Here is a 227,417-nt window from a genome sequence, read left to right as displayed (position 1 = left end):
AGAAACTGCTTCAAACTGTTCATATTAACTGAGCAGCATGGAAATTTGTGGCTTTTAATTCTCAAATAGAGAACGTGGAAATTATTGTCATCAAAAGTGGGTGCCCACTTACTTTCCATGCTTCCAATTGGGAAACTTTGCTCAGCTCGATTTCTTTTCATGCTGAACTGTAACAAAGTGCACTGAACAGAACAAACCTGTTTCCTCAGATCTGTGCCTTGCAATGATCCTGTCTCTGAGCTCTGCAGGCAGTTCCTTTGCCCTCGTGGTTTTTGGTTTCTGATACAGAGATACAGAGGTTTCTGCTATAGAGAAGTCCGGTCAACTCAGGTTACTGCAGGTGGACTCCAATCAAGGTGTACGAACATCTCAGCAACTATCAGGAGAAATTGGAGGCACGTGAGCTCAAGTGTTTTTGCAAGGGATCTAAATATTGTGTAATGTTTCAGTTTGTCCTTTTTCATAACATTAAACATTAAAAAAACCTATGTTCATATGTTCACTGTGTCATTATGGGATATTGAGTGTGCTGGGTTGGGTCCTGGTCCTAGACTTTTTATTCCAAGCAGCACCTTCTGTCTTCCAGGATGGTTGGTCATAACGAACATCAGGAGCAGTATCCTCCATGGAGAAGAAGGTTGGAGGCCAAGATCAGGGCAGCATGGAGAGAAGTTAGTCAGCTATTGAATCTACAGAGAGGAGTGATAAAGAAAGAGTTACTTAAGAAGTACACCAACCCATACCTGAGGTATTAAATACTTAAAAAACAAAAGCTTTCAAAACCATTATTTTATGTATCAATCTTCATGGAAAGGTCAGTGAACAGAACAAACCTAAATCAGTCAGTATTTCACCACCCTGGAGATCAGGGACCTGTGGTCTGTTGCAGGACTTACTGACTCTGGCTCTATGGGTGGACCAGATGCATTCATATTCCTATTCCATCCTACTGCTACTCCACATAGTGTGTCTGTTTAGATGGTTCATTTCTGTCCAAGCTACACTCTACGTTTGCCGTAGACGATAACAGTCAAGGTACAGGTGTCAAAGTATAACTGGTTTGTGTGACACGTCGCCTGAACAAATACAAGGTGAAAGTATGTATAGTTGTTCCAAAGTGATGTGCAAGACCAGCCATCACAGAGAGGGGAGGGGTGCAAGAACTATTCCAGTATGGGCATAATGGTGCACACAAAGCAGCGCACTACGTTTCATATGTGAGCATTTATGCATAGTGAGGTGTTTGTGTGACGAATGAGAACGGAGAATATTCAACTAACCTAAACAGCGTGTCAGTTTAGGAAAGTCACAGAAATATTTGAATACAGATCCACAAATCCACTGATATTCAAACATTTGATGACAATTTGTAATGGGGTACAGTGCCATCTTAATAAAACTCCTACTAAATGTTAAATGTACTCACAGTGGAGCTAGAGATGATCCGTGCATGGATAAAATAGTAATAATCATCTTCACTGGTCTAAATACTACATTTGGATGTGGACGGCATATTTTACCCATGCTGCATTTGTCTTCATTGCATATTTTCATGTGAGAGTCTCTCATACTGGCTGCCAACAGGCACTGTTTAAAGGCTCCTCAACTCTTCAATATCTGACTAAGGAGGTGAGGAAAGTTTGGGTTGAATCACCGGTCGCACTGCAACAAAGTGTTTTGTCATCGCAGCATACCTGCAATGTCACTTACAGTGTGTCACAAACTCGTGACAAAAAGGTGTCTGAAACTCATAATACACATTTGTCATCCTGGATGCTTCTATTTCAAGATCTGTCACAGCTAGATGTGACAAGAGCTTCTCCCACCGAGCGCTGAAGACACCTGATCAGAACAACACCACCCCACTACCGTAAATATTGCAACCACCACATTGTAAGATGGCTCTTCTGTTTGTTTTATACATTTTACTGTGGTGAGCTGAGCGTGGGGGCTCTCCACAGCAGTAGAGGGAACGTCCTCTGTGTTCTCGACTCTGTGTTTGTAGAAAACTCCAGCAGATTTTTTCTTTCTGACTCACTGTAACCACAGAGGCCACAGACGGCCTTGTTCCAGCTAGATCGTTCATTTAGCAAGAAGATAGTCTCCAGATTTTTAAAGAGGCAGTGGCGGCAGATTGCATTGATTCCTGGTGGTTAGTCTGACTTTTCAGATAAAAAGTTAATATTTAAACATTGGCACATTCACAGGAAGCCCATAGACTTAACACCTCATTGTAGCGGCAACAGGAACTAGTATACTGTCAAATGATACATAATACAGCTGAGGGTAACTTAATAAATGCACGACTGATATGTTTTTAGATTAAAGTTCTTCTGCTACTATCAACTGTATTGCATGGTACTGAATGAACATGCGCCTTCTGCGGATGACTCATTGTCACTGTACAAATGAACATGTACTGAAAGTATCTAATGGTGGGCCTGCGTAATTTTTTTACCACTGCCACCTTTGCCATTGTGTAGCAACACCCACATCCTGAATGCATGTTGCAGACAATGTCTCTGCATGTGGATTATTTATCTTGAGCACTATATGTCCTGTTGGTTTTATAGTGGAAAAGTGTCCAATTGAGTAAAACCGTTTCTCTTATTGGAGAATAATAATAACAACTGACCAGTGCTGTTTATAATTGTGTCATATTGATTATTGTCTGACAATAGATTTGATAGTTACCCATGATGTGGTCAGTCCAGCCTTTCATAAGATGCTTTTTGGAAAAGATAAGGCTGACGTTACTCTTTATATTTCTAATTATTACACGTGCACAGCTGTTTAGTGTCTAAATCTATAAAAACATTACTAATTTGAGTTTTCTATTTTTAATGGCTACATACAGTAAGCTCTTTAAATAGCTACACATTGTAGTTTGTGTCGTAGTACCTGCAGAAGGCTTGTGTGGGTTTGCGAGCTGTGTTGCTCTTGATCGCGTGAATGAGACCGCATCAACAGCTCTATTTGTTTTTTCATGTACTGTATTGCAATGATACATCACACAATCACACGTTTGTTGATGTTTAGCAGTAGTTTTTTTTTAACCATTTCTAACCATTGTCTGTTTTTTTTTTCTTTCTTTCAAAAAACAACCTGATTCCTTAAGTTTAGTTTTTAGTTTCTGATTTAGTCTTGAGTTTTTTGAGTCAGTTTTGGTTTTGTCTTTCTCTTTCACCTACATGTGTCATGCTCTGCTTTGATGTCACATGTTGCACCAAGTATTAGAGGACTGTGTTGGATTGAATATGTTACAGTATGATGATTAGTATTTGTATTTTCCTTAAAAAATGGTACAACATATCTAAGTCTAGTGTGCACTAAGGAGGTGCACTGATACAAGTCAAAGGTCTTTTTGGTTGCGACTCTGGGAGACATCTGGGAGAAATATGGTTTTGTCCAGGAGGACTCTTCCGTAGTTCAAAGAGACTTTTACAGGGCAACACTGTGTAATGTCATGTACAATATGTTACCTCAAGCTGATGCATTTTTCTCAGTTATTTTTTGTTATTCTTCTGATTTCTGTCACATGATCGAGATTGTGGTGAGTAAAAAAAAAAAAACCAAAAAAACAATTGACACATTGACAATGTGACAACGAATCTGCCTCTTATTGTCACTCTGGCCGGGCTTGCTCACAGTGCTGTAGTGACTATTTGTGGCAGAGGAAGGATGTACGTAGAGTCTGCTCAATAAATATACTCATCTTTATAAAGTGCTTGACTAGCAAGCAAGGATACAGCCACCAATAGATCATACAGTATATGAACATTTTGAAAGTAGTTTGCTGGGAAGCTGTAAAATTACTCTTTGGCATCTTTGTATTGTATATACTCTAACTTTTGTCGACCACTTGGCACCTTTAATAGTTAATAGTTTAATAATCACTGACAGTAACTCTAGTAAGACGACAGCTAGTAGCAGCAGACAATGCTTAACAATGCAATACAAAAGTTAACTCCGACAGTAGAGAGAAGCGACCTGTGTGCTTGTGTGTCTAGAGACATAGACTGCAAAAACAATTAATGTTAAGAAAAAAACCCTTTCTGTTTACCTGCTGCAGTAAGGGCACCGGTTCACTCTGTATGTTTTATGTTTGTCTGTATGAAGACCCTGCTCTTTCTTACAAAACATATGCCTAATTTGCAACGTGAGTGCACATACTCATATTAGAGATGACTACAGTGCAATCAGCCAGAGCTTCACTGACAATCTATGTTGATATACACAGGATTTTAGTATAAAAACAAAAAATTAATAACTCTTTGGATTTTCCAATAAGTGCAAGAAGTCTGCTCCTCAGCTGTCACCTATTCCCAAAATCAAGTCTTAGCAGTAATTACTGAACCCAATAACAGTGTAAGCTGTCTAAAATCATCCACAGCCTTCTCTGACTAGGTCGCTGCTGCTAACAGCACTCACACAGGTTGGCTTCTTAATTGGCAGCGTGAACTTACAGTTCATTTTCCAGTCATTGCGATTGTTGTTTGTGCAGTTTAGCCACAAAAACAACTTTTCATGATGAGCTCTTACTCATTTTGTATCATTTTGTACTCATTTTGTGTGACTTTCATCTCGGAAAGTCTTCATCTATATCTGTCAAATCACCTATAGGAACATGTGAGCCAGTGTGACTCACTGATTTGTTGTTTTGGACGACAGAGAAATTATATTTGGTTTTCTTTGGATTTGCTAAAATAAAAAGCAGACTAATAGAAGTCAGCCCAGCCTTTCATTCAGGTATCGGCTTTTGCTATAATACAAACTGGGTGAAACATTGTGTGAGGAATCAATAATGATGTAAAAGTTGTTATACAGATGTTGTTACATGCAGTGACGCAAGGAAAGTAAACGTTATTCCCCTGCATACATCATATTCTTCCGGTTTATCACGATCCAGACTTATTAACATGCATTTGAGGTCAATCTATCGACAGGCTTTGCTGCCAACGGTACGAGATATGTTGCAGATATGTTCTCTGCAGGACCACACCTTGCCTCTAAAGCGCAGTCTTATCATTATCATTACTGACAGGTTTGAGTGCACCCACATTTTTCACTGAAGAGAATAATACCACCAGGTGACTCATCGTTGGGGGTTAGCCTAATCAGTTTGTTCCTGTAAACTTTGATGCTGTTATGTCACTACCCCCCCCCAAACCCCCTACTCCTTACACCAAACCTCACTGCATGCTCCACTTTCAACATGCTGCTGTCCTCTGTCTAATTGAAGTCCACTTCATACTGGAAATACAGCTGCTTTGCTTTGCCTTCATCTTAACCTATTTAACTGGTTTTGAGTCATGTGAAACCTTATTTATTTTACAGCCCTTTTAAAGAGGCCTGTTGTGTGAATGCTGGAGCCCTGTGTGATCGCTGGGCCTGTCATCTGCTGGCCTGATTCCTGCTCCTGAACTCACGGCTTAGCTGCTAACCACTTTACAGGAAGTTGAGCCTCAGCAAGCACGGAGAGTATCGCCTCCTCATTGTCAGCTACAGTGTGACTTTTGTACTGTCTCACACGAAAGGCTTACAGTAGTAGTAACACAGGCCCCTGAGAAATATAAGCATTTCCCACAACCCAGCACCTTGTCACACTCAGTATGTTGATGGCAGGAGTGGTCTGAGGGTCATATACTGTTGAGATCCTGCAAGATACGAAATAAGATGCGAACAAACATGCTGACATCAAATGTGTAGTGGAAACTTGGCCTGTATTTTTGGCAATGTGTTAATGAGTGCATCTGTTTTGGGGGTGGTTCTCGTGTTATTGTAGCTGTAATGGTAAGCGTACAGTGTGTATGAAGTCAGATACAGTGTAGGCATTAATAAAAAGTGATTTACTTAAATGACTTAATTTATCAAAGTTACTTCCCTAACATGACAACCAAGATTCATACAAATTACAGTTTTTTTTTTGTTTCGTTTTTGTTTTTTTTTTAAAAGATGCTGCAGGTTTGACAGTTTCCATTTTGTATTGAACAAATTATGGGGAAGTTAAACTTGTCATCTTCACCTCTTGTGTTTTTTTTCTCTCACTGGCTTCTAACTCTGTGGTAAGAATGTGAGTTTTAGCAAGATGTGACCAGGAGATGTCTTTTTATATATATATAATAAATGACATCTTTGTCTGTTGGTCAGTTCCAATTTAAAAGGTATAGAAATAAATAAGATGTGTGAGAATGCTTGGTTTCTTTTGGCAGCTGGACCAAAAACCTGCGTGAGTAATGTTAGATTGCGTGAGACGAGGCACTATTTTAATTTGTCCTTTTCTTATTTTACATTCTCTAGCAAGGACACGTAAGTAGCATCATTGCATAGTTCCTCTTGGATGGTGACTAAGACCTAATCTATATATAATTGATTTCATTTTTAATTACGAGAATGTCAGTTATGATTACACACATGATCAATTGATTTACATGTTGCATCTCACTATTACCTCCAGAATTAATTAAGATTTTTGGTTGTTAATTTGGGTTGACTGTAGTATCAGTTGAATCTACATTTTTCCTATTTAGAATATATGTATATATCTAAATATATATATGTATGTAAATGCCTAATTGTAATACTCGTAAACATTTTTAGAGGATTTAAAAAAAAAAAAAAAAAAGAATCCACTGGTTTGGAGAGACGGCTCCCCTGTGTGTTTATGGTTGTGGGGTTTGGCAGCCGTGATGGGCAACGGTTAAACTGTAGTGGAAAAGCCAGGCCTCGTTTTTTTGTGGAGGCCTGAGAGCGCCCATGCCACACCACTGGCGCATCACCCTAACCACTCTGCTACACAGCCCAGCTGTAAAAATAGATAGGAAAGATTGCCCTAGAAAGTCACACACGCTCACATAAACACCCATATAAGACGTAAGATGCACACATCTTCAGGTGTAGATGTGTGGCCTTTGTGGGGACAACCTCACTTACATGGGGAAGAGAAATGAGACAAAGAGATATGAAACCACAAGCAGTACATGTAACTGACATTGAGCATATATTGAATACATAAATTCAGTGAACTGTCTTTTGTTCAAAGGTGTCATTGTTTGCAATTCAACCTTCTTGACCTTTAGCTGGTGGTTAAACTGTAGTAGGTGCCTGTCTCCACCAGGTGGCATTAGATTCATAAAAGATGAATGGTTATAAGTTAATATATGTTGCCCTAAAATTGAGGACTTATTCAAATGAAATAAAATGATATCAGGCATGTGAATAAAACTTAAAACAACAGCAGTGTTTTATAAACCTGAAATGTTGTAGGTTCCTTCCAACTTAAAACTTGAACTGATAATCATAAGAATATTGTAGGTTACTTTTCCCAATACTTTCTGTGCAGAGAGCAGCTCTAACAGGCAGAGCAGTTCTCCTTTGGCATTAAAAAAGGTTATTTCAATCTCGAAACCTGAATACTGTGCACTACAGAAACCAAAAGAAACAATAAATGTCAACTGGGGTTTAGTGTTGACCATGCATTCATCAGTCTGAATGAAAGTTGTTTTTTGTTTCCTGTTAAACCAATACTCCCTCTGCTGCTGGCGGAATAAAAGCATCATTACCATACTGTCACAAAGCCTTTTAGGAATACTGAAGTTATTTAGCTAAGTTAAATAATCACACAGTGATGTATGTTCGGACTCTTCGTGGGTCTGGATAGGTGTTCAGTCCAAAAGACAAAGATTTTTCAACAGTTTAAAACCTGCATAAAATAACAGAAAGAAAACAGTAACTCGATATGCTGATACTGTACTAGCCTCGGCGCCCCTCCTCCATTCCTCCTTCTCTCTTCCGGTTGGTTGCATGGGGAATACATTTTGTGCTTTCACCTGGGAGAAAGAGAAAGGCGAGGCCAGGAAGAGAGGGGGATGGATGGCACAGGTGCGTTCAATGCAAAGCAGCTGAAGACTGGTTATGAAAACAATCACAGTGAAACTCTAGATGTTGTCAGCAGCGCGTTCTCATTGATGGCTCAGCTACCTCACCTGACTGCAAGTGCAATACACTGCTCAAAGACAGCGCTGGCAAACAATGCAGGTAAATGTATGACTCTTTAATTTCAATAAGTTACTGTTCATTTGAAACAGAGTAGTTTGACGTCCTCCGCAGCTTCACTGTGCCCAGACTAATTTGCTGATAAGTGTGCTCCAACTTCTAATTGCTCAGTAGTCTCTAATGCCAGTTCTTGTGCTGATTAATGTGACTTTTTGTCCCACACAGGTGTGATGCAGATGTTTGAGCAGTCTCAGTCCTCGCTCACCAGGATTTCTCATGCAGCTTCCAGCGGACATTCAGCCAGAAGAGGTGGTACATTTCTCAGTGTTTCACCATAAGTAAAGCAATCACAGCGCGTTCTTTAATTCATCTTGGTAACATTTTGTTTTTTTGTGGAAAAGGATGAAGATGGGTAAGGTCTGTGCAGCAGTCACTTAGATTAGTCAGAGTTAAGCATGGCAGTGTAATGAGTTACAGGACTGATTAATGTCTCCTATAACGGTACAAAAGCCATTTGACCCTGTTGTCTCATTCTTATAGGATAACAGCCGTCTGCAAACATTTGAGTCAACAAAGTCATAGTCATGGCCAAGGAGAGCGCTGAATCTGGTATGTTTTATGTGATCTTTCCTTTTCATTCACCTGCTGCATCTTCATGTTGCAGTACTTACTGATGCTGTACTGTACATTCAGAGGGGAATGAGTATTTGATGTGTCATATCTAGCATATCTAGTGTTTCTCCTAATGCACATCATGTTTCTACAATCAGTTCTAGCTTCTCATGACTCTGACCCCCTTTGAGATATGATTAACAGCAGTACATTACATACACTTACACTTACATTACATACACTCATCTGTTGTCTGCCGACAAAAATCATACGTTAAATCTCTTTGTCCAAATGCAAAGCTGGACAGTGAGTGTGACTAATGTGTTTCTGACAGGCCTCACATGGGAGGTGAGGGCAAACAGTCGCCACTACCACAAACATAAACAGAAGAAATCCTTCCTGTGCTTCCACTGGGGGCGATATGCGGTGAGTCAGTCGCCATGCGTGCTTCCCACCACATGGGACCCCAACGCCTGTTGGCACACTGATGCATTGAGACACATGTTAATGTGTTGGTATATACGTTTCCCCTGTGCTTCTCTCTCACTCCCTGTTGCTCTTCTCGCCGGTTGTCAGGATAATGTGGTGCGCAGCTACAAGTACTCTCCCCTGACTTTTCTGCCTCTGACGCTGTTTGAACAGTTCCAGCGAGCGGCCAATCTCTACTTCCTTCTCATAATGGTGTTGCAGGTCAGATAAAAGCTCTGTTGTTCTATCTACTCAACATCTGGATATTTAAACTAGACTTATAATAAAGAAATTGGCACATTTCTTACAGGGAAATCTACATGTCCTGTTTTATTATATCTTGTATCATATTGCATTACAAGCTATGATAATAATTCATATTTGTATGACATTTTTCAAGCAACAAACTAACCCGTAATGATAACATCAAAACAGAATTTTAGAATTATTACATTGGCATACCTAATCAGCATTGGAACATTGCAACAACACTTGAAATTTAGTTTGGGTGGCTCCCATTTCTCCTGATAGCTGTTGAGGTGTTTCTACACTTTGATTAGAGTCCAACTGTGGTAAATTAAATTGACTGGACTTGATTTGGCCTGCTCGTCTCCATACCAGGCCTCACAGCTGCAGTATTAGAAGCCAAAAACTGTGCCTATAGAGCTCAGAGACAGGATTGCTGCAAGGCACAGATCTGGGGAAGGCTATAAAAAACATTCAGCTGCACTGAAGGATCCCAAGAGCATAGTAGCCTCCATAATTATCATAATTATTAAATGGAGGAGGTTTGGCACAACTAGAACTGGGGACTTAGTAAGACTAAGAACCCAGTGTCCCCTTTACCTGAGCCCCAGAGGTCCTGTATTGAGATCGAACAAAGGAACAAAACTGGCCATGGTTGAGGGAAAGCTGAAGTACAGAGATTCCTCTGTGTAAACCTGTTCCACTGTGCTCAGGACCTCAGATTGGGCCGAAGGTTCACCTTCCAACATGCTAACGATCCTAAGGATACAGATAAAACAACACAGGAGTACCTCAGACACAACTCTGTGAATGTCTTTGAGTGGCCCAGCCAGGGACCTGACTTGAACCCTGTCAAACATCTCTGGAGAGACCTGACATGAGCTGTCCATCCAAAATGAAGTAAAAAAAAACAGGAGTCTGAATGTTTTCTAGATGCACTGTGGTTTGTATAAATAGTACTGTGAGCGTCTGTGTTTATACCATGTGTGGCCTTCTGTGTAGAGACATACTTACATGTACATGTGGTTACCAGTGTGTCCCTATCATCTCGTCCGTTCCCTGGTACGTCACCATCATCCCACTGCTCACTGTACTCTCCGTGAGGGGGCTGAAAGACCTCTCCAATGACATGGTGAGACCACCGCACACTTCCTCATCCACCTACTCTCAGCTTGGGGGAGCTAGCAGGGGGAAAAGTCCCTCAGGCAATTAATGCACATGCTCACACACAAATGCACGATCTTAAGCACAAATATACGACCGGCATGCATTTATGCACCTGGCACTTAAGCATGTTCACATTCTTTTCTCTCCTTCATTGTCCTCATTGACTCCTTGTCCTCTCCTCATTGACAAAACCAGTCATCCCAGTAGCATTAATTTTCTCTCCTATCATTAAAGCTTTTCCTTTTAAATGCAGGCGTGATGTTTTGCATGGAGAATTCTCTGGTTAAGTGCATCACTGAGTTACAGTCGTTAACAGCTCTGGGTGAAACGCTTGCTTGACCCCTCTCTATTGACTAATCATTTAGTGGAGGATGTAAATCTCCCAGCTGGTGTCACTGTAGAGCCTCGTAATGGCGTTTCTCCTTTCTCCTCTTCAACCTTTCATGGCCACCCTCATTCCCTCTTGCATGCTCCATGTCCATCACTCTTTTCTTCCATCCTTGTCACCCTTTTCAATCTCTTTCTCTCCCTTCTCTCTTTTTTTTTGGTCTGTCTATGCTGTCTCCACCTCTTGTCCAGGCAAGACGACGCAGCGACTCTAAGATTAATTCCCGACCCTGTGACATTCTGATCTCCCAGAGGTGAGGACAAAGGCAGTGGGTTATCCTCTCAGGAATCAGCGCTGTTCTAGTATGAAACAGCTCTCTAATGAAGCTCTAATGAAGTGTGAACAAGTGAATCCCTAGATGGCCCCTTTGTGCATTGGAACAGGGCAAAAACACAGTGTGTTCCAAACCTTTCAAAAGGACTATAACCATTTTCTTGATTACACCTTCTCCTGTTTCTAGAGACAGTTGGGCTTCAGCAGTCCAAACAAATGAGAAATGCAATCAAGAAAATGAATAGTACATTATTATCATTAATTGATATAATTGTTGTTAAATATTCTAACAGAGATGTTTTCTCTGTTTAAAAATGTTTTTGTTTTCCTCTCAAATTACTGATAATGTGTATAATGCAGCATTATCTTTTAAAGGTTAGTAAATTGTTACCTTCTATTAGTTACAAATCATATATTGTAGTAATACAAACTGTGTTTGCAACAAGTAACTTAAAGCACATTTTAATATGTGAAAGCATTTTTTTTACCTGCTCGCTCAACTGTCTTCTGTTTCAGTTTCAATACAGTACAATGGAAGGACTTATGTGTGGGAGATGTACTGCGGATCCACAAAGACCAAGTGATCCCTGTGAGATGTTCAATATACAAAAAAATCTAAAAGTGTCTGATTTATCATTTGTAAAGTAGAATAAACTTGCATTAGTGATGCAACTAGGGTGTTAAGCTTCACTATATACAGCTGTTTTAGCATATGCATGTGAAGTATTTTCATAAAATACAACATTTCAGCAATGAGTTCTGCAGATGCTGAATTTAGAAGTATTAAATAAATAAACGATTATTACATTAATTAAGAAATGTTTAAACTTTCCACCACATTTTTTTTCTTTCCTCCCAGGCAGACCTTCTTCTCCTTTGTAGTTCAGAGCCTCACAGTCTGTGCTATGTGGAAACAGCGGACATCGATGGGTAAAGACCATCATCTTCACTCATTCTGATACCTTGTTCAGTTAAAAATGTCTGAAATAGAAATTTAATTGATTATTTGATTCAATTCACATCACAAACTTTGCAAGTAATTGTACAAGTTATCTCGAACATAACTCTGAGTAATATTAGTGACAGTGTTTTTTATATAATTTAACATTAATAATAATAATATTACTAGCAGAAAAAATTAAGTCCTGCAACATTATTTTAAAAAATAAATATAGTGTAAAAATAAAGATAGTGACACATATAGAGGGGTTATACAGAAATTTATGAGGTGACTTTAAAGCTTTTAGTGGCCCAAGTTCTCCGGTTTTGTAGCCTTAGGGCCTGGACAGCAAAAAGTTGGTGATGTTTTAAAATCTAAAAAAATGTTAGAGACACTGAAACAGCCAGAGGGCTCCTTCTGGCACAACCGAGGCTCAATAGTGTCACCGAGGGCAGAAAGGCTAAATGACACATTTTGTGTCACTCTGTATACCTGTCATCAGTATAATCTCAAAATCATCTAATGGACAGAATGTCAATTTGTGCAATTGCAATATCAATTTTGTTCTTCATCATTTCACCTAATGTTGCTTCTTACACAGGAAATTAAGAAGCCTTGTATATGATTATTTACATCCCAGGTCATCTTAACCTCTGCATTTTCATTGTGGATGACTTGTAAATGCTATTTTTGTGCATGCAGAGAGACCAACCTTAAGTACCGTCAGGCCCTCGCTGCTACACACACTGAGTTGACCTCTTTCCCATCAGACGATGATCTTGCTGCATTTGATGGTGAATAAATGTTTTCTATTAACTATGTAGATGTGCAGAGTAAACTTTTTTAAGAAATGGCAGTTCTTTAAAGGTAACCTCTCACTATGTAGGTGTTGTACTCTGTGAGGAGCCCAACAATCGGCTGTACATCTTCAGAGGCCAGCTGCTCTGGCGAGGAGAGTGTCATCCGCTGGACAGTGAGCACATCCTCCTGAGGGGAACAGTCCTACGCAACACAGAGTTTGCTTACGGCTTGGTCGTATACACTGGTAAATGTGAAAAAATGTTTTCACTTCAATTCAGTTTGTTCAAGAGAATATTTATATGGATCTCTCTATGAAACTTTCTATGCCTGAGAGAAGTTGGAGAGGCCCACAGAGACGCACTGTGTGATAGCAGAGATATGGCTGTGGCAGAGTGTTTTGTTTCCAGGGCACCTATCCTGATTTCACCTTCTACTGTGGCCTCCACTAGCTTCAATGACAAATTTTATTATGCAGAATGCCCTATTCGGCTAATTATGGACAGTACTTAACACTTGCAGGAGTGGGTCTGTTAACGTCTGGCAGATTACAGGTTCCTCCTGTCTTTTAAGTGATCATTGATCGGATATTATTGGACCAGGCAAAGGTGTCATGGATCTCACAGCTATGACCCTGGTAAAGCAGATCAATAGATCAAAACCTTCCAGAGATGGGTTTTATACCATTCATCAGACGTTAGCTATTGGTATGACCCCAATTCATCCTGTCTATAACTCTTACCTCTCCTCACAGACACACTTTACATAGCCTACTTTAAATTAAGCACGATCAGGGTTGATACAGTTTTGCAGGACTAAGTTCATACCCATTCTCTGTCCTTGAACAATCTGACGATACAGTATGGCACACATGCTCAGTTTTGTCATTTTTACACATGCAGCTCTGTGTCCTTCAGCAGTCTGTGTGAGATTGAGGCAACATCACTGGAAAACATAATGTGATATTTTATTGATCCCTGCGAGGGAAATTCTCTCTTCCCCCTGACATCTCTGCACAGGGGTCAGATCCCCCCTGGAGCTGCTAGTGATTCAGCAACCTGCTCAAGGGCACGTCAGTAGAGGCCTGCTGACACGAGGGCTTGAACTCTCACCCTCTGGCTGCAGGATGGTCTTCCAACTACTTCGGCCAAGCCGTTGCAGCGATAGCGGCTAATAGTTGTCTGTTCTGTGCCAGGCGCAGACACTAAGATCCTGAGGAACTCTGGGAAACTGAAACTGAAGAGGACTCGGACAGAACAAGTTTTCAACAGAGTGGTGATTGGGGTGAGTGGGTAAAGGGCAGGTGGTGATGAACATGAGGCATTTTGTAGAACTCTTGTTGTTAACTGTGTGTGTTTATATTGTGCATCTCCAGATAATCGTGTCCGTGCTGCTGGCAGTGCTGCTTCTTGCCATTGGCAATGGAGTGTTTTCAAGTAAGGTCATGAGCCAGACGTGGGCTCTCTCTGCCCTGATGGTTAACAGCAACCCAGTCTACAATGCGTTCCTGGTCTTTTGGAGCTACATCATCCTGCTCAGCCCGGCCATGCCTATAGCCCTCTACATCTCGTTAGTCCCATCCACAGCACTGCATACTACCGCTTTTACATGCACTTGTGTTTATCGTGTATATGTCTTTAATGCCTTTTTATCCACAGGTTTGAGGTGATCCATACCATCCACAGCCTGTTTATTGGCTGGGATATAGAGATGTATTGGCAACAGACAGACAAACCAGCCCAGGCCAGGAACACCTCACTGAGTGAGGAGCTCGGCCAAGTGGGATACCTGCTAAGTGACAAAACTGGGACACTAACACAGAACCGCCTGCTCTTCAGACAGTGCTGTATAGCTGGGGAGGTGTATGGTAACAACAAAGTTATTATATGACAGATCATTTTCATTATTTTCTTACAGAGTTCTTCTGTTTAGCAAAAAATGAAATGTCTCAGGACCTCATGGTGTGCCACATAAAATCACCAGTGTCTCCTGATTTTTCACAAATTATTGATGTAACTTTCACTCAAAATTCCTTAGTAGCAACTTATGTAGACATCTAGTCAAAAGTTAAGTAAAACTAAACTGCTGTAGAGATTGGTATAGCGAGTTGAAATTTAATCTGTGTACACAATAGAGGCCGTCCACTGTTGTTATAACAAAAGATTTAAAGCACACAAGAAAGCTCTTTTGTCTTGTTTTAGGTCCAGGAATATGTGAAGTTACACATATAGACTGTCCCGTCTACGCGACACAGTAATTTGCTTCGTTATATATTAATTTATGAAACACAAGTTGTTAATGACTAGAGAGCAAAGTGTTCTCAGTGGCTTACAGTGGAACAAATATCCGTCTGGAGAGTCATTCCTCGAGAGAGAGTGTTCACAACAGGAGACACTTTAACATGCTCGTATCCAACAGCAACAAACCCATCCACTGAACACTGAACTGCTTTTTTTATATCATTTAATATAATAATTTCTCTGCCTTCTTAGGTGATGCCTCAGTCAGGGCAGAGGACGTTGAGGTATCATTCAAGTACACCCAAATCAGTATCATTGAACAACTGTGTTCTTTGTTTTTGTTGCCATTAGCTCCAGTCATACTTTATTTATTTTAACTACAACTATGGCACTGTGTAATGTCAGTGCCCTGTGTCATGATTTTTCTTCTGCGCGTGCAGCCCATGGACTTAAGTTGGAATCCGTACTCCTGTGGTGGTTTGTTCATGTCAGCTCCCAGCCTGGTGCAGAAGCTCAGACAACAGCAGTGTCCACTCAGCAGACAGTTTCTCACAGCACTGTCTTTGTGTCACACCGTCATGGCAGAGTGGAAAAATGGTGAGCCTGAGCGTGTGCCTAGGGGCACCTCAGAAATTTAAATGGAGGATTCAGTCTTGCCAAATATTTTAATGGCTGGCACATTCCTTCAGAGGCTCCGGTTTACCAGGCTGCGTCCCCAGATGAGATGGCTCTCGTTAGCGCAGCCAGGGAACTGGGCTGGGCCTTCCTTTCTAGGACAAGAGACTTCATTGTTGTCTCTGAGCTGGGTGTTACTCTGCAATATCAGCTGCTGGCACTGCTGGATTTTACCAGCAAGAGGAGACGTATGTCTGTACTCGGTGAGAGTAGCCCTCGACACAACTAAAATGTCTGACAATGTCCTGTAATTGTTTGTAATTACTCTTTCGCTCCCATCTTTTTTTGTCTGAATATTGGTTTTATGTTGTTTCCCAGTTCGGGAGCCTGATGGTGGAATAAAACTGTACTGTAAAGGAGCAGATATAGTGATCCTGGATAGACTGCAGAGGGACACTCCATATCTGGAAAAGACTGAAAGAGCCCTTGAGGTGAACTAGAATTTTTACTGAACCAGTAGCATGTGCTCTATAGCAGTTTGTAGTTTGCATATTAACTATTTTTTCAGCAGCAGTATAACCAAATGGTGTGTAAAGACCCATTATGTCAGAGAAGTTATGTGATAAATACTGCAAGATAAATTACATTGTTTATAATTGCTCGTGAGTCAAAATCGATCTTCCACTGTCTTTCAACTGTCTGATCACTTTGTTGAAAGTTGTTAAATGTCCATTGATAGTTCTTGAACAATAATCTGTATGGTTTTCAAGAAAATTGCGTTAGTGGTCTTCTGTTTAGTCCTCCTGAGACAGTTGAGCAATGCATGCCTGTCTGAAATGTTTATCTAGTGTTCTCTGTGTCGATCCTTCAGTCCTGACAGAAACATCAGTGTGCAATGTGCAGCCTATCAAGTAACACGGTAACTTATCTTCTGTCAGCTGTTTGCACAGGCCAGTCTGAGGACTTTGTGCATTGCAGTTCGATCTGTTCCTGAGGCATCATGGGAGCAATGGAGTAAAACTCTGGCACCGTCTGTTGCCATGGTGACCTGTGACCGTGAGGCGCTGCTGGAAAAGCTATATGATGAGATGGAGACAGAGCTACAGGTGGGCTCCTCCTTGTGATTTTATGTTTATCGTCAATCCTCCTTGAAAGTGGTACAGCTAATCATTGACACAGCATGAGCTGTACAGAAAACTCTTAAAATCAAACTTGTCCCTAGTGGTTCCTGCCCTTTATATTTTCTTTTAATGAAAAGCTACTCATATCTTTGTCTTCTTGTTACTTTTACACGACTTTGCAATGAAGCCAATATCCTGTAAGAAGCGCTAACTGTTTTTGTAGCTTGTGGGAGTGACAGCAATAGAGGACCGACTTCAGGAGGGCGTCCCTGAGACTATTTCTCTGCTTCAACAGGCTGAAATTAAAGTATGGGTCCTGACTGGGGACAAAAAAGGTATTATGACATATAACACTGAGGGGGCCACCATCATTTCGAATGATTCAAATCTCATTGTGATATCTGTCTATTTCTCTCTCTTTGCAGAGACTGCAGTGAATGTTGGATATTCTTGTAAGCTACTGGATACGGATACCAGATTACTAGAATGGCAGGAGCTGAGGTTAGCACTGATAACAATACACAAACACACACACGCACGCACACACCAGCACCATCTCATTGATCTTTGTGTGTTTGCCTGTGCAGACAGATACTCCAGTCCCCAGACCCAGGGGTCAGTTTCTTCAAGGCCAGACAGACAGAGCTGTGGGCTGTAGACAACAAGACGGCTAGAGCAAAGACTGCTGTGGTCCTCACCGGACCTGAGCTGGTAAACATTAAATGTACAGGAAATTGGTTTGTCCTGTAGTTTTCAAGTGGGCGAGTAGCTGTCATCAAATAGTTTCTAAATGACTCTGTATGATGCAAAACTGTAGTGTTTTAGTCTGAGGGTGAGAGAAAATAATGCAAACAAAATGCCAGCCTTTAATGATTTTGTACCCCAGGCAGAGTTTAACCAGAGGCCAGAATGGGGCGCTACGTTCATGAGTGTAGCAGAACAGTGTCAGTCGGTGCTATGCTGCCGTGTAACGCCTGGCCAGAAGGCTGACATCGTGACACTGGTCAAAAAACACACCAGCTCAATCACCATGTCCATTGGGGATGGTGCCAATGATGTGAACATGATCAAGAGTAAGTGTGGTGCCAAAAAAAAAAAAAAAAGCTAACAGAGAAAATGTGCTTTTGTGGCTAAACTGTAGATAGAACAGGTTGCTCAGTGGATTCTGTGTTCATATTTACATGTGTCTTTTTTTATTTCTATCCATTTCTATGTACCATTGTTATCCAAAAGCGGCTCATGTTGGTGTCGGGATAGCAGGAATAGAAGGAGGTCAGTCAGTGCAGAACGCAGACTTTGCATTGTCCCAGTTCAGATTTCTGCAAAGGCTGCTACTGGTCCATGGACGCTGGTCATACCTTCGCATTTCCATCTTCCTGCGCTACTTCCTCTTTAAGACCTGTGGTTTTGCTCTTGTGCACATATGGTTTGGTTTCTTTAATGGCTTCAGTTCTCAGGTTAGACACATATGTATTAAATTCAATGACTTTAAACCTTAAAGTTAAAAATGGATAAAATGTACATTGATTCAATTTTTTCTCTGTTGCAGCCTCTGTATGAGACATGGTTCATTGCTCTCTACACTGTCTGTTACACAGCAGCCCCAGTGATGTGTGTAGCCTGCTTTGAACAGGTGTAATGGTGTTTTTTTTCTATATGCTATTTAGCCAAATGAACATTTCTGTAGTAATACTCACAGCCTCCCTCTTTGTGTCACAGGATGTGAGTTCAGAAATCAGCCTGAAACAGCCGGAGCTGTACAAGCATGGGCAGAGACAGGAGCTCTCCAGCTCCCTGACGCTGTGCTTGGCTCTTCTGTATGCGGTCTACTCATCACTTGTTCTGTTCTTCTTTCCTGTTGGAGTTTTCTACGATACAGCCTATGACTACCAGACCATGGCGATCACTGTTGCCATGGCAGCCACGTTTACCGCCACAGTTGAGGTCAGGGTCATAATTTACACCGGTGCAAGTAAACTAGAGAAACTTCAAGTAAAATTATGATAAAGTGTTTTACTAAAGTAGGTGAGAAGTAACAGGTGATACAATATTTAAACACGTGTCTGAGTGTAACATTCTTAAAGGATAATACAGTATAACAATAGTTCTGCTTTGAAACATCATAGGTGATGGACACATCTGTACATTTTCATCTGTACTATATAAAACTTATTTTGTACACTGCACAATAACATCTGTTTAAGTTCAGTAAAAAATGCAATTAATAAAATGAGTAAATTGTTATCATTGATTGATTGTTTAGTTACATGCAAGAGGTTTAACTGTGTAGCCAGCAAATAAATCAGAAGGATTTACAATGTTACAATGATAATTTTACTTGAAGGAGAAAATCCAGCTTCATTTAATCAGAAAAATGTATTACAGTTTCCATCCTCACATTTGGAACAAAGCACTGTTCTGTATATCCAGGTTCCCCATCCTCCCCCTCTTCTAATTCCAGTGTTTCTTTTTGTCTTTCAGATTATTATGGTGACCAAATACTGGACAAAGCACAATATTGCAGCTGTGTGTATCTCTGTGGTGTTGATGTTCATCTGTATGAGGATCACTCACAATGCCCGTCTGTTTGAGAGGTCACCCGCTGACTATATCTTTATCGGTACGCTCAGATATGCTCATCTCAGTGCAGGCCTTCTCTTTATTTATTTCTGTCTCTCGAATGATGTTGCTCCTCACTCTGTTATCATCCCATTACTGCAGGAACTACAGATACAAATATATGTAGCTTAGATCAGCACAGCATAAAATGGCCCTTTCAACACTTCAGGGTGAAGTGATGAATGGATCAGATTGTTTGTGAGCAAGTCTGATTGTTCTGTTTGCTTTTCATCAGGTGTGTCTGATCAGGCCTTCGTCGATCCAGTTGTGTGGCTCACAGCTCTGCTCACTGCCTGGATGGCTGTGTTGCCCTCAGTTGCTGCCTACGCCCTCACTGTGATCATCTCTGTCCACAACAAACACAAGGTGAGGTGTTAAAAGTAGAAGGAACAGAACAGGAAAAAATAAACATACTTGCTGCTGTAGGAGGTTCCAAAACATAATGAATTGACTTTTGATTAAACATTTGTAAGGGCAAAAACATTTACTGATCATTTTCACCTGGCTCGACTTAGATTCACAGTGTGTCCCAGCAACCAGTGGAGCTGAGGTCAAGGTTCACAAGGGGGACATCTCTCCGCCGTTCCTCTTACGCTGTCTCTCAGGGGGCCGGACCTGGACGCCTCATTACGTCGGGAACCTGCATCCGCAGCACGGTGCCAGCAGCGGACGAGAAGGTGACTGCAAGTAATAACCTCACAGAGCCGCAAGACCAAAGACACACGAAGGACAATAATAATGCACCACATGGCAGATGAATAAGAATCAGCAAATGTCAGATCATATACTGTTTTCTGCAGCATAGGATTCAGCCTCATTTGTATGTACAGTATGTTTTGTATGTGGTTTTTCAGCAGAGCAGAAACTCTCTTGTATGGCTACTATTTTCCAATAAAGTAAATGAGATAATATAAAAAAATATATGATCCACTATAAATATAGTTTATTACCTTTACATAGACATTTTACCAATAAATGCTGTATGCTGAGGACACTGGGGATTTCCTTTGAACATCAAACACAACACAATAAATCGACAGCTGCGCTTTGTTTTACAATTGTTTTATTTGTTAATTTATTTCAAAACACGCAATTTTACCCATATTTTCCTTTTAAGTTTTTATTTTTCTGTAACAGTTATTACTCAGATTTTTTTCCTTCTCAAAAGTCTCAGCTAGAGTGAAACTAAAAGTCCTCCACAGGCTCTCCGGCTTCTGCAGTGGGAGGAGGGAAAAGAGGCTTTCTGACCAGACGTGTGTGAGTGGCTTTATCCCTCGAGTGTGGGAGTTTACACCAGTGTTTGTGTATATGTATATATGTGTGTGTATGTGTGTGTTTAAGTGCAATCGGTGGAACGTCCACATGGCCGATAAAGCATGGGACCCGTAGAACAGCCCAGAGAGCCGAACATTGTCTTCTAGGTTTGGTAGCCAGATTGTCATCCCACTGATTTCATCTTTGGTTTCAGCAAACACTCTCAAAAGGCAGACTCACTCTCTCCAGCATGTGCCTGTGTCTGTTTGTGTGTCTGTCTGTCTGTACGAGTGCAATATAAGCCACCATCTCCAGACGACTTTGTAAACTTAAGTAAGTACAATGTAAGTGTCTTTGCATTGATTGTGGCCCTTCCTTGGCGCTGGAGACAAAGACAGTCAAACATTGTAGATCAATGGAGCCATGATCGGGGAGGATCAGCAAACATCAACATGGACTCCATTTTGATGTCAATGGCAGTTTGGGGCATTCGTGTAAAGCAGTACGACATCAGTGTTGTGGAACGTGGGGTGCTGTAGTGCTCTCCTCTCCCCAGCCACTCTCTACTAAATCCTGGGCTGGGGTCGCTCCGCACTCTCTGAGCTCACGGAAAGGATGGGTGGGGCATGGGAAGGAGTCACGGGGGTCAACATGTGTGTGTAAATGTCTGGGAAAGGGGGGGGTTACACTCTGACCCAGCAGCAACGATTAAAATTGGGGGGGTCAGGTGTTTGCATAGTTCTCTGTGCAAAAGCCACCAACCGGAGCCATTTTTTATTCCTCGCGGCTGGTTACATCATCATTAGAGTAGCAGGAAATCGTGGTGGGTGATGGGAAATATGATCTTAGTACCACAGCTCTATTTATTTTATTTTTTTTTTTTTTAACTCCTGCAGTGTCAGTAGAGTGAAAGGTGACATGGGATGAAGAGGAAATGAATTTCAAATGAGTTGAATGAGTTTCGTTTTGGAGTGTGTGTGTGTGTGTGTGTGTGTGTCGTGTCGAGCATTGGGATGGAAGATGGATCTATGAGGGGAGTGGTGGTGGGGCAGTCATTTGGCAGTCGGGCACTACAGCTTGTCACAGTACAGAGAGCTTCTTTTCCCTTGATTTTATTCTTTCGTCCTCCCCTTCCTCCTCCCCACTGGCCTGCCCTCTCTCTACCTTTTTTCTTGTTTTGAAACTGATTGTCTTCTACCATCACAAAGACACTTGGTTCTGATTGATTAACAGGTAACAGAAGAGGGAGAGCACAGTGTGACTGGGGGTGTCTACATCAGTTTCACTGGCAACCTATTCGTCCCTACAACGAAATGACACGCATATGCTGTTTGACAGTACATGCCGACAACATTTCCGGGTTGGACGATCAGTTGCCAAATGATACTGTGGTTAGTTGGTTGGTCAGTCAGTAAGAAATGGTTTCAAATTTTTGCATGACAAATATTGCAACCCATAGTAAAGGAGCATAAAAAAAGAAAACACTTTGTCTTTCACATAGGTACAAATGAACACACACATACACAGATTGAAGAAAAGCATGTAGACAGACATTCAGGGATACTGAGGGCCCCTCAGGCCTGTGTGTGTCCCTCTGATTAACTCCAAGTAAACAGCCCGTCTTTGGAAAAGCAAGACACACATTTCAGGACCCGAGTGAGGACCACAAGCTGAGGAATGGAGATTGAACTCTATTGATTAGTAGGAGAGGAATTTGACCTCCCCCAGCACACACTGCCCCCTACTGTCTGGATTTATATACATCAAAGAAACATGGGGAAAGAGGGAAGGGTTGCAACAGCACATGCACACAACCAGTGACTCCAACAGTGACGGAAATTCTAAAAACAAGGACCCCTCCAATGCCTAAAACCCAAATCCTCCCGCCCATTTTTTTGTTTCAATAACCAAAAATATCCCCCACCCTATCTCCACCCGCTCCCAAGTCTTTCCTTTCTCCTCCTCTCCCCACAAAATCACAGGTCATTCCTGTTGGTTTCTATACAGTTATACAATATCCATGCACAAAAGAAAAAAAAAAAAGTGCACCTTCTTTTCAATGAGAGGTGCTGGTCTTTAATATTCTAAGAACATCAGGAGCACTTGAACACACCCAGGAACTTTTCAAAGTAACTGATTTTTTTTTCAGAGAAAAGACAACTTAAAGGCAGAAGAAAGCTAATAATGAGTAAAATGTTATTCCTCCTTTGGTTTAACATCAGATTTTTGGTTTAGAATTCAGCCCAAATCATGTTTTTGTCATTTCTTTCTTTCTTTTTTTTGTTTTTTTCCGCCCTACACATGTACCCGCCTGTGAGAGAGCTCTACACTCGTCAGTGAGTAGATCTGGCCCCTCACCCTATTTTCTAGCCTTCTCTTCTGTGTCTTCTTTTCCCCTAGTTAACCCTCCACAGAAACATTCACAATGTCTTTTCCTTTATGAAAACAGTAAGTACATGCCGTAGCAAAAACAAACAAGAGAACGTACGAGAAAAATGAGCAAACAAATAAAAGGAATTTAACAGTATAAAGCTTCAAGTCACAAGTTCCAAAACTAACTATCATAGTATCATAGTTTCATAATCATTGTTATCATTAGCAGTATTATTTTCAGTTTTAAATTACATAAAGTTTACATGAAAGGTTTTTGAGGTATTTCAGAATTAATTGTCAACACACGCCTACCGAGTCTTAGCACTAGCCAGGGGGAGAGGTCGACTGGACAGACAAGATGGAGGGAGGAGAGAATTGGTGTCTATAAACTGTCAGTGAGTCTTCCACACTTTGCCAGTGCAGCCTCTGTGCTTGCACGCAGTGGAAAGAGAGAGACATTACGTGGTGACCGTAGCCCTCTGTGTGCTTAGAGCCTCTGCCTTTTTACCCCCCTCTTTCTCTGTTACACAAAAATATCTCTGATGCGAGAGAGGTAATGTGGCTGAGAGTAAAAGCACACCGAGCAGAAAAAAGAAAATCCGAACACAAAGGCCGTGAGCTACTAGAAGATCAACGATACAGCAACAAAGACTCTGACAGATTAAGGAGTAACATATAATTTTGTTTCAAATAAATAGTGTATAGAAAATGTTTTATAGACTTTCTACATGATAAAGTGCTTGTATTCTAGTGTATCAAGATGGAAAGTCAATATGGGAGAAAATGCTGACACAGCCCCCACTCTGTGTCCCTCTCTTCAGCCCCCATTTCTGTCCATCCAATTATGGGTGCATTGTCTGTGTGTGAGCGCATGTTTGTAAATTGGTCTGCAGCTATATGCATGCACCCGCCTGGCTGTGTGTGTGTGTGTGTGTTTGTGTGTGTGTCCAGTGCAGTCCCACCCGTGGTTGAAGGGAAAAGGCACTCAACTCTGTCTGCAAGGCAGCCACCTCCTCCTTTGTGGCACGATGCAGTCTGACTGCACTGTTGGTATGAGTGTGTGTGTGTTTAATATCCTCAACGTGTCTGTCTGTAATAGCTTTGGACAAAGAGGGGGGGCTCTCTCTTATTTTTTGTTAGTTTTTTTGTTGTTTTTTTGTTTTGTTTTTTGGTTTGCGTCCCCCTAGGCAGTTTGGGACTGGTAGGCTGCAGTATCTTTGGTATCAGTGGCGGTTTCACAAACCACTCAGCTTAGTGAGGTAGCCACATTGGTTCTCACTACAAACAAATGTCATTTTGTCAGCCTAATACCTAGAGCTGAATCTAGCGATTTACCTTTGCTCACTGAACTGTATACCACAAATCGATTTTAGTTCATCATCCCTTGGCGACGTTAACTCACTGCTCATAGCGTCGTGAAGTTAGTCAGTGCCTCCCAATCAGCTCCTCTTCAATGACCATCTCTTATCTAATCTGCACCACTAATCTGACTACATTGTTGGAAATGCTACAGTTGCATCTTAAGACCATACAGATGACTACTGAGTCCCAAGCTTTAACCCCACCACCACCACCCTCCAATCAAACACACTGAAACAGCCAGGACATTTGGAGGTCATTGTTTCGTCCCCCTACGTCTACCCCGTTCCTGGGGCTCAGTTTAAAGGGGCTGAGAGTACCGTAGTTCTGACATGAAATGCCAAAAGAGAGAAAGCGTCCGTCCTTTATCCTTCTCTTCAGCAGCTCCCTGTTTTTCGTCTTCTCCTCCTTGCTTGTGGTAAATGTTTCCTCCGAGTCTATATTCACATAGAATGCGCAAAAAAAATATGTCCAACATCGGCCTCGTTCCTTGCATCCCTCTTTTTTTTTTTGTCAACTTTTAAAAAGTCCTTCCTTTTTGTTTTTGATTTATCAACAAGGTGCCTTACGTATGCACAACAGAGCACAATAGTAACAAGAAATAGAAACTTTGTATCTATGGTACTAATTAAATACCCGCATCAATATAGAGAGCAAGAGAGAAAGAGAGAAGGACCATGGGGTTAGAGGGACAGAGGAGGTAGAGAACCAAAGATAGAATGAGAGATTTTTCTTCTGCTTCAAAATATGTCCAGTAATGTGTTGGAGACATTTTCTTTTAGTTTTGAACACAAACTGTATGTGTGGTATCTTTGTCATTTGAGGTTTAGTTATTGTATGCCTTAAAATCAGATTCTTTTTTCTTCATTTTACTAAAAAAGTATATTTTAATTCAGTTAAAAGCTGATTGTTGGTTGCTATGGCACACGTTGCCCGTCATCAGCGGGGCGCTCTGTAGCCGTGTGTGAACCCTAGTACCATATTCTGTGATTCGCATTAAGGCAGTAAGCATTGGCACTAATTATTGTAGCATTTTGACAGCTGAGTGTGGTGGTTAGCTTTGGGGTTGGCTACTGGCAACCGTTGTGTGGGAGTAACCAGGAGATTGGGTTTGAATCACAGTCGTTGAGAGCTTTTTTTTTTTTTGCAAACAAATGGGGTGGAAAATGGACGAATGATTTGATCAAATATATGTAAGTTACACAAACCTCCACTGCACCTAAGAAGTATCCGTCTCGGCAAACCTTTTCTATTACATTTTACTTCTTTGTTCCTTTTTATCTCCTCATTGTGTGTTTTCAGTGTTTTGTATTTAGTAGTTTTGTAAGATTTGGATTGGTTAAATAAATCCCTGCCTTTGCTAAATCCCTGTTTTCAGCGTTCAGTTTAACCATCCCCCCTCCTCCAGCTTCACCGGTGCTGGTTGGATGAGGAACAACAATAGGATAATGGTTAGCTATTGATCTGCCTTCAAAGAGCTGTGAGGGCCTGAATGTGTTGTGCCATGACTTCTCCTCAGCATCTAGTGGCTCTTCCCTCCCTCTCCTCCACTCTGAACCCCCTTGCTCTGCTGGATACAGGTCTCTGCTATCGACAGCAGGGGGCACTGTTGCTCTGTCAGCACAAGCCGGCCCAGGGAGGGAGAGGTGTGCTGCTGCTGTAGTAGTGAGGCCTTTGTGTCCCCATCTCCACTGAGTTCCATGTGCTCCTCTTACATTCTGCTTTTCGTATGCAGCTGCAATGTAGTTGGCTGGATGCCCGAGTGTGTTGTTGTCGCTTGGTTCTCGGTTATTGATCAGAGGAAAAGCTCCCAGCAGAACAAGGAGCTTGTCCAGATATCTTACCCGCCTCTCCTGTTGGTCAGAGAAACACAGACTCTAGGCTCAGACTGAGAGTAACAATGACATGTCTCCCTACAGGCCTCCAACATCTGTGCAAAAAATATAGACCTGGGCCTGGAAGACCTGAGTATCTGCTGCCAAGGGTCTTGAGTTTCACCTTCAGGAGGGGTCAAGGCACCGCGCTCTCTGTCTGCATCGATTCATTTTTCAATTCATTAGTTTGCTGTATGATCAGGCTGAGCTGCACTCTGAAATGGCTGGCCATCAGGGAATACCTTTGGCTGAGGAATGAAGGAGACTACAGGAGGAGGGGGAGGTAGAGACAGAGAATTGGGAAGCCTTGTTGTTTTTTTCATAGGCTCCGTTGTTTTCTTTATGACAGCCTCGCGTGTGCAGAATGGGGGCTTGGACAATAAGGCTATGTGCTGTTCTCTCGTCAGATTTATTGCCGTTTTTTGTTTTTTTTTTCGCCCTTGTTGCTTCCATGTGCCGGCAAAGAGGGGATGTGAGAGGGAGTAAAGAGGCAGACACAAAGGAGGTGAGTGGGGAGAAAGAGCAGAATCAGTGGCTACTTGGTTGGTGAAGGAGGAGGCCGGCATAATTCAGATACCGTCCAACAAAAACATCTAATCTTTGGTGTCTCTTTACTTTGTCAGATGCCATAGAAATGATTTTCTTTCAAAAAAGACAGAATCAATGATTGTCCTTGTGTGAGTAATGCAAAGTGGACCTGACTTCACAATTCACCTTTAGATTATGCTTGTTTCAGGTGAGAGCTTGAAATTCTGACTGACAAAAAAGATGATTGCATGGCACAAAGGATTCGGGGGCAGAGGACACATTCAGATGGTCCAGGCCAGGTGTGGTTGTTATAGACAGGCTTCACAGCCAATTTCCCGTGTCACCTGTTGTTCCACCCTGGATCCCCAGCCTTCTGAAGGCCCTCTCCTCCCTCAGGCCTTAGAGAAGGTGGTGGCAGAAGTGCCAGGCTGCCCAGGGCTGGTACCATGGTCATCGTGCCAGCGGTCCACACAGCGGCGGCGTGCGTTCATGAAGAAGTTGCTGACGGTGCTGAGTTCCAGGCCAAGCTGCTGGGAGATGGTGATCTGCATTTCCTTTGATGGACGCTTGTTCTCCTTGAAGATGGCGATTAGTGTGCGCCGCTGCAGGTCAGTGAAGACCAGGCGCTGTTTCTTGGGCGCCGTGTTGCGGTCCTTGTGTTGCTCCTGTTCTTTGCGCTTGCAGGCTTGGTGCGGATGGCAGCGGTGGGAGGGATAGGAATGAAAGTGGGAGGCAGAGAGGGGAAAGAAAACACAAGCAAGGTAAATATGCAAAAGTGATGTTGTTGATATTTTTGCAACTAAATAACAAAGACAATTGGTGGAGAGAAGTAAGGTTAAGATAAGTAAATACATCATTAGCCAATACTTAAACACATAAAACTAGTTTATACACCAGCAGAGATTCTACAGCTCCATCTCTATTGCCATATTAAAGTTGATTTAAAGCTAATCCATGCCTCCTGCCCAGTGGGAATATTCCTTCCATCCTGCAGAGTGCAGACAGGGAGTCAGCCTGCGGTGAGAGAAAGATGGGGTGAGGAGGGAGGAGGGGGGTGTGGGACTGGCTGTTGCCTGCTAGCTGGAGACACTGCTGTTTGATTCAATATTAATGCAGTTTGAGTCGCAATGGGGGACTGAGTGACTGTTGCACAAAAGTAAGCATTTTGTGTGTGTGTATGTGTGTGTGTGTGTGTGTGTGTGTGTGTGTGTTGAAATGAGAGATAGAGGGAGGGGCCGATGCAAGGAAAGAAAAGATTGGAGCGAAAAGAAAAAAGGTGGAGGAGTAAGACAAAGTGTGTGCATCTGTGAGTGCATGAGTTTGTGTGTGTGTGCGTGTGTGTGTGTGTGCGTGTGTGTGTGTGTGCGTGTGTGTGTGTGTGCGTGTGTGTGTGTGTGTGTACAAGAACCAAAGAGAGGAGCCGAGAAGAGGAGGGTGGGGCAGCGAGTGAAGGAGAAAGAGCGATATTGACCGACTTTGCTGTAGGAATTGGGGGGTTCTCTGTAGGGACTGAGGTCAGAATCCCCCCCCCAGCAGGTCTACAGTCTGCTACTTCAAACAGAGCCCACTAGAGCCCACTCTATTGAGCTCTGAGAGGGTATTTATAACCCACTAGCCCCCTCCCCAAACGCAAACACTTGAGAGGTGCATGCACTGGCTGCTATAAGCCCCTTCCCATACACAGAGCAATTTTCAAAAGAAAACACACCAAGTGTAGTCTTGTGCTTTTGGGAGGGGGTGGTGGGGGGGGGCTGTAGGCAGCGAACACAGAAATTAATAGTTAATAGAATGTTGTATTGTGGGTAAGTGTGCTGTAACTCAAGGTATTTGTAGGAGACGGGTAGAAAGCAGCAGACCAGCGCAACATAAAAGACTGAAACAGCACCCAGAGATGGTGTAGGAGGAGTTGTGTGTGTGTGTGTGTGTGTGTGTACATATGTGTGTGTATGTGTGGAAGGTTAAGGCACCACCTCTGCAGCCACATGTTCCCCTGCTGACTGACGATCGAATCCTGCCAGAACGAACTGTGTGTCCCTCTAAGCTTCCCTACTGTCTCAATAAAACGAGAGCAAATTGGAGAAAGAAAGAGAGAGAAAGATGCCATCCCTGTGGGGTCTCCACCTGCTGCCGTTGGGATTGTCTGATACTTTCATACTCTGCTTCAATAATGTCTGACTCCCACACAGTGTGTACGCGCGCGCGTGTGTGTGTGTGTCTCGATGCATTTAGGGACAGATTTTTCTTCCTCTCACATTCTGTGTGTTTGGGGTGGGGGGGAGGTTGTGATTATGCTGAAGAGGCTGGGGCCAAGCAGTGGCGCTGTGTGTCTAATTACAGTGGAACAGAGCCCATTGATCAGCTATTGCAGTCCAATCTGTTTACTACAGATGTCTAACCTGCACATAGGCCCATCCATCATATTCACATCAACACTGCAGTTATACAAACACATATATATATATAAATATAAATATATCGCACAAACACGCACAGTAACTGCATGTTTGTACGTTCAGTGGATGGATGAACACATATGCTTTGATTTATTATAAGATTAAAGGCGGTCATAATGTTGAGCAGGATGAGGAGGAGGACAATGATGATGTCATTTTATGGTTTGGACTTGGAGCTGAAATTATTCACAGTGTCTGTGAGTTAAGCCTCAGCAGGTCAGATGCTACAGGACAAGAAGGACGGACCATTAAAGCTGTAAGAAATCACATCAGGCTTTTGTCACACTGGTGAGACCTGTGTTCACTGGAAGTAAAGCATCCTCCATCTGTCGCCGTCTTTTAAATGTTATAAAGTTGTTCTAAATATAATGACACAAGCGACACTTGTAAACCCTCAACATTTATGTGTTCTCGTGAACCTGTAAGACCAAACCAAGCTAAATACCAGCCGTTAATTCCAGGGACAGATACTGACCGACTCATACCATGGATTTATCAGTAAATTGATTTGTTTGTCATTCATCAATATGACAACAACCTCTTTGAAAACACATTCTGGAGTCCACTACTGAGAAATCTTTATAATATTTTTTTTGTTTTTTTGTTTGGTTTTATTTGTATTTAGATGTTTTGTTCATGCAAACATCATTTGTGACTGACACACATCCATCGTTTGACAAAAGCTCCTGTGAAAATAAACATTTTATCGCACAATTTCACCAAACATTAAACTGTGTGTGATATTTAAATATAAAGTTATTTTTAACATAAAACCAGACCGATATAATGAAATTGTTAAATTGTTATGGTATTTTATCATTGATTATAGTTTAATCATGTTTTCCAGTTGCCATAAAAAAATGTAATGTAATAAACTTATATCAGTCATTTGGTGATAAAAAAACAATCCTACTACTAAACTAGTTAGATTTTCTAATTTTCCAGAGGAAAACTGACACTCTAGTTATTTTAACACACACAGTCACCTAAAGTAACCACAGTAAGCCAGTCTAGTCGGTCTTTAAGAAAACAAAACGTCTGTATTCAAATCCAGCTGAGCTGACAATTTACTACTGGGTTAGAAAAAAATATGGTTGAGGACGAGGCTGTAGCAAACTGTTCTTTTGTAACATTTATCAATTCAATTTCACACCGGAGAAATCTCTTTTACACAGTTTGTTGAAGTCAGAAACTCTAAATTATCAGACATCATTTTAGAAATATCCAGCTGTAAGGGTGAGCTACTCTTTCAAGGTTTGAAGACACACACTGGATCAGCTCCACAATGACCACCGAGAAATGACTACCCTAGTCAGCAAAGACATGCCATCCCCTCTGGGTTTAACTTGTGAGGAAGAGGATTCATTTCCCAGCAGGACGGTGAGCCTAAACATGTGTCAGAGCTCTACCAGGTCCGTTTGAAGTTCAAGGAGAAGCATCAAAGTGATGCTGACATGCATTACATGTATTTCCCTTCACAGTCACCAGACCTCGACATTGCCGAACATTGAAAAAGTAAAATCCAAAACGAAACCAATGGAATAATGTAAATTCAAATCCACAAAAACGTGAGGCATCAGTGTTAAAGTGTGTTGTATTCAAATGGCAGAAATACAAAATATTTATCACAGTTTGTTCACCTACTAACCTTTAAATGTGCTGACTCAGTGTTTTGACTAAAATACCTGATATTTAATGTGTATTAGTTTATGATAGGCTGTTTTTCCTTTTACAAAAAATATGTATGTTAGAGTAATAAAGTTATTATATACTCTACATATATATATAATCAGTTTCATGAGTTGAATTCTCAGAAAGCTTCCAGTCGGCCTGATTACCTTGACTTCCACTGAGTGACCTTTTCCTCTTGTTCTTTGTCCAGATGTGCGACCTTGCACACAAATGAATAAAATTACACTCGTGCACATTTAATGTCCTGTACCTTAAAATGTAATTTTATAATTTTGCACAAATACATATTATTTTTTTTCTATTGTGATGAAAATGTATCAAATGAGCCTTAAAAGTACAGCACATCATTTTTTATGAAACCTCACTTTTTATATCTTCACAGTCTTGAGGTGTATTCAAAGTCAGTAAAATCCACATGGATCTGTCTAGTTACAGAGAGAGGAATCCTCCAGGATTTGTTTTTGAGTCACTCACAAATCTTTGGTGGTGACTGTCGGTCAGTTTCTTCACTTTACACTTTATTCTCTAAACGCTCGTGATTAAAAACCCTGAATGTAAATCAGTGAGTGCTCTTTTTGGTCTTATCAGCCCATAAGATCTGAGGGAAAGAGAGTCTCTTTCTTGATGTCCCAGCTTCTCTCTCTCTCCACCTCTTGCCACCGGACAGTCACGTCCTGCCACCTCATCGACCGCCTGCTTTGCGCCGTTTCGGTCGGCAGGTGTCGCTCTCGCTGTGGCCCCGGCTGCACGGGGCGCCACAGTGCGCTGCCTTTGCTACAGGCGCTGGATTTAGTAATCAATATCGATCGATCGGTGAGGAAGGGGGCCCTGATTACTGAACCAAGCTCGGCGTAGAAAAGGAAAAAAAAAAATCGATCATTGCAGCTTTTAGAGCTACAGTAGGCACCGAGCAGAGAGACGGACATAAACTCATGCACAAAGAGCAACCGGACAAGAGCAGGAATCCTGGTGTGGTGCTGAGTGTTTTGTGAGGTGCACACACCCCGCTGTACACGGCCAGAGAGAAATGTGATTTATAGGGCTCTCTGTACCGAGCTGTGAACAGGAGCTGACCTACTTTGAATAGATCCCTCCGGCTCCTCGTACATATATAAAGAGTGATTAACTAGCGGGTGTCATTGTTTCAGGGAACATCAGTAGACTATACATTTGAATGCACAATATTCCCCGTCTGATATTACTGTGATCTTATTTCCCATGAATGCAAAGTGCAAGTCCCGTTAATCCTCATGAATGTCAATTCAAGGACCTCCCGGACTGGACTTTTACGGTCACGCATCTTTTCTTTGAATCTATCAAAAACACTTAATGAGTGAATTTGCGCTTTGTGCTCGGCTGGAAACGGCACAACTTCGGCCTATTTCTTTTTCCCACTGATGACATTAATATTCTTTGCTTCACGACAAACCATGCGAGGTTAAGAGAAAGGCCCTGGGTGTTCAATACCGATCGATAGATTCGTGAATAATTCGTGTGTGAAATTCAGTTCGTCCAATTAATTATGCCTCTGAGGGGTGGTGGGGGTGGTGGTGGGTGGGTGGTGGTGGGGGCTGGGCATTCATGAGGGGGTGGAAACACGGAAATACACCAGGAAAGGTACAAGGAAGGAATGTGGCGATCCGAGCTTTCTTTGCGGATTAATATCGGTGAGCCGGGGAGAGGAGCATAAGTAAATTATCATCACCCGCTTTATACCTGCGTTTCCTCCTACGACCCAGCTGTCTTAGGCCTCCTCTGCCCCTGCGTTTGTGAGTCCATCTTGAGCATTAATCATTTATTGATCATCGCTGCCCTTCCTGCTCATAATGAGAAAGTCAAACCGCCTAATATTGCGCCTATGGAGCCATGATTACACATCTGCATTTAAATGTTTGCCTGCTATTCGTTTTTTTTTTTTTTTTCAGAGGCTCCCCGGTTTGAAATTCAATCACGAAGCCCGGTTTGTGATCCCTGTAAAGGAGACGAGGTCAAAGTCTGGTGATTTAATTAATTTACCAATAAACATGTTTACCAGTTACGGTTCGGCGCTTTTATACACACACACACAAACACACACACACTGGGACTATTTGTTGTTGGCATCCTCCTCGTATCCTCACCACCAGCCTGTGCACTGTGCTTGTATTTGCGGTCTCCTCTGTAATGTAAGAGCAATTTGAAGTTTAGGCTTTAGTCTGTTCATGAAGTAACGTTTCTGCTGTTGCTCTAAAGATTGATAATGCGTCTTTACGCACGGACCGACCCCCCCCCTCTCTCTCTCTAGACTGTGGCATTTACTCCATTCAGGCTGCAGGGCAGTGCCAAGCTCTCCCGCTCTCTCGCCAGGCCCAAACACTTCCAGCTCAATACTCCTTAAGGTAATGAGTGAGAATTGGTGTTAATATACTGATAAAGCGACACAATTTGTTTGTTTACCTTCTCGCGCGACTCAGCTGCGAGCCATTTCTTCTCCGGCACTTGAATAACCTGAACTCTGTTCCACCTTCGCCCACCTCAGTCCTCTAACAAGACTGCGCCTGCAACATTTTACCTTCACATTTGCTGGATCAAATCATTAATTTGAATTTCTATGGTGCATGTTAATGCATACACATATAAAAACATCAAAGGTTCATCGCTGTTTGTCGGGTTGAGATGAGACACAGAGCCTCATGTTATTCAGCTGTTTTCTAAACCCCCATGTGTTATTAGCAGGCCGGTGGTAAACCTAAGAAATTGCACAGTGCTAACAAAAAAAATTCAATAATCAGTAAAGGCTGCTGCCTGTGATGATCACACTTCTTATAAGGTTTAAGATCATTAAATGCACTCAGCCATTTAAGCGCATGATTGAGAGAACCACATGACTGAATTTTAAGTTGCATTATTATTATTATTATTTTTTTTTACCAGTGTAATAGCAGCCTTGGTCTGCATGTGCCTCCTATTTGTGTGAGTGCGTCCATTGTTAGAGTGATAGTCTTATCTGCTATTATCATTGATTCTATTCATAATTGCTTTGACCAGTTATGCGTGATAGCGGTAATGATGCTGGTGCTTTATTTTGTAGAGACAGACAGGAAGGCCCAGGCTTTCCCTTCCCACAGCAGGTGAGGGTCCGCCGTGTGCGTATTAGTGAAATAAGAACTTTAACTTTACTTTACTTTAGAGCTGCATGTGTTGGGTTCCTTCATTTGCTGAATATAATTTACCCACATTGTAAATCTGTGTAAAACTGTCGGAGGCTCATTTACACCGAAACACAAAACATTAAGCAGATGTGAGGGACAAAATCCTAAAAGTGAAAGAAAGCGTTATTTATTTATTTATCTTATTTATTTGTTTTGAGGATGCCAGAGGTCAATAATTCCTCTTTTTTAAATTTATTTTATTAATTTTGAGTTGTTTTTTTTTTACATTAGGCTACACTAGTGGATTAATCAACTCCTTATATTTCGCTAAATATCAGCTGTCACTATTTCACTAATTTCTTATTTGTCGCAGGAGAATCAGCAAACTGATCTGCAGTCAGATTGCACCGTTTACTCCCCACGGACAGACCGACAGGTTTTCAATATGCAGGAATTTCCGAGATTCAGTTCAATACAGTTCTCACTCAATCAGGAGAGAAATATTTCTAATACTGCGCTTATTGCACTGATCTAATTTCATTCATATGGTTATTTTCTCCAGTGCAAAACAAAGCATATTAAATTGAAATAAATAAAGTGGGTAAATGTCTTTATTGTTGTGTAGCAAATTGCGTCTTTGATTAAAAAAAAATATATATTATTATTTTATATTTTAGAAGCAAATGTTTACTGTAGCTTGTGCGAAACAGATAAAATCAGGTCAAACACTTCATATTTAATTGATCTATTTATTTATTTATGCATTTTATTATAATTTATTTTTCAGGACAGTGTTAAATTTACTAAATTATTAAGAGACAATGTAAAAATAATTCCTCTAATACTAGTACTAATAGGGCTAATAATAATAATAATTTAGTAATAATAATTATTTAGTTTGTAATATAATTTTAAAACTCTCTTAATCTGAAAAGAAAAACACAAACGCTCTATTACACACACACACACACACACACACACACACACACACAAACCTGATTAAAACACTGCATAAATCAGTGTTTTCGTAGCAACTCGCAAAAACAACAAATTAAACAACTAATCATTTTCGAAAACCCCGCAGTTAATAACATATAATATAAAGGCTATATGGGTTGACATCGATTCATTCATCAATTGATTTCACAGTCGTTTTGTTCCTTTGTTGATCTGTGTGGGGTTGCCCAACCGGAGTTTCAGGTTGCATCTGTGGGTACGATAAGCTGAGTGTGTGTCTCTCTGTGTGTGTTTGCGGTTTTGTTGGGATCGACCCTGTGGAAAGGCTCACCGAGGCTCCATGCAGACCGACTGTATGCTCTCATTTCAAAAAGCCACGGTGAGGCTGAGAAACGATTTGTCAAGCGGGGAATTTGAACATTTCTGCCTTTATCAAGCGGGGATTGATCATTGGATTCAAAAAGAAACTGCACGACTGTGTACTTCACAAACTACACCGCCACATTTAAAGAGAGGAGTTTATTTCATATATGTTACATGTTTTTCTACCTTCTACATGCGGCCACTTCCTTTTTCAATATGTAAACGTGGGAAATAGCTTGAAGGCGTCATTTAGGATTTCTTAACAGCTATTAAGAGGTTACATGTCTTATATATACTTATATTCCATAGGAACTTTACAGTCTCTTCCCTTTAACTGGTGGACATTGTCCGTGCCTTGTATTCTGTGCATTAAACAAACCATTATCGGGCCTTTAGGAAGCGATGGCCTGTCAGGACGTCGGATAAGCAGCCAGTGTGCGTTTGTGCCGCTGGACTCAGGTTTATGAGTGAAACAGGAACCTGTTACTTGTTGCAGACTCCACCGTGCGCACAGCTTGTGTGCAGGCGCGCAGGACGCACAGAGCAGACCCGGTTTTTGGGGCGTTACATAACATTGCTCCATTGACACAATGCTGATGTGCTCTAGTCAACATTTTAATTGCACAACAGTCTGCTCTTTGGAGCAGTCCCTTGCTTTAGCTCTTATGTAAACTACCACAGATTATGCCGGGTCAAAAGCCACAGTATGACTTGTTTGGTCATCACAGTCGTCTCCAGCAGACAGACCCACACAGCGATCAGCCCACGTCTTAAAATCCTGCCTGTGCAGCCATTTGACTCCAGTGCACAAGGACGAATGATCAGATGTAATTATGATTATCTGAGATTTAGGTGCTTTGTGTTTTTGTCTAGAAAGAGAAGCTCACGCGGTGCCATTAACCCTTTGGTGCTAGCCGCGTGCTGTAGTCGACTCTGCCAGCAATTTGATTTAAAGGTCATTCTCTCCTATTGATCGGGTTTGGCGAGGGGGCGACGGAGTAGCGTAGGAATTGATCATCTAAAATAGAAGAGACGGTTTTCGAGACTGTACAGAGTCCAGACCTCTACTGCATTTATAATTGCTAAGCACGCCCCCCGTGTGAATGCTGTGTGTGTGTGTGTGTGTGTGTGTGTGTGTGTGTGTGTGTGTGTGTGTGTGTGTGTGTGTGTGTGTGTGAGAGAGAGAGAGAGAGAGAGAGAGAGCAGACCTCTGCTTGAGTCGGTCTAATCTGATTTTTATTAAAATTACAGGCTTTAGAATAAGCAATAGGAAGGTCGACATGGTCAGAGCAGTGTGCGCAGGACGGAAGAGTGTGGGTGGGGTGTATAATGAGCAAAAAGAGGTTAAATCACTGTGAACCTTAAGTCGTCTCACGCTGCTAATCCTGCTATCACAGAAATGGGGTGGGGTGGGGGTGCGGGGTATCTCTCTGACTTTAAACTCAGCATTTGACTGTTCTGACCAGGGCACGCGGGGAGGTGAGCAACAAGCCCGAGTCAGAGCGCTGGTTTATTAGTCATTCTGTGGTGTGTTATGAAGGGCGAGCTGTTAATGGGAGAAATGGTGTTGCATGGTGGAGATGGAGGGGGTTGCATGGCTGCATGGCGCAGCTCCAGAGATGGAAAGGAGAGGCCGGGGAATGGAAATCGATACAGATTCAGGGCTCGCCAGATCGGCCTTAACAATATGGCGCAGACGCACTCTACATCCCGATCACATACACAGGAGGAATGAAACGGGAAGGCGACACATACGCAGACTGTAGCTGCTGCTGTAATGTAGTGCCGTGTTTAGCAGTCATGCAGGATGGGAGGTCATGGCCTCTAGTTTTTTCGGTAGGTGCTTCTGTTAAACCTTCCATCCCAGGATACTTTCCATTGTGCATCCCATTATGAATTAAAATAATGTAAAGTAGCGTTAATTGACATCAGCGTCCACTTCCAGTCTGCCTCTTCATGCCGGTGTACAGATAATGATGCAAGGCGGGAGATGTCATTCCATCTGGTTTGAGCTACACTGAACCGGGGGTTTAAACAAAATAGCCTCGAGGTATAACCTCAAGAAAATGGCTGTTGCTCTCCCACCAGAGGATTTCAAAGGCGATGCTTGTACATGCATGTCTCAGTACTTACAGCACACGTTGCTGTGCTTAACGAACAACGAGGCTCTGAAACCGCAGCTGCACTGTTTACTCCCCTATCTTCCCCTCACACATCAATTATTAAAGTACCAATCGATCATTTCGCAGGCTAACATCAAGCCATCTCTTCATGAGAAAAAAAAAAAATCCTGTTTTAGGTTATCCCGCATCAATCACATCTTAATGACCCATCCAATTAAACGCATTATCCCGGTTCAAATGACCAAAAAGAGCCACCTTCCTAGACTATTTTAGTTATTTATTTATTTTTCGCTTCAGGAAGGATCAACCCAGATCTCCAGTTTGCATTCTGCGGCTCTCAAAAAAAGCTGGAGACATGATTTAAATGGAAAAACCCCGGTTTGCTTAGCGCTGGACAGAAAAGCAGGATGCACGATGGTGTGATTGACGCGATTGTGCATTGTAATATTGATCGATGGGTGGAAGCTGTTGGATGAAAAATGGTGTTTAGGGCCTACAAGAATGCTATTAACTATGTATTGGTAGAACTCCGGTTCACCACCTTGAACTGTCCTCAAAAAAAGAGGCAAGATCCTGCAGTTCAGGGTGGATGGATGGACGCATGTTTCAGCACCATGGACAGCGCCTGAGATGTTAAACCATCAAACTGACCTGCTGCTCGGAGTCTGCTCTACCTCATAATACTTTCTTTATGAAAATACAGTCATAGCTATGGACTATTCTGTGCAACATGAACACCAAGGGTGCACACACGCAGTGGTTATTTTGTAGAAAGGATTGGTCAGTTTGATATAATCAAACAAGGTAAAATTCTCAATTCATGCGGAAATGATTAACCTCTGCCTAAAATTAAAGTCGCACACTGGGAGGCAAGTAGCTGGTCAAGTCAATAAAAATATATTAACCAAGGTAAATTGAGGCGTTACGCTTTGCAGGAGGGAAAAGTGCGCAGTGTGGCGGGGTTTGTTGGGGGTGGAGGTTGGTGGGGATAGGATGAGTATCGCTCCAGGATTAGGCCTGTGTAAACTGCGTGTAGTCCATTGAAACATGAATAAAGGCCTCCCACCCTCATTCTCAACAATGTTTTTCCTCCGTGTCCTGTGGGTCTTGACCTGCACACCCTGGCACGTGCTCTGGCCATTCAAATGATAATGAAGCAACTGCGCTTTTTTTTTTGTTGTTGTTGTTGTTGTTGTCTTTTTTCCTTTTTGTAAGGGGAAAGGGACCTGGCCATGCCATGGCGCCCCATCACTGTCAAGAGACGAATGAAGGCGTAGGCAGGAATATCAGGCAGTATATGCAAACTATCAGCTATTTCTTTTTTAATTAATGTTATTTGGTGATCTGCTATATTTTCTGGCTGGAAAGACTTCAAGCACAAACATGAGTGTATAACTCAGACCACAAAGGGCAGAAGAGTGACAGTGAGTGGTTCAACATGATTTCAGAAAGGCAAATGATGTGCAGTGGCAGTTTTTCCTTCCACCCTTTCTTTCTTTCTTTTTATCACAGCTGTTCTCTTTCCCCTCTTTTCTGGCTTCCGCCTCCCACTCTCTGCTCCAGGGGAGAGACCAATGGGAGAGAGTGCTGAGGCGGGATAATTGATAGATGCACTGGCTATCCTTATCGATCAGGTCTGTATTGACCCGACCAAATACATTGAGATGGAGTGTGGAATTCAACACAGATGCAAAGACGAATTGTTTTCATCGTTAATGCGATCTTTAAATGCCTTCCAAACCTCCCTTCACCGGTGTCTTTCTTACTTGTGCAGCTTTACAGCGAAGCTGCCTATTTATTTATACAGTAGTCGATTAATTCATGTGCTTAAAATGCTCAGTGTCTGTATCAAAGCTTCCCCGTTCACTTGGCCTTGGTGTTGTAGGTCTGCATAGGAAAAAACACAATAGGTGGGAAAACATGGGTGTTTGCCCTCGTTGCATTAGGAGTTGTTAAGCGTGAAGGACACACATTCCCCCCCAAACAGGACTATCTCTGCTCTGTTTTTCCTTTCAGGAGTGGATTGTCATGTGTGTGTGCAGACACTGGCATTTTCACATTAGCTAAGCAGGGCAGCTGCATTGATTTGTGTGCCTGTGATGAATTTGGAATAGTAATTTGAATTTATTGATTGATGTGGCCGAGCGAATATGGCCCAGCCTCACTTTCAACATCACAACCCCCCACCCCCACCCCAACTCCCACTTCCAACCCACATGCGCACCGAGGATAATGGTGATTTTAAATGCAATAAGTAAAATGTTGCTCCGTGCATTTACATACACGTCATTTGTCATTTGGCTCAGCTGGATTTCCCCCTCAGACCTATGACAACAGGTCAATGCACAGCAGACAATGAAAGGCTCGAAATCTGCTGATTTCGAAGGAAATGTGTTGCAGAAATGTTCAGTGAAATGTATTTTAAAACAGGATAATTCACGATCATGCTCTGTCGCAATTAAGATAAGAGCCGTAATATTATTTTACAACAGTATAGAGATGTGTACGCACGCACGTACGCGCACACCTAACTTCTATAGGCTGTCCTGACCCTGGCCACATTAATATATGCGGTAGGTGTGCAGTGAACAGGACTGTGCCACTCCGTGTCAATTGAATTGGGGGTTTTTATCCTGATGCCGGGTGTAGAAGATATAAAACCCCACAGCCCAATTAGGTTTAACAGCAGTGGCACTTAAAGAGACAATTGTGGAGTGTTTAAATCTTTATTTACCAGAACCCCACTAAATGCGCAAAGGAACAATTTACATGTCATTAAGTGCTTTTCAATAGGGCATTGACTGGAACTAAAATATGCCACTATATCTGCTTAATTGAACTGTTCGCTGAAATACGACACAGAAGAGCTGATTGACGTTTGGAAGCGCTGCACATCTAAACAGGGCCTTTACACAAACATCGATGAGAGGGGACCTCTCGCTCGCATCTCAGTTTTAACCCCAGTGTGACTCTCGTTTTCATTTACGCCCTGATAATCTGATTGTAATTGTTAAAGGATTTAAATGGGGGCGGGGGCGTGGCTTGAAATCCCAGTGATTACTTCAGTTCACAGTCCTCTCTGCGTCCGTTTGAGTCAACACACACAAGGCACCACAAATCACAATAAACACTGTCTCTCAGCTGCAGATTGTCTAAACAGGCCTTCAGATCATTTCTGGTGGACTGGACATCCCAAAGTGCAGAGGAGACAACAGAAGCCAGAGAAAGACGCATCTGTTTGTGTCTCTGTCTTTCAGATCCAAATCGATCATTTATCAGTGCGCTACTCTGAAAGGGGACACCTGGACCTGAAATATTGACCCATAGGAGACCTCCTATGGGTCAATATGCCCCCCCCCCCCCTCTCTCTTTGACCAGGCCTAAGACAGTTCTTGTTTGCAGCGACGCGCTTATTTGACAGGAGGAATATTATTACATCTGGGTTTGTGTGTCCTAAAGTAAACTGCGAGCACACTTCAGCTGCAGTGATCGGAACACGTAGATTTCTTTTACATTTAAAGTAATGGCTGCAAGATTTAATCAATTTGGGTCACATCCTGCTTTGATTTCCTTTGTTTGGTTTGTTTCTGTGTGTGTTTGTTTGTCTGTGAGTGCGTGAGCGAGTGTGTGACTGTAGAGACTGAGGGTGAGACCGAGGATCAAAGTGTATGTATCCATGCTGTAGGTGTGCGTAAAAATAAACGTGGCTGTGCAGAGTGCTTGTGCACTAGTTCTGCTGCTGAGAAATGCCTCCTCTCTTTTGTTTATATCACCCGCAGTGTTGCACAGCGTCTGTTTATACTATCATGGATTGTAGCATCAATCAAAATATAGATTTACCCCAACATTTAACACCCCAACTGTCATGATGAAGTTTTACTCGATACAATCGACTAATAACTTCTAGTAATGTCTGTTTGAGCAGCTATTGACAGTCTCGCCACATTGACTTCTAATTGATCCCTCCACATCACTCAGGTTGGGAGCTGTCTCCTCACTCACCTGCAAGCCTCAGCGCTGACATCCGCTGGAACTCGGGCTCCTGGAGCCACTTCCACATCCTCCTGAAGGTCTCCCGGCCAGACTTGAGTTTACTCCACGGTTTAGGATTCCTCAGCAGGTCGGACAGGGTTCCTTGGGACCGGCACAAGATCCTCTGAGCAAAGATGGCCTGGGGGATGCTGTAACGCTTGAGCTCTGCTGTTATTCGTTGTGCCACCTCCTTGGTGTTTATCTCCTCCACCTGCCCTGACCCAGCTCCCTGCCCGCCTCCCACCACCGTTTGCCTATCCCGGTCTGACAACATGGACCCGTTTGCCTGAGAGTGCGGATGGCTGTGATGGTGTATGCCGTTCAAGGATGTCATGAGCCCGGCTCCGTGGCCCCCGAGACCCCGAGCTAGGTGCTCCTCGCCCCGGGACAGCATAGCTGCGTGAGGCTCGAAGCCCCCCGAAGACAGCATCTTGTCATTGGAGAGGTGAGCTCCGGGACCGTAGGCGCTGAGAGTCTGCTGGGAGCTGTGCAAAGACCCGAGACCGTTAGAGAGAGGGGAGAGAGGCTGCCCCATGCCGGACATGTCTTTGGGGTAGTGGCCATAGAGGTTGCTCATGGAGGCGAGGCTCCGGTCGTCCCTCATCAAGGTGAAGCTGCCGCTGACGTTCCCGGCCGCGAGTCGCTGGTGCGCCGGATGATGGTGAGCATGTGGGTGTGGATGGTGAAATTTCTCCGAGACAGTGGATATGGGGGGCAGGTGCTGCAGCGGCGTCAGCGTGGTGTACGTGCTGCTCAGGCTCATCCCGGAGTCGCACGACATGGTCATTGCCGGATGCAGGGGGCCAGACAAAGCGTGGTCTGTGCGGTAGTCCCCGGCTCCCTCCAGTATCGAGGCCATGCTGGACACCATGGCCGACCGTCCGTGCGACACCAAGTTCCGATGCGACGCCGACGACTGGCGCGCGTGTGGGGAGTTCATTAAGTCGCTCGTTTGATGGGAGTGAGATACACCGTGCAGATTTCCGATGTTTTCCATTGTAAGCTCCATCGTTGAAAAAGATCTTTATTTCCACCCCTCTCGCCACTCACTCGCTTCTCTCCCCCTCTCTCTCTCTCTCTCCCTCTCTCACTGTCTCTCTGTCTCACACTCCTCTCCAATAAATTTTGAACGATTTCAAACCCAAGCCATTGATTGTAGTTGCCTCTCTGCAGTCAATCCAGCATGGTTTTAAAAGATCGGATCCTGGCCCGCCAAACAAACTGCGCCGCAAACCTCTGCTCGGTGCGTGAAGGTGTCTGCGCCTGAACTGGGTTTCTTTCGCTGTGGAGCACCTTCTACTATGCCCAAAGCGCTGCTCGGCTCTCTGTGTGTACATTGACGCGCCCGCGCTCCTGTTAAGATGAGACCGAGTCTGTGCGCATGTGCGCGCCCCCGTGGTGTATCCTCGCACTCGCGTACTCTGTCTGGGGCCAATCTGACGTCACTGCCCCCGTGTCATGGGTTGTACATGTCGCAAACTGAGCCTGAAAATTCCTGAAAAAGAAGAAGATTGCATTAGACTCATGTTGAGATAAAACACAGAACTCCTTTGCAGCGTGTGCAACATTTACACTCAGGCGGATAAGACGGACTCGCTCTCTGTTTTCTCTGATAAAAACAGTTTGACACGGCGCCAGCAGCATGTGATGCCTCTTTTGAAGGTTAAATAATAATTGACATGTGTCACATCGGGCCACGAGTATAATAAGAAAACCACAGCTTGTCTTTACGGGGGCGCACAGCCTCCAACCTCTTATCGTTTTCAGCCTGTATTCATAAATTCAGCTTCTGATGCCCACAGAAAGAACAAGTGGATTTCTACACGGAAATCACAAATTCTTTAAGAGTTGAAAACATGATCATCACGGCTTCTAACTGCATTGGTGGCCTTTGACACGTTTTCATTTGAACCATTTTCCCAAAGAAGCTCTTTTCTTTCCAAAAATCTGAAAAGTAAAAGGTCAGATGCTTCCATTCAATGTCTTACCGTCAGGCTTTTGCTCATAACTTTTTCTCACATTTTCTTTTTTCTCCTTAAGCAAATATTGCTGAATAAATATGTCTAGTTTCATTTCATCATAGCCTCTAGGCTTTGACCCCTTTTGCATCTTTGCTCCTCGGATTCGGGCCACGAAAATCAAACTCTCGAGCACATCAGCTCTCAAGTAATTTGAAACGCCTTGCAAACTTCTGCATAAAACTTGCTGCTGCCTGACGTCAATCCAGGTCACCAATCCATCAATGTCAAAGTATGTATGGATCAGGAGATGCATCGATAGCTTGGTGTCTATTGCAGGAACCCGCAACATGGATACGATCGAGGGATTGGACTCTGTGAAAAGCGCTAAAGAATAACTCTCGCATATCTGGTGGAAACTGAGCATCGTCTAAAGCTTCACTAAAGTTGTCAAAATAGTTTTCAGCCTGTCACAAACACCGACTATAGAGGGGTTTTTTTTATGTCTCGTATGGTTTTCTATATGGTGTGGACACAGTATCGTTAGCACCAGCAGGCTACAGTGTAGTGCACCCACTGTTCCAATATTCACCGCACGACAAATGGTTTAACAGTGGATTGTGATGCATTTAGTTTAAATTGCATTATAAGGTGTTCATGCTTTTTTTATCTCTTCATCACCTACCATAAATTTTAATTAATACCTGTCTGGAACACAATCAAATTAAATTCAACTGTACGTTTTACAGACGTGTGTGCGCCACAGTGCTTTCTTGCTGTGTTGTTGCCTGGTTTGGTGCAGTACTGGTGTATGTGAAGCTGGGTGGGATGTGCTGAGACAAGTGACACATGAGAAAACGGCCAGGATCACAACTTCAGCACCTCTGTGACCCGAGTGCGTGTGTGTGTGTGTGTTTGTTTGTGTGTTTGTGCACCACCGCAGTCCTCTGCAGGCCCCTTAGTGAGAAGCCGTGGCATTTACACCCATGTTATGTAAAATGAGGCCATTAGGATTTCGACTCGATGTTTGGAAAAAAAAAATAAAAAAAAAAGGTCTAACAGTCCAGGAAGTGGCATCACTAATCATTTGCAAATTGCATAAAATAATTTCCCTGATCAGTGTTTACCAACAGTTAGGTCACCGCCATCCATTACTTCACTGATGAATTGTGATATCAGTGGCCTTGGCACACACAGCTCCTCTCCCCCAAATAATGACCCTAAAAACGGTGGTTTGTGCCATCAGGAGAACAGCAGTGTCCGCTTGGGTTAATGTCCCCGTATTGATTCCAGCAACCACTGCTATCGAAAATGAATTACCGAAGCCCGCACAGCAGCGAATCCGTCATCTGTGTTCAGCCAGCCGGCCACAGCAACTTATTGGTCGCGGTGGTGATGGATGTTAACTTTCATTGCCGGCTCCTTGCTCCTAATTCACCAGGGTTTACAACCCAAAACAACGGGCTTTAAACTTTTATACTCTCACCACGAACTTGTAAACTTCACACCAGAAGCCCTCCTTGTCTTTCTTTTGAAATATATTTTTTCTTTTTCTATTGAGCTCCTCTAGACTCTGCGAGGTCATTCAAACTCCACACAGATAAAAACAGCTCAAACAGCAGGAGGGGGGGGGGGGACTGATCAGTGGACTTCAGCCGTGCGCGCAATCATTGTTGTTTTCTTCTGTTGTTTATGCTGCTTGTTGGTCAAGTTGTTCACAAACAAACCCAAAACAACATTTGAATGAAACGTAAAACAGCTTTTCTTTTTCTTTCTCCTTAAAAAAAAAATCTATGCATGCGCCTAGAGCTCAGTTTTAATTTGTATTTTAATGTACTGTTTTCGAATATTTTTATAAGCATGTCCTATGGCAAATACAATATGAAATATTAACTGTGTCGATATCGGCGGTGCGACTGGGGCGATGCCGCAGAGACCTGGTGATTTATTTCATATTAATAACAGCGGGCGAGGCGGTGGCCTCAGCTCCACGTTGGCATCGACTTTACACACACACACACACACACACACACACACACACACACACACACACGCTGCTGTAATTGTGCAGCGTCATTTTGTGTTTTCTAATTTATCTCTTAATAAAATAAAAGCACTTCTTTTTTTTTTTTCTCTCTCTAAGACTTATTATATTTTGCCACACTTTGTTTTTTACAGCTCTTCGTCCCAGTGTTTCGCAGCGTTTTGTTTTTTATCTTTAAGCACTGCTGTCATCTGCTGATCAACTAATCAATGCTGAACTCGGAGCTTCGCTCGATGCATTTCTGAAGGATCAATAGGACCAACAAAAAAAAAAAAAAAAAAAAAAAATGCATTCTGCTAAAATGGTTTAAGTTATGTCTATCCTGTTATGTGTTTGCCCTGTGTCAACAGGCAGCTTCATTACAGGAAATGAGCACTCAGCTGAAAAGTTTAAGCTGAGCTTTTCATTTGGCTGAGTGCTGTTGACCGCACACTCTCATTATTTCTATTCATTATTTTATTATTTTACTTATATTATTTTACTTTTATTTTTTTTTTATTGGACAATTAGACTTTAAACTGCCACAATTAAAAAACAATTCATCATCATTTCTAATTCCACACAGCACACTCTCTCCATGCAGCAGGAGCTCCAACATCCACATTTGACCTCCCTGTGAAACGTCTTTTTTTTAATTTCACCTCATTTCTAATAAACGCGGTGTGTTCAGAGATGTTTCTACTGGGCCAACTCTCCCGCAAGGTTGTCTGTTTTCCCAGGAATCACTCGATAGAGACAGACCAATCTTTTCATGGCTTCTTGAATGACTCCGTGGCTGATGCATCACACTTAATGTATTCTAAAGTATATTTACTTGAATCTGGCTATTGGCAAAAGTTAAGTAGCAGTGTTTAGTAATGTCGCATTGATCAGGCCTCTGAGCAAGTCAGCGGGACGGGGCAGTGCTGCTCTCATGTTAACACCCCACACACACACACACACACACACACACACACACACACACACACCGATGTGGCCTTGTTGGGAGAGAAAACCCCACAACATCTGCCTTGTTTGCCAATGGCTCTACTTTAAGTAACTGTGAGTGTGAGGGCGAGAGATATGTACTGTCCTCAGGATCTTAGATTTCCAATAAAACGTGCAAATCATTTTCATAATTCTCACATAAATTGCAAGTTGGCTGCACTAACGAGTGAAGCCTCACAGGTTCTTGCTGATAATTATTGTTGTGCTTTTCGGCAGCTTCATATTATCAAAGCAATTCTTCTGCTTCTGTCACTGGACCTTTAACTTCTGCGGTTCGCCTTCAAACATTTTCCATAAAGTTTCAATAGGCTACAGGCCAAATCGATGGCAGCTTGCATTTTGAATGTTAGGTGTTTGTCCTGTTAAATCTTTAAACAGCAGCCTACTGTTAAACATTTTGTTTCAGAGAGCCAGAGCTGTGCAGCCCAAATTAAAAGGCATGCAAAAAAAAAAAAAAAAAAAAAAAAGCACAGTGAATTGCTGTTTGTAAAGCGTTTGCATGCAGTTTGTTAAGGAATTAGTGTGTTGCCATAGATTATTATTTAGGTACATTTGCATTTGAAAGCGCCCAGCAATAGAGGACCCCCAGTGATCAATATCCCTGGTGCCATATCGATCTATCCGCAGTCTGATCGATCGGCAGAACGAATTGGGCGCACATCTCTCCTGTGCTCTTGGTTTCACTCAAAATGAAATTCAACTTACTTAGAAATAGAGGCTTTAATGCAGCAGGCCTGTGCGTGTATTAGCTCTAAAAAATAGTTAGAACAACAGGTGCTAAAGCAGGCCTGACATGCCCTGCAGCAGGCCAATGGATTGTCAATACCATCAAATACAGGCTGATTGGTGTATTTGTTAGGCGATAATAAACAAAATGGAGTTATATATAATAATAAAATAATGAAGGGAATGAAAGGAAGGGATCAAAAAGAGAATATGGATGTTTTTGAAAGGAATTTACATTTTAAATCAGGCATTTATAGCCAACAAGTGAGTCTCCCGTTTCGTCTGTCTGTGTTATGTATCGAGAAAAAAACGATTTGAAATGTGGCCTATTTTTGCCATAAAGGTCATTGCAGCTACGCAGATTTATTTGGATTCTGCCAATCTCGTGGTGAAATAACCATCACTCAGATGTGTTCACATGATGTCACTGCAATCAATAGAGCTACTAATCACAAACACAGCCAATAGACGATCGATCTGATTGGGTTGGATTACTAAATGTTATACGGATTAACTTTGCTTTTTTCGGTTTCTCTCGGACACTTTCAGCTTCAGCTGCAAAGGCCCAGGTGCTAATGACACGGCTGGATGTGTGTTGGGTTGTCAGCACAGCAAAAATATAAACAGGACAAATAACAGTAGAGAATTAGGTCTGTAAATCTGTTGTTTTGTAATATTTAGTATTTTAGTCTTTGCACCTGGCAGAATAAGAATAAAAATATCACTGTTAAAATAAAAGAATATTATTGAGTTTATGTCATTTTGTGAACATTTTACTGTAAAACTTAAAACTGAAATATACAAAATACACACAATTTAAGTGTCTTTGTCCACATTCAACTGCCATAAACAAATATTTGGGAGGCTTTTAATTATATTACTGTGTGTGTGTGTGTGTGTGTGTGTGTGTGTAAATTTCTGTCTGCTATTTTCATTTAATTGATATATTGCAGGCAGACATAGCAGAAATACAACATAGACGACATATAATGTAGGGAGGTGGATATAGGTATAGATGACAGACACATTTGGCTTTTTTAATTTAAGTGAATAGACTCAAGATATAAACAGATGTAAGTGAATCATAACTGCGTTGGATTGATTCACTCATTAATGTTTTAACTTCTGTTGACAATCTGCTGTTTCGGGGTTTGACTGACAACATGGGTTAAGTAGAACAGCTGAGAGCAATGGGCATTATAGGGTAACTAAAAAAGGGTAACTGTTACTGTGTGTGTGTGTGTGTGTGTGTGTGTGTGTGTGTGTGTGTGTGTGTGTGTGTGTGTGTGTGTGAGGGTTAGTGAGAGTTAGAGAGAGTGCGTGTCGGCGTGTATGAATTAATGAATTAATGATTTCACATAGCAGAGTTACTATCATGAGTTACTCCAGATTACATGCTACAAATCAACACATCTAGTTTTGTATTGCAGTCAGTGTGAGGACACTCACTGACATATTACATTCACTAGCCCCCTACTATCGTATAGGCCATGCTAATCTACTCCGTTTCAATTTTTAATTTATCACATCACAGCTAACTGCCTCACACTAAATTTTACCCTAACCCTAACCCTAAAACCTAAGTCTAACCCTATCCCTAAAACCTAATCTTAACCTCATTGACCAGTGTAAATGTCCTCACTTTGTAAGAATGTCCTCACTTAAAAATTCATGCTGGCCCTCACAATGATAGCCATACAAACACACACACACTTTTAACTCATATGCCTTGGATTGGATTAAACAAGATCCTAGATTGTAAAAAGAGTGCATACATTGTATGACTGTACAGCCTAACATGGTATCTATACATTCATTCTGTTTTATGGATTGCAGATTAGAATGATTATAGATTGTAATGTGTATGTATTATCTCACAAGCTAGTTAAGAGCATTATTCATTGTTCTTCTCCCCCTGCCCTCCTGGTTTTAAACCACAGAGCTTTTTCCCCTCTTAAGCACTGCTAGCGCTGGATTTATTAGGCTTAAAGAATAGCCAACACATCTTCCTCAAAGGGGATCAGACATTAAGTGTAGATCAAAAGGATAAGTTCTTAAAAACAGAACAATGCTTCTTGCACAACACTCATTCCCTTATGTATGTTAATTCAGGGATCATTCACAGACCACTTTAAATAGATTTTTGCTTCAAATTGTATTCACGCGTTCGTTCACAACAATGAATCTCATGGCCAGAGAGGCTTATATACCCCCATGTTCTATTGCATTATTTTTATACCAAAATAAAAGTTTTGATTTAGAATAACTGAAAAAAGTTGTCCTCATATCGCTGCTCCTTCTGCGTGTAGCAGCGTAATAATCAGCAGATGTGGGGAGTTTAAAAAAGCAGGACCATGTCTGTGTTTATGAGCCAAAATACTCTTCACTCAAAATACTCCAAAAACCTTTTTTGTCTTTTCTCAGTTTTCTTTTTTCGACCCTGTTGTGGAGACAGAAAAAAGGAGGTGTGGATGCATTTAAAGTGCAGGCTCACACGGCGATGCTTTTTTATTTTCACAGAGACGGCTCACTCTGTGAAACAGTGACACAGCTTCAGGGAAAGTGATGTACTGCCCAAAACAGACCAGCTGACCTACTGCTAGTCATCTTGGCTCTGATATCAAACATTTTTTTAGTGTGATAGAACTGCAGCAGATTTGTTTTGTTTTGTTTTTTCATTGGAATAAATGCTAAAAAAAAATGTCTTTACCAGTATAGTTTTGTCTTGTAAATCTTTTTTTTTTTTTTTGTTCTCATCGGACAAGTAGTAAAACCTCACAAGTACTGTATGAAAGGGAAACATGTGAAAGTCAGAATAAATGTGAAATCAAGTACAATTGGCTTTTGCTTAACCCCCTCCACCACCCATACAAGCCCCCCAACACTACCCCTCTTCCACCCACCCACCTCACCCCTCCCCTAGAAACTCCCACCCTCCACACCCGATGGAGCACCCGTTGCTAGGCGACAGAGGGAGAGATGGATTGAAGAGACATAGTCGATCAATTCTTCAGAGAGAGAGGAAGGGAGGCAGTGGAGAGAGAGAGAGAGAGAGAGAGAGAGAGAGAGAGAGAGGGCAGGGAGGGAGAAAGTAAAAGAGGGAGAAAAGAAGAGAGGAGAGGAGGGGAGGACAGAATGCAGAGTGATTGCAGTCGTAGAGAGGCTGCAGTTCGGGCTGAAGACGCTCTTTTGAAACATCTATCTTTGTTAACTGTATCGTGCCTCTGGAAATAAATCCATCTCTGCAGCTGTCCACCCTTCCGTCTTTGTCCAAGTGCTTTACTTTAATGCTGTTATCACTACAAATTACAGTCCGCACAAGCAGCTTGTGTTTAATATTCCCTCACTCAAAAGAGAGTTAATTGTATATTGTATGCACTCTTTCTCTCTGGCTCTCTCTCTCTTTCTCCATTAGTCACTGCTGCACACACACACACACACACACACACACAAACATGCATATGCCCAGCAATACAACATGCCCCTCTGTGTGTGTGTGTGTGTGTGTGTGTGTGTGTGTGTGTGTGTGTGTGCAGAGCTGGGTGTTGAGCGCATCGACTGAGTATCGATCCCACCACTCACCTCCCTGCAGTCAGCTCTTGTCCTACATAGCATGCCCTGTCTGATTTCTCCCTTAATGGCTTTTATCCAGCTCCAATCTTTATTTAAACTGAAAAGTAGGAATTAGCACCCACTCCTATCCTAGTCTCTCTTACCTTTTCTTTTCACTGTCATCTCAGAGTGAGTATCGGCAAGTATCGGTCCATTGGCCCCTCTCTGTTCTGCTCCTGGCTATGATTTCTTTCCCACTCAGAAATGTGCAGTACAAACTGTTACGTGCATTCTTCCCGGTTTCTTGCTGGATGGTGCTACTTATATGCATACAGGTAAAATAACACAACTATCAAATTAGCATGACAAATACATTAACTGATTAATCCGACAGCTTGATTGTCCACTCACTGATTAATAGTTTGTTCTCCGCTATTCAGTGATTATTTTTCTGTAGATCAACAGACTGATTAAAGGACATGTTCACATGTTTTGAAGCATATATTAAAGCATTATATTATTGGATGTGAAGAAAGCTCTTCCTAACAAGATTTCAGTGTAAGTCATGGTGGAAATCCACAGAAGTTGTTCAGAGCAACATGCATCCTAAAGTTTAGCCAGAGATAATATGAGGCTTCAGCTATCTGAGTTGTTTTAGTATTATTATTAATTTATCAATGCACATATGAATGTGGGAGGAAAAGCCATCCTTCAAACTCCAGCTGCATTCACACTATACTTCTGTTATTTGAGTTAAAAGTGAGTCATAGATGGGGTCACGAGACAGCTCGAGTTGTTGAGGATGTTTATATCCTCATCTTGTATTGTCATGGCAACAGGGCAGACATCTCAGCCCTTAAATGAGTGGCATTTATTCTGCACAGGCTACTTTTCATATTGATGGCCTTTCCTTATTGTGATCAGCCAGCCACAGCCTGGGGAGGAACCCTCGGAGTGCCGTCATCCCTTTCGATTTGATTTGATTTGCTGCTCATAGAGGGAAGTGATGGGAGAGACTCTTATCTTGGCTGAGCAGAAACAAGCCATACCAAATAAGACACATTGGACTATCTGTGCTGGCACACACAATGGGGATTAATTGATCTCCTAATACCACAGATAAATCAATTCCTTCCTTCCCCCTGAGCTCTCGGGCCAACTGGAAGGCTCCGCCATTTGATCAACAGAGCATCTCTGGCCAATAGGAGCAGGACTGCAGGTTGACTGACAGTGGAACAGAGGTGTTGCTGAAAAGAGGTTAGGGATAGGGAGTCCATCAGAAAACCATTGGCAGCAGGAGTGAAAGTGAGGGCTGTGGTGTAGTCAGAGTACACAGAAATCCACAGAGGTGAAGCAAAGCTGCGTGAGGACGTATTAGTAATATCACTGTGGGGCTGTGCAGTAAGTGTGATTTAGATTTTATTTCTACAGGCACGGAGAGAAGACACGCTCGCTTTCAGGTGTGACATACCAACTATGACCTTTAAACACCCGCATAACTGAAATGTGAGACAGTAAAATATTAAAGTGAGCCTTTAGATAACAAATATTGTCTCTTGATTTGACTAAACATCCTCAAAAACCACATCAACACATCTCAGTGCAGCCGATCTCACAGAGCTATATCTCCGGCCGAGGCATCAGCCATTTTCTCACAGTTACCCCATCTTATCTCCACCTTCGTTTGATCCATCTCCATTAGACTCTCCCTTTATACGGCCCACCATCATTCTCACTCTTTCACTTCTTTTGTATCTCTCCCACCCAATCTTTTTCTTATCAGCACCTTGGCATTTCTGTCTTTCCCACAAACACTGTTTTCCTCATACAGCTCATATAATAATAGACTAAAAATATGCCTTCTTTTTTCTTTCCAGTATTGATTTTGCCCGTAGCATTGTCTATTGAGAGAGAGAGAGAGAGAGAGAGAGAGAGAGAGAGAGAGAGAGAGAGAGGGAGAAAGAAAGAAGGCGGGGGAGAGAAACGAAGTAGAAAAAAATGGAAAAAGAATGACTTTCTACATATGTGGTAATGCTCTCACCTTTCCTATTTTACTTAAGTGAAGAACCGTTCTCTGCTTTACCTCAGTGCAATACATTTCAATTAAAAGGCAATTGCATCTACTGTGGTTTCAGCTGTTCTCACCACTCAACATCACAGAGCACTAAAAAACACTCACACTGTACACATTTAATAACAACCTGCTGAAATTAGAGAAACCTTACCATTGCAAATATGCTCCAGATCAGCTTTTCGGGGAAAATGGTTGGCTCTTTTGGCACTGGTGTGTAATGGGAATGGAGAGAGCTGATCAATGGGCTATTGATCGTAGCTGGCCAGAGTCTGGGGAATTGAGAGTGAGAATAGAGGGGAGTTAGGGTGGGGGTTGGCTCCAGGTTGAATTTTTAAAATGCTCAATTTCAGAGATGACAAATAGTCTATTTGAAAAGAGAAAAAAAAAAAAAAAAACAGAGGGAGAGAGAGCATCATAAAGAGATGGAGAAAGAGACTCTGCTTGTTGTGCTCGCTGAGCAGAGAACTGAGACCTCGCTGTTTCCCAGAAGTTACAGTATTTTGGACGGGAGCTGCTGAACTACAAAGACAAAGGGAGCAGGGACTTCTCAGGCTACAGCAGTGGGTGCGTATTCTGACTGGAAGAGGAGGAGGGGAGCTTATTATAAAAGAATCCTTCAAATCTAAAAGACACAGTGCACAGAAATAATTCACACTAGTATGCTGCATCAGACATTACATTTAATCTCAACAAATCTAAGCTCAACCTACATTTATATCACATATTTTGAATTCTGCAGTTCCGAATTGTTGCCAATATCTGACTTGGTTGTGTTTTTAATACCATTTTCTTTTTTTAAAGTGAGTCATATCCCAAGTTTTACACTTCGAGTCACCCACATAAGCCTGAGATGTAAACTTAACGTACAACACGGCTGTGCAGTCAACACGAATGAGAAATAATAAACCTGAAACATGGATAAACGCTCAAGCTGGAGGGTGAGGTGCATAGTGACACAGTTCTGCAACCCACTGCAAGGCACTATTAACAATATATTCTCCCCTCTAGACACTAAATATGGTTATAAAGAGTTTGCAGACTTCAGTATAGGTAAATCTTAACGCTAAAAATTCATTTTTGTACAGGCAGAGGCACACGTGTTCATCATATCTGGTTTATGCTACATGTGAGTGAAAACTCAAGGAGTGTACATGCATTCATCTTTTCAATTTAGTTTAGCAACAGCCTGAATTTGCACATTTACCTTTGTTGGGGTGACACAAGACTCAGTCCTTTGTTGCTGTTAGTGTGAATGTTTTGAAAGCACAAATTCTGTTTAAAATATAATAGCAGCTTTTTTTTGATCATCCGTAAGAAAATAGAGCAGAAAAGAAAAACTAGAAATAATAAATGTTTTTGTCTTTTCCAAATTGTTTCTGCACTGCTTCTCTTACTTTTCTGAAGTAAACTCCAGAGTTGCCTTTCACTGCTGTGAACAAAATGCGATCATATCATAATCATAGTTATGTTTGTGTCACTTTTAGACGTGATGAGAGCGTTAAACCATTGCTAATATATCTGGCAAGCAAATAAAAAAAATGCACATCATGTTTGTGTCTTCCAAATGTTCTTCACTCACGAGAATGTCCAACAGCACTGTTTATGCATGTTACACACACACGTACACAGGCTGATAAACAGAAAACAACCTGGAAGCATTACTTTTGTAGGTTGCTCAACTCAACTGTAGGCAATGGAAAACAGTTAGAGCACTAGTCTGTAAACACCCCTGAGAGGAACCTATATCTCAGTAAAAAAACCAGCTGTAAATAATGTATTGAATGCAAACTTAAGGTCCACAGGGAGATATGGATAGGCTCATTACTCTTTTAGTTTGCTGGCCTTTTACGTAGTCCACATGGCTCTCACCAATCGACTCCAGATGCTCCCTCTCTCTGTTTTGATTTAAAGACGCTTTTACCTGCGGATATTGTTATGGATATAGGTATTGTTTTTTATTTTCTGCACATCGCCGTGAGGTCTGAAGGCCCCTTAACTCATGCACCCACCCACATGCTCTGTGCCCTGTTAAGGTTAGTATGTGCAGATGTGTTTGTGTGTTATCTGTGCCGGTAGTTGAGGTGAATATGTGGCCTGGGCCCTGTCCGGGATGCATTGATCGAAGCAGGATGTCAAACATTTTAACGCCGATGTTGCCCTTGTTATTGCCTCGTGCAGCTGGGTTGTTAATGCATTAAAAATCGTTTGCCCCTATCTTTCCAAACTTATCTCACCCTACTGCCCTGAGCAACACAAGAATACCCCTCTATTGTAACATACACACCACTCCTGCCCCCCTTCCTCCACTCTCTGTTTCTAACCATGTCCTTCCATCCTCTGTCTCAATCAATCTTTACGACACCCGGTTGCATCTCTCTAATGTTTCCGGACTTGACCATATCCCCGTTCAAAAATTCTTAATTAAGCCTGTTCTGTATGTTTACCGTTGGGCAAATTACAATCTGACAGGGCTAATAAAATAACATTGGCTAGAGGAGGCCAAGAGGAGCATGTGCTATGACCCTTACCTCTTTCACCTGTTCCACCTCAGCTTATCTCCCTCCATCCCCACCTCTTCGTATCTCCCTATTTTCTACCTCATATGTTCTGAGGATGAAAGGGAGGGGATGGGAGAGAGAAGCGGTGGTTTGGCACCAGTTGGTCGGGGTCTTATATCCATCGCTGTCAACGTAACTATTTGTTTTAAATACTCGCATGTCATTATGCTGACATATCTTGGTAATATCATTCAACCTACTTCTTGCTTCTCACCTCTGATTATTAAGATTCATGAACCTTCCTGCCTGCATGTCAACTCTTACAGATATGAGTCATATATCTATGTTCACATCAGCATCTTTCTTCATTTAGGTATTGACTTAGGCAGTGTTCTCACATTCTGCAATCTATTGCCCACACACCGTGTGCATTATATCTCTATTTCTGTACAGTTTTGTATGGTCCCTTGAGAACTGCCATTTGCATTGTGCTAAAGCATGATGGAGAGGGAGGCCGTGTCATCAGAATCTCTCCAGCTGCTTGTCTTAATGTTGAACAATAAGTAGCAACTGAACCAAGCAGTGCCAAATAAAACGACCTTAGCCTTTGTAACATGCACTGATACAGTACATAGAACTACGAGTGATGCAAGACATTCAAAAACCTGCCTCTGTACCACACTAGATTATATGCACCTTTTTAGTTTTAGTGAGGCATGTAAATACTGCAAAAGAAACAAAATTAAGAAAAATTAATAAGCAAGGCACAAAGTTCGTTTGATAGACATGTTATCATATATTATTCATGTATTGCATAATTTCTTGTTTACATAAAATGGCTAAAGCTACAGAAGAATATTCATTAGTACGTTTTTAGAATTTGTATTCATATTAATATCATAATGACAACTATTTCAAGTGCTTGGCAGAGCATTGCAGATTGTAAAGAGCGAAGCAAGAGCTGCAGCAGAGCAGGGACTAATTCCAAGTCTTGGAAGACTTACCCACACGGTTCAATTTTAAAATTGTCACTTTTGATCTGCCAAAATAATGAAACAAAAATACAGATATTTTCATACAAATTGTTATTGTGGGTGATCCTTATAAAGCCAACGGCACTGAAAGGTAAACAGTAAATTAAAGTCACCTAACTTTAAAAAAAAAAAAACTGTAGCAGCAACCCAAACTTGAACAGAAAGAGCTTTTCTGATCCAACTCTGCACCAGTCTGCACATTGATCTTATGTCATTACTTAAATGAAGAAACTGTTTCACGAGATATTAACTATGAACTTGTGAAATGACAAAGAATTACTGTTGTGCACACATTTGACAAAATGAGGATTGCAGACTGTGTGCTCACTGTCACACACATCATACCCGGAGTCAGGAAGTGCAGCTCCATTTGGAACAGCTAAATTGTTCACAGTAGACACATGAGCGCTGTGTTCATGTTGACGGTCACACAGATAGAAAGCCTGACTGAAGCACTATTGTAGTGTGTGTGGGTGACAATGTATGTCAGTGTGTGTTCTGCCGTATGTATGTTACACTGCACCACCTGACAGGCGCAAAGCCCTGTGGGATGGCACTGTTGTATCTTACACTTGGCTGAACATATACAGCACATCAGAGGTGTAACAAATCCATTCCTGACTGCCAGAACCTTTCAGAGAGTTTCTGTGCCTGTGAACAACACATCTTCAGGTTTCGACACCTCCGAGCTGATGTGTGTCTGACACACAGACACGCACAGATTAAATGCAGCCTCACACAGAAGTGTGTGATTAGGACAAAGAATCAGCGTGGCGTACCTGTGCCTGCTAACGCGTGTGTGTTTCTGTGTGAAGCATCTGTGTCTCAATGGCGTCTTTAGAGTGGTTAATGAGAGGAGAGGTTGAGGAGAGTGTCAGAGTGTAAGGCTGGCTTCGGTGAAGAGTCCTTGAGCCCTCTCTGTTTCTGTGTTGACACCTCTTAACCTCAGTCTATCATCTCTCACACTCACACACTCCACTTCTATTGACACTTGCTACCCGCAGCTCGCCAAACACCCGAGGAGAATCCACTACAGTGATTGTCCATGTGAGGGGAACCTTAGAGCCTGCAGGGGAAAAAAAAAAAAAAGATTATATAATGCAGTGACATACGCAACAAGAAGTGATTGGATTTAGTGATTGTTTGGTTTTCTGTTCTTGACATTTCTGGATGGATAAAAGGGAAGAATTACAGAGAGAGAATGATAGATCGACAAATTGAACCAGTCTGTCAGGCTTTGTCAGAAAATGCTGAATCCTCACATGCATCACATTGTAAATGAATCTCTATCTCTTTGTCTCCTCACACCACAAAAGTTTACAGGATCTCTGTCCACCACTGTCACTGGCTGGCGTAAGTGGGGTCAGGAGCTCAGGGTCAACTGTGAAGAGGTCAAAGGCCATAGCGCAGGAGGTCTTGTTAAAATACCTTTTAGCCTCCTTCAGGGATATTATGTAATGGCTCTGGGAATAGGTTAGGCTGCAGGTTGACTGTTTTGTGGTGGAGAATGGATGATATATGTGTTTTATACCAGATGTATATTCATTACCCTTTTTAAAAAAATCAGGATTCAAAGGAAGTTCTGAGAGGTCAAGAGGGGTCACACAAGAGGTCTCTTTTATGTGTTTTTCTGATGTATCATTGTTGTGGAGGATGCATCTTTCAGGAAACAATCATCTTATATAACACCTCAGAGGGCTCTCAGGTTTTATGCCAACGCAAAAGGCTTTTCTTTGAGTTTACTAATTAAAATCTTCAAAAGCAAAGCATGTTCTCTCCTCTTGGTTTGTAGCGCAGGCTAACTCTGAGTGGTTAGGGGAAAACTAGGTTGTGCTGATCAATATATTGGAACCATTTGAGTATCAATACAATGAGGGCGCAGTCTTCAATCTTAATTTTTAATATGGTGATAATAAGTATATTAATTTTCATAACTTAATTCAATAACCTTGGAATATGAGCGATGGTGGCCCATTTTTTGCACAGTGAATATGCATCTCTCTCCCCTGCGTTGCCATTGATCACTCCTGAGCCATTTCTTTACTTCTCGCTTTGTCTCTCCCTCTTTCCTTCCCCTCACAATATTTTACTGTAAATTTCGTCCCTATTCCTTGCTTCAGCAACCTAACAGTGCGCTCTACCTTTTATCAGTCCAGAACTGTTAAATTAATAAATTGATATTGACGAGCTATCAGCCGGGGGGATAAATTATTTGGGAGCAGAAGGCTAGGGTCACATGACTTTTAGTACCCACGATTCGGTAATTATTCCCAACAAGAAGAACTGTGGTGTGGTGCATGGCCCTCCCCCTCTAAACATGAGCAAACATGCACAGACATGAAGAACTATAAATATCCTCACATACAGTGGTTTGCTGAGGCCATGGGAATAGTGATGATTACTGCTGATATCATAATCATAACTATCATAAGCATCATGATACAGGATGTTAGTCTGTTGCAAGTTATCACAATTTACACAAAACTAAAGAGGAAAAATCTAGAACGTGCAGCAGTGTTGAATGCAAATTCTACAGTATTGAGTCTGGCATTGCCGTGAGCGCAGAATAGGCAACCTGCAAAAGTTCAATGTAAAACAGCACGATTAACCTCCTGCAGCTGATGTTCTTCCCTCTGTAGCAAATGCTAATGAGAGGTGCAAACCGGGAGGGAGGTGAGCGCTGCAGATGAAGGGGGCAGCAGGCATATCAGAGTGCCAATCGTAGAAGTGCTCTTGTTGCCCTCCGGCCATCACTGACCTTTTGACCCTGGCCATGGCCTAAATGTCAGAGGTCACCAACCAGGGTCAGTGGGGATCACTGCAAGATCGTGGCCAGGGATGCATCACCATGGCAACCCTGTGGACTATAGGAGGAGAGAGGGGGGTGTTTTGCATTCTGTATGCACGCAGAAACACACACACGCACACACACACTATCCTGAGCATCACATCTGTGCATTTCTTCAAGCTGCCCCCAGCCCGTTTACAGTCAAGGAAAACACAGCTGGTAAAAATCCACGGAGGCCTGGCGTGAACAGTGGGCCCTCACACTCTGCATCCACATTATTATTTGTCCTGCTACAGAGGAGACCATATTGTTTCTAGTAGGTGCTTTCATAACTGCCATTTCACTCAATTACAAAGGTCAAAATGTCAATGTGGACTTCAAGGTAAGATTCTCTATGATCATGAATAACAGCAGAATAAAAAGAGCTTGATGCTTCAAACTCACAATGTGGAGCACATTTTAGTTTTTACAACACTAGCTGAAAAGATAGATGGGTTAAAGAAAAGAAGACTTAAAAATGAACATCAACTTACACTGAAATGGTCGAAACAGCGCAGGAAATATTTGTTTGCACCTTGCGTCATCTAGTGGTCGGATTAGACCTCTTCCTGGGCGCTCGGCTCCTCGGCGGGGAAAGAGGGGAAAAAACCCCACTAGTCTGCTTTTGTCTCCGGGGAGCTCGGGTCGATGCCTCGTCCCACCATATGTCTGATCGCAGCTGCCAATCAACAGGTCAACGCGACCCCGGGGATGCAGACATTGGTGGGGAGAGATCAAACCGTGGACCTCGGGGATGACAGATGCAGATGAAAAAAAAAAAAAAAAAAAAAGGCAATAAAACATTGCTTCAAAGATGGCAACGGTGCACTGGGAGGCAAATTATTGTTAACAGTAATCTGCAGGATAGCGCCTCGTATTCTGATCGATTGACTATTATGGAGCCTTTGAAGCCGAGGTAACGCCAGGCTATTGTTCATAGTGGGACACAACCAGAAAATAGCAGCTGGTTTTGGTTCAACTATAGCGCTTCCTAAGCCTTAAATACTACTTACTTCTATGCAATCATGCTTTCTAATAGACTTGCAATTTGAACTCCTCCAGGCTTGGAGGCTTACTGAGAGTTATTTAAACATTCTGCTGCAGTCGCACCAAGATGAAATGGACATTTCTAAGAAAAAGAATAGTACTACTACTAATAAATAGGTGAATAAAGTCAAATAAAAGCCAATATGTAGTTTTCTCAAAGTCTTCTGTTAATTGCTTTCAACTGTTTATTTCACATATTTGAATCATTATTCAAAACCTCTGGATTGTAGTAAAATGATTTTACATAGTCTGTAGTTTGTCCTGATCTTTTGGTAACTTGTGCTACATAAAAACTACATTTTGAAACTGAATAGAAAAATACACTGAAAACAGTTTATGTACAGTGGCACCATAACCCACAAATGAGAAATAAAGCAACTTAAAGAATTATAACTCCCAGAGATGATTTATTATAAGATACAATTCAGCAGCGTCAAATGTCAGTCCCATACAGCTCAGGTAGATCAGCTAAATGCACATCAGCTAATTGGAAAGATGTTGGAGGCATGAAAACAAATGATTTAAGTATTTTTATATCAAAAATCTCCATTTGTTAAATTATTTGGTTATTATTATTGTTAAAACATTCACCTCAGCTGTTTCTATTGGGTACATTTTTTAAATATAATCCATATTATAATAATTTAAAGTGTGACTGTTGCTGATCCGCAGCAACAGGTGGGAGTTGCTTGATAATGGTACATTAAATCTATAATATTATGCTCTGATTGCAGTTTAGATGGAATATAATTTTTAGGCGAATGGGCTGAATTAGTTAACCTTATGAAAAGTAAGTATACAAGCAGGACACAATATAAATATGATCTAATGCTGTTCCATTTGTGTTCACAGTCTATATATGTGTCCCACAGTCTCACAGCCACTGCAATTTTGACTGTGACAGGCTAAAACATAGTTTAACAATAGCACAAGTAGAAAATAATCTTACTAAAGGGAAACAATCAATCTGTTTTTTATTAAGTTATTGCTGTACTTTGTGGTGTGAGGTGTACTCAGTGAATGTTTTAATGTAAGGTTCATGAAGACGAAAACAGATTTAGATACTTTAGATTATTACAGTAAGTTATTCACTTCGTAAACATTGTGTTCATTTCGAACACCTCCACAGTGCCGCTGGTGATGTACACACGCAAGCTACAAGATGAAAAACACAGACAACCTGTGCTGAATGAATGATAAAAGCTCCCTTTCTGTTTGATCTGTTTGCACATACATGTTCGGGCTTCATCTAATGTTGTGTGGACAGTTGTATGTTGAGTCTGTTGTCAAATCAATGAGATACATGTAAGCTAAAGGGAATCAGCTTTGGAATGCTGCTGTAAATGTACTGTATTAAAACACGGCCATAATGTTTCATCGCCATCTCAGCAGGACTGATCTTCTTACCTCACTCTCTGCTAATCAGGAGCAAATCTTTTTGCCTTAATCTACGGCCCCCCGTACCCCCCTGTACTCATTAGAGCCATCTCATTAGATTAACAAAATGACAGGCACAAATGAACACACACACACACACACACACAGAGAGAGAGAGAGAGCTCATGACCTCAATCTCATTCTCCCCGAAAGATAGTTAATTAAAAACATCAAAATATGGTTATTATCTCAACTTAATAGAAAATAGCACAAATGCTTTTTTTTAAAAAAAAAGCTTCACACCTTTTTTTAGGTTAATGTGCACTGTCTGTGCACAATGCGAGTGTGTTTCTACAAGTGTTTTAGGAGTTTCACAGAGTTTCACATGGTTGTATTTGTATGCCCGTGTGTACAGCAAACATATGCAACCAAATTAAAGCCTTAAAGCTGGTGAATTGAAGAGGATTTGATACAAGAGCTATTCATGGGAATTAAGCAAATTAGGCCTCCAATTAGCTGCTGACACCGTATAGGAAGATTTGGCGAACAAAAAATTAATTAGATGGATTTGTGATTGTTCTAATGAGCATTGCCTGAAAAACTCAGTTGTTCTCTCTCTCTTTCTTTCTTTTTGAAGCTTTATCCCTCTGACATATTGTTTGTCCATTCAGAATCTAATTTCTCGTCAAATATTGCCTTATTCAAATATTCAATTATTTGCAAATAAGAAGCCGACAAGACCTGAGACAAAACAAACTTTAGAAAAGTCAATGTATGACCTAATCCTCTTAGGCTGGAGCACTGGGAATGTAAATGCCAACCTTTGCAAGTCAGAGAGGAATTTCACTATTGATGTGAGAGTCGGACAGGCAAAAATTGACTTGATTCTTATTCGGGCGATATTTTGGCGTCCTCTTATAGCTGACTGTTTTAGTAACAGGTTCACTCACCATTTTTAGGCAGTCCCTTTAGAATATTTCCTGTGTGAATTATGCTTAGGGAACATAATAATGTTAGTTAATCTATATTGTATTCATTTATACTTTAACTTTGTATTGGATGTGAACTTAAGTCTGTCATTATTTCGGCTGCCCTGGATTTCTACTCTAACTGGTTTATTGATACAAACTGGAGAATATGCAGCCCCTAGAAAGCCCCTTCAGCACCCCCACCCACCCACCTCTCGCCAATAAATCTGCATCCCCCTCCCCTCCCTCTCTCCGTGCTTCCTTCCCTTTCCTCTGCTTCATCCCTGACCTCCTATGGTCCCCATCTTTTTGCAGCAGTGGTTACGGATTACAGTGTGTGATAAGCTTCCTATTTCTTGAAACTATTTGGGATTGCACAGATTATCTGGCCTCACATCCTTGGGAGTCGGCTTTGGAAAGCCCAATTTTAGTCTCTTAAGGCAGAAGATTTTGCATCCCGACAGCTTTGACTAATTAGCATCTAACACCAGGTGGTATTTTAGCATTGGGCTCACTTTTAGCTAAATCTGCACACACAGACAAGTCCACGCACAACACACACACACACATGCACACACAGAAGTGAAGCTGATAGAAACATCACAATTTAATATGATTTAATGAGATTGTAACAAAACACTGTTTTTGTCATTCTAAAAACAGTCAGAATACAAATAAAAGGAGAGCAGTCATTTTGAATGCCCTACTTTGACTTCACAGAGTAGCCGAGTATAATGTAACATTGTCATTATACATTATCACCTAATGACATTATAAAATAAGGCTCTAAAATGTCTCTTTTACCCAATTTTAATTCAGGGCCAAACTGTAAGTACAGGATATCTCAAAAATACAAACTATTCACTCTCAGGGTACAGAGGCATGAAGGCCCGGGTGGAACGCGACTTGTGGGTGCACACTGGACCATGGCCAGTAGAGTCTCGGTGTCAGACAGGACAGAGGAAATGCTGGGGGCTGTGGACAGCACCAACAGGTCGTTCTGTGGGGGGCAGCGAGAGGAGGGTGGTAGGGGGAGCTCAAAGAGGAAAGAGGGGGTTGCACCGCCACCCTGCGTATCCTCCGCCGTGCCCTTCTACAGTGGTAGTCTCCATTAGAAAAGTCCTGATAGTTTGATGGGTGAATTGCCCAGAAGTGGCCTTTACCGTTGTCACTGCGGCCTGCTTTGATGAAACAATCATTAAGGGACAAGTTGTGGCGCACGCTGTTCCTCCAGTTTTTATCCTGTTGGAGCAAGAAAACAAAAGACATATGGTTACGCCCGAAGCAAAACCAGGAATCAAACAAGACTTTAAACAATGGGTGTCCCTAATCGTAAATTAACATAGGTCGGCGGTAAGTATCACTGATCCTCCTCAGGATGTCACCTTGTTCTGCTGGCAGGGTGTGAGATAGCGTGTCAAGACTGTATATGATCGCAGTAAGACACAACACCCCGAGTTACCTTTTTAGCACATCAAACCAGTGATCAACTTTAATCCACTAGGCTTCGTCCAATCTGTTGTTGCACCTGGTAAAGGCAGAGGCAGTTTGCAACCTAGCAACAGGATTACTTTATTTGCGAATTCGCCAACAAGAAGATCATCTAATGTCCTCTTTGAGCACCTAATTGCCTAACGACTCAGACAGATTACCTGTGCCAAGTAGGTCGCCTCACTTGTGAAAATGGCTGCCACGCTATTTGTCACCAGCTAAATGAAACACGGCGAGAACATTGAGCGAACGCGCTTTCTCGTTGTGTGTCTCATCACGGTTTTACCAGCTGGCGTGACGAGTTAACAAAGTAATGCTGTTGTTATATGTCGTGCCATCTGAAAATTCTCCCACAGACAACAATCACCTGTACACATGATCACCCATTTTCTAAGTTCCAGTATTACTACAACAGTTGATCTCTGAAACACAGACATGAACATACCTGACTCTTGAAGTAAGGGTAGTTATCCATGATCCACTGGTAGATGTCACATAACAGCAGCTTCTTCTGCTCGGACGCCAGAATAGCCTTAGATATGAGTGCGATGTACGACTGGTTGGGTTTGTCCGGAGACTTCTCTGGACTACTGCTGGTGGACATGGTGGTGGTCACGTCCCCCTCCCCCTCGTCTTGTTGCTCTTCATCCCCCTCCTCTTCTTTGACTTTCTTTTCTTCTGTATCTACCTCTGACCTCTGTCGCTGCTTCCCTTGTATCTCAGAGCGAATCCTCACCTCTTCGGGTTTAGGTTTCTGATGATTTGGCATGTTGTTCGCTGTCTGCTCTGCTGTTCGACTTCCTGTTTTTTCTTCTTTAGAACCTCTGTCGCCTTTATTGAACAGCAGGTAGTCAATAGTAAAGCTTAGTCCCAGTCTTTCTCTGCTGCCGATGCGGCTGCTTCTATCCTCCATTGTCATCTCTGAATTAAGATTTCTCAGACTCATTACAGAGTTTTGAATCATCTGACTTATTGAAAAAGCGCTTCTCCCAAAAGTCTTCTCAGGTTGTTTTACAGCTTGTCTATTTTCTCGCAAAGTTAGGACCTTCATAACACACTCATAAACACGAACGCGTCAGTGATCCCCATGTCTATCAGCAAAGTCCTACTGTTGACAAGCTTGCAGATAAAGATGAGCCTCTCAACTGTTGTTAACCTTGGTGTGCTCACGAGTGACACGATCTCAACCTGTGGAAATGACGTCAGTCTATAAGACTAAATACGGACACTTTGTTTGGCAACAAAGTTTAATTGAGCAGTTTTGCCTGTCTAATAAAGCTGACAATCAAAACCTCCCTCTCAATATCCAACACCCTATTGCTCCTCCATCAAAGAGCTGTACTCCACAGTTGCGAAGGTGACTCTATTTATACGACTCTGAATTTATCCCGCACAGAAAGGGGCAAGAAGGCACAGGGGAGGTCCAAGTAGGGGGTCTCAATTCAGGCGGATTATTTTTATTAACCTAAGCAAATCTTTGTAATTATGGGAGATTAAACACTCAAGATTTAGTAAGACATGGTGTGCAGGGGATGGATGCTGAAGAATCAAAGGCCCTTTTAGATGCCAGTGTTATCCTGTTAAAGTTGTTTTGTCCATGGGGATGCTGTCCAAAGAATTACTTTAGTTGCCATAAAGGAGTAATTAATGGGTCACATTCAGTGTTTTGGAGCAACTAGATTCAGTCGTCTCTCCTTGTTTGGAGAGCACGTCAATTTCTTGGTTATTCATTGTCACAAGGCAACAGGACTGTACAGCCTATGAGTGAAATATGCAATATATTAATTTAGTGCTATTGATAACATTTTTACAGTTGTGTCTAATTTGTTTTCTTGTTTATGCAAAAACAGCAAAAATGAGTTATGTTTTTTATGTTTTTGAGTGAGCAAGTTCAACAAATAAAATCGTATTTATGTTTTAAGATCTCTCCCAGAAATAAGTTTGAAATGCCTCTGTATTCCTGCATAATACATAACGTATTTGTAGTCATGTATGAACATTGCCAGACTCATTGCATTTACATACATGCTCTCTAATTTGTTTGCACTATTAGAATTTTTTTGTGCTTTGATTGTTGCAATGTTTTAATATCCTTAATAAATTAACATTTATTTCTATGATTAATACAGCATTGTTGTTTATTACATTTATTATTATGTATTATGTACATGTACACATTAAACTATTGTCAACTTTTGACATAGTAAGTGTAGATTTTATTTTTTACATTTGGGTGAAATAATTTGCATTTTAATATTGTAAATTTATACTGAACTTATTTGTGACAGGCTATGAGGGTGTATAATGGTAATGTATAATGAGGGTCTTTTATTTCCCCAAAAGTAAGATCAAAGTCACATAAAACAATTTAAAATACTTAAATACTTAAAATACTTAAAATACTGCATCACATTTACAGTGTATGAAATATTTTAATCCAATATGGCATTATTGGGGCTGTAGTGCCATATCAGACAGAAAATTGCGAACATCCATTTTAATGTTTTATATCCTTAGTCACTGCACTGTGAAATTAATAAAAGTCCATTTTAGCAGTATATATGTGCGTGTGATTTCTAATTGAATGTTTTAACTGTGGAATTATAGAAATTGAATAATCTGTGAAACGTAGCCTATAATTATTTGCCCACATCATTTTCACAGCAGTAATTACATTATTCCACATAAGAGTTATAATACACTATTTAGATAGCTCTGTCAGTTTTCCAGAAGGCATGAATTTGAAGAGATTCAGGTCAAATCATGGACGATATTGCCCTCTTCTGTTAAAATAGTGAAATATGAATGTATGCACAGCAAGGATCACTTTGCTGCCCTATTTACATAAAAAGGTTTTTGTATTAAAACTAGCTGTATTAGTTTATGTGGAGCTTTGTATTATGTGAATTACAAATATGAACCAATATCAGAATAGTGAAAAATATCATCCTGTATTGTTGTATTGTTTTTACAAACCAATCTGTAATGTGATTTTGAACTAAATTGAATTGTATTAAGATACCTATTCTCATAAAGTAAATATATATGTTCTTTGTATTTTATTTGTAAATTATAATAACACATGATCTAGTCCATCTGGTTGCTTGGTTGGGAAAGCCAGTTGTCCTTTTGAAGACATATTAATATATAATATCGGACGTAAAGCCAAAACAAAATACTCTACGTGATTTCACGGAGCTGTAATTCTTTCCACTGACTTTTGTTTCTTTTGGTTTATACTTTTCCACACATGAAGAGCTTTGGAAAAACAGGGGTGGATCATCAAATGGAGGGGGATTCTCCTTAACATGCCTATTTCCATATTTCTGAAAGGGTGACACAGCATGGTGTTGGTGTTTAAAATCTGGATTAGGATGCTCTATAGTTTGATGTGTGCGTGTATATGGTTAATTAATAACTTAATATTCAGTTAGGAGCTTACCTTAGACAAAGCATTGACCCTCAATCTCACGGCTGGGCGCAGAACCAGGAACGGAATTATTTGCTCGGACGGGACTTGAAGTGACCATGCGACCGGATCCATTTGACACCCAGTGTTTTTCCTTCACGTTGAATTTAAACAGTTTTAAAGACACGCTTTCACAAGACCACAATACTATAAAAATGAAACATCATGTAGAGCACTCTACTTCCACATGTCCTATAATTAGTGGACACTGAGGCCTATTTTGGAAATGAGACCTGTCTCTTAGTGTTTTTAAAAAGTTGTACTGTAACTTTAAAACACTCTGCTCCCGCCCATTTGTATGTAGCGTCTTGGCCGTTGTTTATACCTGCGCTATGATTGGCTGATGGCAGCTGTCAATCAAAGCAGGCTCTGTGTTTCATTGGTGGAAGACTAGCCGTCGTCTCCCACTCTCGCGGTACTGCTGCACGAAGATGGCGGCCGAACTGGTGGAAGCGATGGTAAGTAGAGCTCGGCTAGTTTTGGTTTGATGGGAGTCGGGCATGGGAGTGTGGGTTTAAACTGAACCAGGTCGTGGGGAAGCTGGGGGCTTTGTATGAATATGGTTATGAATGTGTACTCTGAGGAATGTGGCGTGTTCGATTAATCACAAAACGAACTAGCCTGTGCTGCTAACATAGCTAGCCTGCTAGATAGTGTTAACAAGGCAAATGCGTTGGTTTGGCTAGCATCACGCTGGTTCTAAGAGAACACACCGAAAATGAATGATAAGACCATAACGTTATAAACGTTTGGGGTATGTTGCTATCGTGCTTTCCTGGTGTGTTATTAGTTCATGTTGTTTGACTTGCAACAATGACTGTCTGTAGTAAGCCGGTTAGTTTATAAAACTGTGCACCTGTCAAAATGTCCATTTGCTATGATTGAATACCGAGAGCTCAGTGTGTGGAGAAGCTAACATTAGCTTGACGATAGCGCAGGTTATACCGGTAATGTCCAAGACATCGTGAATAAACTGCGACGTTACTGACTTGATGGCTCCATTTCGTACCAAACACCACCGGGTAGGCACCTTATTGTGCAGGTTTAATGTAGACCACAAAGCAGTCGTGCTACTGATGTCCAGCACAACAACGTCAGACAAAGCTAAAGCATGTGCACTGCTAGGGCTTTTTCAAGTAACAACAACAACATTATCCTCCAGTCCAGCTGCGTATCCTCTACGTTCCTGCTAATATAATATCATCCTCGTTGTCCTGATTTTATGTTTCGTCTTATAACTAAATAGTTGGTTTACATTATCTGTAGCACTAAATTACGCAGACTACACGTTACCCTGACGTTACTAATTTAAAGAGTAACGTTAAGCGTGTGCTTCATTTCACTGCATCTTGTCAGATGAATAATAAAACTAGAGGTTTATCCACATAATGCTCTAAAGCTCCATTCAAACTTATATTGTAATATCAGGCCTAATTGTGGGATTGTTGTTTTACTCTGTGCCAAATCTGTGTAGTGTGTAAGTAGTTCAGAGTAAGTAATAAGTTCAGAGGTGCTGCAATAGACAATTTACTGCACAAATTTGTTGAGTTGTACCACAGTTTATTTAGGAATAGGATGCTAAAATGCATTGGCCAAAATGTCTGCAGCTCTTCAGAGTGAAGAGCAGCGTCACTCACTACATCCACCTAATTACAAGGCAGGTTCAAGCCTCTGGAGGATTACAGTGACCAACGACAGAAGCTAATTTTAGCTGGTATCAATCAGTTTGAGGCACTGTAGCTGTTGTTGTAATTTCTTGCACAGATCCTGTCACAGGCAAATTTCAGTCATTTAATTTTCTTTTTTTTTACCCAGTTTCTCTTTTAGTCAGGCCATATTTGGGGGCCTGATACATTACCTATAGAAACTTGCAACATTTCAAGGATATAATCAAAATGTAATAAAATTTGTTTTCCAGCTTGAGTCACACAGGGAGGCAGTTCCCCCTCACAACATGTAATGTTAATACTTTTCCAAAGCATAGATTTGTTTTGGCTTGGGTTATGGCTCTCAAAATAAAAAATCCCTGCTTATAAAATAGAGTTTCCCTGTATTTTACATAACATCTTTCTCTCAACTTCTCTTTTTCTCCATCTAGAACATGGTCAAAAGTTTCCGGGTCTCAGACCTACAGACGCTGCTGGCCTCAATGGGTCGCAGCAAAAGTGGGCTGAAGCAGGACCTAGTTGGGCGTGCGCTGAGGCTGGTGCAGACCGAATACAGCCCTGAACTTCTGAAGAACGTCAGGCAGTTGTACGAGTCACGCTTTCCCAAAACATCTGGCTGGCTTGCAGCACGGCGTCCAGAGGGCATCCCAGTTGCCTACTCACCCCTCAGCTCTTCCCCCAGCGCCACCTCTCAGGGCACCGACTACCTCAATGGCATGTCCAAACCGATCCCCACCCCTGCAGCAGAGGTCAAGCTGGTGCCACTACCCTTCTACCAAACTCTGGAAACACTGTTGCCACCAACAGAGCTAAGTGAGTGATAACTATTTGATATTTATTTATCCTTGCGATTAATAGATCAACCTTTAAGAAACATTATGTTTATGTTTGTACTAAATTATTCAGCTACATGCTATTCTGCTTTTGTGATGGAATTTTTAAAACTCATTTACAGTTGCTCAGAACAATGAGAAACTGCAGGACAGTCAATGCATATTTGAGTTAACACCAAACCAGGCAGATCAGGTCAGAAATGCAAGGTAAGAAAATCTAAAATTCCCTCATGGAGCTATATGGTTTAGTTAATTCTAGCTTTGTTTACAAACATGTAAGTGGTGATTATTTGTAATTCAAGTATTTATAATTGTACTTTTTTTAGTGAGCTTCGTCCAGGAATCAGATCAATTCAAGTGGTTCTAAGGTAAGTTATTTGCAATTATGTTTGAAACTTAATAGATGTTTCATAATCCTGTTGTCTGGATTTTGCTGGTTCAACCAGTCACTCTGCTGTAAATCCGAATTTGTCTGAAATATGCTGAATGAAGAAAGGAAAATAGTTTAGTTTCGTTTCCATGCATGGAAGAAGAGCGATAAAACCAAATTTTTTTCAAAATGCAAGATTTCAATTTCAAATGTTAGTTTCAGATGTACTCAAAGATATACAGATTCAGTCATGCTAATGAGCTGTCAGGCACTCCTGTGACGCTAACCTTTCTCTCTTCTGTTGCAGAATCTGTTACACAGACTCCATTGGTGTCCAGGAGGACCAGTATCCTCCCAACATTGCTGTCAAAGTTAACCAGTCCTACTGTCATGTGCCGGTGAGTTGTTTTACTTCTCTTAGATAAAGCACAGCTTCAGACCACAAACATGACTACAGCTAAGCTGTTCTTCTGTTCCTGTCAAATAATTTTCCAAGTGATTACTGTAAGCCTTGTGCTTATAAATACAGTTAATGAGTCACTGGTTAGGGTGTCACTGTCAGACCAAGAAAGTACCACATAGCAGACAGAAATCAAATATAGCAATAGCAGACGTCAGAACAGAAGTAATTGGCTGAACTTTTTAAATGTTTTGAAAAGTTCAGCAGTTCAATCGTATGCTTGTAGCAGCTACAGAGGTGTCAAAATAAATTTTAGAGAAGTTGATTTTGGTTCTATAGCTGTATTTATGTAATATACCGTGTATATTTTTATGATGTGTAGATAGAAAAATAATGACATGGCACAAATAGATAAGTCAAGTATATCAAAACCTTTTTTTGTTGTTGTTGTTTGAATTAAAAATGAGGAGGACAACATGGTATGTTGTGATCTATTAATCATTTATGCACATACATAATAAACCAAAGCACATAAAAAGCAGAATACACCAAAACTGTATGTGTAACTGTACTCTAGCATTCTTGGTGAAACCAGGGGAATGACTGTACCAATTATACAGGTTTTACACTGTGTCTAAGACCCTCAGAGAAATGTCAATGAGATAAATTATGGATTATTTAAACAATGCATTGCATTTGTGTGCCTGTGTGTTTACAGGGCTACTACCCCTCTAATAAGCCTGGTGTGGAACCCCGTCGCCCTTGTCGTCCCGTGAACATCACTCCCTGGTTGCACCTCTCCAATGTCACTAACAGAGTCACCATCACTTGGGGAAACTTTGGCAAGGTTAGAGTCAGATGATTATTCACTATTCTGGTATAGCCCGGGGACAGGGCAAGCAGAAAAACCTCGCTGTTTGTTGGTTGTTATTTCCTTGTTTTTCTTCAGCAGATATCTTTTCCTTATGGGCAGATTATGAGGAGCCCCACAGCAATTTGGGACATGTAGTTTAAGTATTTCATGGGTCCCACTCAGCTTTGCATGGTCTATCTCCTAAAGAAGGCTCCCAGATTGAGTTCTGAATTTTTTAGCTAGCTTCTTTACTGTTCTGCTGCTTCCACAATCCTGAGCTTGTTAAGCAGCTGGAACACTGATGAATACACTCTTAATCCTGCACCTTCTTGTTTAGAGCTCTCTGTGTAAACCAATTAGAGAAGAGCAGCGTGTAAACTGAACCAAGAAGAAACAGGTTTTTGTGTCAGTTGTTATGTGAATACATATAACCTGACATTTTTTCCTATTTTTATTTTAATTCTCTTGACAAACCAATTAATCAATGGAAAAAGTGCTTATCAGATTAATTAAATAAATTATTGTGTTGAGTTCAAACGTCTCACATGTAAAAAAAATAAATAAATAAAAATAAATACATTTAGTAAAAAATCAGGTTTGGGTTCAAGATTATTAATTTTTCCTTACTTGTAAGTAGTAAAGCACCGATTGATTGGGGTTTAGCCGATTTTAAGCTCGATGGGCCCTAACCGGTTAAATGCTCGTCAGTCTCAGATATCCAATTCTGTGGTGATCGTTTTTATAAGCATGGTGGTTCACTTTGCACAATTGCCCCTTTCTCATTCATGAAGCTGAGCTCACTACTCAAAACCATCATCCCAATTTCATGGCATCAGCTTCACTGATGGTGTTTTGCACGCATCTGTCATCTTTTCTCGATCTGCTATATTCACAAATGCTCTCCGGACAATGTCTAGGGAAACAGGTCTGGACATTTTACAGTGTTGTGTCTTCATATGTGCAGCACACAGCAGGAAAGTCACATGCAAAGTGACATGTATTTTCACTTGGGGAAATAGTCTTTTTGGTTTCAGCGTGGTGTGGTCGCTGTGCAGACTGTGCAGGAGGAACGTGACCCAAACTGTATACCGTGGAAATCAGTGTTTTGTTTACAGCACAGCAAAGTAGAGCTTGTTACATGATTAGAAACATGTTATGCATATAACTCTAGTTTCCTGTAGAAGAGAAGCGCAACCATAAGCATGTTAAATATCTCATCTACCTCCTGGAAAACGCTCTTGTGGTGAATTCATTGCCTGCTTTGTTCACACATGGGCTCACACAGAGATTACATAACTTTGTACTAGGGAACTTTCTTAAGACAGGTATAGACTGATTAATTTGTAAGGAAAGCTGTTTTTGTTTGGCCATTTTTTAGTTTTAATTTACACGGAGAATGAGGAAGAGACAATTATAAGCACATGATTGGTTTACTGGACATGAACTTGTTTTAAGATGTTAACACCTTGATTTTTTTGGGTGTTTTTAAACTTTTTCTTGACAGTGTATGTTTTGTTTTATATTGTTTGTCTGTTGAAATAAGTGCTCACAACCCCTGAATCTGTCTTTTCAGAGGTACTCAGTGGCAGTGTATTTAGTGAGGGTCTTCACTGCAGCAGACCTCTTCAGCCAACTCAAACTCTGCTCTGTTGAGAGTGCAGAACGCTGTCGTGAACGCAGTAAGTCTTACTTTTATGATCTGCCTGAATTCTTTAAAATAGAGAGTAAAAGTAAAATGCCCAAAAAACAGTCATTTGTGTAGAAGTCATAATAGATAATTTACCATTTATCTTCAGTCCAAGACAAACTACGTTTTGACCCAGAAAGTGAAATTGCGACCACAGGCCTCCGGGTTTCGCTCATCTGTCCAGTAAGTATTTCTTTATGACAGCACTTGCCATGTTTAGCTGTCAAAAGTCTCCTAAGTGTCTGTTCTACTATTAAGTTTGGTATCCTTGACATGCTTTGTCCTCTTCTATTTCCCAGTTGGTGAAGATGCGTCTCGGTGTGCCATGTCGAGTTTTAACTTGTGCCCATCTTCAGTGTTTCGACGCCGTCTTCTTCCTGCAGATGAATGAGAAGAAGCCCACATGGACATGCCCAGTCTGTGACAAGCCAGCTCCCTTTGAGCTGCTCACTATTGATGGGTAAGAAGTCAGAAACTTGTTCTGACGTGTCTCAGAAAATTCACAGTATGATGAAGGCCAGCATGCTCCCCAGGTTATATTTTAAAGATTTGTACTGTTAGTAAAATGGAAAGTTGAACCTTTATTCTCTTTGTTCTTTGGAGAACTTAAATAATCTTTTAGAGTTAAATACATTTTAAATAAACGGTCTGACTCAAATAAGGTCCAGAAATGCTCCTAGACTGTAAATCAGCTGTAAAATCAGCATAAAAACTCTCTCTTAAAACAGATCACCTATTTTGAGCAGTATTTTGAAATCTTTGCAGTTTTTGTCGGAGTCATAAACATCCCTGCGTCCAGTTACTTCTTTCCAGCGCCTCCATGTCCTGTCATATGGAGAGCCTTTCTCAAAAGCCATAGCTAGAGCTGTTTGCTTTGGTCTTGTGGTCGCTGGCTTTGTAGTTGTGAGTGACGCACTCACGTGGGGTCCTCTCACTGTTAGTAAGTGGGTGTTGTTTGTGGTGGTTAAAAGGTTAATGTTACCATCCGACATGCAAACCATGTCTTTGCAACAGTTGTAAATAACTGTTTTTGCACCATGTTGAGTTTTTGGAAAGTGCAAATCAGTTCCACATTACCAATGCTGAATTCTTTTTGGAGACCAACACCTCTGTATGGTCATCCATCATGCTGCCTGCTACATGGCTGAATAGTGAATGTAAGATAAGCCATGCAGCCACAGAACTGCAACTGATATACCATGCACTTTAGCATGATGCTAACAGTCTCTCTGTAAAGGCAGATTGTGGAAACATTTTAATCCTTCAGTCTAGTATCATATTGCACAACTCTAAATTCAACCCTTGCTGACCTCTGATGGCATTGCTCCTGCAGTAAACCATTCTTTCCATTTTCTGGTGTGTAATCTGTTGTGTTAGGCAACTCTAACCAGGAGCATGTATTTCAGGCTGCTGTCTGAGATTCTGAAAGAGACAAGTGAGGACATTGAAGAGATTGAATACTTGACTGACGGTTCCTGGCGACCCATCAGAGATGAAAAGGACAGGGACAGGGAAAGAGAACGCAGCAACACACCAGAATACCCTGTTGTTGATATATGTAAGTGCCACACGAACAATTGCCGATCTTTGCTTCTGAATGTGTGCATTTATTTCTTTTCTTTAGTTTTCCTGAGTAAATTGTTATGTGTTTTTAAAAATGAAATGCTTCTGCCTGCAGGCATTCCTGAGGCAAACGGTCATTCACCAGCCCACAGCAGCACCAGTCTGACAGGCAAATCTGGAAGCAGTTCTGTGGGGATGTCAGGAGTCACAGGAGGATCTGCTGTGGCACCGGGAGGAGGGGCAGTGGTAGATCTGACTCTTGACTCTTCTTCTGAGGAGGAAGGTGGCGGGGCAGGAGGAGACAGTGAGGACACTGAGGACAGCGCTGACAGTCCTGCCCCAAAGAGGGGCCGATACAACTATGACAAGGACCTGGTCACTGCCTACTGACCCCACAGCTCTGTCCCCTCATAGACTGACACACACAAACAGAGAGGCAGGGGGCTAAAACTTGAGGACAGGAACACAGTAATCCACTAGATGCAACAACCCTCCCTTCTACCCAGAAATCAGAGCCTTTTAGCAGCTCTGGTTTGTATCCAGACAAAACCAACACACACTCAAATATGCACTGTTAATGAATCTTCGATCTAGAGTGATTAGGATTCCTCTTTGTACTGTACACCACTGGAAGCAACTCTTGAATCTTTTTGGCCACTCTTAACCTTGCAGTGAATATCTCTACCGTCCTGCCTCAACTAAAGAAAATGAATGGATCAAGCACCCCCCCACCACACCCCTTGCTCCTATCTCTCCAGACAATTCCCCCTCTACCACCCCATCTCTGTTTGTATTTGACTTGGAATTACAGGCTCCTTTAGCCATGGGCGTTCAATGTTTGCATCTCTGATTTTTGTCACATTTGTGATGAACAGGCAAGTTAAAATTGGAGGATCCTCAGTAGTTTTTGGTAAAAGGGCATGAGTAACTTGGGGGAGGACATTGCAGAGGTATCTGGAGTGTGATGCAAATCCATTTGTGTCATTTCTTTTTTCAGAAAATGAATTCAAAGCTTGAAAGGGTTTTTTTCAGGAATTTATCCATTTTAATTCTGAACAGGCAGAACACAATACAGGCCTCAGTGTGTGATGCTTTCCATTTTTATTTAGTCCTTTAGATAAGAGAACCTACCTCAGTCATAAAAACTTAGCAGACTGACCAGAAAGTAGCTTAAGAAGAAGCAAAGAACAGAAGAATTGATGAGTCTTTCTGAAGCCAATTTTACACTGGAGATTTTGTTTTCCTGGATTTTTTTGTGTTTCATTTTTTTAGTCCATCGTTCAATGCAGCTCTGTTCCCTCTGCAGCAACATCTTTGTCGAGGACATGTTAGTTTGTGGATAACCAGGCTGACTGCACATTGTCATTGATGGGGGGGGGGATTCTGCCATTCTGTAAAATTACTGCATTTATCTTGCTGTAACAGGATTGATTAGGGTTGATGGATCAGCATTGCAAATTGACATAACTCCTCAATATTACTGTACGGCAGCTGTGCCAAAGCAGAGGTGTTTGAAGGATTCACTGACAGGAAGTGGTTATGAGATTTTGGTGCCTTTTATGTTAAGTGGTAAAGGTCGGAGATTCTTGCTCTAAGTGTAGCTGAACTGGCTAGCAGATCAGACCCCAGTCAAAGTGGTGTTTTATTTAATTTCCTTATTTTTACATTTTCTTTCCAATTGGAGAACTGGACAGAAACTGCGGTAAAGGACAGTTACACAACTTTCACAAATGCTCTGTCTCGTTTTTCCCTTATTTTGGTAGCCTTCTCTGAAATTAACATACATATGCTTCACATTCTCTTAGTACAGTAGTACAGTTATTTGCAATACATCTACATAATATTTGGCTGCAGTTCTGTACAGACAAGAGCTGTTTCATTTTCACTTTGGATGTTGGGATATCAATGATCCAGACCCTTGGCTGGGCTGTTGATGAACGCTCCTTTTCTTTTTCCTCTGAATCTGACCGGGGTTAAATCAGCATTCACAGGTTTTTTTCTATGGTGGCTTCGAGGTGTCTGACACAACAAAACTTAATGAAGTGTCAATAGATGCAACCCCACCGAGCTTAAAGTCATTGATTGAGTTACAGATTGTGCTGTCTGGAACAAGTGGAGCTGCTTCAACCAACAATCCCCCTCAGCCTTTTTTTAGTGTAGATAAGGTCATATCTATTTGCTGGAATAGAATTGGACTTTAATTGCTACATGTTGTAGGCTTACAGCTAATGTTCCTCTGCGCCTACACTAGTATTTTCATTATGTGATGGCTGCTCCTCAAACAGGGATGCTCAGGCTGCATGTGAACACATTAGGTTTGTCTGCAGCAAGGTCATCAGTTTGCTAGAGAATAAGAAAAGGTGTTGCTGTGTTGCTAGAGCTGTTTGCACTTTCATCTGACACTTCATCCCAATTTCAAGGCTTATTTATTTTAAGGCCATCATGTAGTGAGTACTAATCAATGATCCCTGGCCATTGTGACCAGTTCTTCAGAACCATCTCATGCATGAGAATCATAAAATGTGAAACTAGAGAAGCGGCGACCCTACGCCACTGTGAGACATTGGGAAGGAAACATGGCAACATGGCGTTATGCATGGTATGGTTTCCTCTGTCATCATCCCTTTGTTGTTTGTTTTTTTTTTTTGTTGTTGCTCGAAAGTAGAGACATGACATTTACTCATTGATCCAGAGCCCTCACTGTTGCGAGTGCATCCTCTGAAAGGGTGGATGATTAAAAATGTAGGCAGAGTTTGATCTGGTCTTGCTGGGTTTTTGTTTTTGTTTTTTTTTCCCCCCCTTTCGCCTTTTGACACTTTGACATAGCTTACAAAATCAGCGTAGTGATGACAAATGTTTGGTAATCCACATGATTGATGGCACTTTGCCTGTAATGCATCAGAGTCTGTCCTGAAAAGGAAATTCTGTGTAAGGCGTTTTTGAAGCAAAAACAATGTAAAGAACTCTAATACGCATCTTTAACTAGGCAATTTGTATTTGTAAGTAACTGCTATACATATTAAAAAATCACATTGTTCATTTGTTGCTAGGTATAGACGGTCATTATTTGAACAGATCTCCTGAACATCTCTCTGCCTTATGGTTAAAGAGATGAGAGGTGGTGCAGGTTGCTTCTGTGGGTCTGAGCCAGACACGTTCGGCGCTGGAGAGAGCTGAGAGTCCTGTCTTTTTTTTTTTTTTTTTTTTTTTTTGTGGCATCTCTTCTTATAACAACGCATATGGTAGCATGGGCAGAGGCTTACAATCCATGATGTAAATGTTTTGTTTGTTGTTTTTTTTATATGTTCATATTAAAATACAATAAAATTTAAATAATATTTTATTAAGCCTTGAATCGCCTCCAGTTGTTCCTAAAGGCAAACAGACAATAAGAAGCTGCTGAGGGCAGCAGCACTTGAAGCTGATGCCACTGAGGACTGGGAGGGCTTGTTAAGGTGTTGGATTGTTATGTCCTGTACCAAATGCTGAGATCTGGGGACACATTTGATGCCTGTTGAGGATAAAACTGTAAAATTTAAAATGATCGTATTCTAACAGCTGTTATTGACGTGTGGAATTAATTAAAATCTGTTCTTAAAAATCTGTCTAACCTGTTTTATTTTGAAAATAGATCATTCAGCCAGACAGCCTGTACTAATGAGAGGATCCGCAGATACAAATGCATTTAGGTTAGTGCAGCTAATATGTCTGCACCTTGAACTGGTTGAACACCAAGATGCTCCATAATTATTTATTTATTTATTACGTGAAAAGGAAGAAAATGAAAACCATGTGTAGCTGTTATCTTTTTGTTTTGTATTTTTTCCAAGTGAATACTCAATCCACAGATAGTTTTGTTTTGGTCCAGTCAGTTTGGATGAATTTATCGACGTCATGATGCAAAATGGAAAGACTGATCTACTGTATTCATTAAATATCCTGTGAAATATATCAACCATTTCCTAAGTTGCAATACTGAAATGTTAGTCATTTAGTTTTGAATTAAATCAGTAGACCTCAAGTGGGTATAAAGTAAAGCAGACCACCAACCAGGAATTCTATGGTGACATGTTGCAAACGAAAATGTCATGTTTGTGCTTTAGTAAGAAAATGTGCTTTTACGTTGTAACATATCTGCAATAAGTTTAATAAAGTAAAGCTAGAGTAAATACATGTAACTCATCAAATGTATTGAACTATGAATAATACCATAATCAACACTATTTTTAATTAAATTAATTTTCTCTTAATAACAAAACTATAACAAATGTGGGGATAATTAGTTATGCTCTGTATTATATTGGTCTATGAGGGTTTTTATTAGTTTTTCTAACACAGAGAGAGCTGAAACAGAAAATTGTGACTTGTGAAAGGTCAGAGGCAACAAGAGGATGATTAACTTAAGCTGCAGATCGCTTTTGGAAATTCTGTGAAGGAGTGTTAAGTATGTAACACGTGTAGGTTTGTAACCATGACCAGATTTGTACAAATGTTAAAGGTTACGTGCATTATTTGCCAGCGATCGAGGTGCATTAGTGAGGTGATGAACGTATAGGTGGGATGTTTGTACTGTGGGGGAAATATGACATGGTTTCAGTGGCTAGGTTTCTGTCTCTCTCATCACCTTTCTTACAGATGCATGAAAATGAAGAGGGGGTGTAGTGAATAAAGATGGGGACACCTGTTAAAGTGGAGGCTAAAATAGCTACAGCCTGGTTAATTACAACAGCAGGGGGACAAAGTTCTGTCTGATGATACAACATCAGATGTTTAATTTCTTCATCACCTATTTAACCTGGTAAATCTCACAGATGCCAGAAACACTGTTTCTGTTATGTTGTCTAGATGACAACATAAAAAATATTCATTATAAAAAAAATATAATATAGATAGTCATTCATATGACTGAGTGAGTGATAAGTAAAGTATCTGCTGTAAATTGGTTTAAAGGTTTTACATAAATGATTGTACTTCATCTAACACTGCACTTAGTCTGTTAAAGAGAAGATATGATCCTCTACCACCACTAGATGGCAGTAATGTACTTCCCAGCTCGTTTACTAACTTCCATTAAACACATAAGAAAGCCGCAGAGTCCAACTGGTCTTTTTCCTCATTAAAAACAACAAACCGGAGATGTTATTAAAAAATTGATCGTGTCGCCCATCACTCATGAGACACATGCACCTCTCCTATCGACTTGTCAGAGGTCTGAGTCTCGCGTTATTTATGCAGAGCTGTCTCTCCCTGTGGGTGTCACACAGCTCTGATGTTGCTGCAGCTGCTGCTTCCTGATTTTGAAGCACCACCACCGGCCACAGCCAAAGCCCTGCTCGCTTCAGAGCCCCACACCCTGAACTGAATCACGGAAGGATTTGCGCCTGGGGAGTTGCCGTCCGTGGTCGGCTTCCCGGTGTAGCTGCCGGTAAAACCTTGGTGGCCTCTTGTGCTGTGACCGCTGAGCAGCGAGGGGCTGCAGGTTTTGGACGGAGACACGCACTGCACGGTTTTTCCAGGAGCTGGTGCTAGCTAGTAGCTGCTAGGTGGCTAATGGCTAGTAGCAGCAGGTAGACGACCTAGAAGGAGCAGAAACATAAAAATGCGTTTACTCCAGATGCTATAGGTGCACCGGAAAACGACTTGGCTTTTAAGGAGCACCTGGGCATGTACGTTTTTACCTAATTAGCTAACTGACATGCTACCGAAAGTATTGTAACTTTGCTAACGTTAGCTAGCTAAGTTACTAGCCACCTAGAGCTGATCCTGTTGCTTTTTCAGACTGAGTTTCGAACAAGGAAAGTGTAGATTTGCAGCTGTCCAGCTCACTGCAGGTTAGTGTATTTGTTGAGAAAGTCGTTTGGGATAACTTATTTATTGAAATGGCTCCTAAAAGAAGACCCGTTCCACTCAATATAACACCCATTGGGGAGGGACAGGCCACCTCTAACACCATTGATGCTGCATCTGAGTGAGTAGCTGTACAATGAGTTCAAATGAATTGTACACGTGTCTATGAATGAATATTTATAATATAATTTATAAATAGTAGAGGTAATTTATCACCAATCATTAGAACTGCACCATTAATCTAGTCGATCATTTGGATACAGCTGTCAAATGTGCTGAACCACCTGTCTCCTCACAGAGCCAACCTTGAGGCCTTACAAAAGAAACTGGGTGAGTTGGACTTGGATGAACAACAGAGGAAACGACTGGAAGCTTTTCTCACCCAGAAAGCTCAGGTTGGAGAACTGAAGGATGAGGATTTTGACCCCATATGCGAGTTGGGTGCAGGAAATGGAGGAGTGGTCAACAAGGTCCGCCACAAGCCCTCCGGCTTGGTCATGGCACGGAAGGTGAAAATCAAATTATTATTATTATTTTTTTAACGTTTTGTTACAGGTGAAGTGTGACAGGTGGACGCAGCTGGATCATGACACATCCTAGAGATGTGTTTGGGAATTCGGATTACATTTTTAATATTTCACTGGAATAGTTATAGTTTGATTTGTTTGCTGCACCAAAGTCTGCGCGGGGCACCACTGACTTACTGTCCATAGAAAACCACAGTCTGCATCATTATTTGAATGCATTATTAATAACATATCAGGGTATGTCTAAATTAAAAAAGTTATTGTTAACATAAGAATTTGGAAAGGCTGTAAGCTTTGATATTTGTTATCAGTTATACTTTGATAAGGCCAAGACATGAATATGCTCAGTATGGTGGTGACATTGTACATTTTAGAGAGGCAGTATAAATGGGAGCAGCATGTGAGTCCACAGAGAAGGATAATATAATCATTAGATCATCATCTGGGTCAGTTTAGCAGCCAATATTAGGCAACAAAAATGCAGCGAATAAATTCCAAAGTGATACTTGATGGAATTTACAAGCAGTGAGTCAGACACATAGTTCATCTTACTGGAGAGAATTAATTTGTTTTTTCAACTGTAAAATGATCAGCCCTACGACAGTTTTTAACAAAACCTAAAAAGACACACATGTAATTTCCTGTTTAATGTTTATATTAAAATAGACCTTTTCTTTGAGCAGAGTCTCCCTCATGTGTGTCATCAATTGAAACGTTTTTACAAGTGAAATCCCAAATACGGTATATTATTTCAAAAGCAACATACATACATCTGGAAAGTGTTACACTACTCAGTTTTCAGTGCAGTCAATGAATGATGTCACTGCAGCTGCTGTATGTGTCTTGGGCAAAACAACAGTTAATGGTTTTATCCTTTCCTTCCTTAGCTGATCCACCTTGAAATCAAGCCTGCCATCAGGAACCAGATTATCAGAGAGCTGCAGGTGCTGCATGAATGCAACTCTCCCTACATTGTGGGTTTCTATGGGGCCTTTTACAGCGACGGGGAAATCAGCATCTGTATGGAGCACATGGTGAGAGACAAAGCCCTTTACTTGTACCTTATACCAATGGACCGTGAATTAATGTGGTTGGATACCATTATTTTCCCTAAATGACAATAGAGAGTCTGAACATGTGCAAAACATTTGTTACCAACAACCAGTAATTATAGAACAACATGACAGTTTTTAATCATACACTTTGTCTCTACAGGATGGTGGATCCCTGGACCAGGTTCTAAAGGAAGCCAGAAGAATCCCAGAAGAAATCCTGGGAAAAGTTAGCATAGCTGTATGTAATTTATTAAGTCTGTTTTCATTTTAAATATATAGTCTATCTCTACATTTTTGTCAGATTTTTATTTGCATGATCTGACCACTAGGACATTTTTGACCTGGTAGCAGTTTTGCTTTTTTTGATGTCAAGATTTGTAGCTTCTTGTGATACACATTTTTGTATATGTGCTGTTTGTGTCTCTTGTGTTGTTGCCTAACTAGATTGTGTTGTCAGGTCATGCATGACTCACAAACAGTACATGTCTGCTTTACCTAAATTTTACTCCTGCATCAAGGCCAGATAACCCAGTGTTTATTAAATTAATATCTACACAGGTAGAAAACCTTTTTTTGCATAAGTGTATATGAACTATTTCTGAGGTTTGCCCCAGTAATAATATTTTTCTTGTCTTGTTTGAAGGTATTGAGGGGATTAGCCTACCTGCGGGAGAAGCACCAGATCATGCACAGAGGTACGTGTGCTGTCCAGCTCACTATGAGAACCAAGATTACAGGAAAGTTTACTTAATTTACCAATACAATTATTGACTGTTGTTGAGTAATATTGATTTTTATTTTTAAGTATTACAAATAAATATAAACACTTCTCCTTGTGATACATTTCCCTCTGCTTTTGAGGCAGCCAGCAACTAGATCCAAACCATACTCAATTACAGTCTTAACTTTAGATTTTTAATGCCACAATATTCTTAAATTTTCCATTCTAATTATCCTTAGTACTCTGAAACAGGCTCAATTACACCTAACGGCATTTAGGTATCATTGCTATTCTAAACCTTTAAACTTTTTTGTTAGTGAAACCACTTTAATTGTGCCATATTAACTAGATCAGTTTCAGTTTTCTCTGTGTTTTCCCAGTTAAATTCTTTTTAATTGTGATGATGATTTTGCCCTCCATGTCTACTGCATCAACATCAGAGAGTTGGCACTCTCAAGGCAGGCTCCTATTTGCGACTATTGTGAGTTTCTGATCATAGAAGTTACCATTGTGAAAGAAAAATGGCTTCGTAAAAACATTATCTTTGGATTTAAACAAAATGAAAAGCCAGGACATATCAAAGTCTAAGGCACAAAAGTTTCCCATAACGCACTAGTGAGGAATCATGGTCGTGTTGTTATGAAAAGTTTTGGTGAAAGGAGCCAACCTGAATAGCAACACAGTAAACGCAGTGCTCAAGGGTTGGTGGTACTCTAGGACAGTTGTCTGAGTTCAAGCGGTAATTATAGCCTCTCAGATGTGATTATACAGCAGCCGCACCCAGTTGACCCCTCCCTCCTTGTCTCCCTCTATCGTTCTCCCGCTCATGCCACCTCTTTCTAAGTCACTCCTCACATGTCCTTGGTCCATTGGAGGGGGGTCATACACCACAGAGAAAAGATTACAGTGCAAGATCTTACCCCATTATTTAGCAGGTTGTTTTTCAGTGATGAGTGGGAAATGTGGAGCACCACGTTTGTTTAAAAGCCTTAGCAACACATAAAGTTACATTTTCTCCCTTATACGATGACACAGCACTGGTGACAAAGAAAGCTGCACATCACTTGTGCCTCTTATAGTAAATGGTAGTCCTGATCTTTTTGTTTTTATATATATATCTATCTATCTATCTATATCTATATATATATCTATATCTATCTATATATATATATATCTTCAAAACGAGCGTGCCATTTATCTGCAATCTCCTGATAGGTTAACAGACATTTAGTCAAAAGTAGAATCCTCATTTAATTCAGTGGGCAAGTGTGTCTATACTTTTGACTGGTTTGAATACACTAGTACACCCATGGCTACATTCAATATTAAAAACCAGTTTGGCTGTATGTTATTTGCTGTAGAGTAATGATTTATTGTTGCATGATCACTACAAAAAGGTTGAGTCATGTCACTGATATCTTAATGTACACTTGTTTATTTGTTGACCTTCTCTGTCACATAGATGTCAAGCCCTCCAACATCCTGGTCAACTCTCGTGGGGAGATCAAGCTGTGCGATTTTGGAGTGAGCGGCCAGCTCATAGATTCCATGGCCAACTCCTTTGTTGGAACGCGCTCCTACATGTCGGTGAGTCAGCTCTGCACGCCTGCGCCCCCACCCCTTTTTCCTCTGGCCATAACCCCACTTTCCTTCTCCTCTTTTCTCACATTGCTCTTGTTCACTGGCCCCGCCCTCTGCCTTCTCTTCGTCTGGCCCTCCCTCACTCCCCTGCCAAGAACTGAGGGCTGTGCCCAGGAAAGGGCTTTTTGGCAAAGAGCTAGGCAACAGTGCTTGCTCTTTCTCGTCCTCCTTTCTCCTCATTCTTAGACACCTGGTGGGTGTAGTGCCAAAAACAGCTTTTCTGTCCCAACCCATTTCCATCCTACCCACAAAACCATTGGTGTTGAGACACTTGCCCTGAAATCATTATACCTATACCCTACCCCACACACGCACCTGTCTTTGCTCAACTCTAATAAAACTGTCCAAAACAGGTCTTTACTTCCTGTCAAACCCTCCCATCCTCTGGCCTCTTCCCCGAACCACACCCTGCTACTTCTTGCCATGTATCACCCTCCTCCTTCCTTTCCCCTCCCATTATCCTCCCTTTCGCTCCTGTGCCTTCCTCTTCTAGCCCTCTACCCAACCCTCTCTCCTGCCTGGCTTCTTGGCTGTACCTGCTCCCTTTGACGTAGTTTGTGTGTTTCTCAACAGCCGGAGAGACTGCAGGGCACTCACTACTCTGTTCAGTCTGATGTGTGGAGCATGGGTCTGTCCCTGGTGGAGCTGGCGATTGGCCGCTACCCCATCCCCCCACCCGACGCAAAAGAACTGGAGGCGATCTTTGGACGGGCTGTTATGGATGGGGCTGAGGGAGAACCACACATCAACATGCAGAGACCTAGACCACCAGGCAGGCCCATGAGTGGTATGAAACACAAAACAAACAGAAGATTATATAAAACATTAATTAACGCATGCATGTGGACTTTGCTTTGACAGCATATTTAATCAAATTAATGTTTGCACAAGCTTTAAAATCAAATTTGATAATAATAAAGATTGCTTACTGTGTGATGTAAATTAGTTTGCTTAGGAAAAAAATCTTTAAATCTATCATGATGTGCAACTTGTTTTCAGGACACGGGATGGACAGTAGACCTGCCATGGCCATCTTTGAACTGTTGGACTACATTGTGAATGAGGTGTGAAAATTGCTTACTGCATATATTCTGTTAAACACACAGTCTATTAAACATATATACTCTATGCACATAGTTTTCTCATCTGCGTTAACCTTTATTTCCTCCTTCCTCCTCAGCCACCTCCTAAACTGCCACATGGTGTCTTCACCAATGATTTCCAGGACTTTGTGACAAAATGGTGAGCATAGATAATTCCATGTTTGGACTAAGGTACCAAATAAAAGTGCTCTGCTCTTATATGCCTTTGTTAATTTATCATCTAGAACATTTTATAACTTTTTATGTGATAAATTCATGAATGCCACATTTGTAGTTAGATGTAAATTCAAAAGTTTTTGTTTTGCCTTTTGTGGTTGTTGAAACTTATGTAGTTTACAAATATGTTTTTTTTTTCTTTCAAGTTTTACTACTAATGTAACCTGTTTCACTGAAATGTCAAGTATGCCATCAGCTTTTTGTAAGTTGGATATTGAACCACAGTGGCTTGCAGACTAGTGGTGCTATCACAAAATTATCTTGTAGCTAACCACAGAGAAACCTTTCTCTGGAACAGATGAATCAGGCTACAGTAATCTCCCTTCACATACATTATTATACACATGCATTTTTGAGTGCATTTTTGACATTAATGGCAAAATCAGCAATGTTTCTCATGTCAATAAATTTCTTGGTGTCCTTTGCATCTGCAGTTTGATCAAAAACCCAGCTGAGAGGGCAGATCTCAAGATGCTGATGGTAGGTTACTAAACTTCATTTAATCTGATTACAGGGTTATTTTTCCCCCCTGTTAATGACGCTAGCAGCACAAATAACTATTTGTTTCCTTTCTGGTTTTCTTTTTAGAGTCACACATTCATCAAACGATCTGAAGTGGAGGAAGTAGATTTTGCTGGCTGGTTGTGCAAAACCATGGGGCTAAACCAGCCCAGTACTCCCACACGCAGCACTGAGTGAACAGGCCCTAATCTCCCTGACACATTTTTGGGTCTTGCTTGCATACACATAAACATACACATACATACATGTACATAAACAAGCAATCACACATATTGGCACTTTTGTCATCTTGCTCGTGGGTAAAATGGTTTTGGCTTCCCCTCATTTATTTCTTTGCCATCAGCAGGGCCCGTTGAGTCTTTGTACTGTAAAACTACAGCTTCACCATGCCAGTGTCACGAGCCACATTTCACTTTTTCACACTGCTGCAGAAGATGTAAAGCACTGAAAGGCTGCAAGTGTCAGCTGAATTTGCATTGATTGACAAACTTCTTTTGTATTGTTGAATATTCTGTATTAATATTTTCTATGGCAACAGTTGATGGCTCGTGGAGCTGTATTTTAATAAATTACCTGCTATAAATATTTGTTGGACTGAAAATGAGAAATCCAAACCAATTATCTACTTGCAAATTTGAAATTTCTTTTATTGAAGGTTAATGCAATTATTTACATTAAAATCCCTTTTGTCAAACATATTCATGGTGTTCTCTGCAAAAAACCTTGCAGTTACCTCCGATATGATGATGAAATTTGTGAGTAGAGCGTGCAGGACAAATGGACATATGAGAAGTCATTATCACTTTTTGGTAAATGAGCGATCACAATAAAGATCACTATGTGAGCGATGTCACAAACCAAAGAGGGTGCTCATGACTGGTAACATTTTTCAATGCCTGATCAGGTTTTTGTGTGCACATTCATAAACAGTATATCAGTGTAGTTTGAATGTTTTGTTTAATTTTTCTCCCCCATTCAGTGATCTACACTTTTGTTTTGACATTGTTTCAGTTCACATCCCACACTGTGTCTCACAAGGGAGGAGGCATATGCTGTGGAGGCCTGATATATGCCAGAATGTCTTTATTTGACATTGAGAAAACGGTGATCAAAATGTATTCATGGGATAATATAGCATGGTTTATTATATTTCTTATACTGTATGTGAGTTTTATTTCCCACAATCATGATGGGGATGATTATCTGGTGTTTTTATCAAAAGCCTGAATTTTTGCAATGTCAATATGTAATTTCAATCATGTTGACTGTATTCCCTCTTCGTTTTTTTGGTCTGTACTTTCCCCTCAAGTGTATTTGATTGTTTTCACTTTACTGCTACATGTGGCAATCCAAGCTTCTTGGGACACAGCCAGCCTAGAGGTGTGCTTTTGGAAAAGACTTGGGTTGAAATACAGTTGAAAACCTTTACTTTTCCATTTGACCTAATTAATTGGGAAACTACTTCAGGTGGCACAGATATTTCAAGTAGTACAAAAAGGTTGAACTGCAAAAAGTTAACCCAGGCCACTGTTGGTCACATGGTGGTGGTGTTGGTGGTGTTACTTGCTAGCCTGCTGTCTTGCTAGAGTGCTAGTATTCTCTTTGCTTATGGCTGCCCTTTCTTATTACAGCCCCCCCCTCCCACAAATTGCATTTGTTCAGAGGAAAAATGGGTGTGTCATCACTTTTATGTGTACAAAGCTATATACAAAAATTACAGGAGTACTATTTTGCAGTCTTAATATACAAAATTTTGATTTATGTAAATGACAAGGGAGAAGAGTCATTTTATTATAATATAAAAATGTGTTGGATATGGTTATAATGTATAAAAAGATTAAAATAAAACTTATTTGTGAATGTATTCTCAGATGCTATTCATTTGACAGCTGCTCATATACGTGTAAATACTGTTTATCAGTAATAGCTCAGTGCATATCCATTTCAAACTGTTTTAGTTTTATTTGATTATGATGCATTAATATGACTGATTAATTATATCACATTTTACGCATATTTGACAGGATTCTTCCAGTGTTTAAACTTTAATTTAGAAGCTGGACTATTTTGGGGTCAATACTTGGAGTCCGGTGAAGGCGTTTTTTGGGGTGAGCATTGGATGCCAGAGGGGCCTGAATGCTTGACCTCAGTGTGTGTTAAATCCTATTTAAAGTGTGTATTGATTGTATATTGATTGTATATTGTTGATTTTAACGTGCAGACTCACTTTTCCTGGGATGATGTTTCTCCATTACCATGTTAGATACTCGTTTCTGATTGGCTGGCCAGTGTCCAGGCTTCAGCGCACGTAACCCTAGCAACCTGTTAGCGCCTAGCGGTTACTTAGCTAACAGTGAACTGGCTACAGGTTTTTAAGAGATTAACAAAGAGTTTAACACAGAGTATGTATAACTTTAAAATGGTAAGTTAATACCTATTTTAATAACTAATATAAATAAACATTATGTTTCTCTGTAGTATCCAACTTTGATGGCATTTTTATGAGTCTTAAGATAACTAACCTAGTTAGCTAAGCAACTTTAGCTTCTGCAGTATTTTTTCTCATTTGAAGGTAAAAGTCAGGATTGTACTTTATTGTTGTAAAACAGTGATGCCTTGTTATTTTTTTTTTTAGCTGTTTTTATATTTTCTTATGAAAACAAAAAAATAAAAACATCTACCGTACTCCCATCTAGACAACATTTAACAACAGAGGTCGACATGGTTAACAAACCTATTTCAGTAGTGGTTTATAACATAGTACGTAGTGTGTTTATAACACACTATAACATAGCTTCTATTTTATGAAACCTAAGCCTAAATAAAAGCATCTTTCCATCCATACCATGCTGGATGTGCCTTTAGATCTAAGACCTAACTATAGCTTACCTAGACATGTCCCAGAGATCCTAAAGACTAGGTCTTTAGGATCCTAGACGAGGTCCAGATTAAACAAAGCAGTCTGTTGCTTCTTTGGCCTGTAGTTTTTGGGCTTTAAAGGAATCCATGTATCCCTGTTTAGTTTTTAACCTCATGAAGATCTCCTTTTACTTCAAATAAAAGGACACAATTTTACCTTTTGAAATCCAGTCACAAAGTTTAACATGGTTAATTTGCTCTTCAAATTCTCCTTTAGGTAAAGTGATAGTTACCCTTCTTCCAAATGAACACGCATGAAGCTCTCTCTCTTCAAAGGGGGATTTTCCTAGTGCTAGCTGTTTGTTGTAACCTATTTGTTGTTCACAAATAACTTTAGTTTTTCTGGGATAAAGTACTCCAGATGTAATGTCTAGTTTTTATTTTATCTTGACTTCATTTGACATTGTACCTTTTTAGGTTTTTCACAAATGGAATTCAGGTTTCACAAATCTAAAACTTAATCTCTTACTGACAACTACTTGTTAATCATGTCTAGGTTTGATGAAAATAAATGTAACCATAGAGGGAACAACAGGAAATGCTATTCGTACTTTCATAAATAAAAAGGTTTTAAATAATAAAAGAGTTCTCATTTCTGAAAGAGGGTTTACGAACAGCATTAAGGCTTTAAATAGTGCATCTCACACTGTTTCTCAACAATATGTGGGGCAATAAATGGGGAATAGGTCGCTCTGTATTGCAACTTAACTTTCCCCCTCACCTTCACGTTAACTGCTCAGTCTGCAACTATGAGTAATAACGTACCAATATGGATTCTTAGCTCGCTTTTGAAGAAACGGTCCTAAATGCACAACTATATTTAGAGCAGAAGGTAACAAGTGTGTGCCTTACTAATAAAGTAAGCACCATTTCAATTTGACTATGCTAAGCTATTTTTAAAGTGGGCAAACTGTTTATTTAGGCCTCAATTAAGACACAAGTATAAGCCTAGAGCTGAAGACACACTTAGTTGTACTAACTGCTTCATACTTTGTTAGTGGGTCAGGTGGTGATCTGTATCCGGGGACTCCTTTTTAATTAAAACCACTATTCACACAGTAAAAACAAACACAGATTGGATGTGGGGTGTCTGGAGTTTGACAGGGCCAGTTTTTTTTTATTTGACTGAAAGGCGACATTGCCATAAAAATGTGTGACATCATCTCAGGCTGCCGTGGGTGAGAATAACAAATTTTGACTGTGGGTAATTAGGGCAAAACTGAAAAGAAGGAAACTTAAATGTTATGTATTTATTTTAAAGTCTATGCCCTGCTGTTTTGATTTCTCTTAGGCTACAACTTATCCATCTGCATCCTCTTCACTTAGCATTGCAAATTATAGCAAGTGCTGACACCAAATGTCCAAATGCTGCAATTCATGTGTACTTTTAAAGTATAAGAGCTTTAACCCTATATACTAATCAGAGAGAGAGCTAAACAGTGCCCTCTAGGCAGAGGGTGTGTCACTGCCTCCCCCTGCCAAATAGCCCGTTGATCCCCTGCATGGTTATCTACTGTATACAGAGCCCATCAAAAGCCTGCAGCACCGTAAAACTGTAACTCAAAAAGCAGCAACAGGATGAATATTTTATTCCTTTTTTTCTCCTTTCGGAAAATGCTATATTCTAATGTCCAAATGCTTTTTCCATTTGTAAAATGCATTTTTAATTTTTCAAAATACTATTTTCCATTAGGCAAATACAATTTTTATTTTTATTGTACATTGTATGTGAGTAAGGAGACTTGACCTGAACCAGGGCAGTGTGTTGACTGGTCTGTGGAGAAGCCAGATCACAGCAGACAGTTAGCGGTCTATCCACTTGTTAAATATTATGTAACATGCAATGTTCGGGTTCAGCTTCCTCAGACGTATAACCCTTTAACATGGATCTATAGAAGAGCACTCTCTTTAATGCATCCATGTTCATGAAAATGTTCTTTTTCAGTGAAAAAGGCTGACTGACTCACTGAGTGGGAAAAGTACAAGTCTTTCAACTTGAATAGCTAGTGTAGCTGTTTAGCCTGGTAGTATTATTAAGGCCAGGTCTAGGATTTTCTAGCTTGATTTATTTAAGGTTGTTGGTTGGAAACTAGCTAGCAGCATCAGCGTCTGAAAATCTGCCCCTTTCATGATGAGCCCTTTCTTTCAAAACTGTGCAGGACTGCTCAAACTTCAAATTTAAATAAATAAAAAATATATATATATATATCTGTAGCATGCTAACATTTGTAGCAATAGGACAAAAGGCTTATGTTAGCTGACATCTTATGGTCTGATCAAAAGTTGGATGGTCCAGCGGTTTCATCATTGGGAAAATGGGAAATGTCAGTACAACCTGTGTGGAGACTCTGGGGTACATTTTCCTCAGCTGTAAAACATTGAGCTAGTTATTATAATACTTCTTGGATTAGAAAAAAATTCTATCTTATAGCTATTTTACGAAGATAATGTACTATATTATCTTATTCTTATCATTTTTAGTTACTAGTTGCATTGCAAAGTATAAATACTGGGGGATACTGCAGCTATTGAACTGATACACAGTACTTCACAAATGTGGTGAACGGCTACTCAAGCTGAGCTGTTAGTGTTACTTTCTTAATATGAATACTGTGCAGAAAGGCAAGGTAAGGGTCCACTTATAGCAAAAATAATAATAAATAGCAGCTGGATAGTGTAATGGTAACATTGCTGCCCTCCGTGTAGGAGACTGGGGTTCGAATCCCAGCTGCAGGCTACCTCCAGTAGGCAAGACATCCCTAAGCGTGCGTCGCCTTTGCTTGTAAGTTGCTTTGGATAAAAGCATCTGCCAAATGACTTTTACTACTTCTAATGTAAATATTTCATTACCGGAATATTGTACATGATTTCTGGACATAAAGGAACAAGGAATTACAACATTATATTAAGCTGGTGGGGTGATTTTATGCAGCAAAATAGTTTTTTTTTCCGGCTAGCTAGCAGGCTCAGCAGGTCCAGAGGCACCATAGCGTAATTCTCCTGCTGTGTGTTCTCACCAGACTTTTGCAGGACCAATAAACAGGCTGCTCTGGTTCAGTCACGCCTCAAAATTTACATATAGTGCAGAGTGGAAATGAAAATGGCATTTACCAAAAGGAAAATCTGGTTTCAAGGGAATTGAACATAGCATTTTGCAAATGGAATATGTTCATTTTTCCATGTCCATCCGACTGTCCATTATCCTAACCAATTTTTCTGCTAAGGTTCACGAGGCTGCTGGAGCCAATCCCAGCTGTCACTGGGCGAGATATTTCTCGTGTGTGCATGAAATGTACGACTTAAAAGTGCGTTGAGAAGTTTGTTGGGATGGTTTACGGTGCAACAGAATGATCAAATACATCTTGTGCTCCATCCCACTCCGTGGCACAATGGCTGGCTTGCGCTCACTGAGGGGGTGTGTGGTGGGTGGTTGGAAGTGACGCAACATCAAGTGCATGAGCTGTGAATTTACACATGGGATCTTGCCATTCCCAACCGTGGATAAGACACTTTAAAACCTCTTTCCTGATGCCTCACCTGGCAGGTATTATGTACAGAGATTGGGGCAAGCCAAAGAGTGTATCAAAGGGGTTGCTGGCAGCCCCTACTGTATGTGCTGGAATGTGCCAAGGCTTGCATTTGGGGTGGGACAGCATGACCTCAGGCAATAGGATGGGTGGGTGCGACTCGACTCACATAGAAAAGGAAAGGAGTACAGAGAGATGACGCGGGTAAGAAAAGACAAGAGTTATAACTTAGTTTAACCTTAGACCACAGATTTGAGTGCCCAGAGAGGAAAACATTGGAATTGACTCTATAACCATATAGCGGGGAGGCAGGGGTTAAAGATGATTAATGATTTGTGCAATTTCCGATTAAGTTTATCACACTGACAACTGCCCACTTTTCAGTGCAAAGAAATTTCCACTTTACTTTTGCTTTACAGAGGGAGGAGGGAAAAGAGACAGAAGGGGAATGCTGTTTCTTTAAGAGAGAGGGAGAGAGAGTGAATGTGAGAGAGAGAAAGGGAGGGACCTCTTTGCCCTCCAGAAACCAGGAAGGGAATTGAGTTGATCTGCTGCTGCTTGGTTAGCGCATACGGGGCTTTAAGCTACACAACAGTAAGAGGGAGAGAGAGAGCTCCGGAGAGGAGGAGAGGAGAGGGCTGAGCTAACCCACAACAAGCACCACCACGGCCATCGCAGGTGAGCTAAAGGCACCCTGCCATCCCCCCGCTGGCTGCCCTGGGCCTGTCGACCAGAGGGGAGCAGGGCAGAGGAGGAGAGGAGAGAGGGAGGCATGAGGGAGGGGGACAGAAAGGAGAGCAGGGTGGGGGGGTTGGCCAGAGAGGAGAGGTGGGTCGCAGCAGTAGTCCCTAGTTAAGGTTCCTCTTTTTTTCATCCTTCTAAAGTACTTCCTCTGTACTGCTCTTTACCTCTGGGGAATCTTGAGATAAAGTTTATAGGATGTGTTCAAGACATTAACTTTTCAGGCAGGTGGAAGCACTTACAGGAGGAGGAGGAGGGGAATGGGGGCTCTCAAGGGAGGGTGGGGGGTATTAAACTAGGGGAAGGAGGAACCAAAAATAATTCTATTGGACAATGTACAAGCAATAGCAACAACTTTTTGGGACAGCGGTGATTGAAATAGTCAGTGCAGGGTAAGTCGCGTGCGCAGGGCATGTTGTAGTGGCATTAGGCTGTGTAGAATAGGAATAAGTAATAATTTAGGTCAAGAGTTGTAAGTGTGTCTGAACTGTCACTAGATTGTGAGCTGATTGATGAATCCACCTCGGATGTTTGGTTACCGCTCTGACAGTTGAGGCTGAATTATTACTATTATTTTTTTTCATTCGAAGCTCGGCCCTATTTGATGGCTGGTCTGTACTTTAATACCTGGCAGCCTGCTAGCAACATACTGTAGTGTATAATTCAGCCCTGAGTGCTTACGTTAGAGCAGGCTTGGAGATAGTGGGGGTGGTAAGGGCAGAGAAAGCTGGGACTCGTAGTCTACACTGGGGACTGTAAAGCAGGTCAAATGAGGTTTTAGAACTCCATATCCCAGAGTGCCTTGCCCTTGGCCATCCAGGAAAGGAAACAGCCGCCAGCCTATCCCAACGAGGAGGTGTGGTGAGTGAGCAGCTGTCAAGCCAATGAGAGAAGGGGATGCAGAGCTGAGTTGTGGGCTGAAAATAGAGGGGGGTGGGGTGGTAGTGGCAGTGGTTGGTGGTGGTGGTGGTGAGGAGGAGGAGGGGGGGTGTTAGGCGTCTGTTTGTGTGGGATCAGGCAAGGGCTTGCCTGTATTACTAGGGCCACTCGCAAGTTTCCTGTCTGGTAAAGCTCTAGCCCTGCCCAGAGACGGAGGCACCAGAGCTGGCCGGCAGGCAGGGGAGACAGATAGGGCCCAGGGAAACATTTTCTGCCTATTTGGTAAGCACTCCAAAACATTCATATGCACACACTGTGTCTTTAGACTGTGACTGAGAGGAGAGGGGAGCTGAGGAAATAAATACTATAGCGTGTTGTGTGTGAAGGAGAGTGAGAGAGATGGGGCTGGTTAGAGTTCAGAGTTCTTGACCCACTTGCAGATAAAGGAGAGGATGGCAAATAGGTCAAAGTTGAGTGTATGGTGCTGCACAGAACTTTTTATCCACATATTTTTCACTCTGGTCATGCAAGCTTATTGTGCATCGATGTTGTGTTTGTCCTGTGAAAGCACATTATTATCTTTATGTTTTCATCTACTTCTGTGATAGTGCTGCTATAATTAGAGTGAAAAAAAGATTAAGAAAGTTGCACATGCTGTAGTGTTGCTTCTTGAGGGGTGCTGAAGTAATTCCACAAAAACCACTGCATCAAATGTTTGCTAGACTGTGGTAGAGAGGCTGGTAGCTGACAGAGTACTGCACAGGTGGGGTGTTGAGTAACAGTTTATTTGAGAAACCTCGGTAAGTGACATCTCTTCTTGCTGAAGAGGAGAATATGTGACACATCTTGTGACAACTAGATTTCCCTGGTATGGTAAGCTTCTCCAGCTAAGCCCATGCAATATTAAAATAACATTTAAGCTCTAGTAACTTTGTGCACTATGCTAAATAACTTGCTGATTGAATTCAGTATTTCTCAGCTATTCACATTAATCAGTCTCATGACATTTTTTCGTCCCTGTTCACTCACCCCCTTTCATCACCAGACTCTTATTGAACATTCGATTCTGATCTCGCCTGTCATGTCCTGCTTGCTTGCTTGTGGCTCGTGGTTTAAAGACTTCACAGGAACCCGGGCTGCCTTGCCCGATCACCAGATGCATATTTTTTGGCTTTGCATACTTGTTGAACTCGTTTTTTAAATGTGTGGGCATGGAGAGGGGACAAGACGAGCACAGCACATGAAGACGCCCAAATGCTGGGAAAGTGTTCAGAATGCTTCTCAGCAGGCAGCGGCAGACAAGGTTGATGACATTTTTTTTATTCACTTCAATGTCACAGAAATGATTAGTTACAGTAAATATTGTCCTGATGCTACCCTCTATGCTACTTGCTAGGGTACCACTATGGAAGAAAAGTATAGTTAGTTCAAGTAAATACCAACAAGAGGTTAAACTAGGACGCCATATGTGTTTGTGTGTGAGTGTACTTGTGTGCACACATGCATGCATGCGTGTGCGTCTGTGTTACCAACAATAGACTTCAGGGGAATTGCAGGGGACTTCAGTGGCTGTGGGCAGGTCCAAGACACCACCCATCAATTTGGCGGTGAGGCTGAATACAGTTTGATATTCCTGTATGTTTGTGCCTACACCACTATGGCCTGAAACTAGCAGGTTCAGGCAGACAGAGAAGACAGGTTGCGTGATGTCGCCGTGGCAGTTTGGGGATTTATTTTAAAGTGAAATGTTTGCTGTATACAATGCACTACATGTAACAGTCATTGTGTTTGTTCTGAGTTTTGTTTAGGTGGTCAGATGATGCTTCTGTGGTCTATATGTTGGAAGCAGTAGGAGTTTTTTGTATCTACCAAACGGTGTCCTTTCTGTGTTGCTATTCTATCTCTCTATGTTTGTCTCTATACATTGGAACATTTACCTACAGCTGAAATCTTTCATCAAACTCTTCCTTGGTGAATGCAGCTTCACTTCCCCCTAATGTTTGGTTCCCCTGGTCAGCTGCTCAGTATACCACAGCTTCCAGCCTGGCAAGGCAGACAGACAGACCCCTCTCTGTTGTTTTCTGTTGTTGTGCTGAAGTCTAGGGGAAGTAAAGGGGCTTCTTCTGTTCTCTTCTGGGACATTTATTATGGAGAGGCCAATACAACCTGATCAAATTAAAGTGGGAGAGGAAGAGGGTAGGATGTTTTTCTCGTGGGCAATAAAACAAAATTTTAATTTTCTCACTTTTGGAGTTAGATGATGTCTCTTGGTGATATGTTAAGTGGTGGTTTTTACACTTTTAATGTACTATAAAAACATGAATTAGGCCATGCTGGTAGGCTTTTGTTAGCATACTGACACTGTTGTATTGATAACAATAAGCACAGAGACCATTTTAATTATACAGAAAAGCCAACTGATCAGGAAGGGACTATGTGACCAGTATGACACTGTCCGCATGTTGATTTAGTGAACTGGTCTGGAATAAAACAAGAGAGAAGATGGGTGGGTTGCATTAAGAGATGGCCAGACACAGGAGGGAGGGTGGGTCTGTTCTGCTTTGCCTCTTCAGCAGTGGAAATGGGAAGTGGGTGGTGTGGTGGGTACTGTGCAGAGCAGAGTCTGAGACAGCGATGGAGCAATGATGAGATGAGAGCGACAGATGAGAGGAAGAGAGAGAGAGAGAGAGAGAAAGGGTCAGACAGTAGGGACAGAGAGAGCGAGCAAGCAGAGAGCTGGTCATCTGATAACAGAGCGGGTTCTGTTACACGCCTGCCACAGACTCACAGGAAGTCCTCTTTCCCTGTTGCGCTACAAATGCACAGAGTGGCGCAGCCAGGGCTCATTGGGCCTGTGGACTCACCAACTGGCAGAGTTAGGTTCTGCTGGACAGTGCTGTGTTGGGTGTAGTACCGTTTCTGAAGCCTTGTGTTAGATTTCGTTACACTTCCTGGTTGGCAGCATGGTAGTGTCAGGGCATGTTACTCAAGCTAAAAGGAACTCGGAGGGTAGATGTGGTTTTATTACACTGGAGCTTGAGTAAGGCTACTTTCCCAAAACATGTTATAAGGCTCATGACTTGACACTGCAATATTTACTGAAACACAAAACTGTCTTGAAAATAAAGTATGTTGTCATTTATATAGTTCTTACTTACTTAATATTTACAATAACCTTTACTGACTTTTGTGTTTTTCACTGCACTGACCACAAAAACACTGTAAATACAAAAAAAAACATATGCCTGCTATAGTTGTTTGTATGTTGTCTCATCACATACAAAGTGGAATTTAACGCTGTTATATTAATATCATTAGGTTGTTTTCAATATGTTGTCTGCCTCATTTTGCCTACACAACGAGGAGTTACCCAATTACCTTATAATTGAATCACCTGACTTCTGGTATTGTGTCAAAAAACATGAAAAACTGTAGGTATTTTTCTAAATGCAGTCGTAAATGTAGTAATGTCTCTTGATATTTGCTAGCTGAGAAAGAAGAACATAAAATGGGACAAATGACACAGACAGTGTCATAGTTTGTATGTACAGCAAGTTGCAGCTGCACATTACACTTTTGCAGTTACTTTGCTGTCCTGCAACACAAGGCCTTTTATGGGAAATAATAAAACCCCCTACTAGCTTCCTCACATTAAACTTTGCCTAACATGTAAGCAGTTGCTGTTCCTCTTTTAAAGCAGGTTACGCCAGGTAAGTGAATGACATCTCTTGAGTTTATCATTGACATCTGAGCTGAATTCCTTGGCCACCATATAGTCAGGAGTTACGAGCAAGCCTGTGAGTTTGACGCCCTGCCTCACCCACTACCTTTTCATTGGCTTCATGTTTTGGCACCACTTCCTGGTTAGTTTGTAGTGAAAGCAGCCAGGCCTAGACCAACCCTTGCAACTTCAGTTTTATCAGACACTTGCCCTCTTCCTGCTTTGCTCCCAATATGACCAATTAGGTTTCCTTTCACTTGTGGCAGCAGTGAGTCACTTGGCCATGATAAATAGATGAAAATCTATTTTCCCTTCAACTGCCACCCCCTCCTCTTTGTGATTATCTGGCAGTATTCACTTGGTTCAACCTTGAACCTTCTTGATCTGCATGAAGTGATTCTCTTGCAGCAGGGCTGGCTAGGCAGGTTTGTTGCCATAAATGCCAGTTGAGATAGTCAGTGAAATGAGGACAGGGGAGGGAAGAGAAATGATAAAGTAAGACTCAGGGAAGCATAGACAAAGGGCCAACCAAATTCTTCCACTTGTTGTCTATAAGCCAGGCTTTTCAATTGCTTCCAGTTCTGGATTTGTTTGGATTTCTTTTGCACTGTAATCTTAATACAAATATGTGGCTGTATAATACATGTATTCTGACAGATAAGTATTCTGATAGAAAGTGACACTGAATGTATAACATCTTCAGCTGGGTTTAATTGGAAGTAACTTCATAGAATTCGTCACTTGTTAAAGCAATAAACCAATAACACACAACAAGGTGTTTGATATAAAATGAAGACTAGCTCTGCATTTTAGTACTGAAAGGTGGTTCATCTTTGCTCAAATAACATTTATGGTTCAAGAGATTATTAATTCAGTCTGTCGTGACTGCTCACTCTTAAAGTTGAGTTGCTCAGACGTTTTGAATTGTGCATGATTTTAGCAGCCAATCGCATTTTGTGTAGTTAAAGACGCTAGAAACTGAAAGTTTATAATAAAAGGAAACTTCCAAAGGGAGAAGATTTCTGGAAATATTAAGCACAGTACACACAACAATAACAAAACTTACATTTTTGGTATTCTAGTAATAGTTTACTTAGTTAGGTCCTGTTGTAAAACTTGGTAAAATCTTAAAAACATGGTTTTGCACTGCTCTTAAAAAAAGTGTCAGCAAGCTATTTCATTGTCTATCTAAGAAACATCTGAGGTTGCACAGGGTTAACAGTTTGTTCCTTTGTGTTTAGGAATGACTGGTATGTGTCAGCCAAAGAGAGAGATACTTTGAGTGGAAATTCAGCAGTCCTTCAACAGATGATGCATATCATGAAAAATAAAACCTCTTTTACTAACTGCAACCACAGCACGATGTCAACATGTTTGTGAATGACAAGCAAATTGGGTGTGACTGTCCTGGCATAGATATTAAGAACACACACACAGCACAGTCAACTGAAGAAAGAGCAAAATGGAAGACCGGCGCTGGTTGCCTCGTGTCTGAAGTTTAATTTTGATATCTGTCCATGCTGTTTTTAGATATATCGAAAGGGGTAGAGGGATGTTACAAATGAGATGGAGGTGATGAGGGTGGGGATGGGATGGGATGGGTGGGTCCTGCGTTGAAGTGGTTGTTTGACTTGCAAAGCAGGCACGGGTGCTCACGAACTGGGCACTGAGAGACGGCCTTTCCCTGGAAGTGGAACGCCAGGGACACGGACAGCTGCTGCGCTGCTTTGTGCTGGGCTGCGGGCTTTGTCACCCACAGGCATGAATTAGTGATAAGGAATGTTTCAAGCCATGAGGAGGTGTCAGGATCAGGTTTGTTGTGCTGTGTTTCCTCTTTCCTAGTGCTCTTTGTGGGTTATTTAGGGACAGGTGGCTCCTGCATGCAGAGTAGTCCCTCCATGCTTTGTTGGCACTGTATTGAGTGTGTGTGTGTGTGTGTGTGTGTGTGTGTGTGTGTGTGTGTGTGTGTGTGTGTGTGTGTGTGTGTGTGTGTGTGTGTGTGTGTTGTTGTGTGTGTGCGTGCACGCATGTGGGTGTGGGTGTTTGTGTTTTATCTCCTCTCAGCTCAGCGTCTTTACCCCACAAAGCCGTGACCCAGGGTCAGCGGTGTATGTACGGGGGATAACGTGCTACACAAGCTTGCAGCAAAGCCTGGTCTAGTGCAGGTGCTGTGTGTCTGTATTAAGCAGGTCGGCATGGGTCTGGATGGGCTCAAAGAGATCTGTTTCCACCTGTGAAGGACGTGACTGGTATCCATGCGGTTTCCCTTTCTCTTAGCTCTTTCTCCCATCTCGCTGTGCCCTCTCTCTGCCTCCTGTGCCATCCTCCCTTAGCATATTCAGATGAGGGGTATGATAATAAAATTTGCTCAGGCCATGTCTAACAGTCTGTTTTCATCAGAGCTTTGTGAAAGACATTGGCAGTCTTTGCAGAGGCTTTGTGGTCAGCTGACAGTCAGAATTTAGTTGAGTAAAGGAGACGCACAGCAAGAATTAAGAAACAGTGGAGTAAAAGCACTATGCTCTACTTATGATAAGGTTTTACCTAAATGAAAATGAATATTGACCCATTTAGACGATCTTGATAGGTTGAAACCAACATCTGGTTTCAAACATCTGCTCCCTTCTTCTGCTCCAGAGCTGATATGTTGCCAGATTTCAAGGTGGAGACCGATAGGCGTTGCTTTTTACAGGTGCAGACAGAACATAACAGAGGAGAGAGAAGGAGAGGTGAACACAGGTGAGCGGGTATGAAAGGGGAGAGGCTGCCAGGTTAGGCAGGTTTGGTAGTGGGGTGTAGCAAACAAACATACCAGGAGGGCCAATCTGAAGGAATGCCATGTGAATGTTTCGCTTTTGTGGAGAGCAACACACTTAGTGAATCCTCCAACCCACCCTTCCCTGGCCTCACCCCCTGCTGGGTCTCCCTGGCAGATGGAGGATTGGAGAGTGGTGGATTTCCTATATGTGTGTTTATGTGTGTGTGTGTGTGTGTGTGTGTGTGTGTGTGTGTGTGTGTGTGTGTGTGTCATGCTTTATTGATGTCTCTGTGATGTTACAGTATGTACTTGCGTGCGTGTATGTGACTGTGAGTATGTTAATAGAGAAATCGAGGATGGCTTGTTCTGCCGAAACCCCCCTCCCACTGCACAGGCTTCAGTCGATCATTTTAATCTCCCCCCACACGTGAGCGAGGGGACAGCCTTTTCTGAAACTTGGCACACAGTACAGGGAGGGGTAACCAGCTCAGACCGGATTGACAGCCTCCCTTTTTAATACTGTTCCCTCTCAGCTTGTTGCGTGTCCTCCTCCTCGTCCTGTGGAGTTTTTCCACAGGGTCTGCTCTGGCAGCCCCCCGCCCCCATCCCCGTCGTTTTCCTCCACCTTCCTCTCTCCTCTCGTCTGCTGTCGATTGAGACAGAGTGCACAAGCTGCACAGCCTAGCTCCCAGCATGCACTCTGATCCCCACTGCCCTCTGCCTATCTGTCCTCCATGACCTCTTACTCGGTTTCTCGAATGAGTGCATGCGCACCCATAGATGTAGGCGTGTATATAAGAAGACAGGCACACAGACACCTGTACACATAATCTGCATGTAGTACTTTAACATCTTCACTTAGTCATCCACCCTTTTTTATTTGTATGCAAAGAGCTTGACCAAACAAATTCAAAATGGTTTTGAGATACTATTTATTCATTTTCATCAGAAACTACATTATTGCAAATTTTCAGTTGTAAATCTGTTAATGCACCTGTTGTTCTAGCAGCTAGCAGAAATCAGCTGAAAGTAGTTGTGATATGCTCCAATGTTGTTACTGTATGGACTCTTTCTAGTTACCTGGGAGACTCTAAGATGTAGGGTTTGTTAGTTCAGTTGAAATAAGTGATATTGTTTTTATTTTTCTGATTATGTATTTTTTGGGGTATTTTTGGGAGCCTCTTCTTACAAAGTACAATGTTTACAAATTAATTAGTTTACACATGTCACAAACATAAAGCATTTACTGTGAAGAATGAGGTTTCACATCAGGAAATCACAGATTAAAACATTATTTCCTTTTTGGGAATAAGAAACACGTCATGGCATAAGGATATTGATATTGATTCACTGGACATAAAAACACACTTTAGAAACAGGCAGTGTGTTGGTGTGAAAAATCAGTGGTGAAGTTATTGCTGTACCACGATATTAATGAATAAATATGACTTCTTCGAGTGAATCATTTTAGATTTCATGAAGAGACTGGAAAAATCAGTACATGGTGTACTTGGGTGAAGGTCACAGCTACAAAGGTGGATCATACTGGGTTCTAGACCACTTACACTAGTTTCAACTTGTTTTAGCAAGTTTATCCTTATTTTTATAATTTGTGTAGGTTACAGTGATTTTAAAGGCACACTTTTGACTAAATAATGTATAATAAAAGGGGGAAAAAACAGATGGCCAAGTCTGTTTTAGAGTTGTTTACAATGCTAATCTGACATAACCTTCATCAACTCTGTAGATTTTGCTGAGATCTTTTTTATCTCTGTCATTTTCCTATTCCCTGTATGTAATGAACTGTACACTGTAATAATTCAAATTAAATTTCTGGACCATGAACTTTTGGTTTGGTGTACTGGAGAGTATTCTGGTGGTATATATATATATGTGTGGTAAATCATCCATCTATTACTTTTACTACTTACCATTATTAGTAAGCATTAATAATCTCAATACCAATCAATCTCAATATCTTCATGCCATGAACTAATATATTATTTCCCTATTTTTTCTTTCCCCTCCAATTCTTCCCTCTATCCCACTCTTCTTCCCCAGACAGGCAGACGGACAGACGGCAGGACGGATACGCGGGTGGGGGCTGTGCTAGGCGGCTCGGCGGCAGGCTGGTGGAAGATGTCGTCAGGGGCCGGTGGGAGAGGCGGGAGGCGGCTCAGGGGGACAGCAAGCAGCGGAGGTGGAGGATGGAGAGGAAGGGCAGGAGAAGCAGAGGAAGGTCCTGTGGGAATCCCTTTCCCTGAGCACAGTGCAGATATCCTGGGCAGCCTGAACAAACAGCGGCTCAGTGGCCTGCTGTGTGATGTGCTCCTGGTTACCCAGGATCGCGAGTTCCCAGCTCACCGCTCCGTCCTGGCATCCTGCAGCTCCTACTTCCACAAGCTCTTCACTTCAGGAGCTGCTGCTGACCAGCAGAACATATACAACATCGACTTTGTGGCAGCAGAGGCTCTGGGAGCACTGTTGGACTTTGCCTACACAGCCACATTGACAGTCAGTCACAGTAGTGTAGCTGAAATCCTTGCCGCTGCACGCCTCCTGGAAATCCCACCTGTCCAGGACGTCTGTACACACCTGCTAGACACCAAAGTGCTCTCCCCGCCGGTACACGATCATTACAGAACTAAAAAATTCAAACAAATTTAAGCTTTAATTTCATCTGCCTTGTATTTATGAGTTAATGACACAATAATCAACAACTTGTAAGTGTGAATTTAATGAGTCATAGCCGTACACAGACAATATAAGCTGCAGAACTGGAGTAACTCGCTCAAAATCTTGGGTTCGACCATTTAGGGAATAAGGTATCTGGCCATATGATAACTGTATTTTACTTACATAAATACTTACTAAATACTACATAGTCAAGCTTACACCATAACCATTATGAGTCTGTCTCACTATCCCCATGCACATCCGCAGCCTTAGGGTTAGTTTAACATTTATTAAGCCTACACACATAGCATATCACAGTTACACTTCAACCCAATTATGTGTTGTGATATGCTGTATCTGATTACATAATGCTCTACATCATGAGATAACCACAACTAGGTTTCACTGCAATCACAGTGATCACATCATGCGGGGCATGTCAAAGACCAATACAGGCCCGCGAATGTTCATTGTCAAAGGGTCTTAACCTGTATTATTGTGGTTGATGGCCTCATAGCTATGTATTGTCATATCAGCACGTGTTTGCTTCTCTTAACAAGCCAAAAAGTCTTGACAACACTGACTGATGTGGTAAAGAGTTTCTGAATATAAACAGTGTAAACATAGATGAGTCTCTGTACTGAGCCTCTAGGTGCTCATTCTAACATGCTTATGTAGCTAGGCCCTATAGCCTCACAGTATATATGTGATTTTTAAAATGTAATTTTTTCTTCTCTACTTTTCTAATATACTTCTTTTTCTTGCAAACTTACATTGACTTTTATTTTCTCCTTCACTCATTTGTTCCCCATCATGTTTCACTAGGCGGGCAGTGAGCAAAGAGATGAAGATGAAGATGAGGAGGGAAAGGGCAGGGGAGGCAGGGAGCAGGGGAACCAGGTGCGGGCCCGGGAGTACCTGGAGTACTTCCAGAGAGGGGCACACTGGAGCAGCAGCTGCAGCACGCCAGAGCTCAGGGACCTGCCTACACACCTGCACTTTAACCACGGCAATGGCCCCAGCAATGGGGCACCCGGTGGCCCTGGAGAGTACTATTCCCCCTTAGCCCTTGCATTGGCCCAAGCCCCCACACAGGAGCCAGAGGAAGAGGATGAAGACGAGGAGGAAGAGGAGGATGGTGATACAGTGCAAGGAAATGGAGCAACCCTGGGTTCATCTTACTACTCTCCATCTCAAAATGGCCACTTCTTCCTACCCCCTGAGTCTAGGCTTGGGCAGGAGACAGAGGTAGAGGATGGAAGTAGAGAGGTGATAGCAAGGGAGAGGGGTTCAGCTAGTGCTCTCCTGCAGCAGATGATGGACTCCATCGAAAGACAAAAGGAGCGTGCAACGACTGGGGAGGAACAAGGAGATGGGGACAGCCCCGACATGGAATTTTACTTGAATTATTTTAACAGCACACAGCACGAGGATACAGCTTCTGCTGCTGTAGCACAGGGAGTGCCGCAGCTCTGGTTATCACGGGGCAGTATAGGCCAAGACAGAGGAGGAGGGAGAGGAGACAGGGGGGTTGCAGAGAGAGGTGGCGGGGGTGGAGGAGGTGGAGGAGAGAGGAAAATGCGCTCTAAGGCCTTCCAGAAGTGCCCCATATGCTCCAAGGTCATTCAAGGAGCAGGCAAGCTACCCCGCCACATTCGAACGCACACAGGAGAGAAACCCTATGAATGCGCCATCTGCAAAGTGCGCTTTACCAGGTAAGCCCAATTAATAAAGTAACTACCCAATGTCACATGTACTAACAGTCTTGGACTTGGTACTGTAGACAAACCGACCAGCAATGGGAAACACCACAAAGCCAAGAGCAGGAGTATTAGCACTAACCACCTTAACTTTGCATTAAGGAGGCAGCATAGTTTGTGAATCTAAATGTTTACCTTGATCATGGGTTGTCTGAACTCTAACATGTTTTAGATTCAATGTCACATTATAGCCAAATCATATTCATAACAACGTGTAATGAATTCCAGCTCTAAGTGAGGGGGTCAGGTGGTCATAAAGGTCTGTTTTATTATGACAGCCTTCATAGCAAAGTCCTGGAATTTTGACACAGGGGCCCTATAAAAGAAGGCTGTGCCATGGTGGTGTTATCTAGTGGAGGGCTGCTATAAAGTGCTCTGTTCTGATACAGAGGGGGGTTTTAGGCCCTGGTTGGTGCTCTATGTGTTCCAATGTAGTAATTTGAACTTTTGATCTCTGGTTATGTTGATTATTGCCCAAGGCACAGTTGTCACACCACCCCTCCTCGCTCTTTCTCTCTCTCTCTCTCTCTCTGTCGCTCCTCCTTTACCTCTCTAATGAAATCCGCCATGTGCCGCTCAGATAAAGGTGGCTAGTCTACAGGATGAGACTTGAGTGCACAGGGTTTCCTTGTATTGAGGAGTCCTGCCTTTTCCTTGAAATCATTCCTTTAATTAATTAATCAGTGGACCGGTGCTAGAAATAGATGCAGTAGGCTAGAAATACCCAGAACCTCTGTTGGCATGACAGGTAGGGAAGAAACATTTGAATTTGCCTTCTAGCTAAATTTGACCAGCAGTGGGAAGGGGGTATTGTAATCTTAATCCTGTTTGATCAGGGTTAAGAGTGTGCCTCACATGGTAATAAATCACTCCTGTCCTTTAAATAATTCACCTGTCAGTGTGCCACTTTGTTCCAAAGCTTTGGCCTGTGTGCATGTGTGCGTTTCTCCTCACTAATGTACATTTCTTGGTTCATTTCTTATATTTGGAACACCGTTTGTACAGACCTGTAAGGGTTGCAGTGGGTTTATTTGCTTACTTGTATGACAACTAATCCACTTACATGGCATGTGTGTGTGCATGTGTATATGTGTGTCGAAAAGGAGTTTGTTTGTTTAGGAGCCCTCTGCCCAGGTACAGAAGGGTTAGGAGATTTAAGAGCTTGGGACCTACAGAGAGTAGTAAGGGCTAAAGGGGGAGGAAGGGTGGGATAAGAGTCAGATGAAGGCCAAGGAAGACTGATAAAGTTTAGTGAGCAATATATCATCGGAGTATAAAAAAACATTCCAAGATATAATTTGATGACGCTAGATTTAGAGGTTTCGCGTCATAGTTTGGTCTTGTTTTGACCACAGGGTAATTATTGTAGAACTCGTAAATTATTATAAGCATGCAGGTTTTTGATTTGTTTAGAGGTGACACCTACACGTTTCAATCAAAACATGAGCTTTATGATATTGTGGGGATTATATGTTATTACTACTTCACAATAACAGTTTTTGGAATTGTTGAGCTGCAGAAAACTATAAAGTCTTCACAGTCAGTCACTAAAAAAACAACATCAATGGAATCTTGACACAATTAACATTGAGCCTTCTTGTCACTCCACAGGGTTCTTGAATGCATTTACACAGATAAAAATGTAAAGTATATGGCTCTATTGGTCTGGCTGCCTTCACAGGATAATCCCAATGTGGGTTCCAAACACTGGCTGTTAAATAGTGCTGTGCACGGTGCATGTTAGAATGAATAATATGTTTAGAGTTAAGTATGTATTTATGATATTACATAACTTGATTAGTTAGGCTGTAATGATAACCTGAACCTCATACCGTGCATTCAAATGGGCTGATGATCTAATGCATCTGTTTTTTTTTTAGTCTGTGGATTCTGATGTGCTGTTCTTTTTCTCCTTCCCAGGCAGGACAAGCTCAAGGTTCATATGCGGAAGCATACAGGAGAGAAGCCTTATCTGTGTACGCAATGTGGAGCCGCCTTTGCTCACAACTATGACCTGAAGAACCACATGCGCGTACACACCGGCCTGCGCCCCTATCAGTGCTCAAGCTGCTTTAAGACTTTTGTGCGCTCGGATCACCTGCACCGACACCTCAAGAAGGACGGCTGCAACGGTGTCCCCTCTCGTCGAGGCCGAAAGCCTCGGGTACGAGAGCCAGGGCTCCTTGAGGCCCCCCTGAGCCTGCTCAGCCCCAGCTCTGACACAGGATCTGCGCCTCGTACCGCAAGGGGACGGCGGCGGTCTGAGGCAACCTCAGCAGTGGAGGTAGAGGGAGTAGCTGGAGCCCATGCACACAGTCCTGAGCTGCAGGAGTTGGCAGGGGAAGCAGGGCCCTGAGACTGCAGGGGCAACAAGGACACTGCTGAACACTATAGTCACTCTGCACTACCTGTGAGACAGGCGAGTGAACAGAGAGGAGAAAACACATGCAAAGGCAAACTTAAAAAAAAAAACAACAAACAACTAACTATTCCTCTATAAACCAAATCAGGGTGTCACAGAAATCAAATCTTTATATTTCTTTCTCCTTTACTTTAGGGAACAGAGTAGACTTACAAGCACTTGAGTCTGTTAAAGAGCAAAGAACGCTTCAAATCATGCACCCATGGCGTCCACTTTCTGGGCCATTTTTTTCTTTATAATATTAGGGATTTTATACGTTGGCATATGTGCTTAGGCAAATGTATGATAGATATAAAGAAACTGAGCAACTATGCAGTTGATTTAGATTTTTATTGGTTTTGTCCTCACAGCCTTCAAGCTCTAAGCAAGGTGTCTGTCAAGCACCTTCTGGCTGCTGTACGGGTGAAGCGAGGACAAATCCTCCCAGTAAAAAAACAAGTCTTTTTCTATTCTTTTGCAGGTCTGAAATGTACAGTTACCATAGAAACAACATTTCCACAATATGGCATATGCAAGGAAAACTCACCACAGTTTTGATGCAACATTTTTTTTTCTCTTTAAATGTTCCAGAAAGAATCAGACAAGGGTTTGATTGAAGTGTTACTTACTCTACAAAATGCATTTTAAGAATCTATGGTTTGTCTTATTGAAAAACAAATTCATGGTGAGTCGAATCCACTTTATTGGGGGCTCATCAGATGCAGGACTAAGGAGAACGAGGGGTGGAGAGTTTGTGTTTTTGAAGCACTACCATTGTCAATGTATCTGTTTGACTATGCTTGACTATGTTGCCTCTTGTCCCTCACGACCTTGCAATTTCAGAATTTCTGTTTTGATTTTTGTCTTAATTTTTTTTGTCGTTGTTCCTTTTTGTTGACTGCTTCGGGTACTTGACACTTTATAATTGTATACATGTATATACGGCAGGTGGTGATATGACATTGGTCCCCTCTTTATGCTGAGGTGTAGTTACCAATCGGGTTTTTCCTTTTAGGCTTGATGTCATATTTCTCACAGAGTGAAGCTTGTGGGTGAACGAAAAAAAAAAAAAGTATGAATGTTTGAAGAAACAAAAACCATCACCCAGTCACCCTATTGTCCTAAACTTAACACTTGAGATGTATAGTTCCTGCCCAAAGGATGAGGAGGTCGATTGAATGAATGTGCTTAATTTGTGCAGTTTTTCGGAATCTGTCCTTGTGTTACAAGGCGCGGGTAGCATTTAACCAACTGCAGGTTAAAGGAATGGCAGGGAGCCTGAGTGAGAGAGTGACAAAGAGTACGAAGGCGAGATAGATGAGCACCTTTTTTTCTATGTTTGCACAGCTTTACTAAAGATATCCAACAGAGTGAGAGAGAGGTATATTTAAAGAAAGTGGGCTGATGTACAGTAGAGAGGGACTGAGATGAGGTTTATGTATCATGCTTATTCCATTCTTTTTGCCCTAGGGACCACACAACCATGAGGCAACCTGTGTGATGAAGAGAGCAATAAATACCTGTCCAAGTTGTGAGGCCAATAGGAGCACAGCTGCAGCTGGTTGATGGGGGAGGGGAACAAGAGAAGGGGAGAGGGATCTCACAATGTCTGTTGCATTCCAAAAAATAATCTCCCCCAGCTCAGCCACGTTTCCAGGCAGGAGGGGATCAAATCAGGCCCTTTCTCTGCCTCTCTCTCCCTCTGTAGTCCTCTAATACCCGCAAACCAGCCTGTAGGGGATATTATTATATTAGAGCCTGGTGTAACTATGGGTAGGATGCCTGGTGCTGGCAGTTTAGCGGGAGTGTGTTTAAATGTACGTGTGTTTGTACGCATATATGTGTTTGAGTGTGTGTTAGTGTGTGTGTGTGTGTGGCAGCCAGGGTCCCTCTGGCCACATCATCACTGTGTGAATCAGCCACAGCCTGTTCAAACATGCACCCTGAGCTGCCAGCCCCGATGCATTTTCTGTGCTGCTCACACACTCTCACACTCACCGAGTTCAGGTATCCCGTAGAAAATGGGAAAACACCAGATCAAACATATCTGTTTGAATATTGCCAGTGACTCCATACTTGTTGATTTGTTACTCTTCAAATATCCAAGCTGTGTTTTTGTACTCCAAATCCTATATTACTTTCCAACCTACAAGCACATTAAGCATTTCAGTCAAGAAGAGAACACGCATGACATTAAGTGTCCCCACCCCTGTAATTTCCGGAGTAGTGCTGTAGTTCAGCTTTCAGTCATTTTGCACCTTATTTGGAAAGAAGCAGGTTATGAATGCACTTTGTTACTGAAGAGGGCACCTTTGTCAACGAAACGGGTACTTTGAAACAAACCAGTTGTAAATGAGATCAGTCCCTTCTTCTGTTCACAATGGCGAAGTGAGCTCCTTCACTGGTTTTACTCAACCACAAGCTGCCAAAAAAATGAATATAAACATAAATACAATATAAAATAGAATTATTATTATTACCAGAAATGTACAAATCCAGATCTCTAAAGAAGAAGCCAGCCAGGTTCACATACAAAGGTGTTGAATGACCTTAACAAAAGATGAAATCAATCCATGTAACTGATTGCACTTGAATTTAGTTGTTCAAAAGAAATCTAGTCGGTTATCTTTAGGTCTTAATTTTAAATAAGGGGATAGAAAGTGAAGGCAAACGAAAAGAAAGGTCACCGTGCATGTATGCACGCAGGGTTTTTTTTTTTTTTTGCGTGCATGTGCACAAGCATGTATTGCTGGTTGGCAGGCTGGAGGGTCTCAGGACAGTCTTGGATAAACAAACTTTGTGTCTACCCCATCTGTTCACCAGCTCCTCTCATAACTACACATGTTCTCTGAGGAACCACAGTGATAATAGGCCTACGGTACCACAGAAGCGAAAATACCATATTGTAAAACAACTCATCGGGCAGTTGCTTACTTTACAGCTCTCTTGGTGCAGATTTGCATAACTTTGTGTTTACCCTTGTTGGACATTGTCAGGTGTTGGCTCGGTCTTGAGAGTTTTAGTTTCTATTTTTGTTTCTGCGTTATGATAAAGATGGGGTTTATTATTGCACAATTTTACTCCCATTGGCAGACCAATGCAAGCTGAGTATGTCTACCTGGTTTATGATCTCTCTGTATAGTGGTACTTGATATGGATGTCTTAAACCCACTTTGTCTTGCTGTGGCAAGAAGACCCGAAACATATGTTTTGTTGGACCTTAACATTTACTAAAAGTCTTACGTTGTTTGTTGATGAACCAAAGCTTTTTCCCCTCACTCTTTGTCTTCTGTAGACTGGAGAGATTGAAAGTATGTCTATAATTTATACAGACTGGGCCTCCCTGACTAAGCTACACACAGATGCCCTACTCTTGAATATATATGCAGAAATGTGTGCAGAACCATGCACATATTTACTTGAGTTGGCTTTCTCTCACTCTTTGTATCCTTGTGGACAATAGAATCAAAGGCTCAAAGGATGTATAGTTTTCTTCTGTCTATCTTCAGTCATTTTTCCCTGAAATAACACATTGTGCAACAGCTATTTTTTGTCTAACAACTTTACATGGCTGTGTGTGTGTATGTGTGTATGTGTGGGTGTGTGCATGGGTTGGGGTCGTGGTTTTGGGTTGCTGTGCCAGGTGGGTGGGGTAAATGGGTGCTTGGGTGGGGGTTATGGATATAAAGCCTGATAGCACTGGAAATGGTGCTTTAGCTGCGAGAGCAAAAGTTTGCACTAATGTTAAATGTCCTTGTCCTGCTTATGGGAGAAGGGCAGGTGACCTCAGAATGGCCTGCGAGTTTCCATGAGCTCAGAGCAGTGTGGTTAATACTCAGTGGTCTCATAAAGAGTCCATCCAACCCCTCCATAGAAGTAATCATGTACAGTGTATTAAGAAATATACAGACGTCCAACAGCAACAAATACCAAAGGAGAAAATGGCTTGCATTCAAGTCATTGGACATTTTAAGCTATCAATATAATGTTGGATTAGTAGAGTTTTTATTGTTAAATCTAAATAAAGAGATTGTGGATGCAGCTTTTGATGGTAACTAGAAACGGAGATAACAGCTAATCATATTTGCTCATCTTAATATTAAGAAATGCTTAGGATCCTAGAAAGTAGCAAAGCCTGTCCAAAAACCTTTGAGACATTTGAGTTGGTCCTGCTCTGATGGCTGAGATGGACCGTGTGCTAATGCCAGAGATTTAAATTATTTGGATTGTATGAACATTTGCTGCATGTTCAGTCTACTGATCATGAATACTATTGTGAAATAATAGTGAAAAATATTGTTTAACACTGTTTGTGGTCATCACTGATTTGGATTTTTTCATTTTTTTTTTCTTCATTTGGACTGAATTGAAATATTCTCTAAATGAAACAGAGTGGGACTTTGTGGCCTTTTCTGAGCAGCACTAAGGCTGTTGTTTTTTTGTTTTTGTTTTTTTATTTCCAGGCAGTCGTATTGTGCAGTGTGGGGCTGAGGCTCATTCCCACCAGGTGGGCAATGCAACATCATGGGCCACAGTGTGCCTTAAGTGGGCAGGGATTGAGAAAACTTAGACCTTCTCTGTTTTTTTTTTTTTTGTTTGTTTCTTTAATTTTCAAACTTTATTCTTGTTATCTTCTCTTTTGCCCATATCTCAAATTGTAAAAATAGATTGGTTTGGTACTGTAATTGACCATTTAGCTGTTTAAGCTTTACTTGAATTATAAATGTCTATAATAGCGTCTCTCTGCTATCCACCAGATTAGAGCTGTGTCTCTATCAGCTTCTATGGCTCCAGCTCTGGTGTGTCCCCAGCCTCAGCCCCAGACCAAGGTTAAGCTGACACAGGCTACATCAGGAGAGTCTCACAACTTCATAGAAAGTGATTTCAAAAACTGACCTTGATGTGTTTCTTTTTTCCTTTTAGCTGTTATCAAAGATTTTTGATGCATCTATCTGAAAAGGCCATAAAACAAAGATGACCAACAACTATGATAATAATGAGAACTGTAAATAATCAAAGAAAGCAGGACAGGCTGACTGTTATTATGGTGATTTGTGGCAGCAGAAAGGGGGACTGTTTTCTTTGCTTCGTCATTTTGCTGCACACCTGATTTTTATTTTTTATTTTTTTTATGTTTTCCATCAGGCTCTTGATGAACAGCAAGCTGAGCGCAGCATATGCAGTATGGCACTATGCGCAGCATGGCTCTGGCACCTACGCAGACAGCCCTGGGTCCTTTAGAGAGGCAGGCTGCTGTCTGTTGGCTGCTCTCAGCCATGTGGGGACAGTTTGCACTTGGAGTCTTTCTCGGTCTCTGGGGGAAGAAAGGTTGGCATACAGGGAGGGGAATTATGATGAGTGGTAGGGTAGGGTGGATGTTGTTTTCAGGGATGAGGTTAGAAAGCCCAGGTGACAGACTATTTGCTGAGCCATGGTTCAGTGTTGGTCCTCTAAGCTGTTATAATTTGCATTGCCACAATATGACAAGAATTGTAAAACAAAGGAGGTCACCTCAGATTTCACATTGGGAAACTGCAACAAGGAGAATGTTGCTGATCTCTTTTGTCTCTATGTAAGTACTACTCAGGTGGAAAATACACTGCTATGCATTGGTTTCAGTGTCTGCTCAGTTTGTGGTATGTCTGATCACCCTCCAAGTTTTTTGCTTTGCTTGTTCGTAGCAATATTTAACATAATAGTCCCCAGAAGATTGAAAGCAGGAACAGCTTCCTCATTGTAATTGCTGTGACTGGTGTATTTCTCCATTTAATATCGATTGAATTGTTTGTCGGAGGGAGGGAAGGCACTGGAGATTTAGTCTTAATAGTCAGACTGTAACACTTTTGAAAGGAGATAGGGGTTGGGAAGGCGCAGAGGAGGCGTGTATGTTCTCTTCTCCCAGTGCTCTTCTTCTCTCCAGACTCAGTCTACATCTTTCCTGCCGACTGGCCTTTGATCAAAGATCACACACCCTCAGCAGGGGATTCGGCAGGGAAGAAGGGAGGGAGAAGCGATTGGTTGGGGTCTGGAGGAAGAGACGGTTTCAGTTTTTAGCCACCTAAACCAATTTAGGATACATTCCATAACTTCATACTGTGATTCCCACTTTGGAGTTTTTGGCAGATGTAAAGCGTGCGAGTTGGAGACGACAGAAAGTAATAGTCAATATTCTGCAGTTGGTTGTTTCAGTTAGTCTGTCCAAAGCTTCACTATCCCTCTACTGTGTGACAGACCGGATCAAAAGGCCCCCGGTGTACTGCTATCCAACTGCCTTTTTTTTTTTTCAGCTTCTGCGATTGTAACAAAAGCACTTTGCGAAAGGCCATCCTGATTTTTTTGTGTGCTTTTATTTTAAAGTTATCACTATTGTTGGTATTTTGTTATTCCTGTTGATGATGTTTTTTGTTTGTTTTCTCAGTGCAGATGATTATTTAAATGCAAAAAAATACAATATGATGAAAATGGAAAAAAAAAAAAACAGAAAAAAAACTTGAATATTTGGTATGTGGATTGAAGGTGGTTTAAACTGCCACCTTATCTGGACATAAACAAACACATCTCTGTTATGCTACCACCTGTTATATGCAGCTTATTGCATAGTCACACAATGGCGTGTGGAGAGGGGTGTACGGGACAGATTACCCCCTACCTGCTCTCTGCTCACTGTCTCAGATCTTGTTGGGAGAAAGGCCATTCGAGCTCATTTTGGGAGACTCCTTTTCTTTAAAAAGAAACCTGTAACAATTGCAAAGCTTTCTGAGAAGGCTAGCTGTGCTGAATGTTAAACATGCAGTGTTGTATCCACTGCAGAATCTCTTTGTCTACAATAATGCCCTTTCTGTGTAGTTAAAGGTTGGATCTGGTATCCACATAGAGCTTAAATGAGTAACACAGACGAACAGATGAAATGGCCAAATGACCATCATGCACTTTTGCAAATCAGTACAGGAAAGGTTTTTTTTTGTTTTGTTTTTGGGATTAACATCTATGTCAAATCAAGATTACTGCAGTAGAGCAGAAAGAATAATATTGATCATAATAAGCATTCAGTAAATTTATAGTTCTGTAAATGGTTTAACTTGGGAGAAACAAATAGGCTATTTATAATAGATTGATTTGTAACTGTGATCATTATGAAATTCCTTTGCAGAGTTTTTTTTTTTCTTTCTTTCTTTCTAATGTTCACTTTCAGATGATACGATATGTCCCGGTTCCCAAATCAGGAAGTGTCATTCAACTTCACACACTTAGTCACGTTTCGCAGAAAACTGTTGCTTCACTTCCCTCTGTGAGTTCAAACTTTCATGCCAGTCACATCTCAGCACAGACCCACTCTGTGCACGTGTATCCCAAAGGCAGAATACCTGCTGTGACATCACTAATTGAACGGACTGTGGCCAGAATGTGCAACATCATCCAGCGTTTCAACCCACGGAGTGCAGCAGCCGTTTTCTTCCCTAACGTGACTTAACGTGTGTTTATTTTTTAAATAACCCTCTTTGTCATGACACCTTTTTTTTTTTTTTTTTTTTTTTTTTTTTAGCATAGCACTCTGCCAATTCATATCTGTTGGAAGCTGCAGGGGGAAGGAGGGGGTGAGGGTGATTCTTGTGGAGAATTTGCACTTTTTGGCGACAAAAATAAATTATATTGTATATGAGACCACTAAATCCACACAATCTAAACCATATAATTCCATTTTTTTGTGTCTTTTTTTTTTTTGTTCTGTTCTTTTTTTATTATATCCAAAAATGTCTGGCATCTGGTTGTCTGGTTTAAAGAATATAAAATCTTTCTATTAAAAACAATGGTTACAATGTTTTGTGTGGATAATTTTGTCTCTTACACTAATATATGGAATTTACTATAACACAGGCTTTTAACAATAATCACCATAGTCTGTTTTCTGTTGGCAGTAGTATTCTATGTACAATTCGTCTTTTCAAAGAACATTTTCACTTGTAATAATCAAGAAGTAGCCAAAGAAACGCCTTAAATGAGAGTGAAGTCGGTATTTAAAATCTCAGTGACAAAGCAATTAAAGCTCCCAAAAGTATGTTACCTTTGTCATAACATATACAGGATTACTTAAAGTTGACATGTTTACATGAAATGGGATTTCTCTGATACATATACCTACATAGTGCAACCAGTTAAGATAAGCCAGTTCTCTACACGAACCAGAAGGTGGCAGTGTTACCACTGTTATGATGATTTGATCCTCATGTTGCTGTCACACATCACTGCTCCTGTGTGTGTGTGCGTGTGTGTCTGTGTATGTGTGTGTGCGTGCAGTGCTCTCGTCACCATTCATTCTTCTGCTTGCTTGCTCAACCTCACTAATGACTGTGACAGCACAGATCAAGTTAGTGTCTACATTCTGTCTGGTAAATAAACCTGGACACACACTCAACACATCCAAATAAAGTGTCACCGTATTCGGTTCAGGCCCGGTGTGTTTTATCCTGACAACACAAGACCATTGTAGTCGACTAGTGTGCTTCCAAAGGGTATTTACTCATAAAGGCAGAAAAAAAATCAATATATGTAATGTTGAGGTGAGGCCACCTATACTATTTTAAATCGTCCCAGACATCCAGTGGCAGACTGCAACCACGGGCTTGTTGTCACCCTGTCTTCCTGTTTGTGTCAGTCTGTCTCCCTGAGGCGATCCTGTGGGGTGACAGGGGTCATAGAACAGCTCATTAACCCCACCCCAACAGCCCACACATTGCTGCAGTCCTCAGGCCTTAGCTCCACACACACACACACACACACACACACACATTTTATAATGCTCCACTAATAACAGTTAAGTCGACTTAAGCCCACTCCATAAGCAGTATGCTTTCAGGGATACAGCATGATATGTGCACCTATATGTCTTTTTATAAAATGTGTTTTTGTTATTTCTCATAAATGTGGCTGTATTTGTATGGAAAGGGGAGCTAATGTGCATTTTGATATAAATAAAACCACTTTCCAACATGTATTATATTAGTTATCCACATAGAGTAATATATTAGAGTACAAGATGTCTTATTCAGTTGTGTTGAACCTGTTGGCCAGATGTCTCCGGGCTCCAAGTCATTAATTGTTATGTTTGTTAGGTATCTAAAAACACAGTGGGGTATGGTGTTATTTTCCATGTTCAGACATCACTGTTGCAGTCAAAACATATTGGATAAGAAGAACAGCAGCACTTCAGGGGCTAGGAGATGCCCGGGAGCTGTTGTCTGGCATCTCTTGTGGTATTATTCCCTTGATTTGTGCATGTGAATGTGCACACGTGTGTGTGTGTGTGTGTGTGTGTGTGTATGCATGCGCCTGCGACTGCTTGTGTTTGCGCGTCTATCTATATGCTTGTGTGCAAAGGTGTCGCTTTATACATCCTTGTGTAGATGTGCATGCATGCCATCGTCATTAAAGCGCACAGTAAATGAGCCTTTTACTGCGCTCACAACGAGCACTTGGAGACAGGCAGTAATGTAAAGGAAAACAGCGACATACACACACTAGCCTCATTTTCACCGATACACACCTTTCTCAGGGGATATAAAATGCCCCTGCCTCTGCACACTGTGGGACATGAGTTTCATCCAAACTAGCTGCCGCCCTCAATAAAACCCACGTGAGCAATCTCTGCAGTATAGATTTCCAGTTTCTCTGAGGGTATATTTTGTTCAGATCAGGTGTTTAAACTGCTCAATATGACAATAATTAGGCAGCACAGAAGACATGTGTTCTTTCTTATGTTGATAAGGGACATTGACCTTTAACCTGTACACCCCTGTATTCCCCACCACTGCACCCCACTCGTTCCATATGCCCCCAGCCAAACCCCCTCATCCTCTTCTTGCTCTGTCCAGCTCCCATCAGGGAGGACACAGGGGGGATTGGACAGGCTTGGAGCCTTGCCTCTGGCCATCTCTCCTCCTCCCCGGAGAACAGAGGACTGAGGTGCCTTTAAACCACTGCGGCAAAAACCCTACCAAAACCCTGCAGTCATTAATATGCAAAAATGCAAATGAGTAGGTAATTAAGAGCTGGAGCTCTCTGGAGGCTCTTTGATTGCTAATGAATTCTAATCTGCAAAGAAAGGGGGGAGGGGAGGAGAGAAAGAGATGAAAGAAATAGAGAAAACAACGAAAAAAGAGAAGCCTCAACCCGAATTTTGTCATATCCATAAGTTTTCTTATTGGCTTTGTTTCTACCTGGAAGCTGTAATCTGAATTAGTAGCTCAGTTATTAGAGTCTCACTCACTTGATGATATGTATACAGGTCACGAGCATTCGGGGGAACATAAATGTATAATAAACAGCCTTCAAAACACATTTATATCAAATTAAAAAATGGATTTGTTGTATTTTGCCCGTGAAAATAGGATTATACTAATGACACGAGTATCACTGGCAGAAATCTGTTTGTAATGGACACAGTGCAGCCATTGTGTAGATATGGCTAATTAGAGGAGAACATGACAGGCAAGCAGACACTTCTGACCAGTGGCTAGCAGAGAAAATAGGAGGTCAGATATCTCGACAGAGTGTTCTTTGCTGCAATAGCAGCTGTGTGCTGAAGTAAAGGAGATGTCATTTCATCACTTTTGTGAGCCATAACACATACCCACTTCCACTCTAACTCATTCACCCTGTCACTCACACACACACACACACACACATACACATGCACACACTGCTGTTATTGTTGTTGCAGTGCTCCCACTACACCAACAATCTCTGCTTCCCTCCCCCACACAGGCGCACATCTATCTCCCTTTCACTCCCTCTCTTCCCCCTCCTGTCCTGGGCAGCCCTGACATGCCTACTTCAACTGATTTAGAGTCAATTCAGCTTCTGATCTGATTGTTATCATGTGACTTTTCACACACCTCCCTGTTGATCTATAACGACTGTATTATTGTCAGATTGGGGAGAGCGATTTTCTTTTTACTAGGCAGGAAATCATCTCTCTATTTGTGACTTTCTCTGTCTGTTTGCTTCACTCTCTTGCTTCTTTGTACCTCTCACCTTCCCATTCGTCTCTCATATTCGACCACCACTGCAGCCTCCTATCTGCTCTTGTACAGTCTGGTGGTGGGCTTCTCAATGGCCCGGCTTTGTAAACAGGAAGCCGGTGCTCTGTTCACTGTACCTGAAGCGTGGGTGGCAGAGACAGGGGCACCCATACAACTGCACAATAATGGGAATCCAAGATGGCAGGGTGGGGTCCCATAAAAGAGAGAACAGAGGAAAGCGGCATGCAGAAAAAAAGCTATTGTCAAATGAGAGCAGACAGAAGCCAAAAGGATTGTTGATTTAGTTTTTTCTTTAGTAAATAGATTGTTGATTTCATTCGAGTTCGCCTGTCGGTATTGGATCCTGTCTAGAACTGTAGTGTTTGGGAGGATTAATGTCATGGACAATCCCTCAAACTCATTTTCTTTCTCACTGCGGAGCTCTGTGGGAATTACAGTTTCAGGATAAGAGAGAGAGAGAGACATTGCATTTTCTGCTGATGATGGTCCCAATTGTGATGAAGTGAAATCTGGGTTCATGGCGTTCCTTTAAGTTTGGCCGTGTTGACTACTTGTTTGAAATCGGGAGGCTACGCCGTCCTAATTTGTTCCAAAACTAATGCACTGTTTCACCTACGGCTTCCAACTATCGCAGAAAGGAGATAGCATAACCTTGTGGATTGCTGCCCTGTCTAAATCCCTCTCTCGGCTCTCCACACGCTTTATTGTTGTTTAACATGTTGGAAGTCAGTGCGAGTTTGGGTGTTTTCTGCCAGGCGAGCTGTTATAGGGAGAAGGAGCTTGACGGGAGTCAGTTTATCATGAGCACAGAGAGCACAACAGATAGATTCCCCCTGTCTCCTCCCCTTCAGCACAGATAGACTCGGAGCATGGGCACTCAGCCAACACTATCAATCTATCCGCTCCTACCCCCAGCCTCTAACTCTTATTGGAGGACAGCTTCCAAAGGGGCAAGGAAGCATGAATCATAGCCCGGCTATGAGAAGCTGTTATGCCTCTAAATACACGTGTTGTGGCTTAAAATCACTCTGTTACTTCGCCGTTAATGACAATCTCGCAAGTGACTGTCAGAGCGCCGCTCCAAAGTTGTAGCATTTAGGAGGGGCTAAGGCTGTTCAGGGAGAGGGATTGTTAGTCTTGGCCTAGTTTTCTTGTCTGATCAGAAACCTGTGCACCTCTGCCCTTCCCCCATCCAAACCTAAGCCTCTACTATTACAGACTGTGAGGGGCTCAGTATGGAGCGAGGTGAGCAGCTTGCCTTAACAGCGAGCATGCTGCCTATGCTGTATGTTTATGGGCTTATCATTGTGTGTGATATAACCTGGTGATGTGGTTTGGTTTGCATGACTGGAGAGCCGGACGAGTGTGAGGGCGAAATGTGTGTAACGTGTGAGAATACCGTGGCCAGTAGCTCGCACTGCAGCCAGCTCTGACACTGTGGAAACAAAACATTGTTTTGTTTTTTGTTTTGTTTTTTGATTGGAGGTTGAAGCAGCTACAATCAAAGATGTGACATATGTAATGCATCTAGTATTGGCCCCTTTATTTGTTCTCCTACAAAGCGTCATTGATTAAAAACTCCAAAGAGGATTAAGTCATTAGTACACATTATTACACGACGTTATTACTTGTGTGAATTTATGTGATTCAAAATATGTGCACATAGATAAATATTTCATTAGTATGCACACATATATGACCGATTAGCACCAATGTGCCAAACATATGCTAATTTTCCGTGTGCATCTGTCGTTAATTACAGATATGAAGCTTGGAATGGCTCGAAGGAATCATTGAGGGCATGTGTGACAGCATCCCTACCCAATCTGCCTTTAACTGTCCATTGTACTGTGAATGTATTTTGAGATCATAGATGACATGTTTGTGTGTTTTGTTTGGTCTCCATGCTGTAAGCCCTTTAGGTTACCATGTGGTAGATAACCCCATAATGAAAAGGGGATTGTGAAACGTATATTTGTATCATTTTCAGGGTCAATATCCTGTGTTACAAAATAGTGGACAGCGGCATTGTAATGTTTCCAGTCTTGTGCGTGGACGGTTGAACAGAAAATTGGATTGCTCAGTATCTTCTCGTTTTCTTTTGCCTTCACCCCAGTGAGACGGCAGTCCTAACCTAATTCCCTTGAAAATATATTGGTATGACATTGATAGTAGTCAGAGAGAGAATAATGTTTTAAATCACATTCGTCTCCAGCTTTCAGTCTTCAACTGCAACTCATTTCTGTTTAACCTCATGTCGCCATTACATGCACTCTGTGTTCATTAAAGTGAGGCTCTTCAGTATATATGTTTTTTTTTTAATTCTTTTTAACGCCCCCTCCCTCTCTTCAGCCTGGCTGCCCTTGTACATGCTCTCCATGTCAGACCCAGCTGTTACTACAAACTACTTGGAGGGCTTACAAGCCTCATTGCTAATACTGACAACAGCACTATTCTTACTCAAGGCCTAATGTCTACTGGAAAAAGCGACAATATGAGAGATTTTCTCTGCTTCAACTCAAAATTCATTTCCCCAAACAGATGTTTCCATCTGTTCAAATTAGATCTTTTGATGAACCCAGTCATTGATGAAAAGATTACAAATAGGTGTTAGATTTAAAAATACTAATAATAATCTGAAGATGCCCTTTCTTTGATAGCCGTGCTTATGTTCTGATGTTACGTCTGTCTTTTCATTTTGCGTGTTTATGTATGTATGTGAGCACCTGCGTGTGTGTGAGACCAAGTATGAGTGTGTGCACGGTATGTTTGTGAAGGTATTTGTGGCCCATATGTGCGTTTGTTCTAAGCAGTAACCCCATTACATTCCTAAGATGGTCCATGAGACTAATTAATGTTCTGTGCAGAGGCTATCCCTTTACCCAGGGGACACCCCATGGATTATTTACCTATATGTCCTATTGACAACAAATCCCCTTCCTATTGGTAACCTCTGAACAAATATACACGTTGACATCAGGGGTGTATAAAAACACTAGGCAACTATGTGGAATATGCATTAGCCATGTCTTAATTTTGTTATACGGCTCACACCCAAGACATGGGCATCCTGCCCACATGGTGACTCAAAAAATACTTGAGTCACTGTGGCCTTTGTAGTGGTTGATAGCGAGAACTGTGCGCTAAGATATTGAAAGACATTTTTCTGTGGATATTGTTTCTTTTCCTTTCTTAAATAATATACTGCCTGGAATGTATGTGTATATAACGTGGTAATTTTGGAGATTGCAGACGGTAAAAAAAAAAAAAAAAGAGAGGGGTCATCTTAACTTCCCTCTTCTTTGACAAGATTTGCCCTCAGGCTAAAAACAACAGCTGTCTAACACCTACATATACTTTTCAATGGAGCGGTTATTGTGGGGTTTTTCGTGTGAGCACAGTCGCATAGGGATGTTGTGTGCGTACTGACAAAAGGCAGAATACACATTAGTTGCTTAGCAGGGTTCAGGAAACTTCTTCCATTTGAAGTAGTTTGTTTGTGTTTTGGTAACTAGAGTTGCGGTTCCATGCAAATATTCATATTTTAGCTGCGTTACATTGTAAAAGCAGCATTTTAACATTAGAGACACATTTGAGTTGATCATCCGGTATGCCCTCCCTGTTTGGATTGTTTTCTCTGAACTATTTCTCCCACCCCCTTGCTCTGTGATCCTATACTCTCTGCTCACCCTCCTCTTCACTCTGCTCTGGAGCAGGCAGTTACTAGGGGTGTGTTGGTCTTATGGTTATCAGCTCATTGTCAAAAAATACGGACTACATACAAGCATTAGAGCGTTAATGATCAGTTTCATAACCCTGACAGAAGAGAAACCAGTGGCTATACTGGTAATCTATTAAATGTTAAATTATTAAAGTGCCAAACATTTGCTTGTGCCAGCTTTCTTGTGAGGACTTGATGCTATTGGTGAGATGAAGCAAGTCATTTGATTATTTAGGTTGATGTAGAAAGTTAATCAATAATAAAAAATAAGTGTTAGTTGGTGAAATGGCTGTAAATAGCCTGGTTGAAATTATTACAGTGGTTGATCCTTTTAAAGTATGTTTTTTAAAGCAAACGATGTCTGGAAACATGTCATTTACAGTCATCAACATCAGGATAAACACTAGTTTCAATAGTAGTCCTATATAACGGCCCATAAACCAGAACCTCAATAAATTATATTAAAAAACAAACAGCTGTACTGATAAGTTATAGTAAACATAGCTACTAATGAAGCTATTTTTACTTGTAGCATCATTTAAACGTACGCCATATTTACATTAACGTTTTAATTACATTGTAGTGTAGAGTTGCTGTTAAAGTCATTTGAAGTCGCTGGTTGATAATGTTGTTTTAAAATAAAGGGAAAGGCGAACACAGCAACCACAGTAATAACATGATGTCAGCGGGCATGTTGGAGCCCCCTCAGCCAGCCTCCCTTCGCACACAGGGAAAGTGAGCGTCAAGAAGAAGGCGGGCACAAGGCCGGATTCCCAGCCGCTCGCTGGATAACGGTGCTGCCAATCAAGCGTACACGCTCTCCGATTGGCTAGCCTCGTACGCATTTATCGTGCCATCTCGTCAAGCGGCTGCTGTGTAATCGCAGGTAACTTTCTTACGATAGCCTTCCGCTCGACGACCTAGGGCTCGTAGCGATCCTGCCTTTTTGATGATTGCGTTTACTGCACGCAAAACGGAGCTTCGCAATTAGACGCCACCGTCTCTGTGGCGATCGGAAGACACCGGGGCTGTGGTTTTTTTTTTTTTCTGTCGGCGAAAACATCCCGTGTCTCAAAGCCGTTTGAAATCGGACACCGCTGGCGTTGAGGCCCTCACTTTTGTGCGGAAGGATACGTTGTTGCGTCTGACAATGTGGACGGAGGTGGTGAAGATGTCTACGAGAAGAATGAAATCATCTCAGTTGTAACAACAAAAAAGGGAGACGCGAGATTAGTTACTATAATAGATTTGTTTGCACACAAGAGTTGTTACATTGAAGCAAACACGTGGGCGCTCGGCGAAAAGCAGGCTTACCGGGACAAAAGGAAGACGTCTACGGTGCTCCAATGCGTTTCATGCACTGAGGTCGAAATTCTCTTGAAGTTTTATGTTTTTCCCCTCGCGAGTCTCCGCTTTTCTTTTTACTGTTGGATATCAGACACTTGGAGAGGAGAGGTAAAAACACACTCTTACACTGCACGTTTCGGGGCCACTTGCATGATTTCGGTGGGTTTCATTGACACCTATTTTGACGCCTGCGATTTTTCGAAAAGTTTTTGGGAATGTGTGGTTAAAGCGGGGGATGCAAGTTTTTTTTTTTTTTTTTGTTTTTTTTTTTTTTGTCTGGTTTGAGGTGGCGACCCAAATGTGCGATGGTCTCCGCATCGACCACGGAGAGGAGGAAATTACTCCTTTGTTCTGCAAAAAGACTGCTCTCAACGTTAAATGTTAGTCCTGCCTAGCAAGCCTCGTTTTGTTTTTTCACCGTGTGTGTGTGTGTGTGTGTGTGTGTGTGTGTGTGTGTCTCCGCCACTACATCTAAGCCAGTATGTGGAAATGTGAAATCTTTACCTTGTGTAGCGTAGCGAGCATTTTAGCTTAACTTTGTGCCGTGGGCCTCAATGCATTTAGCATAAAAGCCCGAAACAAACTTTCCACAAAACGCCCTTGGTAGCCCTTTAAAACATTCCTTTATGGAAGTGTCTGGCCACCAGCTAGACTTTATTTTATTGCACATTTGGCAGGAAATTCCTCCTGCTCCCACCCCCACCGTCTCATGCACTGAACTCCCTCATAATGCACGACTTGAACCCTAATATGTGAAGAAGGAGCTCAGCGTTTGTTTGCATGAAGTTTTCCAGCATTGTTCTCGTTATTCTCCTGCACCGGGGGCCGCCTGTTTTTTTGTTTTTTTTTTTTACACACGGTTTGTTTTCACGGGGAAGCCACAACTGGAGGGAGGTGAGGGGGGGGGGAGAGAGAAATTACGGTTTCGTTAGTGTTGAGGATGATGTCAACATAGTTCAAAATAAATGGTGAATGGGCTACTTGTCAGCAGTAGCTTGGCCCTGGATGTTGGCCTAACGGAGATGATCAAATACTGTTCAGCCCGCATCCTGTGGTACCCTACATACACGTTTTACTATCATTGTTAGAAATATTTTCACCCAAAGTGGTCCTCGTTTCTTTGAATGTTTTTGGCACAAGATATAAACATCTTCTTTTTTTTTTTTTTTCCCCGGCTATATGTGAATCAACAGATGAATATGTCCTTTCTCATCAGCACGGCCGCCCTTGTTGTTCCCGTAGTAATAGCACTGACATAAACTCATGCTGCTACACACTTGGCTTTTTATTTTAACATTTGACACGGCTAATAACCGCAAATATTCCACCTGTGGGCCCGATTATGTGTGTTTTTTAATCACTTTTCTATGTCAGCAGCAATTATCTTAGTAAGTCATTTTATGTTATGTTGTTTACAACACAAATTGAACTTCATTTTGGCCTTTTGTGTTTGGAAGTTATGGCCAAAAAACTAACACCCCTTAAATTGAAACAAAGCTCTAAGTGTCTTGATGGAAGACACTGGCTCGGTTGTTTGTTTCACTTGAAGTGGAGGATCTTTTGTGGAGAATGACCTGCCTTCTCTGTCTTGTGTGGGGTGACAAAGACCCCTAATCTGCTTGCTTCATATATTGATCCAGCAGTAGCTGAAGATGCCATTTTGTAACATTAGGGCACCCCCATGTGCTCTGCTCCGTTTAGTTGAGTGGTCAAATAATATTTAGGAATGCTATGATTATTTTAGTGGTGTGTGTGTGTGTGTGTGTGTGTGTGTGTGTGAGTGTGAGACACGTTTTGTTCCTCATTGGCCATCTTATCCAAAAGTTTGCAAAAGCAGTGACAGCCATGTTGATAGCCTATTTACACTTGGGGCTCTGTGTGTTCACTTCCTTCCCTTGTCTCAAGGTTAAATTAGTTCCGCTCGCCTGAGATCACTAGACTTGGACTACATTGTTTGCCTTCTCTCAAGTGATTGTATTCTTTTCATACTTGTTGAAAAATATTTGTTACGTTTAACACTTTAGTTTGTTTTGCTTTCAAGTGGTCCTGAATTGGTATTTTTAGTCTTCTGACTTCCCTTTGTTTACATTTTACAACATATGTTTCCTCTTAGATATTTTGCTTTTTGATTGCATCAATTAATGCTAGTGCTGTATTACAAGAGGCTGTAAAAGCACACCACCTGTTGGTGTCCAAGTGCCTCTATTCCTCCACTCGCTCCCCTTACCACTAGTTCCCTGTGAGGCTTGCAGAACCACCACTCAGCATCAGAGAGCGGCCTCGGGCTTGTGCAGGAATGCAAAACACAGGGTAAATCCAGTATTCATGCTCTCTGTGTCATTTGACAAGGTTCTTTCTGAGTTGACATATGGTAATTTGGTAATGACGTGTTTGCATACAGTCATTAGCTCTGCCTTTCACCCCTATTTCCTTGGGCTAACAATGGTCCCAATTATGTCTGTAATTGTAAATGTATTACATTCTCTTTTATTTAGCAGTGATCGACATATGGTTGTGTTATGTTCCAGAGTTGCGTAAAAAGGTTTTTTTTTTTTTTTTAAGTCATTACTTGGTGGTGATTTGACTAAAGGCACAATAGTCATTATTTCATGGCAGTGCCTCTTCTACATCAATGGGAATGCAGGGTTTGAGATCAATTTGTCTGTTTTTCCATTTTTAAGTAGACCAGCTTGAAGTCTAGTGTTAAGCACCCTCAAGTTTGCTTTCCGTCATCGGTCCTTATTTCCACATGGTAATATTTTGTGTTACCTGTATGTTTTTTGCCGGAGAGTATACAGGTGGTAATTGATTTTCATGTTTAACTTTTAAATACAAAATATAACATTATATATATATATGTGAGATTTTTATTAGTATTTTAGAAATATATATTTGGTGATGAGAAAGTTGTGGTTTTTCCAAGAACAATCCTGACATACTGCACCCCCGCCTCGGTAACAACTTGCCAATATGAATCATTTCACGGGATAAGATAAGGGTTGTGTTAAGGCAAAAGTTGAGTTATTTGAATCATTCATTACCATCATCTTCCCTGTTTTTAATAGTTATATGTAACCTTTCTTTATGCTTGCTAGTGCCATTAAAATCCTGTATCTGCAAAATTTCTCTCACAGGGTTTATTAGAGACTGAAGGGTATGAACGAACAGCAGCAAAGAATGGCTGCAGTGGGAACTGACAAGGAACTCAGCGACCTCCTGGATTTCAGTGCGGTAAGAGAGTAGGAGAGCAGTCTGGGTGGTTCTGGGTGGTAGTGGTAGGTGGGTGGCACTGGGAGAAAGAGCTGAAGAGTCTGATACATGTCTGGGTATGGCGAGAGGAGAGCTGGAGGTCTGAATGGGCAAAATTAATAAAGATAGTCACCGGAAAGCTTAATTAAAAAAAAATCTGCAAACTGAAAATTTGAAACCTTTTTGTAACAGTTGGTTTTGCCGCCTGAAGATATTTCTGTCCTTCATTCTTGGTAGAGTTGTTAAATGTACAATAGTAAACTATGTAGTAAATGTAGAAATGCAGCATCAAGGAAGTGGTTCTTTACTAGAAGGAACTGGTTTTCACTATATAATGTAAAAAGTGAATTAGGAACAACTGTAGGGGACGATGGAAATGATTTCACCCCTGTTTGTCATCTTAACAGAATGAGAACGAGAAATATTGTGATGTATGAACTGGGCTGAGGAGACAGCTTCTGTATTTCTTATTGTCATATTTTTAGTCTTTGGGAAGACGTATTCACAGATATGGTTTCAAAAGTATTCTCCAGACATTATCTACAAAGTGGATAGAGGTATTCTGTTTACCCGTTATTTACTGGTGCTTCATTTTGTTGTGAAGCCTTTGTTGAGCTTTACGCTGACATAAACATCTCATAGGCCCAATAGAGCTGTGTTGTTTTTGTCTCCTAAATAAACTGAATAGCTGGTAAGGCTAAATTACCAGCACTGGATAATTAGTATATATTGGGAACAACAAGTAATTCCAAATTGTGACTTCTAATGAATATTTGTCAGCAAAGTTAATATCCCATGATATTTCCTTTGACAAAGTACAGTTGATTAATAACAAAGCGTTTATATTATTGCAAGAGTCATTGACATTTTTTGATGTATAGCAGTGGGAAGCAGCAGGACCATTTCCAATTAATTGCTTACATTTTTGAAATGCATAGTTGTTCATGAATATTGTTGGTGGAGCTCTATTATAATGGTTTTGCATGATTCAGTTAGCTGCTCTGTTAATGTAGTCATCCTCTGCCACACCATCTGTATTTAAAGGAAACCTTACCCCATGGAAGAAAAACAGTCCTTGTTGTGGAGGGGGTTTGTGGGAGGTTCTCATTAGACAGTCAGGTTTGTGTTAGAAAAGCTCAGATTGATCAGCTGCCAATTTGTATCTGCAGATGTTCAGTCTAAATATGACATTGATAATTGGGTGAGAAACTGTTGAACATTGTACCAACAAATTTCCTCATCTTTGTTTATTATCTTTCTTTATTTGTTGGCTAGCCACAAAAATGCATGCTGGATTTGACATGGGATAAAGCGAATCTAAACGTTTGTGTTAACTGCTAAGATGCAATTCACACCGGTTGTTGGACTGTTTTAGACTTGGCCCAGTTTGAAATAAATAAAAGATCATATGTGGTAGTGGCAGACGGTGTTATGTTATGGTGTCCTAGTTACAAAAAGGGTTGTGTAGTAGAGTTTGTCCACATCACTCAAAGATGCCACATAGAGATATTTAGACCACACCATAGCTTCATGGTAAAGACCACAGTAGCTCGGTCATAAAGCCCAAGACCTCGTGTTTAGAAACGAACTATATTCTACTCTTTTTATATGGGTCAAAGTTTCTGAAAGTTACCTACCAAAACTAAACTAAAAAACACATATACATATATGCACATTTATTTATATATAATAGGTAATGAATAGGTAGCTCGGTGACTTGCCTTTGCTTTGTTATGAGATTACATATTATTAAAATGTGGTACAGAATATTTGTAATAATAGTATTTCAAAGCATTTTTATATGTTTTAAATAGTTAATATCATGTTGGAAAATCAAAAAGATTTAATGTTCTGAAGGCAAAAAACACACAACTGAACTACATGTACGTGATGTGTATTTATTAGTGGAACTAGGATGTGTGAAGTGTGCCATCCTTTGCTTTGTTAGTTACCATATTATTCTTCTTTTGTCTTCTAGATGTTTGCGCCTCCAGTAGCCAATGGGAAGAACAGGACAATGACACTTGCCAGCAGTCAGTTTAGCGGGACAGGTAAGCTTTTAGTTCAATGTACAAACCTATGTTCATTTTGTTGATCTAAATGTTCTTGTCCATCCATTTAATTATTTAATTTTAAACACTACTGGGGCTGCATTACATTTTCAAAAAGTTATCAAAATACAGTCAAAATACTAATTTAATATTAGTATTGTTACACAGTTGATGGTGCAAAACAATTGGTGCTCTCTCTCTAAAAAGAAAAAAAAAAACGACTGTAATGCTTGTGGTGTCGCAAATGTAGTTAAATTTGCCCAGATCTCTGCCACAGGTCCAGTTATAATAGAAGTGATTTTTATTTGTGGTGCTTAAAGCTTTATAAAACGGCTTCTTTAAAACTCAAACAACCATACAAATTACCAGAAGCAAGATCCTGGTTTGCAGACTTCACAGAGAGAACTGTTTTCATTGGAACAATTTTCTGCCAAAGATTTAAAAAAAAATAAAAAAAAATTATCATACTGATTTTGAAGAAATTACCATGTAGCAATGTCCCCCAGTGTGCATTACCTGTTCATGTGGGCATCCATTGATTAATCTATAGAAATGAAATTATTTATTTACACCACAGCCATTTAACTATTTTGAATGTAGCATTGAGACAACATTATAGAGCAGAATATAGACTGGCTGACCATATTTACATGATAAACAATTAAAACGATGTGCAGATTTATTATTGTCAACATAGGTTTTATTTTTACATCTCAATTTTTTTCTCATTTCTTTAGTTTTTATTTCACTTTTGTAAAGTTCAAACTAGCTGCCATTTAACCCCCTTAAGCACCTGAAGCCTTTGAGTGAGCTTTTCTCTCTTCCTGAATGTTATTAGTAAGTTGTGTTACTTTCGTTCCTCTGTCACCCTGCCAACCTGGCGTGTGAAATCGAGTCACACTCCCCAGTGTTCCCCAGAGTGAGAACTTGGCCACTGAGGAACAAAGGCAAAAAAGGGGGCTTATGGACTTGAAACGACTCCCCCACCCTGAAGTGTAAAACACTCCTCCCCCAACACGGCACAGGGCTCTTACCCCCACTGATCTGCAGGAAATGGCTTGAGTCCGAGACAATGTCCCTCACCCCCAGCTCGCAGCCTCTTAAACTGGCCCAGCATGCAGTGAGTGGCCAGAGTGCAAGAGAGAGCTTGTTGAATAGAAGGATCAGCCTGTGGAAGGCAGGATTCTGTTTGTTTCTATTACAGCAGGCAATTACTAAGCAGTAAGGAGTTAATTCCTTCCCCCCTCCTCATGTCGTGTGGCCCTCGGTTATTGACACCCATTTTAATGTGATACTTAAAGCTGTCACATTTAACTTTGGGAGATCTGTAGGTACCCTCTAATAGCACTTGGGAGTGAAAATGCTAACATCTGCAAATTCTAGGCCAGAAGTGCCTTGTAGATCTGTATAGTGTTTTAATGACACAGATGATACGTAGTCCTCGGTAAATAGTCTGCCTATATGATAGAAATGAGAGAGAGAGAAAAGTCAGACTGTCTGTATTAGAAAGAAAACTAGAGCCTTGACTACTTGTTGAATTATTTATTTATATTTTTTGAGCGTGACTGAGTGTGTTGACCAGGTCATATTTTGAGACTCACACAAAAGCTTATTACTCCAATTCAGTATATGGCTACAGGCCAGGAAACCTGTTTATTATAGAAATGATGACAAAGACTATGATAAAGAACGTCTATCTGTGACGTGAGATAGACGGCTTGTATATTCAGCAAGTCAGCAGCGCGGGAAAGGCAGCGGGCAGCCTAGTGGCCCACCAGACCACCTCTATTCATCAACACAAAAGTGCTCAGAGGGGTGCTAATTGCATTAGGCGTCCTTCTCTCTTCCTCAGTGGCCAGTGTGTGTGTGTGTGTGTGTGTGTGTGTGTGTGTGTGTGTGTGTGTGCGCACGTGTGTGTGTGTGTGCATGCGAAAGGGTGTGTCGGTGCAGCAGAGTGGTGAGGAGAGGAAAGAGAAGAGGATTGGCAAGAAGTGTGGGATGTTTGAGAACTAGGGGAGGAAGAGGGTGACGGTGTGTGGTGGGTGCTGTCCAAGCCCACTACTCCCCAGGCAGGCGTCCCCTCTGTCACCTCTGCAGCTGCTGGCAACATCTCCAACCCCCTTCACTCACACAAATACACGTGACACGATGGGTTTATTTCCCAAAGATCACAACAGACACTGTGAATTTACACACGGTCTCTCCTGGGGACCGTACAGTGAAGCGAGTTCAGCTTATTCTGGCTCTTTTGGGGTAATCTTGCTTCACTGAGCTTAAAATTGGCCGTCCTGAATAACGGGTACCACAAAGCTGGTTATCAGCCTGTTCTGTGAAGCCTGGGGTTTTCTTAAGATGCTAAGTACATGTTTTTGTTGAACAGGTAGAGTTGTTCATTAGAAGCTACAACACCAGAACTACGAATAAAGTACTTTAAATAATATAAAAGTAAGTGATACTTGGAGGGAAATTTGGATAAAGCCAGAGCAAAAAAAGATTTTAAACTGGAAGAACTATAACGATCTCATCACGTCGTGTTGATCTTGTGCCCTGAAATTAACCTGCTCTGGAGCAAGTTAGCTGTGCCACATTGATTTAGCCTGATTAAAAGTGAGCTGGGTTCATAGTACAGGAAAACCAGAGCCCAAAGATAGCTGGTTAACCTACTAATCACCTCTTTGGGTACAGGGTTTTCAGAAAGTATTTAGGACCCCTTCACTTTTTTCAGTTTTGCTATGTTTGCTATGTTATGTTGTCTGATACTACAATGGTTCAATTTTTTTTCTACACTTAGTACCCCATATTGAGAAAGTAAAAACAGAATTGCAAAAATGTTTACAAATATATATAAATAGAAAAACTGAGATATCACTTTGCCATATGTATTCTTACCCTTTGCACTTGAAATTTAGCTCAGGTGGCTCCTATTTCTCCAGATAGTTGTTGAGATTGTTTGATTGGCTAGACATGAGACAGGATTACTGCAAGGCACAGATCTGGAGAAAACTACAAAAATTGCTGCTGCACTGAAGGATCCTAAGAGCACAGGATCTCTGACTGAGCTCCAGAGAACCTGTACGGAGATGGGACAAAGTACCAGAAGGTCAACCATGGCAGAGGGGCTGCACAGAAGCCTCTCATTAGTGTAGAACGCCCACTTGGAGTTTGCAAATAAGACCCTGAAGGATTTTAAGGAACATGTTCTCTGGCCTGATGGCTTCCATATAGCCACCATAAAGCTGAGATTGTCAGTTGTGAGGCCTTCTATAGAGAGACGTGTGTCTTTCCAAATGAAGTCCAGTCAATTCAATTTACCACAGGTGGACTCTAATCAAGGTGTAGAAACATCTTAACCACTATCAGGAGATATTGAAGGCGCCTGAACTAGATTTCAAGTGCAAAGCATAAGATTATGCCAATGTGATGTTTTAGTTTTTCATTTGCAATTGTATTTTCATCTTGTCGTTATGGGGCACTCGGTGTAGATTACTAAGGGGGGGAAAAAAGAAAGATCGTACTATCAACTACAACATAACAAAATTGAAAAAAGTGAAGGGGGTCTGAATACTTTCTGAATGCACTGTAGCTAGTATGACTGCCAACAGGGCCCTGTTTGACTTTTGCACTCTGTTGTATATCTGCACATAGCTGCATTACTGTGTGTTTTATTTTTCTGTGCATTAGTGGGTTGTAATGTTGAAAATCTAAGCCCTCAAAAAGAGGAAATCTCAAAGGAGAGTGGCTTCCTTCTTCAGCTAAATTAGATGTTTTCACAGCCTGCAGCCGTGAGAAGGCTTTGTGGCTCAGAAAATAAATATTTTTCTGGGCTCTGGTTGTGAGTCTGTATTTGTTTTGCCATGTTTTTCAGTGGAAGTGCATTCACACTAGCCATGCCAAAATCTGGATGGATGGGATGTATATGTCCAGAGAACTTGTTGTTTTCAGCCACATATCTTTACATCATTCAATGTAATATCTAACTTGTGTTCTAGTTGCAGGTTTTCAGTCTTATGTTAATTTTGCCATTTAGGCAGTTGACTGTTCAAAAGTTCACCACTTACTTCACTTTTAGCTTTATGTGGCTTTGGTTTGCTAGAAGCCTTTCTCAATCATTGAATGAGGTGCACTGCAAGTTTATGCTGTCTTCATGTGATCTTAGAAATCCAGTGAGAATGAACATTGACATTAATGATGAAATGGCAAATGTCATTAAGAATATTTACAGCTAAATCTTCTCACAGTCTGCATCAAAAATATGGAGATGTCAATACAGATGAAAGATTTTAAATTTACAGTATGAAAATTAAAAAAAACAAATGCATATCTAATGAACAAATATCTTTATATTTGAGACCAGCCCTAAATATTTGAATCCCTATTGAAACACTATGCACTGAACACTAAAGGTTATGTAAGTACATTTATATAAGAATCAGATTGATGGTTGTACATCATAATGGTCAATTGGAAGTATTTAGAAGTCTATACTAGCTGACAATTTGTCTTTTTCTATGTATTGGACAGCAGTATTTCTAGGCAAGAAGTGATGAAATGTGGATGAAATGTTTGGCAGATCTGTGTTTGTCCTTTACATTTCATTGAGAATGCAGACTCTTAAGTGTTCAAAGCAAACTTTTTAGGTCATGGGCAAAGGGTTGGTTTAAAACAAAGTGCTAAAAATATATTACTGGTCAAAATAATTGATGTAGGAATATCTCACTGACCTACTTTAAATAGTACATATCTGGCTTTTACAATCAGGCTTTCAAACTAACTTAGTTGCACAGGAGACTTTAAAATGTGCTTACTTTTTTATATCTTGCTAAGCACGGTGGGTCATTTTGAAGGCTGTTTTGCATTATTTTATCATTTTGGTTACCTGTGGTGACTGTCAATTTGTGTTTGATATAGCACATGACAGGAGATTAACAACAAAAGAAAGATCTCTCTTCTGGCATAGCTGGGCTCTCCTAGGTTGGCAGAGCGTCAGTGTCACCTCAGCAGCTCTCCACCTTGTTTTAATTGCCTCAGAGTTAATTACTCCAGCAAGTGTGAAACAATGTTGTCAGACTTCTCCTGCACAGCCGCGCTTTCACTCTATTCCTTGCACCCCCACTGGCCAAATGGAGGCTTCAGAGGAGCTTGAGTGCTGTTTTGGGAAAAAAAGCTATGCTGGTTATAGAGCTCCTACTCCTATTTGGTGGCTTGGTAGGCTTACTCAGGCCAGGTCAGTGTTGATGGTGACGATATGTAATTATCTTTGGTAATCTAAGTCCAGCTGAAGGAGTTAAAATACATAAATTCATTTCTAGGTTAGAAACAGGCTACCTCATTGTTGATGTCTCTGGTCCCTAATTTGGTATTACTTCTCTTGGCACCAAGCTTTGGCTGAACGGTCTTCATACAAAGTCTGTCATCTTTATTTAGCAGCGAGCCCATCACCAGTGTCCTGTGCCATTGGACATGGTTGACGGTGGTGCAGCGCTTTATTAGTGGTGTGGCCTTTCAGCAGGGCCGATCTGACAGCGAGCGAGGTCCCCTCTCTTCCCTGCTTGCCTGATTCTCCATGCCACTGGCATCAGCTCCATAGATCACGGCTGTCGCAGAGTGTGTAGGTGCTTGCACCACTCTGTTAGTCTCATCACTCATTCTCGCTCGTCAGCCAGGCTGCTGATCTCGCCCAGACCCCTCTCACTCTTGTTCTTCCTTGCGTGCTCTCTCTCTCTCTCTCTCTCTCTCTCGTCCCATTGCTCTCTCCTTCCACCCGCTCACTCTCTCTTTTGCTTTCTCACACACATTTTTTTAATTAGGCAAAAATCAAAGACAAAATATGAATATTCATAAGGAAACAGCATTAATATGCACAATTATGCAAATCAGCATGCAATTAAGCCTTGTGTCTCCAGAGAGCTTGGATAGCATTAGTGCATAAGACAGGGAGAAGGGGATGATGGGGGTATTTTAGAGTTTTCTGCTCCACCAGTCTTTTGGCAGTGTTTCTCCTTTGTGCCAAACATCGGTTCATTCTTTACCTAAAACATAGTTGTTCATATTTTTGCTTTACACGTTTTGTTTTGTGTTTGTATGTATCAAACTGACTGAGTGTAATTTAAATGTGGTTTGCTCGAAATTTTATATAGCGATGAAAATGGTTAATTTGCTGTTATTCAGTGACCTTAATGAACACTAATGGGCACACTGAGCAGCATTTCCTATGTGGTTTTCCCCCGAAATGGTTCAGCATTGCATTCCATCTTGAATGCGACAACAGTGTCTTTGATCAGTAGTGATGCTCTTTTCTGGTTTGTGCAACCACATTGTGGTCACTAATGGAGGTGGACTGTAGAGAGAAGGTTATAGTGACAGATTCATGTGATAGGACTTCAATATCAGGGCATTTCTACATATTTGCAGTGTCACTTAGATAATAATTATGTCTTCTGGTACTGTATTTATTATTATTATTATTATTTAATTTTTTATTTTTGTGTGTGCGTGTGTATTAATTTCTGTATCTTCGTGTACTGTATTTCTACTGCAGACTAACTTGTTCTTGTCTCTACCTGTAAATCCGTTTTTTTTTTTCCTTCCAGCACTAGATGAGCGCAGTGGCTCTGGGTCTTGGGGATCTGCAGAACAGAACAGTCCCTCTTTTAACCAAGGACGGGTAAGATCTCAATACACACACATGCTCTGTAGTCACATTATGATTTTAAGTTTGGAGATCTAAGCATTAACACCAGATGCCATGATATTGTCACACACTCACACATATCTGGTGTAGATGAACACACAAAAACCATCTACCCCAACTGCTACAACAGCTTAGTACTTTTTCCCCCTTACGGTGTGCCATGTTTGATTTGAAGTGGTAGTTTTAAATTCTACCTAATCACCTTGGCTCAGGATTCTTCACTGGCAAGCTTTCTGGTAGCCCAAAACCTCTGTGAAAGCCCATCGGTAATTGCAGCTTCACATCCGTCGTAACTGTCTTGGCACAACTCTGTGTAAATACAAGGAAAAGGGTGGAAATGTACAGCAGGCTTTGATTACCACAAGTTGATAATTAAGAAAGTCGGTTTGAATCCCCCGAGCTGATGCAGATTTGTTTGGCATGGATCCTATTAGACAGAAAAGCAGAGGGAGGGTAACCACTAACCCATATAGGTATGCCAGCAAGATGGAGATCGTCTTAAAGAGTGGTTATCATTTGGCTTTTTGGGTGTATACGTTTGTTTAATCTTCATATTTCCATATTGCAGTTTAAGGTTACTCAAGTTGTCCTGTGTGTTGTTGTTCTTTCAGGGTTACGGAGAAGGGTCCCACTACAATGAGCATGAAGGCTTGTCCTCTCCATTTATCAGTTCAGGGATCACAGGTATGTTCCTTGTTTTACTTTCTTAAATAATTTTTTTTTTTACAAGTGACTCTTGTGATTGAAATGGCTTGATCAATGATTGTAGGACGTCAGTGAGATGAACGGATAAACTCTGCAAATGCACGTCTCAGTTCAAATAGTGCTTTGTCACTCTTACATTTTAAAATAAACATCTTCATCTGATAATATCTGATTTAACTGTTGTGCATACTTCGTTATGACCACAGAGTTGTTTTCTGTGTGGCAAAATGTGTCTGTGCGTCTACATGTCTGCATGTGTGCCTGTGTTCATTCGTTGAGTGTTGGAGATGTTAGGGCACTGAAGCAGAAACCTTCCCTAGGGTTTTGTCTGGCAGGCGGCTTTATGCAGCTGAGCATACTGAAAAAGGGGAGGGCATCACTGGACTTTTTGTACTTTATGAAACCTACTTTTTATTTGTTTTAGTACACATCATATCCCCTTTATGTGTATGAATATATTTTAGGGTTGTATTCACTACAGCATTTAAACAATCTTGACTTTTATCTTGCAGGTAAAACTGAGAGGCCACCATACCCCCAATTTGGGAGCCAGGTATGTTGTTATTTACATGACACATATACATATTTACCTTGCATTTCACTGCTACACAATACAGTGAAACGCACATATAAACATGCATGCATGCATACATACATACATACATGAGAGAGAAATTCATATGAGTCAGTGTAAAGGAAGCCCTGTTTTCTCACTTCTCTTTTCATATTAAACACTTTGAATTAACTGTTTTCATTTCCTAGAACAGAAGCTGTTTGTGTTGATCTTTCCCACGCCTCTGTATATATTATTAGTAAAACGTCTTTCTGTCTTCTCCCAGCCGGGTTTTCTTCCTAGCGACATAGCGATGCCCAGCCCAGATGCCATGTCCCCATCTGGCCTGAAGTCTGGCTCCCAGTTTTACCCGTCATACCCAAACAACCCGAGGAGAAGGCCACCTGAGGGAGGCATAGGTAAAATAACTGAGCAAGATATGGGGCCAGTAATGTTTTTGTGTGTTTGTGTTTTTTCTGCTTTTGTTTATCACTATTGCTCATACTGTGATTTCTTTTTTTTTTTTCCCCTGAATATTTTTAATTGACTTATTATTTTCTTGATTAATCAGTTATGTTAAGTGATCATCAGGTTTCTCGAGAGCGCAAGGTGATGCTTTCAGATTGTTAATTCTTTTGTTCGACTAAAAGATTAATAACTAAGAAAACTAACTATAAACAATGTGGACATTTAAAAGGCTTTCCACATTATTATTAAACTATTTGACATTTCAGTTTAAGAATTGCTAGATGTACTAATAGTTGTAATTATAAGAAATTGTTTTCAGCTCTGCATTTAATTTGTTAATTAATTAGAGCTAATGTTAAGTTTAGAAATGTTTTTTTGAGTATTGCTGTTTTTTTGGTAGCACTGTTTTACTACGTTTGACATAGTCAAAGAAAGCTATATATAGATGAATGCACACACTACATATCCAGTGGCACACTTGCTGCAGCGGGTTTTCTGTTCTGCAGTTGAAATTAGAGCAGGCATGTGATGAAACTGCACCTGAACTGACATGACATTGACACACATGTAATTCCTTATTTGTGTTTTTGTCTCTTTCACCTTTTCTCTATGTCTCCGCCTGCCTGTATGCAGACACCCAGCCAAAGAAGATTCGGAAACCCCCTGGCCTGCCGTCCTCGGTGAGAGCTTATTTCCACTCGCCTTCACAGCTCACAGCCAGTCCTTCTTTTTTTTTTTTCTCTCTCTCTCTCTCTTTCTCTCTCTCTCTCTCTATGTCACTACACACGCTACACACTGACACATACACTCTGGTTTCCCCCACTCTGCTTGAGCAGCTCTGTGACAGACAAGAGGAAAGGCCCTCTGCTCCATCAGACTCGCAGTGAGCTGACAGTCAGGCAACTTGGGCCCCAGTAAACATCATCACTGCAGTTGTCTGTACACCACGTTCAAGTGGTTTCAAGTGGTGTTAGGACTCTGGTTATCATACAGATGAGCAATTTTACAAGATCTAGAGATACTTTGTCAAGTCTGGTAACTTGCATTGTTCAGTTCTTCAACTTGAATTGTATGTTTTTGGGAGAGGCAATGAATTTGAGGAATAAGGGTGCCATTGTTTCAGGCCGCCTGAGTGATCCAAGTAATGTCTGCTTGAAAGTTTAATATTTAAAGACACCTATTGTTAAGCTCATCCCCAACCAGGAAAGTGTAGAGACCATTCAGGAAATTGTTTGGTTAAATAGCAAGTCTGTAATCTGTCTGGCAAAGGTTTCACTTCTTTTCATTACAGTCTTGCAGTTTTAGTTCCTAAATATTACATTTTGTCTAAAGAAGTTTTTTTTTTTTTTTTTTTTTTTTTTGTTAAAAGTCAGTTGGCTTTAATACAGACATAGTTTCTTATAGTTCATAGATTTACAGTACCACGTGTCACATTTTGTCAGTGGGCCCAGAATCCCAACAGCTGATGCAGTTTGTATGTTGATGATAGCAACCGCACACAACTGGAAACACAAGTTAGTATGACATGTTTGAGTATATACTCAATAAATCTCACTGTTTGTTTACATCGTCATCATTTATAGATTTTTTTTTCATCAGATAAATATGAGTTTACCGCATTGATTTCTAGCTAGTTTATGCAGTTTCATCAACGGTAGATTATGACTCAGAGTCCATTTGCTCAATTTGAATACTTACACATCTTCTTCAACACAACAGTGACCCTCTTACTATTTTCATTTTCAGATACATTCAGGTTCTTTCATTATCCTGAAGGAGCTCACTGAGCAGTAGTCTGTGTTGCTGTTGGTATTAGAGCCCAGTGTTGATGCTTTGAGCTGCCAATGGATCATGAACCTGAAATACTGTCATTGCACACTTTCTGTAACCCTGCCTTTATGCAACTGATGATACTAGTGACTTGACTTGAAAAGATTACTGTGTTTTATTATGGTGGCTTGAAGCAGTACACCGCCAACACGAGAACAGTAAGTTGTGATAATACAGTTTTGTATATTGAGTTTACTTGTGGGATTTATGTTGTGAACAGTTTTCCTGGGTCAAAGATGCAGTCCTGTCTTTTCCGTGATTTAAATGTTGCATGAAGGTTAAAAGTTAAATGAAATTTGACTGATGCCTCTGTGCATCAAGTAAGTTCAAAGGGTTTTATATGACTGACTAGGTCCAAATCAAACAGCCGTGGATCCATAATGTCAGGCAGGAAATTACATCAGGGCTTAATAGTGATATGTTTTGATGCTATCTCAGTTTGAAAAAAGTTTTGGGAGACTACTGCACTGATACTAGGCTTGTGATAGTCTAGTAGTACGACTCACATCCCTTAGACCTGGAGAACTTGAAATACTTTTTTGTGACAGTTTTGAAGTTCTCTACCTGTGGTTGTTGAAACCTTTGCATGTAGACATACTTGGCGGTGGTGACTACATCACAGAGACAAAGTGTGAACGCACTGTCTGGCTGAGCCCCCCTTTTTCTTTGCTGTCTGAACCACCGTCATTCCCCGCAGTGTGAACGATGGCCGCGCAGTTTTACTGCAAATGATGAGAGGTGTGTGTGTGTATGTGTGTGTGAAAGCCCCCCCCCACCCCCCGCCTACGCTTCACCACATGATGGCCTGGGTGGGCCTCCCCCTGTGAGTGACCCAGTTGTGAGGCGCGGTGCTTGCGAGGCCTCTTAGCCCCGTGTCTGAGCCCAGATTAATGACTGCCAATGGTGATCCTGTGGTCTGCCCTCCCTCCCACACTCGCCTTCCTGCTTCTCTTCACCAGACCCTTCAGAATACTCGTCTTTTTCTCTATATATGCTTTCGTCCCTTAAATCATGGTGCTGCAAATCAGTAAATATTCAAACAATAGGTGTACTGTAAATGCTGTTTTCTAATTTGCCTTTAAGCTGTTTGACTTCTGTAACCCACCAGTAGCTGTACATTAGATCCTTGCCCTCACCCCGTCAACCTTCACCCACCCCCATCTGCAACATACAAACAAATGGATAAATTTCTGTCCAGTACTGTAGCCACAAAACCCTGGTGGTCAAAGCTCTTTGAGGTTAGTTTGATGTTAATCTTCATCTACTCCCTAACCTTTAGCCACAACCTGTGGTTTTTTTTTCTATTTTAAAGACCTGTACACACTTATGGCCTGACTTACATTAAACCTCTATTAGTTGAGGATTTTGCCCTAGAAATCCCCTTTCTTCCTGAGAATACAATTATCCAGCAGCACCAGTCATTGTGTAGTTCTCTGTTCCCATGTAGAGCAGCAGGATTCACTCGACATTGTTCTCCGTGAAAGAACAACTCAAAGCCTATTGTTAAATGAAGCCATCTCCGTCATGTTTTCTCCTGAATTAACCGTGATCATTTTAAATCCCCTGTTTCCTTCACACTCCCCTGGCCATATCGAGCTTTGCTTAAGTCATTTAGATTACCTTCTCCTGTCCCCCCTCAACACCCCTTATCTCTCTACCCATTTCATAAATCATCAGGGCCTTCATTTTTTCCCCCTTTGCCCCTTTACCACCCCCTACCCACCGCAATCTCTCTTCCTCTCTCTCACTCTCTCTGTCTCTCTCTCGCTGACTGGATCCCAGCCCCCATCTCTCTCCCTCTCTTCGCTCCCTCTCCTCAGCCCAGCTGCCTGTGGAGTTGGATGTGGTCCAGGAACAGGCAGATGGCTCTGTAATTAGAAGTGCATCTCTCCATTCCCTTTCCACTTCTCCCTGTTAAATCAAATTACAGAAAAAATCCCTTCTCTGGATTAGCATTCTTTGCAGCATAGCCTCCATTCTCTTTCTCGCTTCCTCTTCCTCTATATGCCATGTACTACAGAGGAGGGGAGGGGAGGAAAAGCCTGAGTGGCGGCTGATGGTGTCGGGAAACTGAACACTTCTCATCTCTTCAGTTTGTGGCTGTGGTGGCCCAGCATCCATTTTTGTTAGCAAAGGATGTGTGATTGGACACTTTAATGTGGTAATATAAAATGTCCAATTTCATCAGAGCTGTTCATTTTCATGTTTTCAGTCCTCCCCTGATCTCATATAGAATGTGATAGTGCTAGTTTGAGGTTATTGCTGTGGTGTGTGCATGGGTGTGTGTGTCACTGGGTTGGCTCACTGAATGCATGGTATGTGTGCGAGCTGATACCGAGTGTGTTATAGGGAGGGGCTGCAGGCCAGGCAGTGCGATGTCACTAGGGTCCTAGGAGCTAGAGGAAGTGCTCACTGTGCACTGGGATTCAAGCCGTCACTGTGCCCAGCATGCCATGGCCGCTGTGTTCTCCTCCACAGGCAAGGAGCCGGCCTGCCTCCACTGCCTGCAGACTCCCTCTTGCCATCTTGTGGCCACTTAAAGCTTGTGTAATTAAATTGGTTTCCATAGGATCGAATTGAAACGATAGGCTCTCTGAAAATTCTTGGGCTTATATAAGGAAAACGCTACAATTTTTAAAAGTCAGAATAATAAATATCATTGTTTTGTGTATATCAGTGTATTTAGTGCTTAATGTAAAACATGGGCAAGCTACTAACTGTCTGTGTGTATGTTTAGGTGTATCCTTCCACATCTGGTGATGAATATGCCAGGGACAATGGAGGATATCCTGGTGCTAAGCCTGGAGCCGTCTACCCTGGCTCTTTCTACATGCAAGGTAACCTTTCAATAAAATAATCACAGAAAGGATTTTAAATTCTTTTGGTGAAGCTGTTGTCACATTTGCCAATGTGTCTTCACTTTTCTCAGAAGACCCCTGGTCGTCTTCTGGCTACTCTGCCATGCTGGGTAACTCTCCTCACATTGGACAGCCTGGCTCCTTCTCTGCAATCAACGCACAGGACAGGATGGTGGGTAGAACGCTGAGCATCAACTTCATTTTTAATTTTCCGATTATCTTTTATTTGTGCTGATGTGCTGAACCTGAAGAAATCACCTTTCACCGAGATCAGTTTGCAGCTGCTTGTTAATGTTGTTTCCTATCTCACACATAACAGATCCATTATTTTAAATTAGATGTGAACATTTTAGACACAACACATTTAAATCATAAATCTTTCACTTCCCGTAAGATTTAAAATACATTTTTGGTTTATTTGGTTTTCTCTGAGGGGAGTCTATGTTTACCTTTTAAAGCTGCTTGTGTCATTCTCTGCTTCTATCCTCACAGAACTATCCTCTGCACGGCAATGAAGTCAACGGCTTCCACGCAGCCACCACCACCTATAATCACACACCCGCCATCAATGGAGAAGGCATAATGGGTTAGGAACTTATGAACTTGGTTAATATGAAAGTATTTTTGTAGCGTCACTGATCTTCCATGGTCATTTGATGCTCCTCCCCCAAATACAAATTAATGGGTCATCTGACTAACATTTATTTTGTCTCTACAGCCAACCGAGGCACCACGGCCGGCAGTTCAGGAGATGAAATTGGAAAGGCTCTTGCCTCAGTGAGTTCTTTTCTATTTGTTGTTTTTTTGGTTGTTTGTTTTTTGTACTGGGAAATATGACAGTTTTCACAAGGATTTTATTTTCTCTGACAAAGTGAAAATCTGTGGTAGTGCAAATTGAACTATTGTTAGTAGTGGCGCTGACAAATGTTCCATCAGTGGCTTCAATTTTTTATAGTCTGACTCTAAACATATGAACCTCTGGAAACCACATCCCAACAGGACAAAACGATGACATTTAAAGGCCTAATAATTGTTGTATCCTAAATATCATGCATTGTGTTTTACTGTACATACAGTTCTCAAATTGTACAGATCTACTACTAATATATAATATCTATAAAGATAAAAAAATTAGTTCAAACTGATCAATTATTCCTACACTTTTTATTACTGATTTAAACTCTTTGATGCTACATGAGATTTGTAATAATGGAATATATCTAATTTTGTGATAAACATTGTACTATGTAGAAAATATTTTGCCTGCATTAGTTTCAACTGTACCCTAATTGCACTGCAAAGCATTTTCATGTTTCTAAAGGCATGTCCACAATTTTGTTTCAGATTTACCCGTCGGACCACAACAGTAATAACTTCTCTTCAGCTCCATCTACCCCTGGATCTCCTCAAGCTATTGCAGGTACAGTGGAATTTTTACTTTCCATCCTGAGGGTCCCCTCATATGAACATTAAAAAAAATAAATAAAATAAATCACATTTGAGTTGTGATGTGTTGGCTTCAACAAAAAATGAAGAAATTTGTAAACTAACACACCTGAATCAGACCTGTCGTCTCTTGCTTTGATGTAAGATTCATGCTAACCTGAGAGCTGTGTAGATTTTTCAATCAGAAGGTTGATAAACTGAGTTTCGGTGGTTGTGCCCTCTTTACTACTGCTTTTAACTCTGGTATGCAACCACAAATTTGGATAATATTTCAATTGCAGCTACAGATTACCTGCATCAGTGATATTCATTGACTTTCTCAATTTGATTGCAGCCTTTTTTCTTGGCACACAGAAATGAATCAGTGGAACTTGCAGATATGCTCCTCTGCATGTTTAATGTTGTCTAGCATGGAAATGTGTCTGCAGCTCCATCTGCTGAAAAATTACAGTAAGAGTTCACACGAAACACTATCCCAATATTTCTCTCTGCAGGAGCTCAGTCTCAATGGCAAAGACCAACCACACCCAACTATGAAGGGCAACCACACACATTGGTATGTGAAACATTATATGGTACATCCAAGTTATTTAGAAGAGTTTTCATGATTTCTTTGTCTAATGTTTGTGTTTATTTTAGTACTTGAGTGCACTTTTAATGTAACTTTTTAAATTATCAAAACCACACTGTGTCTATATGATCTATTTAGTGGGCTTGGATGTTGTAGATTTCTAAGTGTATGTTTCTTGTGTTTATGTAGCAAAGTAAAATGGAGGATCGTTTGGAGGAGGCCATCCATGTACTGCGTAGCCATGCTGTGGGCCAAGGCCCTGGTTTAGAGGGCGCACACGCTGACATGCACAGCCTGCTGTCTTCAGTACACAACGGGGGCCTCGGAGGCCTCTCTCCAGCTTTCCCCAACGCCAGCCTTCCCCTCAGCAACAGACATCCCGCTATGGTGAGTTACCTGCTTTCCTCCAATTTTGATTCATTTGTAGCTGAAAGAGACTTTTGATGGAATATGTCCAAAACATAAAGCAAACAAATGCTAATTTGCATTTTTTTACCCTCCCACCCCTGACAAGGTGTATGTGGTTACACTGACATAGTGGACATGTGTTAGCAGGAGTACATGCTCAGTTTGTGCTGACAAAACTGTGTCAGCATTGAGGTTAAAAAAAACAACAACATGCTATATTTGTTTGAAACATGTGTCACATGAACCATAATATGTTTAATAAATTTGAACAGATTGATTTTATCTTTTAGTTTTATGTAGCACAACAATCTGGCTCTTTAAATACATTTGTTTCCTTTTGTCTTTTACCAAGAAATGTCCTGGTACAATTTCATTACTAGGGAATTTATTAGCACAAGGAGCAAAATGTGAAACAGTATCATTTGTGCCACCTGCTGGCCAGAAATAAAATTGCAAGTAAATGAGAATAGTATTTGTAATTTCTCTTATTGTGAAAATATTAGAAAACTGTATTGATAGCATTGGCCGCTGCCTAAATCCCTTTTTTTATTTGCTTTATTTAAGTCTTTTACTTGGTTAGCTGTACCCATGCTTGTTTTTAAAGAAGATCTTTGCTGTCTTGTGGAGTAGTTCTGTCTAGCCTTGTGAAATTCACATGATACTCTCCACCTTTATCCACAGGGAGGGAAACATGAGGAGCCCACGGGCCTTCCTCCTAGCAGCACTCTCCTGCATGCTCATCACGCATCTGGTCCCACACCGTCAGCTGGCCAACCGGAAGGCTTTACCAGTAAGTCTGATGTCTTGTCACTTAGCAGTTGTTGTTGAGTGACTTTGTGTTATAGTGGTAGTAGTAGTATGGTGTTATTGTATTCAGTGTGTTGGTGTAGATATTCAGTTTTCTCTTAGCTCTCTAACTTTTTTCAGCTTTTGTCAACTTGTATTACACCCCCTCCTCAGATCAGGGGTATTTTTATAATGTCCGTGTCCTGACACTGAAAGGCTTTAGTGCCTCAGAATTAAATGTTCACATTTCTATAATTGTTCCTAGGTCTCCCTGGTGGTTTGACCCGCTCCACACTCTCCTCAAGCAGCTCAGACATCAAGAGAGAAGACAAAGAGGACGATGAGAACTCTGTTGCAGACAAGTCCGAGGAAGAAAAGAAGGACTCAAAGGTAGCACGCAGTCGAACAAGGTAGGTCATCGCTACTCTTTTTACTGTGGATTTATGTTTTAATCAGAAACTCTCATACATGCTGTTTAATTCTAAAAAAAAAATTTTAAAAAAAGCTTAGCCCACAATGGTGGAGATTTTAGTATGAGAATATGAAGGAAACCTTTGATTCTACTACTTATTCGTCTTTTCCTTCAACTACTCTATCCTGAGAGTTCCAGTGACAGGCCAGGCTATGTTAGGTGTTTAACAATGTCAAACCCCCCCTTCCCTTCATGTCACGTTTTCAGAAAGGAGGCGTTGACCCTCCAGATGCTCTCTGGCCTTTCAGACCAGAAAGATGAGTAAGTTTCTCCAATAGAGAATCAATTTCTTGTGCTCCGTGGACTCCTGCCAGAAATCATTCGCAGCACATAACATATTTATGGGGCTGATGTCTAAGATCGGCATTTTGACTGGCAGATCCATTGTGGTTTATTATTATGAGCTTTTGAACTTTAATATTCATCTCAAATTTTGTTTCTGTACATGCGTTTTACATTTTGACATTTGACACTTTTGATATAGAGATAGATAGATATATAAACATTGTACAAATAATTTAACCCTAATACAACACTGCAATCCAGACATAATGGAGCACAAAACATGGTACTAAAAAGATGCAGGGGTAAAAGCTACAGGTCATCATATTTTAAAGTGAGGATATTTATAACTTTTGTGGGATAAACATTCTGATGAAATGATCATCTGTAGTAGGGGATGCCACTTTTTGGATAGTCACTTTTTCTGTAGTAGCACAGTCCCTCGAGTGTTTAAACTTAAACTGCTCAAATGTTAATCATAAAGGGAACACACACACTGCAGAGATTGGTTTAGTTTGTTTGTTCTACCTGCCTCTTGTTTCATTAACATCATCTCTATCTGACCCTAGTCAGGACAATGAAGATGACGAGGACCTTCCCCCTGAGGTGAAGATGGAGCGTGAGAGGGAGCGGCGAGTGGCTAACAATGCCCGTGAGCGTCTCCGAGTACGAGACATCAATGAAGCATTTAAGGAGCTAGGGAGGATGTGCCAGCTGCACCTCAGCCATGACAAACCTCAGACCAAACTTCTCATCTTGCATCAAGCCGTCAATGTCATCCTCAATTTAGAACAACAAGTCAGAGGTCAGTCTGCAAACCGCACATCATGCATCGGAAGCACCGTCTAGTTTAGCTCTCTTGAATACACTGTTTATTTCTTCATATTAAGATGTATTTTTTTTCTCTCTCTCATCAGAGCGTAACCTTAACCCCAAGGCAGCATGTTTAAAACGTCGTGAGGAAGAGAAGGTGTCTGGGGTGGTGGGTGACGCACCCATGCAGCTCTCAGGAGGCCACCCTAGCATGGGAGGAGATGGCCACAATCCAGTTGGCCACATGTAACACCAGGTATGATTGATAATTGTTTAGGATGTTAATCAGGTCTTTTTCTGGGTGTTGGTTACCCACAGTTATATTTTTTGGCATCCTAGTAAAGAGTTTGATGAAGTGAGACTGTTTTTTATGCTAATGCCTTTTTTACATACTGTTACATAATGAGTTTGGTACTTTTGTTTTTTACAGATCCGGCGGTGTTTCCTTGGCTGTCAGAGGATGTGGCCTTAACAGATTTCTTCCACCCATTATTCTCAGTGTGTGTGTGTATATGTGGACATGTCAGTGTATTGTCCGTTCAAGTTTCAAGATGCACATTCACACACTCGTGCACACATGCATACTGCCAAAACTGACACAGCCTGTTTGTCGCACTCCCAACCATGACTACAAGCTCAAATGTGAAGAACTTTTTTTTTTTGTTTTTTTTTTTTGCTTTGTTTTATACATGTAAGATTTTTTTTTTCTTTCTTTATTGGTTTCCACGACACGATGGAACGCCAGAGTACTTTTTGTCCTGCCACAAATTGGGACTTCACACACTGCCGAGAGGTGCTCTGGTGAAAGAACGGAGACCTAAACAAACACAAATTGATTCAAGGATTTGTGCCTAATTGTTACATGTTTTCTATTTGACATTTAAGCAAATTGCTTTACATGTGAGGAACATTTATTGTGAGGGATTGCTTATGTGTATGAGCAATTATTTTTAATGTATGTCATTCCCAGCGTGATGGTACAGTCTTACATATGTTATGTAACCAAGCCTGTAGTTGAAGTTGAATTGTCTAAATTTACAGACTTTTCCTTGATCTTATCAGTAAATTTTGGGAGAGGTGGTGGAAAGGTCACAATGGAAAGGTCAACGTTTGGACAGTTCAAACACAGCTTACATTAAAGACAGGAACTCTGACCTAGAGGCAGTCTCTGACTGAAGCCCAGTCTCGTCCCACAAGGCATCTGGAGACTTGGAATCGAAGACTCCTTCATTGAAGGTTATGAATTATCCAAGTGGTGGAATCTGTCATTTACAGAACTGTTCTTCCTCTTTGTTGACCATGAATTCTAGTGTTACTCCAGTTGTCCCTTGTCATCAGTTCAGGTTTTTGTACGTTTTGATGTACTAAAACATACGCAGACAAGACAAAGCACAGTTATATAGGTTTAGGCTGGAAGTTACGTGTCGACCTGTAGTGCATTTCAGTCTCTGAAAGTCTTGTATAAAAGCCATTTAAGACACTTGCTAAGTGATCAGCACCACTCAGTGCTATTACTTTCTTGGTGGTTTACTGACAATGCCAGCAGACATAACGGCTCAAGTTTTTTCCCCTTAAATGATGATTGGTAGAGACAGAAAACACAAAAATAATACCTGGCTTTCTTTTTGACGGAGGGATCTCATCAGTCTGCAGTTGTTGAAGCAGAAGAGCCTTTGTGTAGTGAAGGCTTTCTTTTCCTAAACAAGCATTCCCACTGAATTACAGCCCCTCACCTTCCTCCTGAGTAAGTTTGTTCTCACATTTCTTACTGAGAGGAGTGTGACATGTAAATTCACTGCATACATTACTCTGATATGTTTCTGATATCATTTTTCAAAATTAAATATATATAAAATATATATTTTTTGTTAGTCTATACATTGTAGATTTTTTTACATAAATGGCAATATTAGTTTGAAGTTTAGAGTGTATTGTAGATGAGCTGAATAAGGGGATATTTGACATTTAAATGAAACTGGTCAAAAAGAGGAAAAGGGTCAACAGGTGAAAAATGGAAAATGTTGGTGTGTCCTTTATTCCAGTTTTAGTTGTAAGGCGTATCATCAGCTACCCAGATTAATTCTTTCTTTCCTTTTGGGTGTATGTGGACGGAGTTTGTGCTACAATCCTCCTGGTGTTCTTACTTAGGCAGTGAGGCACTGAGGGGAAAATGTGGGAAGGGATTTTTGTCTCCAACATTAATTATGCAACTGTTTTTTGAATGTAGCTACCACAAATGTCGATCGCCTTCATTTTCATTTGTGCTCCTGGGTTTTGTCAATACAGTATAATAGTTTTCATTTCACCCTTTTCTAATGTCTGCCCTCAGCCAGGTGGCTCTGTGTGCAACTCACTCTTTAGTATCCTGCACATGTATTTTGGAGGGAGATGTCAGTATCAGGGTGTAAGGGATAATATGGAGAACAAAACAGTGTTATTGTGATGTTATTCCCATGTCATGTTGTGAATGGTTTTTACCAACATGTAATCACAAATGAGAGGTAGAGCATTTTCTGTGTTTAATTTCTACAAAAAGAGATGAAGAAAAAGACCTATACAAATCAATAGTGTGGCCTTTTCATTCTCAAGACTTAAGATGTCATGATGGGAGAGTGATACCTTATCAGTGCCTGAACTTGTATTTTCATTTAAGACAGTTTTATTTTGTCAACCATATCATTTCATTTGTCATGGAGATTAAAGAGGTACTTGTTCATTCCCCCACCCTCCCTTCTAATGCTTTTTTCAATTTTCAGGAAGAAGTTTAAATGGTATAAAGAGAATTTCTTTCAGTGTATCTAGTTAAATAAATAAATGTTATGTAGATCTTGTTTAGTTTTTATTCCTTTTTTTCTAATTATTCAGCTGGATTATATTGTTCAAATTGCTGTTTTGGTTAAGGTCATGGGTCCAGGTCATGCGTTTTTGTTTCCATCTGCCCTATAATGCTAACTCACTTGACATAATTGGGTTCAAGAGACGCTGCTTTTGGCTCTGATTGTCTGCTTTTGATGCACATTAACATTGTTTCAGTGTGTGTTGCTTCAGTTTCAATGTAGGAGTGAGGTTTTATTTTGCATAGTAGCTGAAGCCTCTAATGACTTGGGAGTGTTTTGAAATTTCTGTATATCAGAGTGGAAGCCCTCTGCTGCAGTTCAGTATATACTTTGAGTATCTGTAGTCTTCAGTGACGATGTTCACCTCTGACCTTTTACTCTTCCAGCTCTTTAGTGGTGTTGACAGTGACTTTTTGTGAGAAGTTCTAACCCCCTTCTTTCAAAAAGTTGCATTTGAAGTTTTGGTTATTTTGTATTATTTCACAATCAGTAAGTATAGTACTGAATATTACCTAATTGTTCCAAGGGAAAAATCTGACTTGATGTCATTTAGTATTCTGTGAACAACCCATTAGCTTACGACTATATAATCTAATTTTTGTTTGGGGAGGGGAGGCAACTTTATTTTTTGACACGTCTTCACAGACACTGACTGCAGAAAAAGCAAGCCCAGCCACTGCAGCATCACATCCTGTTAACACAAAACTACAAGATAAAGATGGACAGCTTTCCATTGATGGGCTTGAACTTGTTTTAGTATAAGAAAGCAGAACTATCTTTCAACGATTTTGTCATATTTGAACTAAAAAAAAGGGGGGAGACTGTTAAAATACATTCACAGCTACACAGTGAGCACACTGTTGACTCCTGCAGGGTCCTCAGAGTGCCCCACTCAATCTCTGGCTCTCTTTTATATATAAATATATATAGTTGAGAACTGTCCTGTATATAACAGTAATGTAGCAATAAATGTGCCATTTTTAATAACAGATTATACCTTTTCCAATGTCTGGCTTTTTGAATATTGTATACAGAAAAAGGAAATAAAGGAAAACGTTGTAATAAAGGGTTTATTGTAGTTCGGAAAATGAATTTGTCCATATTTTCTATTGCCAGTAGCCGGTTAGGGAACAAATGGTTTTGTGATATTAATGGAACCAAAGCACCTTATTAAATTCAATACGTAACACCAGCTGGTACTGTTGATTTCATAAAATCAACGCGATGATTAATTACAACTACATGGTTGCCAAAGACAAGACTACAGAGACTAAACAAGGAAGAAAGCTTTGAAATGGCTGGTTATTTAGAACAGGCATCAGAGGGGGCAGCTCGGGGTCCTTCACAGCCACCAGCGACAACAAGCGCAACCTAGAGAAGATTACGAAGGTTCAAAAATGATTAATAAAGTCGTTGGTGCCAAGTATGTTTCTATTCTAAAGACCTGGTAAGTTTAATAACAACAGAGGCAGGAGCACGGTACTGGAAATCATTTACCAGTGCTTTTATCGTGTTGAAAATGATGCTGTCAACACGTCCTTCTGTTTGACCAGCTACCTTTAGCTTAGCCTCGTTGTTTTGCTATGGTTAGCATGGTTAGCATACCATTCAGTGCAGTACTTGAGTAAATGTACTTTATTACTTAACACCTCTGCTGGTTTTACAATCTGCAAACATTAACAAAACCTTTGTTAGTTTCCTTAGTAATTGTCCTCTTTCTTAAATCAATTTACTTTGTTACCATGCACAATGTAAACCTGTCTGCTACGTAAAAAAACACACACATTAAAAGTGCAGGCAGCACATTAATTAGGTAGCATTTTAAAAGCAATGAATAGGTACGTTTGCATATAAAAGCTTTTAAAATTTGCTCTTAATAAAGTTTGTTATATCTTACTATATGTGCATACCGTTTGTTTGTCTTATTTATGCATTAATTTATTCCTCTGTTTTCTATCCTGAAGGGTACCAAACATGGTGGCCTGGGGGACAGCGGGTGGAGTGGCGCTTATTCACTTCACAGACTGGCGACTAGTTCTAGACTATGTGCCATACATTAATGGGAAGTTCAGTAAGGATGAGTAAGGTTACAGCCCTAAGAAATGTGAGTGAACTGTAATTGTAGTCAACAACAAAGATATCTGCAGCACACTTTGTTTGCAGTGTCCACTTGGATGGTTCATCATCCTCTGCAGACGGTTGTAGGTCATGCCAGGTGTTGTCAGTGCACATTCAAATAAACACTCTTGAGTATTGTTTAAATCTGCTGTCAACTTGCTTACACCTGACAGTTGGAACCGTGCTCATACATCTGCACGGGCAGCTGTGCTCAGGTCAAAAATGCCTCAGACATCTGCATTCCTCACTAGCCAAGCTTACTGTAGACTGCACAGATCAAGCAGCTTGAGTAAACCTGTAAGACAACTCATGAAGGCCTCAGGCCTTCATGAGTTGCAAACATTTTGTTTTAACATAGAAACTTAGTAAGAACCTGCCAAAGATAAATGTATATAAAAAAAATGTTTTTATAAGGACTGACTCAAAGTATTGTAACTATATTAATATCTTTCTGGTGTCATTATTGAAGATTAAATCATTGATTTGTCATATTTCTGACATTAGCATACAATATGAAGCTATTTTAGTTTTTTTTTCTTGCAAGTCCTACATCTATTAGGTATAATATAATACTATTGCAATGTAAATACCAAGTATAAATCCCAATATTTATGATATCCACTCTGAATGAACAGTATTGATATTGATAAATCCAAACTATATTAATAGTTCTATATTTTTGAAACATGTTTTTGCATGTGGTACAAAACAGTTAGCATTTTGCTAATAGATGGGTTGTGTGTCTGCCTACAGGAGCAGAGCTTGGGGATGGGTACATGGGTGGACTGCTCAAAGAACAAGAGCTTAAATTGGAAACCTTGGCTTTAACAATCGGCCACTGAGGGCTTGTTTGGAGTTAGGACTTGATGTGCACTCTGTGTAAAGTCTGATCGAATAAATGTTTCATTTACACCAACTGTGTCCAGTTCGGCAGATGTCTCACTGTTAAACTGCTAATTTAACTGTTTGGTAAGAGGTGTTGTGAAATGCATCCTGTGATAAATGTGATCATGGCTATTTGCACTGTAGAAATTGGCTAAAATAAAATAATTGCTGAGAAACGTCTCTGCTATTATAATTCATAATGCGTGGTGAATTACAGATATTCCACACATAGCTGCACGCTGAGAATACGCGTGCGTCGGCCGGACATTATTCTCCTCTTATGAGCCAGACTGCGAAATTTGCGTGGATAATGTCTTTCATTTCTCCCATCGAAGGGGGAGGGGACTGAAAGAGGAGAGGGGAGAAGGGATTTAACATAGCGAGAGGGAGAAAACCACATAGTGTCTTCGAGATGGATAAAAACGAGTAAGTACATCATGTGAGGGCTGATAAAAGCAGCAGCGAGGGCGGTTAGTGAAACTGTAGCATTCAATGCGCGATATGTCGTTTTCAGAGGGGATTAGGAAACTATGTTATCATCGATCAGGGACGCCGCTGTCTCGTATTTGCAAATAGCAATGCTGTGGTCATTAGCTAGGAAATAGGTGCTTTCTTTATCACTACCCTAACGCTGTGTAATCGTCCTGATTTCTGCAGCTAATGTTGAATTCAGCATGGAGTCGTTGCGTCGACGGTGTGCTATTCAGTCCTACATTGCACATCATGTTTTCATGCACCGCTGCCGTATGGACAAAGCCAGCATAAATGCATGACATGCGTTTAAAATGGTGTCCGCGTTTGATCAATGAGATGCACTTTGTTCATTCATAAAAGCCGGCTGCAAGTCGGGATGACAACGGCAGCATTGTGGCGAAACGGCGGCTCGCTCCAATTTCACGAAGCTGCCATGAAACTTCCACATTTAGATTTACTGCGAAGCCACAAGTGAACCGCGCTATGTTGGATTTAATAACCGATTCTTGTAGATGCAGCTGTTCACGGCTGCTGTCACCGCGTCTGTGGGATTTTCGACGGACGGTCTATTTGGAGCAGAAGCCTAATTTATGTTTCCCATAGTGTAACATCGCCAGCAGCCAGCATCAAGTCAGACAAAACAGAAAGTGACACTTGTGGTAAAACATTTCAAAACAAAAGACGAACGACGTAGAGGCCTCGTAGAGGCAGAAGAAAGACAAACTAGTTGACTTGATGCTATTACAGCTCATTGTAGTCTATCTATCTACATATATATAGATATGTAATAATAAAACGTGTTTTTTGGATAATTAATAATATCCTAGTTATTCTGTTTATGTTATTACATTGTTAATGTAAATCTACTTTATCATAATGGAAAGTTGTTAAACATTATAGACAATCTATATTATTCTTCACATGAAACAGTGGTTTGAGAATTAACCTTCACAGAAATATTTCCACAATGTCCAAATTAAGCGTATGGTCAAACTATTGAAGATGTTTATATCCTTTGTGTGTAATGTCCGTACTTTCTTATTGTGTTGTATTATTGTTTTGAATAGTTGTTCATGTGTTTTCCTCCTCTTTAGGCAAAGTTATTAGAGTGAGTGCAACATGGGGATTTCTCATCTGGGGCTAGTTCTGTGTTAATAAGGAAGAAGTCACAAAACAATCATGACTTGCTTTTTATATAAATGTCTTTCTTTGTTTTCGTTTAATACAGGTCGTTTTTTTTTTTTTAGCTAATCTAAAATCTTCCACCTGGATAAATCCTACTTTGTGTTAGAACCTCCGCCATGTGTACCGCCTCACGAAGCTGTGCTTTTATTTTGGAGTCTTAATTTCCTGACTTCCTGACGCTGGTACCTTGACACAACCCCGGCGTCCTATGTTCTTCCTTGCGGATGCAGCCTTGCGTGCTCCGGCGAGACGAGCGGGTAGTGATGTGGTCCGAGGTCCGCGGCGGAGCGATCTGCGCGACGACAAAGAGCTGAGCCGTCGGCAGCAGGGAGCTCCCTCCGCTCAGGACGCGTGGAGTCAGATGGTGCAAACAAAAGCCTGAGACGCGATCCGTCCACCATCCCAAACTGTCGACACGTCTCCTAAATCCCAATCTGGTTCTTCGCACTAACTTTTAGTGGATTTATAGGCTACTCGCGTGGGAAATGGAGAAGAAAAGGTGGGATTGCACTGCTCTCCCCAAGGGCTGGAAAATGGAAGAAGTGACCAGAAAGTCCGGTTTGTCCGCTGGAAAAAGCGATGTCTATTATTTTAGGTACTACACGAACCGGGGGCTTGCAAAACTTATGGGTGCACAAGACGGCGAGTTTGCGGACATATCAGACAGGAGTGTGTATGTGTGTGTGTGTGTGTGGTGGGTCTAAAGTTTGAGATGGGAAGGGGAGGGGGGTCTGTGTGCAGCAGGGCAACAAGGCCAGCCAGGCCAGCTCCTCTCACAGTTACCGGGACACGAGTGTGTCCAACCGCGCAGGCTACTGCCGGGACGCCTGGCGAGGCCTTGGATGAATAAAACTCAGTGTGATCTCAAGTTAATGCTCTTATTTCCCCCCCCCATTGAAGTGAATCAACATCGCCAGATTTGTTTTCATTTAGCAGAGGAGAAGAGCAAGATGAGGAACAGAGGCAAGAGAGGGGGGAGGCGGGTCGGTTGTATAGTTTGTGGTAGGCTAACTGTACAGTCCTCCTGGTGTTGACTGTGGTGTGTGATGTAAGATACATTTGCATGAGTTACTAGCACGTATCCACCCACAGTTGTGCCTTCTGTTGGTCATTGCTCAAGCTGCAGATATTGTTGCTCCCACATGTGGAGCTACAATGTTTCCATTCAGAAACATGTGGTCAAGTGTTACTATTGCCATGTTTACATTGTCTTCACTGATAGTTACAGGTTATTGTTAAGGCACATGATGACGATGATGATGATCTTGTTGGTTATCTGTTACATAGGACCATATCTGCGCCTCATCCTGCTACCTGTGTGTGCAGCTTTTATTAGAGACCAGGGTCCAAGGCAGTGTGTTCATAAAATATCGCCTCCATCTCACACAGTACCGTGATTATAGTGTCATTGCTCATTTGACTGTGCCCTTGCTTCTGTTCACTTTTGACTTGTTGCATGCCGTGGTCCTGTTCTGCAGTCGTCTGTCTGCTGTGTACGTGTTTGAAGTGTGGCCTGTCCGTTTCGTGTCTCTGCCTTCATCTCTGTTCTGTTTTCAGTGTTGATGTCTTCTCTTCTGACCTGCTTGTTTTGATTGGAGCTGATTTCTAGCGCCGTGCTTTTCTCACGTCTTATCACTTGCCTCCCCTGCCAGTCCATCTGGGAAGAAGTTTCGGAGCAAGCCCCAGCTGGCCCGTTACCTTGGTAACCAGATGGACCTCAGCTCCTTTGATTTCCGCACAGGGAAGATGCTGATGAGCAAGCTGAACAAGAACCGCCAGAGACTACGATATGATAACAACAATCAGAACAAGGTGAGGCGAGGCGCTCTCTTCAGATGCTTTCTGTCAGGCGCGGGTGATGGTGGAGTTCACACTACAGACGGTGCCAAATGACACCATGTTTACTATATGGTACGTTACAGCTGCTGTGCGCCATTTTATTATTTGAGAGTCAGATCTGAGTGTGAAATTTCTGCAGAAAAAGGAGAAGGAGAAGCAAAAAGTACAAGTCAGTGAAGATGTAAAATGGTGATGGTTCATAATGTCTCAGTGCACTGCTCCTTAGTAAAACATTTAGTGTCTCTCATAAAGGCTTATTTATTTATTTATGGAACTACATTAATTCTGAGTACCTGCCCGTGCCCAGTGTGATCTGTGTTTTCTTAGCTCACCCACTCCTCCAGGGATGAGGAACTTGTCAGATTCAAATTAAAGTCCTTCCTGTTGGAGGCCTTTTTGCATTTATTTTCTGTTTACCACTCTGTCTGTGTCTGTCGAATTTTCATATACATGCAGTAGTTAATTAGACTCAATGACAACGTTACGCAAGTGTCACTAAAATTTGCGCAAGAAGCGTAAAAAAAAAACAACCTACAACCATTTATTCTTGTTTGTGGTGGGAAAACAAAGTTGACTGAGTAAAGGCATCACGTCTAGAAGTATCTGTTCTGAGTCTTCATAAAGCTTAACAACTGCGGCAGCAGAGTAAAAGCAAAGACACATTGGCATCTGATTGGCTTTAATTTAGCTTACGATCAATTAGAGTCCACTTCAACTCAAAAATCTATTTTGCTTCTTCATGACTTTACTGTGTTGTGCTCTGTTTCCTGGTCACAGTGATTTATATGCAGAGTTCAACACTGATCTCAACATTTCAGACACTGTGTTTTACATCTCGGTCCGGGTTCTGTGATACTGTATCGATTCCGACTGCATAAAAACAGGACTTTTTTTCCGTAGTATTAGATTTTAAAAATCACAATATATCGCCTTGCTTACAGTATTGCAATTTATTAAATGATCTGTATCATGAAACGTATGGTATTAACACACAGTCTTACTAACAACCACTGACAGGGCAATGGCTAAATGTGAGAAGGGTGATGTGTTGTGTGTGTTGTGATGATCTAGTACACACATGATTTTTGAGCAGTTCAGTTTTGATTTGACATTTACACATTCAAAAAAGTTTACATGTTCTAAAGAATATTTAATTGGATTCACCGTGTCTTTAATTTATTTTAAGGGTAAACCGGACTTGAACACTTCACTGCCAGTCAGACAGACGGCGTCCATCTTTAAACAGCCCGTTACCAAGGTTACCAACCATCCTAACAACAAAGTGAAGACTGATCCTCAAAAAGCCGTCGACCAGCCCAGACAGGTGAATCTCCTCTGCCAGGCTGTTCCCGTTAAAACCTCTGATACTGATACTGTAACTTTCTCTGAAACTGGAAAAACCAGACGTGGTTTTGTTTTTAAGCTGTGCTCCAAGCAGCAGTGTTTTTCTTCTCAGGAACCGGTGTTTTCTGTGAAAACCGCCTGCAGCTACTGTAACAGAATTCTCTTTGTTGTTCGCAGTTATTTTGGGAAAAGAAACTCAGTGGTCTCAATGCTTATGACATTGCAGAGGAGCTGGTGAAAACAATGGAACTGCCCAAAGGCCTGCAAGGTAAAACACACGAGCTCAACGTCGTTCTTCAGACTAAATAAAGGGAAGCAGAGCAGGCAGCAGGCTATACTTTTGTCATCATCACGTATCTTAAAATAGCTCCCTCTGTTTGCCACTGGTGGGTGGATAATGTAATTTTGCCATAAAGTTGTATAGCTGCAAGTACATGAGGGCAGTAGCTGATCTGATCCTGGTACTGGTATCTGAGGATCCCTAGTTTTTATATTTATATCTTCAGAAGAGAGAAAACTGTAAAGCTTGAACACTTGTTTATTCTGATCAGGTGCACACCACCTTCACTTCTACCTTTAGTTCTTGTCTTCATGATGACCTACAACTCCCCTTGTGTAACCTCCCTCTTGGGCCCTCAGGTGTTGGTCCCGGCTGCACAGACAAGACTCTCCTGTCGGCTATCGCGAGCGCTCTCCACACCAGCGCTGCTCCCATTACTGGCCAGCTGTCGGCAGCTGTGGAGAAGAACCCGGGTGTCTGGCTCAACACAACACAGCCACTGTGCAAGGCCTTCATAGTCACTGATGAAGACATCAGGTGGGTGACCCCAAAACAATGCCCTCACCTGTTTTTCACAGTGTTCTGATGATGATGTTGTTGATCTTGCTCAGATTTGAATCTTCGACGTGTAAAAACAGGGATTAACTCCTGTCCAAGCAGTGTCAGTACTGAAATATTAGCTTCTATTGAGTGAGCAGGACAGAATAACAACTGTAAAAACACTTGAATAACAGGAATCCGACAAATTTGAAATGAACGTGATGATATCTTTTCGATAACAGTCGAGTTGGTTCAACCCCTCACATGGTGAAAACACACCATCTGTTCTGTGCTGATTCGGTGGCTGTTGACGGCAGCTGTAACTGCCAACTGCAACAACTTCCTGTTGTGTTTATGTGTAGGAAACAGGAGGAGCTGGTGTACAGTGTGAGGAAAAGGCTCGAGGAGGCACTGATGGCCGATATGTTGGCCCATGTTGAGGAGGCTGCCAACGAAGGGGAGGCTCTGAAGGAGGAGGGCAACGGCAGCGAGGACATGGAGAGCGTATAGCACAGGTTAATAACATACTGAATATATTAGCATCTATATGTATATGTCCGGTATAACCTGAAGACCTCAATATCTGTACTTACAGGTTTCTGTGAAGTCTGGATGGGTTTGTTCAAAGCCTGCACACACACAGCCGTGACCAGTAGGAGCCCTACAGCAGTCCAGTCCTGAAGAACTGCCCCCCCCCCCCCCCCCCCTCCTGAAGTATCTGCATCCAACTCAAACCTAAACCTGACTTACACCAGTACAGCCTGAAGAACTGTCTTCCCCCGGCTTAACCCCAAACACGTCTCAAATGTGTCCGTTCATCAATAACTCCACCGCATGGCACTCCTCCTTTCAGCGCCACTCAACCAACTCATCTTGTTTCTTAGCCCAGTTGATTTTTGACTAGAAGCTTTTAAAAAGAAAAACTACCCTGAATAAGAAGTTACATCAAATGAACTTTCTAAAGTTTAAGAAAATAATGTATCTGCAGTTTGTCAAAGTCGGGGTCTGATAAGTGTATTTTTTACTAAAAAAGCGTTGACTGGGTTTGGATTTTTTGTGACAATCAGGTCAAAACCAAACATTTTATCTCGGTAAAAGGCGATTCGGATGCTTTTCTGTTTTGTTTTGGGCAGATTGGAAATGAATGTTGTGTATTTTTGGCATTTTGTTTCTGTCTCGAATTTTACTATGCACTCCATGAGTAGTCTGGCACAAAGCACACCACACAGACTTGGGTTTTCTTGTGGAACCGGTTGAGGTTTGGCTACGCAGAGTTGACCTAATTTAAATGGGCTTCTGGGCCGACCTACAGGCTCCATGTGTGACTAATGCAGATGGTGGAGTGTGAATTTTATGTACATCTGTTGGAGGGGACTGAGGCGACGATTTATTGTAATTTCAAAGAAAATATTATTTTTCATGTCGGTTGTGATGTCAGGTGAGTCGTGTCCAGTATTGATCAATAAGGAGATATACTTTGAATTTTAAAGAGGGTGCTGCTGTGCTTTTTACCATAAGTGATTACATTGGCCCTGCTGTTCTACATAAAGATTAGGAAAGTTAAAAACATTACACCAACATGATGGAGCAGAGCACAGTGGGAAAGAATAGACTTGAAACCTCTTTCTATTGTACAGTTACTACTGTTTGTTTTTTGTTTTTTTTTAACTCTCATTGTCATTATAGGTGCATACTGACGTTGCGAAACATTGCCGTTCAGTGCCAAGGCTTTGTTTCTGTCACGTCTTCAGTCCTTGTTTATCCCTCCCCCACCCCCCTCTTCCCCAGTGTGTCAATGTTACCACACACACGCTGCCTCCTTGTAAATCCAGGCACAAACTTGGTGACACAGCAGAAGATTTACTTTTAATGTCTTTTTGTTTGTTATTATCTGAGGATGAGTTTTGGATTTTTATCCCTGTTCGTCAAGGTTTGATGGTGAAAAGATGTATCTAGTGGAAATCATGAAATTCCCTAACTCGATATCAGCAGGCTGATTGCTGAAATGAATTTGATTGTATTACTTATTAAAATGAGTCAGTAGTTCACTACGTCTGCTGCTAGTGGGTCTATTTCTTCTTTTTAAAGCACTGAAAACACTGTAATGATGCACATTGGGATTGGTAACTGTGGTTGAACCTGTGTTCTCGTGTATGTAAATCCTGGCTGTAGTAGTTTTTACCTCTGCGCGTGAGAATGGACGTCCGGCTCCATCCAATCAGTGCATCGTCCTGCAGATTAACAGTTAACTTGACAGTCTTCGTGTCCCTGTTCCCGGGCAAAGTGCAAAATAAATACCGTCACCCGGACGGAGATGGGAAGCAGCTGATGAGCAGAAGATAGCAGCTGTTCTGTCATAGGGACATGCTGAGGTTAACCCCCAATCATGTTTAAATGATGTCTCCTGAGTCGCTGTCACATTGTTAATATGGCTACACTGGAGCTGTACACCAAGGTAAGGTTTTCTCTCTTTGTTAGGTTTTTGTTTTTTTTTTTTTGCATTTTTAAAGTGATACACCATTTATCATCCTTTGCTGCAGCTCCTATTATTTGTGGATCCATAAAGAAAAAGCATGAGACTAAAATAGCACTGCCACCTCCTGGGGCATGTTCGTCAGTTTAATAACTTTTACAGTGATGTTAATTTTTATTCATTAGTGTCTAAACTTTCCTGATTGTTGAAAATGTGAAAAGAAAATGGTAAAGAAATACTTCTGCAAACATAGTGATCAATCTAGTATAAACCTGTAATTCTCAGTCTGATGCTTATGACTATGTATAAAAAGTATAACATAATCACATACGATTTGTGGGGGGTTGATAATGGCTAATCCATTCAGGTCATTTAGAGAAGGATGACTTGAGTTAATTTTTAACAGTATTTAAGAGACTTTTTATGCTGATGAGTGAAAAATCTTTTGTCTGAGAGGGACCAGGAAGTGTGACATATACCAGAACAGTGGCTAAAGAAGCTACATAACATGAAATGTAATGACAGTCTCCTCTCTCCTGGACTGCACATTGCACCAGTACATACAGAAAGTCTTTATTCCCCCACTGAAACTGAAACGGTCTGTCCCTTTTCTAGGGTGCAGGTGTGTGGATTCCTGACCCAGATGCTGTTTGGGTTTCAGCCCAACTCCTCCAGGACTACAGTCCTGGAGAGAACCATCTCCTGCTACAACTCTCTAATGGAAAGGTTAGACACCGTTACACTGTCCAGAAATCGGCGCCAATGATTCGAGTTTAGTTGTTTGTAAAACTTTGACACAATGAGAGCTTCTAACTTTCTCCTTGAAAGGAAGTTCATTACCCACTGGACTCTCCCTCTGATCTCCCACCATTGGGGAACCCTGACATCCTGGAGGGTGAGAATGATCTAACAGCTCTCAGCTTCCTGCACGAGCCTGCTGTCCTGCACAACCTCCGGGTGCGATTCCTGGACTACAGCAGCATCTACACATATTGTGGTGAGCACTAACGAGGTGAAGGCGAATAGCAAAAGGGAGAGTTGAGGAAGAGAGAGATGAATGTCACACAGAAAATTAGAGATGACGTACATGTAAGTGACAAAGTCTTTCAGATATACTGTACACTGGCAAGATGCCAGCGACAGGCAGCTCCTGTGTGCTTCTGTCTGCATAATTACAGCTCATAATGTCAACTAAATTACAGTAGGTCAAAGGTTGAGACAGGGAGGCAACTCCCTCACTACCACTGGTCTGAGATGTTCTATATTTTCTGTTCTTTAGATGATTGTGGCTTCATTTAAACCAGATTTTCTAAAACCCCCACTGTCTATTATAGTTTACTGTAAATTAGTATAGTTTGGTCATGAAAACCGACATTTTATAGAGCAATTTAACAGCCTCAGAAAACCTCTGCTCCTGGTGAGCAGACAATTCTGGCTGGAGAGGACATGTTGAGTTCACTCTTTCTAAAGTTTCATTTCTTTACTGCACTGACTGGTGTTAAGTTACAGTTTAAGCACTAAAACTGGGATGGGTTGCGTGTTTTTACTCTCATTCCTATGTGCTTGGCTTGATTTTGACAAAAGTGGATAGACTGAGTTGAGGAAATGAGTTTTTTATTCGGATTTGTACTTGAATGTGTACTGATAATGCAGGAGCCTTTTTACTTTACTGAATGATAATTGTTTGGAAATGGAAATGTGATTCGGACACATGGATAAAACAAACTAACTAAACTAATCCTGACTTGTTAAACATGAGCTGATTATTATGCTCTCGATATCTGTTATATTGAATAGATTTTTCTTGTCCCTCCAGGTATTGTACTAGTGGCCATTAATCCCTATGACCAGCTCCCTATTTACGGAGAGGAGGTGATAGATGCTTACAGTGGCCAGGACATGGCCGACATGGAACCTCACATCTTTTCTGTGGCAGAGGAAGCCTATCGCACCATGACAAGGTCAGAGGTCAGAGAGTAGAGGTCATGTTAAACAAGGAAAAGACTATTTCCTGCCTTTCAAACTGCCCACATCACAATGTAGCATCAGTTTGATCATCTGTATTCTTTGCATCTATAGACAAGAGAAAAACCAGTCGATCATCATCAGTGGAGAGTCTGGCTCCGGGAAAACGGTTTCAGCCAAATTCACCATGCGTTACTTTGCTGTGGTTGGAGGAGCGGCGCAGCAGACCAGCGTGGAGGAAAGGGTTCTGTCTTCTAATCCTATCATGGAGGTGATGCATTTATTGCTTATGAGTAAGGATGTCCCTCTGACTTAATGTTATTAAAACATACAGACAAAAAAATCATTCTGGCTTCTTCTCTACAGTCTATTGGAAATGCTAAAACCATTCGAAACGACAACAGCAGTCGATTTGGAAAGTACATCGAGATCGGCTTTGGAAGAAAGGGGGACATCATCGGGGCAAACATGAGGACATATCTGCTAGAGAAGTCCCGAGTGGTCTTCCAGGTAAATCCTTCACCCCCTCCTCTCTCTCGCTCTCTTTGTGATGCACTTCAGTGCACCTGTCATGAAACGTGCACGTTTTAATACGTACGTGTGTCATCAGGCGTCAGCAGAGAGAAACTACCATATCTTCTACCAGCTGTGTGCCTCCAGAGAGCTGCCTGAAATGAGATCCCTCAAACTGGGTAAGACTCCATCACAGGCACCACCCTCCAGCTCTGACAGGATTTGGCTTATTTACACTTTTTGCCCTCACTGCCTTCATGACTTACGGGGTGTTTGCATGAGGCCTGATCTGTTGTTACGGTCTCCAGATGCACCTGAGAATTTCCGCTACACCAACCAAGGGGGAGAGATGCAGATACCTGGGACTGATGATTTGTCAGACCTGGAGCGCACTCGCAGTGCTTTCACCATTTTGGGTATTTGAATTCCCACATACACACATTATTAATTTCATTAATTTAGTCAGCGTTTGAGGACGTGAAGGGAAAACGGATCATTCTTCTTTGTTTTGTATGTTGAAACTGCAGGCGTGCAGCCTGACCAGCAGATGGAGCTTTTCAGGATCCTCTCAGCTATTCTGCACCTGGGTAATGTCAACATCCAAGCTAGTGGGAGAAGTTCTGAACGGAGTTATATTGATGTAAGACATTTAGTGCACTCCTCTTCTTTTTTCCCAGCTGTCATCCTATTTTCTCTGACAGTACTGTACATACACTACACAGAGTTCACCTGAGGCCTTTGTCTTTTCTCAGGCAGATGACCACTCTCTGGCTGTCTTCTCTAAACTCCTGGGAGTCGAAGGACCCCAGATGGCCCACTGGCTGTGTCATCGCCGACTGGCTGTAGGTGGAGAGATGCTGGCCAAACCCATGTCTGGTCGACAGGCTGTAGAGGCCAGAGACGCACTGGCTAAGCACATATATGGTCAGCTGTTCACATGGACTGTTCAGAGACTCAACTCTGCCCTGCGCGCCCAGAGAGGACACGTCAAATCCTTCATCGGGGTGCTGGATATCTACGGGTCAGTGATTGACCTTTGGCTTTGTGGTAGTGGATAAAAATAGACTTACAGCGCTCAAAGTTTCAGAAATGTTAGTGATGGTCTAACTGACCATGCTGTCTCCTTTTTGGGCAGGTTTGAGACGTTTGACCAGAACAGTTTTGAGCAGTTCTGTATCAATTATGCAAATGAAAAACTGCAGCAGCAGTTCAACAGAGTAAGTAATGTGATGTTTCTCAGTCTCCTTGTGTGTCATGTTCTCCTAAAGAGTTTACAGAATCAAATTATCAATCCGTTTTTCTTCCATAATATTTAATTTCCATCTTTGTGCTGAAGCGTTCCTTGTCTTTCTGCAGCATGTCTTCCACCTGGAGCAGGAGGAGTATGTCCGGGAGGAGCTGGCCTGGAGCAGAATTGAGTTCAGTGACAATCAGCAGTGTATCAATCTCATAGAGGGACAGCTGGGCCTGTTTGATCTGTTAGATGAGGAGTGCAGGGTCAGTCCCTCTCTTCTTCTCTTCTTCTTCTTCCTGTTTCTCTGTTTGTGTCTTTAGTGAAGATCTGCCAAGTTGTGGTCTCTGTGATCATTGTCTGTGTTTATGATCAGATGCCTAAAGGCTCAGATGAGAGCTGGGTGCAGAAACTCTATGACCAGCACCTGACCAGCAAGCCCCATCCGCACTTCCAGAAACCTCGCATGTCCAACAGCGCCTTCATTGTTCTGCATTTTGCTGACGTGGTGAGTGTTAAAGGTCAACGTGCCTGAATCAGTTCAAGAAAAACTGTACGAGAACTGTAGTGAATGTGTGTTTGGATTTCCCAATAGTCATCATCATCCCTTATTAAATATGCCAGGAACTTGTTTTAGATGTTTGTGACTGTCTAAAAGCAGTTTGTCTTTCTCCACCGCTCCATTTTTCCATCAGGTGAAATATGAATGTGACGGCTTCTTAGACAAGAATCGAGACACCGTCTTTGAGGAGCTCGTTAACATTCTCAAAGCGAGTCAGGTGGATATGTCTTACATCTCAAAGCTCATAACTTTAATTTCCACGTGACTAGGACATCACTAACTCGTGCCTGTGTGTGTCAGTCTGAGCTGGTGGCTGAGTTGTTCCAGCAGCAGGAAAATGCTCCTTCTTTGGCCAACGGAGGTGTTCGCCCTGGGAAAAGAGCCACCAGGGAGCATAAACTGACTGTGGGATTCCAGGTGAGCTGTTTCCTGGTATCTTGTGTGATTGAACACACGTGTTTTGTATTAACGACACTTTGCTATGATGGACTGTACTTGTGCCTGTTAGTTCCGTCAGTCCTTGCAGATGCTAATGGACACGCTTAACAGCACCACCCCTCACTACGTCCGCTGTATCAAACCCAACGACTTCAAAGAGCCTTTTGTGTAAGTCCTTATTCAGCTCGCCTCTGCAGTTAAGTGCGCATGTATTGTTTTGCACTAAATTTGGTGTGCACTAAATTATCACACCATCCTCTCCATGTCAGGTTTGACCCCAAGAGGACAGTCCAGCAGCTGAGAGCCTGTGGAGTGCTGGAGACGATTCGTATCAGTGCTGCAGGGTATCCATCAAGGTAAAGGTACAGACTATAAGAAAAGAATGATCAGACACAAACAACCTAAAATCTCTAAAATGTCTATATTAAATATCTGTTTCTAGATGGACTTATGAGGAGTTCTTCAGCAGATACCGAATTCTCCTTCGAGGGCTTCGAAGTCCCGAGCAGGTCCAGTCCTTATGCAAACAGAACCTGCCGCAGCTCATCCCAGACCCAGACCAGTACTGCTTCGGTAAAACCAAAGTGTTTTTCCGCGCTGGTCAGGTGGCTCTTCTGGAGAGGTTGAGAGCGGAGAGGCTGCACGTTGCTGCTTTGATCATTCAGAGCAGGGTCAGAGGATGGCTGGCGAGGATCAGATACGCCAGGATCCTCTGGGCAATGGTTACCATACAGAGATACTGCAGAGGAGCTCTGGCCAGACGGTGAGAATGAAGAGGGATATCTCTTGGTGTGTACATGACACAGAGAGAAAGTATTTGTACCTGGTTGTACCAGTATTGTACAAGTTGGTTTATTTTAAATTAAACAGCCAGGTTAACTATTAAACAGTGGATGAACAATATATATTTTAACACCATATCATAATAATTGGAAACATTCTGCATCTAAATCGTGTCTGTCACTTTGACTGCAGCCTGGCTCTGACCCTGCGCTACACCAAGGCCGCCTTAGTTATCCAGAAGACCTACCGCATGGTGGTGGTCAGACAGCTGTTCCTTGTGATCCGCCAGGCCACCATCACCATCCAGGCCTTCACCAGGGGCACACTGGCACGCCAGAGACACAGACTGGTCAGCGTACAGAAATCTCAGCAGCCCCGTTGATTACACTATTAAAAACAACCTCAGTCTGTCCATGTTTACTGTGTTTTAGTTACTTCTCCTTGACATTGCGGTTGTGATCTGTTCAGAGAACCATTTAAACGCTATTCTCTTTCCTCAGTTGGTGGCGGAGCGTGCTGCTGTGTTGCTTCAGGCGAGAGTGCGTGGGTGGTTGGCGAGGGAGGCGTACAGGCGAGTACGTGCGGCGGTGGTGTTGATGCAGTGCTGTGTGCGCCGCAGGGCCGCCAAGAGAGAACTGATGAAGCTCAAAACCGAGGCCCGCTCAGTGGAGAGGTACCGAGAGCTCAACAAGGGCATGGAAGTCAAACTGATGCAGCTGCAGCTAAGAGCTGACCAGCAGGTGGGTGAAGGGTTTCAGGGAGATTCATTTCTACAATAGGACGCTTTTCAGCACTAAAATCTCTGTGTCAAGAAGTCGTTTTGTTTTTTCTTTCAAATAATACATTTCCTTGTGTGTGTCCAGGCCAGAGAGAGCACTGCTTTGAGAGAGACCCTGCATGCAGAGCGAGAGGCTGCCATTGCAGAAGTGGAGGCTCTGAAGGCCACAATACAAAAACTAGAGAGTCAGAAACATGAAAAACACCAACAGTGGCCAGTCATCAGTGAGAAAGAGGTGGAGGAAAGGAGGAGAGCTGAGGAGAAGGCTGCCCAGACGATATCGCAACTCACTCAGGTACTGCGGCCTCCAAACCAAAGAATAATACGACACATTTCCAAACTGTTGTCTGCAGTGAAAGGTTTTCCTCCTTTTCTTTTTCTGTTCAATAGTTTATTTTAATTCTTTTTTATTTTTAAGGAATTGCACGCCTTGCAGAGAGAAAGGGACAGTTTATTCCAGGAGAGAGACGAGCTCTCTGATCGCTTCCTTAAACAAGAAAAAAAACAGGAAGGTAGATTTACTGGCGTCGTACGTTCTGCATTATTCCGTCTTCTTTTTTTGCAGATTCTCTTCCCTTTATCTCACGCTCCTCCTTCTTTCCTCCTCCTCTGTTTGTGTGTTTGTTCACATGTGTGCAGAGTGGCAGCATCAGGCTGTGTCGGAGGCGAGTGCAGCTCTGAGGGCAGAGCTGGATGAAGAGAGGAGAAAGTATCAGGGTCTCCTGAGAGAGTTCGCTCGACTGGAGCAGAGATACGACAACCTCAGGGACATGAGTTTACTCACTGAGGTTCATAACTACAACCCATCCTACAGAAACTCTGAAATAGTTCCTCAGAAATACAGTTTGGCTGTAAATACCATCTTGGTTGTATTTTTTTTTTCTCCCAATGACAGCGTGCTAAAGGCCACAGAAGGACAGACTCCACCCAGAGTCTGAGCTTTGAGCCTCCCTCACCTACCCTGCTGTCACCCCAGTCTCTTGGCCCACTCTCCCCATCCCCCTTCCAACCCTCCTTACCTTCCCCAGAAGAAGTCCGCAGGATCAGTGTGACATCTTTCTCCTCCGAGAGGAGACTCTCAGTGTGGAGCATAGACAGTCCAATGGTGAGGGGAAGGCCATGTAACGTTTCTCCACACCTTTTCTTTCCTGTAATAATTGTCTGTGCACTTATTCCAACTTTCAACATGATCTCATGAGTTCAGACAATGTGACGCCACGCTGTGTTCTCCAGCAGGACCAACTCATGGAGGGGATGGATGTGGCCAAAGACCATGTGGTGAAGATGACAGGAGAGGACCTGGCTCATGCCTACGATGCTGTTCGAGTGGCCAACAAGTCAGTCTGTCGGTCACTCGTATGAGAGTATTAGCGTGTTTTTCTTTTTATCTCAGCATTTCATTCAGCTCTATCTCTTCCTGTACCCATGTCAGGTTACTGGAGGGTCAGCTGTGTGACCGGCGCAGGCAGTGGGAGGAGGAACTGGAGGCTTTGAGGTGCCAGCTTGCTGTTGCAATCTCTGGTTCTTGTTCTGCTGCACAGCAGCAGGTATGGAGCATCTGAGGAACGTAGCTGTGTTTTAAAAAAAAACAAAAAAAAAACAAAAAAACGGCTAAATGAGTTTTAATTGTTTATCATTATTCTCACATTTCGATGTTGCACTTTTTCCTTTCCTCATTTCTTCACTTCCTACCCGTTTTCACATCTCCCTCACATCTTTCTTACATAACCCTTACAGTCTACAAAGAGCCATTGTATTCAGGAGTCTAGTTATGCAAAAACAACAACTGGCTGCTTATTTTGACCGAAACACTCTTCCTCTGCTGCAATCTGTCGTTCTAAATCACGTTGGTTGAGAGCACTTAAAACCCAGAAAATGCTAAATGTTTGTTAACGACCTGCAGGAGCTACTAGAGGCCAGAGAGCAAGAATGTGTGAAACTGCGGCGAGAACTGAAGGAGCTCAGAAACACGGTCTCACTCAGACGACTCCTGACACAAGGTGAGATTCAGCTCAGATCTCAGTTTGCTCCTGAAAGTGCTGATGTTAAAATGTGGTCGAGAAGAGATGGGCAGACAGGTTTACCTTTGATATGTCCTCTCGTCAGGTCAATCTTCTTTTACATTTCAGTAGTTCTTAACCAACACTGCTGTTCCAGGGCTGTCACTTGTTGTTTTTTTCTATGTTCAGTTCCCCCCTCGCCTTTGACTGCAGAGACCTCCTCTTGTCCGACCCAACAAAAACCAGCCACCGTCACTGGTTTGCTTGAATGTAGAAAAAGAGATGAAACCAAACTCATCAAGAACCTCATCACAGGTGAGACTGAACTGTCACCCACCTTCACCTCCCTCTGTTGTTCCACCTGAGTCAGAATTTGATGGTGTTATACTTTTATTTATATATATTTATAATTTCTTATTGGAAACATCAACTGAAAGGTGGTGTCAGAAGATAATTTCAGGGAGTTGTCCACAAGCTCTCTAATGCATGTGGAGTGTGGTGTGACTCAGAAGGATAAACTTGTACTGTGCTCTATGCGGCTGACAAATATGACCTGGCCGTGTTCAATCTGCCACTACTGCTCCCTCTGTTTGTGCTTTAGACATCCGTGTTGACAGCGCTGTGTCCCTGCCTCCTGGTCTGCCTGCCAGCGTGATCTTTCTGTGTGTGCGCCAGGCCGACTGCAGCGGGGACCAAACTCGTGCCCGTTCACTGTGTAGCGCTGCTGTAACTGCTATGAAGGCGGCTTTGAAGGTAACCTCGGGTTTTGAACCCGCTCGGTGCACCATATGTTTGACGTATAATGCAAAAGGGCAGTTCACATCCCATCAGGTGGGTTGTTGCTTACAGAGAAGCTAACTTTTGTGGGGTTGTTCTCTGTGTGACTCCTATTGGTGAAAACGAACCACAACAAACCCTGTAAATTGTACCTCCTTTAAACACACATAACAGCTCCAAATGGCAGTATAACCTTTCTCATCTGTCCTGTCTCTGCAGAAGTACAGTAATGATGTAAGCATGACAGCACTGTGGCTGAAAAATGTTTACCTTCTGCACGACCTTTTGACCCAGCACTCTCCAAAATCGGTAGGATGAACAGTCATTTATTGAACATTATTTATACTTATCATTTATTATTTCCATCTGACAGCATCTTAGTAGTGAGAATAGGACGTGGAAGAGCAGATGTTAACTCAAAAGTTAAAAGTAGTTTTACACACTGTTACAGTCTTGAAAATCTGCAGAGAAGTGTAAGAGTTGCTGTGTACTTATTAAACCTCAAACTATCAAAAGTTCGCAGTAGTTTTCACTTTATTCTTGTATCATCGGATTTAGACCCTTGGCTCAGATGAACTCGTTCCCTTGACGGCCGACATTAGTGATTTGATTCGCGCCCTGAGTGACCTCTGTATCCAGGCCTATCAGCAGCTCCTCTCCATCACCGAGACACACCTGCAAAACATCATAGGTACCACTCCACTGAAGACGATACTGATACTATTGCCGCTTTCCTTTCAGCTGCTCCTGTTGTCTCACGTCTCTCTATACCCCTTTACTCAGTTCCTGCTCTTCTGGAAGCTGAGACCATCCCTGGTCTGTGTGGCTCTGCGGTCAAGCTGGGAACATCCAGGAAACGAGCAGGCTCGGACCCCAGGACTGTGGGCGGCGATGCTCCCACCATGGCATCAGTGCTGAGGGAGCTTGGAGCCCTTCACACCGCCTTGTCTCATCAGGCTCTTCCCCCCACGCTGATAGAGCAGGCCTTCCACCAGCTCACCTACCTCATCTCTGCCTCTGCTCTGAACAGCCTGCTGCTGAGGAAAGACATGTGCAGCTGGAGTCGCGGCATGCAGATACGGTAGAAACATACAGAGGATGTAAAATGTAATGTCACTGGTGTCATTCAAAGATGTGCAGCTTTGGTTTCACTACACATACACTGTGTTGAGACAGTTTTTACTAGTTTATTCCCACAAATCCTTGACATTTTGTCTGTACAATAGGAATTTAGTTTAATTTAAATGAAGATTTATCCCATAAAAAGAAGCAACAAATGAAAAATATCTTCAATTGTTGAAAAAAAAAAAAAGAAAAACATTATAAAGCAACATTTTAATGCAGTGTACTCCAGTCTTCATCTCATTGTGTCCTCCTCCCTCTATGTTTTGCTCTACGTAGAACGATTGAGTAGATATTAATAGGCCTGTCTGTTTTGTGCCTGTTTGCATGCAGCTACAACGTGAGCATTTTGGAGGAATGGCTGCGGAGCCGCTCTTTGCAGGCAGGGGGTGCAGTGGCCACACTGGAGCCGCTCATCCAGGCAGTTCAGTTGCTGCAGGCAGGGAAGAAGACGGAAGCTGATGCACGGGCCCTAGTTCAAACCTGCACTGCCCTGTCCAGCCAGCAGGTGGATCCCTCTTTCATCAGCCTATCAGATGAAACACTGTCTTCCTAACGCTGTAATTAACTGACTGCTGGTCTTTTATTTCAGATTGTAAAGATTCTGACCCTCTACACTCCCCACAGTGACCTGGATGAAAGAGTCACACTGAACTTTATCCGTTCTGTCCAGGTACTTCCTGCACTTGCGAGGTTTGATGTGCTTATCAGTGTAAAAGAGAACGTATCATGCATGTGGTCTATGTGCTCTTTTCTAGGGGCTGCTGAAACAACGCTCCGACGGCCATCCTCCACAGATCCTTATGGATGTGAGGAGAGTGTTTCCTGTCACATTCCCCTATTTGCCTCCCACTGTCGTCCATGCTGAGCAGTTAGTCATCCCAGACTCCCTCAAGATCTCCTTTCTTCGCAAAGCCTAGAAATCAGGAAGCATGTCCTCTCCAGCTGGATTCTTTAAGCAAATATACCAATATTATAGCAAATTCAGCTCCAAATCTAAATCTACTCATTTGACATTTAAAAAACAAGCAGGATATCTTGTTAATTTAAAACTTGAATCCTGTTATTTTCAGTTGATTGATCTGTGACTTCTAGAGGATCAGAATATGTACATCCTAGCTAACTTCAGTTTACATGAACGCTCACAGGCCTCCAGCTAAGTCTCAGCCGGCAGTTTGAGAAACGAGGAATTAAATGAAGCTCCTTTTTTTTCCCATTTTAATTTTATTGGAAGCAGAAACACAATGAGACAGTCTGTAGTCTCAGTAACCTCAACCCCCAATAAGAACAACCGGAATAAAAAAAAAACAAAAAATTAGAAACATCTTGTGTATAAAAAAATTCTCATGCGAGTACTTTGTACCACTACACATCATCAGTAATCCATATTTATATATTCACAACAAGTTGAAAAATATAAAACAATAATGAAATATCAAAATCAAGAAGACAACAATTGGCAATTAACATCAAATAATTATGCGTGCTGGCACAATACTTTTTTTTTTTTTTGTCCTTTTTGTTTTATTGTTCCTATCATGCACCTTTTCTGGAAGTACAGGACCAGCATCGCTGTGCAGCTGTCTGTCTGTCTGTGTGACCTGCTCAGCTGGACAGAACAGGACAGATCATGCATGTCTGTCCACTCTGTGTTTCTGTGCTTTTCATTGTGCTTCTACATTTGTCCTTAACTTCTGCGTGCATTCTTGTTAGCAGGCGAACTGAGCCTCTGACGGAGGAGGAATTTCCTCAACTGAAGTATCATTGTCAACAGCAAGAAAAGATTTGTTCGTGGCGTTTCCAGCTATCTTACAGTTGTGTACCTGCTATTTAAAGTAATTAAAACACTGTGCAGACGTCGTCTTCAATAAAAAGACTGCGCACACACCAGAGAGGGACCCAATGTGTTTAGTTTAGTTTTACAAGTTTGTCACTAAATCAAGTCAATCACACCATCAGATTTTGTACAAATAGTTGTTACTCAACTCCAATAAGTACATGGTTCCTCTGTTTGTCCATATTTGTATCAATAATAGCTACATTTCCAGTTTGGGCGCCCACAAATACCTAAATTCTTACAACTGCCCAGAGCAAAATTCAAGTCTACAAAAGAGCAGCAAATGTCACTTCACATAGTCGGACACGTGTTTCATCTGAGCTATTTGCAATGTCCAACAACAACAACAACAACAACCAATCGATCTCTCTGGTCCAGATTGTTCTCCTCTGTGCTGAAAAGGTGCACAAACAAATTTCAGTCTCTAATCAGCTCTACTACAGCTGTGATATTTGGCCCATTACAGGAGAGAGACAGCATTTACAACATATCAGACAAAACACTTGTGCTGATATAATTAGAAGAATTCACAATGTAAACATTATAGGACTGCTTTAAAAATGATTCATCTACATAGTTTTTTATAGATTAGATGCATAGAGTTCAGTTCTTACACCGTGTTCAAAAGGGGGATGGGGTGGCCTTTGAAATTATTCTGTTACGATCAAGTGTTTTAAGGGGAGTGGTCTGCATTAGTGTCAACTCAAAGAAATTGAAGCAAAACACCCTGTCACAATTAAACTTGAAGACCCTGATCATCACTGTTTGCTCACCTGAATACTTTTTAAATTGGCATTAAGCATATAAATCTCTTATAGATAAATGACACGTTTTTAAAAAGGGCATTTAGTCCAGATCAAATCGGAAAGTCAATAGTCAATTCAAACATTCAGTGTCACGTGAAATTGACCATAATTTTATTCAACTGCTGGATGATTTGAAACAATATGTCATTGATTTAACTTTATAAACAATTACTTCAAGACAAACGAACAAGATCTGAGTATAAATGTGTTATTATGGGTGCAGCAACGACCCTGTGCTTCTACATTGTCTACACTACGTGTTCATACGCGACACTGATTAGAGTTAAAGACTAAATTATAGGCCCTCTTTTAAATGTCAGAGCAAGACCTGGTTTGGTCTGGATCTGCAGCCCTTTAGCAGAGGTCTGACGTCTTGGTATCGGGGATCTAGGTTGCAGCACCTGCAGCTGGATCATTAGGGATCACGGGTGGTAGATCATTAGTGGTTTGTGCTCTCCCTGGGGTGCAGGGTGTGCGTTTTTTTTAGCCCACACAGACATTTTACATCAGAGGATGTTGCTTTTGCAAAACAGGGTCTCAGTGTTGTATTCTCGATCACCTTCTTACATGCAGATTTTGATTTCTGAAATATTTTTTTTACCAAAGAAAAAAAGCTGGCAGTCTTCTTGTCACGCACATAGTCGAGGGCTGTCGAGCCGTGGAATGTTTACAGTATCACAAAGATGATGGAAATCCCCACCAGAAGACATAAGGTTCACCTTCCCCAAAGTAGAAGACATTTCCTCCAAAATCTAGTCTGAATATGATGAATATGATGTTCTCTGCGATGGCTTTCCGTGATTACATTTGCAGGTAACAGGCAACACGGGTGGCTACATGAGGTCAACGTGGGAACATATAAACACACTCGCACAATGTGAGCGCCGCAAATCTGCTCAACCACAGATCATACATTCACACTTCACACATTTACTCTGATGAACCGCACTGCTTGAATGCATGTTTTTATCATCAGGTTTCTCTCTCTACAGTCACTATAAAGGAGACAGACACACTGTATGAGGGTCAACGAGACACAAGGCATTAAGGGTGTTAGGCAGTGTGCTCTGTTACCAAATAAATGGACATAAAGACAGACAAGGACAATCTTTCAAGTACCGCATGTCTGAATAATCCTGTATATCTTTACATATGTCCTTCATAGAATATACTACAGCATATATCATTCAAATATAAATATAATTTGGAAGAAATCAAATAAATATTAAAATTATCATAATTAAATAGTGCTTTGTTCCCAACATGTGTTCCCCACCCTGATATCTGGAATGTTTGAGGCCCTGCAGCCATCGTTGTCAATGGGTCAGTGGTGCAGTTGGTCCTGCTCTGCTGAGGCCGGGTCTCGGCATATTTCAGCAATTATCAGTTGGCACTTGCGGTCGCTTCTACGAGCGGATGCAGGCCGGGGAAGGGACAAGGGGAACTGGAAAGTAGGGAAAAGGGACAGGTAAAGAGTAAGGAATAAAGGCAGAGAAAAGTGGGAAAGGACGCCAAGATATTAAAGGCTACAAGATATTTTCACACCCTGACCAGTTAAATAGGGTGTGTGTGTGTGGGTGTGTATGTGAGGATGGCATGACTCACCTCTGCTGAGAGAGGAAAATAGATATACACTCTATGAATAAACTCTACTAGTATGTATTGTTCGTTAAAAGGATGGTTGATATTATCTGTAACAATAAAGACACTAGTGCTTTTTTTTTTGAAGAAACTCAAAGTGATGCTTTGCTTTGCACGAAGTCTTTACCACTGAAATGAATGTATTTACAGCACGGAGCGTGTGGTGACTGTTGTCTTATCTGTGCTTTTACAACATTGGATCATCAGGGCAGTGGCTAGCAGTGGCTCAGCAGAGCTCCAGGCCACTAGGTGGCAACGTCGAGCGTCAGACGCGTTGGGTTAAATTCGGTTTAGCCTCTTAGCTGCGGCCCTCCTCTGCAGAGCGCTGGTCAGATTTGAGCTTGACGAATTCCTTGGCCACGTCGTCGTTGTTGCGCTGGGAGAGGATGCGCAGGACGGTGAGACCCGTCTCATCCATGTGGATGCGTTTGCCCAGTGGCAACCAGCAGGCAACGCTGCCTTTGGAGGCCACGTCCTTCAGCTGCAGGACGGCCATGCCCACAGTGCGGTCCTCTCGGGCGAAGCAGTAGTCTTTCACACACACCTGCAGCTCGTAGCACTCGGGGCCCACCTCGTTGCTGAGGGTGCTGTGATGGAGAGAAGAAACGAGGTAACAACAACACAACAACAACAACCACCACCTTGAAGTAAAACAATCATCATTAAGTATTACTCACAAAGTGAAGGTCTCATTGTACTTGGGGGCCCAGCTGTTGTTCTTCGACTTGGTGGCATACTTCCTCTTCTTGTCACTGAGGTGAGGGCCGATGATGTAGACCTCCACAAACGGCCGGAATATTCCCTGCGTCTGCCACCTCAGGTCATTAGCAGCCACCACTGAGATAGAGACGGTTGGAGAGAGTGAAAGTGGAAGGGAAGCGAGTGGGAAGGTGTGGGTGAGAGAGAGAGAGATACATGTGGGAAAGAAAGGTGTGAAAATGTGGTGAGGAAGAGCATGAACAGAAAACCTAGAACCAGAAAATACTGGCTCTCCCTCAGGCCACATATTCAGTTTTCAAAAGGCGGAGTTTGGATTTGATCTTAATATAAAGCCTATTGATGACTCTTGGCTCGATGTGACTTTTTCTTCACTTTACCAGAGGTTCACAGACTCAATACTACTAAAGTACAGTTCATTTACCCTAAGGTTTGTTACTCTTCAAACAAGTGCATGCTCTAATTTACTTTAAGGTACCAGTACTCCACTACAGAACTGGTTTCTATGAGCATCAGTCCAAATGAGTTACTGACATATTCCTTGATGTTAAAAATACTGCTTGTGAACTTATGTTGGTAACAGGAATGCACAAGTGTAGTCCTGGTTTGTAGGACATGTTTCACATAAATAAAGTACTTGTGCTTAATGTACCATACTTCAGCAATTATACTTTTGTTATGTTTACCCTGAGAATTATTTCTGGTTTTAATTCTTTGCGTGGGACAATTCAAAAAAGTATCTTAACAAACCAAACAGTGAAGTTGATCTTGAGTTGAAGTTGTTTTGTTATTATTATTATTATTTCCAGTTACACTTCCTTTACCTTTCACTGTGACCTTGTGCTCTCCAGTGTTGGGGTGAGTGAAAATCTCCACGTGGATGGAAACTTCCCCTACAGCATCGTCCACTCCAGAGCCTGACAGGACACAGGACAGTGATGGTGCTGTTAATACCTTCAATGTGACTCTTTTGACGACTTTTGTTCTCCCATCGCAGACCAACCTCCAACACAAGCCACTGTGCCCTGATATAAGGACAAGGTTACTGATCAATCCCATTTCAGTTTCACTAGTTTCCCATCGAAATGGATTCATCTACAACCTTGAAGAGATTAGAAACAATACTGACTCTACAATCACTTTCTAATATTAAAATAATCACCGTATAACAAGAGGATTTGAAATAAGGCACAGTGACCTGTTTGTGCATATGCTGAGGTCTGGAAGTACATAATCAGACAAAGCTGCTATGAGTGGGCATGTGTTTTAATGTAGATACAATGAACTAATGAATCATGGCAAGACAACTCTGACCAACTACAGTCCAGTCAATAGTCGTGTATTGACCTGGACTTGTTGTATTAGGTCCTTCAGTAACTCACTCTGCATAGTGATTGGAAACTGACCGAATGACCTTTGCACAATTTCAATAATCGTGAGGGAGCAATTTGGATCCAGTGAGGACAGTGATTTGTGCCCACTCATAGAAGCGTCTGTTCAGATGCATGGTGGTTAGTAAGAGGCAGAGAAGAAGACAGGAGAGAAGCTGAGAAACTGACTGTGTGGTTCCCGCGGCACAGATCAGGTCAGGACATGCTCAGATGGATCTGGACAGGTGGACACACCCATTCCTTGGTAAAGATTTTTACCCAAGCATGGTCAGAGGAGGGACAAGAAAGGGGAAGGAGCTTACGGGGGAGAGAGAAGCAGCCTGTACTGTGCTGCACACGACTTACATTTGATTCACATGCTAGATAATGTAGCTAGGAGCTCATCTTTGAATTTGTAACGCCAAATACTAAATGTATAACACCACAGGTGTACTCCACCCTCACACACAAAGTAGCTCAACCCTGAACTGGGGGTCCTTGGCTCTGGACCGTGACCTGTTTACATGGCTCTGTTCAGGCTCTAAATCTTTTGTCTGGGAGGGTGATGGTGGACGAATCTTTCTGCGGCGTCTCTCTGTGGTTCTGTGCCGCATGTGAACAGGTGGTTCTAATCCACATACATCTCCAGAAGGATATGGTGACAGATGGACATTAATTTTCAGTGTTTTAATTAGTGTCTTCACTCTGTTGACGGTATCTTTGTGGCGACGACCAGCAGCCCGTGTGTGTTTTCAACCAGCCACCCACTAAACAAGGTGTCTGTGGGAGTTAGACGGCCGAGTGTTCCTGGCATGCAGCTCTCTGCATCTCTCCAGGGAGAATTATGGGATTGTTAGTCTTGCTGCCAACAGGACCAAAGAGAGCAGCCGTCATCCATCTGGCCTTGTCTACTCTGTGGAGGACGTCCATAAAAGATGGTGAAGAAACTTTGCTGGGTGGGAGGCAGGAAGAGGTTGCCATGAAAACTCGTGCTTGTCTTATTCAATAAACACAAGCAATCAGAGGTACATGTTTCACACCATATTGCGACATTAAATCTCAAACTTGTACTGCGGTTGTGCCAGAGCACCACCTGATTTGTGCATATTCACGAATGACTCATGACTATTTCAGTTACAAATAAAGCGGCTCATAGCCTGCGGTGCGGGAGAATGGCAGCCACCACTGATCAAAGCCTTCTTTTAGCAGCAGTCAGGTTCATAGAAATAAATCCCACTGAGCTTCATTCATTCATCCTGCTCTAATTATCTACTCTAATAGGGTTGGGGGGAAAACTATCCCGCAAAATCTTCTTGGCTGGAAGTTAATTTGCATTCTTGTTACCGTCAAAGACATCCAGCAGCTGGCACACACTACTTAGTTATTTATATGTACCTCCAAAGAAAGCAAAGAAAGGTCATAATAAGTAACAACTAATTATGAAGTTTAATCACTGTTGAAAAATCATGATCATAACACCTTTTTTTTCTCTCTGTATCAATTTGCGTGATGTGAATTATAATTTTTTTGTATGAAAATGTATTTAAATTTTTGAATAATGTACTTTGATGAATCAGAATGAACTGACCTAGTGCAGAATATACATAGGCAAAGTACGCTGACTATGCATTGGTTTAAAACTGAGTTAAGGCTGGAATCAGACTTCTTCTTCTGCTGTCATTAACACTCCTATAAAGAAAACAGCTGTCTGTCTCGTTGACACAAGACTCTTAATGTGCTCACGCCGATGGATCGTCAAATTAAATCTCAAACACTGAACCAGCTGAATGAATACAACTTGTTCAAGATCCTGTGTGTGTGTGTGTGTGTGTGTGTGTGTGTGTGTGTGTAAGAAAGAGTCACATCTTTTTGATGCTAATCTACAGTGACAAGTCAGACCACCTGACTGCCGAGGCTGTTTCTGATTGGCTCAGTCAGTGGTGAGGGGATGAGTTGAGCACCCTTTTCTCATCAATGCTGTAGGGAGGGTTGTCACGCTTCACGTGGGATCTCAGTTACTGTGTGTGTGTGTGTGTGTGTGTGTGTGTGTGAGAGAGAGTTTGTATTTGTTCATTTCCCGTCTGTGTTTGCGTGTATTGATAGAGGAGGCAAGGACAGGGAGCCCTCCCAGACAAACTGAGCCAGCAGCCATCATCGTCTTCATAATCTGCTCCTCATCATTACAGCTTTCATTTGAAACACAGTGGGGGGACAAAGATTTCCTCTCTGGCGTCTCGTGGTGGAGACAGACAGTGTACTGCGCTTCTGCTTCAACATCCTTAAGGACAGCCTCACTCAGTCACATTGACTCTGTTCAGTCACTCGCTCTCCCTCTTGACCACGTGTACATACACACACACACACACACACACACACTCGCAAACACACACAACCCTCAGGCCTCTGACATCATGCTGAATCAGGATTCCTCCGCACTTTAATGCATTTCTATTCTTTTTCTCTGATGTCCACACATCATGCTTCACTGTCTGCTCATACATACTGTCTATGGCGTATGTATTCAGTGCAGTTTCCATACATACAGACATCAGTGTGTACACTACATGCATGAATGCATAAAGTCTACGTTCCTCTTGCTGAGGTGGGCATGTATGTAACAGTATGTGTGGGTGCAAAAGGGGTGGGTGCAAGAGATAGAGAAAAAAAAAAACAGAGGAACTGTGTTCGATCTGTGCATTAAATTTGTTTTTGGGATGAGTTTGAGCAGGCAGGGGAGTTTCAGGATGCATATGGTGGGGGTGGAGGGTGGAAGGAGTTGGGCTTTGTTCTGGAGGCTTTCTATTGGTCCTGGTTGTCTCAGGTCCTGTGCCCGAGTGCCACATACCCTTGTCTGGGTAAACATCCTCACTACTGGTGAATCTCACCCCCTTCCCGCCGAACACTGGCCCACAGAGGGGGCAGACGGAGGGAGTAGACAGAGAAAGCAGAGACATGTAGACATATGAAGTTTGCAGACGTTGCATTAGAGAGTTACAGAGTAGAAAAACAGGCCAACATATGTTCTACATACATTGTACAATAAATTCAAAGAAAGCATAGACATACTAATCTTAATGTGAAACACGGTTAGATGTGCTCTATCATCTATAGTGAATGGCATTTTGCCTAAGTTTTAAATGATCAATCAGCTCAAATGGTATTTCTACCAGCGGTGCTCAGGGACTGTGTGCTAGCATCAGCATCCACAGAGATGATAGCTGTTATGCAGCCATCTGACGCTGGGTTGGAGGCTGAGCAACAGAATCAAAGAGTGAGAGAAAAGAGGGGGTGGGTATTTATTTTTTTCACAGCAAATAGCTGTCAGATCATATAAAGAATAGTCTCTGCGTTTCTGGAGGCTGACTACTGGGAGACCGAGCATTTCAGAGCGGAGGAAAAAAAAAATATTGTGCTGAGGCAGCCTCGACTTCATGCTCCACAAAGCATGTGAGGTATTTTTAGGATATAAGCATTTGGGAAACCCTAATGTCACCAGAGGAGTGGGAAACACGAGCTCGCTGAAGAACACGAAGCAGAAAAACAGATACAGTTATCTCGATCAGAGAGTCACAGTTCACACTTAGCAAATAAAGATACTGGAGAGTGTAAAGAATTGAAAATCTGCCAAGGACAGAGAAAATAAGAGCGCTGTGAAAAGTGAAGATCACTAGGTTACCTTGTGCATTCTGTGACTGGACAAAGGTCTTAATGAGTTTGTCTGTGGCCTGTGTGTAGAGGGACAAGGCATAGTGGAGAGACTGCAGGTCAGGACTCTTCTCCAGGAATGTCTTTTTCAGACCCACACCACCAGCATGGAAGTATTGCTAACACACACACACACAAAGGCAAACAGACAAAAGAAGACAGCTGTTAACTCGCCTGTCACTGCAAAACATAACTAGGTTATGCAAGCCAAACCTGTTCATTGTCAAACAGTGAAGGTGGCATCTGAACCTGTGCCCACTGTGTGCTCATTTAACCGAGTTTCTACCTTGATGGTGTCCAGAGCAAGCTCTATCACAGCACACTGCTTAGGTGTGAGCGCTTTGGCCTCCTCTCGAACCATGTGCTCCTGGAGAAGACAAGGAGAAAGGAAAAAGCACAGGACAAAAAGATCAGTCTGTCCATTCGCATGCTCTGCGTCATACTTTCCAAATCCTCCAAAAATTAGTCTAATGGGGTAAAAAAAACATATTGCACCTTCAGTTTGGACAGCTGTCCCAGCTCTTTGGCAGCGTTGAAGATGAGCTGAGTGCCCTGGAAGAGACAGAAAGAGTGAAAAGACAGACAGAAGAAAGGACACACAGGCAGAGAGAGGAGAGTGTTGTTATTATCATGACAAAACAGGGAAGCAGTTAACGGCTTAGTGTCACACAGAGGACAGCGACGTTTTTGACACACATTCATAAACTCTAAGCCGCTTTACAGATGTCAAGGTACTTTTTCCTTCAAGTGCTGTTATCGCACTTATCTGTGTTTTATTCATTCCAAAACATTACACTCCGCTGCACACATCAACACACACACACACACACACACAGAGTGAGACACTTCAGTACAAAGAGAAGGGAAGGTGGCTCAGCTTGTAGTTGAGGGCGAGAAAGTAGACGTTCTCGCCCACTCATGGACACACACACACACACACTTAGCAGCTCTGCAGTTGCTCTCTGGTGTGCGCAGGTATTTACTGGAAATCCAGTCTAATGCAATACTCAGGTCAGATAATACAGGATATCAGTGCTGCTAACTGCAATTTCCAATCCCATCTCTGGTTACAGCTTTAGATGTTTATAGTATAAAACTACTACTATAGAACTATAACCTACAGGAATTTCACTAATCTTAAATACATCACAATAGTGGCAGCAAATGAAACAAAATGCCCAAATAAGTGTCAAATGTGTCTCATAATATCCTAAAAAATATAAAGAAAAACTAGCGTGTGCATTTGAAACTACATTGCGTCTACTCATATTTCAGATACTTTAGGTGTAGCGCTGTGGTGAGGCTGGAAGTAGAGGCCAGTAAATCTGACAGTGGGATTTCTGCAGTACATAAACAGCACTACAGAGAAATGGTGTGTAAAAACAAAAGTGAAAAATCAATATTTCCATTGTTTTGGTGGACTGTGGAGCTGAGGGAGAGAGATGGAGACACAGAGAGAAGACAGAGGAGAGAGACAAGACACATTGATCTAAATGGGTTTAGTCCTTACATCACTGTGAGAAGCACTCTTCAGCCTCCCCTGGAAAGAGAGCATGTGGTTAATTCATCAAGCAGTAGCCAGTCCCTGCAGTCTGACTTCACTCTCATTGGCTAGATGCGCATTCAAAAGTCCATATGAAAGTCTGAGGATGCTCTGTCACTAAGCAAATCATATTGCTCTCCCAAAGCAACATCATCTTTTGGCACTAAAAAAAGGCACTTAAAAATATATTTGAAACTGTAAGAGCATATTACGTAACATAAAGACAGGAGGAAGTTCATGTGACAACTTTGTCTTATGCTTAAATTCATTTTTAGAATTGGGCTATTTTATAAGAGGCTACAACAACGGTACCACAATATTCAGTCTATATATAAAATACTTTTTTATCTCTGCTATGAGAAAAATAAAAACATATTTATATTTATGTACGTTTAAATAGTTTGACATTTTGGGAAATAGCCACAATAATTTAGAGCTGGAGCTGGGAGACAGTTAGCTTAGGTTCCTTATCTTGTTCTTGTTGTAATCTTATTCGTTTAATCTGTACACAAACAGAATATAAAAACAACAAGTTGTGACTTCACAGAGACTTGTGTGCTGGAATTCCTGTAAATGAAAGCCATCAATAAATCGCTTTGGTGTTTAACTCCATTTTAAAACCACAATGTCTGGCTAATATTTTTCCAGCCTTTAGAGCTGATGTAACCCACAGGCGTGAGAGTGGTACTGATTTTGTTACATAGTTCTAGGCAAGAAATCGAAAACCCATTTCCTAAAATGTCAAACTATTCCTTTAAAAGAAGAGAAAGGAAAACACAGGAAAAGTCGTGGTCATTAGATTTAAATAATTCTGAGCATTTTTTTAACACTGGATGCACGTTGTGTTTTGTCAAATATCAACTCAAACCAATAAGCTCTCATAACAAACTCTCTGCATCAGGACCAGTGACATAAAACCATCATTACAATAGTCATAATAAGAACAGAACATAAAACCAAACCAGGACAGACCAACATGACGGGTCTGCAGCAACATACAGTACAGTACAGTGTTGTACAATATACTGAGAGAAGACTGCAGTGTTGAAATAGATCAGATGCAAGCAACAAACCCACAGTGGGGAGTGGGGGATTAGGACACAGTTCAAACAGGAGGGACAGGGGACAGTGGGAAGTTGAAAGGAAGGAAAGGGGTGGCTGCAGGTGAGGAAGGGCACCGGATATCAAACCACCGAGAGCTCAGTCACCCCACCAGATTCCCAGTAAAAAGACAATGCATGAGAAGAAACAGGGCAACACCAGGCGGAGGAGTACCACTTCCTGTTTGAGGATAGTGTTCAGGAAGAACAGACAGCAGAAGAGGGGAGATTTGATTGTGGAGATTGTTGAGGGGAGGGACCTATCAGTCAATACCAGTCAGGAATGCACCATGCTTCTGTTTTCTCAAAAGAGAGACAGAGTTGGAGAGGAGAGGAGAGGAAAGGAGAGGTCATGAGATCAGAGAGGGGTGTGATGTGGGGTAAAAAAAAAAAAGAAAAGAAAAGAAAGAAAAACAGGGGAAGATCGAAGCCACATAAAGCGGAGAACCAACCACCGTGGACGGACAGACAGACACACACAGAGGAGTGCTGTACTTACAATCATCTGTGGAGGGAGAGCGGTGGGAGCAGGATGTAATAATAATCACAACAACAACAACCAGAGAGAAGGGTCAGTCAAGCTGCAAAGAGCCCCACATCAATCAAAAAATACAAGTTTGGGCCTCAGGGCGTGAGGGACATAGCCCAATTGACACCTGTCTAAAGCCTGGACTAAGAACTGAGCTGGGCCATCAAATTAAACTTTACTACTATAAAATTTGTTAGAATATAGCACATAATTATTTTCTCAACAGGGCAGATCTATGATCCAGTAGTGGTAATACTTGCCAGCACTGTACACGATAACTACATATTAATTTATCAGCTTATTATAAGTGATATGAGGCTCTTTTAATAATAACCAAACACAAATAAGAACACATATATTCAAAACAAAAGAAAACAAGAGGCTGCTTTCCAAAATGTATGATTCTTTTTGGAAGTGGGCCAGATCCTTTGGGCAAATAAGTAGAAAAAACAAAAAATGAAAAACAAACAACAAAATCTGCCACACCGTTGTGAGTTACTCATAAATCAGGAATCTCTCCACAAAAATTGTTGGCTCACATACTGGAGAGCAGCCATGAGCTGGTGTTAGAATGATATGGTGCACTCCTTTTTTTAAATGTTTTTCTTTTCTTTAAAAGAGTGTCATCTTGATATCTAAGATGAATGGAGGTACTGGGGGCGATGCTGAATAACACTTGGTGTAGCGACTGAGGAGTGGACAGGACGCCACATAATGCAAAAGCCGTCTGAGGGCCATCTTGAATTGCAACACACACAAAATGTCTGCTCGTGTGTTCCGTTTTCTCGTTCTGCTCCTCCTCCTCCTTTTCTTTCTTAGTGTTAAATGTTTTGCTCATATTTTTTCTGTCATCTACCTTATTGCTGTGGTCGTCATCAGAGCAAATAATATATTCTTATCCCGCCGAAGCAGCATTCACACTTACTGAAAATAATCAGTGGGCTTTCTGAAAAACAGACCCTGTCTGTCTGTATTATCCAGGACTAAAAATGCTATTTATGATTCTTTGGCAAATTAACGTTTGGGCAACCACTATTATTGAATCTGTTTCTATAGCCTCTGACTGTGCAGCTCTGTGTGCTCTCACCGTTTGGTCCGTGAGTGGCGGCAGGACGATGGTCTTCTCCATGGTGTTCATCACCAGCTTCCACAACTCCTTCAACACGCGTTTCAGCACAGTCTTCTCACAGATCTTAGCAAACAAACTCAGGCTGGCAGGAAGGTGAGACAGACGAAAGGCAGGAGAGATGAGTAACAAGCACCCGAAGGGACCAAACAATGCACTCTTGACAAAGAGAAAATGCTAATTAAGAGAACAGGATGGAATAAACAAAGGACAAAAAACGGTCAGCTGCAAGAAATCCTCCAAGGACCTAAATAAGACTTGCACACCTTTTCATGACAGATACGCTCATGCAAGTGTGCATGCATGCATGCATACATGTTTCTGAAGAGTTTAAATGGTTATATTATTATTTTCTATTGATATACATAGTTACCTGCTGTTAGAAAAATATTAAACTTCTACGTAGAGACTATTGTTGAACTAATTTCAAACTAAAATGGAAGATAGCCTCACTTGCTGTCTAGGAACTCCATGATGGGCTGCAGGACGTTGTCTGCATCCTGGGCCACACTGCTGGCATTGCCCACATTCGAAGTTCCTTTCACCTGAGCCAGGATGTCTCCCATCTGCTTCACATTTTCCTCAATATGAGGTTGGAAACTGCACGGGGACAGCAACAGAGTGAAAGAAGATTTGAATCCAGTTTGTCAGTCACGCTAATGTAAATGTTTGGAGCACGTATTTGTGCATGGATGTATGTGTGCTTCTACCTGACGGCAAACACCCTGCTGAGGTCATCCATGACGTTGTTGAGCTTAACCTGCAGGTCCTTCAGGATATCGCTGGCCTCCACACACAGCTGAAGCACGTATAGAGAAACACACACACCCCGAGGTGGATGCAGTCATTGGGCAAGAGTCGAAAAAGCAATAATGACATTAACTGACACATTTGGATTACAGGTGCTGTCTGAACTACAGGAACTGTGACCAAATACACACACAGATGCACAACAGTTTAGCTTGTGAACAATACCAGCTGGGGGTCGGAAGTTACGTGAGGACAAGAGAGGAGAATCACTCACATCTTTTCCGCCCATGGCTTCAAACATCTTCTCCAGCTGAACTCTCAGCTGCTGGATGTTGTTAATCAGGATGCAGGGCTGAAGACAAGACAAGACAAGACGTATGTCTGACTAGAAAACTCACTGTTCACTCCCTGCTACAACATTTTCAAACTTGGAAGCGCATCAGCCTTCTGTTGGTACACCAGTCAAAGAAACAGTGTATCATGGATCTAGTAATAAAGTACAAATCAAGTGAGCTGAGCTGATCGACTGACTCCTACGTTTCCAACTACTCACCACTTTCTCCATTGTGACATAATTGGCAAACAACTTGGAGATGATGTCAGCATAGGACAGAAGTACATTACTGATGGTCTGGGGAGGGAAACAAGAGAAGAGCAATAGGCCATTGATCATCAGGTTATTGTTATTTGCATTGAAAAAGAACCTATTTTTTCTAAATCTATTTTTAAGTTATAATTTACCACTTGTGACTTCACTCTACCTTGGCAAATCGCTTCATGTAGTGTCCCACAATCTGCGGATCTGGGCATTCTAGCTTCCTGATGATCTCAAAGCTCTGATTGAGCTGAGAAAACACATCCACCACGGAACAGGAGAACAGAGCATGTTCTGACGTGACTTGGAACTGTAGGGCAGAAAAGATTTGTGCGAAGATTGAAAAACTGAGAGGGAAAGAATGGCATAAGAGGTGCAAAGAGAAAAAGTGAAAAGGGAAATGGATGAATGGGGTAGTCGGTGAATAGCTGGGATTGAAAGGAAGCTAGGTTGACGTGACCTCAGGGTATCTAACACTATATACACAGACCATTAGACACTATCTTAAAGTGGAACTTTTATATCATCCACTGCATGTACAGATGCCCTGGAGCCAGTTAGACAGCCATCTGGTGACAGGTAGGAGCTCCTGTCTGTCTCCTTGTAATTGGCTGCTGGTTAGCGCCTGGTCTCTAATTGGCTAGAGGTGAGTGTGTAGGTGCTTCTCAGGGGAACCTGGATAATGAGGTGAGGAGCTTTCCTGCACTCAAAACTCTGGAACAAGGCCATTAATTCACAATATCTTACTGTGACTGAGTTATCTTTCTTCTTAGGTTCACATCTGTCTCAACGCACACGTCCAAAGAAAGATTTTATATGACGGAAGCACTTTGACTGAAACATTTTCTTAGTCCAAAACTTTCTGCTTTCAGTCCACGCCTGTGATGCTGTGTGTGTGCCTCTGTTGCTGTCTTTGGAGAATGCAGGAGATGCACAGGGTGACTCAGCATTTCCAGAGAACTGAAAAAAAGATAAGGTGAAACTTTTACCCCATCTTTTTTGTCTCTTTCCAAAGCACCGTGTAGAAAGTCTCGAGACACCTCCTCGTTTTCGTCCAGCCACTGGATGACAAATGGCTCAAACCAGCTATGGAGCACAGAAAACAGGCCAGGAGCCCCAAATTACACAAGGAAAATAACATTCAGTGCTTATTTTGAGTTTTGAGCGTGTGTTAAGGAGTGTGTGTCTGTGGACGCAGTGGGCAAGCTGCTACTCACGCAGGATATTCAGGCACTCTGCTCTTGAAGAAGGGCAGGTCTTTGCAGTATTCATTGTACAGCCACTTGACTTTGAAGTGCAGGTTCATGTAATCTGCGCTCTTGCACAAGCGATTTTTTTCGTGTTCTGGCAGAGTAAAGCGGACAAATGTATTTTGAGGCACATTTCTTGAAATAATCACTCATTTTCTATTGCTGTCACAGGCCAGCTTTACAAAAAGACAAACCATCACACTGATTTTATTAAGCAAATCAAACGTTAATCAAAGCTAAAATAGAGTATGACCCTCGAGGACCTGCATATCCTAAATTTAATTACATATGGAATATGAAATAAAATAACACAAACCACAAAGGATGCAGACTATGTACCAACCTACCTACCTGTACTATGAACATGCTTATAGAATAAGAAATAATACAAATTGAGGTCAGAACCACCTGCAGTAGATGTAGTTCACCTATTCACGTACTCTATCAAATGTTAACAACCACAGTTCATTATTTTAACAAGTCTTGACAAACCTCAATCATTTCAGAAGCACTGTGTAAACCTGATATGCACTTACCCTCCATTGCGTACTTCATATCCTGAGCAAACATGTTCCACATCACTTCAGCGCTGATTTTACCCACGTTGAGCTCCTGGGGAAATCTAGATGTAGTAGAGAAGGAGAAAAGTGCCTTTTGTGACAAACTGCATAATATTAGAATATGTTTAAAATTGAATGTGAAATGAAGGAGACATTTAGAAACATACTGGTTCAGGCAGGGAGTGTAGGAATTCTTGTCCTCCTCGATGATGGAGACGATAAGTGTGATGAGTTTGGACCAAAAGTCAAGATTCTTGATGCTGGGTCCCTGCTCCTCAGGCGGCACAGCCCCCTGCTTGGCCTGGAATCACAAGAAAATTAACTGGTAATTAATTGGTCACTTTACTTAAAATATGATGTGAAGATCGTAACTGTTGACTTGCATACTAGTGCGTAGGCTACACTGCACCAAATCCAAACTTCAAGTCTTGTATTGGATCATTTAACAAGTATCTATAGTTCTTTAACTATGTGGCAAATTAAAAAATAACATTTTCAAAAGTCAATCCTCACTTTGTTGTTTTTTCAACTATACAACTGTTCAGTGTTTGTTGGTCAAACATCTTTGACAGACTCAGAAAGTCAACCGTCTGGACGAACTCTCTGAAATAGCTCAAAATGTGCTGGAAGAAAGGAAAAAACTAAACTAAAAGTCGAGCACCGCAAGGGCTGAAGAGTGAAGAATGATCTTGCAGAGATTTCAACAAAATATAGCAACATCCCTCAGGATGAAATGTTTTATTCAAAGGGAAAAATGCTTATTTGAATTTCACATGGGACTCTGAATGGGGCCTGGCAGTTTAATGAGGACTGAAAGCACGTCCTGGAAATCCCTGCTGAAATCCAACGCAGGAGAGATGGGTGGAGGAAACTGGCCTAGACAAAGAGGGAGGATTCTTCAAACAAAGACACACAGACGTACATACATGCACATACAAAAGAATCACAGAGAACGTTTACGCATCACTGAGCACAAAACAGGAATTAATGGAAAAAAAAAAAAGAACTGATAACTTTCAATTTTCAAACATATTTTATCTGAGTAATCTGATTAGTCGAGGACCAGTCAAGGGCACTTCAACTTATGATAATTTATGAAGAAACCTGCTGGCCAAGTTCAAAATGACTCAGCTCTTTCTGTGAGTTTGGAGTTGGGCAGTGACTCATCCTTCTTGTTTCCTCTGAGAGAGTGAACCAAATTACAGCCAAGGAAAAAGGAAAGTGCATCAGTCATTGGACATTTGCAATAGAAAACTAAATTCCACTGCTATTTAGCACAAGCAGACAGCACAGAGTGGTTAATTATGTGGGCACCGTGAGTGTGACCACAAACTGACAAAATAATTAAACAACCAGGGTAAATGAAATCCAATAGGGAACACAGTCATGTTAGTCTGAGGGAAAATCTGCATCTTTTCTTTGCTAAATCACATATTATACTTCTTCAGTGATTTCTATGTAACAGTTTTTTGTTTTAGTGGACTCACAACAACATGATCTTTGGCAAAACTGTAATTAAATTGTGGTCATGTTAATAAAGCTAATTTGAATTCGATTTTCTTAAACATAAAAGAGAGGGAGAGAGACCTTCACTCACACCTACAGATGAATTAATTTCATTGCTGCTCCTTACCGGGTCTGTCTGATACTCGCGACTGTAGAGCTCATGACAGTTATTAAAGATGTACTCATAGGTGGAGTTCAGACAAGCTTTGACACAGTCCTTCACGACCTGACTGGCTCTGGGTGGAGACTGAAGCTCTTGGACCTGAATGACCACACAAAAAGAGTCATGATGATGATGAACATTGCACCCTATATGTTGACAAAGTCTCTAAAAGAAGGCAGAAGAAGGGGCTGTACCTTCATCCTGAAAAAGGTGATACTGGTGAGGAGGTCCACTGTGGACTTGAGGTCCTGCAGCCTCTCAGGACTGCTGGCTGGAAAATTGTTCTGCAGTCAGACAAAAACAGAAAACACTGAGACACTACAGATGATATCACATCCATCCTTGTCCAGAGTGGTTTTTATTTCCGTGGGCAAGATCCAGCACAGCCACACAATTTCCACTGCCACCAAACCCTTACACTTGTTACTGTGTGGGTGTACAGTGTCTCCTGAACGTGTCTGTGCATGTTTCAGAGGAGCTGTGACTCTAATTAACACGTCCACCTGCTCTGTTTCACTGTTTCCCACGAGGAGAGAGGTAGAAGCAGCATTACAGATATGATAGTATTTGAGTGAAAGCTTACTCGGTACATGGACAGGTCAATCCTCAGAGAGTTGTGCAGCTGATCGAGAAGCTTGACAAATCGCTCTTTCTGTGGGTGTTACGACATGTATGGTAAGAGAATTAGAAATGATCAAACACATAATAAACACACTACGCTGTTTAAACATAAATATACTGATTCTGCTACATGTTTCTGCAGAGACTCACCCCAAAGTTAGAAGCAGCAAAGCGGTCAGAGGCAGATACATTGTTGGTTGCCTGGGTGGTGTGGGCGTAGTAAGCATTGATGTTAGCCAGCAGGGTACTCATGACTGCAGGTACACCGGGGCACATGTACTTCGATGACAGGCAAGCAAAGTGGCTGCAAATGAGGGGCAGATGTTAGCAAACACTGCACATTGTACAGAGAGATACCGCAGAAGCATGAAAACACACAATGAAGCATGTAAGAACATGTGTTTGTTCTTGTATTGATATTCTGGGGTCAGGCTTCAGAACTGGAACATACGTCATGGCCTGGTAGATGGACTCCACGCCGTAACGCATAGCAAACTCGTCTACGATTTCCTGAGGAGTCTCTTCAAAGTAAACCTTCCACGCATCGTCCCCTTTAGCATCAGGGATCTTCACCACGCCGTTATTCTGGATATCTGTCACATAGTGGAAGAGGTTCTACAGAGAGGACAAAGAAAGAGTTAAAGAGGGAACCGGAGGACTCAGTTGTACTTCTTGATCTGTTTATCTTTAAATGGCTGTGCTACATAAATAGGAACTCATTATGACATTATGATTTCAACACAAAGTGCTTTCTTGGCTACTCGGCCATAAAGCGTTCTGCTGCTGTAAAACATTCTGAGTTGGCTTCGTGGTTTATGTGCAGCAATAACAGTGGTCATTTGTTGGTTAATGTTCAACCACTGCGCTCCATTGTGCACAGGCCAGTGTAATGATGCCATTCAAGGCTGTGAATGCTCTACAATCAATCCCCACAGCGGAGTAGAGCAACTACAAATGGGCCCGATGTCTTTACTGAAATGGTCTTTATCTTACTAGAGTAAAGTAAACTTCACGGAATATAAACCTGAGTTTAATTTGGAATGGATCCATTATGGAAATGAACATCAGTCAAGTAAATTAACCTGTTTGACAAGGTTCATTAGAATAAGTTGGCGCAGGGATACAAGCACAAACACACACAAACACACACAGGGGTGCGTGTGCCAGAATGCCCAATCTAGTGCACAGCGTCAAGGTTCACACACAATACAGGCCACAGAGAATGAAAGGCATGCTCAGCATTATGTTGTACATACGGTTAAGTCAACAATGAACTACTGCACACTCCTGATTGGGCCTTTGAGTAAAAATAGGCTGAGAGACACATTTCCTTTCACAGTAGTGGAGTAATTCACAATTCTCCAAAGTACCTTAAAACTGCATTTAAAAACATTTAAATCTGTATATTTAATTACTTTCTGTTAAAACACACACACACATACACTTGGCTTACTTCATGTAAACAGGTGTACTGAACGTGATACGGGGCGACAGTCTCCTCTCCTTTGATCTCTACATTAATGTGCATGCGGATGGCCCCAGACACGGCTGATTTGTCTGTCCGCTTGTCTGTGAAGACACAAACAACAGCATATCTATCAAAGGCTGAAACAAAAAAACTGCATGTTGAAATAAACTGAGCTGGGCTAGAAGGAGCTGTGGTATGAGACGGATATGTTACTTCTAATAATTTAAATGACACAATATGGTTTAACTGACCGAGATTATACCAGACGTCCATCTCTCCGCTCAGAGTGCGGACCTCGATAATAGTCTGACCGAGGAAGTCGTCTGACTCACGCTTGAACTTCTGCTTCACACGAGACTTAATGTCATCATCCTCGTCCCACACTCGCACCTTGATGCGGTCTGAAGAGTTGTGACACTCACTACACAGGCAGAACCAGAGAATGAGCCACAGTTTACATTAACAGTTTGCCAAGAAGAGCAGATGGATTACTATCCCGTCTCATTAAACATGAAAAGCTTTGAGCGTCAACAAAAAAACAGACCTTCAACAAAATCTAAAGCCAAGATAAAAATGTTTATTCGTAACACTGCAGCAACTAGAACTGAAAGGTTTCGTTGAAGTGTAGAAAATTAATCAACAAACCTAAAACTGATTAATCATTTAGGTTATTGATCACCAACAAATGCCAAACAGTTACTAGCTTCAGTCTCCCAGTGGTGGCAAATCGCTAGCTGTGGCTTTTTGTTTTCTAACGTCATTGTAAATGGAATATGATTAGCACTTCCAGTAAGATGTGATATTTCATGGCTCGACAATAACTCGATCAGGTGGAAAAAAATAAACATATTGACTGGTAATGAAAATAATCGTTAGCTGAGAGCTAAGAAATCTCCACTCACAAATTAAATGTCTCCTCCCACACAGGGTTGAGGTTGCCGTAGATGGTCTTGGTCCTCTTTTTGGTCTTTCCCACCTGGACGGTGACATAAGGATCGCTGGATCCGGTTTTATCCTTTGCTTGTAGACCCTGGGCACACAACACTAGGACGTGGGGGTAAAAAATAACAAAACAAAAAAGCCAGAATTGTCACACAGATGACTCTTAACTCACTTGACCTTCTGCTCTACTGCCCCACAAATGCCACCTGTGCCCTCTCCATGCAAACAGCAGCTTGTCTCTCTTTGAAGACACGAACACCTGACGTGTCGTTTCCTGAATTTGGCTTTGATATTGACAGTGTTGGACAACTCCCTTCAAGCTATTGTACTGTACTGAACTTCACCTCTCACCTGTGATGCTGATCTTGGCTGACCATTTAGAGGTGCCATCGAGCACGCTCTGTTTGATCTGCTTCATTTGGGTGACATGGGTGGACTTGGGAACGGCGAAGACTTCCTGAATGAGTTCAAAGATCTCAGGTTTGTTCCTCTCGCGGATCTTCATGCGGTCTTTGAGAACCATGATGATGTTCTGGGTTCGGTCCTCTGCACCATGTTTGGAGCTCTTCTCTGCTGCTCCTGGTTAGTGCGACAATTAAGGAAATGAACAAATGTAAGAAAGGGAAGACATAGACAAGAAATAATTTGATATGAGAGGTCCACGGCCTTCATTTCCCATATAGTTATTAATTATAGCAATAACACAGACGATTATGGCCCGCTGTAGCATACTGAAAGAGCAAGTGGAGAATTTAATTCAGGGGAGAGACAGGGTAGGTGATGAAATTAGTTTTTTAAGGCTATGTTTCATGAATGAGAGGCAAGCACACTTGCAGAGCTATAAATGCTGTGTAGAGGAGAAATTGAGAGAAGAGGTGGATGACAACAAAAGACAAATTGCTTTTAATATCATCTCAAGAAAACAAGGAAAATAAGAAAGTAGGAGTGAGAGGAGGAGGAGGACTCTGTGCTTGGTGTTGAACGATAGATATAAAAGGAAATAGATGGACTAGATAATTTACAGTTAGAAATAGTCAGCACTGACCCAGCAAGAAGTCTAAAACATAAAGTCAGCAAATGGTTGTTCAGTTCCCGTAAATATTTTATGATACAGTACATTTCAGTACAATACCTTTCTCACTTAACAGCAACAGATTTCATTTCCTCTTTAACTATATAACGCTAAATGTATGTAAATTCAGGCCAAACAGTAAACATATAATTACACATTTAAATAGATGTATTTGAGATGTTAAAATGTTATACCTTCAAATGGAACAATGCTAGTGGAAACCTATTTCCTATCTTCATGTTAAGGTACAAACTAATTGGTTAAAGTATTTACTGTAAACAGTGTATTATAACCTCTTGATGTCTAGTTGTACCATATACAGCACACAGCCAGATAAGCACATCCAGCAGGTTGCTTAAGACAAATACCATTATCCTAATGTCTGCAATCTAATCCAGCCTCTATCTCAGCACAGTACGACATATTTGTTGGCCAACATGGAATAATATTTATTGAACTTTTATCTTACTTTGCAGACAGTCAGCATTGAGTAGATCTTGGCACTTCTCGTGGCATTTGACCCCACACTCAGTACAGCGCATGCCCTGGCGAGCAATGCCCCACAACAGCCCCTCACACTCGTAGCAGTAGGTGGGGGTGGTGGCTGTCCACACCTCAAAATTGTGTGGGGTGGTGCAGGAGATGGGATATATTAGGGCCTGAAGTGTCTTCTTATAGACATGACTCTTCTACAAAAGGTACAGAGGAGACAGGTGCAAGGTCAGCAGAATGAAAAACATTTCCTCATGATGTGAAAAACTGTATTTGTTAATATGCACGAGCGCTGACCAGTTCTTCGTTGTGTAGGGTGCTGGATGTCAGGGCTGAGGTTATCCCTGCCTTCCTGGAGTTCTGGACCAAAGACTGCATGACAAAAGAGAGGAGGGCTCATGTTGTTCAGCTCCAGTTTTAATCAAGAAATAGCTTATTGAAAACTATAATATGTGTTATTATTGTATTTTCCTGACTAGTTACCTCAAACTAGAGATTACAACTCTAAAATATAAAGTAATTCATTCTTAAAGAGTGACTGTTTTTTTCGTGAGACTGGAAAATGCGTACACCCTCATAATATATGTATTTCTAGAGCAAGTGGTGTTGGTATTACTCACCATAGCCTGTAGCAGTGAAGTGATTGTGGTAGGAATAAGAGAGAGATTTATTATTAGAAAAAGGCAGAAAAATAGGAAATTTACACAGATTAAAAATGCAAAGGAGATAATGAGAAATGATCCATTATTTATGCATTTACTTTTGCTGATGAAACAAAATGGACCTTCAAAATAAAAACACGAGAGGGGGAAGTTTACACAAGACTTGAAGGGCGAGGAAGACTTCACTGAGGGAAATACTTCGTGATCACTGCTCATTCAGCCAGAACCACACCCTGTCTGATCAATTACCTGAGACACTCTGACAAGTTGTGTGGTGTGTATGTGTGAATGAGAGAGAGAGTGAGGGTTGCATGGGATGGATGCACCTGCTTGTGACTGTCACTGTGTTGTGACTGTGATTGTGTGTTTGAGAGAGACAGCAGGATTTATTGCTGAAGACAACCATCTGAGCTAATTACTTGTGCGCAGTAACATTTGGATCTGGTGGGTTCAGTGAAATGGCACAAAAAGCTTTTCCTGGTAGTTGACATGAAGATCTACATTGCCTTCCTATATCCAGAGCATCTTCTGTTAACCTCCACTGGGCAAAGTATGTAAAACAAGATTTCTGATATTTGTTTTCTTACCTAGAGTTAAATGAAAGATTGAAAGCTCCATTTCTTGTTTGTGGCTATATATTATAGCTGTATTATATATATTATACTTGGTCAAGTTGGTCAACAACCTGAAATGTTTTTTTTTTGTCTTTCTGAATATAAATTAATAAAAGGATAATAATCAAGTGATTTAACCAAAGTTTACATTTATACATGATAAAATACTCACAATACTCAATACATTAATTACAGGTTCCTCCACAGGATTGACATATTTTGCAGCTGTATCACTAAAAGGTGGTATCAGGGAGGTGAGGGGATGATGGCAGGGCGGAGTAGTCTGTCTGTCACATGCATCTGGCAAACATCACTCTAGTCAGAGAAATCCTCTGGCCCTGCAGCTCTCCCTGTCAGGCTCTAATTAGCAACCGTTTATAATCTATAAGCAGCATGGATATAGTGCAGTGGGCTACAGAGATCAAGAGGGCAAAGAAGAAAATGTAGAGAGAATATGACAAATAAGATGTGTAACAGGTGAGATAAAGGGGAGGTGCTGAGTGATAGATGGACAGGGAGATGTAAGACAGATGTAAGTCATGGAAGATTAGTGCAGAAACTCACCAGATCTCTGACCAGAGGCATCGCTTTCCTCTTCCTGAGGTCTGGCATGCTGTCAATGCTATACAGAGCACCACCCATCCTGGAAACAAAACATGCACATTCAACATCCTGTGTCCTTTTAGCTAAAGTTGTTAACTAGTCCTTGGATGCAACAAATCAATTATACAGCAAAAACATTCAGACATTAGGGCCATGGACATGAGGCCTGGGCCTTCTTGTTACTAAGCTATAGATTTTCAGCGACCGTAGTAGCAACAGCGTCATGGTTACTTACCCTGCTGATAAAAGCAGAGAGGCGATGCCAACACTTTCTCCTCGGGCCTGTGAAGAAATAGAGCAATGAGATGGGAAAGAGAGGCAAGCAGTCTGCCATTAGAGCTGTGACTGGAAAAATGGGAAGCATAGCACATTATATTACTGTACTTAGTGCTTCTATTTTTACTGTGAACAACAAAATCAATAGATATATCATGGCGATTCTCACCAAATAGTATATGTTTTCATGTGGTTCATTCATGAGCTTTGTTGAGTTGTGGTAAGTTGTTTCCACTATAAGTGATCGCAGCATTCATAAATTACTAATACAATGGTGGCACAAGTGGGAGATAAAACGAAAAAAGGGGAGATGAGGAAAGCAGTATAGTTGAGTTGTGCCTTTCTGAGTCAGTGTGTTGATTATTGACATCAACAGTGGCTTCTCTGTGTTGGAGCATCATAGGAATAGGAGATTACAGCCAGATGGGTATTTGTGTAATCATTCTTCTATTCTTCGTCTTTATCTGGTATACAGGTTCCTTATCTGTCTGCCTGTTCAAAGAATGACACAGATACCTGTGTCTCACTGATGCACAGAAATAGTCATGATTGGTACAAATGCCAGACTTTGAAAATGACATTTCTTGTGTGTTGCTTGGCTTTCGAACAGCATCTATACGCCATGTAGAACACATGGAATACATATCTGACTAATTAACACACGCTACCGGCCACACCCACCTGAGAGTCTGCTCCAGCCACGAGTAATCTGAACCGACTACATGCAAGTCGCTATGAGGATGGCAAACAACTGAAAAGAAAATAATGAAATGGCAAAACAATACAGGGGGGTAAACAGAACCAATCAAATAAACACAAGACAGTAATACCACAGCAATAACCAAAAACTAGGAAAAATGTCGGACCAGTCAAAGAGTTGGAAAAAACACAGTAACAGTAGATCATGCAGGGACTGATGCAGCAAATAAATGAGCTCAAATTAAAGCAGTGCAACCGCAGACGAACATACTGTATTACCCGCTCTGAGGAGCTCAGGCGGTCACCTGCTGCACCGCACCACACCTGTGTGAACAAAGTTGCACTGAGAAACGCAAGCACAAACACACTTGGGTTTTACCTCTTGCAGCTGTAGTCGTACTCTGCTGAAAAGTCGAAGCCAGTTGGCCTTTGCTCTGGCAGGACCAGGTTCCATAATTTCCCTCTTGGGGAAGCTAAAAGAATGATTGAAGAAACATTTATCCAGTTTTATACATTTTTCTGCTCCTTTCCTAGCTCCTGTTCTCTGTGTTCTTATTTTTTATCTGTTCTCCTATGAAACTGTCAATGTATGAACAGTGTTCACCTTGGAACAGGAGGCTCCTCTGTTTTCTCCTCAGGAGCTGGGGGGGTGCTGTCTACTGTTGGAGGCTGCTCCCGGCGTTGCGGTTCTTCCAGCGGCATCTCAGATTTGGGCTCAGTTTCCAGGGCCTTAGAGTCTGGAGCTGGGACCTGTGATGTGGTCGGAGGTGTGGAAGTAGTGGTGGCAGACACATCAGGTTGGGCGGGTGCAAAGGGAGATTTGGTGGAGTCCAAACTGAAAGGAGGCAACTTATCATCCTGCGAAACTGGACCGAGACCAGGAACTGAGCCTGGGGGCTGGAGCTGATCATGGGCTGGCCGCTGCTGATGCAGTGACGCCTGCTTCTCTAGTGGTGGCCTGACAGAGGACAGACCATCAGTGGTGGACATCAGGGTAGGAGCAGTGCTTGTGGGTGTGGGGGTGTAGGGTGGCTCCTGGTCTTCACTGAGCGTGCCATCAAGTGGATACATATCTTCATCTTCCTCATATGGCATCTCCTCCTCATCTTCATAGTTGTACTCTCCTTCCTCCCCATACATGTCTCCCTCCTCCTCGTCATACAGCGCCCCCTCTTCCCCTCCATCTTTGAGATAACCACCTTCGTCACTATAGATGTCTTGCTGGTCTTCACCGTCCCAGCCTGGGGAATCCCCTTTGCCATAGCTGACGGAGGAGTGGCAGGAGTGGTAGGAGTCATTTTCATCGTAGAACTCTGAACCTCGCAAGCTCTCGCCGTCTTCAGGAACAAACTCCTCACTGAGCTGAGAACTCCCTCGACTCAACTCGCCTGACGAGGCGTAACGACTGTCTGTAGGACTGAAGGGAAGGGGAGATACAGACACCTGTTACATAAAAACATCCACACGGGTTTAAGAAGTAAACTAAGAGCGATTCCAGAGATGCACAATTATGAGTTTGACTTTTACAGTGACACTTAAAGAACTTGTTGGGGCTACGATCTATTTAACAGCAAAAGGATCTTCTTTTTAGTAATAGGAAAGGTTACTATGGATACTACAGTAGTTCACACATAAATTAATACAGAAACAGACACAGTACAAAACCACATGAAAAACACCATAAATTTTCATAAATCTAAGGTCTAAATAGTTGTATCTGAATAATAGCAAGTGAATCTGGAGAGGCTGAGGGTAATTTGTTGTACTGGCAGAACAAAACTCTCTTTCTGTAGATAAATAAGTGAATAATATTAATTCACAATGATGAAAGACACTGTTAGAAACTGAGACAGACCATGAGTCAGGGAGAGATTTGAGACACATAAAATAACAATTTTCTACACACCTTACACACACGCGCGCGCGGACGTACACACACTCACACTTTATTGTTTTGTCTCCATTGATTACAGTCATGTTGGTTCAATAATGCATGGTGCAGGAGCAGTAAAGTAGAGAACTGCATAATGGTTTTGGGCTTTGAGCCACAGGGGATACACGAGTATGGATGAATGGACACATTAACAGTCAATCACGACACCCCTCTCCTTTTCTTTTCATCAACTATCTCAAATCTCTCACACACCCTACACAAAGACCAACACAGACCATTACAAATGCTTGCATAAGTCTAAATACACGTCGGCCGTCCTTCCCAGCAAAGGATATATATTAAAAAAAACAAAAAAAACAATGATGAAATGAAGCTGAAAATGAACGTAATCTGTCTTGGCCTCTTCTCTACAGTCCCTTATAAGGGGGAAGGCCTCCTGCTGTCTTACAAGTAGAAAGTAAATGTGTATAATTATCAAGTAGGAGGACACCCAGAATAAGACAGGGCTGTTCTTAAAGTCTCACATACAGGATGAGGCTGTAATAACAGGCTGCCACAACAACAGAAGCACCCACATAAACACACACACTGACTGACACAGGTTTTCCCACAAACTGCAACCAACAATTAACCTCTCCGTCTCTGGCTGTTACGCAACAACACAAATCTTATCAATCACTCACCCACACACATAAGCAGAAAACCACACAGAGGTTTAACAATGTAAGGAAGGACGAGTAGAAAGCCTAATTTCTGATACTGATTTGTTGATTCTAAACCAGGAACAGATGCAGTGCCACTTTTATCTATAAAAAATATAGAATATATACATGTACAGAGATAGAGTAAGAGCACATGCATGCAAGCACAGCGAGCGAGGAGGACGGGACAAGTCCACCACTGACGTCACAGCGAGACGGAGTCACAGGCCGGAGCAGGAGGAAGAAGAGGAGGAGGAATCGGAGAGGAGGTACAGAGACCCACCTATCGGACAGTGAATGCCTACTGTCTAGAGAATACTGACGACTGGTGCGTCGGCTCGACCCTGAGCCTGAGTCGCCATCGCTGCGCCCGTTGGTGGCTGAGTCTAAACTATCATAGCGTCTGGTCAGAGGAGCAGGGAGGGAGGCAGGGAGGAGGGAAGAGGTGGGAAAAGAGCATCAGTAGAGCTCAGTGCAAATCCTTCAAAGAAAGCTCTAACCAAACTGCTCGGATAAAAGACAGGAGCACAGTGCTTAGAGTCTGTCTTAGAACAACAATCTGACTCCGACATAAACACTGCAAACTATTTGGTGGCCCTAATCTGTCTACTTTTACATACTGGCCATTAAGAGATCATTTCTTCAAATCTACAGTCCTAACTGTGCAAAGAAATACAGCACATTACAAACTTTAACTGAAGCTAATGACGCTTTAGCTGCAAGTTAGTCAATCCAAGTGGGAATATTCTAAATTGGTCTTTTTAGTGTAAAATTAACTTTTAGTTTATCCCCTCACTATCACTCATCCTGTGGAAACACAAATACAACATTTAATACTAAAAAAACTGTAACTTCAGTATATACACACGATTCTGTCTCACATGAATTACAATACCACCATTCTACACAGTGTTGTCTCAATGGCCAGCATGAACAGGGGGAATGATTACTGTGATGTTTATTCACACAACTAATAACTGTTTTAAGAGAGACTTGAGAAAACCATGAACCTATCCTCTAAGCACAAGACCTCTCATTGAGGTTAAGTAGTGCAAAAGTTATTTTACCCATTTAAAAAGGTCACACATTCCTTCTCAGCTCTTCATCATCTGCCAACTTTAAAAACAAACATCCTCATTCAGTCCTCAAATGCTGTTATGACTAGAAATGCATTCATTGTGTGCACAACGAGTTAGTGCAGAAGAGATCTCCATGCGGTTTCTGATGCTCACACACTCACATGCAACTGCGCAGGAAAGATAACCACAAAGGCCCACTTCATAGATGACCTGTATACAAGAACTGAGTGAGCTTGTATAGACTGAGGCCAGGGTTATTCTCTGGAGGAGTAGGACAACACGTTACCATGTACATGTGAAACAAAACAAGGCCACAGGGGCTTCACTGTCTCAGGGCTACATGTACAGTAAATGCTAAATAGATTTATTCAAAAAGGAATCTTTTATTTAAGATAGGCAGTGTGATGTTATATTCTTAACAGTTTCCCTCTTTCTGTGCCACCAAAACTAAATTTATCCATGTTAGGTTTAGGATACGTTATGACAACTACCTGTGCTAATCTTCTGCTAAGCAGTTGTGTAGTGTACTTGTTACCTCATGGCTCTGTGGTCATAGTCCAGCTCATGGATGTCGTCGTTGTAGGAGTGTCTATACTGCTGGTGCCTCATGGGATACTGGTGCATTGAAGCGTTGGGCTGGGAGGTGGTGTAGTAGGGAGGTGGGATGCTGTTACTCGTCTCGCTGCGATAGTCACTGTCCCGATCATCCACAGCGCTATCTGGGTCGTCGTCTGTTCAATCACGGACGAGGACAGGACAAAATTCAGTGGGTGAGACGGTAGATTGAATAATATTAATGTAACACTTTTATTCAGGCCTGACATGCCTTTTGTGTAACTATCTAACTCAGCAGCCTCAATCCCAATATTACATAAAAAAAATTCTGGCATTTACATATTATGAAACCGAAATACTGTTCTAATATATTTTTTTACTTGCTTTGTACCTCACTTGTGTGATAAAAGCATCTGCCATAATGACTGAATGTAATAAAATGTAACATCAACACTGTCTTCAACAAACGCCATAGTTTATTATACAGTGAATTTATTTAATTTAACTCCAACAGCTTGACTTTAAAATCCATCCATCCATCTGAATTTGGAAAATAAGTGAAAGGAAATTCAGAGAGGATGTGTGGAGAGAAAGAAAATACATTTTCATGGCAGCTAATGCTAAAGTAGATCATTACATTAACTGAGACATGGACAATAAATACAGAATTACTTCAAGTCATTAGCAGAAGCACATGAAAGAAACTTACTTTGCTCTCCCCACAGACTCCAATTACCTGCAAGAAGATAAAGTGTTGGAAAAAACAAATTAGCTCGGGCCACAAATTAAACACGAGCAATCCACCAAGTCAGGTAAAGAAATATGGAGATATTTACAGCTCTGGGAAGCAGCTATTTTAAAAAGTAAATGTGGGTGCAGAGAGCTTGTAGGTGAGTATGCACACTACATGGGTGAGCAAAGAAAAGCACAAGGTCTTCAGGGAAGCTCACGTCAAAATCTGTGTTTGTTTAAAGGCTGGTGGCCTTGATTCTCTTGAAGTAGCTGGAAAACACAGACATCAGTATCACCTCTGTGCACACACACATTCGCATCGTGCCTCCAACGGACACGATCTGTCCGCAGATTTATACTATACACACTTATCCACCTGCTCCCTGTGTCATAATCACCAGACAGACAGACAGGCTGGGTTGGTGTGTGGTGTGTGTCTGACAACCCAGTGTATGTCAGCACACATTCATCACACATCTAGTGAACTATAAGTCATTCTAGTGCTCAGGCAGGCCTGCCTGCGTGATTTGTCACATCAGCTTCCCTCCCTCCCTCCCTCCCACCCACCCACGCTTTGCCTCATCTATCATCCTCATTTTAACCTCCTGTCCAGTCCTGTCCTCAATGAGTCAGGGGGAAGAAGCAGGGGGAGTCGGGAGTGGAAAAACAGGAGGTATAAAAAAAAAAAAAAAAAGGACACAGCAGGAGACAGCACAGGAGGAGGTGGATGTAGAAGAGCCTCACAGCATTGTGTGGATGGTGCATGTAGCGGTCGCTCCTGTTCCTCTTGATAGGCATACTGAAGGGAGGAAAAAAAAACAACAATAAATCAGAAAAAGCACTTCCTCTGTTTATTCTGCTGTTATTGGCAGTCACTAAATGTATTTAGGAAGCATGGAAATGAACAGTGAAGAGTGGGAAGGCAGTTAGGAAAGAAGGACTGTATGAGGAAATCTACTGTAGATGGTGCAAAGGAAGAAAAGAATCAAGCACATCTTACATCTTGATCTCTCATGGCGTTAAGTTGTTCAAGTTTCTTGGCCCAATATCTGGCCTCTTCCTCTGGAATGTCTGCAATACACAACAAACACACCATAATATGCTAATGCTAATGGAATTTGATATTATGGACTTATGGTACATACATAAAGATAGATAGAAATGCTTGTGGGCTGGATTAGGGCCAGACAGTATACAAATTGATTGTTAAGCAGTAGCTTAATATCACAGTGTTTTACTAGATGTGATTAGAACTGTGCTTCATTGAATTAAAACTATGCAGAGACTGTTCTGTTTTTTTTAATTTCATGACAATACTAGGAGTCAGTAGTGAGTAGAATCATGGGTAGAGCCTTAATGTTATTTGAAAATGTTCATTTCATAAACTGAAATACTGTAAAGTAGACATAAAAAGCCCAAATAGCATAAAACTGCAATGAAAGGCCAAACCTAGTGGCAATTCAAAGCGTGTGTCAAGTAGTAGCCTGTGAAAAGTCGGGTCTTTGGTTCCGCAAATCTCATTCTCGGCCATGATCACGTTGGAGTCCAGGGTGAGCCATTGACCTGGACCCTCCTGAAATAATAATACAACAAACAAGAACTACGTTAAAAATATAAGCACATGTTGAAAAATATACTACTAATTAATTTACTGGTAACTAATGCTGTCTGGGGATATCACCTTTTCCACTGTGTAATTTCCATAAGCACAGAACAATTTGTTATTTGCTTAAACTGTACATTTATTATATATGAAAGCTCTAATGGAAGAAATTGGAAGTGAACAATCTGAAAAGCCTCTATGGGTAAGCACTGTACGTATGAGTGATATTTAGCTGTACAGTTACTTTTTCCTTGTAGAACCAGAAGAATATAAAAGTGACACAAAGATCCAAATGACTCCGTCAAAGTACATTCAAGGTCTCACAAAAACACCTTCATTAAAGTACAATTTAAAGTGATGAGTTTTCAAAATGCATGTGTTGATTTGGGTTCTTTATTATTATATTCATTCATCCCTCATACTGGAGCACGGATGTACGTTAAATGAACTTAATTTCAGAGCTAAAGAGACAGAGAAGGAAGCAGTGTACCTCATTGGACTGCCGTATGCTGCCCAGGGGGATCCATAAGGTGCCCACCATGGTGTCCCAGATCAGCCCTTTGGTCCACACTTCCACTGTCAGGCCCAGATCCAGACGGTTTATTTCACTGTTTGGAAGAAAGAAGAAAAAGAGAAATGAGTTGGGAAAAACCTGTGTACACAGAGGGTTTTCAGTGGAAATGCACTCTCTGCCACTGGGAGCTGCACTTAAATCTGGTGATGGATATGCACTGTGATTCAATCTGCTGAGGGAAATGAGTCATTCAGCACAAAGATGGAAACAGTAGGTGATTGTCAACTAGGCCCACCAGCAAGATGAAAGGGAGAGCACAGACAGGACAACAGCAGAGGCTAGCTATATTTCTATATGAGAAACCGTAGTGGACAGTGTGCCTTGTTTCTCTATCAAGCAACAGTCATATTCACTGTATGCTTTATACAGATTGTGATGTGACTACATATCTGACAGGCAGATTAATCTCTCATCATGGTAACCTCCTTCTTCCTAAGCCCACTAGCTGTATTATGTGAATTAAAACATAGTAGCAGACACAGCTTTGATTTTTTTATTTTTCTGTTTCCCGGAGAGCTGAGGAGTTAATCTGGCAAATAGCTGAATGGGATGTTGCTTTAAAAGGGAGGAGGAAGGGAGCAGGAGATGGCAGCATGAAGGAAAGAGTGAGAGATGTAAGGGGAAAAAATCAATGTGAAGTTTTAAGTTGTGTTATGAAGCCCAGACTGTAAGAAACTCTCTTGACTGGCTGCACAAACTCTGCAGGAGCAGCTCAAACGTAACAGGTATTTTGTCATCTCTTCACTCTTCGAAAGGAAAGTGCAGGAATCAAGAGGAAATGTGTTAAAAATACTTCCTTTTAGCAAATATCATGTCACAGCTCACTCTACCGCCCTGTGTTGCATGACATGCGTGTTAAAGAACTGAGCCCCTGAGGTGACATCTTTGAATACGCAAACATAGCACAAAACTATTTAGATGGTAACTGGGACGGCAGACGTTGATGCTACACTACTGTCAATGTAGACTCTTATTTTTTAAACTATGTCAAACTAAATAATAGTTTTAATAGCAAACATGTCACTTTTATAATGCAGTAGTCTTTTTTTCATCCAATGCCGTCTTATTCCTTTTAAAAAAACGTTACCTATAATGCAATGTGTACAGACAAAGTGATAACTTTAGTTGAATTGTGGGTTAGGATTGTAGACACTGCAAGTTGAAACTCTGCAGCACAGGCCGCCCCTTCAACAGATTCACAGAAGAAGACACGGACAACATGAGGGGAAAAGCGTGCCGAGATCAAAGGGGGGGAGGGGGGGGGGGGGGGGGGGGGGGGGATGTGTGAGGAGGCCAGAAGCACTCACAACATGAAGTCTTGCTCCCAGCACGGTTGACTGCCGCGCACAGCGATGGTTGTGCTCTTAACATTCTGCACCTTCAGGGTCACGTATGTGTTAAATTTCTCTGCAAAACGGGTTATACAAAAAAAAAACATTATTCATGCTACTGAGAGCCTTTATATGAAACAGTTTGATTCTGTGAGTGGATGTGTGGATGATGTCCACAGGTCACAGAGCAAGACTCACCTTGGGGTCCATCAAGCTTGGCTTTCTTCACTGCAAAGACATTGAGAAAATGAGCAGGAAATCAATGTAAATAGAGAAAAGGTGAATTATAAAATCACTATTGCTATTTTTTTGATTCCATGCTGTAAATACAACTTCTAGTGAGTACCCAGGCCTAGGCCTACAGTGTCATATCACTCTACCGTACACTCCAGGCTGGCCTGTGCCTGTACCTCATGAGACCAAGATTGGCAGGTGATTGACAGTAGCCTGGCATTTCAGAGAGAGAGAGGGGGTGGTCTGTTCTTGTGAGCTTGGAACTCCCCTGTTCTCTCTGGGCAGAATGTCAGGATATGAATATGAAAGGCTCCGTCCGTTTAGCAGGAGATGTCAGGGTCTCTGCGTCAGAGGGCCAGAAGGACAGTTTGTGCAGGTGACAGCAAAAGGTGATGCTGGGCAGGAGAGTGGCCACATGCCCTGTCCTCGCCTGTATGTTTGGCAACAGGGGGTAGCGGATGAAAGACTGAGCAGTGCCTCCTTTTGTATTACACAATAGACGAGGCTCTGCTGAGGTGCCACTGCCAGCTACTGCATGGAGGGACTTCTGGAGGTGCCAGACTGACTTTTAAAACGTCCATGACGTCAAAATCCTATTCATTATTCACTGAATCCAGCACCCTGCCGATCCCCAACATCTCTGTGTTCAGCAGTGAGGTATTAATATTCAGTGCTCAGGATTTTAATCCCTGCTGATTGCCTCTTTTCACTAGGGCTGCATTTAGGGAAATACAAGAGGTGGGGATGATTTAAAATCTCAAAAGCAAACCCTTGGAAAACCTTAGAGTATAAGTGAATGGCTCCTACTTTATAATGTAAGACCTACAGTCCAACTGTCTCAAATAGAAAAGAAAAAGAAAATCCTAAAAATCGGGATGTGAAATTGACACAAACAAACAGATTCTGAGTCATGATGCCTTCCAGCAGTGAAGGCACAACCATCATCTTTTTGAAAAACAAAAAAAAAACTGGCTTCTAAAAACAGCATCACCCCAGCAAACCTTTGTGAAAATGCCTCTCACTTAAACATCTCTCTGGTTCATTAGACAGGTGCTGGAGTAAGTGGTGAAGCTGAGCATGTGCTCTGTAGTCGTGTCAAAGTAAAGATTCCCTTCCTAATAATTCTAAGCTGCTGACGATCAATCACGCCTAAGGGTTTGAAAAAAAAAGAACCACTGAAAATACATTTGACAAAGAGGCAAATCTGGTTATTTCTTTGCTTTAAACAGACAGTAAATGACAGATGCAGCTCAGTTGCGCCCCTTGCCAACTCGCTCTCTTCCTCTCACTCTCTCAATCAGTCGTTCCTACAAGCTCACCCTGCCATGTGGCGAGTATGCACGTGTGCTCCCTCTCTATCTCATTCTCTCGTGCTCCATTAATCTCTCTGTGCAGCCGGATGCAGGCAGAGGGAGCTGCATCCCCAACACTAAAAATAACCACTTCAGTGTGACAGGGATGGGGGTGGGGGGGTGGGGTGCTGGAAAGGAAGGTGGGGGTACTTACAGCTCACAGGCATAAGACTAAACCAACACTGCTGCAGTTACAGCACAGAAGAAGGAGTGAAAGGGAGTAGGTGTTACATATTTTCTGCACACCCTCAACAGAAAATGCTGAGCTTCTGCCACAGCGATTGCAGAGTCTCATTTTCTCTTTCTCGGCTGTGGAAAAATTGGACGAATGCATTCACTCACGTCTGGGTTTGGAGGAGCTAAAAGGGCTGTTTATTTCCCCAGGTTTTCCAATCAAGCGCTTTCAAAGAGCCCATCCTTCTGAGCAATTTAGACATGTAGACAAGGGGTGCGGGGAGGCGGTAGCCATAGATGATTAGCAGGTAGAACTGCCGACTGACACTGTGGTCCTGTCAATTCAGACAGATAAAAATAAGCTGCACAACTGCCATATACCTGGAGAACTATATTAGCAATATAGAAGAGTATATAATTCTGTATGCAGTTATATTTTGTAAGGTCTTAAACCTTACACTATAAAGTGCCTTGAGATGACTTCTGTTTGTGATTTGCCGATATACAAACAAAAGTAAATTGCAAAATATTGAATTGAATAGAGTATAGTCACTTATGTGGAAAAGGATGATTCGCTGTGGCGACCCCTGATGGGAAAAGCCGAAAGAAGAAGAAGAAGAAGAAGAGTATAGTCACTTATGACTGAGTACATTTCTGTTCAGTATATGCAGGTTAATCATCGTGTTGGAAATACTGTGCACACCACTGTACATGTTACTGTTAAAAGACAACTGATCTTTGTGCCTAACTATTTCTGAACTCTCTGTACCCCTAGTCATTACCACACTAAAGGAGCAGTGTGTTTGAAATGGTAATACACAACATAGCCAAGGACAGTTTGGTGCTGAATTAGATTCATTTTCAGTGCCAGCCCTTCTGACTCGTTTTGCAAAGAACCTTCCCTAATGATTATCATACAGTCGGCATAACTGCTGTTACCAGTCACCAGGAAAATGAACTGTATACTCAGCTGCAGGCCCATAAGCAAGTGTGTAGAAAGTAATGAGAAAATACTAGCAGAAACCTAAGATAACACTGCGGTTGCTATGCCAACAAAGCTTCAAGACATAAAGGGACCACCAACGAGCCTGAATTTCAATCCTACAGGACAGAAATCTATTCAGCACTAGAAGTTGCTCAAAACCCTGCCTCAGTCTGAAGAAGGAGCTTCAGGACGGACTCATTTTGTTTCCATCTTTCTGTCACTACGTTCTAGTAAATCTGTGACGTGTCTCAGAATAGGAAAACTAGTCAACAACCCTCAGTGCAGGCTGCGACTATGTTCCTAGTTTCAGGCTTAGAAGAGAATTAACTGCATTTGTTAACTGTTACAACTTACAAAACTCACAAGTGAAACAGGATAAAAAGCCTTTAATATCTAGTCTAAACTGAATCTTTCATTCATTAGATTTCATTTGAATGATTCTTAAATTCCTGATAAATACTTGAATCTGCTCATTTATATATCAAATGGCTTTTGGTCTCAAAGTGGTCATTTAAGAACGACCAGGGGTTAATGAGGAGTTTTAAAGAGATCGCTGGAATCTTCTGTCTCCTCCTCCTCCTTCTGTCTCAGCATATTAATCCCTGAAGATATACACAGTCCATTCACCCAGCTTCCCCCCGGGGCAGCTATGCAAATCAATTCACATCATACCTGACAACAAATGACTCCGGTTCAGAGTCACAAGCCTTAATAGAGTGAGTGAAAGTATTGCTCCTGTTTAGGTACCCTGATACAACATATCCTTATGAAATCCCCAAACCAATGAATCAAAACCAGCAGTGTCTTTACAGCTGTCATGGGCCTAAGCTCACTGAGAGGTAATAAAAATCACACTAGATCTCCTCGGGTTTTACTTTTGATTTGTTGCCCTGGAGAAATACATCATAGGCCAAATGACAGACTTATGTGGAGGAGAAAAAGAAAGAAAGAAAGAAAAAGGACAGATTTACTACCAGTTACTGAAAGAAGGTATCTGACGTGAACAGTTACAGGTCAAAGCTGACCAGTAGTAGGTACAGTAGGAAAACCCTTTCAATTTATTCAAAGCCAGAACAGGTCGTGGTTGTCATCACAGAGCTCAATCAACGGGAAAAGGAGCATTTTTAAAACGTTGCAACCGATCACGTGGTTTCCAGTAGAGAAGCCCTCTGGATTACTGCACACGCCTTGTTTTCCATCAACTTCTCAACTATCTCGTCGAGATGATCCAAAAGCTTTCTGCTCTCTGGACTTGAAACCGCACACCTTTCTCCTCGGCCACAGGCACAAACACAGGGTGGATTACACGGCGTTTTACTATGTTTGACGGGGGCATACACCTACTCCATCACCCGACCCGCTCGTAGCAATGCAACATTTGTAAAATCAACTTAGACGATGATCGAAGGCAGCTCTCACGTATTTCAGGGTTAGCGATAGATAACTGTACTGTATTAAAACATACACTAAATAGTCTAATGTAATAATAGCCCAACAGCTAAATAGTTACCAACACCATGGCACAGTCTTCCTCACAGGTCATTTCTCCCTCAAGCTCTACAGATTTAAGCTGCTCACACCTGCAGGTGGAGGTAATAGATAGAAAGTGGTGCCAAGACGTGAACTGGTAGTTTTATTTTTGTTCTCTTACCTCCAACACACAGCAATGACATTTCTTATGAGCGCCTTTTAATACAGGGTCCAGGTTCTTCACCAGCTTCCTTAATTGAGCCAATCTGTGCGATTCCCAGCCTGGGAGTGAATCCTGGAGATGGAGAAAACCCGCCGACGCTAGCACGGACAGCCTGAGCCTGATCCACCGGAGCAAAATGAAAGCTTCCACACGTCCCCTCCTGTCTTTTTAGTTGTATTTGTTAGTAGAGTGTCGGTGGGAATTGGTGCATCTTTCCTCCTTTGCTCTCAGCTCTCAGCTCCCCAACACACAGCCATCTTGTTCAGCTTCAGCACCACCGCTGCGTGAACAGCTCCTGCCAGTGACGTCAGGGCGGTGGTGATGGTGTGTGTGTGTGTGTGTGTGTGTGTGGATGGTGGGTGGGGGTGGCCTCTCCTTTATTTTCCAACACATTTCTCATAAATATGTCAGGAAATCTTCGATTAACGTACACTAATAATACTGTCAACACTGAGGTATATATTTCACTTTGAAGGAAACCCTACAACCCCAGAGAGTCTCTCCAACAGGGGTAAGTAACTGAGTAATCGTTACTTGGTAGTGAGTCAAAGCAGATTTGATTTGATCCACATACACTGACAAGCAGGAGTAAAAGCAACGTAGTTGATTTAATAATAATTAAATTATTGAATTAATTTAAATTATTTTGTTTTAAATCTAATTCTAATATTCAAGACAGTTAAAAAATGTCAACTATTTTGATAATTGATTAGTTATTAAATAATTTTCCCAAGATGCCAAATTAATTTGTCATAAAACGTGGTCTTATGTTAGCAAGGAATAACTAAAATAATTTCCTAAAAATATTGCTGCACGCCTGAAGTTTGCCAAAGAGCACATTGTAAACTCCACAGCGGTATTGGCAAAATGTTTAGTGGACTGATGAAACTAAGATTGAACTTTCTGAAAAGAACACACAGCACTACACTACACATCTGACGCAAAAAGGTCACTGAATATTGTCATGAAAACATAATAATAATTGTAAAGTATAGTGGAGGAAACATCATGATTTGGGTCTGCTGGGTGTATCAAAAAAATTTTTAGGATAATGTGAGAATGTCTGTACATCAGCTGAAACTCTGTAGAAACTGAGTGATGCAACAGGACAATGACCAAAACACACAACAGAAAACAAAATCTACCTTTTGGAGTGGCCAAGTCAGAGCCCAGACCTCAACCCAGTAAAGATGCTATGGAACTACTCGAGAAGAGTCACACACATGAGACGTCCAAAGAATATGACAGAGCTAAAGCAGTTCTGCAGGAAGAATGGGCTAAAATTCCTCCTGGACAACATGCAGGTAATTCCAATTCACTTTTTCCACTATCGCTAGGAGGTTTTTATGGTTGTTCTCAAAAGAAGACATGAAATTCATGAAATGATCAGAATTTTTGTGTCATTATTTCAGGCACATTATATTTGTTAATAGTCTTGACTTAAATGAAGATCAGATCACATTTTATGAGAAATTAATGCAGAAAACCACAAAAAGTCCAAATACTTTTTCTAACTAAGTGTTGCCCTACAATGAGTAGGTTAAGTTAAAGTTTAGTTCAGTGAGGTTTAGTTTACTTGTAGTTGACTGGAAGCAGATGAACTGTATGAGCAGATGTTTTGCAGAATACAGAAAAATCCATAATTTGCCACAAACTATGAATCACAGCATTACTAATATATTAATGGCACCATCTCAGTCAGGCTTGGTCATTAAACTCAATGCTATAATGTGTTGCATGAGGTCAAGAGGTCATCCTCCACACGCCACCCTTCCCTTAACAAAACACCAACCGGAGCAGCCTAATAAACCTTTTAACCTCTTTCTCCAAGACTGAAAGTGTGACTTCTTCTTCCTGTGTGGGCCAACACCTCCTCCTGCTGGTGCTCAACATCCTGTGCATCAGTTAACCAAAATCTGAGCTGATATCTAGCGGTGCATATTTGATAGAGGAAAACAAGTTATTTTATGATTTACACTTAAATGGGGAAATTGCACACATTTGCCTTTTGTCTGTAGCATTTTCAGCATGATTTAATGAACATTTGAAAAAAACAAAAAAACAAAAACAAACAAAACAAAACCAAAATACTTAAGAATAAAATATTTTGAAAACATGTAAAGCTGCATGTCAATTCCACAGTCTGCCTTTAACAATATAAATTCAAACATGTATATCCCAACATTTAATTTTCAACCCTTCCAGTTTTTTTTTTCATGCATTCTAAATAACAGAACATCAACATTACTGCCCACCACATGCCACATGGCATCTATTGTAAACTGATAATTGGACAGGACATGGGTCTCTAAGTAAGTCCAGAAATAGGTTTGGGTGAACACAAATTTTCTTATGGCCATTCAAAAGGTGAAATTACATATAATAAAATTTCTGAACTGTAAAAACACTTAACACAACTACACAGTTTTACATTCACAAAAATAAAACATGTATGTAAATACACATATTCATAAAGAAGAGGGATGTAGAAATGGACTGTATGTGGTGTTTGTACCCTTGCCTTTACTATCCATGAGATATTCACGCGCTCTGCTGAATGACACTGACTTGACCTAATCCCACTGAGCCAGTCATGTGTCCCTCTGACGCAGGAAGGAAACAGTCTCCAGCTGGAGTCTCATCATAACTTCTCACTGACAGGAATGAAAGCTTGCAGTTAGAGAAAAGAAATTATTTCAAGATACAAGGATAATGGTTTCAGACTGAAGTTCAATAATAATATGCTTTTCTGAAAATCTGATAATATCTTTGTTCCAATATTACAACAAAGATCATAGAAGAAGACTGTAACAAATATGCTGTTATAATGCTGTTATAATATACCTCTCAACAACTTACACAATGGGAATGATAACTATTGTAACTAATCTTTTTCTCTCATTTCCCTTGTACCTGTCACACCACTTCACATGTTCAAGGCCACTAAGACTGTGCTCCTGTAGAATGACAGATGATGCAAAGCCCTGTCAGATTAACCCCCACAAGAATATTAGTCTAGCTCTCTTTAAACTGTCAATGCTTTTCATAGTTTAGAAAGAGACATAATGGTGCCAGCTGTGTTGTGGTAAATCAGAGTGCTGCTGGTTATAGATAAAGTCTATATGTTCAACTGACATCTAGCACAAGTTAATAAATATTAAGCACAGACAAAAGTCATTTTTACAGCAGCTACAGTGGGAACAACTGCATCCTACAGAGACTTCAGGCAAAATGAGAGGCAGGAGAATGATGTGTAGAGAACCAGCTGACAGGTCTGACCTACGGTAAGTTAAATTATATCAGAGGTTAAGTACAGGTTAAATGCGAGGGTTACCTGTCCAGATGAGAGAGGACCTCACAAAGCTGTGTGAGCAGGGCACGATGTTTCTGGGGGTTTCCCTCAAGCACTCCACTGAGACGGGTCAGGTATGAGTCCAGGTTCCCAAGAGATGCCGTCTCACCTGTACCTGTTCAGGAAATACAAAAACTATGTCAGCAAATATTGTGGAATTTAATTACTAATATGATACTTCATCTGATTAAATATAGCCAACTGACTACTGGCCTGGAAGGGGTACTGATGAAAGGCTGCTGACTAGTGTGTGCTTAATGGACAGCAAGTGCTGCTGAAGAGCCTGGGTACGCTTCTCATCTTGCCCCAGTTCAGCCTCCAGACGCTCTTTAGCATTGTACATGTCCTTAATATGCCGCTGCAACACTGCATTCTGCTCCTCAAACTCAATATTGGCCTTACGAAGCCGTCGCAACTCAGCCTCACGAGCTGAAACCACAAAGAGTCAAATTAAAAAGGATTCCATGGAAGCATGAGATAATGAATTCTGCAATATATGTGACCTTAGATGAAACATGTAAATTATACACAAAATATCAAATCAGCAAATAAAGTAGTAGCACCTGTCTTAGTCACGGTCAATACACCCTTGTGTTAAAAATTCAGATTTCCTGTTTTCAGTTTCTGGGTTACCTTTATTCTGATCAAGGAACTCTTCTGTGAAGATAGGGATGTCAAATCTTGAAAGTTCAGAAGCCTAAAAATAGAAGATATAAATGAAAATGGAATATTTACCGAAGAACACTGATGTGCAAGTGACACAGCAGAGCATACAGTGACAAGATGTGAAGTGCCATTTACCTTTGGTAAAGATGACCCTGAACTAGTACCAGTGATGACTGACGGAGTGTCTTCTGAAAGAGAAAAATTAATGTGCATAGTACGGCTCACATGGCACAGAAAAATGAAGTAACAAAAACACATCATCTTAGCCATTTGCTCTGCTGATGTGATTATTTTCAGTGTAGTGATAAAAACACAAAGGCATAATTAGTAAACCATGTGTTATTATACATTAGATCAAAAGAAAGAAGTTGTCACCTTTCTTGATTCTTTTGTCTTGAATCTTTGCGCTGGTGATGTGATAGGCCTCAGTCTGCTGATATTCCTTCAGTTCCTGAGCGTACTGCATTTTCTCCCTCTCAGCCTCATCCAGATAACGCTGTTATTGCACACATAAAAAAAAAATTATTAGTATGAACATTTTTTTCTAATAATGCGTTTTAGAAAGGGCTTAATGTGGTATATTTTACCATTGAAATTTCTTGACAGGAGATGAATAGAGCATAATTATTGAGAAAAAACAAATATTAGGACTGCTAGTAACATCTTTATTAAAGTGAACAGGACAGATAATGATGATCTTCTCCAACAATAATTTGACCTATTACTCGTTTCTAATGCAAGGAAAACCCAAAAGGTTACCTGTTTGTCACTTGGGGCCAGCCGTGTCCACTCTGCTCCGAGCCTCTTGGTGATTTCTGGGAAAGGTAAGTCGGGGTATCGAGCCCGCATGTGTTCTCGCCGTTCATTGAGGAAGCGGACATAACCCGTTACTGGTGCCTTGGGACCATTTGGTAGCACCTTCTTTCTTTTCTTTCCCTTTGGCCAGCCTCTCTTCTTCGGCTGCAGAGAGGGGAAAAAGACAGGAGCTGCTCACTCATCTGTGCCACTCCTTCCCGTGTAGTAGACAACCAACAACAACAGACAACTTGTGAAGGAGCATGTGTTTTGACTAAGCCTCCAGAAATAAATATACATTTTCAATACTCTGCTCTGTAACGGTATAACTTTGTATTACAAGTTTTAAAATTGCAGGATTTATTTTAGTGTAGCTATTAAATCAGTCATAAGCTTTCCAATCTGAACAGTATTGATCCTCCATCTAAGGACTATGCACTGCCCTTTGTGAAAATCCTGTTCATCTTGACCAGATGTACTCACCTCATCTTGTGGCTGATCTGCTGAATGTGAAGCTTTAGGCTGCTGGGAAGCATCACTCTGCTCCTGTTTGATTCCCCCCATGATCTTCGTCCGTGTAATTGAAATTGTATCTAAGAAAAATATAAACCGGACCAAAATCCGTTGAGTTTCTACAGTGGAAAGTCGTCTGCGCACAATAAGATGAGAGACGTGGTAAAAAATGATGTGAGGATGTAAATTTCACCATTAATTTCCCCCTCTGTGATGCCGCTTCTCAAGCTAACCTGCCTGCTAGCAGTGGAGTGTAGCTAACTGTTCGCACACTCGACGGACAGAATCCACACAAAAACATCATCCAAACAGCTCACTCTTCAGCAGGAAAAATAAACGCAGCAATACAATTGTTCACACATTCAATCATGTTTATTCGCCTCGAACAATATCACTTTTTTGGAATTTATATCCACTTTTTTTTTTGGATAAACGTTTTATTATTACTCACCCGATAACGAATCCTTCGGCCAAACAGGAAGAGAAGCCTTTCTGTCATCTGATTGGTCGGCACGAAGACTCATGATTGGTCGGAGAAAGAGCCCCTCCCCCCCCACTCAGTACATATCTTGAAAACTACTCGAGTAAATGTCTCATGTTGCAGTAAAGTTACTTGCAAAACCCGTTACTTGCAAGTTAAGTTTATGAATATGTGAAAAATACAAAGCTTGAGAACATGCAATTTAGTCTATTTTAAGAAGGCGTCTACCAAAACAACAAAAATATTTTTTTCTATTTATCTATCATGTACTCCATTACTTTTTTTATTCTAGGCGGATAAAACGTAGTCTGCATGATGTTAACATATTTTGTAACCCTCTGTAAAGTTGATAAAGTGACATGTTCGTCTGTGTTCTTGTACTTTTTTATAATTTTGGAAAATATGTCCTAGTTGTTTAGACCTTGAAAACAGTTTCATCATAAGGAAAGACGCATGTGTCGCACACCACCGTCAGAGGGCGTTTCTAAATTTTATTTTGAAAATCTTTTATATATTTATCATATTTTATTATATACTTAGAATATGCTTGAAATTACCATAATTTTCTCAGACAAATATATGGTAAAATCAAAAACAAGTCAGAATCTACTGCAAGGATGATTTTCTCTGATATTGAATAACCAGCATTTAAAGTGTATTTTATCAGCAACTCAAAGCGTTCACAAAGAGCTGTCCTCCTTGGTCTGATGATTTTTCCAGGCACACCCTAAACCTGGTGTACAAAACTCTGCTGTAAAGGGAGTTTTCAATAACCCCAACAAGATCTATTCATATTTTGAAAGTATGGGAAACTCCCATCTGACTGAACAAGTTGGTTAGGTTTGAGCTGGGCATGAACCCAAGTTCACATGTTGGCAAACTCCAACTCTGGTCAGGTTCCTCTTGAAAGACAGGGCAGTACAGATGTAACTCACCGCTGCTGAACATGCTACATATGTCTTAAAAATACCTTTTTACATTTGTTGGCACAGGCACACACACCACAGGTTTTGAAGGGATTGATCCAGTGGCACCTTCACTTGGGGAGCCACAGCACCCACTTAGAAGTTACATCAGGTTGTTCAGATTTTGTGAAGCCAAAAGCACACTTTAGGCAATTTAGGAAAAAAATAAATAAAATTCTCTACAAAACACCATTAACCAAAGTAATTTCATGATTATGTCAAAGATTTGTTAAAACTAAGTCCTTACTTTAAAATAAAATGCATTGGTGGAAATAAAGTATGACAAGTATTTTTACTTGAGTTACAATACAGCTACTTTATACAAAAATCAAACAGCCCTTCATTATACCCACCAAAAACATGAGCCTTTGAAGAGGGCAGCTGTATTAGCTTAAGAAAAGCAAAAATTTTATGAAATAAATTAAGTTCCATTAGCAACAAATGAGTTAAAGAGAACCAGGATCTCAAACTGACTGCTTTAAATACATCATGTGTGAAATTCTCATAACCATCATCAACCCAATGTACAATGTGAGCAGGCTTTAAGACACTACAAAATAAAACGAAACAACGTACACTTAATCAGTTTTTATTTTCCTTTATTTATCGTTTACAATTTTTGTAGTTTATTTATTACTGTCGATCCTTTTGGCAAACATTAGTGCATGTTCTGTACAGTCCGGTCCCATGATGTAGACTTGTATTTATTGGGAAATAAGGAATGAGGCAACAGTGGGGTCCAGGCTTTACAATTTGTCCAGGTAGTTATCCAAGGCTGGGACACCTTCCTTGAGACCCTTACGTTTGCGGGTATCCATGACAACTACACCAGGCTTACTTGATGGGTCCAGGGGATTTCCTGGGAGGATCTGCCAGTGGTCGAACACGCACTGTGGGAAGGCCTGGCCACCAGTGTTGGAACGAAGGTCAGCGGTGAAACCTGGTGACAGACAGCAAATGTTTCAATATGTTCCTACTAAGCTCAGATTAAATGACAGATAAACAATCACAAGCAGTCATAGTGCAGCACAAACAAATTTAGAAGTAAAAATTTGTGAGGGTAAAGAAGTAAAAAAAATAAATAAAAATAAAAATAAAAAAATGACACACTCAATACCTGTCTGCTACTGTGCTCTTACTACACTGCCAACTTGTATAACAGAGGATTACATATCCTTTTAATTATACATTCTTTACCTCACTTCACATTTTTATAAAATGAGCATTTCCGCACACATACAAAAATAATTTACAACCATAAATTTCAACTATGAATGCATGTGTTTAAATAAATGTTGGGTTTCAGTATTTTTATGTTAGCTACAGCTATGCCTCCATTTCATCTGATACACGATAAAAGGAGGCAACAACCTGACTTAATGTGTTACTTAATCAGGAAAAAAATGTTTGCTCACAACTGCATTTTCTAAGATGGACTACTGCACACTTCGCTGCAGTACAGAACAGTAACACTATACAACTGCAACCAGACAAAATTTCCATATCTATTCTCACACTTAGAACAGTAAACATGGACATAACTGAACAAACACACTACACCTGTGACTTTAGAACTAAAACATGTAACAATCTAGGATTTAAATATCAACTTGAGGCCGACAACACTTGAAACAGTTTAACAAATTGTACCCAAAACTATTAAGGCTAACACCAAGTAAAAATAAATATTAACACCAGCTCGAGAGCAAATTGTTTGGCTGTGCTTCTTGGTTACAATGAGACTTACCAAATGACTCCATGACAGGCAGGTAAGCCTTAATGACACGCATAGGTGTTCCCATGACACTGGACTCCTCAAACACATGACCACGCCTCCTGGTCAACACACCATAGATTCCACCCATTGCAACCTCAGGACACTAAAGAGGAGAGATAAGAGATATTGAGGGATACAAACAATACTCAGATACCTCCAAGAGGCAAGTCAACAATAAGCTCTTAAAATTTTAGCAACAATGTTGATGAGTGACAGGCAAAAATCTTTACAACTAAAAAGTTAAATCACTAATTCAGTTTAAAAACATTGGATGATAAATATGATATGAGATGAAAAATTTGACTATGGCTTAATGTCATAGCTAAAGAAAAGACCATATGAGTCCAGGGGTGGCAGAGGGCTCACACATGCCCATTTTTACATCTTTAGACAGCACAGATTACAGCTAGAATGTTGAATGACTACATATGATTGGTTGAGTGTACGGTGGACAAAACCTTTTCATGCCTGCCATGCTGTTTTAAGAGGATTCAGCAGACAAGCCCCAACATCTAAAAGCAGAGCATACTGCTCATTTTATCATATCTTTGAAACCTGATTTTGTTAAACATTTGTATTCAAGTGGCTGCGATGACATTTTCCTGTGGTGTGACAAACTCAAAAAATGTATTACTGCTTTACCTGGTCTTCAATCCCTATGCAAACCCTAGGGTGCGGCATACTTCATAAGCAAGTTTTAAAAATAAGCACCAAGCATCGTACCAAGTTTGTTAAGCATATGGCTTAACTTAAATTGAATGAACATGCCGCTTACCTGGATCTCCACCAGGTAGACAGGCTCCATCATTCTGGGCTCAGCTGTGAGCTCACATGCATACAGGGCTCTGCGGGCTGTTGGAATAATCTGACCACCACCACGGTGGATGGCATCTGTATGCAGGGTCACATCATGTATGTCAAAGCGAATGGCGCGCATGTTCTCCTCGCACAAGACACCCTAAAGATAAAAACAATTGTAGATTAAAAGTACATCCAATTAAAATGATGTAAAAGCAAATGATAAATAATCTAATCCAAGACACTAGCCAAACTTTACATTCTAAGTACAATTAAAATTCCTGTACACCATGGCACCCTCACCTCCTTTACTGCCCACTGGAAGCCAGCAACAACGCTGTCCTTGATCTCATTAAGGTACTGAACTCCCTTGGTAACGTCCACCAAAAGGTTGGGGCCATTTCCATCAGGTCCAAAGCACCAGATCTTCCTTGCTTCACCGACATCCCAGTCGTACTTGTCAGCAAGGTAACGGGCACGTGCCTTGAGCTCCTGACGAGGTGTGACCTCACCCTTCTCAATGTCCTCCGCAAGGCCCTCTTCGAAGGGACGGGCCTTCATGAACAGACGGTTGTGCTTGTTGGGTGACTTTGACAGACACATGATATCTGATTCGGCGGAAACGGTCTCTCTGTAGGACACCACTGGTTCAGATTTCTATAAAGAAAATAAATGCAGAATATATATATAAATGACATCCTTCACATTACCAATTTTACACTTAATGGCTTTTATTTAAACTTTTACGTTCACCCTAAATATAGCCATTAAATCACCTTGATTGGAATGCAAGCATGATCCTCCTCCAGATCCTTCAGACAGATCTCGAGATGCAGCTCTCCAGCTCCAGCGATGATGTGTTCTCCAGACTCCTCAATGATACACTGCACCATAGGATCAGACTTTGACAGACGCTTCAAGCCCTCTACCAGTTTGGGCAGGTCAGCAGGGTTCTTGGCCTCCACAGCAACTCTCACCACAGGGCTGACACTGAACTTCATCACTCTCATGTTGTGTGCCTGCTCATATGTGGTGATTGTTCCGGTTTTCACAAGAAACTGGTCCACTCCAACCAGACCCACGATGTTACCACAAGGCACATCTTCAATGGGCTCAACATAACGACCCATCATCAAAATGGTCCTGTAAAACAGCAATTGTTTAAGTGGCAGAGATCATCCATCCATCCATCCATCAATCAATCAATACAACCTTATTTTAACTGTTGCTTGTATATATGAAATGACTCCTTCACAGATCAGACATTAATACCAACCTCTGAATGGGCTTCAAGTAGAGATCCTCCTTCTTTCCAGGGACAAAGTTTGGTCCCATGATGCGAACCTTCAGGCCAGTTGAGACAGACCCAGAGAACACACGACCAAAGGCATAGAAGCGACCCTTGTCACTGGTGGGGACCATCTTTGAGATGTACATCATCAAGGGAGCCTTGGGGTCACAGTTCTTGATACCTGGAATCAACAATCAAGTCTATCAGCACAAGTCCCAGAACAACAAGCAATTGTTAAAATCATGCATTTGGATCTGTAACTCCATGCATGATCAAAATTAAAATCACATTCTTACCCATGGCAGCCTCATCATCTCCAGGTCCTTCATAGAGCAGCTCACATCGGTACTTCTGGGCAGTGACAGGAGAAGGCAGATGGATGGTGATCATTTGCAGAAGGGCTTCTCCAGCAGGCAGCCAGCGACGCATGACGGCCTTCAGGAGAGGCTTACCCTCCTTGTCTTTGTCCTCAGTGTCCAACTTGATTTCCAGCTTCTGGATCAGTTTTGCAGCCTCCTCCTTCTTGAAGTTCATGATGGCATCAAACACCTAAGAGGAAATAAAACAGAGCCCATGTTAACATGTACAGGCCAAGGCAGCTGTAGTGCACCACTGCTTCTGTGCCCTGCTCAGACTGAAGGTTATCATCACTGATTAGTCAGGTCAAAGTGAAGAATGTTCAAGTCATCACTTGCAGGCATAGAAAGCAACTGTATAGTCTCTCTTGGCACTAGCTCACACTAATTATACTTCTGTGAAATAGTTTTTTTAATACACTCTACATGAAACATGTATTCAAGTCTTGTTACCTTGAAGATGGGGTCCAGGATAAGAGCAACAAAGGTACGTGGGTACTTTTTGCCATCAGGTCCGTTGGCTGACTTGACGAACTTTCCGGTATCTACATCATAGTACCTACAACATACAAGTTGTATCGATTTAAAAATTAAGTGAGAAAGCTACATTGTTAAATAAAGAAGTCAACATTACAGAATGAGCCACTGTGTGCAGCTTTGTGTGAGATCTACATTCTGCATCAATTAGAGCAGTTTAAGGGACCCACCTGTCACCCCAGAGTTTCTTCATCATGTCTTCGACCTTCTTGCAGCGCTCAATTGGTGTCATCTGGGTGTTGCCCTTGGCAGCAAACTTGGCTGCATACATCTCAGCAAATTGCTTCAGGGTGAAAGCCCAGCCATGGAGTCCAGAGCCAAAGCCAACTGTACCAATGACTGGATCAACCTAGGATAGTCATTGTGTCAGGGAGCGCTTATTGTTTCTATTAAAACTGTACTTTACCAACTATGAAAAAAGCAAGAAAAACATTGCAGTCCCCTTACCATGATATTGCCCATAGGTGAAGTCTCATCTTCTCCATAAGTAGAAATGATGACATTGACTGTCTCAACAATACGCTGGAAAGTCTGGTAGAGGTCTTCTGGTTCAAGCTGCAACTCCAACAAGGCACGGTCCATCTTGTTCATCATCAGGACTGGCTTGATACGCTCACAAATGGCCTGACGGAGCACTGTCTCAGTTTGCACACAAACACCTGGCAAGGGTATACAAAAGAACCCGAAGTGAACACACATTCTGGAGTTATTCAATTTAACTAAAATTAACACTAAAAGAATTAGACCCCAGAATGCATCATTTATTGATGGGATTCAGCTTCTCTTACCAGACACACAGTCCACCACAACCAGGGCTCCATCAGTCACACGGAGAGCTGCAGTCACTTCAGAGGAGAAGTCGACGTGTCCTGGTGAGTCAATAAGGTTGATCAAAAAGCCGGATCCATCCTTGCTCTGCTTAATGAAGGCCAAGTCATTTTCACTCAGCTCGTAGAACATGGAGATGGCGCTGAAAGTTTATAAGAATGAGATGTAAATGTTAAATAATTTCTGCTTGCACAAATGACATCAAATGAAACTGAATACTGAATGCTTTAGGGTTTTTTGTAACACACAAACCAATTGTAACAACATTTGCTTAGAAATACTAACTTGGGAAAAAAAAATTATCAGCTGAGGAAAAAAAACAAACTTGTGTATTGTGACATCACCTTTAGCTGTTAAAGAGCAGATTTTCTCACTACCACCCAACAGACAATCATACACATCCTCATATTTTAGGGTTGTCATCCATAACAGTATGTATTAGTGTATCAGAGAACAGTAGAATAAATCTCATCTACTCACGTGGACTTGATGGTAATGCAACGTTCCTGCTCATCTTTGCGTGTGTCTGTGAATCGGGTCTCTCCAGCACGCGCAGAGGCAATGATGCCAGCCTTCGACACCAGTGAGTCTGTCAGCGTTGACTTTCCGTGGTCGACGTGCGCAATCACAGACATGTTACGAATGTTGGCCTTCTTGTCCATGATGGCACGGATCTGGTCTACTGTAAAGTTCACCTGAGTAGAGAAAGTCACATTAGTAATAAACTTAAAGCCACAAAGCCCTAAAAGTGTTGTGGTTTCCTGTCACTTTGGGCCAATAATTACATTTATCACCAGATGTCAGTGACACAGGCCTGACTTCCCAGCCCTTAGATTTTGATACACATGATGAAATTAATTTGTAATAAGGTTATCTAGTCGACATAGGAAGAAACATGTTGTACTCTTATGTGCTTTCAGATACAACTAACACCCAGCTTTAAATACAACACCGTTTGGCTGCGTCACTGCCATAGATGTTCACTTTTTGTCCTCTCTCACCACGTATAACAAGTCTTATAAGGTCAGCGTTACCATCAGGGCGACCAAGCCACAGCTGAGTACCAATTATGTCAACATACAAAAACTACATGACACCATAAAATAACTAATGTCGCTGACGCAATTTAACAAATCGTTCTGCGTTTCCACTGAGGCCATCGCCACGACTAATGATTTCTCTAGATCTAGGCAGAGAAGATAACGTTTTGACAGTTTATAAACATGTCCAAGCAATAAATATTTGTTTATCATTGCTTTGGAAAACCACTGGTCAAAATCCAAGCCAGCTCGGCAACACCCGGCATAATATGTCGGCATGAATAGGCCACGTGTACAGACTTTGACACAATGCTAAATGCTAACACTGGCATAAAAATAGGCGGACGAGCTGGGAAATGCGAAACGGCGATTAAATAGTTCCCCCAGCACTTATCAACTTCAAAAACAATGGGATACAATTGCCACCGTGTTTGCCACATCACAATCAAGGTGTTTAAATCACATTGTAGTTATGATGTAGCTGCATTTCTATTCATTTTAGCCTATTCGTACCGGAACAGCTAATGCTAAAAAAAGCCGACACCGGGAACTATGCAGTATTATCCAAGCATAGTTATTTCAACCCACGACGACGTAACAACATTCAAAAGCACAATAAAGCGACTGACTTAAGTAAATAATAACCCAAGTCAGCTAAATCTTTCTGAATTTAATGCCTAGAGGCCCATGGGCTAACAGTACAGCCGACAAAATGGCTGCCACTTCGATCCAAGCACAATCCACGGAACCTAACATCTAAATAGCATCAATATAATGTCCATACGATACGACAGATATCAACGTCGATGGCAACGTGTGTGCCCGATAAGTCTCTTGTTATACAGAGAAAGGGTTTAAACTCACCATTTTTGCGGATGGTTTTGGATTCGCTTGGTGGAGAAAAGAGACACAACTTTACACTGCCCACCTCACGAGGGCATAGGCAGGGAAGAGGCCGCTGACGTCAGACAACGGGGCTTTATACCGCGTGCGTCTGACCTACGTGTCGGTGACGCAATAACGCACGTCGAAGAACGTATGACTCGCTGCTGCTGAACAAGCAGCTCAGTCTCCTCGTCCGTGTGTCAGGGGAATTTGATTTTTATGTTTGCAGACAAACCGAAGACCAGGTCAATTACAAATATATTTATTACAAATTACAAATATTATTTATTATTTTTCATTTCCTTTACTAATCTCCATAGGGAAATAGTTTGTTCATGCAAAATTGTAAGACTTTGGTGTAAATTGTAAATAAAATAACATAATTAACAGACTTAAATATTCAAAAATTGCTTTTCAGACTCTAGGCATAAAATGTGTCTTACCTTAAGACTATACACTTGAATTGAATAAATTGGCTGCCTGTTACACTGATTTGCACAGCAGCTGATTGCAGTTGCTTGTAAGCACAGGAGGAAAAAACAATGACCGATTTACACTATGCAATAAGAAGATTATGTAGCCTAAGTATTTTAATATAAACCTACTGTTTTATCAGTATTCTTACTTAAGTTAGGCCTATATTTTATATGTCCTACTTTATTTTTTTATATATCTTTACTTCTCAATTCTACTTTTACCTATGCTGTATTAAAGACTTAAAGACCTCTAACTAAAGATACACATGATATATTCACAATAATGAAACAAATTATATAGGCATACTAGTGTCATAAATACACTCTTTATCAAACATAAAACTTTTATTCTGGGAGGGGACTGATGTGGAGTGTTAAGTCCTTATCAGACCTGTTAGGTCATAGAGTTAAAGTCTCATACTCAAATCTAAGATAGTCATGCTGAGTATGTTTACTCACATATTTGCTGATAATCAAATCACAGTGGTGCCCTGAATGCATGCTAAATTTAAAACTTTGAATGTAATGTCTTACTTGGTATGATTTTGATTTTTACAGTAACAATGACATGTGCAGTATAATCCGTATAATCAAATTATGAAATGCCTGGAAGTTTCCATTTGAAGGTGGAATCTAAAGACATATCAGAAAAGTTATGTTTTTTGTGTGGTAGGATAATAATTATATATGCATAATAAATGTAATAATTGTCAGTGAAATCACAGATTATTATCAACATAAAATAATTTTTAAGGAATATTCATGCAAACTTTATAAAAAAAGTCTGCAGTCATCTTTGTTTGAGGTCAGTATAACCAGAAGTTCTTAACCTGGACAGTGCTGGTAAAAAAGGAACCAAAAGTAGTATAGTTTGAAGTTATATTCTTATGATAATAAAATAAAAATAAAAAAATTTTTTTTTTTAGGCTTCCTATTCTTGACTGGAGATTGGAACAGAGATTCATTTCAAATAGGGATCATCTTGTCTGGTGATTTTCTCCTGTAGATGGCGGCGCAGCCTCACTTCCAGATACTCCAGCACCAGTCCCATGAAACACAAGCTATAAGCAGCTTTGATGAGATGGCCGTGTTACAGTGCTGCATTTCAATACTGTCCCTCTACAATGAAATGTGCTATAATTATACTCACAGAGATGCTACACAGTGTTTTTCTTCACCAGCTTTTTAATAAGATAAATACTTGGATGTTTCTTTCTTTTTAATCAGAATGCTGGGGTCAATTCACCAACTAATCCACAGCTCAAAGGAAATATGCTGCCTAATTGTTCTATATTACATATATATGACCTTTATAATACAGTCTGGAATCATTCTGTACTTATTTAAACCCATTAACAAATAGTTCAAATAGTTGCTAGATACCAAATCTAATATCTAATGTTAAAGTTATTGCACCTCAAATAGGCAGTTTTTTGAAAGTTTTTTAATTTTAAACTTTTTTGGTGGCTGTTGAATATTTTATTAATCTGTCAACCCTTCTCCACTTCATGGATGTGCTGATTCAATGGCTCAAATTTAACCTCTTTTTTAACATCATATTTTGTTTAGATAGTTTTTATTATACTGCTGAATGTTATTGTGTGTGCAT

The 227,417-nt window shown here is 41.5% G+C and overlaps 13 protein-coding genes and 1 non-coding gene across 32 annotated transcripts; 8 read left to right on the top strand and 6 right to left on the bottom strand.

Annotated features, from left to right (window-relative positions):
- Nucleotides 1-7,747: 7,747 nt before the first annotated feature.
- On the top strand, nucleotides 7,748-20,489 carry atp8b3 (ATPase phospholipid transporting 8B3). Of its 2 annotated transcripts, none has more exons than XM_026344797.1 (29): nucleotides 7,748-8,037; nucleotides 8,221-8,304; nucleotides 8,536-8,604; nucleotides 8,942-9,033; nucleotides 9,184-9,297; nucleotides 10,355-10,453; nucleotides 11,068-11,129; nucleotides 11,666-11,738; nucleotides 12,009-12,079; nucleotides 12,792-12,883; nucleotides 12,976-13,134; nucleotides 14,083-14,171; nucleotides 14,263-14,456; nucleotides 14,546-14,754; nucleotides 15,380-15,411; nucleotides 15,568-15,724; nucleotides 15,817-16,005; nucleotides 16,121-16,233; nucleotides 16,681-16,848; nucleotides 17,087-17,198; nucleotides 17,289-17,364; nucleotides 17,451-17,574; nucleotides 17,750-17,936; nucleotides 18,097-18,320; nucleotides 18,413-18,496; nucleotides 18,583-18,807; nucleotides 19,345-19,483; nucleotides 19,718-19,848; nucleotides 19,998-20,489. In XM_026344797.1, exons 3-29 carry the CDS (start codon nucleotides 8,580-8,582, stop codon nucleotides 20,238-20,240), a joined length of 3,483 nt encoding a protein of 1,160 aa, XP_026200582.1. In that variant the 5' UTR covers nucleotides 7,748-8,037; nucleotides 8,221-8,304; nucleotides 8,536-8,579; the 3' UTR covers nucleotides 20,241-20,489. The 2 variants fall into 2 exon arrangements, with proteins under 2 accessions (XP_026200582.1, XP_026200583.1); XM_026344798.1 differs by having other exon boundaries at nucleotides 8,221-8,307.
- Nucleotides 20,490-27,262: 6,773 nt separating this feature from the next.
- onecut3a (one cut homeobox 3a) lies at nucleotides 27,263-42,630 on the bottom strand. Its single transcript, XM_026346078.1, has 2 exons — nucleotides 41,592-42,630; nucleotides 27,263-27,555 (listed from the first exon to the last, which is right to left on the bottom strand). Exons 1-2 carry the CDS (start codon nucleotides 42,628-42,630, stop codon nucleotides 27,263-27,265), a joined length of 1,332 nt encoding a protein of 443 aa, XP_026201863.1.
- A 20,950-nt stretch (nucleotides 42,631-63,580) lies between these two features.
- On the bottom strand, nucleotides 63,581-65,150 carry foxq2 (forkhead box Q2). The gene is made up of 2 exons (XM_026346420.1): nucleotides 64,650-65,150; nucleotides 63,581-63,955 (listed from the first exon to the last, which is right to left on the bottom strand). Exons 1-2 carry the CDS (start codon nucleotides 65,148-65,150, stop codon nucleotides 63,581-63,583), a joined length of 876 nt encoding a protein of 291 aa, XP_026202205.1.
- A 2,949-nt stretch (nucleotides 65,151-68,099) lies between these two features.
- On the top strand, nucleotides 68,100-77,980 carry pias4a (protein inhibitor of activated STAT, 4a). The gene is made up of 11 exons (XM_026346183.1): nucleotides 68,100-68,131; nucleotides 69,772-70,153; nucleotides 70,296-70,380; nucleotides 70,500-70,541; nucleotides 70,851-70,941; nucleotides 71,662-71,790; nucleotides 73,370-73,475; nucleotides 73,593-73,666; nucleotides 73,783-73,943; nucleotides 74,890-75,041; nucleotides 75,162-77,980. Exons 1-11 carry the CDS (start codon nucleotides 68,105-68,107, stop codon nucleotides 75,434-75,436), a joined length of 1,524 nt encoding a protein of 507 aa, XP_026201968.1. The 5' UTR covers nucleotides 68,100-68,104; the 3' UTR covers nucleotides 75,437-77,980.
- Nucleotides 77,981-80,180: 2,200 nt separating this feature from the next.
- Nucleotides 80,181-88,106, top strand: map2k2a (mitogen-activated protein kinase kinase 2a). The gene is made up of 11 exons (XM_026346008.2): nucleotides 80,181-81,014; nucleotides 81,192-81,402; nucleotides 82,308-82,454; nucleotides 82,636-82,713; nucleotides 83,119-83,170; nucleotides 84,659-84,783; nucleotides 85,411-85,624; nucleotides 85,837-85,901; nucleotides 86,018-86,079; nucleotides 86,591-86,636; nucleotides 86,745-88,106. The coding sequence occupies exons 1-11, from the start codon at nucleotides 80,926-80,928 to the stop codon at nucleotides 86,853-86,855; spliced, it is 1,200 nt and encodes a 399-aa protein (XP_026201793.1). The 5' UTR covers nucleotides 80,181-80,925; the 3' UTR covers nucleotides 86,856-88,106.
- Nucleotides 88,107-93,695: 5,589 nt separating this feature from the next.
- On the top strand, nucleotides 93,696-115,600 carry zbtb7a (zinc finger and BTB domain containing 7a). Of its 5 annotated transcripts, none has more exons than XM_026345937.1 (4): nucleotides 93,696-93,802; nucleotides 103,289-103,848; nucleotides 104,725-105,614; nucleotides 107,580-115,600. In XM_026345937.1, exons 2-4 carry the CDS (start codon nucleotides 103,363-103,365, stop codon nucleotides 108,013-108,015), a joined length of 1,812 nt encoding a protein of 603 aa, XP_026201722.1. In that variant the 5' UTR covers nucleotides 93,696-93,802; nucleotides 103,289-103,362; the 3' UTR covers nucleotides 108,016-115,600. The 5 variants fall into 5 exon arrangements, with proteins under 5 accessions (XP_026201722.1, XP_026201721.1, XP_026201723.1 ...); XM_026345936.1 differs by having other exon boundaries at nucleotides 103,285-103,848; XM_026345938.1 differs by lacking the exon at nucleotides 93,696-93,802 and adding an exon at nucleotides 94,677-94,726 and having other exon boundaries at nucleotides 103,285-103,848.
- An 8,107-nt stretch (nucleotides 115,601-123,707) lies between these two features.
- tcf3b (transcription factor 3b) lies at nucleotides 123,708-151,256 on the top strand. 2 transcript variants are annotated; one of them, XM_026345158.1, is made up of 21 exons: nucleotides 123,708-124,275; nucleotides 127,302-127,398; nucleotides 129,395-129,467; nucleotides 136,058-136,131; nucleotides 136,770-136,842; nucleotides 137,376-137,416; nucleotides 137,703-137,835; nucleotides 138,518-138,564; nucleotides 142,452-142,551; nucleotides 142,644-142,744; nucleotides 143,065-143,158; nucleotides 143,291-143,349; nucleotides 143,917-143,992; nucleotides 144,513-144,574; nucleotides 144,779-144,976; nucleotides 145,679-145,787; nucleotides 146,049-146,193; nucleotides 146,463-146,516; nucleotides 147,107-147,342; nucleotides 147,455-147,606; nucleotides 147,781-151,256. In XM_026345158.1, exons 2-20 carry the CDS (start codon nucleotides 127,324-127,326, stop codon nucleotides 147,598-147,600), a joined length of 1,896 nt encoding a protein of 631 aa, XP_026200943.1. In that variant the 5' UTR covers nucleotides 123,708-124,275; nucleotides 127,302-127,323; the 3' UTR covers nucleotides 147,601-147,606; nucleotides 147,781-151,256. The 2 variants fall into 2 exon arrangements, with proteins under 2 accessions (XP_026200943.1, XP_026200944.1); XM_026345159.1 differs by lacking the exon at nucleotides 127,302-127,398.
- A 244-nt stretch (nucleotides 151,257-151,500) lies between these two features.
- Nucleotides 151,501-153,370, top strand: LOC113151922 (cytochrome b-c1 complex subunit 10-like). Its single transcript, XM_026344793.1, has 3 exons — nucleotides 151,501-151,634; nucleotides 152,152-152,291; nucleotides 153,059-153,370. The coding sequence occupies exons 1-2, from the start codon at nucleotides 151,585-151,587 to the stop codon at nucleotides 152,270-152,272; spliced, it is 171 nt and encodes a 56-aa protein (XP_026200578.1). The 5' UTR covers nucleotides 151,501-151,584; the 3' UTR covers nucleotides 152,273-152,291; nucleotides 153,059-153,370.
- A 122-nt stretch (nucleotides 153,371-153,492) lies between these two features.
- Nucleotides 153,493-160,903, top strand: mbd3b (methyl-CpG binding domain protein 3b). 2 transcript variants are annotated; one of them, XM_026346211.1, is made up of 7 exons: nucleotides 153,493-153,616; nucleotides 156,502-156,661; nucleotides 157,875-158,012; nucleotides 158,210-158,300; nucleotides 158,672-158,849; nucleotides 159,215-159,367; nucleotides 159,448-160,903. In XM_026346211.1, the coding sequence occupies exons 1-6, from the start codon at nucleotides 153,603-153,605 to the stop codon at nucleotides 159,360-159,362; spliced, it is 729 nt and encodes a 242-aa protein (XP_026201996.1). In that variant the 5' UTR covers nucleotides 153,493-153,602; the 3' UTR covers nucleotides 159,363-159,367; nucleotides 159,448-160,903. The 2 variants fall into 2 exon arrangements, with proteins under 2 accessions (XP_026201996.1, XP_026201995.1); XM_026346210.1 differs by lacking the exon at nucleotides 153,493-153,616 and adding an exon at nucleotides 155,068-155,444.
- A 278-nt stretch (nucleotides 160,904-161,181) lies between these two features.
- Nucleotides 161,182-176,056, top strand: si:dkey-110c1.10 (unconventional myosin-Vb). The gene is made up of 35 exons (XM_026345901.1): nucleotides 161,182-161,307; nucleotides 161,941-162,051; nucleotides 162,154-162,322; nucleotides 163,142-163,286; nucleotides 163,405-163,561; nucleotides 163,657-163,800; nucleotides 163,901-163,982; nucleotides 164,112-164,219; nucleotides 164,331-164,443; nucleotides 164,556-164,824; nucleotides 164,939-165,020; nucleotides 165,160-165,300; nucleotides 165,411-165,542; nucleotides 165,730-165,813; nucleotides 165,897-166,013; nucleotides 166,105-166,202; nucleotides 166,304-166,390; nucleotides 166,477-166,797; nucleotides 167,010-167,166; nucleotides 167,318-167,557; nucleotides 167,681-167,890; nucleotides 168,014-168,107; nucleotides 168,235-168,383; nucleotides 168,491-168,700; nucleotides 168,829-168,932; nucleotides 169,028-169,142; nucleotides 169,499-169,595; nucleotides 169,785-169,910; nucleotides 170,197-170,348; nucleotides 170,592-170,681; nucleotides 170,931-171,063; nucleotides 171,156-171,453; nucleotides 171,828-172,002; nucleotides 172,087-172,167; nucleotides 172,253-176,056. The coding sequence occupies exons 1-35, from the start codon at nucleotides 161,281-161,283 to the stop codon at nucleotides 172,412-172,414; spliced, it is 4,980 nt and encodes a 1,659-aa protein (XP_026201686.1). The 5' UTR covers nucleotides 161,182-161,280; the 3' UTR covers nucleotides 172,415-176,056.
- On the bottom strand, nucleotides 176,052-211,284 carry unc13a (unc-13 homolog A (C. elegans)). 10 transcript variants are annotated; one of them, XM_026345890.1, is made up of 45 exons: nucleotides 211,007-211,028; nucleotides 206,809-206,838; nucleotides 206,587-206,686; nucleotides 205,196-205,313; nucleotides 204,552-204,675; nucleotides 204,103-204,173; nucleotides 203,847-203,901; nucleotides 203,080-203,106; nucleotides 202,351-202,546; nucleotides 201,020-201,139; nucleotides 198,746-199,558; nucleotides 198,521-198,614; nucleotides 197,402-197,448; nucleotides 197,128-197,206; nucleotides 195,908-195,913; nucleotides 195,585-195,659; nucleotides 195,265-195,484; nucleotides 194,075-194,302; nucleotides 193,684-193,825; nucleotides 193,033-193,202; nucleotides 192,767-192,882; nucleotides 191,765-191,928; nucleotides 191,464-191,617; nucleotides 191,276-191,344; nucleotides 190,887-190,976; nucleotides 190,657-190,791; nucleotides 189,191-189,324; nucleotides 189,000-189,085; nucleotides 188,431-188,557; nucleotides 188,203-188,299; nucleotides 187,380-187,523; nucleotides 187,172-187,249; nucleotides 186,893-186,970; nucleotides 186,579-186,667; nucleotides 186,322-186,468; nucleotides 185,830-185,953; nucleotides 184,713-184,718; nucleotides 183,081-183,110; nucleotides 182,066-182,122; nucleotides 181,857-181,937; nucleotides 181,542-181,689; nucleotides 180,711-180,767; nucleotides 177,320-177,412; nucleotides 176,456-176,615; nucleotides 176,052-176,365 (listed from the first exon to the last, which is right to left on the bottom strand). In XM_026345890.1, exons 1-45 carry the CDS (start codon nucleotides 211,026-211,028, stop codon nucleotides 176,077-176,079), a joined length of 5,490 nt encoding a protein of 1,829 aa, XP_026201675.1. In that variant the 3' UTR covers nucleotides 176,052-176,076. The 10 variants fall into 10 exon arrangements, with proteins under 10 accessions (XP_026201675.1, XP_026201678.1, XP_026201676.1 ...); XM_026345893.1 differs by lacking the exon at nucleotides 180,711-180,767 and having other exon boundaries at nucleotides 211,007-211,284; XM_026345891.1 differs by lacking the exon at nucleotides 184,713-184,718 and having other exon boundaries at nucleotides 211,007-211,284.
- A 1,764-nt stretch (nucleotides 211,285-213,048) lies between these two features.
- Nucleotides 213,049-216,857, bottom strand: hmg20b (high mobility group 20B). Of its 3 annotated transcripts, none has more exons than XM_026346515.1 (9): nucleotides 216,826-216,857; nucleotides 216,345-216,454; nucleotides 215,826-216,026; nucleotides 215,442-215,562; nucleotides 215,202-215,254; nucleotides 215,034-215,097; nucleotides 214,614-214,829; nucleotides 214,383-214,515; nucleotides 213,049-213,702 (listed from the first exon to the last, which is right to left on the bottom strand). In XM_026346515.1, exons 2-9 carry the CDS (start codon nucleotides 216,423-216,425, stop codon nucleotides 213,690-213,692), a joined length of 882 nt encoding a protein of 293 aa, XP_026202300.1. In that variant the 5' UTR covers nucleotides 216,426-216,454; nucleotides 216,826-216,857; the 3' UTR covers nucleotides 213,049-213,689. The 3 variants fall into 3 exon arrangements, with proteins under 3 accessions (XP_026202300.1, XP_026202302.1, XP_026202301.1); XM_026346517.1 differs by having other exon boundaries at nucleotides 215,202-215,251; XM_026346516.1 differs by lacking the exon at nucleotides 216,826-216,857 and adding an exon at nucleotides 216,568-216,771.
- A 1,545-nt stretch (nucleotides 216,858-218,402) lies between these two features.
- On the bottom strand, nucleotides 218,403-225,405 carry LOC113152426 (elongation factor 2-like). Its single transcript, XM_026345671.1, has 13 exons — nucleotides 225,312-225,405; nucleotides 223,888-224,102; nucleotides 223,368-223,549; nucleotides 223,027-223,238; nucleotides 222,750-222,928; nucleotides 222,496-222,601; nucleotides 221,983-222,235; nucleotides 221,672-221,867; nucleotides 221,172-221,538; nucleotides 220,699-221,052; nucleotides 220,373-220,555; nucleotides 219,568-219,700; nucleotides 218,403-218,760 (listed from the first exon to the last, which is right to left on the bottom strand). The coding sequence occupies exons 1-13, from the start codon at nucleotides 225,312-225,314 to the stop codon at nucleotides 218,567-218,569; spliced, it is 2,577 nt and encodes an 858-aa protein (XP_026201456.1). The 5' UTR covers nucleotides 225,315-225,405; the 3' UTR covers nucleotides 218,403-218,566.
- On the bottom strand, nucleotides 222,314-222,381 carry LOC113152984. The gene has a single exon (XR_003297954.1). It is a non-coding gene; the product is annotated as a small nucleolar RNA SNORD37 (small nucleolar RNA).
- Nucleotides 225,406-227,417: the final 2,012 nt, after the last annotated feature.

The sequence above is a fragment of the Anabas testudineus genome, chromosome 4 (assembly GCF_900324465.2).
Source record: "Anabas testudineus chromosome 4, fAnaTes1.2, whole genome shotgun sequence".
In the NCBI taxonomy this organism is placed as follows: Eukaryota; Metazoa; Chordata; class Actinopteri; order Anabantiformes; family Anabantidae; genus Anabas; species Anabas testudineus.
This window is presented reverse-complemented; position numbering and strand designations above follow the sequence as displayed.

Coding starts and splice junctions, on each gene's coding strand:
- atp8b3 (XM_026344797.1), top strand. CDS start 8,580: ATGGCCAAGGAGAGCGCTGAATCTG. Junction 11,739..12,008: donor ACAAAGACCAAGTGATCCCT/GTGAGATGTTCA, acceptor CTTTCCTCCCAG/GCAGACCTTCTTCTCCTTTG. Junction 13,135..14,082: donor CGGCTTGGTCGTATACACTG/GTAAATGTGAAA, acceptor GTTCTGTGCCAG/GCGCAGACACTAAGATCCTG.
- onecut3a (XM_026346078.1), bottom strand. CDS start 42,630: ATGGAGCTTACAATGGAAAACATCGGAAATCTGCACGGTGTATCTCAC. Junction 27,556..41,591: donor GTCAGCGCTGAGGCTTGCAG/GTGAGTGAGGAG, acceptor ATCCGCACCAAG/CCTGCAAGCGCAAAGAACAG.
- foxq2 (XM_026346420.1), bottom strand. CDS start 65,150: ATGAGTCTGAGAAATCTTAATTCAGAGATGACAATGGAGGATAGAAGC. Junction 63,956..64,649: donor ACCCTTACTTCAAGAGTCAG/GTATGTTCATGT, acceptor TTGCTCCAACAG/GATAAAAACTGGAGGAACAG.
- pias4a (XM_026346183.1), top strand. CDS start 68,105: ATGGCGGCCGAACTGGTGGAAGCGATG. Junction 70,154..70,295: donor GTTGCCACCAACAGAGCTAA/GTGAGTGATAAC, acceptor ACTCATTTACAG/TTGCTCAGAACAATGAGAAA. Junction 70,542..70,850: donor TCAATTCAAGTGGTTCTAAG/GTAAGTTATTTG, acceptor CTTCTGTTGCAG/AATCTGTTACACAGACTCCA.
- map2k2a (XM_026346008.2), top strand. CDS start 80,926: ATGGCTCCTAAAAGAAGACCCGTTCCACTCAATATAACACCCATTGGG. Junction 81,403..82,307: donor GCTTGGTCATGGCACGGAAG/GTGAAAATCAAA, acceptor TTCCTTCCTTAG/CTGATCCACCTTGAAATCAA. Junction 86,080..86,590: donor CAGGACTTTGTGACAAAATG/GTGAGCATAGAT, acceptor TTGCATCTGCAG/TTTGATCAAAAACCCAGCTG.
- zbtb7a (XM_026345935.1), top strand. CDS start 100,245: ATGTTTCAAGCCATGAGGAGGTGTCAGGATCAG. Junction 100,278..103,284: donor TGAGGAGGTGTCAGGATCAG/GTTTGTTGTGCT, acceptor CTTCTTCCCCAG/ACAGGCAGACGGACAGACGG. Junction 103,849..104,724: donor CCAAAGTGCTCTCCCCGCCG/GTACACGATCAT, acceptor ATGTTTCACTAG/GCGGGCAGTGAGCAAAGAGA.
- tcf3b (XM_026345158.1), top strand. CDS start 127,324: ATGAACGAACAGCAGCAAAGAATGGCTGCAGTGGGAACTGACAAGGAA. Junction 143,993..144,512: donor ATCTCCTCAAGCTATTGCAG/GTACAGTGGAAT, acceptor TTCTCTCTGCAG/GAGCTCAGTCTCAATGGCAA. Junction 146,517..147,106: donor CTTTCAGACCAGAAAGATGA/GTAAGTTTCTCC, acceptor ATCTGACCCTAG/TCAGGACAATGAAGATGACG.
- LOC113151922 (XM_026344793.1), top strand. CDS start 151,585: ATGATTAATAAAGTCGTTGGTGCCAAGTATGTTTCTATTCTAAAGACC. Junction 151,635..152,151: donor GTTTCTATTCTAAAGACCTG/GTAAGTTTAATA, acceptor TCTATCCTGAAG/GGTACCAAACATGGTGGCCT.
- mbd3b (XM_026346210.1), top strand. CDS start 155,335: ATGGAGAAGAAAAGGTGGGATTGCACTGCTCTCCCCAAGGGCTGGAAA. Junction 158,013..158,209: donor CCGTCGACCAGCCCAGACAG/GTGAATCTCCTC, acceptor TGTTGTTCGCAG/TTATTTTGGGAAAAGAAACT. Junction 158,301..158,671: donor ACTGCCCAAAGGCCTGCAAG/GTAAAACACACG, acceptor TTGGGCCCTCAG/GTGTTGGTCCCGGCTGCACA.
- si:dkey-110c1.10 (XM_026345901.1), top strand. CDS start 161,281: ATGGCTACACTGGAGCTGTACACCAAG. Junction 162,052..162,153: donor TACAACTCTCTAATGGAAAG/GTTAGACACCGT, acceptor TCTCCTTGAAAG/GAAGTTCATTACCCACTGGA. Junction 164,825..164,938: donor GGGGTGCTGGATATCTACGG/GTCAGTGATTGA, acceptor CTTTTTGGGCAG/GTTTGAGACGTTTGACCAGA.
- unc13a (XM_026345890.1), bottom strand. CDS start 211,028: ATGTCATTGCTGTGTGTTGGAG. Junction 202,547..203,079: donor GAGTCTGTGGGGAGAGCAAA/GTAAGTTTCTTT, acceptor GTGATTGAACAG/ACGACGACCCAGATAGCGCT. Junction 189,325..190,656: donor GCGAGTATCAGACAGACCCG/GTAAGGAGCAGC, acceptor TTGTGATTCCAG/GCCAAGCAGGGGGCTGTGCC.
- hmg20b (XM_026346515.1), bottom strand. CDS start 216,425: ATGGGGGGAATCAAACAGGAGCAGAGTGATGCTTCCCAGCAGCCTAAA. Junction 215,563..215,825: donor TGGCCCCAAGTGACAAACAG/GTAACCTTTTGG, acceptor GTGCAATAACAG/CGTTATCTGGATGAGGCTGA. Junction 214,516..214,613: donor TTCATCAGTACCCCTTCCAG/GCCAGTAGTCAG, acceptor TTTCCTGAACAG/GTACAGGTGAGACGGCATCT.
- LOC113152426 (XM_026345671.1), bottom strand. Junction 222,236..222,495: donor TCCTGGACCCCATCTTCAAG/GTAACAAGACTT, acceptor ATTTCCTCTTAG/GTGTTTGATGCCATCATGAA. Junction 221,868..221,982: donor AGATGATGAGGCTGCCATGG/GTAAGAATGTGA, acceptor TGTTGATTCCAG/GTATCAAGAACTGTGACCCC.